The sequence below is a fragment of the Vulpes lagopus genome, chromosome 8 (assembly GCF_018345385.1).
Source record: "Vulpes lagopus strain Blue_001 chromosome 8, ASM1834538v1, whole genome shotgun sequence".
Lineage (NCBI taxonomy): Eukaryota > Metazoa > Chordata > Mammalia > Carnivora > Canidae > Vulpes > Vulpes lagopus.
In genome coordinates, this window is record NC_054831.1 from 26136124 (window position 1) to 26424481 (window position 288358).

General features: G+C 34.8%; 1 protein-coding gene, 1 long non-coding RNA gene and 1 pseudogene across 5 annotated transcripts; 1 reads left to right on the forward strand and 2 right to left on the reverse strand.

The window, feature by feature from the left end:
* Positions 1–16651: 16651 nt before the first annotated feature.
* On the reverse strand, positions 16652–26984 carry LOC121497672 (annotated as a pseudogene).
* A 12394-nt stretch (positions 26985–39378) lies between these two features.
* Positions 39379–214584, forward strand: GLRA3 (glycine receptor alpha 3). Of its 3 annotated transcripts, XM_041767713.1 has the most exons (10): positions 39379–39464; positions 75455–75582; positions 93275–93342; positions 143246–143469; positions 151586–151668; positions 174502–174639; positions 181378–181592; positions 196845–196988; positions 199233–199277; positions 214002–214584. In XM_041767713.1, the coding sequence occupies exons 1-10, from the start codon at positions 39394–39396 to the stop codon at positions 214278–214280; spliced, it is 1395 nt and encodes a 464-aa protein (XP_041623647.1). In that variant the 5' UTR covers positions 39379–39393; the 3' UTR covers positions 214281–214584. The 3 variants fall into 3 exon arrangements, with proteins under 3 accessions (XP_041623647.1, XP_041623648.1, XP_041623649.1); XM_041767714.1 differs by lacking the exon at positions 199233–199277 and having other exon boundaries at positions 39394–39464; XM_041767715.1 differs by lacking the exons at positions 39379–39464; positions 199233–199277 and adding an exon at positions 207607–207615 and having other exon boundaries at positions 75504–75582.
* On the reverse strand, positions 139240–239598 carry LOC121497912. Of its 2 annotated transcripts, XR_005989559.1 has the most exons (4): positions 239475–239584; positions 145797–145881; positions 141525–141874; positions 139240–139412 (listed from the first exon to the last, which is right to left on the reverse strand). It is a non-coding gene; the product is annotated as an uncharacterized LOC121497912 (long non-coding RNA). The 2 variants fall into 2 exon arrangements; XR_005989558.1 differs by lacking the exons at positions 139240–139412; positions 141525–141874; positions 145797–145881 and adding an exon at positions 210133–211227 and having other exon boundaries at positions 239475–239598.
* Between the last annotated feature and the right edge of the window lie 48760 nt (positions 239599–288358).

Genomic DNA, 288358 nt, shown 5'->3' on the forward strand with positions numbered 1-288358 from the left:
TAATCCTGTAGGAGGGCATCATGAAGACCTGCTCTGGCAGCAGTGGAAGTTATTTGATTAGACCCCTATTCTGTTCTCTGAAGCCAACAACTGAGAACATTGTTGTTTATGAACCTGGACTGCAGTCTTCATAGTTTTTTCTAGTTGGAGTTCCTGCTTAGATACAGGTGAGGTGGGTGTTAGTGTTATACAGTCCATGATGGTTGTAGAGTTTTGGCAGTCTGCTTTCTGCTTAGGCTAGTTTGGGGGATCTGATGGTGGTTTAAGGAATGACATTTTAACTAATATCAAAAGTTTCCTGTGCCAGGGATTGGTTTTCTTTGGCAATAAATTTACCTGCAACTTGGGCACATTTTCCTTTTAGCCAGTTGTAGGTACATAACCATACCAAAATCTTTTTTTTAGAAATATTTTTCTGGGGCTTCTGGGTGGCACATTCGGTTAAGCATCAGACTCTTGGTTTCCACTCAGGCATTGCCTCAGGGTCGTGAAATTGAGCTACATGTCAGGCTCTGCACTGGGCATGGAGCCTGGTTGGGATTTTTTCTCCTTCTCCCCCTACCCCACTCCATTTTCTCAAAAAGTAATTTATTAAATAAATAAAATGTCACATTTAAAAAGAATACTTTCCAAGTTTGTCTTATCTCTTGGTTTTTCTCTCCCACACCTTCTACTCTCATTTAATGGTGGCTATCCTGAGGCCATCTAAAATAATAGAATTAAAAGAGAAAGTTAAACCCATACATTACCTTTACTTCAGTATTGAGTCACTTGTATTAAAATAATCTTACTAGGCCTTTGTTGTCTTTAATTTGTTTTTAGCCTTATTTTCCCCTTGTAAAATTGGATTGGATTCTCCCAATCTTGCTAAATGATAAATTCTTTATTCCCTCTTATTTTAGCTCTCAAAATGGATAATTCTTGCATGAACTTATTTCTTAGAATACTAATCTAAATGTATAATAATAATAATAATAATAACACTGCCAACTATACTAATGCTTTTAATTTTCAGAATCAATTTTCCCAAGAGCTACAGATCCAGTGAAATCTTGGTCCACTTTCCATATTATGGCAAGCAGTGATTTTACTAAATATTTGTGACATAATAATAGTTATCCAACAATTCTATCCTGAAATATTGTTTCTTAGTTTGTTGCTCAGCTATTGATAAATTGCCATATATGTCTATGATTAGTTGCAGTAGAACCCCTCATCCAGTATTATTTCTGTGTTAAATAGAGTAATTGTAAGGATGTGTGAAATAAAAAATTTTAAAAAGGTGAATATCTAGACAGCATATAAACTAGACCTGCGGAAACAGAGTTTTCTGGGGGAAACTCAATCAATGTTAGACAAGTCCTTCATTACTCATTAGGTTCTAGAATCATGTTCCGGGATCTAGCAAAGGCAAGGTGCTAAGCTTCAAACAAAATTTGAGGGCTACGGGATTTTTATGCCTTAAAAGTGCAGCTTATATAACTTGGCAGGTGAGTAAACAGAATCACCCCTTCTGCTGCCTACTAAGATGAACTGCCTTAGGCACTCATCTACAGCTGGTTTTCATGAACATTTTCAGAAGACCTTATGTGTATCCTGTCTGGCCACTCACATTTGTTAATCTGTCATTCTTGATAAAATTAATCCACACATCCCAGCATTCTAACAAATAAACCCCAACATTTCAGTGAGAGCATATTGAAAAGAATTTTTTTCTCTTATCTAACAGAACTACTAGTTCTTTCTATTATGCAGAAGGCTGTCTTCCATGAAGCAAATCAGAGAAACAGTTCATTTCAGTATATGGTTCTGGTCAATAAAAGTAAAAACAGGTAGGGAGTGCATTGAGTGGGCACAGAGCATACATATGATTTTTTCCTTTGTGTTGGCCCAAAAGTGGTACATAGGATTTTGTCAAGAACTATGAAAAGTCGGAATTTAACTTACTTGCAATTTAACAAGTTAGACTGCCTCAATTTCATGGATACTGCAGAAGACATGAAATTTCTCACTCAGAAACAAAGGACAGTTTATTACTTACCCCAACAGCAGTAACCAGAGTATCAATATATATTTTGCTCCTATACTCTTGAGTCCTCATATTAATATTGGTGACACCACGAGGACCAGATAATATTTGCACATAGAGTGAGTTACATTCTACTGGAGAGGAACCCTAAGTTTAGGGAATGTGAATATTTAGCAATGGGCAAGACACATGCCTGTTGTTTGCTCTGAGGGGAATATTAACTTTATTATAGGAGGCAGTGAGTATGCATACTCTGTCCTGCGGGACATACTATTTCTATGCATACATTCCTGAAGATTGCTCAAGGAAACAATATTCAGTGCCTTTGCTTGTAAGACATGGAGACCTAAGAGATCCTGTAGAGAATTGTTTCACCAAAATATCCATCCATCCTTTTGACATCATCTTGGTTGTTAATAAAATTTCTGTTTAGATTATGCTATTCCATTAGCTACTCAAAAAATATGGCAAAGTCCTTCATTTTTCTTGTATAGCCTTTAGTTAAGGCTATTATCAATAGGACTCCAAGAAGCCAGATGTGGTCTATCTATAATATTAATCTCAAGCAAGCCTTGCAATGTCCCAGCAGAATAAGTCTACCTTACATCTACCAATAAGATCTACCTTAGAAAGCCAGGTGGCTTTTTCAAATTTCTTCATTGAAATTGGCCCATGACATCAATCCAGCAGGTTATGTGATCATATAGACTACTCTTTGGTTCTTAAGGATAAAGTCTAAGGCGATTCTAGCTTGTGAATTAAGACTGACTTGAATGTTTCTAAAGCCCAAATGGCATCATGCCAGCTGAAGTGAGCACATATACTGTATGACCTTTTCTAAACGGCTGATTCCCATTGTAGGGAAATTGACCTAATTCATGAGCAGTTATACTTCCAGGAAGTTCTCTCAAGTAAACAAGGGTAGCCACATTTGGGGTAGCTCTCAGTAGTTACCTAATGACTACCTGATCTAATGTCAATGTTCTCAAAAACACTTTGAATTTTCCTAATAATTACCATTAAAGTATAAGTAAATATAAGTTAGGGTGAAAGGCAAGTTAATAACTAATTTCTATACAAAAAAATGTAGTCATAGGGTACAAATTATGCTCTAGAATAAGAGACTTGTTTGCAACTATTGGTAGCCCTTTCTCAGGTACCTACATCTTTCTGGGGTCCTGGCTTGTGGGACCTCTGACATGGCCTTAGGATTTACTATTCATCTTGAATAATTTAGTCCAGTTATTGATTTGGAAGGACTACTTGAAAGCAGTCAGTCAAACCATGTCACTATCCATATGCAATCATTTGTCTCATGGAATGAATGAGTTATAGCTGTAGCAATGGAGATTGAAAAGATATTTGGAGGTGATGATATTTGCCTTATATGGAAGGTGAAGGAGCTAGAGCTACCCTCTGCTGTCCCAATAGAGTTATCAATGAGATAGATCAAATTGTGTTTGAGCCATTTAGTAGTGATAAATTGTTGACCCAGCAGTATTAAAATCAAAGAAGCTTCAAACTGTTTGTGAGAGAATATATTAGTCAAGGTCTCCAAAGAGACAGACCCAAAACAGAAACGATATATAAGAAGAGATTTATTATCAGAGATTGGCTTCTGTGATTATGGAGGCTGAGTTGTCCCATGATCTATCATCTGCAAGTTCGAAGCCCAGAAAAGCTGGGGATGTAAATCCAGCCCAAGCCCAAAAGCCTAACAACTAGGGAAGACAATCATGTAAGTTCCAGTCTTATAGTGGGGCCAGAATCAAGAGCACTGATGTCTGAGGGCAGAGACAATGAATTATTTAGTTCAACTGGAGAGAGTGAACTTGCCCTTTATCCATCTTTTGTTCTACTGGCCCTCAGTGGGTTGGATGATGTCCACCTGCATGGTGAGGGCCATCTTCTTTACTCGATTTACTGATTCAAATGATGATTTCTTATAGAAATCCTGACAGACACACCCAGAAAGAATGTATTACCAGCTATCTGATCATCCTTTTGCCACAGGTTAACAGATAAAATTAACCATCACATAGCATATAATGGGTCATTTTTCTCCCATAAGGAAGTCTTCTTGGGTAGTCAGAAAGCTGAAAAAAAAAAAAAATCAATGTTCTTTCTTCTCCCTATATCTGGGGATCTAAGGTATTTCTTTCCAAAGTATGAGTCTCTCAGATGAACAAGTTATTGCTGATAATAGCTCTATCTCTATCACAGGTCCCCTTTTTAAATGTAAATTGTTCATATAAATATAGATTTTCTTTATTTACAAAATCTACTCTCCTTTCACAGCTTCTGTGTCTGCAGTTTCTCAAAATAACCAGCTCAAACTAATTCTTATGCCAAGAGGCATTATTTTGGGCGGTGAGATATTTTGCTACCTTTCAGCAGTTCCAGTCAGAAAGGAGTCACTGGCACAGCAGATCTGAAATACAGCTGGACCAATGTTTGGCATTTCTTGATTAGTTTTCAAGATCTGAGGATAACCCTCCATGTCAGCTGCACTCTCTGGATTTCTCCTTTTTTTATGGAAGGTAGGACACTTCTGAAGCTGAATAATTTTATCAGTCTGTTTCCTGCCAGTAGAATTTTGGAGATCCGACAACTGCCTTTTATTTTATACTCTGTCACTTTCAGTCCAATAAGCGGAAGTTTTAGGGGTTTTCTTATGAGCTTTTCTTTTCTTTCTTTTTTTTTTTTTTAAATAAATTTCTCAAAACTTTCTAGCTCTCCCTTTGATTTCAATGGGGTTAGCTTCATTTGACAAAATTCACCTCCACAGATTTTTCCAAATTAATCCTTTCTATGTTTTAGTTTTCTGCTGTGATAGATAAGGGTCAATGCTCTAAGCCTCCTGGAGGCCCTGGGGTTTGATTAAGAGGATCAATGAGACACACCCTTAATCTCTTGAAAGGGTGCTTTGTATGAATGAATGTTCTTTGTATTTTTTCTGAAATTTTAGCAAAGGTTTATACAGCTACCATCCTTGATTTTTTCCCCTAAGCCAAGAATTCCGAAGTGATGTCTGAATTTTGCATCTTTTGCCATTTTATATGGCGAGAATTTCCAGATTCATCAAGTTCTGATTCTTTTTTGTTTAGCAGTTTTAGCCTCAGTTTCTTTCTTCTGCATTTTACTATAAGCAGAAGAAAGAAACCATTATACTATAAGCAGAAGTAACCCTTCATTACTGTGCTTGGAAATCTTTTTACTCAACAAACAAGTTCATCACTTACAATTTTGCTTTTCCTCTGACATCAGAAGATAGTTTTGCTGAACTTTCTTCACCATATAGATTGAAAGGTGAGAATCCTGGGGAGCTACCCTACATTTGCTGTCATCCCAAATCCCAGTTAGCTACAACTGCATTTTTTCCCTCTCTCAATCATCTTCTACTTAAGCACAAACCTTTGTCTGGAAAATTCATATACAAGAAGTACAAGGAAATTTTTGTAAAACTTAAAGAAATCCATTACAGGGCAGCCTGGGTGGCTCAGCGGTTTAGTGCTGCCTTCAGCCCAGGGTGTGATCCTGGAGACTCGGGATAGAGTCCCACGTCAGGCTCCCTGCGTGGAGCCTGCTTCTCCCTCTGCCTTGTGTCTCTGCTTCTCTCTCTCTCTCTCTCTCTCTCTCTCTCTCTCTCTGTGTCTTTCATGAATAAATAAATAAAATCTTAAAAAAAAAAGAAAGAAATCCATTACATTCTCAAAAAGGTCACATATGGGTCATTCTATGGCAACCTGGCCAACAGGAAACTGCACCAACCAGGCCAGGCTGGAGTTATTGTTTGTTTTTTTTTTTTTAATTTTTTATTTATTTATGATAGTCACAGAGAGAGAAAGAGAGAGGCAGAGACACAGGCGGAGGGAGAAGCAGGCTCCATGCACCGGGAGCCTGATGTGGGATTCGATCCCGGGTCTCCAGGATCACGCCCTGGGCCAAAGGCAGGCGCCAAACCGCTGCGCCACCCAGGGATCCCCTGGAGTTATTGTTGAGGGGGAAAGAAAGAAGTTTCTTTTCTCATACCCTGAGATGGTCAAGGCATAGTACTGAATTTTCAAGTTAAGTCTACTAACCTCCATCATTTTCATCCTGGTCATTACCTAAGAAGCACCCAAGAGGACATATTGACTTTCTTGAGATAGCTGCATTTGTTGACTAATTTATATTTCCAAGGTATGGGAATCAGAAAGAGGTACAAGATGCAGAGTCAGAAATGTTTTGAGTCAGTTTTTGAAAAAGTTATTCCAATGTTTAGTAATATCAGTTGCTATGGATAGTATGTTCATTAAATACCTTATCTAATAAGCCCATCATTGATTCTAGTTGGTATTATCAGAAAACAAGCACTTATCACAAATATTTAAATGTGTGAACTAGGGAGTCTAAACAGTAACTGCAGTTTGTTTCTATCATTCATAATCCCAGAGAAGGATGTCTTTAATCTATCAGGTTGCAATGTTTAAAATGGCATACCAAATAGCTAGGTTATTTGCAGTGGTTAATGATTCAGAAAAATTATATATTAAAAAATGTACTAAAGAGGGTATTGGTCAAAGATAAGACAAGAGCCTTTATTGTTACATACTCGGTGGAGTGACTATCAATGCTTTTGTTTCTGTATAGTTAGAAAAGTTGAATAGTCTAGTAACCCAGTGGATACCTTTAGTGATCCAGGATCAGGCATTTAGGGAAATCTCTCAGAACTGTGAGTCCCACTGAGCTAGCAACTTTGCTTTAGGCCATAGAGTGGGATATTATGTTTTCCCCAAAGAAACAGCTGCCACTTTTTAAATGTAAAACAGATTCTAGTGAAAAAAAAAAAAAAGGCTGGCTTTGTTCTAGAATGTACCATTTCTATTTAACAAGTAAGGTCTGTTAGGTCCTTTCTATCTTTTTGATCACCAAGGCTGAGTTGAACCACCCTAAAATGAAAATATCAGATAGGACAGTCACAATGACTCCATAAATCAGGTATTTAGTTTTGAAAAAAGGTCAGTAGCAAGTAGTAGCTGCCTTTCAAAGGGTCTGTTCCTGATAGTCATATCAGGGAGGTGATGAACTCCAAATTGCATGTTGCAATTCTAGGTGGAAACCAGAGGCTAGATATTAGTTCCCTAGGACTGTCATAACAAAGTACCACAATCTGAGTGGCTTAGAACAACAGAAACTACTTCTCTCATAGTTCTAGAACCTAGTAGCCTGAAATCAAGATATTTAGCAGGGCTATACCTCCCCCAGAAGGCTCTAGAGAAAGCTCCTTCCTTGCCTCTCCCTTCTTTCTGGTGGTCATCAGAAGGACTTTTTATTCCTTGGTTTGCTTCTGTGTCACTCCAGCCTCAACCTCTACCATTACAGGGTCCATTTCCTTATGTGCCTTGGGACTTCATGTGGTGTTTCCCTCTCCATGTGTTTGTGCCCAAATGTACTTCTTAGAAGGACACCAGCCATTGGATTAAGACAACCCTAATTCTCTATGATCTCATCTAAACTTGATTATATCTACAAAGCTCCTAGTTCCAAATAAGGTAACATTCACTAGTACTAGTAGTTAGAATTTCAACAAATCTTTTGGAAGGATACAGTTCAACCCACAATAGGTTCCAGTTATCAAAATGATCAGTCACTGAAATTCAAAGAGGTTGGTGGGATTGCAGTACATTAAAGGCAGAAGCACTTCTCTACATTGACTCCTGGGAGCATCTCCCTGACACTACTGGGATAAAAAGTGAAACATAAAATATATCACTTCCTGCTACATTAGATATAGAAGAAGACAAAAAAGTACAAGGTCACATTGGCATCTCTCACCTGTTATGAACCCTAGCCAAACTGTTCTAGCTATATTTGGGTACTCCTTTCCCCATGGAAGTGAGTACATAATCTCTTTGGGTACTGGATCCAACATAGTGATAAAGGTTTGAAATCCTCCCTATCCCAAAGTTCAAAGTGTTTATGGTCTTCAGTCCTCCTTGGGATCAGAAAGACCTTGGCTCTACCACTTTATCCTTAAAGCAGATGAAACTGGAATAGAAGAATGAGTCAGATGAGTGAAGAGGGTGAGAGTGGTTCCTCATTAGTGACCAAGGCACATTTGTTTTCACTTTCAGCAGTCACTCGGCTCAACCAAATAAATTCTAATGCTTTCAGTACACGTAAAGTTCCAAATTACATTGCAAGGTACTCATTGCCAACATTATTTCAGCTGAGAAACTGGATCAGTAACCATAATTACATGGCCTTTCAGATGAAGCTGTGGAGAAGCCACCCCATCTTCTTTTTTTTTTTTTTTTAAGATTTTTATTTATTCATGAGAGACAGAGAGGGGCAGAGACACAGGCAGAGGAAGAAGCAGGCTCCATGCAGGGAGCCTGATGCAGACTCGATCCCGGGTCTCCAGAATCAGGCCCTGGGCTGAAGGCAGCGTAAAACCGTTGAGCCACCCGGGCTGCCCCCCATCTTCTTGATAATACCTCTTCCTCTGCTTGCCCTGATAATACCTCTTCCTCTGCTTGCTTGACCAAGGCACCATTTGTGCCATCTGTTTCAAACATATTTTTCACTAGTCAGCCTTTAACTTCCATTACCAGGCAGAGCAAGTGCTGCCCATTATTCCCTTCCCCCATTCAACACTTAGATGACAACACCCATTGGGTAGTTTTCTCTTTTCACTGATCCCAGAATGCGGGGCTTTTGCCTTTCCTCTTCCAAAAATCCATGTCTCTGTCAGCATCCCATCTTCAGAGCCAAAACCATCAAGAACTGTGAAGAGTTTGAGTTTTTACCCTACTTGCCAGCTAACCTGTGAAGGGGACCAGAATATGCAACCCTAAAATATACAACTTTCACATAAGACTTATTTTCAGCTGAAGGCAATTGAAGAGCAGACACAGGAAAAGCTCTAAACAGAGCAATATTTTTTGTAAAGGAATTTTGCATTTATAAAGTAAATTTAAATTTGTAAATGCATCTTCTCCTGTACCAGGAAGAGAACAACTCTTACCAGAGGGACACTTAATCATCTGAGATGACTGGCCTCCTATTAGTTCAGACTCTGCATAACAAACCTTACTGAAAAACTCTTGTTTACCATATGTTCCTCATCACCTTTCCATAATTTACTCCCTCCTCAAGAGGCTTCAATCCTCTATTGCTTTGTCTAACATCCTCCTCACACTTTGTCACCCTTTGGGATAGTATACAAGGCACCAAATTCAGGCCACCTTCTGGAGTCATATTTCTTTGTGAACTCCCATGTGCACATAAATTATTAAATGTGTTTTTTTTTCCTCCTGTTAAACTCTCTTTTATCAGTTTGATCTCAGGGCCCCAGACTTTGAACCTAGGAGGATAGCTAAAGAGGTTTGTTTTGTTTTGTTCTTTCCCTTCCCTGCACTGACCACAGCTTCATGGTCAGCATTTCCGAATGCTTTTGGAAAACACAATATTCTGAAGTCAGAGACAAAAGACAATTTATTAGTTACGCCAGTAGTATACAAGGCAGTGTCAGCTTTTTTTTTTTTGCCTGTTTCCAAGCCTTGAACTCTACAGGGCAACATAAAGAAGGGCAGATACCTGAACACACAGTGGGTTATTTTATAATAGAAAATCTCTGAGCTTACAGTACTAGAATTTTTGGTAATAGGTGTAATCATATCCATCCTCTGCTTCCAAGGAAATATTGTTATTATTATTTTTATTATTATTTTAGTACTTCTATGCCCTATGCTCCACAGGTAGACACTGTCTTCATTTTCCAAGGCTGTAAGTGAGCTTGCCACTTTCTCCAGAAGGAGACATTATTTCTATTTTCTGGGGCCATTTTACTATGCAAATATCCTTAAAAATGTTGCCCTAAACAGAATGTAGTCAATGCCTCTGTTCACAAGGCTCACAGAAATGTAAGAGAAACATGAAGAACTATCTGCTATCACACTTTAACTCACATTTTATTGATAAGTACCTGTTCCAAGGCCTCACCTAGATGAGAGTAGACCTGGGAATAATCTAGTCTCTGGCTGCATAGTTTATTCCCATTTATAACCTAAGGATTAAAATCATGAATTCTCTTAAGCAGGTAGCCTTGGTTTCTTAAGTCTTATAGACAAATTATGGATTGTAAAATTTTATATAAAAATTAAAATCAATAAAGTATAGTGAGCAAATTTGGGCTTTCAAATTACCTTTCCAACGTGAAGAAATTTTCTCAAAGCACTTGGCCGGTGAAATGGCATGTTCTACTCCTAACCAATTAACTTTCAGATTTTTAAGTTTTAAAAATCACTTGCAAAATCATGACAATATTCTTGTCTTTATAGTCTCAATTTATTATTAATATTTCATAATGTGTCATACAAAGATTATGTTGAGATACTATTTATTTTAAAACCTTATGATAAACATAAATAACTTACTACATATTACTGCAATTCAAGTATTTATTATTTAAAATAAAATTAAATTTGATTCATGAAGTCATGTGAACCACCAATCATACATACACTACAGCACTAGCTTTTGTTTTTGTTTTGTTTTGTTTCTATTTTTGGTGACGGACTCAATCCTCAAAGCTCCTTAAAACCAATTAAATGTGTCTGTGAATGGCTAGCCAAGGCTAGCAAAATACCTACCTGAAACTGAAACTCATTAGCACCATAGTTCTTACGGCCCGATTAATAAGCTCTAGACTGTTATGAACATTCAATATAATTTTAAAACAAAAAAAGAAAAATTAACCTCAAATGACTCTAAAATATACTCAGATATAGGGAATACACCATGTCCAAAGAAATAAGAAATGAGGTCATCTTCTTTACCTCACCATTTTCAGAGGTGGATAAAATTAATAATTAACATTCTATACACAAAAGTCAACATGATATAGGCAAGAATATTGCCTTTGGAATCAGATAGGCATTGGGGCTGCGTCAGATCTGCTCTCTGCTGTTTGACCATAAATAAGTAACATAACCTCTGTCTTAAAAAACAAAATTCAACTAAGTAAACTAGAAAGATATTATTGACTTTATTCAAATTGATACACAAATCAGAAAGCATCCAATCTAGCTGATAGAAAGAAACTCCAAAGATCTATACAAAATGAAAATCTTTTATAGGCAGAAGGGAGCAGGAACAAAGAAGTTATACTAGGCAAAATATGTGGTTGGTTATTGCAAGATTACTTTTCCTTAGATGATGGCAGGTGTATAACAGGCAGATTTTCTAACTAGTGCTGATCAGACAATACCTGATTGACTGGCTTAAGATTCCATTACAACCAAAACTGTAATTAAGTATTAGTTTAGTGATATGGGGCTTAGTATTAGCAACCCCATTTGGGGTCTGTTGTCTTGCCCTTAACTTCTCCAAGTTGCAATTTCCTCTTCTATATTATGGAAATAATATCGGTGACTCCCTTGAGGGTTATTGATTGAATTATATAAGGTATGTGAAATTTTAGCTCAGTGCCTGAAACATACACAGTCAATGTCAGTTCATATTTTTATAGCTTATCCAGTGCCTGCTAGGATTAAGGTGCTTCCCACCATGATGTAAATATCCTGATTTTATATTAGCTAGGTGCATATGTCTTTGAAATAAGTCCTAAAAAAGCATAGATTTCCTAGTTTTTCAAAACATCTTGGAGAAGAGATTGAATCAGTCATACAAGGAACCAGTGGATTAAACTGTTGGAATTCAGAGGCAATTCTAATCTAGGCATCCTAGATGAAGATTCATGTAAAAAAACAATGGGAGAACATGGGAACTCACCATGCATTCTACGTTAGCTTAGACTACTGTGACAAAATAACACAGATCAGGTAACCTAAACAACACTTATTTCTCATAATTCTAAGGACTGAGAAGTCCAAGATCTAGGAGCTGGCAAATTCAATTCCTGGTGAGAACCCTTTTCCTGCTTTGTAGATGGTCACCTTCTTGCTGTATTTTTACATGTCAGAAACAGAGTTCTGGTGTCTCTTTCTCTTCTTATAAGGACACTAGTCCCATCATGGGGGCCTAGCCTCATGACTTCATCTAAACTTAATTGCCTCCCAAAACCTCACTTCCAAAACCACCACATTGTGGGTCTGGGCTTCAGCATGTGAATTTTGGTTAGGGGGTGGGGGATACAAATATTCAGTCCAAACATATACTCTTATGACTTACAGTTTCTATTTAACAAATTGTCATGAACATTTTTTCTTGTCAATAAATGTTCTCTGAAAACATGAAAAAAAATCTAGAAAAAGACTTGCTCAGAGAGTTGGGTAAAAATCTGGAAGTATGTAGTCAAATTTGTTGTAGAGGGAGGCATAGGTTTGTATTTTAAATGATTTGAGGCAATTTAACTGGTTTGAAGTTTATGATCAAGTTGTTTTCACAAAGAGCAGCATTGGGAACAAAGATCAAAGGGTTAAGGAAAAAGGTTTATCCAACAGACAGAAAACTTACTAACTTAGGTATAACAAACAAAGCCCAGTAATTGTGTGAACACATTTTCAGACTAAGTTGTCCCAAACACAGGTCATGGGAGTGGGAGACTTTTATCAGCGGTGGTCCATTAAGGGGTGGGAGACCCTGGCTTGCTGCCATGCAGTGTCCTAACCAGTTTGTAGATTAGATATGTGGAAATCTTCACTTGAGGGGGTGCTTGGGTGATGCAGTCAGTTAAGTATCCGACTCTTGGTTTCAGGTCAGGTCATGATCTCATGGGAATGAAGACTTGTATCAGTCTCTGCACTCAGCATGGAGTCTGCTTGGGTTTCTCCATCCCTCTCCCTCTGCTTCTTACCCAGTCATGCTCTATCTATCTCCATGAAATAAATAAATAATTTTTTTTTTTAATGTTAAAAAAAGAAAGAAAGAAATCTCCACTTGAGGCAAGTCATCTCAGGCAGATAGTACTGTTACTGTACGAATGTAATTTTCTCAACTTTGAGCTCCAGGAGCAAGGCATACACGTCATGTTTTACAGTTTGTGTTTTATATTTCTCTTAAGATCCATCATTTTCTTTTGATTGAGAAGAAAAAACATATAATATTTCTTTCAGTTTATTAAGAAAACAGCTTACTGTAAATGGCAATACACCACAATTCTCAGACTAAAACAGCTCTGAAATAATATATTATTACTTATTTAAATTTTATTGTGACTAAACCTATTATTCTAAAAGATGTGGTTAAACACATAAATAGTCACTTATTTATTTCTTTTCATATTTATATTGCCTTGTCCTCACATTCATAATATTAATGCTGCTATATTTTCTCTGAAATTTGAAATCATTTATATATTAATATCATACTAAAGCTTTTGAGGGAAAAAGTTGTAAGATTCATATTTATATGTGAGTGTACCTGAGAGGAAAGAAAATAAATAAAATATCTGTCACATATACAATTTATGAGATCTTTTTGAATAAGAAATATTATTTTATAGGTCCTGGTTTGTAGATTTGTAAATTTCTTATTTTCTAGATATAGAAAAACCTATTCTTGCAGACAGTTTTATGAGAATAAGAAATACATAATACCATAAATTGGAGAGAATTCGATAATGACTATAATAAGCACCTGATTTACCCAGAGAAGCATTGGGAAAAAGAAAATGGCTGAAAAAATAAAAGGCATAGTCTTCACTTTTGACCTCAAATCTCATCTTTCATTTCAGAAATGCCCTGTAACTACTTCCAAATTGAATTTCCTTTTGGTTAAATGTCAAAATTTAACAATAAATTTGATTTTTAATGTCCATTTATAAAGAGAAAATGTAATTTTATTTGATATTGTCCTAAGGTTTTTCCAGCTTCTAAGAAGTTACACAATTTTAACACAACCTAGACCCACAACCATGGATGAAACACATGGTTCAAATCATGGGATTTGAAGCCTCAAAGATAATGTATGAGCATCAAATAATGTCAAAGTAATTATTTGTAGGGAGAAATGGCAGATCATGCTAACTGTATTAAAGCCATTGTGCTATAGATTACAGTAAGACACAAGCAAACTCCCCATATCATTATTCACCACGGGTATTTAAGCAAAGTAAGGAAAAGAGAAAAACAAACAAAAAGGAGCAATAGCCAATATGAACCTATTCAGCATTTATTTTTGAAAGTCTGTGACCAAGACCTCTTTGTCACAAATATAGAAAACTGGTATAGCAAACATGAGTAACCAGTAGGCCATTGTTTAGCAGAGGAGACAACAAGAAAAATGCCAAGGCTGATTTTGGATTATTATAAATTTCATTTTATGCTGCAGAAAAATTAAGACACTCAAGTCAAGTGTCTGTATGTTCTTTTCACTGGGGGACAAGTTTATGTAGCATGACTAGAATATGAACATTTGGAAAGGTGGGAGAATATTTTCCACAATAGTTTTTTTCTATATTGATCACTGAGGAACTTGGCTTTGAACTCAACGTGCATTGTAAACACTTTAATTATTCTGAACATCTATATTCTTTTTCCCAATTTATATGGCAGAAAAAAGAGAGAGATACAGCTACTTGTTTTAGATTTTTGTATTTTCTTGTATACAGAAATTCCTTAGATCAAGGTGATGATTTTTCTTTTTGTCTCCTGATTTCTTTCTTAAATGAGCAAATAAGATTATTTACAGAAGGAAACCTTTATTTGTTAGACTTCTTTAGTCTAGCAATAAAAGAAGATAAAAAACAAGTCCACAAAATAAAATTTCTCTGACACTGCATGTTCCTATTTACTCTTCAGGAAATCCAGTCTTCCTTAATTTCCTCCTACCTAATTTTGAGAGGTTCCTGGAAGTGTCGATGCTCCAAGAAGTTAGTTGTCACCATGACTACTGCATGATTTTTAGCATTTTGTCTTTCTTTTTTTTTTTTTTTTTTTGCTCTCTGAATATGCTAGTTATTGCTATCGCTGAAGAGTCAACTATGCGGTCAGTACCCACCAGAGAGACAACTCCATCGGCGACCACCACAGATTTAAACATCTGCCGTGGGGCCTGACCTTGGTGCTAAGGTCTATACCAATTATTACTGACTGCTAATGTTGAGGACCTCATTGACTAGACCAGGAATGCTGCCAAATATGCCATCCTGTCTCCATCCATTAGCATAAATGTCATCTCTGATCCATGTTCTCAAATTTTTAAGATCTCACATTATGGAAAAACATCTATTTCCCTTCTCTGTCTGTCTATTCCTCATCCTCTCTGTCTCTGTATTTTTCACTGTCTTTTTTTTTTAACAAAATTTATTTTGTTTTAGTTAATACTTCAATATTTAAAAAGCTAAAAATTTAAAATTCAAAATACGTTGACTAGGTTTTTCTATATACTGTATTTATATAATGATTCTGATTTTGCCTTTCCAAGAGCAGTTGCCCAGGATGAAGGAAAGGCAGCCTGTAATAATCTCTGAGGCTTGTACTGTCTTCTCAGGCCAGGTGTCCATAGTAGAGCAAAGAATTGAAGTGAAGAAGTAAGTGTCCCCTCTTCTCCTTTCTCGTTTGCTTCCTTTTGTTTTAGGGAATGTATAATTATAAATATATAACAAATGCATAATTTGCATAATTTATAATTATAAATATAACAAATGCAAAATCAGAATTGGATATAAAAAGCTAGATGACTATCCCAATTCAGAACTGTGTTTCATTAGAGGAGCCCTAGCGTAGACAGCTCATGAATTGCCTCTCATCTTACAGAGACACTGTGACAGAAGTCAAAGTCACATGTAAAAGTCATTTGCAATCTCTGAGTAAAGGCACAGCTAGCGTCAACTGGGTAAAATGAGGGCATTTGACCAGATGGCCTGTCACATGGCATCTAGTAGGGAAAGGCTAGCTTCTAAGCACAGTTCCTCCAGACTGGAAGGACTTGCCCTCTCTCTAAGGCAGATTCTGGAAGGAAAATCTATATACTGTGGCACCAAATTTCTGATATAAAAAAAGAACTATACTGAGAGTAAAGTAGATCAACAAAGTGAAAATTTTTGTCATACTTGTGGGATAAATTAATACTCAATAGTTTAAAGTTTATGTATGCTATAAAACTATGGCAAACTATAGTCTTAAATAAACCAAAGACAGTCTCATGGTGATATTAAATTTGAGTAAGCCCAATGAATTACTAAATTCTGAGAGCCCATAATCTGCCCATCCATTATATAGTTTTCCCCAGGTCACCTGGACAGGGGGATTTCTTATTTTATGGATGCTCTGAAACACCTTTAAAAAAGACACTGAGAAATTATGACTCAAGGATTTTAAGGCAAAGCCTTATTTTTACAGAATATAAAACACTCTGTTTCTCCCACTTCTAATAGTTCATTAAGAGAAGCCACTACTAAATCGTGTTCCTACAGCATTTTTGGAGAGCAGGGACACAATTTGCTCAATCCTTAACCAACACCATATAAGAGTGATGAGCTTTAGGTCTTGGACTCTAGAGATTGGGATGATCTGTAACCTGATACCAGGATGATTATCCTTTTCTGCCTTAGTTATTTGGGGTGTTGCTATAACCTGTTCTCTTTTAAAGACAACACTTTTCAAATTCTATCTTATTGTTCAGCTCTATTGATGCTAATACATTTCCACAACTAAAGAGTCAGAGGTAACAGAATCATCCTTCCATGATTTTGTTTGGGTCTTGCAGAATATTAAGAACAACTTTTTTACAACTCTTGTATTGGTATTGCCCTGTTTCCAAGGGCCTCTTTGTACAGCCCAATAAAACCAAAGTGACTTGACTTGCCAACAACTTTGCTTTGGAGTTCCAGAATTTAGCAAACATCTTGGCCTCAGGAATACCGGACAATGTGGTAAATATTTCATTGGAAAGTACATACTCTTCAATGTGCTACAGACATTCTGTGAGTGTGTTGTTAATTTTATTGGACAGTTCAAGCAAGTGTACTTTCTTTTCTTCATTTTTTCCATTCTTTTCCAGAATGAAATAAACATTTGCTTTATTATTTTTCCTTTTTTGTTTTAAATTCCACAGGAGGCCATTTATAGATTTTCCCCTTGGATTTCTACAAGTCTTCCAGTTGCTTCCTTCGATCTTCTGCTGTGATATTCTTAATATTTGGATTAGTTTTTATCCCATTTGGGACTCTACTTCCATTTATGATTGTGTTACCAGCTTGCTTTTGGGAGCTGTCTTCAACATGGAGTCCAAAGTTCATGCTTTTTGTGGATCGTTGTTACTGCATTTGTTCCCATTGGTTCCATTTGTTGTTGTGTTAGGGGTGCTTGAAATGACTGAATTAAAACTGCCAACCGTCAAATTAGGCCTTTGGCTTATGGCTTTTGATTCTTGAAGTGCACATGATGTCCAAGATGTAAAACAAGATTGAGTGGATTTCTGATCTTGCTTTGTGTTTAGATGTCTGTTATAGCTTTTCAGAAACACACAGGGGTTTGTTTTACATTCTGCCCAGTAAGAGTGTATGACTATAATTTAGTTTCATTTGATTTTTCATATTTATCCTTATTAACCTTTATATCCTTTATGTCCTGACCACTGATTTCTTTGATGCTTAAGGCCTACTAAGGGTCTGAACATATTGAGAAGGAACTGCTTTTGGGAGTTTTTCTCCCGGTCTTGAAAGATTTGTTCCTCTAGAGAGTTGCTGTGACCACTAGTGGAATCCTAATTTGTGTTTCTCCAAGAAATTGTTTATTAGCTCTGTCTTTCAGAACAGCACTATTCTCCAGGGCCTGTTTATGAGCCAAACTGCTCTTGGTTTGATGATAAGAGTTAGTATTCAACTTACCTATTGTCCACAATTTAGGATTTGGCTTCCTTTCAGAGTCTGGTAAGATTTGGGTAAGTTCTCTTTGTTCATATAGTTTGGAAAGCTATCCAAGGATTCATTTTCAACATAGTTTTTGTCCACAAAGTCTGCACATTTAGCATTTCCTTGATCTGCTACCTGCTGCTTTGCAGTTTTCAATTTCTATATTTTAAGTAACCCCATGGTTTTTCTAGACAGTTTTCCAGTAGTGGATGATCCATCTTCATGCTGTTGTTGACTATTGCTAGAAGGCTTACAGTTTGATTTAAAAGAAAAAAGTATATCCTGAAGGCAGCCTTTTGCCCAAAAGCTTTGGTGGCTCCAACATTGGCCTCTGGGATCCTGTGATATAGGCAGGTCCAGGCTAGAGTTTAAAAATGATGGGTCCTATAGCTTTAATAGGCAAAGCAACATGATTGGTAACATCATTTTTGGGTATAACAGTAGATTTAGGAGATGGAAGATTCAGGGACACCAGGATGACTCAGTTGGTTAGGTGTCCAACTCCTGATTTTGGCTTGGGTCATGATCTCATGGTTGTGGGCTCAAGCTCTGCATTGGGGGTCCACTTTTAGTGGGGATTCTGCTTGGGATTCTCTCTATCCCTCTTCTTCTGCTTCTCCCCTCTGTGCTCTCTCTCTCTCTCTCTTTCTAAAATAAATAAGTAAATCTCTTTTTTATTATAAAGGTGGAGGATTCAGGCAACTACCCTTGGTTTTAGATAAGGCTTGATTTTTTGGTACTTAAGTTTTCCCTTGGCTGCTAGGTACTCCTGGAGCTTCCTCTGCCACTCTTCATCCTTGCCATGACTCCTCTGTGACAATTTTTCTTCGTATATTTTTAGTTGTCTTGTTTTTGTGTCTTAGGACACAGAGAAATGCAAGTGGAAAGTCAAAAGGGATATTTACCCCTTGGAAATTATCTTAGGGGAAGAAATAGAGAAAAAAGTAAGTAGATAATCATTACCTATTAAGTGAATGAAGTGAGTAATGTGATAGAAAGTAATAGGTATATGCAAAAAAAAAAAAAAAAAAAAAAAAAAAAAAAAAAAAAAAAAAAAAAAGAAAGTAATAGGTATGGTGGACTGCTTTACATATGTTAGGGAAGCCTTTTTGGGGGATTATTTAACTTGAAACATAAAGAATAAGAAAAGTTAACCATGCAGAGCATTGAATATTCCATTTAAGGCAAGAGCAAATTTATATTCTTTAGGCAAGACAGAGCTAAGTATATTAAAGAACTGAAATGAAGCTAATTCATCATTTAATTTATATAACTTTTAATTATTTTTTTTCTTAGTATTCACTTATACATGTACATAGACCCTACTGTTTTCTAAAATGTTTTAAATATGCCTATATTAAAATGAATACAGTTTAGGCTCAATTGAAGTCATCTCTATAGGTCAAAATATGTGGGAGTCAAAAAGGCCAAGAAATCCCCAAAGCTGTGAAAACCTCAAAAATTAAAAAAAAAAAAAAAAACAGATTAGGATTTTTAAATGAAACTATAAGAAATGAGGTTTCTGGTCCAGCAGGTAAGAAACTTGGAAGTTGTCACTTCATTCTAACAAGTAGGAAGCTGAACTACTAATAATTTTTCTTAGACCTGAAAGAGTGAAGTGATGCCACAGAGCAAGCCAATACCCCTCAAGCTGGAGAAACCAACAGACAAATACAAAGAATCTTAGTTCACTAGTCACTAGAGTAGGAACTCATGAGCAGAAATCATCACAGGGAAGCAAATCCTGCACTATAAATAATGAATTGCTGAAGGCTCTGGGTGAATAAGTCTGAGAGGTAAAAACTTCAGGGGGCCCAGAGTCCTAGGAGGGGCCCCATGCTTTTGTGAGTTTTATGACCTGGAGCTCTACCAGGTATTACAATAAGTATCAGAGAAAAATCTCTTCCTGCTAACTGCAGGGGGAGAGGAAAAGGAACCATTTTGAAATACACCAAAGCATTCTATTCTAATATATGCCCTAGGAGAAACTATTTAAGCAACGCCTAAGCTTCTGTGTTTTAGCAGAGCCTAAATAACCTGAGAGGAAGTGTGCTTGGCTCACTTAGTCAGAAGAGTGTGTTACTCTTATCTCAGGGTCATGAGTTTGAGCCCCACATTGGGTGTAGAGATTACTTAAATATTTTTAAAAATGACCTGATGAAAGAGAAATACCCAACTCTGGTCCTTTCTAGCCATCCTATACCACCAAACGGGTAAAAAGAAAAAAAAAATGGGGAAACACTTGTGAAGATTGCAGTCCAGAGGCTCACACCTTACCATCACGTTACTAAAGGCCTATTTACAGTTGTTTCATCATTTCAATTCAACCAAATATTTTTGGATTGGAGGCTTCAACACACCTCTATCAGAAATGGATAGATCAGGGAGAAAATAAGTAAGGACATAACTGAATTCAATATCATCATGAATCAACTGGATATAATGTATATCTCCATTGTACAATGTACTGATCCAACATCAGTAGAATACACATTCTTCTCAAGTTTCTCATGAAGCTATTTCTAAGATAGAACACATTCTGTATATGTGCTGCCGAAGTGAGCACGAAGATAGAACACATTCTGGGCCATAAAACACGTCTTAATAAATTTAAAATTATAGGAATTATGCAATGTCTATTCTCATATCCCAAGGGAATTAAACTAGAAACAAGTAACAAAAAGACAGCTGGAAAATCCCCAAATATGTGGAGATTAAACAACATACTTTTAAATAGCATATGGCTCAAAGAAGAAATCTCAAGAAAAATTAAAATATTTTGAACTAAATAAAAATTAAAACATACTTTCTTAAAATTTGTGGGATGTGGCAAAAGTAGTACTTATAAGGACAATTACAGCATTGAATGAATATATCAGGAAAGAAACAAGATGTAAAATTAATTATCTAAGCTTTCACTTTATGAAAGAAGAATAAATCCCAAGTAAAACAAAACAAAAGCAATAATAAAAACTGGAGCAGAAATCAATGAAATTGAAACAGCAGGTGAAGGGGTAAATATACTATGTATTTCTAGAGAACGGAATATTACTCAGTGCTAAAAAGAACTATGCTACTAAGCCAGGAAGCAACCTTAAATGTATATTACTAAGTGAAAAAGACCAATCTGAAAAGGCTACAAACTGCATGATTCTATTTGACATTCTAGTCCAGGCTAAAACTATGAGACAGTAAAAAGATCAGCAGTTGTCATGGGTTAGTTGGGGAGATAGGGGTGAATGAGTAGAGCACAGAATATTTTTAGGGCGGCAAAACTATTCCATATGATACTTTATTAGTGGAAACATGCCCTTTACATCTGTATAAACCATAGAATCTAAACACTAAGGGTGAACCCTAATGTAAACTATGGACTTGGGGTGATAATGTTCAAATGTAGGCACATCAATTGTAACAAATGTACCAAACTGACAATATTGATGATGGAGGAGGCAGTGCGTGTGTAGGCCTAGAGGCATATGAGAAATATTTGTACCTTTGCTCAATTTTGCTGTGAACCTAAAAGCAGTTCTAAAAAATAAAATCTAATGAATTAAAGAACAAATAGAACTGTAAGTACTTATGTTTATTAGACATCAAACTAATTTAAGTAATCAAGATCAATGTATGACAACAAATCTGAAACACATTATGTTAATGAAAGAAATAGTCATACAAGACCACCTGCTGTATGATTCCATTTATATGAACTGTTTAGAATAGGGTGGTTGATGAAGATAGAAAGTCTATTAGTCATACTCAGGGGCTGGAGACAGGAGGGTAATGAGACATGGCTGTTAATGGATTTTTTTTTCATAATTAAAATCTTCTAAAACCAGATACCAATAATAATTGCATAGTTATTTGAATACACTTAAAAAAACTGAAATGTACATTTTTAAAGTGACAAATTTTTATGGTACAAATGTAAATTATATCCCAATAAAGCTGTTATTTTAAAAGTTAGTAAAATATAAATATCTTCAAACATTAGAATGTTGTTTTATAAGTGGATAAAATCAAATAGTAATAGAGTTACAAATTTTTCAGATAAAAACAATGGAATTTTCAAAAGGAACTCAAAAGAAGTCAGACTGTTTTTAGAGGGACTAAAGAGTAAAGAAGAATGTATGAAACAAATTATGATGTTTATTGTATAGATAAGTCACCAAAGCTAAGTAAGAGCCAGGACTTTTGCCAAGGTAACAAGGAGAATAGGTGGCCATGCTGGTACCTGAATTCAGGCCAGTTTTAGCCAATCTCAAAAATATATTTTTGCTCTTGAAGTTGTCCTAAAATTCTTGCATCTTAGCAAATAAATTTCTTTCTCATATTAAATCATATTTCTAGGACACAAATAAAGAATCTATAAGGTGTTAAAAATTCATACTTTTAAAATATTTACACTTCTAAGATTTTTCCCTCAGGGCAAAAGAAAGTAAAAATGCATATTAAATACTCCAGATAGGTAAAATTTCAAAAACATCCAGAAAATGACTAATAAAAATGCTTTGTAAACAAACAGAATTCTAATCATAGTGATCACAGATTTGAAACTGCTCCTAAGAAACATTTGTCTGTATACATGGCATGAAAGCTGTTTTATTTATTTTGGGTACTGAATTCTGAAACATCTTTTTTGTTGGTATCTGTTTAGTATGAAAAATATCTTTTGGCATGAAAATAGGCCATTCATCAGTCCTGTCACAATTAAATGAAGGCAAGTCAATCTCCCTGGATAAAAATCCCAACTTAACAAAAAAGATGCTACATAATTGTTATTAAAATATATATTTAATTAATTTATTAATTCTAAATGGTCCTCTAGTCTATGTTCTGTGTCAAGTACTTTAGTAAGTTTTAAGACTGTGATATAGACTAACAGAAGATATCTTTAAAGGTCTTCCTAGTTTAGTTGAAGAAACAAGCATGAAGATGAAAAAATTTGAAATACTTACAATTTTAAAGTTGATACAAGCATACGGTATAGAGATGGGACACACAAATCTATTGAGTGGATAGATGAATGGCGGTGTTGAAATAAAATTTATCAATTAAACAGCTAAGAATTTCTTTTTTCAAAATAAAAAATTTGTGAAGATCATTGAAACTGCAACTGTTCCAGTTTCAAGTAAAAAGTAATCCCCAATACATGAAAAGGAGCTCACCACTACTCATCATCAGGAAAATGCAAATCAGAACCACAGTGAGTAATCACTTCACTCCTATTAAATGACTACCATTAAAAAGATAAGAAGTGACAAGTGTTGACAAGGATGTGCAAGAGAGGGAACATTTGTACTGTGCTGTTGGTGGGAATGTAAACTGATGCAGCCAGTATGGAATACGGTGTGTGGGTTCCTCAAAAAAATTAAAAGTAGAACTACTCTATGACCAGCAATTCCACTTCTAGATATTTATCCAAAGGAAATGAAAACACCATGTCAAAGAGATATCTGCACTCCCCATGTTCATAGCAGGACTATTTACCATAGCCAAGTTAGAGAAACAACTTAAGTGTCCACTGATAAATGGACATGTAAAGAAAAAAATATGAAATATTTAGAAATATAATAGAAATAGAAATACAAGAATATCATAAAAATAGAAGGAAATCTGCCATTTCTAGCATGAATGGATCTTGAGGGCATTATACTAAGTGAAATAAGTGAGACAGAGAAAGACTAATACTGTCTGATCTCTTTAGGAAACTAAAAACAAAACAAAACTCATAGATACAGAGAATAGATTGGTGGTTGCCAGGAGTTAGGGTTAGGGGATGGGCAAAATATGAATAGGTGGTCAAAAAGTACAAACTTCCAGTTATAAATGAGTCCTGTGAATGTATTGTAGAATGTGGTTACTAAAAGAAAAAAATCAGCAACCCTCCACTAAGCCTAACTTCCATGCTTAGAGAAAAAGAAATGAGTGTAGTTTTAGACAAATTAGACACAAAATTATACATAAATTTAACGAATCACATTATCCCCCAACTAGATCATGTACCATATACAAAACAGAACATTTAAGAGTATGAGATTCATTTAAGTGTTTGTAATGCAAAGTATCATAATTTTTCTGATATTATAGTACTTTTCAATTAATATACTTTTTAGTATATTAATAATTAATATACTGATTAATACCTTTGAGGACATTAGCATCTGGAACATTCTATTATAAGACAAATAAAAGGATGAATAGGGGCACCTGGGCAGCTTAGTCGGTTAAATCCACCCCTTGAATTCAGCTCAAGTCATGATCTCAAGCTCATGGGATCTTGCCCAAAGTCAGGTTCCACATTGGGCATACAGTCTGCTTAAGATTCTTTCTCTCCCTCTCTCTCCTTTCTGCCCTTCTCTCCACTCTGCACATGTTCATTCTCTCTCCCTAAAAAAAAAAAAAAAAAAGAAGAAGAAGAAGAAGAAGGAAAGAAAGAAAGAAGAAAAAAGAAGAGAAAGAAAACAACTATACTAATTTGTAATCTGACTAGGGAAAATCTTTTATAATAAAATATGATTAAATGCTTTGGAAGCAAATTTATGTAATTCATAGAAAAATCAGTTCAAAAGAAAATATACAATGTACATAATTTATTCAGATAGACTTTAAATAGTATCTTTAGGTAAGATACTTCTGTGTTTTATGTTAGTATTACACAGATAAAAAACATAATATTCTGAGGATAATTTTGATAATAGGAGCAAAAAAGTTAAATATGTAATAGATGTTCTTTAACTTCAAAAATGAAAGAACACATTACATCAATTAATAATTTTATTTTTTTATAGCTCTTCTTTATTTTCCTAAACACTACACAGAATGAGGCTAAGTCATTATTTACAAATCAAAATTTCTGACGGTAACCCATAAAACAAAATGTATTGTTTATTAGTCATAGAATTCATCTCATAAATATTGCCTATCTAACATAATAAATCTTAAATTTTTAAATAGCAATAAATATGAGGGAACAAAATTCTGACAAAATTGTACATATAGTAAAAACTACTTTGATTCATGTCAGCACTTTTTACATAATTCAAAGAATATGAGAAAAACTCTTGTGTTGGTAGCCCACAGAAAACCTGGCCTAAAAATGTTTAATTCAGTTATAATTTGCCAAGACCATCTCCCAAACAGTGTGTGCCAAGATTTCTAAGCCTTAGTCATTATGGAAAAACTTGCCAAATTATTTATTTCTCTACCTTGTGCACATCAAATATAATTCCATAAAAAAATACATAAATTAGGGAAGCATTAAGTGCATTTTTTTCCCATTTATATGTCGCCATTTCCCTCTCTCCACTTAAACCTAAATATATTTATCTTAGTGAAGTGGTTCAAGACAGGTATCCCCAAAATATACTGCTTTAGCATAATGATTATTTTGAGATTAAAGCAATCAAGACCCAGCAGATTCAGGAAAAGCTCTTTGCCATCCCTCAATTGCCTAAAAGGATTTAGATAGAGGACCTGCTCTGGGAAGAGAGCTAGCCCCATAGATAGATAGCTACCTTAGGACATAAATTAGATATAGCAGGCAGGGAGGAACCAAGCAAGGCCAGTTTGATCCAAGTCCTCTGTCTCATGGTTTCTGAGTAGCCCAGCAAACATTTGCGTACTAAACGTTTACACTTTTTCATTCTTGCTGAGGATTGCGTTCTTTTGTTTTGAAGACCCAGATCCCTACCTCCTGCTTAGTTTAGAATGACATATATATCTCGTTTTGCCTGGCTTTGGAATTTCCATTACTATGTAGATTCCCATATGCTATTAAATTTTATTTTCTCCTGTTAATCTGTCTTATGTCAACTTGGGTCTTAGTCCAGCTAGAAGCACCGTGAAGGGGACAGGAATTTTCCCTCCTTGACATTATATAAATAGACCACACTAAATATTCTTATTTCTATGAGCTTTCTAAGTTTTGAGTTTAATATGAGTCATTTCATTATTCCAAATGCTTTACTACACTACAAAAGTCTGCAAAGCACTGTAGAATAATAATGGCTTAATATCTGAATATTATTAAAATGCTGTAATGCTTTAACATTTACCATAATATTTGGGCAGTATGTTTGACAATATTTATTGCATTCAAATTTTATACACTCATACTATTTTTATTTTTGAAATTTAGAAATTTTATCAAATTTGACAAACTCCATTAGTAATCATGTTTTATTTCTTAAATTTGTTAATTTGTTAAACTTGATTATGTTAGCATATTTTCTTTTTTTAAGTATATTTTCTTGTATCAAAAGATTCTTGTCTTCTTGCTACAAACTCCACTTAGTTACAGAGTACTTTTTCCCCCTTAGCTAAATTGCTGGATTCTTCTTTTTTTCTAATTGTTAATTTAGATTTTTGCATTAAAATCTAGCTGAAGGCTTGTGGTATTTTTCTTGATTTTAAATTTGTCAATTACTCGTTAACTTAAATTACGCTTAGCTTTTTTTTTTCTTTCCCAACCTGCTTAAAGCTCAGTGAGTCTCATCAATCTGATAATTTAGTTCTTTATTCAACTCATTAAGATATTTCTTTATATATTTGTTGCTATCTCTTAAGCTCTATCATTTTTTTATTAAGGAATTCCAATCTTTTTTGTTATTTTTATTGTATCTACTCTCTAAATGGCGTGTTGCTTGAAGTTTTTTTTTTTCCCCACCATAACTTGTGTAGCTTTATATCTTCACTCTGTCCTTTGAGACATTTCTTCTGCTAGATTTTCTAAATCTGTGAGTGGGTTCATACTATCTTTCAGTTTACTTACTAAAGTATTTACTTGGGAAGTCCTGTTAGCTTAGCTCCAGAAAGCATTTGTGATTGGGATTCACTTGAGTTTTCCTAAAGGTTTTTGTTAATTGTTCAAGTGGCTTTTGGTGTCTTGCAGCAACTTTATTTTGTTGGCATGAAATGTGTTTGTGCTTCCTTTCTCTGGCTGTTAGAATCTCTTAGATGATTTGTTATTTTCTCTATCAGCCTTTAGATCTGTTGGTAGGAGTAAACAAGTGGGGGCAGCTTGGTTAGTTTTTACAACCCTGAGCTAGTGGTACAGGGGTAGAAAGGCTGCCAGTCCCCTGCTGAGTAGCAGGATGAAGCCTTTGCTGTTCCCAAGTCTCCAGGCATATTCCCAATTTCAAGAGAAGACATAGTCCAGTTCTTTCTTTATTTCTAAGGTGACACACATTGGATAAACTTTCACCGATGTCAAATTTTCCTCTAGGCATCTCTGTGTGCCAGGTTTTTGCCGAGAATGTGGTGATTCTATCCTAGCCCAAGGAAGAAAGAATCCTCATTCATTTTTTCTGTCAAGATGTCCTTCAAGCCTAACGCTTCTCCTGTTCCCATCAGTGGAATGATTTCAACAGCACACTGACTTGGAAAAGAAAGTAGGCAGGAGTTTGGAGAAAAGGTATAGAGAGTCCCATGTATTAGCTTGGCAGGTCTTCCATTTAAGAAGTACCACAAATGGGGTTGCTTAAACAACAGGAATGCATTGTTTCACAGGTATGGAGGCTAGGAGTCCAAAATTAAGGTTTTAGCAGTTGTTTCTCTCTGAAGGCTATGAAAGAAAGACCTGCTCCAGGCCCCTCTCCTTAACTGGTAGATGGACATCTTCCTTCTGTGCCTCTTTCATCTTCTTTCTATGAATATCTATATGTCCAAATTGCTCTTTTGATAAGGATACTAGTCATACTGCATTAGGACCCCTCCTAATGATTTGTCTTAACTTGATCATCTCTATAATGATTCTATCTCCAAATAAGGTCACACTTTGAGGTACAGAAGATTCGAACTCCAAACATACCTCCATTCAGGGGATATGATTCAACTCACAACAGCCATATTTAGGTTGTTTATCCATGATACTTTATTGAATATATTAACTACGCCTAAATTGGTCCTGATCCCACATATCATAAATATAGGCAAATTGCAATATAGAATCTGGAGGGAGCTAGAATAATAAAAAGATTCTCATCCGGATGACCTGAAGGGATCATGAAAACCAAGAAAGCACTAAAATAAGCAACCCTAGAATTTCACATGTACATCCCACACATTACCAGCTGAAAATGAAGGAGAGTTTTTTAAATCTCAAAAGTAATATTGCTACTACAAAAGTTTTTAATTTTATCTATAGTCCACTCTTTGAGTAATTTCTTTGCATTTTTCACCTGAGTGAAAGGTAAAGCATAAAATATAGCCTTTCCAATACATTTGAAAAAAGAAAAGAAAAAGAACTACCTGGTTTAAAAGTCGTCATCATTTAAGTGTCAAGTGGGAGCTCTCTAGTAAAACAACTCAGTCTGCATTTCATTTAAGTTTAGTAAAAAGTGGAGGGAAGAAAATTGAAGAGAAAAGAAAAGCTTTAGTTTGAAAATTCAAAAGTAAAAGAATTAATAAATCACATTAAATGTGATTTTTTGTTAAATAGGATAAACAGTCTATACCTAACTAAATGGACTCTTTAAATATCTTTAAATATGAGACTGAAAAGAATTTTTGGAGGATTTTGTAATTTAAAAGGGGAGAAAAGGCAATTTTCTATTGCAATCAAATGCACACCAATTGGGCTGACAGCCATTATATTAATAGGTCTTATATCATGTATATTTTCATTAGCTTTATATAAGTTCTATGTTGATCCCACATTCCCGGAACAATTGGAATTATTGATTAAACTTAACTTCATCAATCTGTTGGCTCTAAAATTTTGCCTCATAATTTAATTTGAAATTCTTACCTACAAAGTGTCATATCTTAAATTGCATAAATGACCTATTTCTTTTTTCTTTTTAAATTCCTGTTCATGAAATCTTTCCATGTTTGTTTTCTATTGGGTTGTCAGTCTTTATTCTTCTTGATTTTTTAAGAAATACTCTGCTAACCAATGCTTCAACTATTATATTATTATATTACAAGGAAGTATTCTGCTTATAAATACTGTATTATAATAACATATTAATTATATTATTATTAAATTTATCAAGTATTAAATTAAAAAATTGGCTTTTGTGGTCACCTATATTATGTTTGTTTTCTACTGTATTTTTGCTTACATTTATTTCTTCTTTCTACATTTATGAGCATCCAGTTGTTTATTTCAACATCCAAAGAGGTATCACATAATAATTTTTGCCTGTATTTTATGATCATTTAAGGCCACACATTTCTAGTTAATCACCTTTTCATCTACTTTTAATATCTATTTTTATTATCTTTATTTTTTATTTGCCATATATATTGATATATACTTATACATTTGTTGCACCAACAAGTTTCTTTTTTTAAAAAAAAGATTTATTTATTTATTTTAGAGAGAGAGAGAGAGATAGAGAGAGAGAGCACAGGGTGGGGGCAGAAGTAGAGGGAGAGAGAAAATCTAAGCAGATGCCGCCCTGAGCACAGAGCCCTACACAGAGCTCAAACCCATGACTCTGAAATCAAGAACTGAGCCAAAACCAAGTCGGATGCTTAACAGACTGAGCCACCCAGGTGCCCCCCTCCACCACAAGTTTCGTAATGCAGTAATTTTAATTTGATTAATTTTCAGTCATAAATGCATTCTAAGAAATTATAGTACTTCTTTAAATTAGTTAAAATTTATAGCACACACTATTATGTTCAATTTTTACAGATATTCAACACATTCCTAAACAGAATAATTATGATAAAACTTGAGGATGTAGCATTGTACATTCATTAGATAAAATTTGTTAGCTATGTTTGTATGTTCATATAACACACTATAATATATATAAAACATAACACCAAATATATTTTTTTCAAGATTCATATCCTGATTTTTTTATAAGCTTGATATGACAGCTATTGAATAGTATATTAACACACCTTTTTTATACATTACATGTTTTTTTTTTTAAGATTTTATTTATTTATTCATGAGAAACTGAGAGGGAGAGAGAGAGAGAGAGAGAGGCAGAGACACAGGCAGAGGGAGAGCAGGCTCCATGCAGGGAGCCTGCCGTGGGACTCAATCCTGGGTCTCCAGGATCACCCCTTGGGCTGAAGGCAGCGCTAAACCACTGAGCCACCTGGGCTGCTCTGCATTACATGTTTTAAAGCTATGTTATTAAGTGCATACATATTTAGAAGCCTCATATATTTCTGATTAAACTTTTTTCATTATATAAAAACTCTTTTTTTGTGCAAATATGCAATTTTCTCCAATTTTGTTTAATATTAGTGTGGCTACACTGGCTTTTATTTATTTATTTATTGGTTAACAGTAACTGATGTACCTCCCCCACCTTTTACTTTTTTATCTCCAGATATCCTTTAGTTTACTTCTGATTCTTACAAACTGCATATAGCTGTTAGTCCTTATTTTCATTTTTTAAAATAATCTATCTTTTCTCTGTAGAGGATTTTGAGAACTTGTCTTTGACATCAGGCAGTTGTATTGACAAAAGTTTTCTCATTGGCCAAACTCTACTCAGCTTCCCTGTCCTTTACTCCAAGGAGGCCTGACTGTTGGACTTTTGAGTTTATCTCTGCTTTGCCCAATTTTAACAAGAATTCTGCTAACTACTTTTAATCAGAACCCCACAACCTCAATAACTGGTGACTGATCATGTTCCTTATCCTCCACCAAGTCCCAGGTTGGGTGGCTAGTCTACAGCAAAAATCCTCTTAGGTCAGTTTAGCCAGAAACCCGCCCCCCCTTGCCCCTGTTTTACCTCAGTAACTTCTATTGACTGACCTGCACCCTGCTCCTTGGTTATTAATTTCTACTTGCCCAGGCGATATTGGAGTTGAGCCTAATATCTCTCCCCCACTACAAAACTCCATCTCAGTGGACATGTTTGTATGGTGATCATTCCCCATCTCCTTGAATAAAGCCTTTCTCACCATGGGTTGTCATTAAATGCTTTGAGTCTAGTTGTAGTTGTCTGTCCACTTGCCTTCCTGGGACACTTTGCACTCCTAAAATCTAAGAACCATGTCTTTAATCATTTTGATAAAAATCTCAGTTATTATTTCTTCATATTTTACTTATCCCCATTTAATTTATACTTTTTTGAGGGGAGTAGGAGAAATACAAATCCAATGTTTGCGGGAAATTGTGAATCTCTTTTCCATGTTCTTAAAACTGTTTTGAATACCTTTCACTCTGTTGGCTCACATTATATAATTTTTCAGAGCTATCTTCCAACCCACTGATTCTCTTTCAGCATATTTAATCTGCTGCTTCAACTACTCAATAAATTTTAATTTTAGCTTTTATAATTTTTTTTAAAGATTTTATTTATTTGTTCATGAGAGACACACAGAGAGAGAGGCAGAGACACAGGCAGAGGGAGAAGCAGGCTCTATGCAGGGAGCCCGATAAGGAACTCCATCCTAGGACTCCAGGATAACACCCTGAGCCGAAGGCAGACGCTCAACCACTGAGTCACTCAGGCATCCTGAGCTTTTATAATTTTTATTCTAGCTACTCCTTTGGTTATTTTTCAGATCCACCTGGCCAGTTCGTCGTGCTAGCCATATTTTTATTCTTTTCACATAATCAGCACGCTTTATATTCTCTAGTCTACAGTCTTTGCTCAACATCTATAGTCTTTGCTCTTCTATGTTTTTTTTAACTGCTTTGCTGACTCTAACTCATGGTGGCCTGTCTATTCATGCATTTTGTTTTTTTGATATTGACCATATGTTCTTTGGAACTTTATCTATGGGAATTCTTTCAAACTTGATCTTAAAATATATTCCTCCAGGGAGTATCTATAGTTGTTTCTGCCACATTTCTAAAACTTTACAATCACAGCACCAGTTAAATACCTATTTGTAACTTGGCATTTATGTGCCCTTAGGTGGTGTTAATTCTAGCTCAAAGACTGTTAGTTTGTTTTGGCAAATAATCTTCAGTGAGATTTTTCTGCCTCCATTAAGAGTTAAAGCTGAGACAGACAAGTTTCCTTCTCAGAATCCTTTGGAATGTCGATAGTTTTCCCATCCTGGGCCCCTTCTCTGCACAAGAGCACACAGTGTGGGCACTTCCCAGGTAAGGGACGCAGACAGGGACAGATGTGACGGCAGAGGCTGCATGTGGGAGCCCGAATCCCTCCGGCCAGAGGGCAGCAGGGCGTCTAGCCAGGACTGCCAGCCCCTAAGCGATGGTTCATTCTTGTTCTCTGCACAGAACCCAGTTCTCCAGATGCTGATAAGCTGTTTACAAAGTGGTATTTGTAACGAACTGATTTTTGCAATAAAATAAGTGCTGCGGGAAAAAAAGATTATTAAATCTTGGGATTTTTGGTTTAAAAGTCGTAAGTCTTTTAGGCCTTTGTTTGAGCTATAGTTCTTGTCTCCAATTCAGGGAATATCTGGTAAAAACCGAAACTGTAGTCCAAGAGGGATCAATGGTTATGGTTGGAATTCGTGCAGTATTAGTCCTTCCTTGCTTTTTTAGCTTCTTGCTTTTTCATTGGTTTGGGCTGATTTCTGTGCAATCTCAGCTAAGCATTTAGGCTTTTTAAGCAAATATTTTCCTAGTACTTTAGGTATTTATGAAATAATATACACACAAAATATATACATAGATATCTATTCTGTCAAAAATACCTGTAATAAATTGTTTAGGAAATCTTAAAGAAATTTGGAAGAAAGTTGGGAGCAATAGTATTCTTATAAAATGCATATAAATTTTCATAAATTAGAAATTAATAGTTAAAATCATATAGTATTTATTAGCTATATAAATTGATGGATTATAATTGTTTCTATAGAGGTAAATTATTAATTATAGCATATCATTACATATTCTGATAACAGTTTATGCAGTCTAATTGTTACTTAGTTAATATTTCACAATAGGTAAGATCTTAATGTCCTTGACAAAGCTCTTGGAGATCAATATATCTATCATTAATTTATTATCTTAAAAGTAGTAAAGTTGTAATATTTAGCCTTCAAATATCAAGTGGTTAGCTATTGTCTAATAATTAAAGTTCAGTAGTAGTTCACATCCTGTGTCTGACCTTTTAGTTAATGAAATAAATAATAATTATCTTAGAAATAAATGAGTATGTAAGTGGATTGCTAAACTTCTCAGGGTGTAGTTTTTTTTTTTTTTTTCCTAGCCTGGAAATTTAACAATATATGTCAGTATTCATCATTCTCAAATTAAGTCAGACTTTTGAAGAAAATTCTTTATTGAATTTCTTATAAAGTGGTATTTTACCCATTTTGAGAAATAAGGAATTGCTATAATCTCCAATCTGTAGTTCACTGCCACAAGCAATTCAGTGTATGATGACATGTATATGACACTGAGAAAGAAAATTATGCTCATTAGCCACCTCGGATCAAAAATGAAAAGGATGCCAGTTAAAGTTGTGGTGTTTTATGTTTTATTTGTTTGAAAGTTTATATATTTCAATATAAAAGAGCCTGTGATGGAAAAATCTACACAATGAGAAAATCTCTTCAGGAACATAAATATGAGATGGGAGTTTTATTGATTGGTTCATTAATGAGTGGATGGAGGTATCTCTTGACATTATAACCATGTTTACATATTATTAATCATCCAGAATATTTACGACAATTTTTAACTTTGTGCATTATTTAACCCAGTATCTATGACCCTCTCTGCTGCATGTCAAGCTTCTTTTTCACAACTTTCCTTCAGTCACTCCCCTTTTTTATACACCAATAATGTAAATTGTGATATTAGAAAAGCTGCTTAAAAGTTTTGGATCTCAATTTCTTTACCATTAAAACATGGATCAGATTATTTACACCTTAGGGTCTTAAAAGCAGAAATTAAGATAATAGGCAAAGTATCCAATACAGTCCTTAACTATGCAAATATAATAATAATATTCACCCCACTTTTTTCTGCTTCTATGTCTTTGAAGATTTTTGCCCTCCTCTTACAAAGATTTTTTTAAATATAATTTCCACAAAAATTCTAAAAATGAACTGTGAACTAGTTTCAAAGTTTTATTAAATATCCCCTACTTTTTGAAAATTTTCTAATGTTCTCAGCTTTCCATTTTAAAATACTTCAATTGAATTTCCATAGAATTTCTCTTTGCATCCTTCAATACTTGAAGGACAATGAATATTCACCTATATGAGAGACAATGAATATTCACATATATCTTACATATTATACAGATTTCAGTTTCTCTGGGACAAGATGTGTTTTCATTCACATGTATATCTCAGGAAATACCTAAGATGATGCATATTATAAACTCTATATTTGTTGGTAAATAGATTGTTTAAAAGAAGTAATATGGAGGTACTTTTACAAGTTGTGCCTACTTAATACCAAGTATTCAGGGAAAGAATGAAATATTCAGTGAACTAACTACTTCAAATATCCCACTATTTAAAGTCATCTAGAGAATTATGGCAAATTACCACTACAATTTCGAGAAAAAGATGACAGTCTGAGGAACTCCTGGGTGGTTCAACAGTTGAGTGTCTGCCTTCGGTTCAGGGTGTGATCCCAGAGTCCCAGGATTGAGTCCCACATCGGGCTTCCTGTGAGGAGCCTGCTTCTCCCTCTGCCTGTATCTCTGCCTCTCTCTCTCTCCATGTCTCTCATGAATAAATACATAAAATCTTAAAAAAAAAAGATGATGGTCAGAGTGCTAAAATAGTAAAAATGACAATACTGGATAATACTAATCTTACTTATAAAGAAGGCACTCTCAGAGTGAACTGAGGGCATACATATAAACTTGAAGGTTGTTTAGATGGCAAAGGAATATATTTGGTCTGGAAAGAACATTATAATGTTGATATCTTAAATAATTTTGAAGAAAGAATGGGTTAGAAGAGATTAATAAGAATGGATTCTAGAAAAGGGAGAACCAAGAGCAGAGAATGTTTATGCATTCATTCATTTATTCAGCAGTTATATCCTGGTCTCCTACTATGTGCCAGGCACTGTGCTAGCAGGAAGAAAAGAGAGAGAGAGAGAGAGAGAAAGACTGTCAATTAAAGCTGAAAAAAAGACTAGACATAAGAAGTCCAAGAGGAAGGGTGTCTGGAGTAGAGAAATCATGAGATAAAAACGGCTTATGTTATTCATGCATAGTGAGGAAAAGGGAGAATAGTAAAAAAATGAAGTTGAAGAGCTTGCTGATAGAAAATCATTCAGAGTGTTTTCATCTGTGAAGAGTACTATGGATTTTAACCTATTGCAACAGAAAGGCATTAAAGGGTTTTATGAATAGAAGTGGCATCTTCTGATTTCCTAAAATAAACAATCAAAAGAAACAAACAAAAACCCCTTAATATTCACACGGGAGGATTAATTAAGGGGAATAACAGAGCAAGCAGGAGAAACAATTTGGAGGCTGTTATTGAAACTTTTGTGAGAAATGTTGTATTCTGGACAAGAAATTGGAGATAAATTATTAGATATTTTTACCACTATTCTAAAAAAAAAAAAGCACCTGATCAGCTAACATATCATTATTATTGTAGCTTGTTTAGTGGTAGGTAGATCCCTATACAAAAGATAAATTCACTAGATTCACATACTTGGTGACATTGTCTACTTCTGCAATAAAATTAATTCTCCTCTCTGATTTGTATTGAACAAGCAAATTTCTGATTGACTACTAAATTAAATCTTTCTTTCAACTTTCTCAAAGTGTTATATATATTCATATCCAAAAATATAAATATTCTAACTATTCTAAAAATAACATTAGTTTTTGTAACTTTTTAAACTGGCATTTTGACTTATACATAAGTTTTTGATGTGATGACTAAAATGACCAAATACTACTGAATCTGATCAACTTTTAGTAAACTATTTCTAACCCCATATGACATTGACTTCAAAAAGTAAATAAGTCTTTCACTAAATTGCAAATCATTTTATCAATATATACAAAATATTATATGTTTTAGAACATAGATATTAACAACTAAGATAGAAAAAAACTTTATCACTAGATTGAAATTGATTTATTTATCTATAGGTTAGTCAATATGCATTTGGCTTGAGACAATAGTAGAAATATTAAAAATAGAGCAGGGGGAGTAGACAAAATGCTAGACATTGAGCCAGTGACACCAAATTCAGGCTTGATATTTTCAACTTGCTGAATGTGAGAGTTTGTAACCATCAGTTAACCATTTCAGGCTACAATTACTTCCTTTGTAAAAGGAAAGTATTAAATCTGATAAAGATTAATATTCCATTTAGTTCTGAAATCTAATGTCTTATATAATATAAAATATAATCCATTAGTTCAATAAAGAAATAATAAAGGCAATGAGGAGAAAAGCAGAGATTTGACCAAATCAGAATTCAGCTTAATTCTATATAAATGGGCTAGTCAGTTAGTCATCAGCCATGGAATGGTCCTTTTTCTAAAAACACATTCATTCACCTACCCATCCAATCAGGACTATTATTCCCAAAAGGATGAAATATATGAGAATAGCTGTCACAAATATGTAGATGGATGAACTTTGTTTTGATACTATAGAAATGAAAGGCAAATAACATAAAAATTCAGACAAGAAGCCCCGGAAAATTAATCATTAAATATTGATTAAAGGAAACAAGGCACTACAACCTACTCTTTGATTAATTTCTAATTTTTTTAATCAAAATTAACCTAGTACCCACTGTACTGTAACAATTACACAATAAATTTTTTAAAGATTTTATTTATTTTTTCATGAGAGACACAGAGAGAGAAAGGCAAAGACATAGGCTGAGAGAAAAGCAGGCTGCAATCAGGGAGCCCAATGTGGGACTTGATCCCAGGACTCCAGGATCACGCCCTGGGCTGAAGGCAGACGCTTAACCTCTGAGCCACCCAGGTGTCCCCAATTACACAAATCTAATGCAAAAAAATAGAGATGCCGGAGTGGCTCAGCGGTTTGACACCTGCCTTCGGCCCAGGGCATGATCCTGGAGACCCGGGATCGAGTCCTGCATCAGGCTCCCTGCATGGAGCTTGCTTTTCTCTCTCTCTGCCTCTCTCTGTATCTCTCATTAATAAATAAATAAAATCTTAATATATATATATGTATTGCATTTCTAATATGATTATTAATTCATTCACAATTATTGAGTATCTATTATACTTTGGGTTTTATGCTAAATAATGGCCATTATCCTCACTGCAGTAGAAAAGTCAAATAAATAAATGAGAAGGATAATAACTTTTCATAAATAAATTGAAGGAAATAATAATGGTGCTATGAAAAATCAGTAATATGGAGATTCTATATTACCAACCTCTTTTATGACAAAAAACTGATTGGCTAGATATATTAATTTGATAAAGTATAATATTTCTTTTGCTTTCATGCTAATATGAGATGAAATAGCTAAAATTATTCTGTCTTTTAAGCTGGCATGTAACCTAACTCTCTAGATTAATGGAAACAGAATTTTAAATATAGTAGATTAATTTTCTCAGTTACCTAAACATCCATTTGGTTGTTTCCTTTGGGCCAGAGAATGAATCTCAAAGGTAATTTAACTCAATTCCCTTAATAAATATATTTTTAAGATATATTAAATAAAGATATTTTAAAAAGTAGATTACTTTTCCAAAGATACCCAATTAAGTAGTGGTGAAGCAAGGCAAGGAGTCCAGGCCTTCTTGAAATACAGTAAGTGTTGTTTCATTTATTATGTGTGGTTTCTAAAAGAATTATTGCCATTCAAAGAATGACCAACTAACAAGCATTTGTTCATAGCTTTCAGAAGGTTCATTGAAAAATTGAGTTGATTAAAATTGTATGAACTTTCTCTGGGTGCAAATATTTGTGGGTAGAACTAGTGATATTTCTTGGAGACTTCCGGAAGTTTGTAATTTAAATCAGAAAATTAAGGTGCAAAAATAGACAGATATAGTAATAAATATAAAAGTAAATAAAAAATCTTTATTCTCACTGAATGTAAATAAGCTTGTCTACTAAAAAATAAAAATAGACATTTTTCACCGTGTCCTCATTCGAGAGGGTGAGATGGTAATGACTTATGCCTTTCTAGTTAAATAAAGAATTACAGGATAGTCAATATGCCAATTGGTGCTGGAATTTAATTAACAAGAAAATGTTTGTGTGAAAGACTGAGAAGATATTCCTGGCATATAGTTTAGTCACTGAAAAAGTTTAGTGATTAAAGTAGGGCTTTCCGAATAAATATCTATGGGAGTTTTAGGGAGAAGCTAAAATTCAAGTAGTGAAAGTTTTAATCTTGGTTGATAGTAAATAAAAACCACTATAAAGATCTAATAGCATAAGTTCTAATCTTTCTAAATTCCATTTTGAGATACACGAATAAGCATGCACACAACATACACTTTTCCTTTCTGATCTTCAGATTTCCATGTAAATGGGTGGGGGTGGGTGCTGGGAGACAGAGAGGCTGAGAGAGGGGAGGGAGAATAGGGATGATAGAAGATGTATCATATGACCTATGGGTACTCTTCACTTGAACTTACTGTTAAGATATGGAAAACGTATAAGGGGAAAAATGGTGGGTAGCATTGCATCTCAAGTAGCCATTTCTTCAGATTTCCCACCTTCATCTTTTTAGAACCCTTATTACAACTGAAGCTCAAGTCACTCTAGTCAACAATGCTTCCTAGCCAGAAGGAAGCTGACCAGGGTTATGGGAATTCTAGAGCAGCTGCTCCTCCTGTTCCGCTGGGATTCGTGCACCAAATTTTCTGCTCTTCCCTGGCCCTTTCTAAGGGTCTGGGTTTACTGTTCACTCCTGCATCTCGATAGAAGGTCAAAGACATAGGGTCACATCCGTTCCTAAATTGTCCCTTTTCCCGGAAGGGAACAGTAAAGGGTCCCCCCAGCGCGGTTCTGCTACCCGATTCACAAAAACCTCTGACTCTCCCAAAGCTGACTCCTGAGTCTTTCTTCCCCCAACTCCCTCCAGTCACAGTTAAGGCTCTGCACCAGTTATTCACCGCTTTTTTTAAAGGGTGAAGTGTTACGCACCGCCTATGGTCCTGAGTGGTCTGTCCGTCAGTCCCGCTGTGCTGCGGTGATTGGCAGACAGAACAGTGTCGTCTGGCTCCGCCTCCGCTTCCCTGTGCCGCGCTGGCTGGGTCGGGTTTTACTCAAAGGTGGAGAATGGGACTCGGCGCGCAGCGCTTGGAGCAGGTGCAGAAGCATCCTTGTTCCCGCTGTTGGGGCTATTCTTTCTCCGGTCTCTGAGTCAGGGAAGGACAAGCATTCTTCACCGCCAGAGCTTCAGGGAACTGTTGCCCAGAACCTAGGCACTTCTGACATTTCATCTCACCCCTTATTCCGCGTTCACTGTATAAATCACCTGCACATTTGTACCCTGTGAATCTTCCTTCTGGTCGATGCTCAGAGCAGGGGTCAAAAGGGAATTTCAAGTGATCCGAAAGAGCGGGGCTTTCCTGACTGCGGAGAGCTGTCTAAGGTGCTGAAGCTTTCCTGCGTTCGTCTCCGGCAACACCACCCAGAGTTAGGTTGCACATTTCCATTCCTGGCTTTCTCTTCCCCCATGCCTTGGCTAAGACTAATTTCAGGATCGTGAAAATCTCTCCGTATCATGGCCCACGTGAGACACTTTCGGACGTTAGTTTCGGGATTTTACTTCTGGGAAGCAGCACTGTTACTCAGGTGAGTCCGCTTGTATTTATCATCGGGAGAACTATCCAAGCTTGTGCACTGTGTTGCAACCACTTGTTATTGATGAAGTCAAGAATGCAATTCGAAATTGACTTGTTGAAAGTATCCCTTAAATCTCATTGTTTTCTATTTAAAACTGTCTAGCAGTCTTCTGAGACCTCTAAAAACATATAACTTTGCTCTATTTTCACTAATTACTGCTTTATAGTAACTGCTCTCATATTATTTGCAGCTGAGATTACCTTAGAAAAATTATTTCCAAAACCTAGATTCTCTTTCTCAAATTGCTTTTAGAGTTTCTTTTTTTTTTCTAAGTGAAATATAAATTCTGAGTGTTACTCTCTTTTTGGAAGTTACAAAACATTTAGTGATTAGAAATAATATCTTTTAAGTGGCAAAAAAAATCTAGAACGTAAGCATTTGCTGATTAGAGAAATTCTGAACATTGTTGGTATATCCAGAGGTCAAGTTAAATCAATAACATTTAGGGCCTTGCAAGTACCATTTCTAAAGAGCTTAGTTCAGATAATACACGAAGGAAAAATCATACATAAATCATTAGATATATTCTATGTCAAGAATAATCCTTTTGGAGAAAGTGATATTACAAGAAACCTACTGAAGAATAAAATTTTTCTATGATATGTAATTTTCTTATCATGTCCAGTCATATTTGCTGGGCTTTCTTTTTTTGTAATTTTTATTTTTTTTAAAAAAGAGAGTCTAGTCAAAAGATCAGATAGGTTAGCCCCTAATCTTAATCAAACAATATATAAGCATGATTATGCTCATAATAGACTTCTCAACCACCAATATAAATGTTACTTTACTCTTATAATTACCCTAAAATTTCCATTTTTATGGCCCACAAGCTTTACAAGAGGATTGGAATCAAATAATTTTTTTTCCTCAAGTACAATGTTGAACCACTGTAAACTAGGATAGATATTTTCAGTGAAAAATATTTTAATATGACTGTAAACTTTTGTAACTACAATTGTCACAAATTTTATATATAGTGATTAAAACAAATAGTGTTGAGTTTTTATATTTATAAAAACTTCATGGAAAGGAGCACAAAATTCATGTTATAAGTGAAATGGTTCATTTTACTACAATTATTTCTTAGTATCTTAGATGATGATATGCATATTTTTTTCAAAGAAATAAAAATAATTGCAGACACTTAGATTTAGAAAGTTTAATGTCAGTAACTAAACCATTTTGGTCAATAAGGTTAAATTTGTATAATGGTAATTCACCATGATATTTGTTATAATATGTTTTTAGGTATATAATCTTCATTAGTACATCCTTTGATTTTTGTCTAAAATGTAATCCCTTGAATAACATATACCCAGTATAGAAGTTTGTGCGGTATATATATATTCTTTATTATCAGGTTTTTTTTTCTTCTTTCATAAATTGAATAAAATTTTTCCCTTGAATGAGAGTAATTCATATGAAAAACTTTAATTATATTAAAAAATTTAAATATATTTATTTTCACTAATGGCCTTTAAAATTTTCTATAGTTCCAAAAAAAAATGTGAGGCACCCTCTACTGGAAGTATTTTGTAAAATAAATGGTAAATTCTAAAATAAATTTGTATAATGGTAATTTGCCATGATATTCATTATAATATATTTTTAGATATATAGTTTTAATCAGCACATCCTTTAATTTTTGTCTAGTTTTATTTACAAAATTTTATTTCAAAATGATGATCATAATTATAAGAACTTACCTTCATTAATATTAAATAATAAGAATGCTTTTTATGAATAATCCAAAAATGTAATCTCTTGAATAATACATACCCAGTATAGAAATTTGTGTGGTTTATTATCATGTTTTTCTTCTTTTATAAATTGGATAAAATTTTTCCCTTAGATGAGAGTAACTCATCACTCTATTAAAAACTTTAATTATATTTTAAAATGTTAATATATTTATTTTCAGTGATGGATCTTAAAAGAAAATTTCCTATAGTTAAAAAAAAAAAGAAAAAAAAGTGAAGCTCCCTCTACTGGTAATATTTTGTAAAAGAAATGCCTTTATGAAAACTATTCTTTATTCACTAAGTCTGTTCTCATGTATTGAGGAAAAAGGAAACATAAAGAAAAAAATAAAGACAAAAAGTATTTAGTGCTAATTTATAAATCTATCTTTTAAATTTGGAAATATTCTGTTAGGGTAATTTGGAGGCAAGAACTACGACTGAACACTAGATATTTTTAATTAAATAATCTACTAGTACAAGCTTCTTTTGACAAGTTTTAAGGATTTTTAAAAATCTTATTGAGAGATGCACTCAGAAAAGTATACAAATAATAAGCTTCTATGTAAAGTTTCACAAGGGTAACACAGTAATGTGAAGAGACTATGGATCAAGAAGTGGAATTTCCCTAAAAAAGTAAAAGTGAACTATCATATGATCTGGTAGTCCCAACTATGGTTATTTATGTAAAAGAATCAAAGTCAGGATCTTGAAGAGATTAGTAATTTCACATTTATTGCAGTGCTATTCACAATAGCTAAGGTGTGAAAACACATAAATGTCTGCTGACAGTGATGGATAAAAAATGTGGTATATAGATACAGGGCAATACTATTCAGCCTTTAAAAAGAAGGAAATTCTGCAATATGCAATGACATGGATGGATTTTGAAGACAGTATCCTTAGTGAAATAAGCTAGGCATATAAAGATAAGTACTCCATAAGTGGGGGAGGGGGGAGTAGAATTGCCAATATCACAAACACATTCACCCTCCCACTGCCATACCTTTGCCAGGCACTACTTGACCCTAAATAATCCCTATTTTGACCTATTACAACTATAAATATGTTTTTCTCCTTTGGAACTTTATATAAATACTTATTTAAGTCTGCTTTATTTTTATGAGCATTATGTTTATATGATTTGTCCATATTAGTGCATGTAGCAATAGTTTGTTTTTCTCATTGTTGTATAGTCTTCCATTACATGAAGATATTACAATTTATCCAGTGTCCTATGAAGGATATTTGGGTATTATCTTAAGTTTTGGCTAGTGCTGCTATGAACATCTTTGAACATGTCTTTTTGTGAATACATGTTAATGCACGTGAATATATGCATTTTGGGGATAGTATGGGTTGAACCTACGACTTCTCTATGAGAGGAATTTCTGGGTCACAGGATGGGCATGAATATGTTTGGCTTTATTAGAGATTGAAAATTTTCCAAAGTAGTTGTACCTATTGATACTTCTATCAGCAATGTATGAGGGTTTCTGTTTTTAGTAGTACAAAATTTGTTAAGTGCATATTATTATGAGCATTTCTAGCATTTTCTTAAACTATTATTGCAGGCCCACAGATGATATTTTAATTCTTTTATTTTGGCATAATTTCTACTTTTTAGTAAATGAGTTTTACTAAGGCAAAAATAGTAGAACAAAATTATTTATTATTTATTTCTATAATACAATTAGAAGTATTAATTAATAGAATATATCAGATATTTAAAAAATACAATTTTTGAAGGGGAATTATTTAAAAAGATAATGATTTTAAAAATACAAGTAAGAAAATTGTGTAAACAGACTCAAGAAATCTGAATTTCCTAGTAGAGTTTTTTTAAAGTTTCACACTTTACTCAGATATTGCTGCTTTTTGAAATAATCCTTCTAGGCTTTTGGGTTCTAGTCCTCATATCAATAAAATAAAGAACAAAATACCAGTGTTCAGCTTTCTTTGAAATGCAGATAAAGTGATGATTATGAGGAGCTTGCAGAACAAATTCTAAAAACAGGAGAACTGCCAAAAATACTTCATTTAAATTGATTATTTTCATAAGATACAATTTTATTTTTCATTTTTACAATTTGATACCAACACAGACTTGCTACTTGAATAAATTATAGTACACTCTGTCAAAAACTAAATGTGTGAATTTCAGACTTCATGATAATCACAAATAAAATGCTTCCCTGGTTTATTTTGAAGCCTAAAAGACACATTTTGACATAGAACTTCTTATTTTTGCTTTTGGTATGTTTTGGAGCATGGGGAAAATCCTTTTTAATGTTGGGTCTATTTTCTTATGTAAGATACTAAGAAAAATGTCCTTCAATGAATAAACTTTTTTACCATAATGATTTCTTATATGCAGGTACAGTAACAAGATTCTATGTAGTTTTTAAAATTATGCTGCACATAATATATGCTTCTTACCTTTATGTCTATAAATACTCATATGTCCGAAGTATAGAAGGATCATGGCCCAGTTTTCTGGTCAGTGCCTCAGGCAATTTGCCCTGCAGATTCAGACAACAGCTTGCAAAATATTTCTTATGCTACTATTTTTCTTCCCTTAACTATAATTATGTACAGAGGCAAGTCAATCAACAAATATGTATTTAATGTGTAATGTTAAGCAATTCAACAAAATTACCAAATTCTGTGCACAAATTTTTGTCCTGGGTACACTTTGGCTGATTGGGAACTACCACTTTTCCCATGATGGAACTTAAAACACAGCAGGGAAGAAAGTACAAAGAACCAAGTTAACAAAAGAAAAGCACAAATAGCAATGTTTTAGAAACGTGAGGTAGGATAGCTATCTAGAAGGCTTTGTACTTGTGTTGGATCTTAATATGCTTGTTCACTGGGCAGAAATGAGACATAGAGGAAATGATAATAAGTTTATAGCATGCTTAGGGAGTGGTGATGGTCGAAATCACTGAAGAAATTCTGATTTATAGTGTGCATTCATATTGTACCTGCGACAACTACTGAGCTGGCTGCAACAATAAACCTGCAGAAATATGAAGAAGCAACAGTAGAATATGGATAAAATTTAGAAGCAATAGACATGGGTAAAATTTAGAAGAAATAATTTAATTATAATTGGATAGTTGTTATTATGGGAATGATCTTTTAACTTGGTTCATAACATCTCGATAAGATTGCTAATAATAATTACTAGTAGTAGGGACACCTGGGTGGCTCAGTCAGTTAAGCATCTGCCTTCAACTCAGGTCATGATCCCAGGATCCTGGGATCTATACCTGCATTGTGCAGGGAGTCTGCTTCTGCCTCTACCCCTCCCGTGTCGTGTCACTCTCTCTTCTCAAACAAACAAACAAACAAACAAATAAATAAATAGATAGTAATAGTAAGAACTATATAAACAAACAATAATAGCAAAACTACAAGAATTTTAAAATTTATAAATTGTATTTGAACTTTTCATCAAAATATGGTCTTAAAGAAAGAAAACCAAGTAGAGGATTTGGATTGTTGGAAGAAAAGAAGGCACTGAACTTGGTTTGGGATATTTGAGTTCGAGATGCTAGCTGTAGATCTTGGTATCCTGCCATCAGTTGGGGATGCAGAGATGATGCTTGAACTGTAGAATTAACAGTCAAAATGTTATGAAGGTGATAATATTGTCTGCAAAGAAGAAAGAATAGAGAAAATATTTATATGCAGTAAGAGTAGAACATTGTAAAGCAAGGCACAGAGAAGAAAACAGAGAGCCCCATAGTAAACTGGAGGTAAGACTGATTATAACTAAGTGACAAAGTCACAGATTTATCAGTTTTATACAGGAGATCCAAAAGACCTGCTCATATCAACAGTATATATCTTTCTGAAACTTTTCTATAGAACTTTTCAATGTTCTAATTTCAACTAATCTCAAAATTTCACAATCACAGATGATACATACTATCCACTTAGTTTTCTCAGGAGCCTTTTAGGGAATTATTTTGAATAACTACATCTTTTACTTTTCCTTACTTCATGAATGATATAGAGTGGATCATTCTTGATTCTTTCAATAAACGTGTCTCTTATCCTTCTCCATATGCTTATCTTCACAATGGATTAATGGAATTTATTGAAAATAAATTTATGTGTGGGTAAATGTCTATGTGGAAACATGGGTTATTTGTCTTTCCCCACTAGGAGAATAGTACAGCAGTAGCTTTGTTTTGCTTGGGGAAGTGGGTCAGGAATAAAGATATATGAATCATCTTCAGAGAACTGGTTCTGGAATGAAGGCAGGAATTCCAAGACAGAGCCAACTGTTTGGCAACAAACAGAGGTATGTGAATAGAATGAGCTATTCAGCTATAGAAGGCAAAACTATTCTAACTGCAGGCAACCACTTAAGGCATTTTAAGGAGACTAAGTTTGGAATTCTCAGATGTCAGAATGTATGTAAACAATGGCAAAAAAAAAAAAGCAGCTTCATTATATTGCATTTCTGAAATTCTTTCATAATCTTCGTACTAGAGACGCTTTTAGGAGGAAGTATTAGGAGTCCCTCTAGGACACATGAAATTGTCCTAGAGTGAAATTGCAGTAACTTTAGTGGTACAAATAAGAATGGCATAAAATCTAAAGGTTATTAACATCCTCTAGAAATAGTTTATTGAGTGGAATAACTTTCAAGGCAAACAATGAAGAAATCTCTATGAGTGCGTCCAACATTTGCCATAGCCAATTAGAAATTACGTCTAAACACAGATATTTCTGATACTTTTATACAACCATCACTACAGTAGAGTTATTGGGCTTACATTAAAGGTAACTGGTACATCTAATATCTTACTTAAATTTAAGAATCTCTCAAAAATATCTCTGACATGTAGTCATCCTCTAGACCTTAACATTTCTCGCAATAATGATGCCTTTACCTCAAAAGGAAAATATTTATCAAATAATTTTAATAAATTTTTATTGATTGGTTTTTACTAAAATGCCATTGTATTTTCTCCTGGCCAAAGTAAACTTTTTTTTTTCCCCTTATACGTGCCTCTAAAAATATTTGTCTCTGTATTTTCTACTTGTGTTTTATACCGTTTCTCCATTTAAAATGACCCTACTGGGCAACCCAGGTGGCTCAGTGGTTTAGCACCTGCCTTCAGCCCAGGGCATGATCCTGGAAACTCCGGATTGAGTCCCACGTCAGGCTCCCTACATGGACCCTGCTCCTCCCTCTACCTGTGTCTCTGCCTCTCTCTCTCTCTCTCTCTCTCTGTGTGTGTCTCAAGAATAAACAAATAAAATCTTAAAAAAAAATAAAATAAAATGACCTTACTGCTCACAAAAAGTGTGCTTTTATTGAGGCATGGTTTGAATTGATAACCTTTTCTGTACAGTTGTTCTATGAATGAAGCTTGGATTCTCCAGTTTCAGAGTGACTGTGGCAGTCGGCCTTAATTTCTCTATAATTTTATAAAAATTTATAGAGCATTGATTCCATTTTAGGCAGTGTGTGAGGTACTGGGGAAACAGAACTTCAACTTTTAACAATATACCACTATAGAGGGTACATGTGTATTTTAGATGTTCATACAAGTCTTCTCTCTCCCTCTTAATTGTAAGTCTCATGATGATAGCACTGATTCTGATGTTTATTGTACCTCTGTAATTCTTAATTCAATGTCATGCATGCATGAAGTAGATGCTCAATAAACAGCAACTAACCACAGAGATAAAATTTGCCTGTCACATCTCTCTACCTACCTATGACTTTAGATTTGAATTCTATTTAAATCTATGTTATTACTTGGAGCAAAAAGGGAGTCTATGTTCAAGAACTCACAAAAGATATATGATCAAACAACTCTCAGATATTACTCTGACAGCATTTAGTGGAAAAATAATGGATTTGCTTCTCATTATTACCACGAGAAATCAAAATTTATATTGTATAATTAATTAATTTTCAACTTTTCTTTTTCCATTATTTCCTTCTAAGGAACCATTAAATATATTTTTAGACTTCCTTTCTAATGGTCTTCATGAAACTATAATACCACAGCATGCTAAATGTTTGTTCATATATGGTATATGTGTATAAAGGTTTTATACATAAAAGAATATGATTTTTAGCCCAATATAAAACTTCGACCCATTCCACTCATCCTTACTGAGAATGCCACTTTTTCGTGATGCTGCTTACACTAGAGTTGTATAGTTTTACCATTTTGAGTCATGACCTAGAAATAAAGCAATAGAGGAAGGATTTACTTATTTGGATCTTATTAGGGCTTTGCAATTTTGTAAAATGAACATATAGTTGATGTCATTTTTCCATTGACAAACTGTAAGATAAGTTAATCCTAAAGGCATTAGAGAACTTTAGCAACATCTTTTTCCATAAATATATATGGCTTCCTAAAACCATTAGGATTTCAGCAATAAATTTCAAATCACTACTGCCCCTACTAATGCCATTGTTAGATGGCCGTCATAATTTCATATAACTATATTTTAAAAAGAATCTTAGCATTATTATCATCTGAGGTTTATTTATTTTTCTTTGATTTAGACTCTGTTGACTTTTTGTTATTGACGTTAGATAAATGAAAGAATTCACATTTCTTTTTAAAGTTAAATTTCTACTTGTGATAAAACAGGGTATCAACAGTTAGTACCTTTGTTAGCTCTGGATATTCTCCAATGCAGGGGTTAGGGATATGTATAGAAAGCTGAGAATATGTTACTACTAAAAATAAAAACTAATGCCAGAAATTGTATTTACATGTAAACTGCTACTAACAGAAAAGAAAGTAAGTTGTTATTAATGGTCAGTGAGTGTGCATAAATCATCAGAAAACAGTTTGTCCTGTTGTTATTGTTATTGGTATTGTTTTTGTTGTTTGGGGGTTCAGACTGTCCATACAATACTTTAGGGTGGAGACCTGGGAGAAGATAAGTGATTTGAATCTCAATAAAGTGACCACTCAAAGGTGCTTCATCAAATGACTGGGACTCAAGTGAGTTCCATTTGTCTGGCTAATGTCTCCTCAACTCACTTAATTTCTCTAAAAATCCTTCTCTGATCTTCATTAAGTCTAGGGTGAGGATATCTCTGTGCTCCCAAGCATCCAAAGCCTTTAATGCACATATCCTGGGGAGGTGGGGTGGGGGTGGTCATTGCTTTAATATTACCTCTAGTTCGAACTGTGAAGTCCATCAAGGCAGGAAAATAACGTATGTCCACTTCTATTTCCAGGGCTTGAAAGAGTGTCTAGCACACTAAAAGTACTCACTCATTTCTCAAATGAGGCTTTTATTTCTAAAAGCGGATTGACAATTCCAAATAAATAACTCTTTCTTGACACAACTAAAAGTACTGTGTTTACTTTCTTTGTTTCTAGCACTCAGGAGAAAATTTGGTGAGTGATATGATGCTTTGCTTTTTCTGTATTCCTAACTTAATTTTTTTTGTGGTAATATATTTACCCACTCATCTCTTATCTCTCTTTTACAGAAAAAGTTTTAGAAAAAAAATCATCTACACATTTTTGTTTTCTCACTACTCATTTATGCCTCACTTGTTACTATTTGGATCTGTCCCCACCTCTACTAAATAAAGCAGTTAGTATGTTGCGATACTATGTACTGAGTTTTCATGTTGCCATAGCTCCTTCTTTTTTAAAAATTGAAAAAAACAGAAATAACACTTCATATAATAATGATTGTATATAATGGTTAACATAATAATAGTTATTAAAATAACTATTAAATGTATGTATAAAATATTCATATATATGCACATATAAAATATATATATTTTTTAATCAATATATAACTTTTAATTATTTACTTTTTATAAGATCTCTGCACTGGAAAGAGAAGACATAATTAAAGGAACATCCTAAATAGTAATCAAATGCGTATTCTCAAGGTATCATATTTACTTTTCTATTATTATACCTATATCTATCACAGTTCTGGATTCAGAATCACTGACAATATTCCAATTCCCTGGATAAACTGAGATCATTGATAGCACATAATATTTGTTTTTGCTTTTTAATCTGTTTATTCACATTTTTTAAAGATTTTATTTATTTATTGACGAGAGCCACACAGAGAGAGAGGCAGAGACACAGGCAGAGGGAGACACAGGCTCCATGCAGGGACCCTGATGCGGTACTCGATCCTGGGACTCCAGGATCATGCCCTGGGCTGAAGGAGGCGCTAAATCACCCAGCCACCTGGGGCTGCCCTGTTTATTTACATTTTTTTAATGTTTTAGGCCCAAGGGTAAATTACCCTATAAAGGGTAATTGAACAATGATTCCTTTTTTTCCTGGCAGTTATAAAAAAGATAGTCATGAACAACTACCTAAAAGTATCAACTTTAAATACTGAGAAAGGAAAACATCTTGTTTGGCATGGAAAGGGGTAGAGATTCTTCGTGAAAAGGGAAGGAATTTAAATGGACCTTAAGCAGGTGACAGAGTTTGGGCAGGCAGAAAAGAGGGATCATTTCAGGCAGGAAAAGCATTGTTAGCAACGGCAACAAACCAACTTCCATGTGAAATGGATGATATTATAAACTCCATAGTGACAATTCTACCAGGAGAGCCTTAAGTTCTCTTTTCTTATAAATCCATGCTTAAGTTGTTTCGGGACTAACTTCATAGGGAGTATCTATATGACTATCACAGGGTATTAGAAAAGCATCAACAAATGTTTACTCAGATAACATGTTTCACTATTTCTAAACAAAATGTTTCATTGTCATCATTTGATTATGAAGGAAGAAAATATTTGAATAAGCTATTTTATATCCGCTGTTTTGTTGGCATCAGTATACATCTACTTCTACTAATTTGTATTGCTTAAATGTGTTTATTCTGTGTATCAGAAGTCTAAGGACTGAAACTTAAGTATTAGAATAAATAAAGCAAAAATCCAGGAAAAGAAGAGATTTATGACTTCATAGTTTTGTAAACAAAAGGTTACATTCCTGACAATGAAAGGAAGAATGACATATGTAATGAAATCTTGACTTTCAAAACTTAAAAAAACAGTCTATCTCTATGCATTTTTTTCTACTAAAAAATTATAAAACACTCTAATATGCATTATATAATATTTTCCACCAGTTCTTAAATTATTCCTTTTTAGGAAGAGACTTACCTGTATTAAAACACTGACCCTTATTAAAACATTGTACAGTATATTCCACTGCATGGTAAGAATAAATGAACCTCCTGTGTCCTTAACTAACCTCTTGTTTTATTTATTGGGAATAATACAAATGACAGAGCATTATATGGATAAAATTATCAGGTATCTCGCATCTGCTTTATGATGTTTCTTTGTAACAGTTTTAAACCACTTTAAAAGATTGTGAAATCCTTTTTTTTCTCCTTTAAATCGCTGAAATTTAGGATATCTCTTTCTTCCTGTGAATCTTAAATAGGATGAGAACCATCAAAGACACTGACTCTGCTGCAGACGCCTCACTTAATACCTCCTGAGACTATAGTAGAGAATTAGGCTTTATGTGTAGCCTTAATATGTCCTTCTAAATAATAACACGTGAACTTAAAATTTTGCTCTACTTAAAAAAGCCAAAGTATATACCATTCTTTGTGTGTACATGTACAGTTATCATATATGTCAACTTACAGCAAAGATTACATTGGAAAAGCTTGATTGATAGAAAAAAATAATTCAAATTCCTGAAGCAAATAAAAATTCAAACTCAAAAAAAAAATAAAAAGAATATAAAATGTATACCTCTGTAGGAAAGAGCTAGTCTATTTTAGATGTTTTCTAATTTAATTTTTCTTGCATTTTGTCTTCTCTGTGCATGCATTTGTGTGTACTTGCAAAAACAAGAAGAAATTTGGAGAAAGAAGACTCAGGGTCAGGTTCAGTCCTGTCTTTGAAGGGTTGGTTGACCTTTCCATAGACTAAGTGATTGTATTTCATATGCTATGTTAAAAATGTAATGTGTAGAGCTGTATCCATCTAAAGAGTACAATTTTTTTTTCAGTAACATAGAAATGTGATCATTTCTCTTTAACAGAAAATATGTACCAAGCATTATAGCTATAGTTTCTGACCTAATTTAATATTAATGACCTTAATTTTCCAAATCTATTTTTTCCCCTAAAATCCATTGTTGCTATAGATGTGAGACCTGTTGAGTGGTAGGAAAATAAACAAGTGATGAACAGACCCATCCTTTACTGGTGTTAGTTTAGCTTAGTCTCACCTCTGTAAGTGACAGAAAGTACACAATAATATTGGCTTAATAAAGATTTCATTTTTTCCAAGAATCAAAAAAGAAAAGAACAGCTATGGAAGTGGGCAGGCCAAGTCTGGAATGGCTGTTTACCAATCCTTCCTTCTACCTTGTTGTTTGTCATCCCTAACATGGGGTTTCTTCCTTGAGATCCAAGATAGATGCTCTGATCTAGTCAACATAGGTATTTCCCAGTTATCAGAAAAGAGAAAGAGGCTTCTATTTAAAGACACTTCCAAGAAGTTACAGATTTCCCAGCTTTCTTGGCAGCTTTGTGTGTCCTTTTGACTAGGTTCTGGCCACTAAGTTGTAAATAGAAGTGGCATATTTAAGTTGTGTAAGGTGCTGTTGGAGGGCAATCCAAAAGCTCCAGACCATATGTTGCATTCTGCCCTATGGAACTCAGTCTTTAACCAAAGCAAAAGGGAACTATTATAAGTAGGAAAGGAGCATAAACACATTGTGTTTCAGAAATTTCACCAAAGAAGTAATGTGGAGAACTCTGAAAAAGTATGTTGATGGTGGGGAGGGGCAAAGCTAACATCAAGGAAATTAGATCATGGTCAATGCAACAGACCATCCTAAAAATGGAAAGAAAGGAGCAGATGAAAGAAGTAACAAAAAGAAAAGGAGGAAGAAAAAAAAAGACTTATCCCCTAATTGGGAATGAGGAAACAGAGAGAAGAGTATAGGATAATACTTGTAATCATATTAGTAACGAGGTAAACAGTAGTGCCTGGACACAAATAAAACATAAGAAAACAGGAACAATCATGTAGAAAAGTATCCTAGTTTAAGTTCCCGATAGGTATAGTGAATGTCATACCTGTAAGGTAGCCAGGTAATGAAACACTTCAGCTTGGAGGAGGGAGTGTAAGACATGGGAATAGATCAGATTGGATGACTAGCATTCTGGGTCAGGGCTTTTTCTACTTGAGCACACACAGATGTTTCATCCCATTGGGGTAAAACTTGTTTGCTTATGAACTCACCCCAATGGATGACACAGAATCATTAAGCCTGGCTCTAGCTGCCCCAGATGCCATCTCACATACTCCAGGCTGAGCTGTGGATAGCACAGCTGTAATCACCAGGGCATGCAGATATGAAAAAGTCCTTCTCTGCCTAGGGCATCGTTACTCAAAATGTAGTCCTTTAGCCAGCATGATAACTGTCACCTGAGAGCTTGTTAGACCTGTAGGGTCTGAATTCCACTATAGACTTACTGAATCTGAATCTGCATTTTATCATACCCTCCAGATGATTCATAACCATATTTAGGTTTGAGAAAGCACTATTTTTAGAACAACATCTTCTATGGGATGGGCAGAAGGAGAAGTACTGTCAAAAAAAAAAAGCAGATATGGTAAGAGAAAAGGAGAATGAACAGAGTATGTCACATAATCTAACAGAAGAGTCCTACAAAGAATGATCAATAACATCAAATGCCAGAGAAACAAAAGAAATATGGAAGATTACTGGTAGCCTTTTCAAGTGGATTTTTGGTACAAATATATATGTAAAAATATGATAGCACAATGTTGATGAATTAAAGAAAAGATAAATATAAATTCATTTTTTCTGAAAGGCTACTAGAAGGAGAACTAAGAGTAGATTCAGTTGAGACACATGCTTGTTGATTTGTTTAGTTTTGTTTTTAAAATAGCAGGATTTTTAAGCTTGTTTTTATCAAGAAGAAAGAAGCCAAGACATTAGGAAATGCTTTAGAAAGAGACGAGAGGGATACAAAAGAGGAGGGGTAGTCACTGAAAAAATGAAAAAGAAGAGTTTTAAGAGCCATAGTTGAAGGATAGCTTTTGAACCAGAGGAGTACCAGGTCTCTCTCTGTGGCTAGATAGAAGGTTAAAATAGATGCAGAATATGGCAAGCTGTCGATATGGGAATTGTGATTTCATAATTCAGCAGCTGAATGCTCAATTATCTCTTTGAAGAGGAGGCAAGGTCATCAGCTGAGATAAATAATGAAGTGAACAAGTTTAGGCTGACTTCCCAGTTACCAAAGAGAATAGAGCTGAGCCTCCATTACTGCTGGTACCCCGGTAGCACTGTGTTCCAAGTTGTGTCAGAGGATTCCATTCAGCCCCCTCATAGCAGATGCCCTATCGCTCTGCAGCGGAGGGGATGAAGTCTAGAGACCATGATCATTATTCAGACCACACGAATTTACGTGACAAAGCTAGAGGCATTGTCTCATCTAATTCAGATTAACTGATTATTTTTCCAAGGCTATTCTAAAGTAGAAAAAGAAATGATCACATCACTCCTTAAAAGGTGAAGTGCGACTCCATCACTTAGAATAATAGGGAGGTTTGTTTTTGACATTTTCATCAAAAAATACAAGAAAGAACCCACTTTCAAAATTTTACTCTTTGTTCTTATAGTTCTACACATGAGCACCAAGTTTAGCAACATTGGCATACATATTATGCTCACAACTCTGAGCTGTTTTGCGTCTCCAAATGTGACCAGCCTTTTCCTATAAAAACATTGTCCCTGTGGATTTTGTCATGCTTGATTAAAGAAAACATATGCTCTTACTGCCACAGGAAATAACTTCTATAATCTAGAGGGCTTTAAAATCCTTTTGTTTCCTGGGAAACCATAAACATGTTTCCCAAAATAGCTTAGGCATATACAAAGAAGGGAGGAAGGGGGGAGGAGGAGACAGAGGTGAGGCAGGGGGAGCAGACAAGAGGAGAGTCAGCTATGCATTAGCTTTAAGTATCATGTTAACACCAGTGATTGTATCTTTCTCATTTCATCTCTCAATTTTTAAAAAGCACAACAATGCCCAATAAAAACCTTGGTGAAGACAACAGCAACAACAAAAAACCCTTGGTAGTTAGAATTTCTGAGGGGAATTGAATACCATCATACTCATTGTAGTATTCACCTTTCCTTACCATTTCCAATTATAAACTCTTTTTTGCCTTATTGTTTGATTCCTTCCTTCATTCTGTGCTATTTCTCTCTCCTTAGGGAGATGTAATGGTTAGGCAAATATGAGGTTTCCTGCATCACAGGAAGAGAAAGGTCCAATCTGCTTAAGTCAGAATACCTTCCATTGAAAGGTGACATTTACATAAATATCTGCAGTCACATAACTGGGAATATCGACCAAAATCTGAATAAGTCCATGCTCTGCTGATTCAGTATTATTCAGGAAAAGAAACTTACTATGATTCCATTTCATTATTCACTGTACAACTTTTTCAGATTCAGAGACTCCAGAGATTGGTGATTTAAAATATCATGCTTTTATGTCCTGAATCTTACTGATTTGGGGATTTACAAAAATGTGTTTCATTATTAGGCACTGATACAACCACAATTAGCTAAAAATAGAAAGTGGAGAGCTCAAAATAAAGCAGTACTATTTCTGCTATATTGTTTCTTTATAAATATTTACCTTTATAAACTCAGTTAAAATCTCAGGTAAGGGCATGATTTCTGTATCATTCATCTCTGGGTGGTAATATCTTTTTCTAATTTTTTATAGAAAGAGAGAGAGCACGTGTGTGTATGTGTGCATCCAAGTGGAGTGGGGATGGGTGAGAGGGGCAGACAGAAAGGGAGAGAGAATCTTAAGCAGGCCCTATGCCAGGCTTCATTTTATGACTCTGAAATCATGCCCTGAGTAGAAATGAAGAGTCAGAGGTGTAACTGACTGAGCCACCCAGGTGCCCTTATAAGATGTCTTTTTCTTTTTATACTTTTTATGAAATTTTTAATACAGTAAACATAGATTAAATAAAATTTATAGTGTTTTTTTCTGAAACAAGATTGTGCATATTTTAAAAGTATAATAGGAAAAAAAAATAAAAGTCTAATAGGTTTTTTGGCAAATAAGATTCAGAAGATAAATCATTCTTTTTTTTATTTTAGAGAGATAGCACAAGTAGGAGGAAGAGCAGAGAGGGAGGGTGAGAAAGGGGGGAAAGAATCTCAAGCAGACAAGCAAACTCTGAGTTGAGCAGGGAGCCCAACACCAGGCTTGATCTTAGGGGCCTTAATCTCAGAACCCTGAAATCCTGACCTGAGCTGAAACCATGAGTCAGATGCACAACTGACTGAGCCAACCAGGTGCCCTGTAGGAAAGGGACAATTCTTTTTTTTTTTTTTTTTCATTTTTTTAAATTTTATTTTATTTTAAATTTTTATTTATTTATGATAGTCACAGAGAGAGAGAGAGAGGCAGAGACACAGGCAGAGGGAGAAGCAGGCTCCATGCACCGGGAGCCCGACGTGGGATTCGATCCCGGGTCTCCAGGATCGCGCCCTGGGCCAAAGGCAGGCGCTAAACCGCTGTGCCACCCAGGGAGGAAAGGGACAATTCTTGATCAACATTTCCTCCATCGATTTGATGTAATCACTTTCAAATTATCTGAAAAGGCTGGAAAAATGCTCTGAAACCAGTGATCTTTTGATAGGTTAAACTGAAGTATATTTGGAATATAAGGAACAAATTTATCAAATTGAATTCTGTCAAACTGAACTCTAGAAAGACTCTAGAAATTATGGTGAAGTAGTATATTAGTGCTAAGAGATGAGTTGCAATGACATGAGTTATACGACATGGGCAGAGATGAGCTAGTGAAGAGGGATCTTGGCAGGTAAGCATCACCCATCAACAATGGAAACCAGTGACTAATAGAACCAAATGGTCTGTAAGAATTTAGTGGAGGGATCATTTTCAGGTCAGATAAGCAAAGAAAAGCAATGTAGAGGATGTGCCATTTAAGCAAAAGAATTGATAAAATTCCATAAGGCAGGCACACATGTGATCAGGGCACATTCTGGATTTTGAAAGATAAATATTATGACTGCTAGAGTCCCCTGACCATTTTCTGACTGAAGGAAATGTAAAGTCTACTATTCCTTTAATTTTTTTTTTATTATTTATTTATGATAGTCACAGAGAGAGAGAGAGAGAGAGAGAGAGAGAGAGGCAGAGACACAGGCAGAGGGAGAGGGAGAAGCAGGCTCCATGCACCGGGAGCCCGATGTGGGACTCGATCCCGGGTCTCCAGGATCACGCCCTGGGCCAAAGGCAGGCGCCGAACCACTGCGCCACCCAGGGATCCCCCTAAAGTCTACTATTCCAAGGATATTTTACCTTGCTAATTTTTTTAAAGATTATTTATTTATTTATTTATTTATTTATTTATTTATTTATTCATGATAGAGAGAGAGAGAGAGAGAGGCAGAGACACAGGCAGAGGGAGAAGCAGGCTCCATGCTGGGAGCCCAATATGGGACTTGATCCCGGGACTCCAGGATTGCACCCTGGGCCAAAGGCAGGCGCCAAACTGCTGAGCCACCCAGGGATCCCTTACCCTGCTAATTTTGATTTTGTTGATACTGCAGCATTCTTATGTTTTTTTAAAGATTTTATTTATTTATTTGAGAGACAGAGAAAGAGAGAGAGAATGAGCAGAGTGAGGGACAGAGGAAGAGGGAGAAGCAGAAACTCTCTGCTGAACTGGGAGCCTGATGCAGGGCTGGATCCCTGGAACCTGAGATCATGACCTGAGCCAAAGACAGACAGTTAATGGACTGAATCACCCAAACACCCCCCAATCCGGCATTTTTATTGTTTATTACCCAAGAATACACTGTATTTCAGAGTCAGAGCAAAATTATTTTTATCATTTTTCAATTGAAAAAAAATGTTAGAGGTAGTGAACTTTGTGCATATGAGGTATGAGTGTGGGCGTGTTGGTGTGTGAGCATAACTAGAATAAGAGAATTTCAAAAGTTGCTCCTTCCATAGAGATTATGGTCTAGAATCAGGCTAACAGAGGAAATCTTTTTGGATAAATCAGAAAAAAAAAATGAATACCCATTCTCAGAGGGAAGACAGGGGAAACAGTATTTATGAGAAACATTTTGATGTTTGGTGATTCATTTTGAGAAATTGAATGTTATTTCACTGATTTGTGAAAGAAAAGGTGATATGGGGGTGCCTGAGTGACTCAAGTCAGTTAAATGACTGACTCTTGGTTTCGGCTCAGGTTGTGATCTCAGGGTCACGAGATTGAGCCCCACATTGGGCTCCCTGCTCAGTGAGGAGTCTGCTTGAGATTCTTTATCTCTTCCTCTCCCTCTGCCCCTCCTCCCAACTCAGACACACTCTCTTTTTCTAAAATAAATGTCTTAAAAAAAAAAAGAAAAAGTAATATTGACAACACATTTCTGTTGTATTTGCTAGAGAGATTCGGAATGTAACTAGCATTTTTCAAAAAGCTTATTTATGCAACTGCTATAATTGAGGTTTAATGATTATAAATCTGTTTTTATAATTTGAGTTTAATCATTATAGGCACTTAATTAAAATGCATTTCAAAATATTTATGTAAATTTAACTATATTTATTAATAATTACTTAAATAATACATGATTATGTTTTCAGTATAAAAAATCCAAATATTTCAGATAAATTGAAACTTCCTGTTGGTCATAACCACTGTCTTGTTCTGGCCTCTCTCCATTCTCTCACTCATTTTACTACCCTAAAAGAGAGAAGTGGGTCTTCTGTTTGAGGGATTTGAAAGGAAAATCTGGGCAAGCATAGCCCAGTGCTTTTCTTTCCCCTTTCCACTTGGAACCTTTAGTAATGTGTGAATATATAAACATTATCTTCGATTTTCATTAGAAAGCCAACGTGTCCTCAGATAGTATCAGTTTTATTAGTCACAATGTCATGTTATGGTCCCAAATCCTTTATTCTCTTGAAAAAAATTCTCAAATTGTTCCACATTTAAAGGTGGGGGAAGGGTGAATGCTAGTTTGAATCCCCTTGGATCTCAAGATTATACTAAAAATGTTATTTTGCACTTGCTATTTCTTTCATCCAAAGGTATTTCTTTAAGTGCTTTCTATTTTAGAACACACAGAATACCTTATTTTGTTTATAGCTGTATAAATCTAAAGTAAAATCATATTAGAGATTTTTAGAGGCACATCTATAGCAATTTAGGTCATTTTCTATTTTTATTAATACAACTAAATTTGCATTAAATAATGCTGGGTCATAAGGAGGATGCCTTAACTTAAATACAGACCTTGAAGTTCCCCGTTAAGATGGTTATATATGCTATCCTTCAGTGTATCAATTGGTTATAAAAGGAACTTTTACCATATACTCATCAATTTTTGATATTGTTAAAGTTTTAAATTTGGCCTGTTGTAATGGTTTTTAGTCTCTATTTAAATGGACATTGTGAGGTGCCTGGGTGACTCAACTAAGTGTCCAACTCTTGATTTTGGCTCATGTCATGATCTCACAAGGCCATGAGATTGGGCCCCATATCAAGCTCTGCATTGGGTATGAAGCCTACTTAGAATTCTCTCTCTCTCCCTCTCGCTTCACCCCACTTCCCTCATCTCTCTCCCTCTCTAAAAAAATGAATAACAGACATTACCTGATTACTTCTGATTTTGAGCATTCTCTTTTATACTAAATGTGCATTTCTATTTCTTTTTCTGTGAATTGCTTACTTATATACTTTGCTCATTCTTCCATTGGATTATCTTTTTCAATTTTTTCCAAGTAATCTATACACCCAACATGGGGCTTGAATTTACAACCCTGAGATTAAGAGTCACATGCTCTACCAACTGAGCCAAACTGGTGCCCTTAGATTATCTTTTCCTAAATGTTTTGTTGGACTCCTTTATATGTTCGAGATATTAGTGCTTTGTTAGGTATCTACTATTTAATTTGCTTGTTTAATTTGTTGTGGTGCTTCTTGTCATGCATAATTTTTCCCTTCAGTTTTATTTATTTATTTATTTATTTATTTATTTATTTATAGTTAACTTACAGAATTATATTAGTTTCAGGGTACAAAATAATAATTCAACATTTCTATACATTTTTCAGTGTTCATCACGATGAACCTTTTATTCTATTAATACCTTTTATCTATTTCACCGTTCTCCCCCTCCACCTCTCCTCTGACAAACACCAGTTTGTTTTCTGTATCAAAGAGTCTGGTTGTTGTTTCTTTCTTTCTTTTTATTTGTTCATTTGTTTTGTTTCTTAAATTCTGTATATGAGTGAAGTCAAATGGTATTTGTCTTTTTCTGTCTGACTTATTTCACATAGCATTATATCCTCTAGGTCCATCCACATCTTAGCAAATGGCAAAATCTCATTATTTTTTATGGCTGAGTGATAGTCCATCTATTGATAGACATTTGGGTTTCTTCCGTATTTTGGTATTGTGAATAATGCTACAATAACACAAGGATGCATATATCTTCTTGAATTAGGGTTTTTATTTGGGAGGACTAAGTATTAATTAATGGGATTACTGGATCATAAAATAATTTTTTAATTTTTCAAGGAACTTCCATATTGTTTTGGCTGCAGCAATTTGTACTCCCACCAACCACGCACAAAGGTTCATTCATAAATATTTAATACTGATGCATTACTTCAATGATTTTCACATGAGTACCATTCTCACTGCTACAATTTCTCTGTAATTTTTTCTTGAACTCATACATCTATGTTTTTACCTCCACCAATTCCCTAAAACTGCATTTGTCAAAATCACTGTTGATATCCACCTAACAGAATTAAATGGCTAATTCCCAGTCTTCATCTTATTTGGTCAGTTAACAGCATTTAATGTGCCATGCTTCCCTCCTCCTTGACATGCTTATTCCAACTGGCTTCTAGGACCACACTGCATTTTTCCTATGACTCCCTTGGCTATTCTTCCCACGTGGCTTTGCTGTTTTCTTCTCTCCTTCTCCATCTCTTTTCTTTTCTATCTATATGTATGCTTTGGTGACCTCCTCTAGGCTCAAGACCTTAAATGCTATCTACTTATCTACAATACTTTTCAAATTTGCACCTTAACCAATAAATAGATGTCCTTCCTCAGGCTCTAGACCCATTAAACTAGCTGCAGACCTACTTAGCATCTTGGATGTCAAATAGACATCTCAAATTGCACGTGCTCCCAATCTCCAGTTTCTTGCCCCAAACCTAATCTACTCACAATTTCCCCCTTTTTGGTTAATATCAAATGTATTTTTCCAGTTACTTAGGCCAAAAAACACGGACCCATCCTTGACCACTCTCTTTTTCCCTCCTATCTGTCAGAAAATCATGTTGTCTCAAGCTTCCAAATGCATCCAAAATATGATCACATCTTACCTCCAGTGTGGCAGCTTGGTCTGAGCCGTCATCACTTGGTCTGTAACAATAATCTAACTAGTGTCTGTCAACCATCCTAGCCCCACCCTAGTACATATTGAACAGATTAGTTATGCATGGTGATTCTTTATGAAAGAAAGGCAAACCAATGTCTACTCAATGTCTTAAAATCATCCACTTCACTCAGAATAAAAGCCAAATTCCATATAAAGGTTTTTGTGCCTCTACATGATTTGATGTTCCATCCAACCCTTTGATCTAATTTCTCACTATTATCCTGCCTGCTAACTCTGTTCTAGTTCTTTTTTGTTCTGTGAATCCTGTTCCTGGCTCTAGCCTTTGTCATCACTGTTCTCTCTGCTTGGAATAAATACCCTTGCCTCAGATACTCAGGTAGCCAATTCCCTGACTTTCTTTAATGTCTTGATAAAGTTTCACCTTCTCAATGAATATTTAAAATTTTAACAGCTCCCTCCACCCCATATCCTATCATTCTAGAATATAATTTGCGGTGCTCTAAATTTTTCTTTACTTTAAAATAGCATGTAATTTACTAATCCATTATGTTTCTTGTTATATTCCATTCTGCTAGAATGTAAACTCACTGGAATCAGTGAGTTTGTTTTGTTTTGTTTGTTGCTAAATCCAAAACCCTCATAACAATGTATGTTGTACATTTTCAGGAAACATTTAATAAAGAAAAAGAGTGAGTGTGAGTACTAAATAAATCTGCCTTTCCCTTAAGGATTTCATTTTGTCTCATCTATGATAAGTTTTAAACAATTTTTTACATATTTCCAATCTTTTAGATTATTTTCAAGGTAGAATTTTCATATGAATTTTTAAAATTATGTAGTGCAGAGAGCTCTGATGTGTTCATAGCATTCTCAATCTCATCTTCCTCATACCTAGTTTTCTTTCTGGAGAGCAACCATTTTTAAATGCTCATGTATTTTCCTTATTCTGATGATTATTTCCATACCCATACATCTAAATAATATCCTTATGTCATTGTTTTACATTTTGTTTCCCCTCAATTTTCTAATTTCTTTTTCTTTTTGGCTTTACTTACATTAAATACTTCTTTGAAGACTCATTTTTTTTTTCTTGCCCTCTTAATCTTACAGCTTTGTTTACACACTGTTTTCCAAACCTCACTCACCCCACACCAAAATGGCCTTCCTAGAGTTTTTTCTTCTTCTGATCAAAACTATATTGTTTTTTTGTTGAGGCCTTCTGCATAGATGTTATCTGAATAAATCACATTACTACTTTCTAAGTTCTATCAGCTCCTTCTAGGATTCTGTTTCTTGGTTTACTCCCTCATTTTGCTGCAGTATAGTCTCAATGATTTTCCGAAGAAAGCATTAATGCAGGTAGACTATTCAATTCCTTGTATTTGTGGCGCTTCATTACTGCTAACTTGGTTCACATATTGGCTTAAGTGCTAGGTTGAAAATATGAAATAAAAATATTTTTTTAAGATTTTATTCATTTATTCATGAGAGACACAGAGAGAAAGAGGCACAGACACAGACAGAGGGAGAAGCAGGCTCCATGCAGGAAACCTGACATGGGACTCAATTCCAGGTCTCCAGGACTACACCCTGGGCTGAAGGCAGCACTAAACTGCTGAGCCACCTGGGCTGCCCAAAATAAAAATAATTTTGAAAGTTTTTTCTTGATGTTTTATAACATATACAAATACTAAATACTAGGCTTAGCCTAAAGCCTAAAAGCCTAAAGCCAGTCTAATCTTGCATTTTACTTTTACTTTCAGAATCTTTCAGAATCTCTTAATTCTTAATATTTGGCAGTTTTACAACAATGGCTCTAGGCATAGTTTGTTGAATTCAGACAGCTCACTCACTTTGAAAATACTTGTTTTTATCCATTTTTGAAAAATTTCCCACCCTCTTCACCTACCTATTATTTCCTCTTTTCACCTTCCAAAATTTGTAGGAATTTCTAATTTGCTGAATCTCCTTTTCTGTTGTATTTTAGTTTCAGTCTATACTTCTTTTGTCATTTGGTATTAGTTTAATTGGACTTTGCAAAAGGGGGAAATAAATGCTATTAAACTATGCTAAAATATTTTAATTATTTACATATTTACATTTAGAGCTTTAGTTCATCTGAAATTTGTTTATATTTATATTATAAAATAGGAGATCAAGTTTAGTTATTTGCCAAAAGTTTATTATTTTTTTTAATTTTTTTTTTTTTATTTATGATAGTCACAGAGAGAGAGAGAGAGGCAGAGACACAGGCAGAGGGAGAAGCAGGCTCCAAGCACCGGGAGCCCAATGTGGGATTCGATCCCAGGTCTCCAGGATCGCGCCCTGGGCCAAAGGCAGGCGCCAAACCGCTGAGCCACCCAGGGATCCCTTGCCAAAAGATTATTGACTGATTATTGACCATTAGTCTGAAGTAGCAATTCCCTCTACTTGAATATTCGTCCTTCTGCTTCACACTCAACTCACATCTCAAGTCCTTAGCAAGTCTTTACTGACCATCCATTCCATATGTCCTCTTTCATTATTTTCTGTTTCATCATATTGACTATCTTCTAAGAATATAGAACAATTTCTAATTATCATTATTACTTACATTTTTTTGTTTGCTTATTGTGTTTCTTCTATCATAACATGAACTCCTTGGGTATAGAGATTTTATTGGTACTCTCCTCTATCTGCATCCAGAGTTTTAGGTAACTGCTTTTTACTGCATATAAGCAATTAAATGAATACAAGAATATGTGTTTTGTATGTATATATGTGCCTATATAAATATATGTATATATAAATATGTATATATTAATGTATATAAATGTACATATATATATGTATATGCACATATACTTAACATATAAGTACATATGGTTATATATATAAAATAAAATATTGAGGAACAAATTCTTTTTTTGTCTTATCTTGACAATTTGCTTATTTTACTCTTCCATCAAAATTTTGATTCTTTTTGTTTGTTTGTTTAGCTTATTCTGAGATCTTAAAAACTGGCTTTTATTGTCGTTTGGGGGAATTAAACGTAGTTTTGCTGAAAGGCTTATGCATGCAACTGTTAGTGTAATGATATATATGTATACAGCTACAGCTTTAAGTTTATAATTTTAAACTTAATTATTGTAAATGCCTAAATAACATTAAACTTGTCAGATTAAAAAATGATTTATCAACAATGTTTACAATGGAAGAAGAACATGAATTATGAACTTCAGGGAAAGTCTTTGCTATGTTTTCACTTAATCTTTTTAAGGAGGACATTTTTACTCAGAGAGGAAATATGAAGTTTTATCCAGACAAAGACTCTATGTGCTCTACTTTCCAAAGAGTGATATTCTAAATCAAATAAAGGGTACTTTTATTGCTCTCTGGAGCTACACTAAAATTGAAAGAGTTGAACACTAACTTTATCAGATAGCATCACTGGAAAAATATAACCTTATTTGAACTACTCTCTTGAAGATCCAACTTCTATGAAAATAAAATAATATTATAATTATATGATTTATTGTTAGTTTGCTGAGTTCCATATCAACCTATTTTAATTATTACACAGGATTTTCTTGGTTTAAAATATATAGTATTTTTCCCTCTAGTGACATACTTCAAGTACTATTTATTTATTTATTTCAAAAATATTTACTTAAGGTCTCCTATTTGCCAATCAATATTCCAAGTATCAGGAATACAGCAGCAAACAGCAAAATACCTGTTTTTGTGAAGTTATCATCTAGTAGAGAAAAGCATCAAAATAAAGTAAAATAAATAATATGTTAGATAATAAGTTTTATGGAGAAGAGTAAAGCAGAAAGAAAAGAGAAAATGTGACATGGAAGACATTTTTAGCTAAGTAAGTTAGACCTTTGGAGAAAGTGTCATTTGAGTGAGGACTTAAAGGTGGTGAGGTAGCAATTAATGTGGCTATCCAGAAAAGACTGTTTTAGGCAGAAGGAATGGCTAGTATGAAAGCCCTTAAAAGCCAGCATGCTCATTAAAATTTTTCAAAGAGATCATCCAGTAAAATATCATTGCAATTTTTTTTTCTCAATATAGAGAACATATCATAGGAGATAAGTTTCTCTTAGATATTTCATAACATCCTTAATTCAACAGATCCAAAATTGAACGCATTATTATAACTTTCAAATTTAGTTCCCCTTTTCACTCTGTCCTGTATCAATGAATGATATGTCCATATATATAGCTGCGCAAGCCAAAAAGGTGACTCAATATATCACTTATCTATTAACTGCATAACACAGTATTCTAAAATTTAATGATTTAAAGCAACAACAAATACTTATTAGCCTCAAATTTTCAGTGGATCAAATATTTGGGAACAGCTTAAGTTGGATCTTTCATTAGGTTACTGTCAAGATGTGAGCCATGGCTACAGTCATATGAAGGCTTGACTGGGCTAGAGAATCTGATTTCAAAGTGGCTCAGTCAAATAACTAACAATTTGGTGAATTGTTTATTGGAAGCCCTCAATTTCTCCCATGTAGCTACTTGAGTGGCTGGGAGAAGTGAGTGATCCAAAAGAGAGCTAGATGGCAAGAGCGATGTTTTATGTATGACCTAACTACAGAATTCATGTGCCATCATGAAGTCACTTTGTATAGGGAATATTCAACAGGAGAAAAATTGGGCTCTACCCTTGGAAGGGAGGAGTGTCAAAAAAAAGCCTTGATTAAATATTTTTAAAATCATCACAGTTATGTTTGAGATGTTCTTTTTGTTCACATTTGGTACCAAAACATCATAAAATTTATGGATGTTGTGTATATCTATTAGATTCTTCTACTCTTCTCCAACTCTGTTGCTATCTAAATCACTCAAACTATCCTCAGCTTTCATCTTTACCACTGGAATAGTTTCCAAATGGGGCTTTAAGCAAAAGTCCATGTGTGATCTATAAGGGGGTTCATGATCTGATACGTACAACTCTCCAGCCTCATTTGTTATTAATATTGACACTCTTTGACCCTATTCCAGACACATTAATATTCTTTTAGTCTCTGGTACTTTTATTGAAACCATGAATTCTGAGATATTTTATCTTGTATCTATCCATTCAGTCTTTTCCTGTGTGAAATTCTGGACTACGATGTCAACTGCCCCTCCTCCTAGAAATTTTCACTGACTTTTACATAACTTGATAGACTTCTTTTGAATTATTTAAAGTTTGGCTAGAATACCAAAACTTAAACCAAACTACTAAACAAGAAATGGCATAAACTCAAAATTACTTTATTCACTCAATAGTTTAATTCTGAAAGACTTAATGTTCTGAATGAGAATTTAATTATTTAAGGGCAAACTAGTGTGTCAGTTGAATCCCTTACAACTGTACATTTGCAATGTGACTTTGAACCTCTTCAGCTAAAGTAGTTTCAACCATAAGTTGAATCCATGAACTATGATGGGTCAATCATATCTTTTTCTTTTATGCTGCTCAATCTTTCCTGAATATCCCCTGTAATTTTCTACACTTGAGTATCATGGAATACTATTATAACAAAATTCAGGGCCTTTTTATGTATTAGCTTGAGTGAATTTCTCTTATTTCACTTAAAAATATCCCTGACCAAAGGAGTCATGGTATCAAATGCAAAGTCCAAAATTTAGCATAAAGACTTGGCCATTTTTTGAAACATATATATAGATTGTGTCATTCGTTTTACTAAACTTATCTATAAAAAATGTGTGCCACTTAAAGTCTCTGTTTCAATACTGGTAAAAGAATATCTGTCTTGCCCAATACAAAACAATTAGTTAATGACAAAACTGGAAACAAAGCTTCCTGACTATCCATCTGGAACCTCAGCCATTGTACCATGATGACTTCCAATTAATTATCCTATGTACTAAACACATAACAAAAACTATTAAGTCTATTCTAAGTAATTTCCAATGTTTCTGAAACACTTAATTAGTTTTCTTTAAAATAAATAAGTCATTAAGGAGCTACAAATCAGTGAGCTAATTAACTGTGTTATGGCCTTTTAGTTCTTTCAGTTGAAATAAGCTAATGCCAAAATTATAAAGAAATAAAATATTACTCATGAGGATAAACAGTGTATAGAAGTTATAGCAGAAGTTTTCATAGAAGTTATAACAATTAGCATAAATTTTAAGCACAATATTCTACAAGTGTCTAGTAAAACTAAGTTCATGACAAAAATAAATTTTGTAGATAAAAAAGATTGTTTAAAGATTAGAGTTAAGACATTTCAAATGATTGCATTATCTAATCCTCTGTTTGTATTTTTACTATTAAATGGAATCCTCCTTCTATGCACAAACAACATGTAATTATCACTAACAACTAGCAAGTATTGAACAGAGACACCATAGGCTCTAAAAAGCACTAATTTATGTAAACACTGAATGTAGACATAACTGCAATATCACCATGATATTCCAATTTACAACCTTCCAGTTCTACTATTAAGTGATGATTTCATGATTTGATGATTTAAGTTTGTCTTGCAGATTTCTATATCTTGATTTTTTTCTATTTCTAAATAGTTGTTCTAAGATTGTCTTTGGTTATTTGTTAGCATTACTCCCAACTTGGATAGAAGGAAAGTTGGACCCTCTCTCGTGTTAAGCACATACTCTAGGCATGATTACTGCTAGACTTGGAGGGTCATAGTCTAATGTTTGACCTCTCCATCATTATATTTAGTTCTTTTTTTTTTCAAAAATATTTGTTCAGTTATTACTTTGGATGATCTGGATTTCTTCTGGGTCTATTAAAACATTTGGAACAGTCATGATTTGCTTAAATAATAGATCCTAAAAAGTAGGAGATAGACATTGATTGATTAATTCTATTAAAATGACAATTGCAATTGTATTAAGTGCTACTAATCAAGAAGCACAAATGTGGGAAATATTTTAACAAGGTTTTACAAAATCAGAGCGAATAGTTAGGAATTCTTGAGAAAATGATACTTAAGCTTAGATCATAAAGGTAATTAGAAGTTAGATTGTACCAGAGGCATTGAAGAGAACATGGTGAGAAGTAGTTGTATTACAGATCTAAATTAGAAGGTAGAGCCAAGTTGATTGATATGATGTGAAATAAGAAGAGGAGGCAAGATTACCAAAGATTTTTATCCCAAGAAATGGAAAGATGGAGTTGCCATTACCCAAGTTTGAAAAAAAATGAAAAAAGAACAAGTGTGTATGGGAATGTAAGTTTGATTTATGTTTGCTCTTATTAGGGAGCTGGGTTGCCAGCAATCTGTGATTAATTTATTCTAGTTTCAGAAATTGAGATGATTCTAAGCTATGCCTACTCTCCTGCTAAGGCCTCTACATTTCTGGTTCATTCTTACTCAAAGAATATCTTTGAGATCTTAAAACCACTTATAAGAGCTCATCCTTTGAATGAGTCCTGGAATACAGTGTTTGTCCCCATAAATCCATAAAGCTTTCAGAACTTTTACACAGATTGTAAACTACTCAGGCACCACTCAAGTTTATTCTCACCCCTGAGAAATGCAGCTCTTAGATACTTGGCTCCTTTCTGTGAATTTCTTTCATCTTAGGTCACAGCCATGTTATTTTCTACTGTATTTTTAGCTCTTCAATGTAGATTTGTTTTAAACTAGTTGTTTTCAGTGTAAAGTTCCATTTGTTTAAAATATTGCTTTATACATTTAATGTTTAAGTGGCTCGGCAATAAATCTTTCTATACCTTTGTTTCTTCGCCTGTAATACATGGATTGTTATATCTAACCTGCAACATTGTTATGAAAATTAAATGATATCATGTATACATGCTTGAGAGATCAGGAAGCAGCTATAATACTTATCATATTTATTATAAATTAAAATAGCCTAGGCCCCACCAAACTGCAGATATGAGTTCAGAAATGAGATAACTTTAAAATGATAATCGTATTTGACTGGCATATTGCTCACAGTAGCAAGAATCAAGATCCTAGTGCCTTGTTAATTTTTAGTTATTTTTCAGAGTCTCCAGAGGTATGCCACAATAGTCCTTTTATATTCCTTCACTATGGTCTCCTTTTAAAATAATTAGTACCATCAAACTATCAACTTAAAGCCTGCTTCACTGCATGTGTCTTCATGGCAAAAAATGATTCCTTTTATAAGGCAGAATGCTTTCATGTGAAATACTCAAAACTTCACATATTCCCAGATGTCCCAGTTTCTCTTTAATTCTCTTAATGAGACTGAAGCCATAAAGAAATGGTTAGAATGCACATCTTTTCCATTCTGCTTTGTTTTTTGAACAGATATCAATTGCTTATATTTTTTAAAACTCACAAAGTTCCTAATAGTAACTGAATTTTTTTTTTTTCACAAAGAACTATAGCCCCATGAGAATGGTTGTGGAGCCATAAAATAGAGGATAAGCTCTTTTTCTCCATCATACCCTGAGCCTGAGGAGCCTGGGCATTGATTTATTCCCCACAAGTCACCCTTTCTTCTGTGCAAATCAATTCACAAAAATAGATGCATGGAGATTTGTGAGCAAGACTTATCTCAAACTCTCTTCATGTTGCCCAGCTATGTTTTTCATATTTTCTCTCAATTTTAAGGTGCATTTAGCAGAGGTAAATAGATATTGAAAATTATCCTAAATTCATCTTAAAAGCATCCATATTTAATTTTTATTTCTGTCCTCCAAAAGCAGATGTTTTATTTTCTTATCTCATTGAGGAGGACAAAGGGAAGAGAAGAGGAGAGAAAGGGACATGTTTTTGATGAATTGTGATTTTTTAAATTACAATTTTTAATATATAATCATATATATTTATATGATTATATATTTAATATGTAATCATATATATTTATACGATTATATATATTTAATATATATGATATATATAATCATATATATATCATATATATATATATATATATATATATAGAGAGAGAGAGAGAGAGAGTGAGCATGAGCAGGGCAGGGAGGGGTACAGGGAGAGGAGAGAGAGAATCCTAAATAAGCTCCATGCCCATTATAGAGCCAATCTTTTGACCAGGAGAGCATGACCTGACCTGAAACCAAGAGTCAGAAGCATAACCAACTGAGCTGCCCGTATGCCCCAAATTTTGATATTTTAATTCAAATCTTAAGAAAGCAGGTTTCTGCAAGTATCTCAGAAATTGAAGTCTCTGAACTTTCAAGTAGCTTGTCTTTATACAAATAAGAATACATAAAATACTTAGCTGGAACAAATATTTATTGATGGGACTGTATATGAGTCCACACACAGTTGCCAAGAAGAGTTAATAGTAAATAGTTAATAAGAGGTAAGAATAAATAGTAAATATAAGAAATAGTAAAAATAATAAATACAGTACTTGGTGCAGTAGAGGAAAGAAGAGCCAAGTGTGGAGGCAGACGAATGAACAGATTTGAGACGTTCATAAATAGAAGCCTTCTAACAATTTCAAAGCTGCTTCTTTCAAAAGTATTGATCATTAGTAATTTGCTAAGAACCTTAGTAACTTGCTATAACTATGGTAATTTTATTGATAGATATTTGGACAAAAATAATGAATTTCTTAATAAACAGTTTCTTATCCCAAATTCATTCTACATTAATCTTATATGCCTTCTCACTGCCTTCTCCTGTCCTGGATTTTAACAACTCAAAAAAAAAAAGTTTTAAAATATGTTTGTACAGATGACAATGTTGACTAAAAATTAGAGAAAGAGAGACCTCTGGGTGGCTCAGTCAGTTAAGTGTCCAGTCAGTTAAGCGTCAGGTCATGATCTCCCATATCCATAACCTGTATGCCTTTCAGAAAAAAGGGATAGATGATGGAGAGATGCTTTTCAGCCAATTACTCCATGTTGTTTTGTGGGCAATAATTCCTTCTGAGTCAAAATTGTGAATCTTTAGTAATAAAATCAATTGTCTCTAAGCGCTTGGATAGTTCTTATGTCATTGAAAGGAACATAACTAATAGAATTGGAAAATTTCTCTGCTCCGAATTTTCTCATTTTTTACAAGCATCATTCTGCAAAGCTTGATTGTGAATCCCTGTTACAAAGCATGGCGATTTTGCTCTCAGTGGTAGGAAGAAGGGAGACAATCATTCTCTTCACTATAACCTCACTTTTCAGCTCCTGCTCACTAATACTTCTCAGGGATTCTCTGTAGACTTCAGATGGGCCAAAACAGAGTAATCTATTGAACTATGAATACTGTAAAACTTCAAATTTGTGTTCTATGTATGTTAGCTTTTTAGCACAGTGCTTTGCACCTAATAAATTATGAGAACTCAAAATTCATTGTTTCAATATTTAACAGATATTTAAGTGCATTTGACATGAGAAAGGATATTTTTACATAATAAAAATGCACTATAACTTTAGATTCAAAATAAATAAATAAAAATAAATAAATAAATAAAAATAAATAAAATAAAAAGTTCTCTCAGTTTTACAGACGTCTTTAAATCCTTTCCACCATAAAAGCAGTGAGAAACTACCAAAAAATGTGACAACCAATTTTTTTCAGAACTCTGGCATTTCACCAGAGATTTGCAGGAATATATGAAGTAGTTTAATCAAGAAAAATAGCTGAATCTTGGTAAGAATAGTGGGATTTGTGGCTATAACTTATCCTATTCTTGTCCTCCTTACTTAGCTCCCTGGTAGCATTGTAAACCAATGGCCTGCAATTACAGTAAAAACCAACAACCTGGAAGCTAGTAGAGTGGATAGGAAGGAGTTTGAATTCGTTTAAAGCCTCATTGTTGAAGAACTGTCACTATTTGACCTGCCTGGAGGTTCTCTGGAAGACTCCATTAGCAAGACTCCTTTAGACCTAACTTGGAGCTCACTCAGCATAAGTCTTTTTCCTGGGAATGTTTGTCAAAAGCATTTAGAGGCAACGTTCTAATTTCACAGGTGCCTGAGGCAGTGAGTAACAGTGGGAGCAAACAATAGACTAACCAAAAAGCTTAAAAGGAAAAGCAATGGAATTGATATGCCCATAGGGGTTTGGAAAAGCCCACACATTTCCAGGTATCTAGAAGACTACATATATGTATGGGGCTGTGAGCATGCCCAGCATTATGGGCCTAACTGAATCCTTTCAAAATTCATATGTTGAAATCCTAACTCCTGATGCCTAAGAATGTGCCTTTATTTGGAGATAATTAAGATAAAACTAGGTTCTATGGGTTGGTCCTAATCAAGGACTGGTGTCCTTCTAAGAAGAGGAGATTAGGACACAGACACACAGAGAGGAAGAAATAGAAGAGGACCATCTGCAAGCCATGGAGGGAACCTGTCAGAGGAAATTAGCCCTGCCAACAATGTGGTCTTGGTCCTCTAGCCCCCAGAATTGTGAGAAAATTAATTTATGTCGTTTAAGCTACTCAGTCTGTGGTACTTTGTTAAGACTGCCCTAGCAAACTAATATACATAGAGTTAGTTGTGTGCATACTCAAGAAAGACCTGAGAAGACCTTAAGTTCTGGCTGGCCTTGAACCCCTGTGCAAATGGCAAATCAAGGTGAAGGCAGAGTTGTCAACTGCTGACTCAGTGTTGAAGGTGTGACCCCATAAACACAGAGCCTCCAGAAAATACTGGGGGATTTATTGGTTTTAGGAATTTAAGAAAATCCCTGTCCAATTTTTAGGTGATTTCTAAGCCACCCACACAGATATTTCTATAGTCATACACAATAAGGAATGTAGACTTTACAGAATTAGTTCAGAAAAGCCAATTTAAGAAAAAAAACAAAAACAAAAAACAGACAGTGGCAACAAACCCTAGGAAGGAGGGAGAATATGATTTAGAGAGTAACCATACTATATTATTTAAAATGTCCCATTTTCAGTAAAAATATTATGAGATATTTAAAGAAAAAAAAGTATGGTTCATACACAGGGGAAAAAAGGGCAATCAACAGAATCTTCCCTGAGAAAGCAAAGACAGTGGAATTACTAAACAAGACTTTAAACTAGTTTGTTTTAAAGATTTATTTATTTATGTTAGAGAGGATGGGGAATAGCAGAGGGAGAGAGAGAAGCAGACTCCTCATTGGGTTTGGAGCCTGATACAGGGCTCAATCCCACAACCCTGAGATCATGACCTGAGCCAAAATCAAGAGTCAATTGCTTAACCCACTGAGCCACCCAGGTGCCCCAGACTTTAAACCAGTTATTTTAAATACATTTTTTAAAAACTAGAGCCTTCTGTCCAAAGAACTAAAAATAAAGTATGACAATAATATCTCTGCAATGCAAAATACCAACAAAGAGATAGAAAATACAAAGAAGAACAAAAGAGCAGTTCTCGAGTTGAAAACTGGAATAACAACAACAACAAAAAAGTGGAATAGGGATCCCTGGGTGGCGCAGCGGTTTAGCGCCTGCCTTTGGCCCAGGGCGCGATCCTGGAGACCCAGGATCGAGTCCCACGTCGGGCTCCCGGTGCATGGAGCCTGCTGCTCCCTCTGCCTATGTCTCTCTGCCTCTTCTCTCTCTCTCTCTCTATGTGACTATCGTAAATAAATAAAAATTAAAAAAAAAGTGGAATAACTAAATGAAAAACTCCCTGGAAGGCTAGTGCTTACTTCCTATGACTGCTATAACAATTACAACGAACAACAGTGATTTATTCTTCCACAGTTCCGGAGGCCAGGAGTCTAAAGTCAGTTCACTGGGACCAAAACAAGGTGTGAGTAGGACCGAGTGCCCTCCAGAGGCTCTAGAAGAGAGAATGTGTTCCTTCGTTTTCCTGGCTCTGTTGACTGCTGGTATTTCTTGGCTATGCACATCACTCTAATACTCTTTGCCTCTCTGGTCACAGTGCCTTCCCCCTCCTGTCTGTGTGTAGTCAAATATGCCTCTGCCTCTTTTATAAAAATACAGGTCATTGCACACAGGGCTAATTTGGATAATCTAGAATTATCTTCCCCATATAGTGCAAAATGTGAGGGATTGTCAGTTTAGCATACATAGTATTCTATCGTTTTTTAAAAGGTGAAGCAAAGGGTATAATTCGTTCAGGTCAAAGTAAATTGGTTTATTTGTTGTTAGGAGAATGTAGAAGTTTATTTTCTGATAACCGAAAGGAAGGATTTTGTAAAAGAAATGTGGGGAATGGTTTAGAAGCAGAAATCTGTAGTTATGAGAGTTCTCGGGCTATGGGAAATAAGGAAATACTACTTAAGAGGACAGGTGAAAGTTACTTAAAACCAGATGGTAGAGGAAGTTCTAGAGTTATTGAGAATGTAGTGGTCTTTTTATGATATCATCATCATCATCATCATCATCATCATCATTATTACATTGGAATAAACTTTTCAGAGATCTGGGTGACAGGGAGTTCAACTGACCAGTAATAATCAGAGGTAAAAGGTTACAAAATAATGTGGAGCCAAAACAATAGGGAGAAGAGAAACTTCTTGTCAGGCAAAAAGCATGAGAGTCAGAAAGAGAGCCGCTGGGCTGATAAGTGGCTTAGAATGTCCAGAACTAGATAGAAACTTTGGAGCTGCACAATAGTTAATGGATGCTGTTAGCTGTGATCCTCCACTTTCAGAAACATCAATCTCACATTATGATTGATATTGGATTTTAAAATTGTGCCTCTGTGTGTGGTAGACAATTCAACAGTGATGGCTGTAAGACCCATTTTCACTACTTATTAAAAATTCTGGCAGGAGGAATTTGATACTGCTGAGTTCAAGCTGTGACCACAGAGGCTCAGGGCCTGGCAATGCTCTGAGTTGAGTGACAGAGCTGGGAGGATCTGATGACTGACAATCTCCAGGAAGTAACATCAGCTAGAATATATCAGTTTCAAACACATGTGTGCTCAGGAAGTCTGTTGCACTTCCCTGAGCAAAGCTCTATGGATAAAAAGAATTATTTGATCTTAACAAGCAGACCCTGGCCTTCTGTGGACCAGCCTAGGTAAATGAGGAGCTGGATGGGGTGCAGCGACACTTTTGTGCTTCTAGGATGAGCAGCTGCATAAAGCAGAAAATGTCTGAATGAAAAAAAAGTACAGTAACTCTTTACTTTCCTGGACACACATTCTTATTGTATAATAACCAGGTGCACTGATCACATTGATGGTGATTTCTCAATCTTAATGCACAAATTTTAGATCCGAATAAAAGGTGCTGTAGATGAATGATATAAAGTGAAAGCAGAATGAATTTAACTGGGTATATTACTAATATAGGAAGCCTCTAATTGAAGAAAAGAACATTACTGCTTAATCTGTAGGACAGAAGTTTTATTACCATTGAGAAGACTTCTCAAAACTTGAAAGGTGATGGTTTTCCCTCAATAAGAGCAGTAAGAATTATATCTCACAGCTTAATTTTCTTTTTTTTTCTTATGCCTGAATCTCTAAGACACTTTTAAATAAAAATTACAATTAGAAGTCAAACTTGGGTGACTACAAATTTTGAAAGCCTACTAATTTGGAAATGCCTTTATTTCCAGACTTACCACAAGATAATGTCACCTCTGATCTTTGGGCTGAATACATGTGAAACCTAATAAATACTGACTGTAGATCTATAAAGACCTATCTGTCATTATGATAACATTCACTGTATATGTAGAGAAAGTTTTCCTTTTTGTTTTAAAAGGTATTTTTGCTTACCATTTTTATTTGCTATTTATGGTGACAATTATTAGGAAGACTTTGTTATCGTTTTTTGGTAAAATCTGAATGTTCTCATTTATAGCTTGGTTGCAACAAAGGAAACAGACAGTGCAAGATCTCGAAGTGCTCCAATGTCACCTTCTGACTTTCTGGATAAATTAATGGGGAGAACATCAGGATATGATGCAAGAATTAGACCCAACTTTAAAGGTAATTGTTCTGTTTACTATTCTATGTGAAATGTGTTCTGAATATGCTTTAACAAGATAAATCTTCAGATTAATTCCACCAAAAATTCTCATGCTAATTTCCAGTAATCTTCCAAGTACTGTGGTATCATAGATATGTCTTGAGAGAAAAAAAAATCTATTCTCATGTTAATAACTCTCTGAAATTATCTTCTTTGGACCACGAGTGTTTCTTTGTCTTCTTTGTTATAATACTTGTGTCATGATGATTCATTTTAGGAAATTATTTTTTGTAGATATTCCTACAATATACTCCTAGTCACTGGAAAGGAAGCTTCTTTAAATCTGGTAATAACCATATTTTAAATTCCCCACAGCAAGACTCTATATTGTGGGGAACCAAACAGTTGTTGAATTTTTGTACTGGGAAGGGTCTGGATAACTAAAAACGACTGATAACATTTAAAAAATTATTCCATCTACCAAATGTTTTACCTAAATTTATAGGAAAGAGTGTAATTGCCAATTCATATGTACTCTTTTTTAATCTTCTGTTTAATATAGTGATAAGCAACATTTTTATACAGGTCATATGTAGATTATTCAGAACCATGATATGTCCTAGGGTAAAAGATTAGAAAGCTACTTCCATGCTCATACTTCTTTAATATCTCTGGGATATTATTCTATTTCAAAAAAGAAAATAATCCAAATTATAAGAATACCTACCGTTTCCATGAGATTCAGTCAAGCTATTTTCATTTTTAAAAGAGAAAGGAAATACAATGTAGTCTATAATTATTTTCCCTGAATTTGTTTTTATGGGAGAAAAAAGAAAAAGAATTGCTTAGCAGTTGTTTAAGGATTGTTTAGAAAGACTAATAAAAGCCAAGAATGGGTAGCAGGAGAAAAAAAATAGTAAAATTTGTTGATAATTCTTAAGTAAAAATTATGAATTGCTTCAATTTTAAAATGATTTTGACCCATAGATTGCATGCTTTGATTTGTCTTTAAGCATTTTGACTGTAATATTTTTACTTTATTTTTATATTTTTTGAACATAAATATGTATATATTTTTTAGGATTTTGTTTATTTATTTATTTTAGAAAATTCTCTAGAATTTTCTAGAGAGATAGAGAGAGCATGAGCAGTGGAAGTGGCAGAGGGAGAGGGAGAAGGAGCGGGAGAATCCGAAGCAGGCTCCATACTCAGTGCCATGCTGTAGGGGGGTACACCATCTCATGACCTTGAGATCATGACCTGAGCTGAAGGCGAGAGTCTGATGCTTAATCAACTGAGCCATCCAGGTGCCCCAACCATAAATATTTTTAACTACATGAGAGGAAAACGCTAAATGTAAGCTGTGAGAAAATAGTACAGCTTAAGAGATATCATACACAAATGAAATGAGTTTTTGGCATTATGAGGATCTTCTACAAAATGAGGAAAAGCAGTATCCCTGACATTAGGTAGAAAACTAACTTTGAATGGATCTTGAAAAATATTCAGTTGTCATATCAGTAAACAGCAAGAAACATAATCAGTAATTATTGGATTCATTATGGTGATTCTATTCAGTGATTCAGAAGTATTGCTTTGTTTTCACTGAAAACTAATGAGGAAAATGTACTCAGTTTTTAAATGTATGTGAACGTTTTTAAAAATCACATAAACAGACTCAATGGATATCTTAATAAAAATGCAGGTGAGTTACCACAAAATAGCACCTGTGCCTTTGCTACTCTCTTGGAAAATTTACTTTTATTTTATCATTTCAATTATTTAACAAAGGAAATTTTAAATCATCTTAAATGTGATTAATATTTCTATTTATGTGTGAGGCTGGGAAAGGACTGAAAAGATTTGGTCTTTCTTAAAATAAGTGCTGATTTTTTTAAATAAAAATATACTTCTAAAAACTAGCTGATAACCAAACCCAGTTTAGAAGTTAGTATATTTTTTTAATTGTGTATAGGAGAATCAAGTTTTACTTCCCAGTGCCTTTAAAGGAATAGAAAAGAAAGGGGAGGGGGGATTTCTCTCCTTTAAGATTTTTCAAGATATCTTATACTCTGAGTATCAGAAAAGCAAGTGGATGCTCATTTGATTACCATAAATCATGTCAGTCTTTAAAAAGGATACCTTAATGGATTAATTCTTAGCTAACACTCTTGTTTTTTCACCTCTTGCTAGAGTCAAATATTGTTGTCTCTGGGGTAGTTCACAGCCTCCTCCCCAAATTAGGCACATTCAACAGTGAGTGTCATTTCGTTGAATAAAATAAATGATAATCTGACCATCATTTCATTGCCTAATATTGGAAATAAATAAAATATATTTAAATATTTTTTGAGGTTTTATATACTAACAAACTAAATCCAAGATCTGTCAGAAGATGATTAGACAGAAAGGAAGGTCAGCCCTTCTATTGTCAGGTACCTAGGGACCCACTACCCCTCTTTAAGAAAGAAGCTCATAAAAAGTGTGGAGAAACTGTTCTAGTAGCATTCCACTCAGTTTTTCTTTGTAGTAGCTCACAAGACTAAAAATACATGTCTCCTTCACCTGCCATATTGATTGTTTTTCCCATTGTTTATCTTTTTTTAAAGGAATTTACCTAGCTAATCAAATAAACTAATTTAAACTGGGTATTATATATATACTCCACCTCTCAATTTGTCAGACAAGAAATTAATACTCTAAAGCTTTAGAGACATGAATATCAGTAGCAGATATTCCACTAGTCTGTTCTTGTTTTTTTCCTTAATAAGCAAAATTAAGTAATTTTATTTAAAAAAAAATAGGGGTGGGAATTTGCCAAAACAGATGTAACCATATATTACAATAACTTAATTGATTTAGTCCTCTCATCTTCATAGATTAAAATGTTAATAAAAATAACATTTTTATTAATAGAAATTTTTTCTATTTCTATTCTATTTCTATTATGTCTATAAGTAGAAGCTGATTTACCTGGATAATTGCTCAGGCAATGGGCAAGTGTATTCAGAATATAAAAGCATCGGAAAAAAAACTCTCGGGGGTTTATTCTCTCAGGGATTTACAAATTTTGTGAGAGAAAAACAAAATCTCAGTATTGATCCTCTCAGACAATTTACAGAGAATAAGTGAGAATGTTCAATTTCATTAGCTTCAATCTCAGTGAAATACAAAGTATATTACTAATGTGATAGTATTTTCACCTTTCAAAATATCAACATTTAAAATTATGTTAACTATTCCAGCTCAAATGAATTATTATGAAATTTATTTCTGGAATACTGATTTCAAATTTATGATTGTTTTTACAAGTACATATACATCAAGGTATCTTGCAGACTCTAGTGGAGAACAACTATGAAACAATATAAATTGACTTTATTAAAATGTTACTTTGACTTTGTTCTTTTATATACTGCTAACAAAAATATCTAGATGTAGACATTTTTCTTTAAGGTAAATTATGATACTATTTATATATATTTTTAAAGATTCTATTTATTTATTCATGAAAGACACAGAGAGAGAGAGAGAGGCAGAGATGCAGGCAGAGAGAGACGCAGGCTCCACGCAGGGAGCCCAACATGGGACTCGATTCCGGGACTCCAGGATCACCCCCTGGGCTGAAGGCAGACGCTAAAACGCTGAGCCACTTAGGGATCCCCCAATTTATATTTTTATGTCGCATTTTTCTAAAACAACCTATACCTTTAAAAAAATCTGACCTGTTTAAGATTAAATATTTTAAATAAATTATTAAAATATAACACACAAAAGTAGGAATAAATAGTTATCTTAAAACTCCTTAAGTTGGCACCAAGCATAGATAGGACAGCCTCTTCCATCAAAAATTATCTTAGTAATTAAATTAAATATAACTATTAGCTACTTATAAAAATAAATATTGATAGAAATTAAAACATTTAAATGCCTAACTCACTAAACATTATCTTTCTTGTTCAGTATTATTCAATTGTTTTCTTCCTCTTCAGAATGCTTGTAACTTATATTAAATTTTGATAAGAATCAGGTTTCTCAAAAAAAAATCTCTTTGCCTTTAGGATAATTTGAGTACAAAAACAATTCCAAATCTAGATCATATCTTAGTTCTGCTTAATATAATGATTTCTTGAACTATTATAAAGAATACACTTAATAATAACAATAAGGTCTAGAAATAATCTGAGTAGGGGTAGCTGGGTGGCTTATTTGGTTAAGCATCCAACTCTCAATTTCAGCCCAGGTCATAAATAATCTCAAGGTCATGATGTCAGGGTGGTAAAAGGGAGCCCTGCTTTGCACTCCTCACTGAGCATGGAGCCTGCTTAAGATTCTCTCTCCCTCTCCTTCTGCCCACCTCCCTATAATAAATAAATAAACAAATAAACAAACAAATAAATAAATAAATAATCTGAGAGCCTGCTAAAAAGAATTAGCAAGTAAAGCTCCAATGTCACAAAACTTGTTAATCCTTCGACAAATATTAGAGTTTTGCACAAATCATTATTTCAAAAATTTGGTCTTAGAGAGCAGGAATGACATGTGTAGAAATAGTTATTTCCATTTTGAAAGATGAAAATAATAGGCAACACTATTTCTTCCCTGGAATTTGAAATCCTTTCTTTTTAGAACTCTTCCTATCTAGGGGAAAGCAGAAATGGAAGAGGCACTTCCATTTGGGAAAGAGAGCACACCTCACTATAGCCTGGACCACACAGCCTGTAGAGCCAGTGGTCAACACACGATCCTATCATGTTACCGACTTGGAGGGCCAAATGATTTAAGGGAGGACCCCCAGAAGTTTCTTGAATTCATATTTTTATCTGACTCTTCTTTTAGTTTTCAAGTTTTCTTTCTTTTTTCTTCAAGTTTTATTCCTCTCTTTCCACACACACAGATAGAATAAAACACCCTTTTTTTCCCTTCATTTTCTTCTTCATTTTCACACAGATAGAATAAAACACCCATTTTTTTTTCTTCATTTTCAGAACAGGAATAAGTTGATAGATACACTTTTTGAGCTCTGGTTTTTCTATCTTTTTTTATTTTCCTTTTTAAAATTTCTAGACTTTTTAAACAGCAGTTTTAAGTTTACAGAAAAATCAATTGGGAAGTACAGAGAATTTCCACATCTCTCTCACCCACCACAGTTTTCCCTATTGTTTAGGTCTTGCATTAGTATGGTACATTAGTTAGAACTTATGAATTAACATTAACTATTAATTATTCATCAACAGTTAATAATGATGTGTTATTATTATTAACTAAAGTCCATTGTTTACATTAGAGTTCACGCTTTGTGTTATACATTTTATGTTATACATTTTATGTGGGTTTTTTAAAAAGATTTTATTTATTTATTCATGATAGACATACAGAGAGGCAGAGACATAGGCAGAGAGAGAAGCAGACTCTCTGCAAAGAGCTCAATGTGGGACTAGATCCCAGGACACTCGGATCAGGCCCCAAGCCAAAGGCAGATGCTCAACCACTGAACCACCGAGGCATCCCTTTATGTGGGTTTTTACAAATGAATAACCCACATATAACCATCATTATTGTATCTTACAGAAGTTTCAATGCCCTAAAAATCCCCTGTGCTTCAGCTATGAATGTCACTCTCTGTCTCCACCCAAATCTCTGGCAACCGCTGATCTTTTTAGTGTCTGTAGAGTTTTGTCTTTTTCAGAATGTCATATAGGTAGAATCCTATAGTGTGAAGACTTTTCAGAATGACAGTATACTTTTAAGGATCCTCCATGTCTCCTTGTGGTTTGATAGCTCATTTCTTTTTATCACTGAATAGTATTATACAATAATCTCTTGTTTATACATTTGACATGAAAGTAACATTATGCAATTATCAAGCTACAGAATTCTAACTGCAAAGTCTGTAGATATTGTGCCATTGCCTACTGACATTTACTATTATAAAAAAACTGAAAATCCTATTTTGATTTTTGCTTCCTTATATGTAGACTATTTTTTTCTAACTCTTCATATTTTTCTTATTTTTTTTTAAAGTATGGCTCTGTGTTATTCTCCAAAACAGCTCTCTTTATTTAAAAAAAATTGGGGGGATCTCTGGGTGGCACAGTGGTTTGGCGCCTGCCTTTGGCCCAGGGCGCGATCCTGGAGACCCGGGATCGAGTCCCATGTCGAGCTCCCGGTGCATGGAGCCTGCTTCTCCCTCTGCCTATGTCTCTGCCTCTCTCTCTCTCTCTCTCTCTCTCTATCATAAAGAAAAAAATTAAAAAAAAAATCTGATCTTTTTTCATCTGCGTCTAACATACTCCCACTCATACCCTTTGCCCTTTTGTCTTTTTCCTCTATATTTAGGGACGATTGTTCAGATTTGTTCTGTAAATGACTCTGATGTTTTACCTGGCATCATTTGGAGTCAGAAGATGTTAACTCAGCAATTATGTCTTGGTATCTTCACAGTCCTCTTTATCCTAAACTATTTTCCTTGAATGTGACATCTCAGACATTGTGTTACAGGTTGCTAGGCAGGTGCTATTTTGTATGTTTAGCTGTTTTGTTTACAACAGTAGTAAGAAACAGGTGCCTGAACTGGGAAAAAAATTCAATTGTCTAAATATATTAGTGATGAAAAGGAGCACTTCCTTGCCTCAACAGCTCTTATGTACACTTGTACTTCTTTAAAGCAAACACTCCAAAAAAATTGCCTTTTACAAAAATGGCACGATAAGATTCCATTGCACTAACTCAACTTCTTATTTAATGCCTTAATTCATGCATTTCACCTCTTCTGTTATTCTTTTCTGCCCGATGATGCCTCTTCTCTTCCTGCAGGAATAGTTATGTTTATTGATCTTGTTCCCTCTCTTTAGGCTGCTACTTTTCTTACATGTGATAGAAATACTCTGTAGTTCAGGAAAGATTGAGTTGATTTGGGTGCCGATAACAGGTTTTGTCTGGTGGTGGCAGTGTGTGTGTGTGTGTGTGTGTGTGTGTGTGTGTGTGTAAGGAGATGATTTGCTGCTATTTTTTTCACTAGAAAAGGAAATCTGACAGAGACATTCCTGCCCTGAACAGAACTGTGCTTTAGCTGAGTGTTGAGTGTCAACTAGGCTATGGTCTGGCGTCTTTCAGTCCTTCAGATGCCAAAATACAGACAGCTTTAGTTTTAATGTAGTATCAGAACTCTGTTTTCTCCAAAGAGAAGAAATAAGAAATAAGAAGTTGAATAAATTCTAAGAATCTAATGCACAGCATTGTGATTATAGTTAATACTGGATGATTAACAATTGCTAAGTTGTTTGGATGCCTGGGTGGCTCAGCAGTTGAGTGTCTGCCTTCAGTTCAGGGTGTGATCCTGGAGTCCCAGGATGGAGTCCCACATAGGGCTTCCTGCATGGAGGTGGCTTCTCCCTCTGTCTAAGTCTCAGCTTCTCTCTCTCTCTGTGACTCTCATGAATAAATAAATAAAATCTTTTTTAAAAATTGCTAAGTTGCTATTTAAAAGTCGCTAAATGGATATATCATTGATGTTTTCACTGTAGAAAAGAAATAGTAATTATGTGGCATGGTGGAGATGTGTAAATGTAAGGTGGTGATCATATTTCAATATGCAACTGTATCAGATCAATACAGTGTGCACCATAAACTTAAACAATGTTGTATGTCAATGATATCTCAGTATAGATGGGAAAATAAAGCATTTTAAAAGTCCTCATTGATTCAGAGAACCATATTATTCCCAATCACCTTAATGAACTATGTTTGCAAAAAGTAAAAAAAAAAAAAAAAAGTTATTTCCATGCCTTCAAAAATGTCTTCAGGCTAAACCCCAAGCCATTCCTGCTCTGTAGGAATATGGATGGGATGCAAGGAACTTCTAAGACAGGTACCTTTGGTTTCTCCCCGCAGACCCCTTTTAACTTCCCACCTCCTTTCTTGAAGAGGAGGACCCTAAGCTCTGTGCCTCCCTGGGTCAGTCCTACCACATTAGCTCCCTTCTTCATGCTGCCCTAATGCACATTTATTTTAGGTTCTGCTCTGTTTCATTGATCAACTGTTTTGTTTTGTTTTGTTTTTTCCTGCCTTCTATATTTTGTGTCATCAAACTAATTATGACTTCCCTCCCATTTTCTTTTGTGTGATGTGTTGTTTAGTCTCATTTTTATTTGCTAACATCATTTTATGTCCTCAGAGAGAAAGAAAACTATGTTTAACTTTCCATCTTGAAATAGAAGCATCTAGGAGTCATTTGAAACTAGAAGCAGGATAGTGGATGAAAGACAATCAGATAGCAAATAAATGTACATCCATAGACAATAAAATTCTATTTTACCAGGCCATTTTACCAACTTTTCTGGATTCTACTTCTTTCTTTTGACCTTATTGTTTGATAACCCTTACATCTAATTTGGGATTCAGGCAGAAAGTGTTCTCTCAGGAATCACCCAATTACATATCCTTCCCAAACATTTATTGCTTTTTGCCATTTTTTAAAAATTTAATCTCCAATGGTTATTTTCTTTATCTAGAAATACCATTGTTTGCCTTCACAATGTCTTTATGGTTTCTGTTTTTTCATTTTTAATATTTCTCTATATTAATCCCTTTCTCTCACATCACAAATCCAGGTTTCAAATAGTTTATTCTGCAAAAACACATTCTATCCCCCAGGATGGCATGTATACCTATTACTTAATTCCTACCTGGCTTCTTTTTCAGGGAAAAGTATTAGCATATTCTTTATCCATTTTAACTATTTATATTTATGCAGACATTATTCTTGATTGAAGTTCACACTTATTTTTTTGAAAATATAGGTTTCCTCCTGCAGTTTTACATAATGCAAGGTCATCTTAACAGAAGAATCTCTTTAATGATAAGTCTTTCTAAAACTATAAATGTTCACATGAAATGCTCACAAATTTAGATTGGTATGCCCTAGATCTTATGTTTTCCTTGATTTTTAGTGTTTAATGTATTTTATGTAGTAATTTCCCTTTTTCATTTAAAATGTTCTCAAATTAACAAGATTTGCAAGTACAGCACAATTTTTTTTTCCTGAACCACTTGAAAGTTTTTGACTTGATGCCCCAATATATGAGTGTATCATACAAATAAGAACATTCTCTTAGTCACATCCTAACCATTGAAATAAGAAACAAAAGTGAATATATTGCTACCATCCAATTTGTGTGCTCCCATTCAAATTTTATCAATTACCTGAAAATGACTTCATAGCAAAAGGATCCAGTTTAGAATCATGTCTTTTATTTTACTATTTCCCCTTAATTTCTTCAGTCTGAACCAAAACTTCATGCTTTCTATGACCATGACATTTAGAAAATATATTATTATTCCTTTATTTAGCAGAATATATCTCAGTTTGCATTAGTAATTTTCTTCATGATTCATTTTAAGTAATGCATCTTAATAGGAGTATCACAGAAGTGGTGCTTTGTTCTGATTATATTTTATCAGATGATGGACCATGTTAAATTTTGCTATCACTGTTAATGTTCACTTTGATTAACTGATTAAGTTGATATATTCTAGGATTTATCTATACACATACACACATTTGCATAAATACACATGTTTATATTCATATGTATATTAATTTACATCTCTATCTTTACTTCTCTTTGAAAACTATGATTCATACTAATATCTCTGATACCATAGGTTTATTCTAGTTTCTGAGTTTTCATATTTTAACGTCCTCATCTGACAGTAAGAAACCTGGCTCCCTATATCATTAAAATAATGATTTATTTGATCAATATATAATAATTCTCCCTGTCTGCAGTCACTGGCCACTCTCTCTCCTGCACAAATGCCCTAGAGTCCCTCCTATTCAGACTCTGACAGATCATGCCCAGATGCCCCCATGTGGACACTCTCCTTACCCTTCTCTGGTTCTAATACTCCACACCAGCTGTCTCCCTATAGGAACATCCTCTAGCTGTAATATCCTGTGTGTGCTGTGTATATACCCCTTCTCCCCAGATGTCCTTCTCATCCTGTCTGGTCTACCACGCTCCCCATAGCCATCCCAGCACGGATACCCATCTTGTGTTGCCCGATTGAATGGCTTTAGGACTGCATTTGCAGGAAGGAAATGGAAGGAAAGGGAACAGAAAGAAGAAACTGGATCCTATTTTTATGCCATAAATTTCAAACTTTTTTCGAGTATCTAACAAATAATTTAAATCTGGATCTAAAGTCATCAAGTTTATTTTTGTCAATCAAAAAATAAAATAAAGGGCACTTGGATGGCTCAGTCAAACATCTGACTCTTGATTTCAGCTCAGTTCATTACCTCAGTGTCCTGTGATCGAGCCCCACATAGGGCCTCATGCTCAGCAGCGAGTCTGCTTGAGAATTCCCCCTCATCTTCTCTCTTTGCCCCTCCCCCCACTTTCTCTCACAAATAAATAAATAAAATCTTTAACATAAGCAAATAAATAAATAATGTCTCTCCTTGTGACATGACTACATGCATACATGTGACATGTACTCACGTAAGTTCACGTGTATAGATGTAAATACAACCTTTTTTTGAGATTGAGTCTTTCAGTTGAATTCTATGTCTTTGAAAAGGGTGAGGTTTTAATACAACATTATGTTAAAATTTTCTTGGAATTATTTCTATGAAATCTTGGGCTATTTTTTTGTTGGTTTCTCTGTTTGTTTGCTTGAGATTTGCCTTGTGAATAGTTTTTCCCTAGTATGAATAGCAATAATCTAATTGCCAAGGCTTTGCGATGTACTTTGCCATTTTGCCTTTATCTATATCTGAATTTGAAAGGCATGTTCTACTTCTTCAAGGGACATCTAAAAGAAAACATACCACTGAAAACATCTGCAAGTACTGTCATTTACTTTTCGGGCCAATGATGGCTAATGTAATGAACAATTTAAAGGCACAATTTGCCATATGGATGCTAAAGCAATTCTTTGCTCTGCTGCTAAACATAGCAGTGTATTAGATGGATGTAACAGCTTTTGCACTGGCACTGAGAAGTAGCAGATTGGCCAAAGACTGCTAAACAGGTGCTCTCTGTAATGGCAATAGAATATCTCCAGTCTTCTCTGAGCTTCATTCTCTGTAAAATTTTTGAGTATACATATCAATAGCTAAGGTAGAAAGATTACTCTAAGATTGCTGCTCTGATTTGCCATAGACCAGAAGCTTAAATTATAAATACAGGGCTTGATAAACATTATGGTACTGTATCCACTTCCTTCTTTGTAATCCATCTCCACTGTCACTGCCTTGGTCAAGGACATCCTATCTCCCACCTAGACTATAACAATAAATTCATGTGTTCTCTGTCTCTAAGCTTTCGCCATCTATTTAACAACTCGCTGTGTTGTGTTGATTCACTATACAACCATGATTAGAAATCTGTAATGGAGATCCCTGGTTGGCTCAGTGGTTTAGCGCCTGCCTTCGGCCCAGGGCGTGATCCTGGAGTCCCGGGATCGAGTCCCACATCAGGCTCCCTGCATGGAGCCTGCTTTTCCCTCTGCCTGTGTCTCTGCCTCTCTCTCTCTCTCTCTCTCTCTCTCTGTGTGTGTGTCTCTCTCATGAATAAATAAATAAAATCTTAAAAAAAAAAAAGAAATCTGTAATGGCTCCCTCATCATCACAAAATAAATTCCAATTACGTTGTATCACATCAAAGACATTCCATGATATAGCCCAAGACTACCTTTAAAAACATGACTTTCACTTTCAAGTTGCTTTACACTGTTAGAATGTTTTAAAAAAATTTTAAATAAAATTATATCTATACATATATATGTATATATGTACATATATATACACACATATATACATAAACACATATTTCAAGGGCATGTCTACTCTATTTTTGAAATTTGGAATTAAGGTTTAGTCCCTGGGTGGCGCAGCGGTTCGGCGCCTGCCTTTGGCCCAGGGTGCGATCCTGGAGACCGGGGATCGAATCCCACATCAGGCTCCCGGTGCATGGAGCCTGCTTCTCCCTCTGCCTGTGTCTCTGCCTCTCTCTCTCTCTCTGTGACTATCATAAATAAATAATAAAAAAAATTAAATTAAAAAAAAAAAGAAAGAAACTTAGTGCCTGAATTCATTCACCTTTCTTTCTGCTGAAGAAGAGAATATACACATAAGTAGTCAAACTGGAACTGTATGGCACTTTTGTGTATTCTAATAATCAGGCAAAGAACACATGTGACAACCAATGGAATGAACCAAAGGCTATACCTCAGTGACTTACTGTACTGCTACATGAAATTTAGACTCTGATACCAGGCTGGCTTTCTGCCATTAGGAGGAGCTTTTTGCATTGGTTTGGAGGCATATTGAAGAGGCAAGGGCTGTGAGTCCATTTCCTATATTATAAAACATCATATTCCCAACTAGAAGTAGACTTCAATTAGCTACTCCTCCTATGACCCTTTGCTCTTCTATGGAAATGCATTATTTTCCTTATTTTACTCATTGACCTTGTATGCAAGCCTCTGATCAACTTGGGATGCCAGTGCATTTTAGAGAGAAGGCAAATTCCTCAGAGGAGCCTTCCACCGAACTTAATACTGCTACTTTCAGAATCTTCCTGGACTCATTAGGAAGTGCCATAAAACCCAAGAGACACTGAAATGTATCCAAACAAATAGCACTCACTTCAGGCTCCCAAAGCCTATACTGAATTTCCACTTTCATTCTATTTTCACCACCACCATGTAAAATTATAAAGTAATAATTAAATTTAAAGGGTGAGATGAAACAACATAATAAAAAATGCCTCATTTTTTATTCAATGTCCACAAAGAAATTAAAGTCCCTAAAATAAAGCCCCTGCCTCTTGCTAAATTAAAATAAGAAAAATCAACTGCCCACCACCCTCATTGTTTTATTAATTCCAATTTAACCCAGTGAGTTCACAGTCAGATGAGCAGGCAGTCTTATAGTGACAAGAATATACTGGGCCATGTTTCCCAACATGGATGCACTTCCATCAACATTTTATCTAAAGATGATTTTTTTAAATTAATTAATTAATTAATTAATTAATTAATTAATTAAATATTTATTTATTTATTATAGTCACACACAGAGAGAGAGAGAGAGAGAGAGAGGCAGAGACACAGGCAGAGGGAGAAGCAGGCTCCATGCACTGGGAGCCCGATGTGGGATTCGATCCGGGGTCTCCAGGATCGTGCCCTGGGCCAAAGGCAGGCGCCAAACCGCTGCGCCACCCAGGGATCCCCGAAAGATGATTTTTTGTGAAAGATGAATTAACCCAAATACCAATGTCCTTGTGTTTTTCCTTTTCCAAAGGCTGTGTGTCAGTAGAGCACAGAAGAATTTGTCTCAAGCTAAGCAATATTCCTTATATTCATATTACTGTTAGCAGCAAAAGAAAATAGCAAAGTTTGAGCATTCTCTAGAAAACAATAACTTTTAAAATATGAATGATTGTTTTTAGCTTTTCAAAATTGCCAGGTACTTGTACATATTTTAGGGTTCAGTACTTTAGACTTATATTAAGTCAAAGGAATCTAACAGTTAATTGTGACTTCATACTTCTCTTGTGATGGGATAAAATAATCAGGATGTAAAAGATTCATGCTTTCTCCTCTGTCACATATTGATGTATAAGACACCCTTATTGTCTTAAAAATTTTAAACATTTGTAAATATTTAGAAATAAGAAAGAAATATTTTTTTAAAAATTTTTTATTTATGATAGGCACACAGTGAGAGAGAGAGGCAAAGACATAGGCAGAGGGAGAAGCAGGCTCCATGCACCGGGAGCCCGACGTGGGATTCGATCCTGGGTCTCCAGGATCGCGCCCTGGGCCAGAGGCAGGCGCTAAACCGCTGTGCCACCCAGGGATCCCAGAAAGAAATATTTTTTAAAAATCTGTCTACTAGTAGTCAAATAATTATAGCACCTCTTGGATTCAGGACTTTCATGAGATTTTCTTGTTCTTTAATGTCCATCCTTCATATTTAAAATAATTTATTTTCTATTTCTGTTTAATTTTATGTTCTACGCATCTTGATGGTCAATAGATTTTGGGCTCTTTCTAACTGTGCAGCATTTACTTGTTTTATTAGCATTGTTGATCAAATTTATAATAGGCCACTCTCTAATCAAAATTAATGGCCTTGCATCTTCAAGGCCTAACTCTAAGTTCTGACTCTTCCCTATTTCTTCACTTCTAAGAAAATCTTTCATTTTTAGCCCTATAGTATAATGGGCACAGAGGTTCCTACTCTGAAGTTCCTTAGGCCAGTGGTTTCCAGCATTGTTGTACATCTGAATCACCTGGGGAACTTTTACAAATATTGGTGTTTTGGTTGCATGCCATATCATCTAGGTTAAAATCAGGTACAGATTTATTTTAAAGATTGTTTCAATGTGCATAGAATTAGGTACAGATTTATTTTAAAGATTATTTCAATGTGCATAGAATTCATTGGCTTATGGATCATGAGCTTCATTTTTGAATAATTTTATTGTTTTTTTCCCCTGTCTTATTCAAGCAAGACAAATGGAAATGAGAAAATGAGTACAAAAGCAAAGATGAAAATTGTGCACCTGCAATCAAGAAAATGAAAATTGAAACCACAAATAATTTTCAGCTATTCTAACTAATGAGGCATTGTTATGTTTTTATTTTTTAAATTTATTTTTAAATATTGGCACAAAGATTTTTTTATCTTTACAAAGGATTGAGAATTAGAATGGCTTTGTATATTTTTAATAGCAATACAAAAAATAAAAAACAATGAGAAATATCTTTAAAATTCAGAAAAAAACCCTTTCAGCCTAAAATTGTATACCAAAATTAGGTGTTAATTGAGAGGATGTTTAAACAAATTGTGAACAAGCAAATTCTCCAAAGCTTCATATCCATGTGCACCATTTCTCCAAAAATTACTAAAGGACATGCTCTACTAAAATGAAGAAATAGGGGTGCCTGGGTGGCTCATTCAGTAATGAATAATCCGAGGGTCTCAAGATGGAACGTCACATTGGGCTTTCTGCTCAGTGGGGAGTCTGCTTCTCCCTCTCCCTCTGTGTGCTTGTTCTCTCTCTCACTCACTCTCAAATAAATAAATAAAATCTTTAAAAAAATACAATGAAGAATTAAACAAAGAAAAACGAAAATATGCGGGCCAAGAAAGGAGATCCCACCAAAGAGAAGATAGAAGTAATCCCCAGTATAATGATCATGTGAGATCATAAGATCACTGCTAGGCTCCAAAACAAAAAGTCTCATTTTGGAGTAAATGCAAAGGACGATAAAGCTAATAAAATATGTGATGAATCTGACATTGAAACATAATTTAGACATTTTAGAACTTGTGGGTAAGTTAATGATACATATGGAGGAAACTATGTAAAATACGTAAAGCAATTATCAACCTCCAGAAAATGTTTGTCAGGACAGGAAAAGTAGTCATAATTTATTGCATGACTTAGTTGGAGGTAATATTCACCTTGTCATGATAGAAAAAGTATATACGAATCTAACAACAATGACAATGCAACAGTATCTGTGTCCTAGGAGGACAGAAAAAAAGGTTTATGTTAATAGGGATGGTGATAATGTTTGATAGAAAGCTAAATCCTCTTCTGCTGTGGAGGCATCCAAAACTGGAACACTTAAGAGTAGCAAAATAAACTCATTATTTAAAGAAAATTAGGTAAATCCCCAAAGAATCCATTAAATAAATTGAAGGGATTATCTTTAGTGAGGGGGACATAGAGATACAGGGCAAGGGGCTGCTATCTTAGATAAGGTTTTTGTGTGTGGCATTATCTATTAGGTGAGTTTAACTCATAGAGTTATTTTAATCCCTACCACATACTATTTCAGCTTCATAACAAAGTCAGTAGCCAGATAATGGAATCCTTTGGATGTAATGTTATGTGAAGATCATGGGACAACCTGATATGATGGGGAAAAAGAATGATTCCTAGAATCAGACTGATGATTCAAATTCTAAACGTACTATTTATTAGCACCTTATGTCATCCTCTCTGAGCTTTAATTCACTATTTTTAAAATGGTAATATTACCCACTGTCAATGTGATATGGATTAAATGGTATCTATGAATCTGCACAACACCTGGTAACGAGAAGTAATCACCAATTTATAAGATCCTATTCCTTCTACTCTGCTAGGTAATAATCTCATTGGGTCTTCTTCAATTTGGTGTACACAGTTTTAAATAGTTAGTAAAGGAGTGAATAAATGGATCTCATAAAAACAAAATTTGTTGGTTTTATGATGAATGCTAAATCAGGCACTTATAGGGGACTTCTGGAATGGTGGAGCGATGTTCTCTGTAAATTCACTCCTCCCAAAAAAAGCAACAGAAATACTGGAAAAATGGTCAAAATGAACTTTAAAGGCTCTGAAAAGCTTGCAACACACTAAGGAATGTGTAATTAACAAACCAATAGGCTTCTCTAGAAACAGCGAGTATTTAAATAGGTTCCACTTCTGAGCTCTTGGTAGCCTTGAAAACCAGAAGCCTCTCAACCACAGAAGCTGTACAGTCCAGGAGCCCAGCATGTATCAAAGGCTGGCCCCTCAGAAAGTCCATCTCCACAGCTATGTTACTTTAATCTGGCCTACTCCTTAGAGGAGTCCCACTCAGAGGGCTTATTGTTATTGGGCTATGACTGGGAATTCTCCCAGTAGGGCAATCCTATCCTTGGGCATTTGTTGAAAATGATTACAAGAAAAGGTTTAACGCTGCAGCTGCCTAAGGCTGTGATACCAGTTGGGCAAACAAGAGCCTGAACAAAAATTTTTAAAAGATCTGAAGAATGAGATGCTCCAAGGCAGCTTTGAAAAGCTCTAATATCCTCTTGTAGGTCTAGAGAGTACACACAAGTGTAAGGCTGTGTCCATGCCTAGGGAAGACCTGGGAGGTCCCCAACCTCTCACCTCTGGCTGACTTCAAACCCTGTGCAAGAAAGGAAGTGAAGGTAAAGGCCTGAACACTAAAGGCATCCCTCCAAACAAACATGAAGTCCCTGGCAAAGGGTGGAAGATGTATTGACTCAGGGCAATAAGGTAATCTGACCATCACTAGTTGACCACTAAGGTCACTGAGCAGAGACCTCAGTGACTGCACACCATAGGGAAATGCAGACATTTTTTAGGTAAAGTGATTATTTAGTGTGATTAGTGACTTACCTGGATAAGTCACTAAATAGCAAAGAACACCAGCAAAGAACAGCAGCAGAGACCATTTGTGGGATGCAAGTGAAGGTCTGGTTTCCAGAGTTGCCACATTGTATTATCTAATGTATCCAGTTTTTAACCTCACAAAAATTATGTGACAAAAAATATGCAGCAAAATAGGGCCCATAAATAAGGGGGAAAAAATCAATAGAAACAGCCTGAAGGTGTTCAGATGTTAGATTTACCAAATCAGCCATTTACAAAGTTACTAGAGATATCAAATCAAGGAAACTGAGACTAAATGAGATTAATGACTTGTATAAGGACCAGCATCAGTGTTCAAAGGAGACTATGAATTTGTGATTTTTCAATTCAGATTATTCACAGAATCAGGGCGTATACAAATATAAAAATACATATTTTCTTTTTAAAATAATAATTAAAATAAAATAAAATAAAAATTATTAATGAAAAGCATGGGATTATTTGAAAATAAAGAGCCCTTATGTTTTCATCTCTCTTTCAGGTCCTCCTGTTAATGTCACATGCAACATATTCATAAACAGCTTTGGCTCCATTGCTGAGACAACAATGGTAGGCATGTTTACTTTGTAACAAGTTTCATACTAAAGTCATTTGTAATTACATGAATGACAAATTTTCTGCTGTGTTATGTAATTTAAAGCCAAAATTAATATAATTAGATTTTTAAAAATAAAATTAATGGTATAATTAAATTATAATCAACTGCAAATAATAACTTTTCATTTGGTGATGGTATATTAGAGAAATAAATATAAGTGAAAACAAGATTGATTTTTCCCATTTTGGTATTTAAATATTACCTCAAATTAAAACTAAAATTTTACCATATAACTTATTTCTTTTCTATGCTTTTTAATAACCAGACATAAACATAGGATTAAATAATTTCATGTTCAATAATTCTGTATATTTATAATATGTTTATAATATTATTTTAAGCATTTTATTTTGTTTCTTTTCCAAATGAATATAATATTTGCTAAAATATCATAAATATTTTGTGAATTGTGGTATATGCCTTACTTTACTGAATTTCATTGAACAGAGACTTCATTACTATGTAATCGAGAACATTTTATATAATGAAGTTATTAAGGCCGAAAAATTATCATTACACAGCAAATTTATTCTAATTTGAATTTTATAGCTTTCTCTAAAGATCATGTTGTATCTCTACTTTGCACTGCAGCCTTTATTGTGCATTTTAGCTGAAATAAAATGCAGAGATAGACTCATGAATCACTGGATATCTGTAAAATCAGCTAGCAGGCAACTTTTTTTTTTTTAATTGAAACTGTATGGTGGTTCTTAAATTACCTAGAATTATACTCCATTCCTAAATTTAGTGAGTATAATTTGCATTAATTTTCAAAGTTGATTTTAGCTAAAATAGGATGTAAAATACTTAAAGATTTATTAGCTTCCAAAACCATTATTAAGTAGAGAGCTATGTTATTGTACATACCTCAGAACGACTTAAAAGAAAATTTTCTAAGGAAAAATAATCTAATATGTAAATTATTATGGGTGGATGTAGAGATGTGCATATGCGTACAGGATCTATCTCAATAGGAAGAGACTTAGGCATCTTTTTTTTTTTTTTTAATTCTCTTTTTCTCATGTATGCAATATTTAGTCACTTAGTGGCATCTTTGTGGTTTTATCGAACTCAATATAATACAATTATAGTAAAAACATCAGTGAAGAAGAACTGAGCTCACATATTTGCATTATATAGAATTATCTTAAATACAGTGTATAAATTAATATGAATGTGTGGGCAGCCCTTGTGGCTTGGCGGTTTGGCGCCACCTTCAGCCCAGGGCGTGATCCTGGAGTCCCAGGATCGAGTTCCGCGTCGGGCTCCCTGTATGGAGCCTGCTTCTCCCTCTCCCTGTGTCTCTGCCTCTCTCTCTCTCTCTCTCTCTCTACCTATCTTTCTCTCATTAATAAATAAATTTTAGAAAAATCCTTAAAAAAATAATATGAATGTGTGTGTTTGTGTAAACACAGAGAAAATGCATATAATTTGCTTACATAAGCATAGTGTTGTTCTGGTGCAATTCTGATTCCAAAATGACTATAATGCTATTTTAGACTCTGATGTATTCTAGATTCTCATTGAATATCTGGCTGTGATTTATGTCCTGCATTTGTACTATTGGGGAGAAAAATTTTCTTCTACCCTCAAGATTCTCTTGGCTGGTTTAAGAATTAAATTGACACGAGACAGGTAACAGAAGAAAATCAAATTTAATAACATACATCAGAAGGATTCACATAAACAGAAAAGATTCCAAAGACAGGCAAGATGCGGTACATAGGTCATCCTGAACAGAAGGGGAGAGAAGTCTGGGACCTCAAAGCTAAGGAAAGCAATTTACAGGAAGATGAAAAAGAGTAAATGTTTGGTAAACAAATGTTTGCTGGCCAACTCAGAAACAGTGGGATATTGAGAGGACTTTGATCAAACAGGCCTTGCTGGTTCCTACCTATCTACCCATCCTACTTCATATTATAACTATAGTTAACTATGGTCCTAGCTCCCTTCCTGGAACAGGTCTTCTATCTAAATTCTTTTAAGCAGTTAGTAAAAGAAAAACTTCTTGAGTTTTCTGTTTCTTAAAAATAATCGACCTAAAACAATCCATATGCCAAAGAGACACATTTTGGGGTGGAAAATTTTTTCCTCTACCATACATTCCTAGTCCGAATGTGTTTAAAGATGAAAGAATCTCTGTTGGCTTTTTTCTACTTAGACTTTTCAAATTGTATTTCGAGCTCTGGTAACTTTCTCATTTTAATAGCTGCTATACACACTGTAAAATCTTGAAAACCTAAAAATATGTTTATACTTTCTCTTTAGCAAGATCTCTTTCACAAAATACTTTGGGCAGCAATAGTTGGAAAGATTTACAGCCTTACTTGTCTTTCTGGGGTGAAGGAAGAGTCTTGGGAAAAAAGAGAAGACGTCACCAAATTTCCTTCTCATTTAAACCAGAAAGATTGTCAGGCTCCGGAAGGTCTTTGCTTTTTATAATGTAATTCATCAGTCTACTGCTAAATGGTTGTGGCGCACTATATAGAGGATGACTTCACCAGCTAAAATTTCTTACCTTTATGGAATGCCTGGATGACTCAGTGGTTGAGCCTCTGCCTTAGGCTCAGGGTGTGATCCCGGTCCCCAGATTGAGTTCTCTGGATGGAGAGAACTCCCCATTGGGTTCTCTGGATGGAGCCTGCCTCTCCCTCTGCCTGTGTCTTTGCCTCTCTGTGTGTGTCTTTCATGAATAAATAAAATAAAATCTTTTTAAAAAATTAAATTTCTTACCTTTAATAATTTTAGATTCCCTATTCATATTATTAAAATAGTCTTACACAAAAAGCTTGCAGAATATTGCAAATATACTCTTGCAGTGACTCTTCTTGGTTTAATTTCCCTTCTCTAACATAGGAATTCTTTCCATCTATACATATTCTATCATAATGTATTTTTCTGGAAATCATTTTTAGCATCTATCATCGTCCTCTTCAGAATAAAGCAACATCAATGAACATTAATCAGGCATCTCAGAGGTTAAGCATTATAAAATTTACTATGTCTATGTTGGTTATCTTTCTTTTTAGTCTTCTAAACTTTTAAACAGGTGATATTATTTCTACTCATATAGTCAGATTTAATATTTAAAAAAAATTTAATGATATCATATAGAAGAGCTGCAATATGGTGTCCATGTGCATAGGAATGGAGAGAATTAAGACTTATTGTTATATTTATATCTTAAAATTCATAGAATATTTTCCTACAACTTGTTTAGATTGGTATATTTATTCAGTTTCTGCCATCACAGCTCTGCAACTAAACTTTGTCTTGTTATTGTACTTTGTTGCTATAATATTGTTCAAGTTAATTTATTTATATAAAACCATTTATATATATTTAAAAATATTTACACTTCTTATACTAATATAGTTTATTTTTGTTTTTTACCACACAAATACCTAATTCAACTATGACAATGTATTAACATTGTGAGGATGGAATTTCAAATTACCTATAATCATTAGTGGATGTTGTTGCACCTGAGATCTCATATCTACAATAAATCCAAATAATTCTCCCAATCTATATGTCTTTGCTTAACAAAGACCTTAACTGTCTTCAATGTCTGTTTACTGACCAAATAATTAAGCTCCCACTGCTGGTCTAGTTTCTCACCATTGTATCTCTCCTCTTTTTTAAATTCATCTTTAGTTCCATTTGAGATAATTATTTGATTCTTGAGAAAATCTCTCTAGTAGATATTCTATATATTTACCCATTTGTTTTAAAAAACAAGTTATTCAAAATTTTAATGTATTTTGCATTTTCTTCTTGCACGAAATTTTTTTTTTTAATATTTTTGTGTGTTGGGGCACCTGGGTCTCTTGGTTGGTTAAGAGTTTAACTCTTGATTTCAGCTCAGGTCACGATCTCAGGGTCCTGGGATCAAGCTCCTGGCATCATCAGGCTCCATGCTTAGCAGGGAGTGTGCTTGGAATTCTTTCTCTTTCTGCCACTCCTCCATTTGTGCTCTTTCTCCCCTCCTCTCTCACATAAATAAATAAATCTTTTTAAAAAATTATATGTGCATCTTTCCAATAACATAAATTATAATTTATTTTTAACTGTGGAACTTGTTATTTCCCAATATTTATTTGTCTAATTAACCTAATATAGTTCCAACCATTCTCATTTGAGTACAATTTTATTATTCTTGACACATAATGGTGAATGCTTTTCTATAAATATCCTGAAATTTTTAAACTTCCCTATTTGTTTTACATTTGAGTTATGTGTCATATATAATGAGATTCTCTAAGGACATGTTCAGCCTCCATTATTCCAAGTTCACATTCTTAAGCAGGCAGTGATTTAACAACTATTGGAAGCCACAGTTCTTTAAAAAAAAAATTTTTTTTAAATTAAAGATAAAAGTGGTTTACCATCATTAGAGTCATTCTTGTTCATATTTTGTGATATGACCTTGGTAAGGGAGGTATGTCTGTCCTACCTTCTAAACATGTGGTAATGAAAAAGGCTTATGATTGTTTTTATTGCTTCTATGAAGGAAGCTTAAGATCACATTAATGTGACTTGAAAAACCTGTTATGAGTTGTGGATAAGGCTTCAATGCTAAGATGAAAGCAGTTGTAAGTTGGACTTTTTTTAAAAAAAACAAACATATCTGAATGTAGTAATTTGGGTGTGTATGTATAGCACTTTCTCAAACTGAATATACTAGCTTAACCTCCTATCTTCAGAAAACAGATGGCTCTCCATCTTGTTACACATATGTTAGAGTTAGAGAAGTACTCGGCTATCTGCCTTAAGTCAATATTTACTCATTGAACCATTACTTTTCAGTAGTGCTGAAAGAATAAATTATTCTTACAAAATAAAAACAAAAAAGGTTAGATAGTTTTGATATAATAGGTTTTCAGGTGTCTGTAGACAGAAATGTATGGGAGGTTTGGGTAAGAGCATCTGAAGATCTGCTGTGATCTCACAGAATTGTCAAACTGTACATTTTCTTTATTTTTCACATAAATGATGGGTTCACATTTTAGTTGCAACAATAATCATGCATATGTAGATGCTACTTTGAATCATTGGATGATTATAGTCTCCAAAGAAATCTAAAACTAGTATACCATAAAAGATTTACAGTGTCCATTACAGATTCTTTTTTTTTTTAAATTAATTTTTATTGGTGTTCAATTTACCAACATACAGAAAAACACCCAGTGCTCATCCCGTCAAGTGTCCGCCTCAGTGCCCGTCACCCATTCCCCTCCAACACCCGCCCTCCTCCCCCCTTCCACCACCCCTAGTTCATTTCCCCGAGTTAGGAGTCTTTATGTTCTGTCTCCCTTCCTGGTATTTCCCAACAGTTCTTCTCCCTTCCTTTATATTCCCTTTCACTATTATTTATATTCCCCAAATGAATGAGAACATACACTGTTTGTCCTTCTCGGATTGACTTATTTCACTCAGCATAATACCCTCCAGTTCCATCCACGTTGAAGCAAATGGTGGGTATTTGTCGTTTCTAATTGCTGAGTAATATTCCATTGTATACATAAACCACATCTTCTTTATCCATTCATCTTTCGACGGACACCGAGGCTCCTTCCACAGTTTGGCTATTGTGGCCATTGCTGCTAGAAACATCGGGGTGCAGGTGTCCCGACGTTTCATTGCATCTGAATCTTTGGGGTAAATCCCCAACAGTGCAATTGCTGGGTCGTAGGGCAGGTCTATTTTTAACTCTTTGAGGAACCTCCACACAGTTTTCCAGAGTGGCTGCACCAGTTCACATTCCCACCAACAGTTCCATTACAGATTCTTTTTTTTTTTTTCTCTCTCTTTTTTTTTTTTTTTAATTTATTTATGATAGTCACAGAGAGAGAGAGAGAGGCAGAGACACAGGCGGAGGGAGAAACAGGCTCCATGCACCGGGAGCCTGATGTGGGATTCGATCCTGGGTCTCCAGGATCGCGCCCTGGGCCAAAGGCAGGCGCCAAACCGCTGCGCCACCCAGGGATCCCGCCATTACAGATTCTTTTTTTTTTTTTTTTTAAATTTTTTATTTATTTATGATAGGCACACAGTGAGAGAGAGAGAAGCAGAGACATAGGCAGAGGGAGAAGCAGGCTCCATGCACCGGGAGCCTGACGTGGGATTCGATCCCGGGTCTCCAGGATCGCGCCCTGGGCCAAAGGCAGGCGCCAAACCTCTGCGCCACCCAGGGATCCCGCCATTACAGATTCTTAATGGAAAATCCTACACATTCTTTTTTTTGAAGTATATCTTAGTTGTTTTAATCAAATAGAGTTATTACCTATGCAAAATACACTTTGCATAGAAAAGTAACACTAATGTGCCTATCATCTTAAGAAAGTAAACATCAAAAATAAATTGAAGCTGACCATGTACTCTTGCCCCAGACACTGTTTCCCTACTTTTCCAAAAGAAGCTTTTTTACTGAACCTGATATTAAGACATAAATTCCATTCTACAATCATGAAAACATGAATAAAATGGTCATACTGTAGTGTCCACATGTAATTTGATTTTTGGGCTCAGATTTATGTTTTTTGAGATAAGCCTTAGGCTCTTCCATTCATTTTCATTTCAGGAAGTATTCCATATTGTATTTGTATTGTTTTTATCCATTCTACATTTGCTGGACATTCTGATTGTTTTTAATGTTTTTACCACTATGAAAACCCTGGATTGAAAATTGTTGCACATTTTCTTCTACTATGCATATGCAGAATATTCTATAGGATATATACCCAGTAGTGGAATTATTTGGCCAAAGGCTGTATTCTCAGAAGTGAAATTATTTGGCTCAAATATTACTAAATTGTGCTCCAAAGTGGCCATTCTGTCTTAAACACCTGCTATTAATTTTATGAGATTTTCTATTGTTTTACATCTCCCACAGCTAATGTTTACTCACTTTGGATATAATTTCTGTTATTACCTACTTCCTTGATTAAATAGTGTGGTTACGTGTTTTTCTTGATTTTTTTTTTTTGTCATTCTGGTGTCCTTGGTGCAAAATGACTTTTATATCTTTTATACATTTATGCTTGTTTGTTTTTATAATGTATACACCAACATACACTACACACACACATATATTATTCTGAAGATGAATGCTCAGTTACATGCATTTGAAATACCAATTTTGCTTTTTTTTCAGTGTATTCATGATGTCTTTTGATGTATAAATTATTTCATTTTAATTTACAAAATCTACCCTTGTTTTACTCATTGGTTTGTGCTTCATTGTCTGAAGAAATCCTTCTCTCATCTAAGTTCATAAAGACATTTTCTTCTAAAAGCATTTTTGATTTTTCTATTTAGGTTTTAGTTCACCTGGAATTTTGTGTTGTGGTATATTTATATATGATGTGCAGTAGGCATTTACTTTTATTTATTTCACAATCGAATAATTACTTCTACTAATCTGCAATTGTACCTCTTTCATATGTAATTATATACATATATACCTATATATTATATAATATATATGTTATATTATATATATTAAATGAATCTGTTTCAAAATTCTTAATTTTGTGCCAATGGTCAATCTTTCTATGCCTGCACCAATATTATAGTTTTATTTAATGTAGTTTTAAATTGGATTTGATATTTAATAGGACAACTTTCCTAATACACAGTTTATTCTTTTTCAAAGTATTCTTGACTCTTCTTGGAAGTTTGTTTTTTCGTATCATTTTTGTATTATCTTGTCAAGTTCCACAAAATAAAGTTGAATATATGGACGAGTGTTGAGAGAATGGTCACCTTAAAATATTGAGTTTCCCATCCGTGAATATATCTCTTCTTTATTGAAATATTGTTTACTATTATTCAACAAAGACACACAATCTCTCATAAATTTCTTGCATATAATTTTAATGTTAATTTCTTTCCTTTATTTTAAAAATATATTTTTTAAATTGCAACATTTTTGTCATATTTTCTAAATCTTTATTGCTGGTATGTTGGAATATGATTGTTTTATACATTGTTTTAATATGCTTTCATTTTAGTCCTAAGATTTTCTAGTTCCTTCATGCAATCATTTTATCTATGAATAGTATATTAATTTATTCCTCCTGGTCCTTATATACTGTCCATGTTTTACTCATCTTGCTGTTTTAGCAAAAACAGTATTGAGTGAAATTTATATTGTTCCTGGCTTTAAAGGGGAAATTTATGGTATTTCTAAAATAAATGTTTGCTTCAATTTGGTATACATCTCCTTTACCAAAGTTAGGGCCCTCTTTCTACAGAACACATAAATCATTAAATACAAAACAATCCCCAAAACAAGTAGTACATCTTCTAATCCATGAGCTAGTGTATCAATTTATCTTCTTCCGTTATTCTCAGTTACATTTTTCAGAGCTTGTCATATATTTTTTTTTGTTCCCATGTGTTGATGTATGGTCATAAATATTACATTTTTTAATTTTTAAAAATAGTTTTACTTTAGAATAGTTTCAGATCTACAGAAGAATTGCAAAGATAGCATAGAGTTCCCCCATACCTCCTTCCCAGTGTCCTCTATTATTAACATCTTGAATTAATATATTTGTCACAACTAATGAACAAGTGTTTGACACATTATTATTATCTGAAATCTATATATATTTTTAGTATTTACTTATTACTTCTAATGTCTTTTACTGTCCCAGGACTGATCCAGGATACTACATTATATTTAGGTGTCCTATCTCCTTATACTTTCCTTGTATTTTATGGCCTTAACAATTTTGAATATGGGTCAGGTACTTTGTAGAATGTCCCTCAATTGACTTTTTTTAATGAGTAGCCTGGAATCATGTAATTTGGGAAGGAAGACCATGGAGGTAAAGTGCCATTCTCCTTACTTTATATCAAGGGTATGTACTATCACTTAGGACAGTATACACTCTCATTAATAATGACTTGTCAGACTTCACCACTTTAATATTAATCCTTTTTTCACCTCTGTGGAAAAGCAGTGTACAGACTTTACTTAAGGATAGGGGAGGATTATTCTCCATGCCCTTGCAAGGATCATGTCTGCATATCTTTTAGCATTCTTCTATATAGAACATTTATCTACTCTTCCCCATTTAAATATTTGTCCGATGATTTATTTATACCAGTATGGATTCATAGATATTTATTTTACACTTTGGGTTGGAATTCAGTACTATATTATCTATGATGTTCAAATCATTACGGTTTTGGCCATTGGGTGCCCATTCAGTTGAGTCCTGTGTCCTTTCACATATTCCCATAGTTCTGTTTTTGGAGCACTTTCTTGCATCCTGCCACTAAAAGATGTTCCAGACTCATCTTGTATATTCCCTGCTCCAGCCCTAGAATCAGCAATTTCTCCAAGGATCCCTGGTCCCTTTTATTGGAGAACAGTATTAGAAACCCAGATCTGGTTACTAGGTATGGTCATTGCTAACACAGTGTCATTGTTTCTGTGCCCTCCCAGCAGACCTTGGAAATGTGTGTGTGTGTGCAAATGTTATAATTTAAATTATATTTCCCAATTGTTTCTATGAACATGTAGACAGACAATTATATCTTGGAATATTAACATACCATCCTAAGAACTTGATAACTTAGGTAGTTCTAGTAGTAGTTTGCCAATTTCTTTGTATTTTCTATGAAGATGTCATAACAAACGGTTAAGATATTTGTACATCTTCTTTTCCAGTATTTATGTTTTAAATCTCTCTTTCTTTTCTTCCTTCTTTCCCTTTTTTTTCCCTCTTATTTTATTGCATTGGTTCACAAGTCCTGTACAATGATAAATAAAATGGATGTAGAATTACCACCTTTGTCTTTTTTTCTGATGTCTGTGAGAAAGCATGCAATATTTTGCAATTAAGAATGGTGTTAACTGTAGATTTCTCTTAAGTGCTCTTTATCAGATTGAGGAAGTTTTTTCCATTACTTGTACACTGAGGTTTTTTTTTTTTTTTAAATCATGAATAGGCATTAAATTTTACTCAATGTTATCTCAGCATTCATGGAAATGATTGACTTCTCCATCATTCTGTTAGTATTATGAATTATATTTAATCAATCAAGTATATATTGATTTTCAAATATAAAATCATCTTTGCAGTTCTGGTATAAACTCCAATTGATCATAATATATTCATATTTTTATATATTGCTGGATTTAATTATCTGATATGGTTTAGGATTTTTGTTTCTATGTTCATTTTGGATTATTTAACTATAATTTTCTCTTCTTGCATTGTCAAGAGCAGTGTCTGGTATTAGTATTATACTATTTTCAAAAAATTAGTTGGGAAATATTCATTCTTCCTCTACTCTGTAAGATAATTTGTGTAAAATTGTCATCATTTCTTAAATAAGTATGATAAAATTTAGTAGTAATGCCATCTATGCTGGCCATTCTACTTGGGGAATGATTGAAATTATAGATTCCATTCTTAAACAGATAGAAGACTATTCACTTTTTCTATAGTGTACACTTAGCAAAAGTTTTTGTTTTTATGAAATTTGTCCATTTCCCTAAAAATTTCAAATTATTGACATAAAGTTATTTATAATACCATAGCACTTCATCTGAGGGGATCTTATTAATGCCTCCATTTTCAATCCTTTCATTAAAAATTTTGTTTTAGCTCCCTTTCTTCTTAGTTTATATATGGATTTCCTTTATCTGCTAGGAATTTTTGCTGCTTTCTGAACCTATAATTAATGTTAATCTTTTAAGAATAATAATACTCAATTTTTATCTTTCCATCTGTTCTTTCTGTAAAATCTATTACACTGAATATTCAGCACCTCATTCTCTCCATCAGAATTTCTATCTCTTTCCGTTTCTGTGATGTACATTCCCTATATTTAGGAATTATCTTTGGTAAATTATTGGAAATCCATAAAAATCCCCCCAAAGCTGCACTTTCCTATAGTCCATTTTAGACTCCTTCATAGCAAATACCTCAATTCATTCACGCACTATGATGGTGGCAAATTTTTCTTATACTACTTTATTTGACTTTAAGGATGGCATTTAATTCCTTGAGTTGATTCAAATTAGACTTCATTTACATCCTATTGTTTTATTCAATTTAAAGTGCTCTTTATCTTTTTATTTTTTTAAAAGATTTTCTTTATTTATTTATTCACGAGAGACAGAGAGAGAGAGAGAGAGAGAGAGGCAGAGACACAGGTAGAGGGGGAAGCAGGCTCCATGCCGGGAGCCTGATGTGGGACTCCATTCCGGGTCTCCAGGATCAGACCCTGGGCTGAAAGAGGCACTAAACCGCTGAGCCACCCAGGCTGCCAAGCTCTGTATCTTTTTAATATTTTGTTTAAATCCACAGGCATTTTTTTAGAATTTTTTTTATTATAGGCTCCATAGAACATCAATCTACTCTGCAATATTCATTATTATGCCATTAACAACTAGGATAATTCTTAGCACAAAGTAACTCTTGAATATCTATTGTTGAATATATTTATACATGTATTCTAGCTAACAAAGAGTATTTTTTTTCCAAAAAGAAAACTTTGCTACTATGTCCTTGTCATAGCATATAAACACTTTGTTATTTATACTGCTTTGCAATATGATCTCTTTTTTTTAAGATTTGTATTTATTTGATAGAGAGAGAGAGAGAGAGTGTGTGTGTGTGTGTGTGTGTGCGCGCGTGCACAAATGCTTGCCTACAAGTGCACAGGAGTGAGGGGAGGGTCAGAGAGAGAGGGAGAGAGAGAAGCAGACTCCCCACAGAACCAGACATGGGGCTTGATCTGAGGACCCTGCAATCATGACCTGAGCAGAAATCAGATGCTAAGCTGATGGAGCCATCCAGGCTCCCCAGTATAACCTATTTTTGCAGTTCTGGTCCTGGTCACTGTTTTAAATTGGTGCTACAGTCTCTTAAATATGAGCTAAGTGATTAAGTGTACAATGAAGCTACTGTTTGCTAATTTTGCTAAAATAAATGTAGCTTTTTTATTAAAAAATTTCCTTGCAATTTTATCTTTCCTCAAAAAGCATTTGCTTTTTCAGAAGAGAAACAATTTCATTAAAACATTAAAATTTTATATGGGGGAGCCTGAGTGGCTCAGTTATGAAGCATATGACTTGATTTTGGCTCAGGTCATGAGTTCAACTTTGTGAGATCAAGTCCTATGATGCTCTCTGTGATGAGCCCGGAGCCTGCTTAAGATTCTCTCTCCTCTTCCTCTGCCCTTACCCTTACCTCACTGAAGAGCACAGATACGAACATAGACATGCACTCTCTCCTTTGCTCAATTAAAAAAAAATTGTATGGAGAGTTTTCTTTTTTTTTTTTTTTTTTTTTTTTTTTTTTTTTTTTTTTTTTTTTTTTTTTTTTTCTTTTTTTTTGAGAGTTTTCTATGATAAATTAGAACTCCTACCATTTGTGCTATGGTAATCAATAATAATTTTTGAAAATTTAAAATATCAAGATGCAAATATTTCAGATACCAACTAGGTTTAACAATATTTTTTAAATGGCAATTAGAAGGCAATGTGTGTAATTTGAAGGAAAGTCCATTTTTTCTTTTGGTAAACTTTTCCAAAACTGAGTTATTGGTCCTTTGTATCTATTGTCAATGACTAAAGTTCTTGTAAAGATTAATTTAATGAGTGTCATAATAGTATTCAATGACTATTCCTATGTAAATCATATTTCTAGATTTAATAATATTAATGTAGCATATGATTAGATGGACGCTATTCCATTTCCTTTTAGGATAGCCTGAAAGCATTCTGCTATCCATTTAACATTAATATTATGTCTGTTAACATCTTATCCTATCTTATTTTTCCTACTTTGAGTAATGGGTAAAGCCTAACCAAATATAGCAATGGCATTAGTCTGAAAGATTTTTAATTTCAAGCATGAGTAACCAGTGAGTGGCAGCATGAATGTGTTCTGAACCATCATTTATAAGAATGAATTGGAAATAGGGCATATTTATGGAAAACATTGCAGAAAGAGAAGTATGCATGAAGGTTACACATCCTGGTGACCCCATCTGAAATACAAATAAATCTCTGCCTGATGTGGTCATTCACAGGACCATCCTTACATTCACAGCAATGTGATTTGCTGATCCTGTTTGCTGATCCTGTTCACACAGGTAAAGTTTCTCATAAAGAATATCACAAAGAATACAATTGCCTAATTATGCTGCACTGTTGTTAAAACAAACATGATATTTACATATTTCCAATTCTATGGGGGGAAGTGCCATAGAAACTAATACCCACAGAAAGAAAGCTTATGTGAAGGGAGTTGTCAGGCACACACTTCTTCAATTTCTTTCTTTTATTGGACCACACATTTTTGTAGAATTTTGTAGAATTTTATGTTACTCTGGCTAGCATATTGAAAGGTTAATTGTATTTTGTTTCTGCATTTGAAATATTTGGGTTAAGTAAAAATGAGGAAGATTATACGGGTAAATATAGTGTCACTTAATTTAAGTCTCCTCTCAGCCTAGTAAAGCTAATTTATAATGGAAAGTGACTATTATCTGCACGTGGTCCTCTCTAGAGGACAATGTTGTATAGAATTCACCTGCTACCAGAGCAGTTAGGCACTTGTTGGCCACCTCACATGGCATAGAAAAGATCTGATTCTCATGAACAGTTCACAGCAATGGTATTCATCTTCAAGGTATTTATTATCATGTACCTTTTTCTAAGAGAATTTGATTTTCTAAAAGAATACACTCCAAAATGTCATTTCAACCTCTAAAGATAAAATGGGCATCGAGATAGGGAATTGTGTTCTCTAAGATGATTGGCACTAGTCATAATTTGTTACTTAGTCATGAATTTAGCATGTCAATTAATGTTAAGTACTTGGCAATCAATTTAAATTGCAAATAGCTCTTCAGCTGTGATGCTGAATCTCTGACAGATGAATGAGTTAAAGTTAGCACTGACACTCTCTAGACCAGTTAGATGACACGTTTCAATTGCTGTGATGAAACTAGCAGCCTATCTACAAAACAAGCCAACTATGCTTCACAAGGGCTCAAACAAGCCAGACGACAGGGACCTGGGGCTGTGCCACAAGTGCCCTGTCAAACAGAACAGATGTAGGCATCTAGTTAAGCAGTTTGAGTTGTTTAGGGAGTCAGTTGGGAAATGGAAAACTTCTACATAACAATGACGGTGTGTGTGTGTCTATCAAATGAGTTTAATACTTCAAGATTTGGTTTTAAATATATAAGGAAAGTAATTTTATTCTCCATCTCAAAAAAGAAGACTTGAAATAACAAACTACTGTTCTACGGGAGAGCATGAAGGCATATAGATTTATCATATATTATAATTTATAATATATTATATAATAATACTTATTATAATATATAATTTATTATATTAAAATAAATATTATATATTTTATATAATATATTCATATATATTTGAATATATATATGTTCGTAATAAATCTATGATCTGTATCATCTTTTAAAAATTCTCCTTAGTAGTTTCTTGGAATGTTGCCAATACTCTAGAAACTAGCTAAAGCATAGGACAAATAATCCTTTCATAAAGGTACATTAAGATGCTTAATTAACAAAAATGAGCTTGTAACATATATCAACATGAAGTAGATAGACTGCAAATATTCACGGATGAGTCTTGGGCAACCTTCATCTAAAACCCAATCAATTATCTCTTAGATGATAATGAAGTCTTATTTTTCCCCTTAGGGTAAGTTTGGGAGTGCTTTCTCCTCCATTACATTTCCATCCCTACTAGGACTCTTCTTTCTACAGATTTTTGGAATTAGTGAAGAATCCTCTCTACTTTTCCCTATCTGAACTCTCATCTTGCTCTCTCCCACTGAGTGAGAGTTGCCTCCATACCTTAATGGTGTTAGGAGGTTATGTATCACTTCCAGACCTCCAGGAAGCCTCTGGCCTGGCACATGACTCTACCTCCGAGGTAGTAAGGAAAAGGTTGATCCCTCTTTGAGCTAATGGGATGGAATTTAACCCCACTAAATTTAGCCACTAAAATGGTTAAAAATTCTGATTCTAGGTATATTTTACTCTTTATCATATTTTAACTTGCTTTAAAGATAATTTTATTCCTCACTCATGTGCTATAAAATTAAATATGATTAATCAAAATATGACAGCTGATCAAAAAAGAAATGAATAAGCTCTGCTTCACATTTTTTTCTTTAGTTTTCTGTAAGGTAATGTTCCTCAGCCATTTTTTCCCCCCTTATGCCTCCCAAATGAGCCTTTTTAGACACTGATTTCCCTAATTGCCCTCCTTATGAAATTTTCATACTTCAGATATACCATGTATCTGTTTATATACTCTATGCATATCTCTGAATTATGTGTAAAAGGAGTAATATTCTTTTGTAATTTACCAAGAACCACGTTTTACTCCCTCGGGATGACTATTGTCGTTGCTGAGAATGTGTACTTCAAAGTATATATTTACAGGGGTATTCAGGAGTCCAATTGTGCAAGGCTAATATTTTTATCCTCGTTGCTTGGTAGCATACATAACAACAGGAGAAAATGGGACAAAAGCGCTGTGCATTCTGAGGGGGAAGGGATACATTTTTATGCCCTTAGCTATTTGCAAAACTCGTAATTCATGTGAACTGGAGTCCAAGCTATATTCTTTGTCTTATTAATGTGTTCATTTCTTTTTTAGATATTATTTTCAAACTTTATAGGCATGCCTGCATATAAACACACACACACACACACACACACACACACACATACACACACATATCCCTAGACTAATTGTAAATACATTCAGATTTGTTTCAGATTTATTTTCCATGTCTGACATGAGGGCCAGATTTGTTTCCTTTTTATGTTTTGCTTTTACTCATATAACCGTCATTGCATCGTATCTCTCGCTATTTAATAAAATTGATCGGAAAACATTTCCCACGTAGTGCATTCCACAAGCTCTGTTCCAGTGGCAACAAATCTTTGCAAGATACCCAAGGTACATATGATATTACTGTCATGGCTATGGCAGAAGAAGTTCAAAAATAGAAGTTCTTCAAAAATAGAAGAAACTGTCTTAGACTTCTGAGGGGAAAGTTCTTCATGAGGCATTTTTAAAGAATTGCCTGAAAATTTCCATAAGTACTTGAAGGTCAATTCCTCTATTAGTTAAGCTTCCAACAGAGCGATGCCCAGACCCCAGATACCAGGCCTCTATCCTGCTCTTCCTCCCACGTCCATTAACCAGGATGTGCCTTGGGAGTTATTTTTTCAAAAACGTATTGCTGGTTGCAGATGTCATGTTTCACATACAATTGTATTTTCCTGAATAGCACTTGAAGTAAAACATTCTGGGGCATTCTTTTCTCACCTATGATGCATCTCCCACTTTCTCCCTCCTTAATTTGTCCACTTTGATGCTCTGAAACATTGTTAAAGTTTCTTAGGGTTTATCTCCTATTCTCTGGCTCTTATAAGGATATCTGTTATTTTCTGTTATTTTCTACTCACCTATTTACTCTAGCAGCATGATATTGTCAATATAGTACACCATCGGGATGTCTTGTGATGCGGGATGATCAGTGTTCCTCCTAGGCTTAATGATGGCAAATGGCCTGCAGAGATGGATCTACCCCTTCTTTGCAAAACAGCAAAGATATTTCTACCAGATAAAAGCTAATGCTTCTGATGTCCTCTGCTTAAGAATTTAGAAGTGTATTTAACACATTAGTCATAAACCAAGTGCCAATGGTTCTATTGGTTTACTCCAACAAAGAGAGTATATACATGGAAAGAACAGCTCAAATTGTAGTAATAAGCTGGACAAAGTTAAGAAAATCCATTGTAGTTTCCCCAGATTAAAGTATCTTCTGCGTAGGCCAAAAAAGGAAAGTTAAATGGGAGTATTAAAGAAATCACTACTCCATATCATGTAAGTCACTTGAAAGAGTCATTAATTTCTTTGGCTCCCTCAGGATCCACCACTGCTCATCACTAACTCTATTGGGAAGAAAAAGGCTTTAGCGAATTCCATGTGGGTCTTTCCACCTACAAAATTCTTGCTCCACAGGTTCAAGAGATTATATAAGAATTCTGCAGCTGGCTATATATACACCTATATATATGCCATTCACTTAGGAAAGGAGAAAATAAAAACAATGGATTCACAGAAACATTGGAACCAATGTCAGATAAACTCTTATCAAAATTCCATTATTATCTGCCTCTCATACCCTGTTACTCTGACCAGTTGACAAGAGTAGAATTTTGTATGCCTAGGAACTGGAATTAACTCAGAACAACGGTCCAGTGTTCTCAGAAACATTGTTCCTCATAGCTCCTGTTCCTCAACATACAGTCAAAATAAATTGCTGTGGGTCTCTGTAAGAAGAATCACGGCACGCATTTGTGATGTTCAACTCCAGAGGAGTTTGAATCTGTGAACTCATTCATGTTTTCTAATTTCATGAAGTTTTGTGCCTTTCTTGGTAACTCAGATAAATCCTGTTTGTCAGTTCTCAAGTTATTTGTTCAGAAAAAGTAGAATCTTCCTTAATGAACTACCTCTATGTTTCAGGTCTTATTAATCAACCATTTATAATCAAAGATCACTAGGATATTCATTCACATGTTCTGAATACCCACTTCAACTCTTCTCCAGTTTTGTAATCATGTCTATTTTGCCTTGGGGATTAAGTAAATAATGCTAAGTGATATCTGTCACTCTGATAATTTTCATTACTTATTGAAATCTGGGAGCACATTTCAGTGGCAATATTTCTAGCTTAAGAGGACAGCTATCATAGTGCTCTTTTAAAAATGTCCCTTCCCTTACGAGCGTATTTTTCTTTTCTTTTCTTTTCTTTTTAATTCATGGGGACACACACACACACACACACACACACACACACACACAGAGTCAGAGGCTGAGACACAGGCAGAGGGAGAAACAGGCTCCTTGCAGGGAGCCCGACTCAATCCTGGGTCTCCAGGATCACACCCTGGGCTGCAGGCGGCGCTAAACCGCTGCGCCCTCAGGGCTGCCCACCAGCGGTATTTTTCAAAGCCCTGATAAATGGGTCCTCTTGGGGTACATAGCTGTGGGGAATGAATGAATCAGTCACACATTTAAAATCCATTTCTATATCCCTTATTTCCTAAATCTTTGAATATCTTCTTCTACAATTGACTAACACATGTATGAGTGTATCAACTTTATCAGCATAGGTCACTCCTGTCTCCAGCCTTCTGTTAACCAAATGAGCAAATAATTAGAACCACTCTTAGCTCTCTAACACACTGAATCCAGAATCTCTATTGATACACCCTTATCAATAAATTTAGTCTCTCCTAAAAGTTTATTTCAACACTCCATGGTCTAGTACTCTCAGAATCTATTACCCCATGTAAGTATTTATGCACATATAAACTAGATATAATTGACTTCCTGGCTGCTGTTAGAGATCTAATCTTAGGTACAGGTGCAAGAGCAATGATGCTTGCTAGAGATGGAATAAAATGAGAATAAGCATATCCCTCATCACACTGGAGATGAGGAACTACTCTGCAAACACAGGGGCAGTAGAGTTTTGTTGCTCAGGAGCTTTCCAAATCCTCTCATTTTTTACCATTCTAATAGTTGAAGTTTCCCTCTTTCCGATCAAAGTCCTAACATTGCAAGAGTATGAATATAATGTGCTTTCTGGTTAAATAACCCACAGATTCATCCTTTGCATCTGATTCTCAGCCATAGAGTCCTTTACCATAATGGTATAGAAGATAAGATAGTCTTTGAGGAAAATCATGAAAAAAATTCCTGTTCTCCAGTCATGCCTTAACCCAAGAATTTAAATTTCTGGACTGGATACTTGTTCTTTGAACTCACAATTAGAAGCAAACATCCCACTTCTCATTTCTTGAGTCCTTCAGGCCTGTGGCATTATATTTTGCTTGGCTTTTAACACTTGGTCTGCAAAATCATACACTTCTTTTTGGATGATCATAGGTAAAAATTTCAGTTAATTTTACCACTGATTTCCATGTGTTTTCTCCTTTCAGGGGTTGAAATATGCCTGGCCTTCAAATAAAAACAGGCCAATAAATAGTCCATGGTTTCCATTCCTGTAACTTACCTCTGGTGACAAATACTAATCTAGTTGGTATTCAGCAGCTATAGCAGAAACCACTTCACACACACACATACACACACACACACACATAAATAAAAGGACTCAACACTGGGAATTAGACATGCATAAAATTACTAGAAAACTAAAGAAGAATTATACTACAGAGTTTGCTTATCAGCAAAGCTATCCCCTGCCTGATTCAGGAGGATGGGAAAGCAGGCGGCTCCAGGAAGACACACTGCTGAAATGTAGGAATTAAGAATTCATCACAGCAATTGGGCCACCATAAAGTGCTAGATATGCATTATTTACTAAATATTCTATATTTATTCTTTCAACAAACATGAAGCTGGTGATAGGAAACAGGAATTCCTAGCTTTGCTGCAGAAAAACTCAATATAACCATAATCCCAGAAATGGGAAGCTATTCATCAAAGGGCACAAGGTTGTAATAATATTGGATGAATAAGTCTAAAGATCTCTGGTACAGCATGATGACTAGAGTTAATAGTACTGAATTGAACAGTGATATATGCTAAGAGAATTGATTTTAGGTATTCTTATCACACACACTAAATATAGCTCTGTGAGGAGATATGTTAATTGGCTCAACTGTAATAATCATTTCTCTGTGTATATGTGTAACAGATCATTATATTGTACATCTTAATGTATAATGTATAATGTACAATTGTATAAACATACAATTTATATTTCATCTTCAAAGAAAGAACCATGGAGAGGAAAACCAGAATATTTAATGACTAATAATAGAACATATCCCAGCAGGGTCCATCTAGTTTGGTTGCAATTATGTAAAATATAAATTCTAAATGTAACTCAGGTAGAACTTAAATTCTTCAACTTTAAGGTTCCGTTCTTTCTGTGAGTTGACATGTCATTCTAAGGTGTTGCCACTTTTAAGACACACCATTATTTTAACAACAGCTTTTTGAAAATTATAGCAACACTGACTTACGTATAAACATCTCTTTGATGTCACATTCAAATTTCAGAAATGCCAAAATGTAAATGCCCTTGTCATCTATGAGAATAATTTTGTATGGCTCTCACTTACAGAAGCATGGCAATTTTTCACCTCACTGGAAACAAATAAATAATTGAAATCAGCCAGGATTTGACTTGGGAGACCCAAGATCCAATGCAAACAGTGACAAATAAATTTCACTATGACTTTGCCATGAATAAACGTGGTAAATACCACCTTACCAAAGTAATCAAGCTTAACATCATCCATAGTGAGACATGTTAACATAGAATGCCATTGATATGATGCAATGAGAAAGGAAGAATGTCCTTTCTGTATATTCTTGTTAAAAATGAATAATATCTAATTGTGAGAAAACATCAGATAAACTGAAGGGCATTTTACAAAATGATGAGCTTTGAAAGCATTGAGGGCATGAAAGACGGAAAGAAGGCTGAGAGACTGTCACAAATTGGAAGAGACTGTGGCCAGCTAAATGCAATGTGAGATCTTGGATTGGATCCTAGGCCAGAAAAATGAAAAGAAAAAAAAGGGACATTAGAGAGAAAATGCATGAAATTCACAGTAAGTCTGTAGACAGGTTAATAGGATTGTATCAATGTTAATTTTCTGGTTTCAAAATTATGCTATTGTTAGATATTACATCAGGGAAAGGTGGGTGAAAGGTTTACAGAAACAATTTGTGCTATTTGTGCAGCTATTCTGAAATCTAAAATAAAAATGGAGGAAATACCATATACCTGGGTTTCCTAAAGAAATATTTTTAGGTCCACAACATATATGGGGCTTCATACAATCAAATAGGTTGTTCTTTCTTGCCACTGTGAAGGGTAAGGGTAAGGTATAACAAAAGAGCCAAAAGAATGAACCTCCAATAATCTAGCATCTCTCTTATATGGCATCATCCCTTCCCTTCCACTCTGCTCCTTAGGATGCAAACTGAGTTTCACAAGGATCAGAGTATCTTGACAAAAGGAGGGATGTATTCATAGAAATTCTCTTCTGGTAATTTTTGTCCTTCTGGGAAAAGTGATAAAATGCCAGCAGACTGGCTTTAAGAGCTGTCATTTGTCTGCTGTGATCATGGAGACTTCACAATTGCAAATGACTTACATTGCAAATCTGAATTTCTGTCTACACTCCTTTTACTCTTGAGCAGAAAGGAAAAAGCAAATATTTCAAACAGGAGAGGGAGATTATTTTACTTTCTTAAATTTCTGTATGAGTTTAGAAGTATCTTGCCCTATAAAAGCCTATTGACCATTAGATTCAGAATGCAATGTGTTTGTAATCCTCTTTCTTTGCTGAAGCTTCTATTTCTTATTACTCACTAGGGCTAAATTGTTTGCCCTCAACAATTTTTAGTACTACAGTTACCGTGGAATGTGTTATAAAACTTAATTCATTCTGACCAATTCAGTACTCAAAGCAAGCTTTAGTGCTCTTATTCTTCAAATCATATTTCTCAAAATAGCTCATATTTAAAACATTGGACAATAGATCCTCTTAACCCCAAATGATTTAGATATGCTCCTGATTACTATGCTTGCAAATACTGAGCCACTGACTCAATCTGGGGCCTATCAGCTTCGTAATGAATAACATTTGTTAAAACTTAAAGGTATTTTCTTCCAAATTCTCTCATTTAAAAACATAATTTTTGAGTTATGTTTTGTCATACTTTCTCTATTTTCTTACTCTTACAAAAACTATGCTAAGGGAATTTCTAGCTAATGCCAATTATGCTGTATGCTGAGAACTGGACAGTTTTACTTATTTGGATTTAAGACTAAACAAAACTCAGAGATGAACAAATAATATCTTACTTTATAAATTTTTAGATGTGTTTTTCCTGGTCTGCACCATAAAGTGCTATCAATCTTGTAGTTTTAAAATAATACCTACCTGATTCAAAATACAGAATACCCTTATTAAATTGCCCTCCTTCGTTTTTTTCCCCACGTATTTCTTAATAATAAAGTATTTGTGATTTTGAGGATATAAATGGAAACAAGAAGTCCTTGTTTTTAAAATACTTTGTGATCCTTCTTGTGAGCAAAGTGTCTGGTCAGAAGAAAGTTGCCAACCTCTTGTTTTCTAAAGTATGTCTGACTGATTTGTAATTTTCTCTAATACTATTTAAAAATTATTTTACTACTAAGAAATGCTATAACAAAGTAGTGATATCTCTAGGAGATATGCTTATTGGAGGAAAATACAGATCAACTTTTCTCATGTACCAATTCCTGATCTTTTACAGTCTTTTCCATCCATTGTCTTAATGACTCATGGTAAATTGTTTGCAAAGATATCCTCCTATACCTCTTTGAAATGTGACTTTTCTCTGGGCACCTGGGTGGCTCAGTTAGTTAAGCGTCTGCCTTAGTCTCAGGTCATGATCCCAGGATTCTGGAATCGAGCCCCACGTCAGGCCTCCTGCTCAGTGGGTAGTCTGTCCTTCTCTCTCCCTCTGCTCATGCTCTCTCTCTCTCTCTCTCACTTGCTCACTCTTTCCCTCAAAGAAATGAATTAAATCTTAAAAAATAAATGTGAATTTTCTCTTCCTCTCATCAGGAGAGGAGATTATTTCCCCTCTCTTTGAACCTGGACAGTTTTGTTACTTGGTTTAATCAAAAACAGTGTGGTAAGGGCACCTGGGTGGCTCAGTGACTGAACGTTTGCCTTCTGCTTGGGTTGTGATCACGGGGTCCTGGGATCCAGTCCGGAATCGGCCTCCCCAAAAGGAGCCTGCTTCTCCCTCAACCTATGTCTCTGCCTCTCCCTCTGTGTCTTTCATGAATATATATTTTTAACTCAATAGTATAGTAAAAGTGACACTGTACAATTTGCTGAGCTGAACCTAAAAGCTGGAGAGGCATTGCAGTTTCTGCTTTTACTATCTTAGAACCCCAAGACTGACATGTAAAGACATCTCTAGACCAATGGGCAATAAGAAACCATGTGATACAGAACCATGGTGCCTCAGTCAACAGCCAGCAAGTAAATGTTAGACATATGATTGAGGCATCTCAGGTCATTCCACCCCAATCAAGCAACCAAATGACTAGAGTTGCATGAGTGATCACAGGCAAGACCCAACAGAACTCCACCCTATCCCATCTGATCTTAGTTCATTTTGCAGATCCACAGAATTGTGAGCAAATAAAAGTGCTGTTATGCCACTAAGTTTTGAGTGCTTTGTTACACAGCAAAAGATAATTGATGCAACATTTGAACTCTGAATGCAGACATTCACAGTACTTTTACATTTAGAACAGAGTCTATATATACCCATAAATTACGATTGATCCTATGGGTATTTAGGTGTTTGGACAGCTGGCTTTATAAGGGTCATTATAATATAATGAGCTTGTTACTATGCTCTATGTTAAGGTGAACATATCTATCAAATAGGAAAAATTTGAGAATAAATGAACCAAAATAGATTCATTTTTGATAATTATTTATTGCCTAACAAATTAGTTTTACTATATTGAGAATTTACAAAATATTTGTTCAAACCTATTTCAACTAATAAAATTCATTATAAGATAATAAAAATAGGGGTCCCTTGGTGGCTCAGTTGGTTAAGCATCTGCCTTTGGTTCAGGTGTTGATCCCAGGGTCCTGGGATCGAGCCCCTCATCAGGATCCTTGCTTAGCAGGAAATCTGTTTCTCCCTCACCCTCTCACTGCTCCCCCTACTTGTGCGTGCTCTCTCTCTCTCTGTGAAATAGATAAATAAAATCTTTAAAAAAATAAAATAATAAAAATAATGTATGCATATATATATGTGTATGTATGTATTCAAACAAAAAAAATCAAACCTTTTTATGTAAATTATCTGACCACTAAAATAGAACAGAGGCAGAATAAGTATCTTGGCAAACAGTCATATTTCTTAGTTCCTCAAACATGCATGCTTCTATTACTGTATCACTGATGTTTTTCTGGAAAATTAGGTTTTTTTTTTTCCGATACAGTCTTATTACTTTTAGTTTTAAGGTTTTTTTTTTTTTAATAAAATTACCTGAAATCTTTAGAGTTGAATTATGATCACTAAATTAGAAAACATTGAAACCTTCAAATGACTTATAATAGAACAATATTTTTCATTGATAAAATATTTGCTCTATTGTACTTGGTAAAGTGAAAAAAAATCTACTAAATGAAAGATATTTCCAATTTATAATTTCTTTGAATTAAAATGCATAAATATTTCAGCCCAAATATATTTAGATGTGGTACTTATAGTCATTTAATGCCTTTATTTGAGAAATAGTTTCACAGCACGACTTGTCAAATATATTGTCCGTACTTAAAATTTACTTAGTTGTTTCTCCAAATTAAGAAAATATAAAATCATAAGCATACTCAATTTTGTCCCACGTTAGTACAGACATAGATTTTTCAAATAAAATGCAATAATTATGTACATCTAACAAAATATATACTGGATCTATGGGCTGACTGAAAACTATAAAATGCTGATAAAAGAAATCAGAGAAATAGATGTGCATTGTTTATAAATCAGAAGTCTCAACACATGGTTTAGATGTCAGTTCTCTTCAAACTGATCTATGGTTTTAATGCAATTTCAACTAAAATACTAACAGGAATTTTTTCAAGTGTAAGAAGCTAATTCTCAAATCCATAAAGAAATGAAATTTAAATTGACAATATAATTTTGAAAAGAATGAACCAAGTTAGAGTACTTGCATCACTCAGTATTAACACTCACTTATAGTGAGTGACATGAGTCAAGAGAATCAGGTATTAGTGAAGGCAAGTAACATAGATCAATGGCATAGAATAGAATCTAGAAATGGACCCCCACATACATGACTGAGTGAATTTTGAAAAGGCTGTACAGGCAAGTCAATAAGAAAGTATAGACTTTTCAACAAATAGTGTTAGAGCAATTCATCAACTATACAAAATAAAAACAATTATCTTCAACACAACTCACACATTATACAAAAATTAACCCATGATGAATCATAATCCTAAATATGAAACCTAATATTCTGAAACTTTTAGAAGAAAACAAAAACATGAGAGAAAATTTTGGTGACCTTAGGTTAGGCAGAGTTCTTAGATATAAAACCAAAAGCACAAATTATAAAATAAGTTGATAAAGTGAACTTTATCATAATTAAAAACTTCTGTAAAAGATGCTGTTAATAGAAGGAGAAGACAGTCTTTATGCTGTGGAGAAAAAATGCGAATCTCATATCTGGCAAAGGTCACATACCTTAAGATATATAAAGAATCTTCAAACTGGTTAAGAAAAAAATTTTAATGGGAAAATTATTTATACAGATGTTTCACTAAATAAATATATGATATATTTATTTATAATATATATTCATTCATATTTATATAATTTGCAAATATGCTCACAAAAATCTGTTTAACATAATTAGTCATTAGCAAAATTCAAATTAAAATTACAATGAGTTACCAGTACACACATATTAGAATAGCTAAAATTAAATTTTAGGTAAGTCAAGAATACCAAGTATTGGTAAGGATACAGAAACAGCTGTAAATCTCATGTATTATTGGTGAGAGTGCAAATTACACAGCCAATCTAGAAAACAGTTTATTTTATTTTACATGTAAATATATACTTAGCATATGAGCCAGTAATCCTACTCCTAGGTGAGACTGAAGAGACAAGAACTCGTGTTCATTTAAAAACCAGTGCACAAATGCTTACAGAAAAATTTTCAATAATCACAAAATACTGGAAACACAACAAAAGTCCATCAGTGGGCAAAAAAACACTGTGGTTTGTCCATACAACGGAATTCTACTCAGCAACTGAAAACAATAAACTGATACATGCAAAAAGTTACACTAAGTTTAAGAGCCAGACTCAAAAAATTAAATATTGTATGATTCCATTTCCATAACCTTCTAAAAAAAGCAAAATGACAGGGATGAAGACTAGATCACTGGTTTTAAAGGGTTAGGTGCAGAATGGCTTAATTATAAAGGGTAGCATAAGGGAACTTTTGTGGGTAAAGGATCTGATAATATGTACAATTGTTAAAACTGTATTTGTAAGTTCTCTCTGAATAAAAAAAAAATTAAAAAGGACCTATGTGTGGCTCCTCTCACATGGCTTATTAGGGGTATCCGGAGTATAAGTCAAGTATCTGGCTTGCTCCAGAGTTTCAAGAGACAGGGTAAAAACTGTAAGGCTTCTTGGCCGTCTTTAATCTGAGGGAATCTTCCTTCTAGTGACGATTATTCACATTCTTCCAACATGTAAAATACACACACCCCTTCCTAAAAACCCCAACTTCCTTGTCCCATTATGACATTGTCCTAAGATCTGGGATGTTGCCATCTAAATAAGGTCCAAGGGTAAATTTTAGGCTCCTCAAGGGCAAAACTTGATTCTGTTTCCTCTTTATCAAAAGATCAAGGATTCAAGAGGAAGTTCTCCATTTCACCTAGTCAACATGCAAAGGTGCTACAGGAATAGGGTAACTGAAATAGACACTCTCATTTAAAGGTAGGGGAGGGCTGAGGAGTACCACCCTCCTTTAGTCACTGGTTCATAGCAGTTTTTTTTTTTTAAGATTTTACTTATTTATTATTAGACACACACACACACACACACACACACACACAGAGGCAGAGACACAGCAGAGGGAGAAGCAGGTTCCATGCAGGGAGCCTGATGTGGGACTCGATCCTGGGGCTCCAGGATCATGCCCTGGGCCAAAGGCAGGCGCTAAACTGCTGAGCCACCCAGAAATCCCCATAGCAGTTCTTAAGTCTAGGCAAGCACTTTCTTCTAGTCACATGATTGGAACCCATCTCTATTCCCTGCAAATGATGCTTTGTGGATTTTGACTTCACCATTTGGGCTCCTGGTTTTGCTTTCTGAGTCATGTTTCTTTGCTATAAAAAATGAACCATGTTTGCTGCTAAATAGACATTCATTCCACATCCTGCCAATAGAAATTTGAGAATTTTTGAAACTGTCTGCACTTCGAACTGTACTTATCTATTTTAATAGAGGCTAATGGTACTTATCCATTTTAATAGAGGCTGATGGTACTTCTACTCACTGAATTCTCTTACTACTTTTGTGGGCTTCCTAGGTTTCCCTACTTTGGACTGGGAATCAAGACTCTGTGGGAGAATGCTCTTAACATTCTTGGAAACCTTTAATCTAGCTCAGAAAATTTAGGAGGCAACTTTTTCAACCTCCTGAAGTAAAAACAATAATTTTCCTGCCACGAAAAAACTTGAGCATAAATAGCAAGCTAATTTCATAGAGAAAATAATATACCAATAGATTCAGAAATGGGCCAAAACAAAACTATAATGTGGAAATAAAATAATCATTGTAAGTACTTTTGAAACTCTTAGCAAATACATTGTGCTAAACCTACTCTAGAATTTGCATTTGATAAAATATTATCTCCTCAAGTTAACAAATTCATAAAAAGAGCACACTTTCAGATTGCCAAATATTTTATGAAAAGTGAAAACTCATGGAAAGTTGGCAATTATTCTTTTACCTAAGATTATATCCTATACCCAAATATTTTTGAGGATGTAAGCATAATTTCAAACATCTAGAAGTGTAGAAATATTAAAATGTGTGTGATGTTGTCTACTAAACAAAATATCTAATTATTTATTACATTTTCTTTGGACTATTTTTGATGGGTTGTACATATATTATTAGGTGATTGCTTTAAGAGAAAATTTTGTTTTTTTAAAAAAGATTTTATTTATTTATTTGAGAGGGTAAGAGAAAAAAAAGGGAAAGAGTGAGGGAGAAGGAGAGGGAAAGAGAGCTGAAGTAGACTCCACACTGAGCACAGAGCCCCCCAAAAAAGCTTGATCCCACAACCTCAAGACCATGACCTGATCCAAACCAAAAGGTGGATGCTTAACTGACTGAAATTCTTAGGTGCCCCAATTTTGGATGTTTTAAGTGGTTATTTCAATTCATGTAGAAGAAGCAAATATTTCATCTATTCCTTTAAAAGTATCCTAAATGAGGCTGCTGTTACTGAAACCCAAGATTGGCTGCCCATCACTCAAAAAGCCAACACTCAAGACATGAGTTTTGATTGGAAAGGAATATGAACTTTATTCAGAAGGCTGGCCACCCACAGAGAAGGTAGACTCTTGTCCAAAGGCCAACTCCAAATTTTCTGCCTGGCCCAGGGATTTTTAAAGGAGTTTAGGGCAGTTAATCAGTAATGGAAATACACTGGTCTGTAACCTTTCTTTTTTTAAAAAAATTTATTTAAATTCCAGTTAATTAACATGCAGTTTAATATTAGTTTCAGGTGTACTACTCCATGATTCAACACTTCTATACAACACCTAGTGCTCATAACAAGTGCACTTAATTCCCATCACCTATTTAACCCATCCCTCCACCTACCTCTACTATAGTAGCTATCAGTTTGTTCTCTATAATTAAGAGTCTATTTCTTGGTTTGCCTCTCTTTTTTTCCCTATGATTATATGTTTTGTTTCTTAAATTCTCTATATGAGTAAAATCATATATATTTGTTTTTCTCTGACAGACTTATTTCACACAGCATAATACTCTAGCTACACCACATCATTACAAATGGAAAAATTTCATTTTTTTTTATGTCTGAGTGAGATTTCATTGTGTATAAAATATATATATATCATATATATATTTGATATATATATTTGATATATATATATATATATATCACATTTATTTATCCATTCATAAGTCAATGGACATTTGGGCTCTTTCCATAATTTGGCTACTGTAGATAGTAGCCAGTTGTTTAACTTTCATGGATCTATGGTCTTCCCAAATTTCTTCTTGTGGTTGACCTTCAAGTTTCATAGCATTGTGGTCAGAAAATATGCATGGTATAACCTCATTTTTTGGTATTTTTTGAGTACTGGTTTGTGACCTAGTATGTGTTTTACTCTGGAGAATGCCCTGTGTACACTTGAAGAGAATGTGTATTCTGCTGCTTTAGGATGGAATGTTCTGAATATGTCTAAGTCCATTTGGTTCAGTGTGTTATTCAAAGCTATTGTTTTGTGGTTGATTTTCTGCTTATATGATCTATACATTGATGTAAGAAGAGTGTTAGAGTCTCCTACTATTATTGTATTATTATCAATTAGTTCCTTTATGCTTGTTATTAGTCATTTTATATATTTGTATGCTCCAAGGTTGGGTGCATAAATATTTACAATTGTTAGATTTACTTGTTGTATTTACTCCTTTATTATGATGACATTTACCACAGAGATAAAAGAGTTTAAAAAGAGGGGCACTTGGGTGGCTTAGTGGTTGAGTGTCTGCCTTTGGCTCAGATCATGATCCCGGAGTCCTGGGATCAACTTCCACACTGGGTTCTCCACAGGGAGCCTGCTTCTCCTTCTGCCTATGTTTTTGCCTCTTTCTCTGTGTGTCTCTCATGAATAAATAAAATCCTTTTTAAAAAAAGTTAAAAAAGAATCAGGTGGAAATGAAAAATGCAGTAACTTAGATTGGAAACAAGATTCATGTAATGCATGTAAGGCTGAAAAATCAGAAAAACAAATGTGTGATATAGAAGACAAAATAATGGAAAATAATAAAACTGAACAAGACAAATTTTGGAACACAAATATAGATTTAAGGAACTTGATGACTCCATCAAAAGTAAGAACATTTGTATTAAAAAAAAAAAAAAAAAAAGAACATTTGTATTATAAAGTCAAAGAAAAAGGAGAGAAAAGGAGGCAGAAAATGTATTTGAGGAAATCATAACTGAAAACTTCTATAATCTGGAGAAGGAAACAGACACCCTGATGCAGTAGACACAAAGACCTCCCATCAAAATCAACAAAAGCAGGTCAATACCAAGACATATTATAATTAAATTTGCAAAATATAGTGATAAAGAAGACAACATAAGCACCAAAAGAAGTCCTAAACTTACAAGGGAAGATGTATCCGTCTAGTGCAGATTTCTCAACAGAAATTTGGCAAGTCAGGAGTGGCATGATATATTCAAAGTGTTGAAAGGGAAAAATCTTTAGCCAAGAATACTCTATCCAGCAAGGCCATCATTCAGAACAGAAGAAGAGATAAAGAGTTTGCCAGAAAAACAAAAAACAAAAAGGAGTTCATGACCACTAAACCAGCCATGAAAGAAAGGGGACTGAGTGTAAAGGAAAGACCAAAGTGACACAGAAAGGGATAGAAGAAAGTCTCCAGAAACAATGACAAAACGAGTAATAAAATGACACTAAATACATGCCTACCAATAGTCACTCTGAATGAAAATGTACTAAACACTCCAATCAAAAGATATAGGGTATTAAGAATGAATAAAAAATACAAGACTCATACACATGCTGCCTGCAACAGACACATTTAGACTCAGACACCAGTGAGGGAATGAAGAAATATTTATCATGCAAATTCCTAAGATAGCTTTCAAAATCACTGATAATATGGAACTTTACAGTTTTGCTAGGTTAAATGATCAGTGGACTTAATTCGTTGGATAGGTAGGCCTTTTCCAAATGAGATAGAATAGTAAAGCATTGATTACTGAACATAGGTTTGTCCACTTTGGCTTCTTATTACAGAGAAACTGAGGATACTTGGTCTGTGGGTAAATGTGCTTTGTGATTTATTAAAAGACTATACTGTGGAAAAGCTCGTATTCCTAGAAATTATGAAATGTATTCATGAATTTCTCATCTAAAGAATTCTGGTGTAACAGTTCACAATTGATTACAATTTGATGTTTCCTCAAGATTGAATTTTCTAGAGTTAAAATTCTGCTAAATATATTTAAATCTGACAGAAATAATAGGAAGGTAATAGTATGTAGGAAAGTAGGAGATATGCAAGAAAGGAGATATGCAAGAAAGGAGATATGCAAGAAAGAATTCTAAAGGAGAATTCATTTTTGTTGAGGCAAAAGGATATAAATTTGTTCTGAAATGAGACTAGTTATTTAGAGAGAGAAGGTTTAGGATAAAATCTGAATGAAATAATAAGTTGTAGAACGTTTGAGAAGGGAAAGCTTTGGAAAATAATTTTGTGTGCAGTCAGGACTAACTCAGATTGAAATGAATGGATTGTAGAGCTACACTGCTATGTAGGACTGAAATTTTGCTTTACTCTCTTTTAAAAAGACAAAGGTTTCTTGGGTTGTTGGCTTTCACTTGATAAGAAATTATAAACAAAGTTGTTTACTCTTGCCCAAAGAACCAAAGTTTCTGATTTGCCTTTATCAGGTCTTTGATTTTTTTCTTCAGGTGTTTGATTATTTAAGGAAACTAAAACATCTCAATATTAAAAGAGTTTAATTTTGCTAATGATTGTCTTAACTTGTGTAAAATCTCTTATTGCCACCTTGCTTAAATGAATAATTAAATATTAAGTTTTGTAATGACCTGTAATCCTACTTCAGCATGTACTTTGAAACTTGCTGAGGTTTTTTTTTTTTTAACAATTCCCCAACACTAAAATCCTAAACGAAGGATTTTGACTACTTAATAATCTTAAACAATCTTTTTGACTACTTAAGCTTGTTTATTTGGTATGTCCCAATTCTTGGGAAGCATTGTAAAACAAATGATGATAAACTTTAGGTTGTATTTTATGGGTAAATGCTTTAGCTGTTCTCGAAAATATATAAATTCCTGAAGTTTTAGGAGATCCTGGTATAGGCCAGCATTTGACATTCTAATTATTGAAATGTTTGGTGTCACAAAAATAACTAGTTTTCCTTGTCAACTGCACTATAATGAACTCTCATAAGATCTTTAGTCATGGCCATTTTTGGTTATTTGCCATTTACAGTTATTGTTCTGATGCTCCTGCAAATGTGTTAAGTCTTTAAGGAGATTGCTGAAAAGGACTTGACCATATAGGTTCCTGATCTTTAAGACCATAAAACTAACTTGGGTAAGAATTTCCAGAAATAATGGAAAAGCTGTCTTCAAATGTACAAGAATTAGTAACATGGGACTGACTGAATGGAGGAAGATGATTATAATTCTTGTGCAAGAATCCGGATTCTCCCACTCTCTAAAAATCTTCCACTCTAAAATCCCTTATATAGCCTCCAGTCAGCAGAAGGTAGTTACAGAAGACAGACCTTTGCCCTAATCCCATAGATACAGAATAATGAAATTGACAGAAGAGTATCGAAGCCACCTCTGCCTCCTCCAGCCAACCAACCTAGTAGTCTTTAAGCTTTAGTAATCACCCTTAGCCCATGTGATTAATTCATCTTTCTTCACATATCTGTAGATCCTGCATTCTTTCCTAGAAAGAACAGAGCACATCTGTACATCATGAAACAGGAACCAGACCCCTTCAGGCAACCTCCTTGCATGAACCCCAAGCACTGAGATAATATTTAATGTGGATAGCTCTAAAAATATGTCTATTTTAATTCAATACACTTAAACTAGCTTCAATACTGAATACATTGTACCTGAGTCCATTAAAATTCCATCAGTTTGTTCCACACCGTCAATTTTTTACCTGGGGCTCCTGTGGGGAGATCTGAAGTGGGCCATTTAAGTCCCAAGGGAACCTCTACCACCCACCCCCCAACCCCCATTTCTTGTTGCTTTGGCAGATGCTTCAGTTTGAACCTCATTAGAAGGCAGCCTCACAGTTTGAGGTGCTTTTCATTCCCTGACAGTGAGGATAGGAAGAACAGGAGTGAATGGTGCCTAAGGTACCGAAGAGGGTCTAGGAGTCTGGTATATGAGTCTGGCCTATGGTGGTGCAATAGGAGGAAGAAGAGGCAGAGGCTCAAGGGTGCAGCCAGTTCTCGGTCACCTGTCTGTCCCTGTTGCAAACTAGGTGTTGTGTTATGTGTTTGTTTTGTTTCGTTTTTCTGATTTCTTTTTAGTCCTCTGCACGATTTATTGAAAATATGTCCTAATGGACTTTATTTGGGAACAGAAGAAACAAAACCATGACTACATGAAGCTCAGAGCACCTCTGTTGGCATTCACTTTCCCCCCAAAGTTTGGGGCTTTACCGACTAAACCAAATGGCTTCCCAGTTTCTGGTTACTTCCCAAAAAGTCAGAGTTCCACTAACTAAACCAAGTGGCTCCCTAGACAAGATATGAGAGCCAAACAGAAACTCCATGTTTTGAAGCAATCCAAAGGAAGGAAGGAAGATATTCAAGAGAACCATTTTGTGACCATCTTTCCTCTGAGCCTAGTCTGCATGACAAGGTGTGTTACAAATATATATATATATATTCTTAGTTATAGGTTCCTGGCCACTTTCCTTCTACTGATTGAGAATTCAGCCCAGTGGACTACTTGGTGGCAAAGAAGTGTACACTCTTATTACACACAAATTAGGCATAAGACCGCACAACCCCCACCTACACCAAAACAGAGCTGTTTCAAATTCCAAATCCAGTGACCATTATTCAAGTCCCTTTTAGTTTCTGCCAAAAGCCAAACCTTTCTAATGAGAAAAGCACAAACAACAAGAGAATGCATGCAGTTGCTTCACAGATGACATACTGGGATAGATATGCACTCTGATAGGTTTATCCAGTCCAGAAGCTGGTCACCTTCCCCAAATGCTCCTTTCCTTTACACTCAAACCTAAAAGTGAAATCGGCAGCTAGCATCAATGGAGAATCAGCAGGGAGTTTTCCTGAGACAAAAATAGTCTTGGCAGCTGCAGGGACAGATCCCCCAGATTCCCTCCCTGAGACCAACTAATCCCCATCTGTTAACCTCCTGTGGCCATCCAAATTACCAGCCTGGGCTGCCTTGAGGTTCCCAGGGGAACTGGATGCCACAGTAGTATTGCCTCCAGTCTGGCTTACCAAAATTTGTTACTGACACCCAAGTTGGGCTGCCCATTGCTCAACAAACCAGTACTCAAGAGATGAGTTTTGAATGGAAAGGAATATGAGCTTTGCTCAAGAGGCTGGTCACCCTGGAAGAAGGTGAACTCTTGTCCAAAGGCCCACTCCGAGGTTTCTGCCTGGCTCAGAGGTTTCTACAGGAGTTTAAGGCAGTCATACAGTAAAGGGAGTATATTGGTTCATAAACATTTTCTTAATTACATGCAGACTTAATGGTACCGGCTACAGGTGTTCTCTTGGATGCTTGGAGCTTGTGCAAGGGAGTTATCCAAAGACATCTAGTTCCTGTTTCGTGATGTACAGATGAACTCTGTTCTTTCTTGGTAAGAATATATGATCTACAGGTATACAAAGAACAGTTAGTGAATCAATCACACAGGCTAAGAATGACTGCTAAAGCTTAAAGAAATACTAGATTGGCCTGAGGGGCAGGGGCAGCATTACTATAATATTCAATAATTGTTCCTAAAAGAATTAATTCCCCTATAGCTCTAAAGTGCAGTTGATAACCTCCACACAGCTCTTTGGCCTCTCCTCACATCAACAAACAGCTAGATAAGAAGTATCTGGATTTCTCAGAAGGGAATCAATCCAAATAAAATGTAATTGCATCTGAAACATAGAATATACAATACATATATATTGTATTGTATATTCTACAATACAACATAGAATATACAATACATATATATATATATAACACACAAAATCTTTTTCTAAAGTTAACTTCTGTTAATATTTACCCTTTCTCACTTCATAGAAAATCATATACAACATAAGCCCTCATGAACTGAAAGATTCCCAGAAGACATGGGGATTTTTCAGGAAAAGCACTGAATTTTCAAATATCAATTAAAATGTAAAATTGTGATAACAAGCCTTAATGTGGAGAACAACTTGAAAATATTAAAAATATTTATTGAAATCATTGATTTATAAGAACAATTTTCTAACTGAAGACAAATGTAAAAAAAAAACAAAACAAAAATCTTTTGCCAATAATAGTTATTTCTTTTTTTTTATTTTTGTTTTATTAAGTCATGTCTTTTTCCAAAAATCATATTGCTAAGTATTAATAGTTAATTAAAACTATGAAGGGAAGTGTGAGAATTATCCCAAAATAATAGATTAAATTTTAGAAATATGTAAGTGTCTAACTAAAAATCTAAATATATTTAAACTGGAAACAAGTGACTGCCCAATAAGCACAAGATTTTCCTTTGAAGTGATGAAAATCATCTGGAAAGTAGATACCAGTGATGGTTACAAAATATTGTGAAGAATGTACTAAATGCCACTAATGGTGGATGTTATATGTATATATCTGATGACAGTTTAAAGAAAAAAACCACGTATAATAAAATATAACATAGTTTACATCAGACATTCATGGAAACATACTAGGTAAAGGATCTTCAAAAAAACATTATTTTAGAGCACTACTATTCACCTTTTAGTGTGGAGTATCTCTTAGCTGTCCTCAGTAAAGTTTTCTTCCTGTTAATGAGTTCTTAGAATTTCTTGTTTGATTTAAAGAGCTTTTATATTGTTGACTGACGGTAGGGTGTCCTAAAGACGAAATGATAGTTGACTTTCAAAAAGGCTTTTATCCTTTTATGATCCAAGTCATATATTCCAATAGTGAAACAAATTTATTTATTATAAATATACAATTTCATTTATTTATTTCAGAGAGAGAGAAAGAGAATAGGGGAGGGAAAGGAAGAGGGAAAAAGAATTCCAAGCATGGAGTACAACTGTGAGATCTTGACCTGAGCCAAAATCAAGAGTCAGAGGCTTAACAGACTGAGCCACCCAGCTGTCCTGGAGCACCAATTATTTAATGGAAGTTCCAAAAACAAAAAATCATAAGCAGATCACTGCCCACATGTTATTAAATATACAAATTGTAAATTAGTAAGTGCTATGTCACATTGAAAATTGGTAAGCACTGTGTGTAAATGGTTATGTTCATTTGAATATACAGATTATGAGAGTAACATTAAGTAGAAATAAAGTCAAACAGGTGAGCACGTACTATTTTGTATATAAATTTTGATAAAAATTTTCTGTCATGAGTGGAAGTAGCAGTCACAGAATTTCCATGTCTTTTTTGCTTAAACCAGGAGAAACATATAAGCTTCCTGTTCCTACTTCGTATAATACCAAATGGAGTAAACTGAGGTTTAGATACTGATTTGGAGGGAAATAAGATTGTGCCAGTTAGGGTTTTTTGGCTTTTTTATAAAATTTTGTCCTTTGTTTTTTAGATTTGTTGGCAAATTGCTGTGTAGGAAAGAATGCATTCTACCTGGCTGTGAGAAGGTTGAGGACTGGGCATACAATTTGCAGACAAAGGGGAATTGAATAGGAATGCAAGAGAGCGCTGGAATCAGAAGGGTGTCCCTAATTAAATGACACTGCTATGAGCATATTAAGACAGAATAATTTGTTACCTTACTACCGAAGAGGAACATAGATTACTGGTTTTCATTGAAAGGAAGGAGCCATTGGAAGTTCTGGCTCATCCAGATCTTTACCTCTTAAACCAAGCATGTCCAAACTGAATGAATATTAGGTGGACTAAATGTCTATCAACTTCTGCAAGAATGTTCCCATGGACTAAGTTTACCTCCCCAGAAGTTCTTACCTTGGAGTGTGAAACACTGGGCTGTGGAATATAGCTCTTTCTTGGTTTTGCCAGTGGTTTAGTTTTCAATTTTGTCATTTTGTCTGAATATTTATGTCCTTCCAAGATTTGTATATTGAAATCCTAATCCTGATTAAGGTAGTAGGTAGGACTTGGAAAAGTCTGTAAGTCATGAAGGAACCCCCAGGAATAGGATTAGTGATCTTATACAGATATCCTAGAGCCGCCCAGCGCTCCCGCACCCCCCTTCCCCATGTGAAGATATAATGAGAAATCCACAACCTGGAAGAGAGCCCTGGTTCCTATGTTGGTACCCTGATCTCAGACTTCCAGCTCCCAAAACTGAAAAATAAATGTTCATTGTTTATAAGCCACCCAGTTTATGGTATTTTGTTATAGCAGTTTAAAGAGACTAAGACAAATCAGAGTTCACTGAATGGGACAGGTGTTATTTCATGGACTCAACACGCTTATGATCGATTCTGTTAAATGACAATAACTAATATTTCCTTTAAATACTATCATTACAAGAAAAAAACCCTCCAATTGTGAAAAAATAGGGATTGGTTTTGTTTTATTCTGTCAACTACATGTTTTTGAGTCTAATTCCTGGGAATTGTTAACTTTATGCTTCCAGAATCATTACATAATTAGGGTTGCTTAAAACATGTTTTCATAATTCTCAAACAATTCTACCCTTTTCTAGAGAATAATTAAACATATGGATAATGAAGAAGTCAAGGGGAGATTTTAAATAACCTTTCTGAGACTCTAAACAATTCTTAGAAAATGGCTTTTTTCCCTGTTGGTTTACTGACAATAGAAAGGCACTCTCCCAATGGGCCATTATTTTCAGAATCAGTGGCCCCAGATGATCACCCTCCCTGTGGTGGGGTTTTATAGAGCAGATGGTGCAGGCAACATGGGGAATATTATGGAGATGACATTAGCGGCAATTATTCCTCCATTGAGTATTCGTGTTCTACATTTTGTGATGCATGGGAACCTTTGTGTGCAGTACTTCAGAATTAGCAAATCATATAAAATGAAACCAGCAAGACTTTGTGAGGGAGTTTGCACTTTATCTTCATTTATTTGAGAAAGGAAAATTATTTTCTGATCATTTTTAAATTATCCAGGGTCTCTCACTAGAACTCCTGAGAAGATGAAGAATTCTGGGTTATTCCATTTGGCTAGGAATTCAGTGATTTTTTTTTTTCCTAAAATGGTCTATCTTCTTAAGTGATTGGCTAAAAAAATTCCATTGTTCTAGAAACTTCTTCAAAACATGAGAATGATAATGCATGCAGATCAATCTGGAAATATATGTCAGGGCTTTTTATTGCTGTTTTGAGAAAGTGTTACCAAATTAGTGGATTAGCAACACCAATGCATTCTGCTACAATTCTGAAGGTTAGAGGTACAAAAGGGTTTTACAGAGCAAAAATCAGGGTGTCAGCAGAGCTATGTTCCTTTGGGGACCTCTAGGAGTGAATCCATTTCCTTGCCTTGTACAGCTTCTAGAGGCTGCCCATATTCTTTAGTTCATCGCCCTCTTCCTTTATGGTAACCCACGTCAGTCACACATGACATTACTCTGATGCTGACTCTGCTTCTCTTGCACTTATAAAGATCCTTGTAATGGCATTGGCCCCACCTAGGCAACTACATTTCTAGGTTCATAATCACATCTGCAAAATATCTTTTGCTAAATTAGAAGCACATTCTGGGGATTATGATGTGTATATCTTTGGGTGATCACTCTACCTGCCACAACGTGTAAGAGGTTCAATAAAAATATACTAATAAGATGTGCTAAAATTAAAATATTTATTACCAAAAGTATATCAATGGCAAAACATTGCAATGTGTAGTGTATTTCCCATAAATGAATAGACAATTCCAATAAGCATTTCCAATGATTCATTTCATGTTCAGATATCAATATTTTGGTATATAATTACATAAGTAATATATATGTGACAAGTTATATAGTTTAATAAAACAAAAACTATTGAAACCACCACCTAACTTCAGAACAAAAACACTACCAATATTAAACATACCTGTATAATCCACCCTAATCCCATTCCCCAAGTATCTACCTAGGTAACCACGATCATGAATTTTGTGTTTCTAATTCTTCCCTTGTTTGCCCTCACAGTTTTGATAGATAAATAGATGGAGAGAGAGAGAGAGAGAAAGAGATTGTCTGATTTTGAGTTTTACCAAAACAATGCCATAGCATATTTATGAAACTTTCTTTGTTTTCACTAAATTTAACATTGCTAAAATTCATCCTCATTATTGTAAATCATAGCATCAACTCATGTCACTGCTATGTAATATCTAATTTTGTTGACATATCATAATTTATTATCCATTTTCCTGCCAATGAATATTTGGGTTGGTTCCCAGTTTTGTTTTGTTTTTTACTATAGCTAACAGTCCTACTATAAATATTTTTGTGTTAGGTCTTCTGGTGTGCACGTGCAAGAGTTTCTTTAAGAATTACATTTAGAACTGGGGATCCCTGGATGGCTCAGTGGTTTAGTGCCTGCCTTCAGCCCAGGCCGTGACCCTGGAGTCCTAGAATCAAGTCCTGCATCAGGCTCCCTGCTTGGAGCCTGCTTCTCCCTCTGCCTGTGTCTCTGCCTCTCTCTCTCTTCCCCTCTCTCTCTCTCTCTGTCTCTCATGAATAAATAAATAAATTATTTTTAAAAAAGAATTATACTTAGAATAAGATATTGGTCTCTTGAGTATTTACAAATCTAATTTACAGTACAATGTCAATCTTTTCTGCTTTTTTATACTTTCAATGGTAATGTATAAGGTATCACTTTCCTCCAAATTCATGTCAAATTCTGATATCATTGAACGTTTTATTTTTAACAAGCCTATGGGTATAAATGGTATCTTAATAATGTCTTAATTTTGCACTTCTTTGCTTATCAGTGAATCTGAAATTTTTTTCACATATTTCTTGGACATTTGTGTTCTTTCCAGTGAAATGTGTCTTTTGACTACTTTTCTACTTAGTTTTTTGTCTTTTTCTTGATGGTTAGTATGAGATCCTTTATAGTTTGGCAACAGCCAGTTGTCAGTTTTACCTGTGTGGCAAATATCTACTTCCAGTATGGGTTGCCTTTTCATTATCCTTAAGGGACCTTTTAATGAGTAGAATTTCTTACTTTTCCATCATAGAATGTGTTAATCTTTATTTTATGATCATTACTATTGTCTTTTAAAAAAATATGCCCTACCTCAAGGTTATAATACTCTGTTATGTTTTTTTCTATTTTTTTAACCCATCTTATTTGAGCTTTTAATTAATCCAAACTGGCTTTTTTGAGTGTTATTGTTGTGACAGAATTTACCCATTTTGTAGTAAGCAAAATCATTTATTAAGTAATCCATGTGTGCACCACTAATCTGAAATGCTACTTCCTTTATGTATTAAATAAAATTGTTTTTAGACTCCTCATTTTGTCTCATTAGCCAGTTTGTCTTTGCACCAACCATAATGTTTTACAGCTTGATAATCATTTTAAATACCTACTACAGGAAGTTCTTCTGCTTTTTACTTGTTCTATAAGAGTGCCTTGACTACCCTACATCTTCAGTGGTATTCTATAGAGGTTATACAGAATGAGCTCATCAATTTCTTCCCCAAAAAAGTGTTTTGTTTCACAAAAATGACATTGAATCTAGTAACTAGTTTGTAAATAATTGTTACCTTTATAACACTTACTCTTTCTTTGCATAACCATGGCATTTCCCCCCATTTATTTATTAAGTTTTCGAGAAATTAGAAAAATGTTCTAGATAGAAGTCTTTCAAAGTTTTAAAGATTTATTTCTACATATTTGTTGTAATCAGTCATAGTATATATTGGTTTTTCTGTATTTCAGTTCATTTCAACCCCATAAATTATGCATTCATAGCATTTTTTATATGGAAGTCTAATCAAATTTATATCAAAGTTCACCAGTTTCTTACCCTTCATTTCTCTTTGCATTTAAGATCTTTTTTTTTTTTTTAATTTATGATAGTCACAGAGAGAGAGAGAGAGAGAGGCAGAGACACAGGCAGAGGGAGAAGCAGGCTCCATGCACCGGGAGCCCGATGTGGGATTCGATCCCAGGTCTCCAGGATCGCGCCCTGGGCCAAAGGCAGGCGCCAAACCGCTGCGCCACCCAGGGATCCCCTCTCTTTGTATTTAAGAACAGCATTATGTGGGTTTTTCTTTATTCTGTCCTTCTGAAGTGCATTAATTAAAAGTCCATTTTATAAATGTTCAAGAGAAAACTGTTTTTCTTTAATGACTTTAACTTTCAACTTGGAAACATTATTACTGAGTACACTAAGCAAATTAACTATAATATTCTCTTAATATTTTGAGCATGTTAACCCACTATATTCTGGGTTTCATTATTGATGCCAAGTCTGCCACCAGTCTCAATATTTTCCCATAAAAGTAATTATAGGGGCACCTGGTGGCTCAGTAGGGTAATCATCCAACTCTTGGTTTTGGCTCAGGTCATGATCTCATGGGTCATGACATCAAGCCCCATATTGGGTTCCACACTAACAGGGGAATCTGGAGTTTCTCTCTCTCTCCCTCTGCCTCTCCCCCACCCCACTTAAATAAATAAATATTTTTAAAGGTAATTATATATGTATTATATGCATATCATACAACTCATCCTTTTAAGTCTATAATTAAATGATCTTTATAACCATCACCACAACCGTTTTGAACATTTATCGCCCCAAAAGAAACCATGTATACTTAAGCAGTCCTTCCCCATCTCTCTCCAATTTACTTTCTGTCCCCATAGGTTTGTCTAATGTGGACATTTTATATGGAATCCTACAATACAGGATCTTTTGTGACTGGCTATTTAAGCATAATATTTGCAAGACTTATCCAGGTTGCAGCATGTATCATTACTCCATTTATTTTGATGCATGGGTAAATAAAATGTGATGTTTGTCAGTAGAAAGATGATTCTTTTAAACACATTTTCTTTACCTTTGATAGTCTACAGTTTTCATACATAATGTCTTCATATTGACTTTTTTATTTGCCGTTATCAGGATGTTTGAGTTCCCTATATATTTGCATTGGCTTCTTTTGTCTGTTCTGCAAAATTATTGTCATTTTCTCTGACTGTTGGCTTTCACTATTCTATTTCATCCTTTTGGGACCTCAATTAGATGTAGATTACTTTAGACTTTCCTATTTTATCTTGAAAGTCTCTTAACCCTTTAGAAAAAAAAAGAAACATTCATTTTCTCTTTCCTTTTCTCCCACTATTTATGCCTGGGACATTTTTCCAGCTCTATAATTTGCTCAAATTCTTTATATATATATATATTATAAATATATACTTATATATATTATATATATAATTGGAGTTCAATTTGCCAACATATAGTATAACACCAAGTGCTCATCCATCAAGTACCCCCCTCAGTGCCCATCAAATTCTTTATTCAGATAATTCTTGTATGCTTTAACATATCCATTAAGTCATTAATTTCAACAATTGTATTGTTATTTTATTATTTTTCAAATATTCTTGGTCATGATCAGCTTCTATTGCAGAATTTTTCTTTTATTTCTTTAAATACATTTTACCTGTTTATCTTGTATTTTTGACGTGGAATTTCCTTGAAGTCCCCATCTGCTCATGTCTACTTTCTTTTGTCTGTAGTAAATTATTTTTGTAGTTATAAACACCTTTTTGGTTGAACTTAATCTATGATATTCTTGAGGGTCTAATTAAGGAATCCTTAGTCACAGTTTCACTTTTTCCATCTTGTGGTAGTTTAAAACTTGGTTTCCCAATCTAGGCATTTGTATTTACTTACCACCACTGCTTTCACTTTAGCTTTTGCTCACTCTTATTTTTGTTACCATTTTTGTCTTTAAGAATACCTTCATTTTCTTGTAAGACAGCAAATTTTTAATATATATATATTTTTTTCCTTTATCCAGAAAATAATGTGCATGAGAACGGCCCTCTATGTGTCTAGTCTACCATTATATTGGAAATATAAGTCCTTTATAAATATGTTTTTCACCTATATTCGTATCTATGTCTATATTTCTCATCCATCAAGTCTTCTTTTCTCATACTCTTCATTCTATTTTATTTTTTTTTAAGGAAGACTACCAGGTAAAAATCAGTAAAGTTCTTAGTTCTTATTTCATGATATATTCCTTCCATATCCTCTGCTTTTATTCATGTTGTGTTCCATTCTCTTTCCTCTAGACTGTTCACCTGGAGGTGACAGGCATTATGCATAATTCAACTTTATAACCCTCTGCACATTGCCTGCTACACAGAAGGTGCTCAATAGATAGTGAATAAAAAAATAAATTATAATATTAAAATTCAGCCAAATTCCTGTATTAGTCATACAAAAACACAGTGACTATGGATTTTGTGTCAAAATACAGGACACATTTTATTGTGTTCCCAATGTTTGCCTCGTAACTGTTTTTTTTTATTTTATTTTGAAGACCAAGCCCAATTAGATTTTCCTCAGAAAACCTTCTCTGATTCTTCCACCTTTGTCCCTATTAGCTATACTTACCTTATGTTTCCATAGCGTGCTGTGTGTGCCTCCAACACAGCACTTATAATGTGGAAAGATAACTGTCTGTTTACAATCTATCTTCCACAATATAATGAATAATTTGACAGCAGAGATCATCTCTCAATATTGTATCATCAGCACTTAACTAAATTCCAGGTTGGCAATATGTGACAAACATTTGTCGAATTAATCTAAATAAATTTGTGATTAACATTGGTCTTTTAATATTTTTAATTTAAACAAATTCTATTGAATTTTTAGCAAAAATAAATGATCCATCTTGTGCTCAAATATATGCATGTGCCTTTAAGCATATATACTCTACTTTTACAGGAAATAATTGAATAATGATGTAATATGGCAAAATTCATAGCAAATTAAAAATCACATAACTTTCAATTAAAATACTTTTTTTAAATTTTTATTTATTTATGATAGGCACACAGTGAGAGAGAGAGGCAGAGACATAGGCAGAGGGAGAAGCAGGCTCCATGCACCGGGAGCCCGATGTGGGATTCGATCCCGAGTCTCCAGGATCGGGCCCTGGGCCAAAGGCAGGCGCCAAACTGCTGCGCCACCCAGGGATCCCTCAATTAAATTTCTAATAGTTTAATAAGGTTAAATACCATTTACTAATAACAGCATCAACATCATCAACAATTTTAAAAACAATAATTGAAACTGAATTATTTAACCTGAAAAACCTCAAAAGATTAGTATCCTAAATGTTGAATTTGTAAAACCATTTTTATTAAGTCATTTTATAAATAAGGCAGTGATAGTTTCTGCTATAAAAATATTAAATGAAAATGTTTACAATCATTGGAAGGCATTCAGGTTATTTAAAAAAAATACTCTACATGGTGATAATATTTATTTTTGTGCTATCTTGTGATGATTATTTTTATAAATAAAGTATTTTTTAGAAATATTATCTTCTGAAAATATGCCTAGCATGTTCATTTTCAAGAATACTTTATATGCCTAATTTTTGCTCAAATTTACTGAGACATGATGCAAAAATATTTCTAATTATAATAAACAAATCACATTTTTTTGCCAGTTGCATGATTCCATATGGGCTAGACCCTAATAAATCAAATGATAAATTATTTATATAAGAAAAAATGCATCAGCAAAGCAAAGGAGAAAAGGGAGGGTAAAAAAGAGAGAAAAGCAAAATGAGAAACAGACTCTGACTACAGAGAACAAACTGATGGTTACCATGGGGGAGGTAGGTGGGAAATGGGTGAAAGAGGTGATGGGCATTAAGGAGAGCACTTGTGATGAGCACTGGGTGTTGTATGGAAGTGTTGAATCACTATATTGTACACCTGAAACTAATATTACAACCTATGCTAACTGGAATTTAAATAAAAATTTAAAAGAAAGAAAGAGAGAGAAAGAAGAAAAGAAAAGAAAAGAAAAGAAAAGAAAAGAAAAGAAAAAAGAAAAAGAGAAAGAAAGAAAGAAAGAAAGAAAGAAAGAAAGAAAGAAAGAAAAGAAAAGAAAAGAAAGAGAAAGAAAGATGCATCAGATAGCAATTGATGTAATAGAATGATAATTAAGAATACCAGAAAATGCATAAAATTCATTAAATGAAAATGAAAGATGTAAAAACACATGTGCAATATAATTTCAGCTACATTAAATGTGTAGGATAAAGAAAAGAAAAGAAAAAGGCATCAAGATACCAATAGTGATAGTGTTGTAGAGACCTGCTTCCTTTACTCTGTAATGACACAGTTGAAAACCACTTGCATACATCACCAGTATTGAAATGTGGCAGCTAGTTCTACAGAGGCAGTGCATGTGCACATGTATTGAAGTGGGGGAGTGGGTGGAAAAGAAAAGAGAGAGACAGACACAGAGACAGAAAGAAACAGAAGCAAGGAGAGGACAGGGCAGAAACAAGTAAGAAGGCAGGGAGAAAAGGAAGAAGTGGGAGACGTCTGCTGGATTGGAAATGACCTGAAAGCACTAGGAAACTTCAAATTTAACTAGATTATAGACTAGAGGGATGAGAAGCACTTAACAACTTTTATTAACATTAGAAGATTATTTTTCCATAGTTTTTTCCTAATCAGTCATTTTAGTTAGATTCTAGCAATCCTCTACTCCCTATATAGCTAAAGATGAATATTATATTCTATGTCATTTTAGGAGCTACATTGGGCTGTGATTTTTACTAAATTTGGTCTTTCCCCAGGATACCTATTATAAAGAAATGGCAACCTGGCATCTATTAGATTTAACTGGATAACATTTAGGCATAGGGTGTATAATTTCCCGTCAGTAAGCATGTTGATCAGTAAACCCCCAAATTCCTTACAAAAAACAAAAAAGAAAAAAAAAACCTTACAAACATAAACCATATAAACCTAGAATCTTTGCATTAGTTTACAAACATTTGTTTTGCATACAAAGCAATAATGACTGGTGATATGTGGCAGTAGGCGATGTACTAGTCATGTATCTATCCTTTAAAACCCTGAAACCAGAATTGATGGGTCTTGATTACAACTCTGCCACCTATTAGCGTTGTAATCATGTTGAAGTTACTTGGCCTATCTTCGTCCCATAGTCCACATCTGTAAACCTGGGTAAATAATAACACTTACCTCATGAATTTGCTATGAGGAATAATCCATGAAGCAACAAGTATAACATCTGGCACAAAGTGAAATATAAGCAACTATCTTCACCATTATGGAAAAGGGCTTTATAATGCAAACCCATTCTATAGTGAGAAGGGGAAGAGGGGCAGTTGGATTAAGACCAGAAATACAAAAATACATAAATGTTGAAACGCAAAAGTCATTACAACAAAAAGTTAATAATAAGTTTATCATACTGGTTTGAAAATTTTCCATAAGATATTATTCACCAGGTTCAACATTACAATTATCTGTCCCAAATTCTTACATGGCATATCAAAATGCCCCATTATTTAAAAAATGAATTTATAAACAGAAAGTGCAACCAAATTTCCATTTGATATGAATTTTAATTTTGAGGATCTAAAAGCTAATATTTAATGAGTGTAGTTCTAAGTGCTTTGTGTAGATCAATCCAATGTTCACAGTACCCCCATGAAAGGAAGTACTATTATACTATCCCTATTTTACAGAAGAAAAAAACAAGACATAGGGAGATTGGAAAGCTGTCTCACTTGAAGAGCTGAGATTTGATCTCAAGAAGACTTACTTCTGAGTCTAGTATTTGAATCATTATTAAAGTTGGCTAATTGAATTATTATTTTTTGTACTCACAATGTAAGAACTTCAAATATAAGGTCTATTATTTACTGTGTGCCAAAGAGATGGAACTTAAACTACATTGTAATGGATACTTACTTTCTTTTTTTTTTTGGATACTTACTTTCAAAACCAAACATGATAAATAACTTTACTCTGTCAACAAAATATTGTCTTACAAAACTAATTTAAAGTAATTAGAATAAAATGTATCATTCTGTTTTAATAATAACAATAAATTTTGACTTCTGAAATGTCAAAATTAGTCTTTCTATATTATGAAATAATAGCTATATTTCATTACTGTTACTGCACAATATGATTTATGGTATAACATATACTTACAAATCAGTTTATTTTGTAATGTGAAAAAATGATGAAAAAATAAGATTAACTTTTGAAGGCTTTACTGCAAAAGGAGTTTGTGGGTCAAAGAATCATTAAATGTTTCTGTCCTAAAATTTTATGATTCCATATAAAAGTCAATTCAATTGCCTTATAAGATTATGAATGAGTTCAAGTCTAGATTTTAGAAATGTGAAATATAATTATTTATTTCATTTTCATGTATCTTATCTCACATTTATTATTGTCTTTTTTTTTTACTACATATAACCTTTCTAAATTTTCACCCTTATAGGAGCATAGCCCAGGTGAATAGGGAAAATTCATTATAAAAAATATTAGTCTCAAAAAAAATATTAGTCTCTAATTTATGTATAGTCAAGGAATGATTACATTTTAAACTGGCTTTAATAAGTCTATTTTAATTTTTTTGTAATGTGCTGCATACACATCCATTATCTATTTTACAAAACTGTTTCCTGCTTTAGTTCATGGCCTTTTAGTATAGGCAAGTTATTTCAAATCAAGTTACAAGGACTTCTTTTAGGTGGCATTGTCTATGTCATTTTATTTACCCTTTTCTTTGCACATTTTCACAAATGATCAGGACTCACAAATAATATTGGTTGCCTAGTGTAAATGGGACACATTGGCTATGAGGAATTTTCTCTAAAAATTTATTTTCAAAATGCTGAATTTGGTTGTTTAATAGGGAAACTTCCCAGCACAATGTTCATTTGCAGGCAGATCAAAACCCAAACTGTGAGAACTGTTAAAACCTAAGTGTGTAGGTTTTTAGGATATGGTCATTTTTGAGTTTTCCTTTGGACTCTGGCCCTAAACCAAAGACCTAAATGTGTTAGTAAGCAAAGATAATTCTCGTTATTCTCAGAAAGAGCTCAATGGATATAAGATAACATTTGGCCTTGGTGACAGGTGATAGTTGATTTCTGCCTTGTATGATTTAGAAACAAAAAGGTACCTGGGTAGTTTTTGTTTTTGTTTTTGTTTTTGTTTTTGTTTTTTAGCTCATTCCTGGAGCAAAAAGTATTCCTGGAAGATCTGAGATTCTGTCTATAAAGTTTACATTAAACCAATAGCATAGGATAAGGAGGTTCAACCAAATTTTATTACATATGTTGCAGCTTAAAAGTACTTTTATTTCAACCTCACAGTGGGCAACACTTGCAGAATGTTCTCAATTATATATACATAATATCTTAAGAATCAATCCAAAGGAAATTCCTTACTTGTCAGTTATGTTTCCTGGCAGGCATCATTATAACTGGAGTTGGCTTCCATCTTCTCCTATAGTTAAGGTAGAGAGAGTCATCTATCCCTTTGGTGGTTAGGCCTACAGCACAGATCATCAGTAAGGGATGCAAGAACTGGCCACCAACCTATGCTATGCTTCTTGGCATTCTGAACTCTAGGCTCAGAGAGGATGACCTGTCTGGCTGGTAGAAGCTTGTTCACATATCCCCATTTACAGGTTCTGCAGATCCTTGTGGCTGGTGAGATATCCACATTATCGTGAACTTTGTGGTAAAAGCTGAAGTGAACTCTGTTCCATTGTCACTTCGGAAGATACATGGGGCACCTAAGCAAGCAGAAAAAAAATGTTGTCTGGTATGTAATCTCAGTTACAGTTAGAAGATAAGGATCTGGGGATCCCTGGGTGGCTCAGTAGTTTGGTGCCTGCCTTTGGCCCAGGGCACGATCCTGGAGTCCCAGGGTCAAGTCCCACATGGGGCTCCTGGCGTGGAGCCTGCTTCTCCCTCTGCCTGTGTCTCTGCCTCTCTCTCTCTCTCTCTCTCTGTGTGTCTATCATAAATAAATAAATAAATCTTTAAAAAAAAAGATAAGGATCTCAGTGCATAAATAATAATCAAGGCAACATGTAGATTTGTAACATTCACTGCTCTGAATTTGACCTCCCTGCAAGAGAAGCAGTCTGCCAGGCCTGATACTATGGAAACATTCTTTGTGATTGGTTGGTCATTATATTCTGTTAACTGGTAATTTGGTTTTCAAGGAATAAAAAATAGATGAAAGTTGTTCAGTTTCTTTGAGTATGTCCAGCCTTGAGTATTTTCCATAGAAATAAAATCTTCCTAAAATATTCACTTTATTCATGCTTATAATGAAGTCTGCATGTTTAATTTATTCACTCGTTTCGAAAATCTAAGGTGAAAATTGTATTTATACAGTCATAGGTAATGCTTATATTCATATACTATGTACAAAACCCACACATACACCCAACTATGAATCTATGTCATTATATACGTTAGTCAAGAAATTGTGAGCAAGAATTTGATTGAAATCTTTGACTCTTCCCTTTTTAGTTTGACTATAAATAGTCTAATTGGGAAAACTCTTTAGCTAAATCTTCTTAAAGGATTACTGGTAATAATGTTCCTTTATTATTCTTTAATTATTTCAAAATCACCTTTTATTTTTTTAAGTCATCTGTTTCATGGAACTTACATGCTATATTAAACATGAGGAAATGTGTCTTCATTGTAAAGAAGTGTATGTAATCACTTTTATAAAATAGATAGCTTTCAAGAAAATTTCATTAAATGCATTCTGGATTCTGTTGGATATCTACTAAGATAAATGGTTCTAGAAATAAATGCAAAGCTGAAGAGATTTTACTTCAACTAATAGCAATCCAACATTTTATTCTGACAAACAAGGAAAGTGAAATTTTCATGGAATGGCATAATATAAGCATAATAAAATTGTACTCTTCTGTGACCTTTTCTTTAGAGACATATATATCACTAAAAATGTGGGCAAAGCCTTGTAACTGAAATGATTCTTGTCAGTAGTAATGAGTGAGGATTGTAGGGTATGAAAAGCACAAAGATGTCAGTGGCTTTTGCTGAAATTCAGAGACACCAGAGAATAGCACATTAGATTCTAAACTTTTTAAAGCAGATTTCCCCCCTTTCTTTTATCACAGGATTACAGAGTGAATATCTTTCTGCGTCAGAAATGGAATGATCCTCGCCTTGCATATAGTGAATATCCTGATGACTCTTTAGACCTAGACCCTTCCATGTTGGACTCCATTTGGAAACCTGATTTGTTCTTTGCCAACGAAAAGGGTGCCAACTTTCATGAAGTTACTACAGATAATAAATTGTTAAGAATTTTCAAGAATGGTAATGTTCTTTATTCAATAAGGTGAGTCACAGACAAATTCCTGATTTCAGTGAAATACTGTCATTTTTTTAATGAGTATTTTGAGATTTTTGAGTGTTTTTACTGTTCCACCGGAGTTCTTGTAATATACCATTTCCCAAATATGTCTAATCACCAATAATAGACCCAAGTTCCAGATCTAGGAACTGTATGAATAATTTTTGAAAATCCACTTTTTTAAACAAATGACTTAGTTTCTAAATATCAGCCGAATTGGTGGACAGTTTAAAGACAAATTGAATGAGAGCTGATTCATACACTGTGATTATATTTTTATGAATGCATACTTCCTTTAAATATTTGTAAGTGGAGGAATATTTGAATTTCCTTGTCTGGGATTCATTTTCCATAAGTTATTTTTCAAGTATTTGTATTTTTTTTCTCTCCTTGGGCTTCTTTGGTCATTCTTTAGAAAAGATCCCATTTACATTTTAGTTATATATTATGCTTTTCTAAGAAGACTATGTAGCTTTTAAAAACTAGTACCAAAACATAACAATAATACCAAAATATAAACACTAATATTAAAATTTCCTGACTGTTGAACTTTAGAGCTCATTCAACTTTGTTTACTAAATATCAAAAAGGTGTAAATTCAATAAATAACTTGAGAGGATATATTTGTTGATTTGTGTCACATCTGAAAAATATTCTAAAGTAAAATGATTATCTTAAAACATTATGAATAGTTTATGAATAGATTATGGATATTTCATTGTTCATATCAAGTCTTACTGGAATTGGAAAATGGTGCCATGCATTATGAATTGCTTACGTATCTTTGAATATTTTTGAGAAAAGTTATGGAATGATTCTGAATTTCATCTTTTGTTTTTCAGTATGAGTTCAGATGAAACAGAGGATGTGTCTCAGCTCCTAGCTCCTGTTTGTTATAGTCTGGTTCACTTAATCAAACTAAATTCATTTTTTTGTGAGTTGTTCTTAGAAATCTCATAGAACTTTAAAATCTTCAAATGGTAAACATTTTCTTGTTAACAAAAGTTGTTTTAGAAAAAAAATCTCATTCAATTTACAAAGGAACATTTGTGATGTTTCATGAGGGACCTGGCTTTCCTGCTTGTTTAAAGACTGTCCTGGCAAACCTACTATTGAACCTATCCATTTATCCATATTTCCTTCTTAAACCTCCTAAAACAAAGAAATAAACTGAATAATGAATAAAAATGGCATTAGCACCCAGGGGATGAAAGTAATGGGAAAGAAGACAGTGACCGATGAGCGATGATGACATATTTTAGGACGCTGGAAAATGAATGCACTTGTGAAAACTGATTTAACAGGCACAGCTGAAATCCAAGCTACAGCCAGGGAACTCAGAAGTAAGAAAATAATATCCTCAATCTTTTAGAAATTTAAGGCTGCTAGGACTTCAGAAAGTGGGAGCTAGAAAAGAAAGGGACGAGAATTGATTTAAAATTTAAAGAAACAAGACTGAGCTTTCTATTCCTGATTTTCTTGTCCATGTACTTTTTTTTGCCTTCTGAAATGAGCAGAAAAAGGACAGAAAATCTGGAAGAGGTTGTACCACAAGCTTCAGGAGTAGTGGCTCCCGGCACAGCTGGCATCTGTCATGCATCATTTTACTAAGAAAATGGTGATTACGTGAGGTTTGCATACTGTGTGGTGAAACCCTTGTTTTCCCTAAACTGCAGAAAACCAGTCCTAAACATCTTCCATTGAGCAGTAGCAGTCAGAAGAGTATACCTCTGGGAAAAGATCTACAGATACTGACAATTGAGGAACCACCAAGGAAAAATCTGCACAGCAGTGTTATTATCCTACAGTTAAAACCATTACTCAGTGAACCATCTGCTACTAACTGCATTCCAAATAGTTTTTCTTGCCTCATTCTTAAATAAAATCAGACATTCAAGAACATTCTATAATATCAACAACAAAAAAAGAAGCAGAAATAAAGAAAAAAGAGGAAAAAAATCACGAAAGAGAAAAGGATTGACTTGAGAAAATGCAGAGAGAAGAGACCATAAAAAAAGAAATCTCTGGACAGATGAGACAACTGCATGTGCAAAATAAGAAAAGAACAAAAGAAATCATTCAGAGCATAACAGAAGCAAATAGTAAACAAAGTAAAAAAGAAAAAAAGAATCAGTAGAATATTTGGAAGATGAAGTGAAGATGTCTCCCAAGAAGCAGAATCAAGATACAAAGAAATAGAAGAGAAAGAATATGAAAATAAGAACATCAAAACAGACGTTTAATATCTGATTAGAAAGAAAGAACAGAAAAATAAAGAGGTGTCCATGAAAAACAAGGAATTGATAGATTACCTGCTATATTGATCATTGAGAGGGACTTTGTAGCTCTGAAAGGGCGTTTGTTGAATTTGTGGCTCTGGTAGGGAATTTGTTGACTCTGAAAATGAAACAATTATTAGTACTATTAGTGAAAACAAAATGCTACATGAGAGTTATAATTATAGCAAACTATTATGCTTAACCACAAACAGTAATTACTTATTCGTAACATGTAAATGCTGAATATTAATTTAACTGTAAATATTTATGTGACTAAATTTTGAGTGTTACAGGATAGTTAAGTACATGGAGTGTGGTATAAAAGAAACATTTTCCTTGTAGGAAATTAATAGACAATTTTGCAAACTTAAAAAATCAAACATAATATAATAGCAATTGAAATACATGACTATAAATCTTAGACAAGTGTCTAAAGAAGGCTGCCTCTGAGATGCTAGAACTGAATTGGAGGCAGAATGGGTAGGGCACAAATACAACTGTTTTTTATATACTTTCTATAGTGTTTGAACTTAGAATTATATTAATAACCTTTAAAATATTTTGAATTATATTCATAATTTTCAAGTGAAGTCTATTTCAAGTGATGGCTTCGGAGCTAGACACATGACTTTTAGATTGTCTAAGTTGGGATTTCATTTTACTCTACTTATAAAATTAGCCTCATTTATTTTATGGATGCTAACAGAAGATACAAGACTCTGGGTCAGAGATGAAGGAATGTATTACTTACTGTAAACAAGCAACACAAGCATCAGTGAATTTGCCTAACTTCTTCCATGCCCTCCAGTTTCATTGGAACAATGCATCAGGCCCTGATGGATGTAACATACACTGGGGATCTGCGTCACAGCTGTGGAACATTGAGTTTGGGGAATCCACTGCCTTTATAGCAAACTATAAGCAAACCTTCTTTTTGTCCAGAAGAACAACATTATCTCATCTCTCAAAACTAACAGTTCCATAAACATCTCTGAGAAATGACTCAGATAAAAAATAGCTTGGGACTTACAGTCTTGGCACCACCCAGCAAGATGTGTACCAAAATGCACAGCGACCATGGACCACTGTGTTTTCCAAGTCAGATTTAGGCTCTACAATTTACCAGCTGTGATTTGAGCAAGTCTCTACTTGTGAAAGGCTCATTTTTCTTATATGCATGATAGTGAAAATGCTAATTACTTTGAGCCTGAAATAATGTTTAAAAAGCACCCAGCATAGTGCCACGCATATAATAGACAGTAAAGTTGTTATCTGCATTTTCCTCAAAAGAAAACAAAACCCCTCAAAAAGTATTAGTGCTGATATTTTCCAGAATCCTTAAATTACCACTGTATGATGCTTGCAAGTTATCAACTTAAGTCTCCATTTTGTCACTTGTAAAGTGAGGATGACAAAATCCTCATCACAAGAGAATGCAAACACATCAGAGGCAGCTAAATATTATCTACTACTTACTTTACTACTACTACTAATACTTACTAATATATCCAACTTTACTATTTATATTACAGGAGCATTATTGCATTAAAAAACAAATAACAGGAAGAAATTTTATATCAGAAATGCTATGCACAGTAACTTGTCAAAGATCATAAAACAATTTCAACTTTTATTTAAACTAAATATAATCACTTTGAAATTCAGTTGTGAAAAGAATTAAAGCTTACTTATACAACATGTGTTTATTTTTTGAACGTTAATTTTTAATAGGAAAAGCAAGCTTATCAACAGATGCTTTTTAAAATGTTGTTCATTCAGGGGCAATCGATTTACAGTACCATAAAATACATGTTATTAGGAGAATTTTGCATGTGAGTGATTATGCATATTTTTCTGAAGATGAAGAGGTCCTTAGCTTACATCAGCTTCTTGAAGGAACCATCAACACTAAGATTCCACTAGCAATGGGTTGATATTCTTTAAAATCATCTCTAAAACCAGATGACAACAAAATTCCGATTAGAACATTAATTACAATCTTCCTTCTAGTGCTTCAATAATCTAATCTCTCCTGAGTTTTTTAATCAATATAGAATCTTAATAAAATGCCAAATCACTTGAGAAAATGTATAAAATCCATGAAGAAACTCCTTATATTTTCTAAAATCTAATTACATTTCTCTGATTTTTTTGGAAGAATCACTTATGTATCTTTTATTTTAAATGTAATAATACTGAATGAAATATATCATTTCTTACATTATATAAATACAAAATTTGAAAAGCCATATTAATTAAAAAACCCATTTTCATGAAAAATGTTTTAATGCCTTTGAAAGGCAGTATACTTAAAGGTTAAGGGTATGTAATCTAGAACTGGACTCCCAGAATTGCAAATTAACCTCTACCAATCTCTGCTTTGTAATGCCAGGTGAGTTGACCTCTTAGTTTCCTCATCTCTAAAATAGGGTAATACAGTTTACCTGTCTTATAAATTTGTAGTAAGGAATAAATGAGTTGAGAAATATGTAAGGGTTTAAAATGGCATCTACTACATAACAAGTACAATGGATGTATTACCCCAATTATGATATTACAGATAATATTGCAAAGCTTATAATTAGTCAAGTGGTCATTGTTCCGAGTGCCAGGGTGCTAGAAGCCATTGAGCATCTGACTTTGGTTTTGGCTCGGTCATAATCTTGGGGTCATAGGATCCTGACTCACATTGGGCTTCTGCTTAGCTCAAGGTCCTCTGGAGATTCTCTCTGCCCTCCCACTCATGCTCTTGCTCCTTCTCTCAAGTAAATAAATGAATCTTAAAAAAAAAAAAAAGGTAATTGTTCTTGTGACATTAAATTCAGAAATATTAGGAACTAATAAAGATACTTACCAGTTTCATAAAGAGCCAAAAATGCAGTCCAAAAAGTGTATATATATATAATATATATATATAAAATATAGATAATATATTTAATTAATGGTTGAGACAGCCACTGTACTCTAGGCAATGCTTGTTCAAAAATGGGCAATACCTCCATTTTAATCAGGTCAACTGTTTGTCATGGATTATAGTCATTTTTTTTAACATTACTACTTCACTGAGCCAAGACTTTTTAAGAGAAAATAAAAAACACCATATCCTGTTTATGTGTCTTGTCTCAGAAAGAGAACTTAGTGTCCTCTCTTACACAAGAAGATATTCATTTCCAAAACAGTAGAATGTGATTAATTGTCTTTTGATTTAGTTTTCTTTTGATGTGGTCAAAACATATCTTTAATTTGTATGTAATGTTTCGATGAAGAAATTCAGTATCACACCCACCAGGTTGACAGTATTTTTTCATCCATATGTTGTTAAAGAGGTAATTGTATAGTACTTTAAACAAAAGAAAGAATGTCAATAAACAGATGTTTTTCAGGATATGATTTATGACAGAAGTTCTACAAACAGTGTTTTTCTTTGCCAAATAATTCCTTTCAAGCCCTTCTTTTTAAAAGAATTATGTAATGCCTCTCATTTTATGCCAAAAAAATAGCCAGGATATGAATTTGACATCACATGCATGGTGAGAGCTTGGAAAAGATTCTGAGAATGCTATTCACTTCCATACAAAAGGTCACAGAATTAATTCTCCAAGCCAATATTTGAAACTGGCTGTCCCAAGAGCCTTGGATGTTTGGAAAATTAATGTGCGTATGTTCAAAATATACTTGTGCATACACTTCTAAAAAACCCTTTCACAAGACAGAGAACATTGTGTCCACCTGATTTTACAGTTGCCTTTTTAAGAGAGAACTTTGTAAATCTACAAGATCATACTCACAGAATCACTTAAGCTAGCTGAGCCAAGAGAAAATTGCTCTTGAAGAATGAACTATATGAATTATTTTAGTGTGATATGGACTCTGAATTGAAGGAATTGTCAAGTGACCCTCCTGGGACTCTAAAAAACGCAGCAGCTTCACATGTCTGTCCATTTATATCTCTCAAATTATGTTAATTGGACCTCACGAAGAGTATTCACTGTAAAACAGGAATTATTATAACTTTATGTCTATGGCCTACACAAAAATGTTATTTTGGAGAATGTGATTACATTTAGTAGTGCTGGTTATTTTTTGTTAACACTAAATAGGCTTTGTATGTGATTTTTTAAAAATATTTTTTAAAGATTTATTTATTGATTTTTGAGAGAGAGGAAGAGAGAGAGAGAGAGCATGAGTGGGGAGTGGGGCAGAGGGAGAGAATCTTTTTTTTTTTTTTTAAGATTTTATTTATTTAGTCATGAGAAACAGAGAGGAGAAAGAGACAGAGACACAGGCAACGGGAGAAGCAGGCTCCATGCAGGGAGCCTGACGTGGGACTCAATCCCAGGTCTCCAGGATCACGCCCTGGGCTGAGGGCGGCACTAAACCGCTGAGCCACCCGGGCTGCCCAGAGGGAGAGAATCTTCAAGCAGTCTCCCCACTGAGTGGGGAGCTCAACGCAGAGCTTAATCCCATGACCCGTAAGATTATGACCTGAACCAAAACCAAGAATCTGATGCTTAACCAACTGAGCCTCCCAGGTGCTTCAGCTTTGTATGTGATCTAGTTCAGTCATCTTTGTGCCCGTCCCATGTAATTCTGGGGTGGGGAAGATGGGAGGTAGGATGCTAGTAATCCTTAATAAGTAATATTTATTGAGTGTTTACCATGTGTCAGACACTTGTCTGAGCACTTTACATGTATTAACCCATATTGTTCACCACATTTCTCTGGAGCAAGTACTATTATTGTATTCATTTTGGAGATGAGAAACCTGAAATATACTGAAGTGAAGTAATTTACCTATGGTCACAAAGCCTAGGTAAACAAACCCACCTAGGGTGCTCACTGATATGCTGAATTTCAATAGGAATATTTTAAATAGAGGGGCTGGCTGGAGAGTTCTCAGATAAGAAATTTATTTTAATAAACTTGGGTTTGTTTGGATGTGCGCCTCTTTTTCTCAGGTTCAAGAACTACAAATTCTTGCCAATCTTTCAAGGTAGTAATATACTTCTCCAATGAAAAATATTTTTTCATGAGTTATGCATTATGAGTAATGAAGTAATGAATTTGGGTTATGAATTATCTGGAATGCCAACATACAAATACTTCCTGCAAGAGAAAAATGGACATAATGCTTGTGCATACCATCCAGGTCATTCTATTTTGTGTAGAGCTAAATTAGAAGTTTGGTGAGCATAGGATTATGTTACACATATTCCAGAGGGCTCTTTCTTAACCCTGGTAAAATCTGGTGAAATGCCCTAGTCCTACAGTAGAGGACCTCACTCTAACAGCTTTTCAAGTCCCTCAGATTCCATTTTTTTTCCCCTCTGATTCACTGACTTCTTCAATGTTTCAAGATGACTGAACATTGTCATGCAGGATTGATTCCTGTACCCTGCTTTCCCAGTTCCCTGGATATACATGCCTCCTCAAACATATGTACATGTGATCTTGGGGAACTGTGCCCTTTGGCATTTGGCATTAATTTTATAGAACCTACTCACAAATTTCTTTCTGAGGGTCTTTTCTGGAAATACAGACCTCTTGTAGACACCTACAGCCCTCCATAAAGGAATGAAAAGTTGAGTAAAATAAATAAATGTGATTGGATGTTTAAATATACAGCTTTTCTCCTCCCTGAAAATTTATGTATAAAGATACAGCTGTTTCATAGTTAAAAAAATACCCAATCTGAAGTAAATTTTATTTGAAGAGTTGTTAGTCACTAACCAAAGCTTGTTTTCCAGTTGTACCCTGAACAATAGAATATTAATATGATATCATAATTTATTTTTAAAAATAATTACTTTGAATTCTTTCAGATTGACATTAACACTTTCTTGTCCAATGGATCTCAAGAATTTTCCAATGGATGTGCAAACATGTATAATGCAACTGGAAAGTTGTAAGTATAGACAACTTACTTTTTCTGAATACTTTAAAAAGTGTAGTCAATATAAATTTTAATGGATTATGTAGATAATTTATAATTTATCTGTAGATAAATGTAGATAATTTGTGATCTCTTTATGTCAGATATTTACTAAATAGGCATGTTATCTTTCATCATGTAATGAAAGTAATCTCTATCAACACATATAGTCTATACTATGATAAATAAATTGAGAACCTAGGCAACACATATAGTCTATACCATGATAAATAAATTGAGGACTTAGGAATAACAGTTTTTAAGCTTGACAAACAGCTATATATCTCTATACAAATTACTGAAGCTAAAAAAAGATAATAATCATTAAAAACAAACCATCATTTTTTTCGAGTGCTGGCTACAGACCAAGCATTTTACATGTTATTTTCAATACTCAAAAAAAGATATTATTGTCCTCATGTTTCTACATGTCAAACGGTCATTTTGAATACCTGGATACTGTGATCCAACTTATGGAGGCGGTGACAACAGCTCATCTGGTTCCAAAACTTATGCTTACTTTGAACCATTTTGCTAATGTTTATTCAGAGCGTACTCTGCTGGGTATGTTGTGCATGTTATCTCAGGAGAAGAGAAACTTCTCACACTTTATCAGAGATCTTTCCAAGCTTCGAAGCATTCTTTTAAATTTCATCTTTCAAAGTGGATCCGTGTGTATCACTGATTAACATTAACACAAACATTTCAGGTCTTCCTGTTTCTTTGAACTTATCTATGGAATCAACCCAAAGTTAATTGTTTTAAATGTTTAATGGCATAAAAAAAGTAAGCACTGCAGTCTTTTTCTTGTGGTACAGTGTTATATCAGGGGACAAAAAAGTCTGTTGACATATCCCTTGAGGAAAATTTAAAGGTAGGTCTTCAGATTTGCAGGCCTCAGAGGCAAAGTTTGTAGTGAGATGGAGCTGTCACTAGATGGCGAGCCTACTTCATGGGGGAATGCGGCCATGCCTCTGGTTTCTCTTAAGATAAGGAAGTGGAAATACCTCTCTCACAATAACTCCTTCTTGTTAAATTTAAATGCATTACTTTTATAGTAGTTCCTAAATGTTAAGCACACACATGAACAAAGTACTGAGCAAAGGAAAATAAAATAAAATAATGTAGTTTTAGTTGGGGGAGCTATTTAGAAATATAAATGGGGAGAGGCAACAAAAGATTCCAAACAGTGAAGATTTTTTAGCCATATCATGAAGGCATTTTGAGGACAGGCCGATTCTATATCTTGGATGCAAAATTGGGTACATGGAAGGGTGTCAAGCAAAAAATCATGTGCAAAATAGTATAAGACAAAAAGCTACCCTAATTACTAAACCATATGTGCTGATATTATCCAATAGGCAGGGAGCAACTGTTCAAGATATAAGATCAAGAGAATGATTTGCTCAATATTATGCCTTTAAAGATTCTTTTAGCCAAATGAACCAAGGTTATTTAAGAAGGTTTCATAATATTTCAAAAGAAAGAAGTAGGGTCAAAGGGGAATGATGTGGAAAGTAGAAACATAGAGGTTGGTACCATAGAGGAAGTAACATTTTATCTTTACCCTTTTACCTTTTTTCAACTGGGCTTGAAAATTAAAGACGTAAGACAGGCTAACAGGAGAAAAGGATACAAATTTATATAATGTAAGTTTTACATAACATGAGATCCTTCATAATGAAATGAAGACTCTGAGAAGTGGCAAAACCTAAATGTTTTAATACCAGATTGAACAAGGAGAGGCAAATATGAAAAGGTAACTAAACTATGCAAGGAAGCTAAAGGAAGCTAAAAAATTGTTTAACAAGGTCTGTACCGAATTCTCTCAGTTTCCATTCCCCATTGAAGGTGTTTCTTTTTTCCTGCTATAGAAAGGGGGTTTCTATCTCCTGTTTTCCACGGGAGTTGTTATCTCCTGTTTTCAGAAAGAAAAAAAAAAAAAAACAAAGCAAAACAGTAGATTAGAATGCCCTTCTGGCATCTGCTGTTTTTCAAGGGCCTTTAGCTCAAAATAATCCTTATGCTAAAGGGTCATATTTTATGGTAAAATCTACCACCTTTCATTTACTTCAATACAAAATGGATGTGAAGTCTCTGGGAGAAGATGAGTTCAGAGCTTAGGTGAATAGAGTCAAACTTGAAATATTAACAGAGAAAGAAGACAGGATGAGAAGTAAATGTGGAAGGGAATATTGAAAAGTTCCATCTTAATATATCTGAGTTATGGGATTTAGGTATCAAGCAAAAAGGAGAAATTAGAATTGGGGATACACTATTGAAAGCCATAAAGAAAGTGATTCAAACAACTAGATAACATTTCTGAAGGAGAGAATATAGAGGGAAACAAAGAGGAGCAGACCCTTTAGAAATGCCTGCATTTGGAGATTATTGGAAGGACTTCCAGGCAAGGGATGGTCATGGATAGCAAACTAAAGTCAGTATCATTCAATTCCAAAAGAAACATCTGAGATCTCTTTAACAGTATCAAATGCTACCAAAAAAAAATTTTTTTAAGGTGATTGAAAAAAAGAGCCATCATTATTGGTAGCAAAGACAAATGTGATTAGAATGATGAGGGTCAAATCTGGATTCTCTCCCCCCCCCCCCAAAAAATGTTTGAGTTTTATGAGAAAGTGGGAGCAGTGAGTAAAATCTATTACTCCATGAATGTTAGTTACTGAAGAAAGATGGGAAAGAATATAGTGCCTGAGGGATAACTGGGTCACTGGACTTTTTTTCTAGAATAAGGAAAGCATACTGAGCTATTTTGCAGGACAAAAAGCTGACATAACAAGACCTTTCATGGTGTCTGCTTTTCCCAGAACATTCCCAAATCAATCAAAATCTCCACATGGGAAAACAGAGCCTACTGCCTCCTCCCTCTATTTTCTTATTTCCTTATCAGGAATGAATCAGGGATGAATAGATTGTCTCACATCTCTTTCCTATTTCAGGCATTAGATACTTCCGGCTCTCATTAAAAATTAACTGAGCTCACAATAGAGATACTGTTTATCAAACTTCTTTAGCAGATGCTAAGAAAATCTTGTCAAAGTGGAAGCTACTGAAGTCAAATCCTTCAAGATATTTTTCATAAACTCTTTTAGAGCAATCACTCACTTTTTCTTTTTCTTTTCTTTTTTTTTATATAATGGCTTAAAATGACAAGTGAACCTGCTGGAAAACAAGTTAACCTACTAGAAAGCAAGAGCTGTAAGGAACCTAGTATTTTGATGAAATTCTGACTGCAGAGGGGAAAAAGAAAACAAATTGGGTTGAGAGGTGTAGAAAACAAGTAAAAAAGGCACATAATTTAAAGGCAAAGGTTTTAATGGCCTGTCACGATCCAACTTTCTTAAATTCAATGAGTGTTCCATGATGTCTGTCAATGGTCAAGACTGTTCTCAGTGGCCCGAGGAATGTTCATTCATCTAAGAATCGATTGAAAAATATCTATCAGGTATCTAATATATTCCACATAATATCTTAGGTGACCTAATAATTCATAAAGCACAACAGTCCCTCTTTTTAAGAACTTGGAGGACAGTTGAGAAGTTCTTTATGTAGACTTGCATTAAAGATGAGTATATATTAATGGATACTGTTAGTACAAAAGGAAGAGTGAAAAAGGCTAAGAATAGTGCTAAGAGTCAATAAATAACTCAGAGAAGCATGTTTTGTCTAAGCTAGCCATGACCCCACACCTCCAAAAGTGTATATTCGTGACTTGGACTTAAAACCCTGGGTTAGCTCACTATTACCATAATTACAATAAATGTGGGATACCTGGGTGACTCAGTCAATTGAGCATCTTACTTTTGATCTCAGCTCAGATCTCAATCTCAGGATCATGCGGTCAAGCCCCAAATTGAAGCATGGAGCCTACTTCAAACAAAACAAAACAAAACAAAACAAAACAAAACAAAACAAAAAAAACTTAAAATAAATGCGAAAATTATATTAACATAGCAAGATAAAGAGATTCTCCACCTAGTCATTAACAAGTATTAAGACTCAACAATATCTTGTCAACTAAACACTTTTAAAAAACACTTTTCGGGGATCCCCGGGTGCCAGAGTGGTTTAGCGCCTGCCTTTGGCCCAGGCGTGATCCTGGAGACCCTGGATCGAAGCCCACGTCGGGCTCCCGGTGCATGGAGCCTGCTTCTCCCTCTGCCTGTGTCTCTGCCTCTCTCTCTCTCTCTCTCTGTGACGATCATAAATAAAATTAAAAAAAAATCTATTAAAAAAAAAACACTTTTCGAAAACATTTGGGAAGAAAAGCCAGAAAAATGTGCATCAGAAAAATGTATCTAAAAAACTCCAGGATGATAATTTCAATATCAGAAAAAAAAGTAGAGAAAAAAATTATAAGACAGAAATGCTTAAGTATGTAAATAACCTATAATAATTATAGAAATATCTTCCATATAACTTTCAGATACATAAAGCAAAAATGCATGTAAAACTAAAGTTAAAAAAAATAGAGGGGCACTTGAGTGGTTCAGTAGTTGAGTGTCTGCCTTCGGCTCAGGTTGTGATCCCAGGGTCCTGGGATCGAGTCCTGCATCAGGCTCCCTGCAGGGAGCCTGCTTCTCCCTCTGCCTCTCTCTTTCTGTGTCTCTTATGAATAAATAAAATCTTTAAAAAATAGATAAATGAGTAATTTACTTGAAAATAGTGGTACAGGGCAGCTTCGGTGGCGCAGAGGTTTGGCGCCGCCTGCAGCCTGGGGTGTGATCCTGGAGACCTGGGATCGAGTCCTGCGTCGGGCTCCTTGCATGGAGCCTGCTTCTCCCTCTCCCTCTGCCTGTGTCTCTGCCTCTCTCTCTGTGTCTATGAATAAATAAATAAAATCTTAAAAAAAAAAAGAAAATAGTGGTACAAATATTGGAACAAAAGTAATTATAGGTAAAGAGAACACTCATGGTTTGTTTTTAGCTTATAAGAACAGTTTTAAAATTATGTAGTAAGCTACAAAGGAAGCTTTAATAAATCCTAAAAATCAGCGCATGATAGAATGTGATTTCTCACTAAAATGCAATATGACTAGTAACAATATAAAGTTACTATAAATTACTATATATTAACATAAATTATTACCTATTACTATACAAGGGTAGATCTGGAAACTAAGAGTATAATAAATTACTCCTTGTTTAAAGAAGAAATAAAGGAAAACTCTACACTAAATGATATTGAAGGGATTAACTATCAAAATCTTGAGACATAGTGAGAGTAGTTTTCTCTACTAAAAACTACTGAGCTAAGCCTTTTTTTATATTATTTGAGAGAGCATGAGCAGGGGGAGGAACAGAGGGAGAGGGAGAAGCAGATCCCCACTAAGCAGGGAGCCCTATGTGGGACTTGATTCCAGGACCCGGAGGTCATGACCTGAGCAGAAGGCAAATGCTTAACCAACTAAGTCAGGCGCCCTGAGCTAGGCCTTTTATTCAAGAAGACTGACAAGGAATAACAGTGCATTCGAAGAATCACATAAAAAACGCAAACTGGTACTTTGAAAAGTCCAAAAACTAGATGCACCCCTGGAGAAACTCTTCAAGGAAAACAGAAATTAGGTTACATATAACAGATACAGAGTGAAGAGAAGGAAATTACGGTAAATATACTAGATTGAAAACAATAAAGAAAAATCCTGAGCACTCCATCTTTTCCAGTTCCATTTACTGATCTGACATTATAAAAGAACCTTAGGCAACAGCTTTATTTGAAAAAGGGAATTAAAAGAAATTGACACACTGCAGATCGCTAATTTCATCACAAATTAATGAGAAATTCAAAGAGCTGAGACAATAATGGGGAAAATAGAGAACATTTAGAAGACTTTTTCTGTGATTTGCATAAGAATTAAACATAAGGATAATTCTCTCAAGTTTTCTCTTAATCACAAAACTAAATGTTGCTTCAGTTACATGAATTAGAGAAAAGTCAGTGATTAATGGAAAAAGTAGTGCAGAAGCCGACTTCTGCTTAAATATGCTGTGTTTTCTTGTAAAACTACAGATTTCACTAGAAATGTATTTTAGATTACTGGAGGTTTTGCAATACAACTTGAATAAGGAATGGTTGTGGAAATATAGAGAAATAAAGTTGGCAGTGTTGCTTGGAGACATGAAGATAAATGAGATTTCTGAAGATAGTCTTTAAAATAAAGAGCAAAAGAGAAGACAAGGAAGACCGCATCATTGAGTTTAAGAAATGTTGAGTGACAAATGGAAAAAGTAAAGCAAAGACAATGAAAACTCCTGTGACATTTTAACATATTTCCTAGAGACTGTTTTTCAAATATTATTATCTACTTTATTCATGGAGTGTACATTCAAATAGCACTTTCACTGAACTTAAAAAAATCAGAAAACCAACATTACTTTTTTTCAATATTTAACTATAAATAGAAATGTATTAGCTACAAAATTATGTTTATTGTAGTGATTCATTCTGCTGCCATTTAAAAGCAAAATGAAATAACCACAGTAAAACTGAAACTTTGCCCTTAGATTAACCTAGAAAGCTACATCTCATCACCAAAAATTCCTTTGCAGCCAAAGGAAAGAATGAGGCCCCATGTGTACAGGCACACTTCATTGTATTGCACTTTGCTTTATTGTGCTTTGCAGATATTATGTTGTTGTTTTTTTTTTTTTTTTTACATATTGACAGTTCCTGGGAACTCTGCATCCAGCAAGTCTTTTGGCACCCTTTTTTCAGCAGCATTTGCTCGCTTTGTGTCTCTGGGTTATTTTGAGAATTCTCACAATATTTCAAACTTTTTCATTATTATCATATTTGTTACAGTGATCTGTGATCAGTGATCCTTGATGTTACTACTGTAATTGTTTTGGGCCTCCATAAATGGCACCCATATAAGATGACAAACTCAATGGATAATTGTATGTGTTCTGACTGCCCCATTGACCAGCTATTGCCCCATCTCCTTCCCTCTTTTTGGGCCTCCTATTCTCTGAGACATAATATTGAAATTAGGCCAGGTAAGAACCCTACAATGACCGCCAAGTGTTCAAGTCAAAGGAAGACTCACCCAGCTCCCACTTTAAATCAAAGCTAGAAATGATTACACTTAGCGAGGAAGCCATGTCAAAAGCTGAGATAAGTCGAAAGGTAGGCCTCTTGTGCTGGTTTGCCAAGTTTTGAAAACCAAAGAAAATTTTTTGAAGGAACTTAAAAATGCTACTCCAGTGAACACAAGTGATGTGTTCACTGCAGTGATAAGAAGGCAAATGATAATAAGGCAAAACAACCTTAATACTGATATGGAGAAAGTCTGAGTGGTCTGATAGAAGATCAAACCAGTCACAACATTTCCTTAAGCCACAACCTGATCCAGAGCAAGGCCCTCTCTTCAATTCTATGAAGCCTGGGAGAGGTGAGGAAGCTAAAAAAGAAAAATCTGAAGCTAGCAGAAGTTGGTTCATGAGGTTTAACATAAAAATGGAAGGTGAAGCAGCAAGTGCTCATGTAGAAGCTACAGGAAGTTATCCAGAAGATCTGGCTCAGATCATTAATGAAAGTGGCTACACTAAATAACAGATTTTCAATGTAGATGAAACAATTTTTATTGGAAGAAGATGCCATCTAGGATTTTTATAACTAGAAAAGAGAAGTCAATGCCTGGCTTCAAAGCTTAAAGGACAGATTGACTCTTGTTAGGGGCTAAAGCAGCTGGTGACTTTAAGTTGAAGCCAATGCTCATTAACCATGCCAGAAATCCTAGGATCCTTAAGAATTAATGCTAAATCTACTCTGCCTGTGCTTTAAATCAAACAACAAAGCCTGGTTACAACACATCTGTTTACAACATGGTTTACTGAATATTTTAAGTGCATCATGAGACCCACTGTTCAGAAAAAAAAAAAAGATTCCTTTCAAAATATGACCGCTCTTGACGATGCACTTGGTCACCCAAGAGCCCCAATGGAGATGGACAATGAAATTAATAAGGCTGAGAATACAATATTCATTCTGCAGCCCAGGCATCAAGGAGTAATTTTGACTTTCAGGTCTTATTATTTGAGATATACATTCTGTAAGGCTCTAGCTGCCATACATAGTGATTCCTATGATGGATCTGGGCAAAGCAAATTGAAGACCTTCTGGAAATGATTCACCATTCTAGGTGCCATTAGGAACATTTGTGATTTTTGGGAAGAGATCAAAATATCAATAAGAAGAGGAGTCAGGAAGAAGCTGACTCCATTCCCTCATGGATGACTTCAAGACTTCAGAAGAGGCAGTAACTGCAGATGTGGCAGCAATAGCAAGAGAGGCATAATTAGAAGTGAAGCCTGACTATGGGACTGACTTGCTACAATCTCATGATAAAACTTGAACAGCTGAGGATCTCTTTCTTATGGAGTGTTTTTTTGAGGTGGAATCTGCTCCTGGTGAAAATGCTATGAAGAATGTTGAAATGATTTAGAACATTACACAAATTTAGTCAATAAAAAAGCAGCAGAGTTTGTGGGGATTGACTCCAGTTTTGAAAAATGTTCTTCTGTGGGGAAAATCCTATCAAACATCATCACATGCTACACAGAAATCATAGGTGAAAGGAAGAGTCAGTTGATGCAGCAAACTCCATTTTGCCTTGTTTTAAGAAATTGCCACAGCCACCTCAACCATCAGCATCCACAACCCTGATCAGTCAGTAGCCACCAGCATCAAGGCGAGACCCTCCACGAGATTAGCTTGATAGTTAGCATTTTTTAGCAATAAAATATTTTTAAATTAAAGTATGTACACTGTATAGGTTTTCCTTTTTGGGGACTTAATGCTATTGCCCACTTAATAGACTATAGTATAGTGTAAACATAACTTTTGTATGCACTGGGAAGCCAAAAAATTATTTGACTCACTTTATTACAATATTTGCTTTATTGCAGTATTCTAGAACTGAACCTGCAATGTATCTCTAAGGATTCCTATAGGTTCAAAATTCAAACATTTCCTTTATCAAATCTAAAGGTCTACCCCATAGTGTGCTTATTTGTCAAATCTCCAGAGTTTTACCTCATTGCTTTTATAAAAGCAATATACTGTTATTCCTCCAGTCTACAACATCCTCATTCACCCTCATGAGGGAATTCTAGAAGAAATACTGTGAGTGCTTGCTGTTGGGTATATAGAAATTGTATTAGTTTCATTTATCTTTCTAGTACTCATTTTTTTTTTTTGTTTTTTAGTATCAAGTTCAGTCAGAAAATACAGGCCAATTACCATGACAATTTGCATCTTCAAAATTTACACCAGTAGAAACCTATTAAAATATCAATAAAAAATATCAACTCAGATATGCTGCAGAGAGAATTCTGTAATGAAGCCCTACTTGTCGTTATATGTTTTATTTAATTTTAAGAGTAGTGTGTGATTTTTTAAGAGTGTGTGTCCCAATTTTTGTGTGTCATTGCTGGTAATGGGTAAGGTTAAGTGACATTTCTACCAAAGATAAACTAAATATTAAATCCTTCTTAGGATTAGATTGTATGAATTTACTGAAGTTCAAGATCTACTACATAATATTTTTTTTAAATTGACTGCATGAAGTAAAACATAAATCTGTCTTTTCTTTTTCTTTTATTAAAAGATTTTACTTATTTATTGAGAGAGAGTGTGAGAGAGGGAGGAAGAGCACACAGAGAGAGGGAGGAGCAGCCTCCCCACTGAGCAGGGAGCCAGACGTGGGACTCGATCCCAGGACCTGGAGATCATGAACTGAGCTGAATGCTCAACCATTTGAGCTACCCAGGTGCCCCTAAAGCTATCTTTTCAAAAGACGATTTTCCATTGATATAATAATTTTATTTATAAATGCATCTTGTTTCTTTGCTTCACAAATGATTAATCTATAAGAGAAGGAAACACAACTATGTTATGAGTTAAACTATGTCCCTAAGGGATTGACAGTGGAATTGCTATGCAGGAAGAAAGATGAGAATCAAACTAAAGATTTAATTTTCAGCCTTTAATATATACCATAGCAAAATTATCTAAATTGACCATTTTTTCCCAAGGTGAAAATAAAAAAGGACTGATGATATTTTTAATCTTGGAAGAACATTGAATAATAATTTCCTAATGTCATAATAAAGCTTTTTTATTTATAAAAAGACAAAGATGGCATGGGTATATAAACTATCACTGTATCTATAAAAGGTCCAATTCCTCATCTCATATCTAAAGAGGAATGTAGGTAACAACACAGGAAAACCCCACCAAAGTGAGAAAGTTAAAGAAATTTTAATTTATCAGTTAGAAAAGAAAATATGAGGAAATAATTCAGGGAAGAAAGGACTCTTTTCCACAAAGAGCAGCCTAAATCCCTAAAATTATAGAAAAGATCCTTTTAAGGTCAATTAAATTACCAAAAAAATTGTAAGAAGCCTTCAAAATATGTTTTAATGGGGTTTTTGGATAGGAATATCTAATGATAGATGAGAAGTTTTTCCTATTTTATTTTCAGATGAATTTCAAAACCGCATCTGATATGATTCAGACCATTACTCTGGAATTTATGCCAAAGCTATTTAGGAATTTGGTGAAGATTTTTCACAATTATTTCCTAATAATCTTTGCTGTTTCCAAGCTCTTTCATAATTTAGAACAGTGTAGATAGTATTCAGAATAATACTATGCCTTTTGCTGGGCTAGTCAGAGATATAAGCTGTTCTTATTTTCCTGAAGCTTCTGCAGTTACAATGTTAATTAGAAAGCAAGTTTTCCCAAGACACAAATATTCATTAATGAACTAGCTACTTCTAAAATTACTCCCCACTTAAACATTATTCCATCCTACTTAACCCCGTGACTATTCTTTCCTAGTTTGTTCTCATCTTTGGACTTTTTGCTGATTATCAGATATTCTAAACGTACGGTGGTATAATAAAAACAATGTAGTTACAAGTCTACAAAAAGGTGATGTCACACTCATTTTCTTATGTTTTACATATGTTATTATGATTTAATCTTAAATGCAACTTAATGAGATGGGTCCTATCTCCATCGTAAATGTCAGCAAATTAAGGTCAAGAAAGGTTAAGTGAGTTTCCCAAAGTCACCTAATGATGAAGTGGACAGGCCAAACGTCTGTAAATTAATAGCTCACAAACCTTCAGTAACCAAAGTTAGAACCACTAGTATAGAATAATAGTTAGAGGTTAGTTATACCAGAGAGTTTTAGGGAGAGCATAATTACTAAGAAGACAATTGAGCAGACCTATAACTTAAAGGAAACCACATAACAAGCTGCTAATGGTAGGATTATTCAAATTAAATGCACAAATTACACATAAAAATGTTTTAGTTAAATACATTTTGACATAGCCGTTGTTCCTTGTCAGGTCAATAAAATTTACTTGAGTGATATTCCTCCTGGCAATAATCAGCAAGTATGTGCCAAGTGTGAGGATTTTCTTCCTTTTTTTTTTTCTTTTTTTAATTCCAGCTGCTAGTTAAAGACATTAGCATCTGTAAGCTGTGTCAAACCCGGAAGTCTCAGCCTCTTTCTCTCTCTCTCTTCTTTCAATTGAGAAAGCTGGCCAAATGTCATTCTTAAGCACCTAAAACTGAATCTATAGTTGATTTACAGTTCTTAAAACTGATGTCACCTTAAATGTATTCTCAATCGTATTCTCCCTTCCAGTATTTCTTTTACATACTACTCATGGAATGAAGTATTAAACAGTAACCTCTTTTTTTCTTCTGTGTGTGTGGGTTTTTTTTAAAAGATTTTATTTATTTATTCATGAGAGACACACAGAGAGGCAGAAACCTAGGCAGAGGGAGAAGCAGGCTCCCTGTGGGGAACCTGATGCGGGACTCAATCCCAGAACCTCTGGATCATGACCGGAGCGGAAGGCAGACGCTCAACCACTGAACCACCCGGTCATCCAAATATGGGGACACATTTGAGACTAAAAGAAAGGCACCAAAGATATTTCAATTATTATATTTTATAATGTCTATTAGCTGATAGTTTTTTTTAATATTAGTGAATGAATTCAATAGTTCCAAACTGTTTCTTTTTAAAAAATATCCTTTCTACCTTGAGGACGACTTCAAGGTGCCTCTCTCCTCACCATGAACATGATTAAGTGCCAGGGTGGCAGTACACATTCTCTCCATTAGTCCACCTCCTGTCATAAACAAACAAACAAACAAACAAACAAACAAGCAGACAAATAAAATATATCCTTTCTAAAGGAATATATGCACATATATTAAAAAATCAAAATAATTGGAATCATCTTAAAAGTTGCAATTTTGGTACTGAATTTGAAGTTGTTAACACTGTCACTGGACCCTGCTATATAGCCTATGATTTTTTTAATAAGAAAATAGTCCCTGTTGTTGAGGTAGCTCAACTCAATTATCAATACTTGATAATTTCAGAGGTTGGTTTTACGTATTTTATATTGATACAGGTAACTGTTTAAGCCACATTTTTACAGATGTTGTCTTTTTCTTGAATAAGAGTACCTTTTATCAGTAAACACGCTTTTAGGACAAAACCCAGTCAAAGTAGTTGTTTCTTCTTAAGAATCTTTTTTTATTTCTTTGTGTAATTTAGATGCTGGAAAATGTGTCTTCTTAATTCCATTTCCATTTCTATTTAAGTTATCCAATTATAAACAAGCAGTCAATATAGTCTTTCCATTCCAAAACATAGTTATCGAATTATAATAGGAGACCTTTCTCCCTTATGTTGTAGAGATTAATCTCAAAGTGTTCCTGTTTAGAAACTTTATTTTTTTAGTTGCTGTTTGCTAAAACCATCAGAATCCAAAATGTTAGTGTTCCATTCATAAAATAATTTAATTAAATATTTCCAACTGATTTTGAACAAATGCAACCAAAATTTAGAGAATCTATTTACAGAAAATTCAATAACATTTCAAAACATATAAATTGGTTTTCAAAATGCTTCTTCAAATGTTTATAATTTTTAAAAAATTTAACTGACAACAAGCAGTAAATAGAAAAAGCATGTTGTGGCATAATGAAATATAATTTGTAATTCGACATTAGCTTTCTCCTACACACACACAAAATTTGTATTTCAGGTACTCTGTTCCAATAAAAACATTGGAATGTTAACAACTACAGCTTCTCTTTCATTGATAGAATACAAGAGTTTATGGATGTAAAATAAATTATATATGGGGTGCCTGGGTGGCTCAGTCAGTTAAGCATCTGACTCTTAGCTCAGGTCATGATCTCAGGATTGTGAGATTGAGCCCTGGGTCAGGCTCCCTGCTGGTCATGGAGTCTACTGACTTAAAATTCTCTCTCTCCATCTTCACCTACCACTCCCCCTACTACCCCCGCTCCTTCTCTAAAGAAAGATAAATCCCTATCAAAATACCATGGACTTTCTTCAGAGAGTTAGAACAAATTATTTTAAGATTTGTGTGGAATCAGAAAAGACCCCGAATAGCCAGGGGAATTTTAAAAAAGAAAACCATAGCTGGGGGCATCACAATGCCAGATTTCAGGTTGTACTACAAAGCTGTGGTCATCAAGACAGTGTGGTACTGGCACAAAAACAGACACATAGATCAATGGAACAGAATAGAGAACCCAGAAGTGGACCCTGAACTTTATGGTCAACTAATATTTGATAAAGGAGGAAAGCCTATCCACTGGAAGAAAGACAGTCTCTTCAATAAATGGTTCTGGGAAAATTGGACATCCCCATGCAGAAGAATGAAACTGGACCACTCTCTTTCACCATACACAAAGATAAACTCAAAATGGATGAGAGATCTAAATGTGAGACAAGATTCCATCAAAATCCTAGAGGAGAACACAGGCAACACCCTTTTTGAACTTGGCCACAGTAACTTCTTGCAAGATACATCCACAAAGGCAAAAGAAACAAAAGCAAAAATGAACTATTGGGACTTCATCAAGATAAGAAGCTTTTGCACAGCAAAGGATACAGTCAACAAAACTAAAAGACAACCTACAGAATGGGAGAAGATATTTGCAAAGGACATATCAGATAAAGGGCTAGTTTCCAAGATCTATAAAGAACTTATTAAACTCAACACCAAAGAAACAAACAATCCAATCATGAAATGGGCAAAAGACATGAAGAGAAATCTCACAGAGGAAGACATGGACATGGCCAACAAGCACATGAGAAAATGCTCTGCATCACTTGCCATCAGGGAAATACAAATCAAAACCACAATGAGATACCACCTCACACCAGTGAGAATGGGGAACATTAACAAGGCAGGAAACAACAAATGTTGGAGAGGATGCGGAGAAAAGGGAACCCTCTTACACTGTTGGTGGGAATGTGAACTGGTGCAGCCACTCTGGAAAACTGTGTGGAGGTTCCTCAAAGAGTTAAAAATAGACCTGCCCTACGACCCAGCAATTGCACTGCTGGGGATTTACCCCAAAGATTCAGATGCAATGAAACGTCGGGACACCTGCACCCCGATGTTTCTATCAGCAATGGCCACAATAGCCAAACTGTGGAAGGAGCCTCGGTGTCCATCGAAAGATGAATGGATAAAGAAGATGTGGTTTGTGTATACAATGGAATATTACTCAGCCATTAGAAACGACAAATACCCACCATTTGCTTCAACGTGGATGGAACTGGAGGGTATTATGCTGAGTGAAATAAGTCAATCGGAGAAGGACAAACAGCGTATGTTCTCATTCATTTGGGGAATATGAATAATAGTGAAAGGGAATATAAAGGAAGGGAAAAGAAATGTTGGGAAATATCAGGAAGGGAGACAGAACATAAAGACTCCTAACTCTGGGAAACGAACTAGGGGTGGTGGAAGGGGAGGAGGGCGGGTGTTGGAGGGGAATGGGTGACGGGCACTGAGGTGGACACTTGACGGGATGAGCACTGGGTGTTTTTCTGTATGTTGGTAAATTGAACACCAATAAAAGTTAATTAAAAAAAAAGAAAGATAAATAAGAAATAAAATGAAATAAATCATGTATGCATCACAAATAATTCCAAGAACACTGCAGCTCCACAGATTTCTTCTTTTTAAGTTATGCTGTGTTTACCACAAGCATAGCTACTATCTGTCACCATACAACACTACTACAATACCATTGACTGTATTCCCTATGCTGTACTTTCATTCCCGGCTTACTGGCTTTTTTACAACAATGATGAATTCCAACAAATATTTTATTCAGATCTGTCATGAGTACATTTATTCTCAAGGTTGAACTTTTTAAATGAATGTAAGAAGGACTTCACAATAGAATTTATGATAGCATTACATAGTTCATCTTTGACAAATGTAATTCCAAAAGCTTTACCTTGATTACAGAATTAGATTTAAAAATTAATTTAAAATTAATTTGACCAATTTTCTCTATAAAGCAGGAAATGATACTGAAACAAGCCTAACATCATTTAATTGCTTGCAAATTTCCTGTCATGCACTTCTCCAAGAAAAAAATGAAATTAAAAAAAGTGAAATTAATTCAGAAAAGTAATGATTTGATCTAAATAAAAACTCATTTTTATAGAGTAATGTGTAAATGCTGCCCTTACAAATACACATATCAAATGACCATCTTTTGTTTTATTTTTGAAAAGACTGTAACTTTTGAAATCAATGCTGTGTGTCTCGTGGCTTTTATGTAGGTGTAAGATTTCATGAATGTTAAATATAAACACTGTCTTGTTTTAAGTTGCACATTCATCAATTCTCTTGTAAAATGGAAATTTGGTGCTTAATTTTTCAATGTTGAATTTTCATTTCTTTTAGCCCATTGCTGCTAGAAAGATTTATTGAAAGATATGAGTGTTGCCAAGTAATAAAATAAATGTCTAGGTTTCAAAGCATTCAGATCGCGTTCTATATGCTCCATAGCAGCACTGCTCTGCTTTTACTTACAAGTAACTTTTAATTTTCCATGACACTTGGATACCTTAACTGACACCTTACAGACGTCACTGGTTTGTACACCACGTGGAGCAGTGGGGGAGAAAAGTTGAACACTTCTGCCACTACTCAGATCAAAACTCAGCTGCCTCTGAAAGGGAGATGCTAGTTTCTTGTTACTGAAAGGGTCCAGTAAAGATAGATGGACCATTCCTGATGTTTGCTTTTGTACAGATTTAACCTAATATTAAGATACTAAAGTAGTCTCATACTCTTCTGCCATAGGAGAATCTAGAAATAAAATCGAAGGATCTATTGAACCAAAAATGAAGTATTTTAACACAGTAATTAATAATATCTAACCTAAAAATGAAAAATCTAGAACAAGTGCTAAACCAAAGAGGATATGAAGAAAAAAAAAGTAATGTAGGGCTGTCTTGGCAAACCTAGTTGTGTAATTTTAATATAACCTATAAATAGGTGACTCTCAAAACTTTATCTTCAATAATCTTAACCTCACTTTCAATATATATGTGTGATTTCAACTATTTTCAACATATATATCAATGCTCAGATTTATGACCATCCTGTTGGCATCTTAAGCTCAAGATACCCCAAAATAAGATCATCATATACAACCCTCCCCCACACACACACACACCCTCCCTTTCTTCCTTCTCCCTTCTCCCTTCTCTATTTCTTTTTTTTTTTCTTTTTTAAGATTTTATTTATTTATTCATGAGAGACACAGAGAGGGGCAGAGACATAGGCAGAGGAGAAGCAGGCTTCCTGTGGGGAACCTGATGCGGGACTCCATCCCAGGACCCCAGAATCATGACCTGAGCCAAAGACAGACACTCAACCACTGAGCCACACAAGTATTCCTTCCTTCTCTATTTCTAATTCAGATATTCAAACAGCCTGCTAGATGGCAAATAATATTTTATGTACTGAAAAATATTCCAGTGACTAAAATGAAATAATCTCAGCTTTTATGAAGTTTCAGTCCTAGAATCTAGGTAGAAAAATACTTCAAAACTTGATGAAGGGCAGCCTGGGTAGCTCAGCAGTTTAGCGCCACCTTCAGCCCAGGGCCTGATCCTGGAGACCCAGGAGCCTGCTTCTAGCTCTGCCTCTCTCTCTCTCTCTCTCTCTCTCTCTCTCTCTGTGTGTGTGTGTGTGTGTGTGTGTGTGTGTGTCTCATGAATAAATTTTAAAAAGTTAAAATTAAAATTAAAAAAAACTTGACAAATATATACAATGTCAAGTGAAGATAATTTCTACAGGAAAAGAGAATAGAAAAAAACTAATGCTTACTGATTGGAGGAAAGGTATTTTATAAGACAGAGAAGGCTGCTCTATTGACATGAGATATGAGCTATAGACTGGCATAGCTACCTGTCAGTGACTTAGACTTGAAACTTTGAAGTTGCTCCAACTTCTTATTCTACCTTAAATATATATTTAATCACCAGTTTTGAAGAAAATGAGCTACTGAAATTTGCCTCTGACTTATATTCCTGAACAACCACTGGAAAAGAATGAGAGTTTTCTCCTTTGGCATCTCAAGAATGCAAATGACTGTTTAAAAAAATTAATTTACTGTATGTATTGTGATTACACTTATCATGATATCTACCATCTTAAATTTTTAAAATTTATTAATTTTAGAAAGAGAAAGAGCGAGAGCAGTGAGAGGGGGAGTGGGAGGGGCAGAGGGAAGGAATCTCAAGTAGACTCCCCACTAAACTAACTTGGAGCTCGATCTTACCACCCCGAGATCATGATCCAAGTGGAAACCAGGAGTCAGACGCTTAACCTACTGAATCAACCTAGGTGTCTCTACCCTCTTCAATTTTTAAGTATACAATACATAATTGTTGACTGTAGGTACAACAGATCTGTTTTACAGAAGATCTCTAGAACTTATTCATCTTGCTTGACTACAACTTTAGGCCTGTGGATTAGTAATTCTCATTTTGCCTTCTCCCCAGCTCCTGACAACTGCTATTCTACTCTTTGATTCTATTGATTTAACTATTTCACACACCTTAAATAAGTGAAATCATACAGTATGTGTTATTCTATAACTAGCTTAATTTACTTAGCATAATGTCCTCAAGGTTTATCCATGTTAAACTGGATAGGGAAAAATTAGAGAAGAAGACAAACCATGAGAGACTCCTAACTCTGGGAAACAAAGGGTTACAGGAGGGGAGGAGGGGGATGGGGTAACTGGGTGATGGGCATTAAGGAGGGCATATGATGAGGTGAGCATTGGGTGTTATATGTTGGCAAATTGAATTTAAATAAAATCTTAATTTAAAAAATTAAAAATAGGACTACCAAATGGTCCAGTAATCTTACATGCATTTTTCCAAAAGAAATAAAATCAGGATCTCAAAAAAATATTGGCACTATTATGTTTAGTGCAGTACTAGTCACCATAACCAAAATGTGGAAACAATGTAAATACTCACTGACAGAAAATGGGTAAAGAAAATGTGGTATAGATATACAATGCAATACTACTCAGCCTTAAAAAAAAAAATCTGCACTATGCAAAAAAACTTTAGTTTCTAAGGTAATAGTTTCCTAAAGGTTAGTTGCAATGTAAATTTGGAAACTGTATCAACAAATTCTTAATACTCTTGTAAGTTAAAGTCCATTTGTCTATTTTGCCCTTTGAATGGATATTTTGCCTATGTAAAATTTTTAACATCATGGTTCAGACATTTGGAAAATGTTACTTTGAAGAGTTATTTAGATCTTCCAAACACTAATGCATGTCATTGACCATATATTGAAAGGTCACTTTTGTTAATATCACCATTAATCTCCTCAAAAAATCATTAATTATTGGGCAAATGATTTTTTTCAAAACTCTAATTTTGACTTGAAAGTTCAAAATCTATCATTGCTGATAAATATTCTCAGTTGTTTCCCTCAATATGCTAGGCTCATTTCCTTTATTTTTGAGAAATGGTCTGCCATATATAATAACCATAATTTGCTAATCTTTTTTTTTCAAGTAAAAATAGTGTTTCATTAAAAAAAAGACTGATTTGGGATCCCTGGGTGGCGCAGCGGTTTGGCGCCTGCCTTTGGCCCAGGGCGCGATCCTGGAGACCCGGGATCGAATCCCACGTCGGGCTCCCGGTGCATGGAGCCTGCTTCTCCCTCTGCCTGTGTCTCTGCCTCTCTCTCTCTCTGTGACTATCAAAAATAAATGAAAATTAAAAAAAAAAAAAAAAAAGACTGATTTAACTTGTGAATCAATCATCCCCAGTTCTCTTCCTTAAAAGAATCATCATAATAAAATATGCAGCTGAAGTACTTTACATGTACACTTTAAGACCAATAATTTTTTTTTATTTTTTTTTAGATTTTATGTATTTATTCAATAGAGACACACAGAGAGAGGCAGAGATATAGGAAGAGGGAAAAGCAGGCTCCCTGTGGGGAGCCTGAGGCAGGACTTGATCCCATGACCCCAGGATCACAACCTGAGCCAAAGGCAGATGCTCAACCGCTGAGCCACCCGGGTGTCCCAACAGAGTGAATATTAAAAGAGCATTTATATAAGGTCAAAATTTAATAAAATTATAATTGTTAGTGCTTCATCAGGGATCGTGGGCATTCCTTAAAATTTGCATTGTTATTCCTGCACTACAAGATATGGCAGTAAAGAACACAATAAGCACCAACACAGTTTGTTGCCACTGTCTGTAATTATGCTAAAGCACTTGAAGTTTTACCTTTCCATTGTTGTTTGACCATCTGGGCAAATGTCAACATGATGAGAAAAGCAAATGTCTCATTTTGATTATGGAAGTGGTTTGGACCTTGTGAATCTCATGCTACAGTTTCTAAAACATAATTTCTGTCACGTCACTCCCCTGCTCAACACTCCAATTGTTCATCATTGCCCACAAGGAATTTAAAAAAAAAATCAAAGTTTTCAACCTGGAATTTAAAATTCATGCAACCTTATATTAATTTATCTTCTCATTCCATATGTTCCTTCATGCCAATTGGCCCTAGACAAATGAAGCTATTTCTATTCCTACTATATACCCTGGGGATTTGCAGTTTCTTTCAACTAATTATACTGTTCTCTTTGCCTGAGTACCTTATCTTTTCTCACATTCATTGTAAGAAGCCGCTGTCTTTCATCAAGGTCCATTTCAAATGAGGCCTAAGTGGGTATCATAGTTCTTTCTTCCCAATGCACATAACACTTTGTACTCCTCCCATACCACTTATTTTCTACCCTGTAATAACATTTCTCGGGCCCTGCAGCCTAGTAAGATATATTATATGCGGTTGGTACTCAATAAATATTTGAAGAAACAAATGTTTGGTTGCATTGAGTCATTTGTTTAATGTGTTTCACTGCAATTACCATATGGGATTGTTGGCTGAAATTAGGGTTTGTCTTTCTTCCCCAAATAAAGTATTTCTTGTTGTGAAATGTATTATGGTATAAGGCAGTTCAATTCACCACCTTGATCTCATTAGCTGATCTGTTCTTCACATTCTCAGACTTGTATAAAGATCTGCCAACCAAAAGCATAAGGATGTTAAAACACTTTGAACTGTGTAAAAGAGTATTGATTTTTTTTTAGGTTAGTTTGAAGGTTTACGGAGACAAAATTACCATTTAGTTATTTTCCTTGAACATCCATGTAAATTACTCAGAACAAAAGAATTACCCCTTACACATGCCATCTCACTATATTCTTTTTGGCTTCAAACAACTATTTTAGGGGCCATAAGGAAGTAGCATATTTTGATTAGGAGTTTCCCATACCTAAATAACTGGTGTGGGTGATTATTTAACACAGGAAGCTAAATACAAGGCCTAAAATTGGCATTAGAGACTAAAGCTTGTCTTTGAGAGAATCTCAGAGAGTTTGTTTCTTTTCACAGAAGTCCCTAAAAAAAAAAAAAAAAAAAACAGGATATAAAAACAAAATGGAGTTTCTCTATTGGTCTGCCTAAATTGGGGCAAAATAATTTCACATATTTTGTCTTAGTGATTGTATGGAAGAATAGGTACATGTCTTACCTGGAAGCAGATAAGTATTGATGCCCATCCTTAGATCCCTAAGAGATTGCATCTATTTTCTCCCTAGGTAAAATGACATTTATAATGGATTTATCAGAGGGCTTATGAATACAAGGAAAATCCTTCTGATTATTAGCAACCAAATCATTAATTGCAAGGTCCAGTGAAATGTATTCCACTAGAAGCGAGTCAAATATAGCCCCATAGGTTCCCATATCTATTCTGAAACCAGAATTCAGACATGCCTCTTCAATCTGGATGACTTTACATCTACCAAATAGTCATTGCACCATAAGGAGCCATCTCTCTGATGGTACTGTGCTGCAACTTCAACAGCTGACTCCCAGAGAATATGAAGAGATGCTCTGATCACTGATGCCTTTACTACCACCATCCCTCCCCATTGCCAATGGAGTAGATTCTGCTGACTACGCCCAAGGCTTAGGTGGGTGCAGTTGAGTCTCTGACTCTAGTCACTACTATCACAGCTACTTCTGATTCTGCTCTTTCTAGAAGATTCCTTGCCAGGTATTGTGGGAGAAGGGAGGATGATCAGTTCCCTTCCCTACACATTGCTGTGTCCAGCCAATTCTGCTTGTGCCAGCTGTTTTTAATCACTCAGCAGCCTCTTCCCTACAATACCAGCTTGCCTCCAGGATAACTTGTTTGGGAAAATTTCCTTTGTTTTCTGCTTCATGAATCTAGAGCTTCTGCTTCCTTGATCTGTCCACTTGACTGAGTTCAAAAGCCAGATCCTGGGGTTCTTGGGTGGCTCAGTCGGTTAAGCGTCTGCCTTTAGCTCAGGTCATGATCCTGGAATCCTGGGATGGAGCCCTGAATTGGGTTCCCTGCTCAGTGGGGCCCCTCCTTCTCCCTCTCCCTCTGCCTGCTGCTTCCCCTGCTTGTGCTCTCTCTCTCTCTCTCTCTAATAAATAAAATCTTAAAACAAACAAACAACAGATCCTATGTTCTCTCTGTCTCTACCTGTAACAAAAATCTCCCCCTACAAGCTCCATTCACTTTTGATTCCCTCTCTACAGCACACTTTAAGTGTACATTTCAGCAGCTTCTAATGCAGGGGGTGGGGGTGGGGATCCTGCTTTTCTTGGATACCTCTCCTATATAAATACAAATTTTTCCATTTACTAAAAGACGCTGATTTATTATTACAAAATATGTTAGCTAATTCTATCCTGAATTCACTGATAGCACGTGCAAGGGTTTCCTCCTCCACAAACTGTTCCACATGGATTTTTCTTTGTCCTCTGATTTTCTCTGAATAGCTGACATTTCTATCTAAAATATCATTTTGTTCATTTGGGATTTGGAACAAAGAAGCAGATGCCATGAACTAAAATAGTTAATGATTAAATCGAGAAAGATAAAAGCCTTGGTACTTTCCCCACAGATACTATAATTTAGGTCTTTTCCTAACCAGTAAAAATTTCAGTTTTTGTTATTAAGAGCCCTGAATAATTTCAGAGTAGGTGAGAAATGGAATGGAACCAAAATGAATTCTTGAACTAATCCAGTAGCTGCCCATTCCAAAGAAAGATTGTATATGCATGTCCTTTGAAGTTTATATATGCCGTGCTATGGTTTTTATTAGCCTGCTACATTTTTTTACATTATTTGATGAGTATTCTATGTGAATAAACTTCAACAGAATTTGGTGAGATGGGATTGTGTGATGCATAACTCAGCCTTTTGAGTTAAGATGACACTGGTCTTTCCACCCTTGGGAATGTACAAGCTTTTTTTTAAATTTATTTCTTTGAATGCCCTTTTATATTATAAATATTTTTATTATGTTTTGCCTAGTTGGGTACACAATGAATGATCTCATTTTTGAATGGCAAGATGAGGCACCTGTACAAGTGGCCGAAGGACTCACTTTGCCCCAGTTTCTGCTAAAAGAAGAGAAAGATTTACGATACTGCACTAAACATTACAACACAGGTAATTACAATTGTGACTTTTGGTTTTATGATATTCAGTGCTTCTTAATTATAGTGGTAGGTTAATTATTTTAACTATTTATAGCTCAGTGTTTTTCATGGTCAGAGAGCAGAAAATGAATTCATATGAAACTTACATATGCTTAGACTCAATGCATACTGTTATATAATTGATTCGTATAGGCTCAAAGAAATGCTTCATATTCAATTATATCTTTTGGGGGTTCTTTTGTGTGTGTGTGAAAAGCTCATAGTTATATATGAATAATGTTTCCAAAACAAGTTCCTTTCATTTCTGTGTGAGCAGTAAAATGTACTGTTTACCTTTCTAGGGCAATATGCATTGTGTTTGATAACAAAATGAAAGAAACTGGTTTTTGTTGTTGTTGTTGTTGTTGTTGTTGTTGTTGTTTTTAAGGCTTCATTTGTCTAAATCTCTCTTTGGCTACAATTTCATGCATTTCAAGTTATTGTTACTTAGGTACCTACTACTCACATTGACACAGTAGCCTTTTGCTTTTGTGGATAGAGATAAGATATTGTTATTAAGGATTGATAGACTTAATGTGACATTTGCACATTCATGAGACCTGTTTGCTTCTCTCAACCATCATGGGCTATTCTCATAATATCTAGTCTTGCTGCCCAGCCTATTCCTACAAATTCCGTTAACGATCACCTATAAATGGGCCATCACTTCAATGTGGCTAGTCCACAGCCTCCCACTATCATCAACTGCAGCTCTTATTATTTCATTACAGTAACTATGATTCCTCTTTGGCTCATCATTTTCCAGGATTCTGACCTGACCTTTCACTATACAAGGTCTTTAATCTTTTTTATCTCTTTAATCAATTCACATGATCTGGTGAAAAAGTCACTGTCATTTTCTTAACCCAGGGATGAGGCTGATATTTAATGGCGAGTTCAAAGTTAACATCTGAACACAAAGATAAAGGGAGAACAGGTCACTATCAGTCAGTATCCTGCCCAACTCCCTAGGGGCAGTTACAATGACAAGCAAGTTTTAGATGCTAAGAGGCCTCAAGAGTTGGCTTAAGTTGCTGGATTAGTTTCCTAGGGCTGCTGTAACAAAGAACCACAAACTTGGTGGTATCCTTTGACTGTCTCCCCAAGATCCTCTTCTATCTCGTCCCCTTATGCTATATTTTGGCCACCATGATTTGCTTTCTTACATATGCCACACTGATTCCTGCTTCAGGGCCTTTGTACTTTCTCTTCTTTCTGTTTATACTCTCCTATACATAAGTACTTCTATACTACATACATACTGTATCCCCAAATTGTCCTAAACCAAATATTCTCACATACTTCAAGACTGCTCAAATGCCAGTCCTCAAATGAGTCTCTATAACAAGTATATGTTAAACACTCAACATCCCACCTTCCACTTACTGCTTTCACTGTCTGAAATTTTATATTTAATTTATATGCTTACTTATTGATTGTTTCCCTTATTACCAAAAGTTTTTAAAGCCAAGGATTATATACATTCTTTCTGTTTCTATGTTACTGCACTCTGTTGAAGTACGTAGATGCTCAATAAATACTTGTTAAGTAAAATAATAAGTAAAAAGTGGATTTGAACCTGGAAAATTTGTCTGTACATGTGAGACTATTACAACTTGCCTCCTTGGGAGGAGCAGATTTACTCTAAACAGGAAACTTTTCCTTTAGATCTGTATCAGCAAGAAGGCTTTTTGTTCCTCCAGTTTTTTTGAGGTGTAACTTACATAAATTAATAGGATAATCAGTGTACAACCTGATGATTTAATATATGTATACCCTGTGAAAGGATACCTATCAAGTTAGTTAACACATCCATCAGCTGACATATTTACCTTTTGTGTGTGAGATAATATTTATGTTCTACTCTATTAGCAAATCTCAGAATAGCATTATCAATTATAGTCACTGTGTTATATAAGATCCTCAGACCTTGTTCATCTTGTAACTGAAGAATTTTTTTTTAAAACAACTCTATCGAGATATAATTTACATACTATAAAATTCACTTGTTTAAGGAATACAGCTCAATGACTTTTAGTATATTTGCATATGTGTGCAATCATCACCATAATCTTGAAATCTTTTATCACCTGTAAAAATAAACCTTATATCCTTTAGCAGTCCTTCCCAACTAGCAGCTCCAGGCAATCACTAATCAACTTTCTGTATCTATAGCTTTATATTTTCTGGATGTTTTATATAAATGAAACCATATGTGGTCTTTTTGATAGTTTTCTTTCACTTAGAAGAATGTTTTTGAGATTCATCTCTATGGTAGCATACTTCAATACTTCATTCATTTTTATTGCCAAGTACTCTATTGTATGGGTAATCCTCATTCTGTTTATTCATTTACCAGTTGCTAGACATTGGGGTATTTCCAACTTCTGGACCACTTATGAACACTCACATACAAGTTTTGGGGTGGATATATGTCATATAGCTTGAGTATAGATTTAGGACTGGGAAGTTGGATCGTAAGGTAAATCTATGCAGCCAAACTGTTTTTCAAAGCATTCACATCTTTTTACAATCTTTCCAACAATGAATGAGGATTCCAGTTTCTCCACATCCTAACCAACCCTTGTTATTGTTCGTCTTCTTTATTATAGCCATTTTAGTGAGTGAAGTAATATCTTATTGTGGTTTTGATTTGTATTTCCCTAATGAGTAATGCTGAGCATCTTTTCTTGTGTTTATTAATATTTGCATGTCTTCCTGGAAAACAAATGTTCATTAGACTCCCTTGTCCATTTTCTAAGTCAGTTATTTCTATTTTTGATTTACATATGCTTTTTCCAGTTAATATGTTGTCTTTTCATTTTCTTAATGATGTTATTTGAAGTACAAGAACTTGGGACCCCTGATGCTCAATGGTTGAGCATCTGCCTTCAGCCTAGGTCGTGATCCTGCGGTCCCGGGATCAAGTCTCACATTGGGTTTCCTGTATGGAGTCTGCTTCTCCTTCTGCCTCTCTCTCTCTGCCTCTCTCTCTCTCTCTCTCTGTGTCTCTCATGAATAAATAAAATCTTTTTTCTTAAATCAAGTTGAAATTTTGATAGAAATTACAATGAATCTGTAGAGCAATATGGGAAATATTTTGATCTGGCCATATTTAGTCTTCTAATTAATGACTACAGAATGATTTCCCATTTGTTTCAACTTTCTTTAATTTTGCTCAGCTGTGTTTTGCATTTTTTAGTGTAGAAGCCTTACATTTCTTTTGTCAAATTTATTTGTAAGCATTTTATTTCATTTGGTTCTATTGTAAATGGAGTTGTTTGCTCAATTTAATTTTTTGATTGTTTATTGCTAGTGTATAGAAACAAGGTTGATTTTTGTATACTGATAGTGTACTCTATAACCTTGCTGAGCTCAGCAGTTCTAAGATATTCTTAGTGAATCCTTAGGATTTTCTATATGTGAGGTAATGTTCCTCCTATAGATAGTTTTACTACTTCCTTCTTATCTAAACCTTTTACTTATATTGTTGCCCTAATTATCCCGGCTAGACCTTCTCAGTATAATATTTAATAGTTGTGGTAAGAAAAGACATTTTTGCCTCTTTCCAGAATTTATTTGGAAAGCATTCAGCTTTTCACCATTGAATACAGTATCAGCTATAAGTTTTTTTATAAATGCCCTGTATCAAGTTGGGGAAATTACTTTCTGTTTCTAGTTTGTTGCGTGTGTTTGTTATGAAAGACTGTTGGATTTTTGACAGTTTTACTTCTATTGAGATGATCATATAGTTTTTATATGTCTTTGTTCTGTTTATACAGTGTATTACATTGACTTGGGAGGTTAAGCCCAACTTACTTGCATTCCATGATAAATTCTAGTTGGTTATGATGTATAGCTCTTTTCATATGTTGTTGTATTCAGTTTGCTAGTATTTTTCTGAAGTTTTTATATTTATATTCATAAGAGAAATTGTCTATATACTTTTTCCTTCCTACGATATCTTTGTCTGGTTTTACTATCAGGGTAATATTGAGTTCATTGAATGGCTTAGGAATTATTCCTTGCTCTCTAGTTCCTGGAAGGGTTTATGAAGGATTGTTATTAATTCTTTTAAAAAGTTTAACAGAATTCACAAGTGAAGCTTTGTGGTTTTTAGTTGTCCCTTGTGTAAAGTTTTAAAATTTATAATCTAATCTCTTTACTTTTCTCTATTTCTTCTTGAGTCAGTTTTAGTATATGTATTATTCTATATATTTGTCCATTTCATCTAAGACATTCCACTTGTTGGTATACAGTTTTTCATAATATTTCCTTATAATCCTTTTATATCTCTGAGTAGTGATGTCCTCTTTCATATCTAATTTTAATAATTTGATTCTCCTTCCTTTCTTGCTTCATCTATCTCAGGCAGAATACTTTTTTCTTAATGATTTCATTATTTATTTATTTATTTATTTATTTATTTATTTTATTTTAGAGAAAGACAAAGAAGGAGGGGGAGGGAGAGGTAGAGATAGACAGAGAGAGAGAGAATCTGCAGGGGACTCTGTGCTAAGCAAGGAGCTGGACTTGTGGCTGGATATCATGACCCTGAGATCATGACCTGAGCTGAAACCAATAGTCCAAAGCTTGACCAATTGAGCCACCCAGTCACTCCACAGCCAGGATACTTTTAATTGCAAATCATGGAACCAAAAATAAGTAGCTCAAATGCCATAAAATAGTCAATCATGTGCCCATTTTTATATTGGATTATTTGTCTTTTCATCAGTGAATTGTAATATTCTTTATATTGTCTGTTGTTTGAAGGAGAATTGAGACTAGAATACATTTGTTTTTGTTTTTTTTTCTTTGTATAAAGATGAATAAATTAATCAAAATAAATTTTGAATCACCTAAAAGAAATAAACTTTAAGTCTGAAAAGTAAAATAAATAATTAAATAAATTTAAAAAAATAAAATGAGAGTCAAAATATAAATGTGCTTAAAGAAGCTCCAGTCTTATTTTACTAGTGTTACCATGTCAGAACTTGTATAACTTGTTCATTTTTCTCTCTAGAGCCACTCATATGCATATGGTGTGTGTGTGTATGTATATATTGCCATTATTTTTCTTCCCCGTGTTAGCTATGAACACACTCTTTATAAGTCAAAATGAGAATTTTTAAGTACTCAAATGGTCAGTAATTATTACTAATTTCATCATGGGATTACTTGAATAATTTTTAAATAATTTTTTTAAAGCTTTATGTATTTATTTACTTGAGAAAGAGAGAGAGAGGGAGAATGCACACATGCCCATGAGCCAGCCAGAGGGGATGGTGGGGATGGTTAGTGGGGGTAGAGGCAGAGGGCGAGGCAGTGAGAAACTTAAGCAGACTCCACAACAAGTGTAGAGTCTGATGGGCAGCTCAATCCCATGATCCTGAGGGCACAATCTGAGACTAAGATGTGGATGCCAACCAACTGTGAGACTCAGAAGCCTGAGATTACTTCAATAATTTAACAGTGGTATCTTGAAAATGTTTAAATTATTCCTGCCCTATTTCATTATTTTGTATTTTAATAGAATCTTAAAAATCTAAAGTATATTCATGTATTTCAAGAATTTTTAGGCATTTCATGTGTAGTTGATAAAAGAATCATAGTGAACTTGCATGTGTGTTTCTGATCACTAAACATCTAGGAGTGGGATCTGACTTTCCCAGAGTTTCTGAAACTTTATTAGGAATTTTAAGCCCTAGAATCTCATCCATTCCTTCAGCCAGTTGTTGTGCCTGTGAATCACGTAGCACATGACTCAAGTCACAATCCTGGAAGTTTTGCACTGAAACTTATTTAAAAATACACTAGCAATTTCCCTAGATGTGCTCTTTGATTCTCTTTCACAATTAGATCAGAGAATGCCACTTAGAAAAAGATTAGCATGTTAATTCACTGACCTTATCCTTCTTAAAATACTTAGAATAAGGAGAAAATAAAACCAAGAATTTGGTTATTCACATAAACAATTATTTTAAGGAAAGACAACATGGTCATGGTATTAGGGAGTTTAACCAGAGGATAAGCAGAGATATCAACAAAATGGTTAATTAAGACATAATTTATTCCTCTATTAATTACTTACCATAATAGAAACACCGGGCATAAATATATAGAACAAATATATCTCAGGTTTTTTTAGTAAGTGTGCTTTTAAATTATGTTCAAATTTATTAATAGAGATAACATATTTTGCTTATTTTTGCTAACAGTTTCCAAATTATAAATGCATAAGATAACTTACATAAATTACATTTAAGGAACTATTCATCTTCAATTGAACTTATCCTTTAGATAAATAAATGCAAAGGCCCCTGGAACAAATAGCACCTGGCTGTCAATAAGTACTAAAAAGTACCAGACAGAACCAATGAGGAAGGGATAGACATTTCTCTGGTCTGACTCAGAAACAATTGCTAGAAGCAAGTGAAATGATAGATTTCTGAGGACTTTCAAAGTATGAAGTGCTAACCAAATGTGAAGCAACAAGATTACATACTATTTCCTGGAAAGTGTACCCTCATGTTGCTTCCAGATGCTAACAGAAAAATATTTTTCAGAAATCAATTTGCATACATGCTCTAGAATCCCTTTTCATCAGAATGGAAAATTCTAGGGCAAAATGTGGGAAGAAATGTGACATTTGATGTCATAACAAAGACCTATTTTTACCAACCGCTGCATTTGTTTCACAATCAATTAGGAAAATTTACGTGTATAGAAGTGCGATTCCATCTGGAACGACAAATGGGATACTATCTGATCCAGATGTACATTCCCAGCCTCCTGATTGTTATTCTATCATGGGTTTCGTTCTGGATCAATATGGATGCTGCACCCGCCAGGGTAGCCTTGGGGATAACTACTGTGCTGACTATGACCACCCAGAGCTCAGGATCACGAGCTTCCTTACCAAAGGTAAGTGTACCAAATGGACATACACATGTATTGGTGCCTATACATATATTTGTGCAAATACTTATCGATAAAGAATATGGGACGCCTGGGTGGCTCGGCGGTTGAGCGTCTGCCTTTGCTCGGGCGTGGTCCTGGAGTCCCAGGATCGAGTCCCACGTCCTGCTTCCTGCAGGGAGCTGCTTCTCCCTCTGCCTGTGTCTCTGCCTCTGCCTCTCTCTCTCTCTCTCTCTCTCTCTCTCTCTCATGAATGAATAAATAAAGTCTTAAAATGAAAAAAAAAAAAAAGAATATTTTGGGCAGCCCGGGGGCGGGGCGGGGGGCTCAGCGGTTTAGCGCCGCCTTCAGCCAAGAGTGTGATCCTGGAGACCCCAGATCGAGTCCTGAATTGGGGTCCCTGCATGGAGCCTGCTTCTCCCTCTGCCTGTGTCTCTGCCTCTCTCTGTGTGTGTCTCTCATGAATAAATAAAATCTTTTTTAATAATAAAGATTATTTTTACATAGAAAACTCACATACATATATAATCATCAACTTTTATCATATTGTATGGGTGTGCTATGGTAATCTACTTACTATTAGGACTAACACAATAATGAACATTTATATGATGCATGGTATATTCATGAATATATGTGGGTGTGGATATGCATAGCTTTACACATATTTTGCATTTTTTCTTAGTATAAATACTTAGAAGTGGAAATATTGCACTGATGGCTGTATATATTGGTGTGAATTGCCAAATGTCCCTCCAGAAAAATTTACAACAGTTACATGTCCAAGGTATAGTATGAGGGAGCCCATAGTGCTGTATATAGCACTTACTATTTGTGTGTGTGTGTGTGTGTGTGTGTGTGTGTGTGTGTGTGTTTGTCCCTCCTGGCTTTTAGGCTGTCATAGGTCAACAAAAAGGAAAGTTTATCTAATATGATTTTAGTCCACGTGAGCTGCCAGAATTAAAATAAACTGTTCTCTCTGTGACATTATAAAAAAACAAAAACAAAAACAAACAAACAAACAAAAACACAACACGGTATTTCTTTTTACAGCATATGCTGAAATAAAGCATAGGAAGCTCTTTCTTAATTCATTTAGCAAATAACAATAGAAAATTATTTTCCTCTCCTAAATGACATCTAAGAAAAATTTCTACTATCTAAATTAAGTAATCCTGTCCAGCTTCCAACAGGCTTCACTATTATTTTCATTACAATGATGTAGATGTCATAAAATTATATTAACTTTTCTTGTGCATTTGATGCTATCTACTTGCAATGCCAAGCAAATTATAAGTCTATTGTCATGGCTTCCTTAAGTCTTACCATGAATTGCATTGTATAATTCAATTTATTAGATTAAAATACCTAAATAAATACAAGTTGATGGCAGCTCATTTTATCACTAAAAAAGTTACTTCACAAAGGAAGAACTTGATATTTAACAATGCTCACACTGCCTAAATAAAATTTAATGGTTGTCTTGCAAAATAAAGTCTACTTTTATTAACATTTAATTGAATTTTCAAAATGATCCATATCAACGACTGCTTTATAAAATACTGTTCAAATGGAAATTATAAATCTGCTTATAAGATTAAACTAATAAGTATCAATGCTTATTTATATATGTGTAAATGTTTCAAGGACTCTGAGTAATAGTTGAAGTCCCATAGTCAATTTGGAAAGAAAATTGCCAGTTTACTCATTCATTTTCCTCAAATGCTAAATGGAAATAAAAGCTCATTCATTCTGTAGGTTGTCAACCAAAGAAGAGAACAAAATGCTCCATTTCAGAAAGCTACAGCTTCTATGAGACACAATATAAAGACAATTTTTAAATACAAACATTAAGGCATTATCAGAAGAGCATAGAGATCAGAGTGGAAGAAGCAGAAATAAAGCAACACATTTAAAAAAACATATCAGAGTGGAGACACAAGTTTGTTTTTTAAAGGAAAGACAATATTGAGGTGACTTCATACTTTTTATTTTTCTTTTTTTTTCATACTTTTCCTAAAGACCTAGGAAAGATTTTTCAGAAATCATTAATTTCACTGTGATCTCAGGAATAAATTTTCGACCATGTGCTCAATTATATACACAGATGTACACAAGCCTTTACATCTCTCAGACCATAGAAACAATGACCACTGGAAATGTGATAATAGATTTATTTCTGACCCACAAAAATAATTGACTAACAAAATGATATCTTAAGAGAAAGTGACTATATCATTTTAGGTTTTGCGATAATTAAGGAATGGGAGGTTGAGAATATTCAGTTATGTACATCAGAATTCGGGAAGGTAGACACTGAAGACCCAGGATAAAAACAAGAATTAATCTATTGGAAGAGACCACTCCAAAAAGTAGAAAATCTCTTGAAAAATATTATTATGATTCTGTGATTTGGGAAGGCTAGAAAGGCAAGAGGGAAGGCCCACACTTGCCTTTAGGAACAGGTGGCTAAATCATATACCTTGGGACCTGCTATATTCTCAATCTCACAAAAGAACCCTCAGATGTCTAAAAGTCTTGCCACTGAAATATCCACCATTCTCCTACTAACAAAATCTAGGAAGTGGGGAAACAAAATTAAATTCAAGAAACCAATAGAGGATTATCAGACAGAGGAGGAAGAAACAATAAATCATTAATTTATGATAATTGCTCAGTGTTCTGTCAAAGCTATTTGCCAATACATCTCCTGTAGGATACAAAGGAGTTTGGAAATCATCAAATAAGACTCAGGGTAGAAAATTTCAAAGGGGGATCCCTGGGTGGCGCAGCGGTTTAGCGCCTGCCTTTGGCCCAGGGCACAATCCTGGAGACCCGGGATCGAATCCCACGTCGGGCTCCTGGTGCATGGAGCCTGCTTCTCCCTCTGCCTGTGTCTCTGCCTCTCTCTCTCTCTCTCTCTCTCTCTCTCTCTCTCTCTCCATCTGTGTGTGTGTGTGTGACTATCATAAATAAATAAAAAAAAAGAAAAAAAAAAAGAAGATTTCAAAGGATATACCTTACTTAACCAGCACCTTAAGAACGACAGAGCTGAGATTCCACTCAGATATTTCCTGTTGCATTGCCCTCTACAGTGTCATAATAAATCAAGCATGTAATGGCCCAAAACAAGAAGACATATGTGATTCATTTCTTGGAACATGAAGCTATTTGGCATTTCTGCAGTGCCTGCATTAGGTGACCAGAAAGGAGTGACAGTACATTCTATCACCAGCAATTGTTCAAAGTTGTGTAATGTTAGGGACATCCCCTAACACTGTGTTCTTGAAGCAGAATGAGTGAGAAAAAATGGTGATGATCATAAGCCATGTCAATGGAGGGTTTTTAAAACTTTTATAAAGATTAGATTTATTCTGAGTGGATTTTGGATGGATTTTAATGAGAGGATTAATCATTCTGACTTTTATTTGAAGATTAGATATAAGGGGTAGAGTAGAAATGGAAGTATAGAAACTGCCAAGCAAACTATTGTAATCTAGGCTGGCTAGATTGGTAGCAGTAAAGGTGGAGAGTAGCAGATGGATTTAGAAAGAGGTGGGCATTTTAAAGAAAATGTATTTGGAAGTGAAATAGACATGATTTGCTCATGAACTGGACCTTGAGGAGTAAGGGAAAAGGCAGGAGTCAATGGTGGCATTCAGGTAACTGGGCAAGTAATGGTAATAATTAATGAGGAAGGTTGGGGGAGGTAACTGATCTATGGTTGAACATATTAACTCTGAGATGTTTATAAAACAGCCACGTGGAATGGTCAAAAAGTCAGAACTTGAGAAGTTTTGACAGGGACACTCATGCCTCAGACTTCAGGAAATAAAACTATAGATGGATAAGGAAGCAGAATAGGGATAATTTTTCTAAGAATGAAAGAAATCCCAGAAAGAATAGAAAAGATGTATTTGTGGTTGGCCGTCCTCCTCCAATTGGAAATGAACCTGAATATTCAGTCTTCTCTCTCCTTTCTTTTCCCAGGGCCATTTCTCCACCCCCAACCCTCGCTCCACACCCCCTCCCCCACAGAATAGGTTAGACAGTTTTTCTAAAGGCAAGACCCACTCTAAAACTTTACTCTCAAACTCATTGAGATCTCAACATTCTGTGATTTTTTTTTTTCTTTTCAGATGTGGAAAAGCAATCCTCCCCAGAAGACTTAGGGTTAATCGGGGGTTCAAAGAGAGGATAATAACAATCATTTAATTATTTTTGAGTCTACATTTCATTTATACTTAGTTAAGATCTTGGCATTGAGAGAATTATATTTTTATTAAGTATAGAAATGGGTCAAAAAATAAATAAAAAGTATAGAAATGGGTCAGAAGAGAGAAAATCAGTAGAAGGGATAAAATATAATTTTAATTTAGAAACTATAGGTTCTAGCAAGACTCCACACCAGGGAATTCTGGGTAGATCTACATTATACAGCAATATCATATACACTTTATCCTTTCTTTCCTGCTCCCAAAGAACAGTTATTTCTTATTGGGGACCTATTCCCACCTCTTTTTCATTCTCTTTTAGGGACCAACCAAGGTGCAGCTTTGTTACATGTTTTCAATTTCACATCATCTGCAGAAGTACACAAATATCACCATTACACACTAGTTTAGTATTTTAAAAATGAGTTTCTAAACTATTGTCATACCAGAGATTTTTGAACATAACATGTTAAACAGATAGACGTGTGTGCACGCCATCCACCCCCACACACACCCAGACACAAGCTTGGCAGGGGCCAGAGAATCTCTAGACTCCAAGTTCATCCAAGCCCTAGCTCTTTTTTGGGGGTGGGGGGTAAAGATTGATAGATTGATTTGACAGAGAGAGTGGGTGCTCACCTGAGCTGGTAGCAGGGGTAAAGCAGAGGGAGGGGGCAAACAGACCCAATGCTAAGTGTGGAGCCCTATGAGGGCTCAGTCTCAGGACTTGAGATCATGAACTGAGCTGAAGCCAAGACTCAGGCACTTAACTAACAGAGCCATCTAGGTGCACCCAAACCCTAGCTCTTACCACAATATAGTATTGGGGCCCAAGATTATTTCTGTATAGTTAGGTTGCAATTATTCTATATAACAAATAATCCCAAGTCTCAATGGTTTACCACATCTATACTTGCTCACAGGCTTGTGAGTTGCCTGTGATTCTTCTAGGTTTGTCTGAGATTGGCTGACTTGGGTGGACTTAGATCTAGGCTGTGGAGTAGGCTCACATCTTCTTCCTATGTCTCCCATTGTGGGACTGTAGGTGCAGGTAGAATGCTTTTTCATGAAATATAGGAAAACAGGAAGGCAAACAGAGGCATGCAATGCTCTTGTTCAGAATTGGCACAGTCACTACTGTTAGTTTGTAAGTCTTCCCAGATCTCACAGCCAAACCCGAAATCAAGGGGTTGGGGGGAGTGTACTCCACCCACAGGGTAGCACTGGAGAGGGAAAGAGAAAAACAAGATTGTCAACAAATAATCTTGTCTACCTCAAGGACAATGATTTATTAAAACTTTCTGTCTCTGGGACACCTGGGTGGCTCAGTGGTTGACTATCTGCCTTCAGCTCAAGGTGTGATCCTGGAGTCCCAGGATGGAGTCCCACATCAGGCTCCCTGCATGGAGCCTACTTCTCCCTCTGCCTGTGTCTCTGCCTCTCTCTCTCTGGGTCTCTCATGAATAAATAAATAAAATCTTTTAAAAAAAAAAAACCTTTCTTTCTGTCTCCATTCCCAGATTGGACTCTGCCATTTTAGTAAATACTCAAGAACACAAGAGGAAAAAATGAGATGGAGAGAGGAAAGAGGGAGGGATTTCTGGAAAGTTCTATGTAAATTTCTCCCACTCTGCCCCCACCACTATGGTCATCTCATTTGGAGCAGAGCTACTAAATGTTAGAAAATAAGAAACACTTGAAATTTCAAATGTGAATAATCAATTACATATTTCACAGAAGCTCAAAAGCCTGTAGCCTATGAAAATCTCAAATTCTACACAAAAAGTTGTTTATCTTGAATAAGTTATTTTAATTTTTCCCCCTTAAGTTTGTGAAACACATCAGGAGTATTTTTTTGAGAGAACAAAAGATCTTTTATATATTTCTATCCTCAAAGCCTATTCAGTATAGGATATATGTCACCTGAGTAAATATCATGCAGATATTTAAAGATAAGAAATTTTAAACATTTACTTAGTACTTGAATCTTGAGTAACAAGAGAGTCTGCCATTCTTTTCATGTCTTTCTAAAGACAATGTAAAAGCTAAATTGAGTTACTCTTGTATAGTATCATTTTTCCCCTGAGAATACCAAATTAATGAAAAAAAATAAACGTTCAATATATCTACCTTACAGTGTAATAAAAACATTGGTTTTAGAAGATGTAACAAAGATAACTTTTATATTAAGGTTTTACTCTTTCTAAAGACATCGGCTATAGAAATGATTACAACTGTTAGAAAATATCGATTGAACTCTTATATTTTTATTTGGATGCTATGGTTGTATGGGCATACAAAGATCTATATGTGAGATTACATTGAATGAAAAGGCAGAGATGTGAAGGAAATTGAGGATCTATACTCACTATTGTTTTATTATGTAATTAGTTCTCATTCTCAAAAAAGAAAAAAAGTACTCTGCAGTTTTAAAGGAGAGACAGTAAGCTGTAAATGCCAACAATAATATAAATGAGAGAGAGGGGCTGCATAATAATCCTATTAATATAGCAATAACTATTACTGTCAGTAATGTTTTGGTCCTTGCCATTTAAATGCAACACCCTAATATTTATTCAAAATATAATTAACTAAGATTACTTCAGTTCAGTGCAAATATGGTGCAAGGAAGTTCATTTTTAATTTCTTAAAGTGACAGAATTTTAATAATTATATTTAAATTACAATATCATATTTGATGTGAGCAATATATTTATTTTTTTAAAGTATTAAATATACTAAGAATTTGGTTTCATGTTAGATTCACTTAGGGAAAAGAGAGAAAAAGAAAAAAAGTTTAGAAAATGAAAGAATCATTTGTTCATTCTCTTTTTGTTAAAAATCACAGACCATAATGCATGTGAATGTCATTCAATTTTGTTAGTGTTTTTTTCTGGAAAAAAATGACATAAGAACTCTATAGAACATAATAATGCTTATATTCCTTTCTCTATATTATAAAACATTTTTAGAGTGAAAAAGACAAGGCCTTGCAGTAACTAGTTCTGCATACACAAATGATAATTCATCGAGCTGATCTCTTCTTAGATTATCACATGGCAGGTAGGCAGTGATTTCCTGGCTCACAAAAACACTTCATTATAATTAATGGAAGAGTGTTGTTGAGGGGACTTTCATTATATTTCAGAGGATAAAATGTTTTCCTGATCTAGTTTTGCTTCCTTAGAGCAGCTAGTTTGTTTTTATATGGTAAATGCAATGCTCATGTCCCCTTTTCAACATTCTCCCCTAGAGTTGTTTGTCAGATTTTAGAACTGTCAAATAAAGAGGGCCTTACAATATGTATTCTGCATACTGATTTTAGTCTTAACTATCAGATAAAAGTTAGAGACTGCAATATTAAAGTGCAGAGAGTATTCGTACTTAGTGTGTTTACAGTCGTTGATATGTAGCCATAGCCTAAAAGGAAGCAGCCTAAAAACTGGATGACAAAAAAGAATAGTTAATTTTATGGGCTTTGGAGCCAGATGAGTTGTATTCAAATCTAGCTATGCAACTTGGTAGCTGTCTTAATCAATTCAGGCTCCTGTAACTGAAGACCATAGAGTAGGTGACTTAAAGACCACAGACAGGGATCCGTAGGTGGCGCAGCGGTTTGGAGCTTGCCTTTGGCTCAGGGCGCGATCCTGGAGACCAGGGATCGAATCCCACATCGGGCTCCCGGTGCATGGAGCCTGCTTCTCCCTCTACCTGTGTCTCTGCCCCTCTCTCTCTCTCTCTCTGTGTGTGACCATCATAAATAATAAATAAAAAAAAATTAAAGACCACAGACATTTAATCTCACAATTCTGGAATCTGAGAAGTCCAAGATCAAGACACTGGCAAATTCAGTGTCTAGTGAGAACTTCCCTCCTGACTCATATATGGTGATTCCCCTGGCCATGTCTCCTCATGGTAGAGTGACAAAGGAGTTCCCTGGGACCCTTTCTCCAAGAGCACTAACCTCATTCATGACTCTACCCTCACAACCCGATCATCTTCCAAAGGCCCCATCTCCTAATACCATCCCCTTGGGGGTTAGATTTCAACATCTGAATTTTGGAAGAACATACTCAGTCCATAATAGTCGCTATGTGATAAGTTATTTCACTTAAACAAGTTGTTTTATTGTGCCTAAATCTTTAAAATGGGAATACTTTCCTCCGTGGTTGTGAGGACTAAGGATGTTAGTTTTAGAAAACCACTAAGAAGACTCAGTAGTTCTATGGTGGGCACTATCAGGAACATTTCCTGGCATGTGAATTATTATAATTACTTCTCTAATAACAAATGGCCAGTGATTTGAAGTGATTCCACAGGACTCCATCAGTTCAACATGACCTGAGAGCACACAGTATGATGAGTGCATCTAAAGGTCCTAGAAACACAAAGATGAATAAGACTTGGCCTTTGTCTTAGCTCAAGGGATATATTAGCCTAAAAAGAGAAAGATACATAAGTGGATAAGGTCAGTCCAGTGGAGCAAGGTCAATTATAGGATGAGTTATTTGGTGTTTGCTTAGACACAGTTTGTTAAAATATCAGTATAGATATTTCACTTTGAAATCTTCAAGAACATGTTCATTTTTATATCCTCTTAGTCAACATTTTTGAAAAATAGAAAGCACTTAGGGATTGTGGAATAGAATAATTAACTGAAGGTGGGACATGCAAGTGACAGCAGTCACCTTGTAAGACCTGCTTACAAATAAATATAATTACAACTGTAGTGAGTGAACTGAGAAAAGGTTTCTATGAGGAAAGGGGAGGTAGGAAGCTAAGAAAGGCTGTCCTGGCATTTGGAAAAAGCTCCTTAATAATATGTTGTCTAAGCTGAGACCTGATGGACAAAGGGCAGTTACCCAAAAGAAGGAGTATTTTAGACAGAAATCACAGAAATAAAAGCTGCTGTCAATTGATTGTCAATTGCTTCCAGTTTCCAAAAAAAAAATCAAAGAAGGGAAGAATAATTACCATAATAAGCAAGTAAGAAAGTGGCATAAGATGGTAATTATCATATCCTCAGAGGCCTGACCATCCCCACCTAACATAGTCTCCTTTGCCCTGTCCCTCTCTTCCCATTACCCCATTGTGACTTCTCTACTGCACTTTTTAAAATTATCTTTGTATTTCTATTGTATGTTTTTCCCAAATTAAATATAAGTTCCATTGAAGATGGATCTTATTTATATTCCCCATCTCCATAACTGCAACACTGAAAACCAAACCTGGGTACCTCAATGGTGTTCAATAAACGTTGAATGAAAAAAAAAAAGACTGAATGCCTATGGTAAGAAAAGTAAGCGGGTGGCAAATCATGAAGGGCTTTAGACACCATAAAACAGATTTAAGACTCTCAATTTAATTGAAAGCAAATGAAGAATTTTAAGGAGAAGGAGTGAGATTTGCATTTTAAAATAATCATTTATTATTATGTCATGGATAGATTTGAGGGACTGAGGAACAGATTATTGTGGTTGAGGTCAATGGGACAACAGTAGGAAGGATGGAAAAGGATAAATTTGAGAAGTAGCAAGAAAGTATCATTTACAGGGCTGAATCTGAAATGAGAGAAGGAGAGGACCCCTAATGTGAAGGTGAACAACAGTAGACATAGTGTAACCTTTCAATGAGGAGGAAGAGACAATTGTGTCTGTTTGCTCTTTGTTTGGTGGAGTCTGGTAGAGATTCATAACTTTTGGTTTTAGTCAGAGTAAATTTGATGTGCCAAAGACTTCCAAAAGGTGCAATCAAGTAAGAACCAGGCTAGAGAAGGATCCAGTCAGCCAAGAGAGATTTGGCAGCCATAAGCACAGAGGAGAAATTGAACCTATGGTAATAGATGAGGTTGACTAGTGAGGAGCTTCAGTCAGAATAGAAGACTGCCTGGACTCTATCCCTGAGGAACTCAGGACGAGGAGGATGGCCTACACAGCACAGTGGGGTGGAGCTGAGGGAGGGAAACCTGAAAAACATGGGTCATGGGATCCATGAGAAGAGTGCTCCAAGAAGGAAGCAGTCTTCAATATGGTGGCTTTGAACAGGTCTCTAGGACAAAGGTCCTCCTGACTGGTGCATCTAATTAGTAAACATTTAGGTTTTATTTTCTCATATTTTTATATTCAAGGAGTAATATTGAGGAGAGATTGTTCCTTAAAATTGAATCAGGGTTTCAACAGCACACTGGACAATGGTACTGTTGACAAGGTGGTCCCAAAAGACAGCAACCAGAAGGGGCTGGAAAGAAGGTGATAATTCTGAATCACATGGGGTATGTTGTATGTCATGAGTACATTGGGCATGTGTCGGAGTAAGGACTGCTGTCCTTATTTTAGTTTTGAGCCTTAGAGTTCCAAACTTCCCAGGTCCCAAGTTTGCTGTATTTGGATGAGTAGTGAGGGTGAAGGAGGAGAAAAAAGTTGAAATTGAAGGAGGTCAGAGGAAAGGATGAAGACAGTAGACCCTTTGGAGTGAACACTTGGGAGTTATTCACAGTCAGCAGAATCCTGGCAGTCATAAAAGATGTTTGCATATCTCTGATCTCATTGAAAATATTCATTGGATTAATATGGAAATTAAATTTCTGATTTATCTCTGGTTCATGTCATTATAGATTCAGGTTGTTGAAGAATGAGCACATACTTTATGAGTCATATTCTTCCAGGAATGGTGTGGCTTGAGACAGCACTTTTGAAATCTGTATTATATCTTTCAGGACAGTATGTATTTGAGGGCAGCCAAAGATTTCTAGCATAACTGCAGAACTTATGAGGTTTAAATCTATATTTTATAAACAACTGGACACTTAGCACAGCACTGGAATTAAATGAGGGCATACCTGTCTTTACTCAGTAAAGGTCATTCTGATCAACAGAAATTACACTTAAAAAAGGAGGACAGGGATCCCTGGGTGGCGCAGCGGTTTGGCGCCTGCCTTTGGCCCAGGGCGCGATCCTGGAGATCCGGGATCGAGTTCCACGTTGGGCTCCCGGTGCATGGAACCTGCTTCTCCCTCTGCCTGTGTCTCTGCCTCTCTCTCTCTGTGTGTGTGACTATCTTGAAAAAAAAAAAAAAAAGGAGGATATGCAGAGGACTCTTTTGTTTGCATATTTCATATGTAAATTGACACCATTGGAAATGTCAAGAAATGGCCTCTTTTTTTTTAAAAAAGATTTTATTTATTTATTCATGATATATATATATATATATATATATATATATATATATATATATAGAGAGAGAGAGAGAGAGAGAGAGAGGCAGAGACACAGGCAGAGGGAGAAGCAGGCTCCATGCACCGGGAGCCCGACGTGGGATTCGATCCCTGGTCTCCAGGATCGCGCCCTGGGCCAAAGGCAGGCGCCAAACCACTGCGCCACCCAGGGATCCCCGAAATGGCCTCTCTTTAAAAGAGAATTAATCCAATCCAAGGTATTAACAGACCATCACTTCAAAAAGTGAATCTCCACATGAATCATCATCTGTGATTCATTCTTCCCTCGTATTTTAACATTTTACACTTTCATTTATCTGTCCATTTATTTAGCAAATATGTACACATTTGCTAAACACTGTTGTGGTGGCAATCAACTCAGAGATGACATCTGCCCTCAAAGAGTTCACAGTCTAAACAGAAAGAAAACAAGCATAAGCAATTACAATGCACTGTGGTCAAGTTAGCACACAAGTGCCATGGGATTCTGAACCAGACTTGGGCAGTCAAGCCTGAGACTGAAAAGGCCAAATGAGAAGAGGGAGAGAGAGGTTTGTCCTTACTTTATTTATTGCTCCCCCAAACATAGATTACCCCTGAATAGTGAGCCACTTTTCCTCACCACAACCTAAATTTGATCAAGATTTCCACAGGTTGACATTGACAAAAACACCACTAAATATTAAGAATGAAGAAAGAAAAAAAATGCAGAATATACAAACAACTACAGAAATGATCAGATTTCAAAGTGTAAGGTTTTGATCCTAAAGATAACTATACATTGAGTCAAAGAAGTAGTTAGGGGTCTTTGCTTACATCTAATCTAGAGTTCTGCTCTGCTGGATCCACACCATCTTGAGGAAGGGACATTTATTTCTATCACTGGGGAAGCAAAGTTTTAGGTAATTGTCTATTTCCCAGGAAAAAGTGGGGGAAAAAACACTTCACGTAAATGTATCTTATTCTTAACCTGATTCCTGGCAAATGAGAGAATTTTTTTCCCCTATGTCTAATTGACATTCTTAATGTACCCAACAAAATGAACTGGCTCTTGCTTATAGTACAAAAAGGTGGTGATTTTACCAATATCACTTTCATGATATAACACCATGTGTGATACAGACACATATACAATAAGAAAGGATGCTGAAGCTTCCAGAAAATTTTCATCCTTAAGCAACTGACGTATACAGCAATATTTGTCTAATTAGATCCTCAAATGACTGCCCCCTTAAGCTGAGAGAAAAATTAAAGCAGTTTTTTAAATGTTACTAAATTGTTCCCTCCAAAGGTCTTCAATATATATGAATCTATTTCTAGGAAATAGGAACATATTTCTTCCTTTTATGTTTCCCTTTCACTTCTTTGTGTATTTTTTCCCTTTAAAATAGTTATAATAATAATAATAATAATAATAATAATAATAATAATAATTCTTTGTTCTTTCTGTTCTTTTTTTCCTTTCTTTATCTTCTCTTCCTTACCTTTGAGGAGGTAGTCAGGGTGAAGGAGGTCACCTGGGGCTGGCAGGACCTGGATCCATGGGTTGAGGAGATGGTCAGGACCAAGGTGGCCAGTGGAGTCTTTGGGTGTGAGGCCAGAGCCAATGATGGGCTAAGGGGAGCTAATGGGGCTCAGGCTGGAAGTGGCCAGCAGAATTAAGATATTAGTTCCATACAGGAAGACTCTTCAAATATATGTTAAAGATAATCAAAGACAAACTTGTCACTGAGAAAGTGTTACATGCATTAAAAAAAGGTGAAAGCTAGAATTAACCCTGTGGAATTACATTGGAGTTAGAGATGCCAGTGTGAACTCATGTTTTTAAATACAGATAGATAGATGATAGCTAGATACACAAAAGGGGCACCTGGGTGGCCCAGTTGGTAAGCATTTGACTCTTGATTTTGGCTCAGGTCATGATCTCGGGGTCTTGAGATACATTAGTTATGTGTGTGTGTGTGTGTGTGTGTGTGTGTGTGTGTGTGTGTAATCCCTAACTCTGTTAAGAGGGCCTAGAAATAGTAATACCTAGGAAACAACGAACACACCCAATGCCCAGATCCTCAGTTTCTAAAAGCTGAAGAAATCTTTCTAAGAAAAAGATTCTAGGTGAAAGGTCTTAATCAAGGACTGGAATACAAAATTACAGATGAGTCAGGAAGGCCTTGTGCCAGAAAGTAAGAAAGTACTGAAATTATGATGGAGACTTGCCAAAAGCATGTTTCTAGGGGCTCCTACTGATCCAATCTGTATAATGTGAGCATCAAAATAGTGATGCTAATGTTTTATAACTAATTGAACAAAATCGTTATTTATTAGTCTCTACTGATATAGATAAAGGAATGTGGGAGACAGAAACTTTCCTTACTGTAGAATGCTACCTAATAAATGTGGATGGGATGATGGAATCAGAAAGCTCACATTTGGAAATCATCACTATAATAATAATTGATTCAGACAAAAATCATCAGTGTCTAAAAGATGAAAGTTTAAGGAGTAAGAAGATATTATGTAGTTTCAAATAACCTCCACCCAAGGGTAATGGGTAAATTTATAATAGAGAAACCTGGTAGGCAACACTTTAACCAACTGATCAATGTTGAGTGCGGTCTGATATGGTATACTGTGAAGAACAGGGCATCCCTGTTCCTACTAAAATCCCGTAACCTGAGTCTAAAATGAGGAAACATCAGATAAACCAAAAATAGGAGACACTCAAAAAATATCTAGTCTGCACTCATTCAAAATATCAAGGTCACAGTAGGCGAGAAAAGACGGACCCAAGTATTCTAAACTGAAGACACTGAAGCCTAAAGAGATACGATGCCAAAACGCAACACATACTTCTTTTTTTTTAATTTTTATTTATTTATTTATGATAGTTACAGAGAGGGGGGGGCGGGCAGAGACATAGAGGGAGAAGCAGGCTCCATGCACCGGGAGCCCGATGTGGGACTCGATCCCAGGTCTCCAGGATCGTGCCCTGGACCAAAGACAGGCGCCAAACCGCTGCGCCACCCAGGGATCCCGCAACACATACTTCTATATTAAATCCTGGACTGGATGGAAAAATGTTTTTCTGCTAAAAATGCCATTGTTGGGACAATTGCCGAAATAAGAATGGGCTTTTTTAGGATTAGATGGTAGGGTTTTATTAACGTCAATCTGATTTTGTTAGGTGTACTAGAGTTATGTAGGAGGAGATTGTCTTTTTCTTTCAGAAAATACACATAGGTATTTTGGGGTAACAGGGCATGATGTCTGTAAATTATACTCAAATAGTTCAAGAGATAGAGACAAATATAACATTTGGTCAAATGTTAACAACTGGAGGACTTGGGAGGGTTTTTATGGTTTGTTTTTTATTTTTATTATTATTATTTTGGACTATTTTGCAACATGTTTGTCAATGCTAAAATTATTTCAAAATGAAAAAAATAGTAAATAAAATATGGAACTAAAAGGTAAATGGCATTATCTATATTTCAAAGTACAAAATTTATAATTTTTTGAGCATTATCCTATGCTACACTGAAGGTAAAGTCACACTTCAATTTATTTTTTCTTCATCAGATGTTTGGTCTTGTGCCTCATTGGACAACAATTTTTAGCAAAACATACCCAGTTTGTAATATATGACTAATATACAAACTTGCATAATTGATTTCTAAAAAATCACTTATTAAGTTAAAAAAAAGTCTTGGTCTTTCTGCTTTCTTTTTCAAGTTGATATAAATGGTATAATTTAGAATCAGACATTCAGTTTTGTTCTCAATGGAAACAATAATACAACTCAATTTGCTCACTCTCTCTTTCTCTCTTTTCTAGGTTTCTTATGTCAAAGCGATTGACATTTGGATGGCAGTATGCCTCCTTTTTGTGTTTTCAGCACTTCTGGAATACGCAGCTGTAAATTTTGTATCAAGACAACACAAAGAACTTCTGCGATTTCGACGGAAGAGAAAGAATAAGGTACATGATTTTTTTTTTTTAAGGTACATGATTAAATGCATTGGGTTCGGAGGGATACTGATTTTCACCAGAAAGTAAATTTGTTAAATTTAATACAGTGGTGCAGAGAGGAAATGGAGTCTGGGAACCAAAGGATATGAATTTTCCGTTGGTTTTGTCCAATCGAAACTGAAATTGTCAAAAATAGCTTCAGGAATAAAATGGTGACATCCAGTTCTACCTTACACAGCATATCTGGAGACATGAGAGCTTTATCAACCTCTTTCTAATGTATTCCCTGAAACAACACCATTTTTTGCTTCAATTAACAAAATATATAATTTCTTACCTGCAACATGAGAGTGTTCCTGATGGTCTTACTTAACATGTCATCAAATGTAGCTATTAAAGTTGTTCCCTTTATCAAGGTAATTCCTTTCATTGTTTCCATAAAAGGTTACCTATTTGTTAATGCTATGATGTTCTGTAAAACTATGTGGTCTCTCATTCATGCATACTTTCATGTTGTTAAGATATTTATTCTGAATCCCTATGGGAAACACAAGAAAGGCTATTGGTGCCTTGCTGTACCTGTTAAATGAAACCCAGAAGAAAATGTATTGATAACATCATTAGGAGACCACAGGAAGTTGTAGAAGTAATCTCAAAATTGAATTTGGATGGACAGAATGGATTTGCTCCCCTCTATTAAGACTTGTAATGTCATCTCTCATTTTGTGCACATAAGCTCCATCAACTCCCTTTCCTCTTCTGGAAGGGAGAGTTTCTATTGATCAGCATATCTAGGAGTTTACTGCTGTTAATGTGAATGTGAGAACTGACATTTAAAAGCAGATGGACTGCAACAGAGAAATGTCAAAGTTTATGCAATAGGAGAAATTATGGCCAGAATCCAATATACTGGAATATTTAAGTCAAAACATACTCAAATCTTAAAAATAATAGTCTCGTTCATATAGGTACATTTTAAAGGATTTTGAAAGGATTTAATTTTTTTAAAGGTTTCCTTTGGCTTCTGAATTATTTACTGTGATTTATATATTCATAAGATTTTTTAAAGCCCTAAGCCCATGATCTCTCAGTACCGAGCATTTAACATATTCTAAAGTAATAACAAACTCAGTCATGTCTAACTGACTCTCCCAAATCATAATAAATACCCAATTCACAGTAGTGTGGAAGGAACTTCGGGACTATGATACTCTGAGTGACACATAGACAAAAACAGTGCCCAAGCTGCTATTTGATCAAGTTGTTATGAAAATAAAAGCACATCATTTGTATATGGAAACATAATTTAATAATCTTTCTCCCCACCACACCCCCATCTACTGGTTTCTCATTCTTTGTCCCTTTCCTCTCCTTTCTCCCTCCCTGCTGCCTATCTGTTCCTCTTTCTCTCGTGACACTTGGCACTGACTGTAACACTATCACAGGACAAAAAAATTCTGTATCACAATAGGAAATCTCCTGTTTTCCTTTCCCATTAAATGACTGATGAAGACAAGTTTTCCCTTCTAATATCGTGAATCCAAAGTAAAGTAATACTTATCTCTCCTCCTCATTTTGATTTGCTTTTTCACTTTTATTTTCCACTTCTCTACCTCTCCCCCTTCCTATACAATTTAGAATGTATCAACCAGGTGCTGGGAAGTATTAGGTATGTGGTACCCAAATGGGGGCTGAGAGCTCACTCTTTCCACACCTACCATGCATCCAACAGCCACAGTTCCCAAGAGAAACAGGATAGAGTATAAGTGTAGAGGCTCAATTTTGGTTCTCCTTTAAAAAAAAAATTATCCTACCAAAGCAGCTCTTTAATTTTACTACCTGTAAGAATATCAGGGTAAATAGTGAAGCCCCTTCTTCTTTAGCTCACAGGAAGATGGCAAGATTCATTTTTCTAGTGAGTGGCTCTCCAGGAAAATATAGAAATGCAAAAATAGTAACATCTTATTATTTTCTAAAGACCAGTTGAAATATTCAAGGAGCAAATATTGTAATTGAGATTTAATGTGGGGAAAAATTGTTTTTTGGTTTTTGGGTTTTTTTGGGGGGGGTGGGTTTTTTTAAATTCATACTTTGAGGGTTGGATACTTTGCATATGTGAAAATCGAATAATTGACACACATATATGTGAAAATGATATATGCAATTTAAACCAATTGTGCAATTATATTTACTCATATATGACTTGATTCTCTGGTTTCTCAATCCCTCTTGGTCCACTTTACCTTCCCACAGACAGAAGCTTTTGCATTGGAGAAGTTTTACCGTTTCTCAGACACGGTAAATTCACTTTCTTAACTCTAAGTAGAGGAATGTGGTCATCAGTGAAAAAAGCAGACAGCATATTCTGCACCTAGGCAGTGTTTGGTGGGGAAACACAGCCCCTTGCATATTTAAAGCCAAACAACCACCATCTCCCTTCAACCAAGGATATTCTCTTTTTCAAACTCCAGTTGTCTTCCCTCACTCAGTAAAAAGATATTTAAATATTACCCTTCACCTAATCAACTGAGGTCAAAGTGATTTTTAAATATATATTAAGCAAAAATAACATATATGATTTTATAATAGTCTCCATGAAAGAAGTAGTCATTTGTTTTGACAAAATTAGTTCCAAAATTAATAGAAAATGTATTTGTACAAAGAAGTTCTAAATGCATCCTTTCTGGTCAGAAAATAGAGGCCTAAACATAAGTCAAAAATAAAATACTTTGTCCAACCTATGTATTTTTAGAATCCTTTTTTAATGTTAAGATAAGTTGAGATTCTTTATAATAAATTAATGATTTTGGTTTTGATAGCAGCATCCTTTGAAATGTTGATTACAGAGCAATCACAAGGCCACATGTCCAAGTATAGTAGCTAAATAGTTAGAAAAGTAGTCTATATTACAGCATATTGGTCGTTGGACTTGGCCACCATAATATAGCATTCAATGTTCGATTTAAACATACACAAGCCAAGAATTCAAGCTGGGGAATCACAAACAGTCCAGTCTATTAAACTAAAATTTCTGGAATAAAGTGCATTTAAAAATACCTCCCTAGATAATTCTGTTGCACATCTTGGTTAAGAAGAAATAATGTTAGATGAACAGACTGGAAACATGTTATATTCATCTAATTGAAGGATTCTCAATTTCATAGTAGGTATCTAGAGCCAGTGTTATTTATAAGCACTTACTAAGTTTTCTTATGTAATAATATGTAATCATTCAACTAATATTTTTCTACTAAATTGCATATTTGTTCCCAGCCTAGCTAGCCACTCTATTTTTTTCACCCCTGGGGGAAAAAATTCATTGGATACGACTAGTTTTACTTAATTATCGTAACTATAACTTTGAAAATTTTTTGATTGCTTTGTATTTGCATAACACAAATGGCCTCTTTGGGAGAGAATATATTTAAATTTCTGGTAACTAAGCAGTTAATGCCTATAGGAGCTTTAGTATAAAAAATATATATTTAACTAAATATTGCTTTACAAAACAATGCACAAAGAAGTCTGATGAAAAATTAGGTTTATCTCAGGAACAATCAATACATACTTATTTTTTTAAGAAGAAACAATATGGTAATGCAAATAGATTTGTTAGAAATTATACGCATTCCATTTATTTTGTAATATTCCCATCTTTGTGTAGATTTGGGGTTGATCATTTCAAGTTTTTGAAAACTGTTTTTCTCAAACTAACAACTCTCTGGGCTGACTGAATTCATCATTTAAAAAAAGTATGTATTTTTCTTAGAAACAGTATGAGCAATCTAAATCTTTAAATCAAAATAATCTAAATGAGTCTAAACATTGACCCAAAGCCCTTTATTTTCATGAGTATGGGTTTATATAGTTTTCCCAAGCACTTTAAGTTGGCAGAATAGATGAAGTAAATAAGATAACTTCAGTATAAAAAGTTTGTCACAACAAAGGACCGTACGTTGATGTAAATGTTATTCCTAGGAAAGTTTAAACTTGGTTCAGCATTGGCTTAGCATTCATATGGAATCTCTCATATCTTACTTTTTCTCTATTAAGGTACAAGCCGGTGAATCTTTGGTCTATTGTGAAAGAATACAAGTTTGCTCTTATATCCAAATTTCCCCACCCCACACTGTCATAGCCTGTTATGTGTTGGTTACCCACTGCACCATGTCATAGACGCTTATTCCCAGTGCTGTATATGTGTGGGTGTGTGCATGATATGAAAGTGTTTTGGTGAGAATTTGCTCTTCCCACATGTGATATAATTACTTTAGCCTGCAGGATTATAAAGACGTGCCATAATGTTTCTGAATATATGTTATTTGTTGAGATAAATGGATTTAGGGTTGCATTTCACGTAGCTTCTTCTGCATCACGAGGTAATGATGCAATGGTTTGCAGAGATAAAACATTCACATGGTATTCTAACACTTTTATCTTCCTGATTTATTGTATATTTAATTATTATTTACATACTCAAATAAAATAAAAAAGGACTCTGAGTTCTAGATTTGAGAAACAATGATCAAGTTTCTATTCTGCAAGGCACGATGGTCATCTTCTTAAGATTAAGATATCATTGACTAAAAAAAAAAAAAAAAAAAAAAGATATCATTGACTACATTTTGACTACCTGTACAAAAAACTTGTCATTATTTATTGCCTTACATATTTACATGCTGTCTTACTTCAAAAATAACTCAAGGTAACTTCTAAGAATAACAAATAATTGTTTTTTTCTGCCCTCCACAGTTTTTCAGCCCTATTGTCTTAGGGCAAACACAAATATATATGGAAACTCTTTTGAAGGAATGAGGCTCTACATAGTTGAAAGCAATGTGGCACCCATATATTCTAAATTACTTCATAACATTTCCATCCTAGGAATATTATGGGGTATAAGATATTATTTTAGTAAGAAAATGTTTCCTATAAATTTCTGACATGCCTAAGGAAAAGCAGTTTTCCAATAATTTCAAACTAAAGTATACTTGAATGACTCTGATATATAGGGGTTCAAAATCTCATCCTCTCAAGGAAAACAAAAATAGTAAGAATTTAATGACTTCCTGCAAACAAATATTCAGAGTTTGTGTTAAACAGAACTGAGGGGGGCACTTGGTGGGATGAGCACTGGGTGTTAAGCTATATGTTGGCAAATTGAACTCCAATAAAAAAAATAAAATAAAAATAAAAGAATAAACAGAGCTAATTCTTAGAGCTATATTCCCTCTGAAATATGTGTTTAGGAAAATAGTACTCAAACTAATCTCTACTTAATCTAATTTCATATGTGTTTTAGTGAATTACATCTCAAAATTAACTAAAATACATATAGTGCTTTTTACACATGTTGTCTATTATAATGTATTATTTGTGTCACTCCATAATTCTGAGTTGGCACTGAATGAATCTAGCATATTGTGCTAGAAATAAATATATAGGTATTTTAAAAAGTTATTTCATTAATTTCTCATCAATCCTTTTGTATGTATTCCATTTTTATATTGTTTTATTTTAAGCATTCATCTTTTTAAGCTTACATTTTACCTTTTAATAATTTCCAAACCATTTCTGAATCTAAATTCAATATGCCAAACATAAATTTGGCTAATTCATAACTAATTTATATGTCACCAATGATATGCAAAATTCTCCTGGGAACTAGATTTCAAAGAATTTTATATTGACAATTGATGTGCAACTATAGTATTTTTAACCTCATCTATAATTATACTCTTAGCTTTCCATTTCAAAGTAATGAAATGTATACAGATGTATTAAACTGAATATTTTATTTTAAGCTGACATTTATTTTAGAAAAGCATTTTCAATTTATTCACATATTTCATCTTGGCTCAGAATTTTCTAAGTGATGGCAATTTTTCCCAACAAAAATAAGCCGCTGTTATGTTTATTAGTAACTTTTTTCAAAATCCACACACTTTGAAATCATGCAAGTGGAAATTAATAGCAATTCACTTTTCCTTCCTTTGTCACTTTCCTATTTGGTGATTAGAAGTTACAGAAAACTATTTAAACAGGTCTTTCTGTGTAAATAATATAATAAATAATAAATTATTTAAATAATAAATAATAATAAATGTTTATTATATATAGAACACTCAAAGGCACCTACCAGGGGAGAAACATTAGGATGAAAATAATATATTTAATGCTATTGTATCTCACAGCAGTTCACACAATAAATCATCACTCATGCTGTCTTAGAGGCTTCATGTTTTATTACCACTCACTAGCAAGCTTCATGCCTTCACCAATCTACACTCAAAAATATGATTTGTTCTTCTTTTTGGTCATTTTGAGGATAGGAAATTAAATCTTATCTTACATGTATGTTAATATGTATTTTTTTGTGGTGGAAATGAAACCATTCAACTGAATGACTAAGCCTACCCTTGAATTTTCTATTTTTAATATTTCTACTTATAAATATGCATGTTAGCATGAGTCAGTCTTGGCCTAATTCTCTAATAAAATGAAAAACCATATAGAATATTTCACAATGCAGTACTGATGCTTAATTACCAAAACATTTTTCTTTCAAACAGTAAAAACAGGTCCTCCTGTAGAAAGAATTATATACTAACTAAATAGGTTTTTACATTTTTCATTGCCTACCCTTCTAACTTGCTTAAAGTATACTAGGAGGTTTTACTTGTAAATAAATTAAGCTATCTCTTCAATTTTACCTTTCTAATCAGCCACGTCCTTTTGCTCATTTTTAGTTTATTCTATTTAATCTTTATTACTGCTTATATTTTGAGTTGGAAAGTGCTTAATTTTATGAATATTAAATTTTGGCTAACACATAGCATCAGAGTAAAAAATTTTAGATGTTTGTCTAAATATTTGCTTGTGTGGCCTTCAGTCAATCAGAAACTCAAGCTGAAGATACCTGCAGAAAACTGAAATATTTTCAAGAAATATTTGAGTACTAATTGGAATAAAGAATATCACTCTCTGCACATCTAAACATACATAAACACATGATAATTTTATGACTGAGTTTTACAAAACAAAGAAATTAGTTTAGTCATAAAATAGTTTAATGCACCTTATAATATAGTAATCTAATACTAATAGTGAACTATTAGAAATGTTTCATCCATGCTTAAAATTATTTTTTTAAAATTTTTTTATTTTTTAACTTTTTTTAAAAGATTTTATTTAATTATTCATGAGAGAGAGAGAGAGAGGCAGAGACACAGGAGAGAGAGAGAGAGAGAGAGAGAGAGAGAGAGAGAGAGAGGCAGAGGCACAGGCAGAGGGAGAAGCAGGCTCCATACAGGGAGCCTGACGTGGGACTTGATCCTGGGTCTCCAGGATCAGGCCCTGGGCTGAAGGAGGTGCTAAACCACTGAGCCACCGGGGCTGCCCCATGCTTAAAATTATTATTTTAAGTGCAGCCTTTGAAAAAAACTGCTATAAGCCAGTCATTTAACAACCATGACAAAATCACATGACTTTTTACAGTCCAAGGGTCCTTGCTCTTTCTCCTTCTATGGCCTCCTGGACTGCAGATCAAAGTCTGGCCCAACAGAGCTGAGATTCTATTTCTGAAGAAGTGAGATGTCTCCATGTGCCCTATCTCAAGGGCACACCCCAAAAATACTTGTGCTGTTTCATAGAACATATTCAAAACACTAATGATTCTTGATTCCAGAAACTAGATTTGCAAAGAACCTTAGCAGCCAGAGAGCAGAACCCATCTATTATAACAATTCTACAGTGGAGGGTATGGCAGGCAGCAAGGTGGTCTTTTCAGTTTTAAGAGGTTGGTTAACTTTTAGGACAACAGTACGGGAGTACAAGACAGTCTGCAGAGTAAGCAACTGCACTGGCCTATTTTACATGGTACTTTGTTGCTAGTTTGGTTTTTAAAATATCTAACTGGATAATGATTCAGGTTGTTATTAGTATTTTCCTTTCAGAGTGTGCATTATGCAATTTCCATAATAATATAATTATAATAAGCAAAATATTTTTTAAAATGTTACAGCTATAATTTGAGTACTTTATCAAAGATTTTATATTCTTTCCCTCACCCTAAAAAAAAAACTCTGCTAGAAAGTGCCTGTCATCTTTCCCTGGAATAAGAAACCAAGAATCTGAGAGTTAAATAATTAAGATGATCCAGACTCCTGGCAATAGATGATAAAGCCGTGGAATTCCTTAATTATACATTTGCATTTTGTATGTCAATCTTGAGTCAGATTTTTAACTTGGATCATTTAATGTTTTTGTGACATAGGAAATAATTGAAAATTACTTCCCGTAATATGTATTTTTTATAATGCAAATACCCAAGCTATTTTCATGTTTTTAGAACCTAAGGTCTCCTCAACATCTTGTTATTACCATTACCAAGGAATACATATTTGAACAAGACATTTTCATAGGGGAAATGTTTTCTTTGAAATTAAAAGTTTCTACTTTTCCAATTCTACAACTAATTGGAAATATGATATATGAGTGAAATCATATTCCAGTTGCTTTGAAGCACTAAATCACACTGTAACATATAATTATCTGAAATCTATTGCTGAGGATATCCTTAGGCCCCATAGATTTAAAAATGGGTAAAGATACAAATCATTAGATTACCTGACATATAGCCCTATCTAGAAACAGCTTTACTGAAAAGCAGAAATTATTAAATAATAATAGTTAAATGCTAACACAAAAGTCATCCCAGAGTATGTTTTCATAAACTGCCACTTAAAATGTAAATTAGAGTAGGAGAGGAATCCAAACAGTGTGACCTCACTAAAAATTCAAGCCTACCAGGATAGACACATTGTGCCTCTTGGAAACCCTTGTTTCTACACTTGGCTGTGCATTCTAATCACCTAGAGAGCTTGGTGGAGATGCAGTTATTGGAACAACCTAAAGGCTAAAGAGTACAAACTTCCACAATTGCCCATCCAGAAAACTGGATCTCACAACCCCTCCCAGTGATTCCAAGACAGGTGTTAGACTTGTATGAGAAACAATGCCTTCCCCTAGCCTGTCATTATTGCATAAACATAGAATGATGGCAATCTTACAAGCTGTTGCCAAATTGTATGAGGGACAAATGCTACATAAAGACAATTAAGTTTAAATTGTTCAAATGTGTCATCTTTTCTATTAAAACCAACATCCAAATGTCAAGTAGCTTTGTTCATTATAGCACTATAGCTCTGATTACAGGTTTGAGGAAGCAATCATGCTTACAAGACAGAAATAAGCTTTCAGTTCATATGTCATTTACTTAACTTTACAGAAGGATAAAAGGCAGGAGAAACAGCAGAGAAAGTTCCCAATCTTCCACTAATTGGGAGGCTTCACAGGACTCAAGTGCACAAGATGCTTTGTCCCCTCACCCACAGAGAGCACAGATGTCTTCCTAGTTAAAGAAGGAGATATAGTATCATAAGCAGCAATGATTCCTAGAGCTAGAAAATGCAATCATGAACCCAGAACCATTATATCAAGGATATAATATGTATCTGATATATTGCATCAGAACCATTATAACACAAAAGTACCTGTGAGGCAGAAAGAGCAGAACTGTATCCCAGCATTGCTCCCGACCCAGAAACTAGAAACTAGTTGAACCACCAGAAACTAGAAACGTATTGAAGGTATTCCTCATCACTGTAACTCATACCCACATGATCTGCACACTCATCCAGGGAAACAGCCAGCTCTTTATGTCCTTGTCACCCTGTCATTAATAGTAAGTGTTTCAATTGCTCATTTCAACTTCTATTTAAATGCCTTTGCTATGTTGTTCTCTTGGGCCATTTTATACACTGGTCATGTTTAAATGTATTCCTTTGTCCAATGAGATCTGTTCCAGGAGCCCAAACTGATATAAAAAATGCTTTGTTTCAAGCCATTAGCAGTATTTTCAGCTTTGGCTTGTTACAGTACAAACAAAGCCCAAGATAGACTGTCTTATATCTGCCAAAATCCATTGAATCCTCCAGGAACCATAATCAAAGACTTTAGGATTCCATCTGCCAGCTATGTGTTAATACTCATCCTCAGGAGATTTAGCTCGGAGGCAATTTTCAAGCAATATATTCTTTCATTAATATTCAGGTCAAGCTCTCACTACACCAGTGGCTCTATTGCACAACAGAGAAATGTGTCATGGTTTTGTCCATTGCTGCATGGCTTGGACACCACCATGGCTGCATCCATGGCCAGTCCAAGACATCTGCTTTGGCATTCTAGTCCCCTTCTGAGTCAGTGACTAGGCAGGGATTACTTGACCTAATTTAATTCTACCCTGGAATGTTTATAAGGAATTTCATCACCCACCCGGTTGTTGTTCTTAGTTGTCCATTTAAACTGGCCCATTTGCCTGACCATAAGGCAATGCCATTGGCTAGGGCCAGGGGTCTTTGAATATCCAGATATTGCTCCCAGAGCAAGAACCAGTTCTTCTGATACTGCCGTGCATATTGGTTCTCAAGTTAGCCTATTTTGTAGACTTACCTTGCTTTCTTCAACTACAATTTTTTATTTGATTGCAGATATGGTATGAGTCCTGACCTTCCATATAAGTTTCCTTCGGTGGGCCAGGTGACCTTCTTTGTCTCAGTGAGAAGAGAATCAGGAGGTCCATACCACTCTGAGTGGCTCAGATGGAATCTCCAGTCCACTGTCATATAGGCCACCTTCTCATGGGTATTATTTACTTCACCTGAAGTAATTCATAAGTAATTCCCCTTAGCTTGTTCCTAAATGATATAATTTTTACTTCAATTGAAATACCTTTTTGGTATTACCCATCATAATATTTAGATATTTGAAGCCTAAATATACCTAAGATGCCCCCAGTTTCCTTCAGTTTGGGGACTGTTTCTACCAGAGCCCAGGAGAATGTCAGTAGTCATCATTCAAATAGATTATACCTACTCAGAGTATCCAGAGTTTTCTTGTCTAGAATCCTGGCAGCAATCTTAAGGTACCATTATTGAGCCTTTTGCAGAAATTCCAGTCTACATGGGTTTTAATAGCAGATTTCCCTAGAGTGGATGAATGTTAGGCCTCAGAGAGGCTCCATGGGCTATTGCCTGACTCAGACCTCTCATAGTTTACCCTGTTCAGTCTGTTTTCTAGTCACTTTATGCAAGAGGGCCAACAGAAATAAAGATGTATCTGCCAAATTTCAAATAGTGCTACAGTAATTTTTCTCAAAATGGGATGCAGAAGACATAACAGTTTGTCCTTTATCATTTGTAAATTGTTTCTAGTGCTTTACCTAGATTGTTTCCAGAAACTGACTGATGGGGCTGAGCCCTGAATTTCAGCTGGATTAGTTAACCTCCTTCACCTAGTCACATGGGTCACTAGTTTCCAAACTCTCTCTTGACTTTCTGCTCAGAGAGCAGAGTACCATTTATCACTAACTTTCTTTTGACAGTGGCCTGGACCAAACTATTTCCAACTAGCTTGTGATAATATCCTGGAGAACTCAGGTTTGTTAATTGGGTCTACCCCATATGAAGACACACAGTGTCATACTTTTTCCTTTTTATCGACCTTAAAAGGGAAGCCCTGTTCAAGTCTGTCAAAGCATACCAGCCTTGGAGTGCCTGACTAGTTCAGTGGGTGGAACATGCCACTCTTCATCTTGGGGTTGTAAGTTTGAGCCACACATTGGCCATGTAAAGAGAACTTAAAATCTTAAAAAAAACAAACAACAACAACAACAACAACAAAAACAACAACAACAAAAAACGGCATACCAGCCTCCTTTCTCTTGAAACTCTTTGGGTTTTACCATTTATCATGGTAGAAGCTGGTGGGTGACTTCTTTAGTGACTCCAGGTGGTCAGCAGTCAGACTGAAGGCCCCATTTGGCATTATCACAGGCCAGATAGAGCTAGTCTAGAGAAAATTAATGAAGGACTAGCACCCCTCCATCCACTATATCCTTAATCAGAACTAAGAGTTTCATTTACCTTCCTGGGGTCTTGTACTGTTTGATAGTTCCCATAGAGGAAGGTTTAGGCCATTCTTAGGGCTTCTTGTTTTAGTACATCTATCCAATTACAACTAGGCTAAGAAATGAGAGCCAAGATCAAGTTCAATCCAGAAATGACAAGATACTTCATCATGTGTCACGTCCTTTCCAAATATGCATTGAGTCGAAGGAGGTACCATCCACTGATACCAAATTCAGGACTGGGCAAGGAGAGTCTGGCCTTCAAGCCAGTCTTTTTTGTTTCAAATGACTTAATGGATGGAGTAAATTCAGCAGTCCATATCAGTGCCTTTTGTTTCCATTCCCCATCAGCATCATTGATTTAACTTCTGAGATGAAAGCAGCAGATTTAACAGGGTTCCTTAAGGGAAGCAGCTGCCGGAACTGCAAGATTTCCTTCCTCTCAGCTGGCAATAATGTGCCAGGAAATCTTTCATAGGACTCCTGTTAATATTCATTCTGTGTCTTAAAAGCTACCTAAAGAGAGCTAATAGATTTACCTCTGGCCATGATCTTTCTTCTAAATAGCCCAGATAGTTTTCCCATCAGTGAAACCCAGCATGGCAACTATAAAGTGTCCCTGTGAATCGCACCTAACCTCCTGCCTTTCCAAAAGGAGAGCCACATGGGAAACCCATGCCCTGGGGGACTCCCCTAATTGTCCTGTCTACCAGAGTTGAATCAGAGAATGTGGTTTGGGTAGGCTTATTTTTATTGATCATGTGGCCAGCCCAGGTTTGCTATTACCCTTAACATAGCTACTTCTTCCAAAGGGCTGTTCAATTTCACAGCAGTGAGAGAAGCAGGCAGCTGGTTCCTCAGCGCAGATTCATACCATCCTAGGCCTTCCCCACTCCAAAAGTGTCACTGATTACATGCCTGACAGGAACTGCAGCAAATTAGAAGTTAGCATTCACAGACAACATTGTTTTCATGTTTTTCATTCCTATGTCCTCTAACCTAAGGATGCTAGAAGGCATAGATTCCCCAGTTATTGTCTGGTACTTCACAGTAAAGAGCCCCAGCTTCTTTCTGTTATAATTGCTTTATCCAAAATGGTAGACATAAGCCACATGTGGCTATTGAGCACTAGAAATGTAGGGTGTGAACTGAGACGTATTAAAAATATATACTCATTTCAAAGACTTAGGATGTAAAATATCTCTTTAATTGTTACTTTGACTAATGTATAAATCATACTTAGGACATAGTAAGTTAAAAAAGAAAATATAATAGTAAAATTAACTTCACTTGTTTCTTTTAACATGTTAAAATGTAGCTAAAATTTAAACTGAGAATTATACAGGTGGCTTTCATCTGTGGTTCACATTAGATTTCTTTCATATATAAATTTTTAAAGATTTTATTTATTTATTCATGAGAGACACAGAGAGGGAGGCAGAGACATAGGCAGAGGGAGAAGCAGGCTCTCTCCGGGGAGCCTGATACAGGACTTGATCCCAGAACCCTGAGCCAAAGGCAGATGCTCAACCACTGAGCCATCCTACATTATTACATTTCTATTGGACAGGGATGCAGGATACTCAGTCATTTCCAGTGTTGCTTGCTTGGGGTTGCAAAGAAGTACTATCAGGATGAAATGCAATGTCCTTCCACATCACAAGTGGACTTTCATGCAACATCCTTCCAAGTACCAAGTGGACTTCAAGAACAGGCATGAAGCTGCTTGCTTTACTTGCTCTAATTTCTCTTTCTGCCAAGTAGTTTCAGTTTCACAGACAATCAACTAAATAGGATATAAGAAATTAATTGTATTCTGAGCCACTTTCCCTTCAGTTCTGTTAACCCGGTCTCCTTCAGTTTTATTTCATTAATCACCCATCTGCCAACACAACCAGGGAGAATTCTGTGTCATTCACATTGCAATCGTAAGATTTATCCCAGTTATTTTCTGCAGAGCTCTAGCTACCTCAAACCCAAGGGTGAATCAGGATCACACTCTCTTCAAACTCCCTCCCAGAACTTTGGGCCATACTGAGTCTGAAATGATTGGAAAGCCCAGCCAACTTCTGTCACCACCACTGAAATTCAGGGTTAAAATCGTCAATCAAACCCTCGACACACAATAGGCTTTAACCTATTGTAAAATTTGCTCAGTCCTGCAGGAGCATGTGAGACAGCCGATACATCAGACACAGCATCTTCATCTCATCAGGAGGCAGGGCATTGGCTGAAGAGCACAGCTGCTTTTACCCTCATCCACAGGTGCCAGGAGTTGCACTGCCAAGGACAAACATCAAGGCACATATTATCACACTGACACAGAAAAGCCACAGCCTTGATTTCTTACCAAGCTTGTATACATTCTGGTCACGTAGGCCAGAGGCCTTCAGGCCCCACACAGCAACCCCTGTGCAGTAAATGTAGCAAATTCCACGTTCCCCATTTAGCTTAACTATTGTTTTCAAGGAAATGATGCTGAAAGGATCAGCAGCCATTCATCAGCCCGGACCTGATGTTAACCCTCTACTCGCAGTTATGTGGAAAGATGCAGTTGAAAATAACGTAGGTGATCGCTGAATATCTTAAATCTTAAAAAGATTTTTTTTTTTTTTTTGAGATGAGCAACGGCGGGGCGGGGAGGGGGTGTCTCCAAAGGTTTGAAAATAAGTTCTTCAGAATAGTTAGAAAGGTAGTCAGTGGGGGTAGGTGGTTAAAAAATACAAACTTCCAGTTATAAGATAAGTACTAGGACTATAACGTACATGACCTCTAGAGCTATGACTGGTACATGATCTACAGAAAAGTTGGGAGGAGAGTAGTTCCTAAGAGTTTTCATCACAAGAGATTTTTTCCCTTTTTTCTTGTATCTATATGAGATTGTAGGTATTAACTAAACCTATTGTGATAATCATTTCACCATATATGTAAATCAAACCATCATGCTGTATACTTTACACTTACACAGTGATACATGTCAATTGTTTCTTAGTAAAACCAGAGGGAAACACAAAGTAGATTCTACTTTATTAAACACAGCAGCTAGAATCCTAAAATTCTAGTATTTTTATAATTTATCTATTCATTACCTCAACTAACAAGCAGCCTTCATTGTAAATGTTCACTGAGAAATTACTTTTTTACATTTGAGACGGATTTTTTCAACACATGGGTCTATATAAGTTAATAAATTATTTTGTACTTTAGCATTCAGCTGATTTACACACAAAAATTATACAAATTATCCAAACAAACTACACTTTCTTTCTGGAATATAAGCACCAGCATGATTTTCTAAACCATAAGGATGCTACTTTAGCACTTACATAAAAAGTTTAATTTCTTGTATATACACTTTTCCCCAAGAATAGAAAATTCAAGGCAAACAATAATTTAGCTTTAAAATTTCCATGGTAGATAAAAAAAATTGCCAGTATAAATCAACATCCTTATTAAAGAGTACTGAAAAATCAATTTCCAACTTTTATAAGATTACAATAGTAGTTATGTAATTAGGATCATCAGCTTTTATTTCAGACTTGTTTCCTCAAAATTCAATTGCTTATGCAGGTAAGCTATTTTCCAATAGTTATTTGTTTTTGTGTGTCATGTGAAATTGCCTTACTCTATAATTCCCCCCAAAAACTATTTTACACATTATTACATCAACTTTGATCATCTTTTCATGTTTAGAATGCATTTTAATTTCCATTTCTCATTTTCGTATTTTGCAATATACTGTTTATTGAGCCTCTACTTTCACAGACCCAGAATTATTTTTCAAGAGTTTGAGTCAATTCCTTTTGTCTCCTATTATACCATTAAAAATTACTTACAAAAAGGAGAGCTGTAACAACTTTATAAAATGTCATCTTTTAAACTTTCAGTTTTAGGAGCAAAACAATCCAATTAATTGGCAATCATCTACTGTTACATTCTAAATAAGTGCATTAAATTAAATTGCTCATTAATGAATGTCATAAATTTCTAAATACCATATTTTCCTATAATGAACACATTTCATTTATCATATTTTTATTAAGTTATTTTTCTTTTAAATTTTGGTTTTCTTTTCATGTACATATAATGCATATCTGGAGGATTCTTTAATTTGCAACTTTTAAGAGAAAAGTAACAATACCTTTTCAGAACATAATAGGTTAAACAATTTTCTTTAACTTGAAATAAATTCCTGCCGAATTTCATTCATAATTTCAACTCAATCAATGTACCTGAAAAGTAATTGCATGTAAACTAGAATGTGTGACTACCTTATAGTCTTTCAAATGGGTTACTGTAAAACAGAGAAGTATTATTAAGTGAGGATAACAAAAACCAGGCAGTGTTCTTGAGCTAGACTGTATTTTCCAATGAAGTAACATTAAAATCATAGGAAATAAACATTAAAATTTGCCGCTATGAAAAAGAAAAATCCAGTCAATGATCTTGATATTGTCCCCTTTGGGGGATCCCTGGTGGCGCAGCGGTTTGGCGCCTGCCTTTGGCCCAGGGCCGGATCCTGGAGACCCGGGATCGAATCCCACGTCAGGCTCCCGGTGCATGGAGCCTGCTTCTCCCTCTGCCTATGTCTCTGCCTCTCTCTCTCTCTGTGTGTGACTATCATAAATAAATAAAAATTTAAAAAAAAATTAAAAAAATTTAAAAAAGATATTGTCCCCTTTGACAACATATATTTATACATTTAAACACATAAAAAACCTAGTCTGTGAAAATATAAAATATCCCAATAGATTCTTTTTCTCATTGAATTTATTTTGATGTTCTAGCAATATGTAGACAATGCCAAAATGTTCTGCTTTTCCAACAAAACATATTATTTGAGAGCTTTAGATTTCTTAATGGACACATTAATATGATAGAGCAGGATAAATCAGTAAAACTTCAATGGGGGAAAAAAAGCAACTCAATCTTTATATGCTTCAGTTATCTTTCCAATACAATAATGGTAACATTTATCACGATAAAGTTTAAGTTATGATTCTGAAATACGTGATCTATTCTATGACTAAAGTATTTTCTCATGTTTTTCTTAGGATGATGAGGTAAGGGAAAGTCGATTCAGCTTCACAGCCTATGGAATGGGACCCTGTCTGCAAGCAAAAGATGGTGTGACCCCAAAGGGCCCAAATCATCCTGTCCAGGTAATGCCGAAAAGCCCTGATGAAATGAGGAAGGTTTTTATCGACAGAGCCAAGAAGATTGACACCATCTCTCGAGCCTGTTTCCCATTAGCCTTTTTGATTTTTAATATTTTCTACTGGGTTATCTATAAAATTCTTAGACATGAGGATATTCATCAGCAACAAGATTAAGCCTCTAGGGGCACGCAAGTGCAAATGAGCAATTCAAAAGAAAGTTTCTTTGCCATAGGTGTGTATGTGTGTGAGTGTGTGTGTGTGTGTGTGTGTGTGTGGCATACAAATGATGACCATCCTATTAAAATGGTGTATCGGAAGGTACTATGATTTGCTATGCAGAGTCACAAGGTAGATTAAGAGTCTTTTACTGAATACAAAAATATGTATTATGAGGATTCTATTTCCTATTAATTTAAGATTATCTGTCCTTTCATAGTATATCATGTAAGTGGAAATACTATTGCCAACGTGTTTGTGTTGTTATATAATATCACATTATAGTACATGTGAAGACTACTTTGAAAATCTTTGGTTTTCAGTTCAATAACATTAAATCTTACAAAAGTAAAATTTGCACAATTAACTTTATAAATGGAGAAAAGTGGAAATGTTGAAGATTTTAAAAATCAGTAGCTTGAGGTTTTAAAATATTTTCTTATGCTGTACCTACAAAATAGAAAAATAATCAATTATTTCAGTAGAAAACTCAGTAATAAAGGATTGTACATACAAATACTATGAATAAACTTAATGTAATTCCAAAAATTCAAATTATAGAATTAAAACTTATGTACTACCAAAAAAATTAGAATTAAAATTAAAAAATTTTAGTATTTACAAACTAAATTTAATTGTTTAGAATACAAAATTTCCCTCTTCGGAAATTTAAAACAAATGGTTTAAGAGATCCTATTATACACAAAATCTACTTTCTTAACTTTATATCTCTATGAATGAAGATGGAAGTACTGAAAACAACAGCATTGTTTTTAAATAAATGTTAAAGCTGCATATTTTGAATTATTGCCAAACACTGCAAAATGCAAGCCAGCACGCTTGTTTTGTTAGATTTTTAATAGCTGCTTAATTGTCTGTACGTAATTATGTTTAATGTTTTGATATAACTGAACAAAGTTCAGTACGATTTTTATATTTTAGCTTAGAATGAGACTTTAAAATTCAATGGGATTATAGTATATACATTTTGATAAAAATGAATTTAATTAAAACAAAACTGGATTTATGAAAGATTTTTTTAATAAAAGTTTTCCCATCAAAGTTATATGGGTTCAAACTCTTAGCTCCCAATGTAACAAGGGAATATTTTAATTCTAACCTATATAAATAACTCATTTCTATAAAGTAAGGATGGATTGTTTTTATATTTCTGAATTAGTGATTTCAATATCTGTGCCATTCACTGGTTGTGAATAATTTTAAATAAAATTTTTACTTAAAATTTATCAGCAACCCCAATGGAATTATTTTAACTGCAATGCTCATTCCATGCAGTGTGATTAAATACAAATATATGATAGAGTTCTTGGTGAAATTAAACCAGACTCCAATTCTTTTTCAGTTTTGCAAATTTTGCATTATTTTTGTCATTATTGTTGTATTTTTAAAAAGCTCTAGAATGCGTTTTAGTAAGTTTAATTATTGGTCAGACTTGCTAAATGGAAACTCAATGTGCCAAATGATTGACAGAGAAAGGTTTAAACATTAAGAAAACAACTCAGATTTAAGAGGAAAAAATTAGCCAGTCTTTGAATCATATGGTATTATTTTCTGAACTTTAATCATTCTCGAACTAAAAGCAAGAACTGCCATTTAAAGTTAAAAGTTTCTCAATGTTACTGAATTTTGGTCCATCCAATTATAGTTTTTAAAAATAACTTTTGAAAAAAGAATTATTCAGCATTTTTTGCTAGTGAAGGAGCAAACTGTTCTCCTTTATAAAAAATTAAAATACTACTAGGGAAAAAATCATGTTCAGTATTAAATGAAAATGTCACAAATGGAAGAAATTATTACTCTTTACTTATTTTGAGGACTGTGAGCCCAAAAGTTGGACAAAGTCTACTTCACTTGGTGTGTATGAATCAAAACCATGAAAATGTATTCTTGTACTAAAGATAGATTAGAGCAAGATGTGTGTTTGTGTTCCCTGAGGATAAGCTGGGTGGTTTGAAGTTATGATGAACTATATAGTCTCAATATGTCTCTGAAATACTTGAATACATTTTTCTGTACTTTACACATCTTATTTCAAAAGTTCTCCATCATTGTTTCAATTAAGTGAATTCTTGCCAGGAGCAAACAGAAATGTAATGGACATATTCCCCAAGAGAAATTCACAGATATTGCTCATTTTCATATTTGAGAATGTTAAAAAATGTCTCTTTTATACCTGAGACTTGGAATGTAAAAATGCTAGCCATAAGACAATTTGTCAGCAGGAACATTGGTATGGTAAAAATCCCTACCTTAAAAGTATTATACTTTGCTGAGGTATATATGTTTATTATTGTCTTACTATACTAAGGAAATACTCTGACGGTTGTGATTCATATGGCAACAATGATAGTATTTGTATGGCTGAAACCAGAATATTTAAAGGAATGCATACCCTCGAATGAACACTTGAACAATGAAGATTGTTTAAAACTGGAAAATTACATTGCAATTAGCATCTCAAGGTAGTAGTTGTTTGAATAAGCCCTAGGTCAAACCCTAATATTGCACATTAAACCAACGAAAAACTATTCATTGTGAGAAAATTCAAATGTGTACATATCACTAATTACCCACATGCAAGTTGGAATTCTAATACAGACATTCATACAAAACATACAGAAATGCTTTGAAATGACCACATTGGAAAGTTTGTAACTTTTGTATGCAGTTTATTGCAATTTTTCTTAGTGTTATGTATCGCAATCATTGAAATTTATGGTTCCATAGCATATGAATTTTTAGGAAACCCTATACCTTAGCATGTATATGACATACTTCTTTCTTCCCCAAACATTAGAATTGAAGCTTAACTATTGTGGGGATCTAGAACTTTTTTTTACTACTTAAAATAGATTCCAGAAGAAACTGTAGAAGCAAGAAAGCCAAGGATCTTTATCTCTAACCTTTCCACATTTTTCTTCATGACAGTTACTCACCTGCAGAACCAACCAACTCTCAGTTGCTGTGTTTAAAAGATTGTATGACTACTTATCTTATTCTATAATTAACTCTTATTCTATGGATATATTCTAATAACATTTACCTTAATTTCGAACTATAAGTGCTTTAAAATCTATTTATCCCTAAAATATGAATACAATGAGCTTATGAATTCCCAGGATCTTACAGAAGACCATAGAAATTTTAGAAAGAAAATGTGGAAAAGTAAGCCAACATATTTAACAGAAGAAAGTTGTTAACTACATTAGCACTCTGTATGACTGACATTGCTGTGATTTTAAGAGAAAGATAGGTATATCTTTCACACTATACATCCCATTTAAATATATATATATATATATATATATATATATATATACTCATCTATTCTTAGCATGATATAACTCAACCTGCTAGTCACTTCAGAGGATTGAATATTACATTGGCAGTTAAATTTTCTTTTCATCTATAAAGTTCACATTCCATGACATGGACTCCAGGGAATATGGAAATTGCCAAAATTAAAAGTAGAAAATATTATCATATTAAAAGTAGGAAATTGACAATACTGATATTCATAGATGTCTCTAAAACAACTATAAAGATGCTTAGAGCACTCTAAAAATGAAACTCTTAGATTGTGCCACAGTCCTTAAACCAGTCAATCCTTAACAATCTTTGAGGTCATGTATGTTACTCCAAGACAGATTTCACATACTTTGTAATAAAGGTAATAGCAAAACCTCTCAAAATTTATCAGCACAAATGATCTGTGTTTCTCATCTAGTTGATGCTGAACTAGTAAAAAAAAACCAAGCCATTCCATGTATACAGCACATTTAGTCTATCAGTATTCACTGATAGTAGGAAAGCAAAGGCTATAAAATAATTATATGGGTTAAAACAAATTAAAAGAATAAATATGGTTTCTACCACAGATATTTGCATTTTTATGATCTAGCCAAAGCAAATATAATCAATAGAAAATAGCCTATAAACTAATAGTAATCTTAGTTCACTGAGATTGGTCGAAAATTATATAGTGACTCAGAGAATATTTTTTTGTATCTTCATAATTGCAAGCTTGTCTTTCAAATGCACTCACTATTAAGCACAGTGATTTTTTTTTGAACATTTTTGAAAGAGAGAGAGAGTATGAGCAGGGTAAGAGGCAGAGGGAGAAGCAGACTTCCCACTGAACAGCGAGCCTGAACTCTGGGATCATGACCTGAACTGAAGACAGATGCTTAACCAAATGAGATATCCAGGCATCCCATTAAGCACAATTATGATAACTACTGTTTTTGGTTAATTTAGGTATTCAGTTTGGGAACTAGATAATTTTATTGCCAATGCTTGACTTCTAAACTGTTACTTGCTATTGTAGAGTATTGAAACAGTACACTCAGTTCTGACAGATTATAAACTTTCTGGCTTCATGGGCATTACAGAGAAGAATTTAGTTGCAAAGACTGCACATTTTTTTTAAATGACAAATTTTAATGTCTCTAAACTGTACCCCAATTACCTTATCTGCTCAAGCAAAATTAAAGGACTCTCTAGTATAGTTTTTCAAATAATTTTGTCAAGACTACTTTATTTAGCTGGACTTACCTGAATAATGGGCAATGCAAAGGTCTGACTTGAAGATTAGAATTCTATAAGAGACTAAAATTTTGAATATAATGATAACCAAGTCTTGCTCTCCACAATGCCTTCATAAGTCCTGACTGCATTCTCTGTTTTGGGTCACAATGCCATTCTGAGCAGTGTAGGAATAATCATATCCATCTCTATAATCATCAAATAATCTTTAAGCACACAGTCAGCTCCAGTTTCCATACTTAGGCCTCAAAGTGTATCAATTCATTCACTTTGAGATTTTAAAGAGATGCTGAAAGAAGAATTACTGCTTGGCTAACAAGACAATCTGGTGATTTTTAACACAATATTTTAAAAATTACAACATACATGCACACACAGGTTCCCTGTTGATTGAATGAAATATCCATTATACCAGTTACTTTTAATCCTTTCTAAGAGACGTCTTCCTCAGCAGATACATTGGCTTTCATTTTCTTGTTCAGGTATACCAGGGAGTGGTAAAATATAGCAGTCCCATTTTTCTCATTGCTATATAAACTCTTCATTAATAAACAGTGTATACTATGAGTTGTATTGATATAATTAACTTTAAAATTAAACTCTTATCCCAGCCCCTATTCCTTTTTAGAAACATACTGATATTAGAAGTGAACTTCCAAAGGGAGAGGGCTGCTATTCTAATTACTTAAAAAAAAAAAGCAAAGTGATGCTTATTTTTTCCACTATAAAGATGCTTAGGCCTGTGCATAAAATATAACTCCCTAGAATTTGAAAATAACAATGGCAGGGAAAATATTCTGGAGAAGCATCTCTCAGAAATCAGACCAGATGAAAGAGAAATCTTGAGCTAGTAGCAAAGATCCTCTTACTCATTCTTTTTCTTTGACACTTTCCATGTTAATGCTGCCTTCATTTCTTTCATTTTCCATCTCTTATGCACAAATGCATTCATATACAAGCATATATATACACACACTCTTATAGATTGTTAGTGGAATAAATTCCTTTGAATTAGAAATGCAAAGGAAGTCAACATTGCCGGACAAAGGTTAATAATTTTGTGATATGTTTTCAATATAAATGATTCTTGGTGGGAATTATGAGCAGTGCAGTCATTTGATTTGTCCATCTCTTAGAGATGGAAGCATAATACTTTGCCTCAGCAGAACATGAATAAAGCTCTATGGGTTAAAATTTTCTCCAATTATTAACAAGAGAATTCTAAAACACTACTTGGACTATCTTGGAAGAATGACCAAGTATTTGTCAAACCGTTTTTCCAAAAGACAACTAGTAATAATCAGTAATGCTGGATGATTTCATAATGTCTTAAACATTTTTCTCAGTATTTTTCATGGTTCAGTCATAAGCAAAATAAAAGGAGAATTTTAGATGTGATAGTGTACTGTTTTAAAAAACTAATGATTCTGATTAGACTCTGATTCTGTACATCAAAATTCCCTTATGCATTTTTAAAAATATATTCAGGCTGAGGCTCAACACGGAAGATTATAATTCAATTACTGACTAAACAAATATTTGTCAAGCACTTCTATGTACCTGCCATTGTTCTAAGTGCTGAATTCAGTGTGTTTGGAGTAAGACATGAAAATCTGGATTATTGGCAAAGTTCCACAAATGAGAACAATTGATGTGAACATACATAAACCTGTTGTTCTAAGACTAGATTTAAATCTAAATTTCTTTAATTTTTCTTTCTTCAAATTCATTTTCACTCTCAATTACATCCTTAAAGTTAAAAAATAAACCTGTAAGGTGTTTCAGATCAACTTCCTTCCCAATGTCTGAATCTTCCCACCATTACATTCCTGATACAAATTTATTCACATTCTTCCAAAATTCTTCAGAAACACGTAGCTCATTACTCTGAAAGCAGCCTGTCCCATTGTGACATAGATCTAAATGATAAAAGAAAGCTTATATTTGTTAAGAAATGACTTTACTTTGTAAATTGCAAATAAGTCTACTCCGTTCCCTAGAGACAGAGCTTTGTTTATTTTTTCATATCTTTTGTCTACATTTAGGCTCAGTCAGTACCATTTTCTCAACCCCTTACAAGTGGCTTTATTCTTTTTTAAGCCATTTATAAACACTATTTATTAAACAATGATGAGACATTTTCAGGTTTATAACATAATGAAATATAAAGTTAAAGTTAATTGTCTATTTAGATAAGTAGAAATTGACCCAAATTTCTATGGAAATTATTTGCAGCAACTGTAAACGTCTCGCTGTACAACAATCCTATTAAGTCCCTAAAAATATATTTCATCATACAAAGATATTACATAAAACTCTCCAAAATGACCTGAATTTAAAAAACTATCAGCCTAATGTAAATCATATTTTTAGGGTAAAGCTATAATAAAAATACAATGGATTAAGTTGTTTCATTTTAATAGTTGATTTTTCTCTTGAGGCAGCTTTTGCGATGGTGCCTTCAGGCAGCCCCACTAGCACACACATTATCCAGCCTGGCTTTGTTAATGTGAACAAAGAGAAAGGAGTTGTGGGTTAAAGGCCAGAAAACGATTCAGATGTAAGACTGTGTTTAAACATGCTTGAATAATTTTGCACTCCTTCACTTTCACCTCTATGAATTATGCAATAACCATTCCTTAATTCCTTAAATTTATATTTTAGAGTATGACAGATGATAATACTGGAGGGGAATAGAGTGAAGTAGCCCACCATTTTATGAATATTATATAATATGCTGTGGAAAACAAAAGAAAAAGAAAATGTGCCATATATTTTCAATGTGCCATCTTAATATCACATACAGTGACTTTATTATTAGTGAGCCAACATGTTTAAAAGACTACCAAAAAAATAGTATTGCTATTTTATGGTGTTAACTATTTTTCTGTAGATTCAAAACATGTCTTCCTAGGTCTGATGTCTGTCTGTCTTCCTGTCCAGATGATGTCATATTTTTTTTCAGAAAATTATGCTGAAAATATATTTAAAAATGTATGCATGATTTTATCAACTTGTTCCTCATGATACTGTCTTTAGTTCAATTTTACAACTAACAAATTCTTTAGTCAGAGTCATTAACTCATGTATGGTGTGTGGTATTTATCATGTAACTGTAGATAATTTGATCAAAAATAATAAAAGTTAACACTTTTCAAGAATGTGGATACCTCTTTTGTTCCATTTTTATGAAGATCAAATTTTATCAAAGGGTCACGTTGTCTTCCTGATAAAAGTCATACTAGATTCCTGTTCTGAATGAAACTATCACTTCTAGGTCACAAGCCCAGTGATATATCATTCAGAGAAGCTTTAACATATGCCTTCCATTACAGGAAAAGTATGATAAAGGAAACGGTGAATGGAGCTTTTCTACTTAGAATAGAGAGATGTGTTATTATCTAGAAAAATGATTTGACATTACCATATTTATAACTTTCGTTTATTTGAAAGCCTTTTCCTCTAAATATGTTTATTGAATAAACCACTTATACCTCACTACCCCAAAAGGACCATTTCAGAATAGAACATTGGTGTTTTGTTTTTCTTTTTTTAATCCAGAAATTTTTTCCTCTACATAGAAGACTGAAATTTAGTGATAATATGATAGTAAAGAAATAAGAGGAAAATTAATGTATAAAAAAATCCAAGAAAATATTGCAGTATTGTTTATAACTAGTCTCATTTTTGGAGCACCTATAATTTATATGTAACAGTATTTTATAGAATCTCATATATTTATTAGCTGCACAAGGTTGAGGAACATTGATAGATTGAAAATTCCTTGCTCAATTGATATTATGATTTTCCTTGATGGGTTGACCTTCACTACACACTTGAGTTGTTCTTGAATAGTCATATAACGTTAGCAGATTTTTTACTGAAATGCTTCCATAGAATCTAGGCAATGACCTCTGTAAGTACAAGTGATAGATGCTCAACAAAATGAACATGAATAAGCATAGTGCGACTATAGTTTATTGGTAAACTTATTTTTTAAAAAACCAATGTGTACTACCACGTTTTAAAATATTTTCATTATTCTCATTATATCTACCATTTTTGATACCACTAAATTGGTTGTTTTTCTCCAGGTATTTCATCACAATTTATTTTTGCTGACTGTGGCTTTCTTCTTTGAGAAGCTTATTTGCTAAATATATTTTTTGTAATTTTGTACAGTTTACATTTTTAATTACCCATCCTTGGAAGTCTTAAACAGAAATGGAGCCATCATTACTGAACGATAGTATACTAAATAACAGATACTTTGCTTTTCTGTTTCCTAATTTTTGAGTCCATGTGTTGTCTTATTAAGTTACCTTAGTAGATGTTCTTTACGCAACAGTGGACTGCTCTAAAAAATTCACTCCGGCACATGGTTGACTGGAAGCTGTTATCTCTGGCTGGTCCCTTTGTTCTCCTAATCATCAGCAGCAGATCTTTTTGAGTCTTTACTGATTAGGCCATGAAAATCTCAAGGGGTGGCAAACAGGAAAGCTTCTTCCAAGTTCAGGAGCAAAGCAAGGAAGGAAATAACATCTGCAGGAACCATGTGTCATGGACAAGAGGCTTATTTCATATATAGTTTATACTATTTCTAGGTAATCAATAATCTCTAAATAAGACTCATTCTTGTATAAAATTATGGAGTTTAGATTCAAATGTTGCATATAGCAAATTAAAATATTTTTTCCAGTTCCAGCTATTTGTTTTTATCCCTTTTTGAATGAAAATAAAGAAAATAATGAGAAAAGGATTGTATATTCTTTATAATCTAATTTGAATCTCTAAAATCAGAACCCAACTGAATTGGTTATGTTCGAGATCATGTTTCCATATTGTCTGTGAAAGTTAACTGAAAAAAGATGTTACTTTATATCATAAAGAAATACATCTAGAGATGCTGTGTTCATATGACTTATTTACCTAATAGAAAATATAATTTATTTTCTAAAACTTTAAAAAGTAATATTAATGTGATAGCATTTAACATTGTGAGCATATTTTCATGGACTGTTACATTGGTATTTTTATGCTAAACGTGCATACATTTTAGTATGTGTTATATATTATATTCTTAAGCAACAAAGTCTGATGAGCTCATATGCCATTATTAGCATGTTTAAATCCCTAAATTATTAAAAAGTTAGATCTTATGAATCAGAAATATAATTACAAAATATAAAAAGTAATATACAATTATCTATTTTAATATCATTATTCTGTTATTTCCTAAGTGAGATGGCACAAATCCCTTTGGTACCTTCAGTAAGCATTTTAACTACTAACTCGGTACATACTGAAAGATTTTCATAAAATAAATCACAAGCAGTAATATGCTATACGCTACATACCCTTAGTTTCCAGCAAATCCCTCAAATTGCCTAAAGAACCATTATTCATACTCATAATTGGAGTTTTTTCAATTACCTATAAGTTAAAATTTTAGATCACATTCATAAGGTATCTAAGGCTATTATATTTTCACAGATTATACATTCTTTTCTAATAAATGTAAGCCACTCTGGGCCTAAACCACAAGATGGCTCCCTCTCATTGGTCAGAATATTTCAAATGTCATTTAAAATGATAAGGCTGATTTCACTAATGATTGAGGGCAATATTTAGGCATAAGAAGTATATTACAGTTTTAAGAAATTATACAAGTCAGTGTAATTCTTCTGTTTAACATCTTTAAATAGGGTTTTGAGGGATAACCTCCTCCTAACCATTATTATACCAGTGATAAAATGGAGCCTAAAAATATAAGGCAATTGTGCTTAATGTCACTGTTGAACTATGGAAGCCAACACCACTATTGTAGTCAGAGCTACTACTATTGAAGCTCTGGTATTGTAGAGCTAGTAACTATCGAAGCCAGAGCTACTACTACCATCCCAGGTGATCCTTGTTCTTGATCTTGAAGCTAAGGTAAGAGGGCCTTAGATTGCTGTGATCAGAAGCTACAAGCAAAACATTAGTGTCTTCCTAGATTGACAACTTTACTATGACATTTCAAGAAACCTATATGATGAAATAAATCTAAAATGAAAATGATTGTAAAATATGAAACAGAAATAGAAAAGAAATTTTGATATTCTAGAAGAAAATCTGCTACAGGTACCATTTTGTTTTCCAGTTCCATTCCAGTTTCATGAAGGGTTCTTGTTGGAAATGTTTAGCCATCACTGGGAATCATGCAGTCCTTCTTTGAGCTAATATAAAAAGTACAAATATAGGGTCGCCACTACAGAGGATAGGTATTAATTTTGAAGTCAAGAAAATATCTAGGGATTCTCATCACTATTTACCTCCTAACATTAAGTTCATGTTTCTCCTCCCTGTGCTTCATTTTATGTCAACATACTCTTTCCCACCTAAATGGATGCCAAAAGGCTGGGAAGGCAAGATGTAGAGACAACTTTTCATGAAAGGAAAGGAGAAGAGATAAGAAACATTCTTACTTAGTGTCTCTTTCTTCTGAGCACATAAAAGTCCTCCATCTTAAAACAATGAAATAACTAAGCTTAATTTCTTGACTGAGTTAACTGGCCAATAATACTGTAGAAGACATGGCCCCAGCATGTCAAATATTTAAGGGAAAATAATCCATGGGAAATTAAAATATGTTGTCAGGTTGACCAAGTTCAATTGTACCCTATAGTTCGCCTATTTCAACATATGGTTTAAAATCTCTACCTTCAAAGTAGCAATACTGTTAATTGTGTTATTTAAACCATGACAGCAAAAAAAAAAAAATAAATAAAAATAAAAAAAAAATAAATAAATAAACCATGACAGCAAAGCTTTGTTGCCTCAGATGTTTCCTTTTACTATTTCTTTCTGTCTTTCAGTATATGGCTATTTCATTTTAATTTCAATTTCTATTTATTTTTTAAAGTGTTCATCAAAATCTTTAATACGAAAAAAAAAATTCAGTACACAAAATATCCAGGAATGGAAGCACACAACATTGTAAACCTTGTTTAAATGTCCTCTTCAGGCAACGTACTAGTACACAATCACAATAACATGCTAAAAAAATAGAATTAAAAAATAAGGAATGCTATTAGTGCTTTTTCTGTCCACACCACTCTCTTTCTCCCTGTCTCTCTCTCTCTCTCTCTCTCTCTCTCTCTCTTTTTCTCTCTCTGGCTCTATTTTCTATCATATTACTTTTTTTGTTATCTCCTTTCTCGTTTCTCTTCTCCAAGCCCAAAATACATATGTGTTTCCAAATTAAATGTAGTGCCTTATCTTGCTACAAAGCCACAGAATTTCCAATTCTTTCAAATTTAATAAACTTGACAACTTCTATTCAGAGACAGAACAGCTTCAAATTAGCACCATGTTTTTCATCAAATTTAAGAAATTATGTATATTCCACAAAACAAAATTTGGGATTTTTAAAATGAAATAACACTAGCCAGCATTGGGATAATCTGAACACTGTGATATTATAATATTTATTTACAACCACAATATCATAATCACTCAGCTCTAGCATTGTAAGAGAACTCAAATTGCTACTTTCAGCTATTTCTTAACATTATCATTTTCTAGCTTTTTTAGTCAACTGAATAAATTCACCTCAATGATGTCATTTGCATAAATTCACAAATTCCCAATCACATAAAAATTGAATAATTTTGAAGCTAAAGGAATAAACAATATTCTTTTTTGTTTTGTTTTTTATTTAAATTCCAGTTAGTTAACATACAGTGTTATATCAGTGTTAAGTTTACAATATAGTGATTCAACAATTCCAGATGACACCTGGTGCTAATCCCCATCACCTATTTCACCCATCTCCCCACCAACCTCCCCTCTGGAGACCATCAGTTTGCTCTCTATCATTAAGAACCTGTTTCTTGGTTTGTCTCTCTCTCTCTCTCTCTCCCTCTTTTTTTCTTTTCTTTGCTACTTTGTCTTGTTTCTTAAATTCTATATGTGAGTGAAGTCATATGGTATTTGTCTCTCTCTGACTGACTTATTTAACTTAGTATAATACTCTCTAGCTCCATCCATGTCATTGTGAATGGCAGGATTTCATTCTTCTTTATGGCTGAGAAATATTCATATATACACACACCCCACATCTTCTTTATCATGTGGTGTATATATACAATGGACTATTACTCCATTTCTATTTAATAATAAAAAAGAAATATTTTAATTAGACATTAAAAACTTTTATGCTTGAATCTCTAATTTTGAAAATATTTGTATAAAATTATTTGATTCATCTCTGTCCTATGTCATTCAAAGGAAAATAAAATATATTCTAAACCAACATCTTTTGTGCATGGCAAAATTATAATCTAGGAAGAAAAATCATCAATAATCCATCCCTCCTATCATAATAATTGAAAAACACAGGAATTGGCATCAGGCCTGAAAATTATGCTGAATCTGCTAAAATTGTAATACAGAGAAACATGTATTAGAGAAAGTTAACATGAAATTTTTTGAATTAAACTGTTTAAAGTTCTTTGGATACCTCTGTGCTCTTCATTATTCACCCTTACCTCTTTAAGTTCTTTAAGTGTGTATTTATTCAACAAATTTATGATATTTTTGTTGCTTGTTTAATGTAGAGTATAAATGTTGAAACTATGAGTTTACATTCAGTTTCTGAATATTTATTAATAATAAAATTTCCTTAGGATGTTTGTGTAGTTTATAAACTCTTCTTAAGTGGACATTTTTAAAAACTGAGAAGCAAGTACATAAATCAAGGGATAATCATGGTTGAAATAAATCCCAAGGATTTTTCAATGAATAAAATAATTCTTATATGACTCTGGAAATTTAGAAACTATTACAATAACATCCAGTAGAGTTTAATTGGAATGCTCCAAGATAAATATGTTATCTTCTTGTACCACTTTTAAATTCATACCTGCCCTATGTCATCCTCATATTTTAGAATTTAAGGGAGATTAATTTAGTTCAGAGTCTCTACTCAATGTGTATCATTAGTGTGTCTCATCACTAAATGAGGCAATTGTCCGTGTAAAATCAATCTAAACCTTGGAGATGACCTAACAGTAGTTCAATGACCTCTGTGGCAGATTAATTTTCTCTGGTCGTCTGTGGGGAAAAAATCAAGAGTGAAAAAAAGAGGGCTCAAGGCCAAAACTAAGTGCATTCTCCTTTGTTATAAATGCTGAAAGTCATAGCCTTCTACCTAGTACTAGACCTGTTCAGTCACTAGACCTTTTCTTAAAGCATATAAATATCACTCCAGGCATGAAATCATGAATAAGCTGTTCTTCATATGCACCAAGACTCATATTTTATACAATCTCCCTATTGATAGAGTTAAAAGTTTAGTAATAAGTATCAGGATCAATAAAAAACCCACGTGTTCTCCCTAATTCATCCCTAATACCACATGACTATCATTCATCATGTTCATATTAGAACTAGCTGCATTTTTAAAAGTAGAAGATATATGTTAGTTTTATAACTTTGACATCAAACACTTACCTGGCAAGTGATCAATTAATGCATTGTTGTTTTATAAATTATTGAGTTATAGAAAATTACCAAATATTGGTTATTGTAGAAATTGAGTCATATAATGGATTGTTAGTGTGCCCATAGCTTAGCTTCCTTAAAAATTTGCTTTATCAGATTATATTAGATGGAGTTAAATTACCTTTTCAAAATCGACAAAACAATGCATTTAGTACACCGGAGACCTCTAATATTCAGAATGTATGTCTGTTCATGCAATGAAGTTGAGAATTTGAGAGTAGAATAAAATTTGGATCACAAGGTAATTAGTACATTTTTTTAGGAACAATTAATGTGGTTAAGAAGATCATTTAAAAATATCAAATGGTATTTTATTTGTCCCAGAAAATGATATTATTATAAGCCAAACTTTAGTATCTATCCTGTTCCTAGAATTATGAGCACTCAGATTTACAATTATACAGTTTATTTAGTATGATTTCATTTAAATATTGTGAACTATGGGACACCTGGGTGGTTCAGTGTTTGAGCAACTGCCTTTGGCTGAGGAAGTGATCCCAGGGTCCTGGTATTGAGTCCCACACTGGGTTCCCCACAGGCAGCCTTGTCTCTCTGCCTGTGTTTCTGCCTCCCTGTCTCTTCTGAATAAATAAAATCTTTTTTTTTAAATAAAATCTTTTTAAAAAATTACTATGACCATTACATTTGCTGAGGGTTTTTGTTTGTTTGTTTTTGTTTTTGTTTTCTCCAAATTCTCTCCAACCATATCTTTCAGGATTTTTTGAGTTGGTAAAACCATCTCTAATCAGTATTATCCTCCATTTTTGCTTTCTCACTGAAAAAAAAAACCCAGAATTTTCTCCCAGATAATTCTGCTTAGTTCTTTGTGGGGCTATAATGTATTTATAGTGAGGATGGTAGATGCCAGCAGCACTCTGTGAAATGGGCTCAGCACACACACAAACTACAGGGATGTGTGAAAAATCAAAATAAGTGAGAGCTTTACTAACATTTGCAAAATGTTTCCTTGGTAACAGATTCATACCTCAGGGAATAAATTTGAAAGCCACCTGCAGCATCTTGAACATTTTGATCCTTTTGCACTAGGGAATTTCAATGAAGTATGTTCAACTGTGAATTTTAACAAGCTGCTCCGATGGTGCTATTTGGTAAATATAAAAAACATCTGTGGTAGATTTGGGGATCTTTATGAATTACCATTTTCAACTATATCACACAATTTCCACATAATAAAATAACCTAAAGAAAATGCAAAAAAAAAAAAAGGTCCCTAAACCAATACAGATTTACCATGTAACAGAGGCAAGTATAATATGGAAAGCTTTCCCACTGATGTTATATAACAAACAACATAAGTCACCTTTCAGAAGAATTACCATAGTACCTGGAGGCTAGTTGTGTTAAGTGAGGTCACCCCTGTGACTCAGACCTTATATATATATATATATATAAGCGATATGTTAATATACAAATCCCTCTGAGAATCATCGTGATTCACCATGATGTTACTGTATGTGATAATATGTGCTTCACTCATGATTGATGATTCTGGGAAGATTTCAAGGAAGAACAATGATTGTTTTCTGATATAAGTGGTGACCAACATAACCAGTAGCATTATCACTTCATCATCCATAATATTTATAGTCCCTTCGCCATAGATCCTTGTAATGATATGTATTAAACATTGAATAGAAACTCTGTCCTTAAGAAAAATACAATTAATTAGGAGATGCAAGAGGAGTCCTAGATTAGAAGAATCATATCCATATAAATGTAACTCCATAGAACACAAAGGGAATTCTACAAGTGTTTAAAAGGCAGCATATAAAAGTGATGAAGAACATGAACATTGAAACCAGGCTACCTGACTTAAAAACTTCATTGCACCATCTACTAGTAGTAGATGCTACTAACAGCACCATCTACTTAGGCAAATTGTTTTTTGTCTTTTTTTTTTTGCCTTCATTTCATCTTCTGTAAAATTCCAGAATTGTGAAAATTTAATGAATTGATATTTAAATTCATAAATTATATATATACATATATATATATATAATGCCTGCAGAATGATATAGGAACAGCATTTTTATTAGACTTCTTCAGGCTGCAAGGAACAAAGGAACACTTGTATTAATTTAGGTAATACAGGTTTATTATAAAGAGATAGAGAAAATTATGAAAATAATCTTGGGCACTGGAATATAAACTCCACACGATGAGAGCTCTCCTGTTCATTAATGAATCCCCCACTTAGAATATTCACTTGGTACATAGACACTTGATAAGTATTTGTGGAATGAATAACATCACAAAGCCAATATTTATAGACATTGGAAAGTTATTCACAGTATATGCCAAAACACTAGCAATAACTAACTATTTGGTCATATGCTCGCAGCAGGCATATACTTCTTCCTATGCACCATGGCTCATGGTTTCATGGCTGCGGGCCTCAAACATATTGTGTCTTTACTTCCAACTGCTCCTATGAATAACACCTGAGTCTTCCCTAGCTTTTTCTCTAAGTATAATGACTTCTCTGGACTTGTCATTTCCTAATGTCTTTCAGCTCCAACTCCCATTACCAACTGCTAATCTCCCCATGAGTCCTCTAGTCAACCCTCCAAAGCAAGAATTTAATAGGTTCAGCCACTATAGTCTGCTTCTATTGGAGAGACTTTTACATTTAGGTTACCTCTTACTCTGTTAGCCACTTTATAAGTGGTCCTGATTTGGTTTAGGCAACCAATACTGGTTTCATGAGCTGTGATAATATAAGAGAATCATCTAGTACAGAGCTAGCATCAGTATGGCATGCAATCTGCGTGAGAAAATATCAAGAAGACCGGTAGAAGAGCACTCATTTAGAGGTTTCCAAGAAAGGGACTATGTAAACAGTAAAAACCTTTACTTGTCCTATCCAAGCAAATTCATAAAATGTTATGTTTTCACTTGGGAAAGAAGGAAAACCTACAGGTATATTAAATAATAATGTCATCGATGAGATGCAACCACTTACATGCAAAGGAATAGTTTATAAATAGCTCATCCAGCAGGAATAATTGTAGGAGGGATGCAGAAGGACTTATCCCTTTATTCACCAGTCATGCCACCAAAACACAATGGGACTGGGTAAAAACTTATGGAAAGAGCATTAGATGTCAAGGGCTGCCTGTCCTTTTGCCAATCCATTCTTGTACATATGAAGATCCTTGAAACAAAGCCAGTTGCAGTATGAGGGGTTGTATTTCTGTAGACATTGAACACAAACTAGGTCCCACTAGGGCATATATTCATCTATTACAACTCCTCCCATGGCTATTTAAATATAGCACATCTATTTTATTTTGCACATACCCATAAATTACTTTACAAAACATCATATCTTTAATTTATTAAAACAGGTCATTATAACTCAAAACTACCACTACTATCATTGCTGGGATATATCTGAAGTTCAATTTTTTTCTCCAACTACTTCAATTATAGCTTATTAAAGTGTTTTCAGTTGATAACTCTTTAGCACAATGATTGGCACAAGAAAACACATTCTTTGGTTTTGTTTTGGTTTGTTTTTATTGTGCCCTGGATCTTTCTTATTTGAGCAGAGAGGTTCTAACATGAGAAAAGATGTCTATGTTCCAAAAGCTAAGATGGCATTTTAGAGGCATGGAGAAATTCCCCCAAAATCTTCCTCTTGCCTTCATACTCCTTCTTACTAGGCTGTTTCCTAGCCATGTGTCTGTACTTTGCCAATCCTCTCTTCTCCAACTTCAGTTTTCTAAGCCTTTCATTTTTCTTCTTGTCTTAGAGATACATTTAACATTTAAAGTATATAATGTGGAGATGCCTGGGTAGCTCAGTGGTTGAGCATCTGTCTTTAACTCAGGGCATTCTCCTGGAGTCCCAGGATTGAGTCCCACACCAGGCTCCTTACACGGAGCCTGCTTCTCTCTCTGCACATGTCTCTGCCTCTCTCTGTGTGTGTCTCTCATGAATAGATAAATGAAACATTTAAAAAAAATAAAGTATATAATGTGAATAAAGGCCTGCAGCGGCAAAAAAAAAAAAAGATGTACAATGTGGTGTGTACAATGTGCTGATTTGATATAATCATTTCATTGTGAAATGATTCCCACAATCAAGTTAATTAACCCATGTACCATGTCACATATTTTCCTCTAAGAAAAACATTCTTTTTTTTCTCTTTTTTTTGTATATTTTTTATTGGAGTTCAATTTGCCAACATATAGCAAAACACTCAGTGCATCCCGTCAAGTGCCCCCCTCAGTGTCCGTCACCCGGTCACCCCAACCTCCCACCCACCTCCCTTGCCACCACGCCTTGTTCATTTCCCAGAGTTAGGAGTCTCTCATGTTCTGTCTCCCTTTCTCATATTTCCCACCCATTTTCTCTCCTTTCCCCTTTATTTCCTTTCACTATTTTTTAAATTCCCCAAATGAATGAGACCATAAAATGTTTGTCCTTCTCCAATTGACTTACTTCACTCAGCATAATACCCTCCAACTCTATCCACATTGAAGCAAATGGTGGGTATTTGTCATTTCTAATGGCTGAGTAATATCCTATTGAATACATAAAACACATTCTTTAGAATAAATTGCTGGGGCACCTGGGTGGCTCAGGGGTTGAGCCTCTGCCTTTGACTCAAGTCATGAACTTGGGGTCCTGGATTGGGTTCCACATCAGGATCCCTGCGGGGAGCCTACTTCTTCCTTTGCCTATGTCTCAGCCTCTCTGTGTCTGTCATGAATAAATAAATAAAATCTTAAAAGAAAAAGCATTTAAAAAATGAATAAATTGCAAAAAAGGTAAAAGATACACATTGTATTAATCAGTGCTTAATAAAAGTTGAAGATTTAAAGCTCTAACTAAATTTTATAACATCTTTGATATGTCACTCACATATCATAATTAAAATGTGCAACTCAGTAGTTTTTAGTATAATCATAGTTATGTAACCACCATCACTAATTCCAGAACATTCTATCACCTTGAAAAGAAACTCTCTACCCATTATCACTTACTCTCTCATTTCCTCCTATCTTTCTCCTATCCATTGGCAACCACTATCTCTATGGATTTGCCTATACTGAATACTTGACGTAAATTAAATTCTACAGTATGTGGCTTTTTGTTTCTGGATTTTTTCACTTAGCATACTATTTTCAAGGTTCATCCATGTTGTAGCATGAATCAATATTTTATTCATTTTCACAGCAGAATAATAGCCCACTGTATGAACATAACAGATCTTGTAGAGTTTTGTTATAGCATTTAGAAATACAATGAACAGAATTGCTGAGATAACATTGTGCAGAGCACCCTTCTGGGCAAGAAAAGATAGGTAAAAATGCTATCAACAAGCAAATATGCTTCAACTGTTTGGGCTAAAATGGTCAATCAATTCATTTTATAAGAATCTAAAAGTAGCAACTCAAAATTTGATTTAACTGAACACTTATCTCAGAAAAGTACTCAGTACAAGTAAAGTATTCAAATGTAAAAAATAATAGTTGATTTTTTATCCCTTCACATCTTTGAGAATTATATCCTATTTTGTTTTCCTTGTTAAACAGAATCTTTTAGTTGATAAGAAGATAATGTAAGATATTGTAGATCACACATTGTTACCAACTGTAATATGGAAAGAATCCAGGCATCATGCTCTTCAGATTCTTTGGGATTGAGTCATATCTGCATTATTAGTCAAATTACAGGATTGTAATATATATTAAAATATATTTATCATATACCAGAGATGTCCTAAACATTGTCAATGATGTAAATACATTTCTGCTACTTAGTAAGACCATTCTAAGGCAGTAACATATGATTGTCATGTATTAGAATTATGAAATAATTTACTAAGTACTCTATAAACATGATGTAGTTTACCTGCAGTGAACCTATATGCTTGGAGAATGGGTGTTCTTTATTAAATTGAGTATTAATATAAGAACCTATTTATTTTTTTAAATATTTTATTTATTCATGAGAGACACAGAGAGAGGGAGAAAGAGAGAGAAGCAGAGACACAGGCAGAGGGAGAAGCAGGTTCCATGTAGGGAGCCTGACGTGGGACGAGATTCAGGGTCTCCAGGATCACACCCTGGGCTGAAGGCGGTGCTAAACCACTGAGCCACCCAGGCTGCTCTATAAGAACCTATGTAATTTGAGCACTGCTATAGAAATTTTTTCAAAGACTCGGTACTTTGCTTTTCAGCTATAGTAAGTATAATCCAGTCAGAGTGCAAAATTGTGTTGTCTGAAAAGATAAAAATTTGTCAAAAGATAATCATTTATCAACAATTTAAATTGTATGAAAATAGAGATACAGAAGTACATAGTTAGCAAACACATGATTAATTTACGTTTCCTTTTGAATTTGAAATCAGGAAAGTAAATCCATATATACCCCATTAATTAAGCCTTCTTCTTATTATTATAATAATTGGTTATTGGTTAATTTAGGTTTTACATTATGTTAATATTGTTAATATAGATTAATGTATTTATGAACTTTATAATTTAAGTTTTTTGGATGGGATCTTTCAGTTTGTTTTTAATCTCCTGGACTTTTCTTGCCATGCTATTCATAATATAGCAACTATAAAGGTTTTTTTTCTGTGAGATATATGTTTTATGTAACTGCTCAGGGATAATGTTCAAAATCAGAAAAGGTAGGACAAATAAGTGATGAAAAAGTCTAAATGTATTGGACATTGAATGAGAATATTAGAATTTGCATGAAAACAGCAAGTTAAAGGCAATTAAGAAAATATATGCTTGACACTAAAGGATTACAAAATCAGAAAAAATGAACAACATAAGTTAATTTAAGGCTTCAACACAGTTATGGCTCTCAGTTGAATATTTCATGGAAAGAAACAAGGGCTACTCAACAAGAAACACAACTAGCAACTTCAATGAAATTCTATGATTGAGGGGAAAAATGCTTCTATTTGCCTGTCTAGAAAAATGGAGACCAAATCTAAAGAGAAAATAATAACAAAATGAATTATAAAATCAATCTCTCCATGACGGAATGTCTACAATACCCAATCTCTCTTGGTAGAATTCTATTTTACTTTCATTAGTCATTTTGTTGTCATTAGGACATGGCCTATGGGGTAAGCCTCCAGAAGCTCATTATTTTAAGCACACTGACAACTGATTGTGAAATTCCTTGCAATCCTGTTTGAAGTTTAAAGTAGAAACATTTTGTACCAAGTTAAGAAAGTCTTAAGCAAACAATCACTTTGGTGTATACCTTAGAGAAACCTAGGGCATGCTCTTATTTTTAGTATTTAAAATTAAATGTGTATGTTCGGTACTATAACTTCCCATTCTCCTTTTTTTGTTTTTGTTTTTGAGATAGGACACCTTCTCTTTCATAAAAATGCTGATATACTGAATGAACATTAAGCCACTTGAGTTTTACTGTATATAGATAACTAAAATCAAAATGACAACACTCCTTTTATTACATTTCCAATGGTTAACAGAGACCAGAAGATTGGAACTGGAGACAGTGGAGAGGATGATTAAGTTCTTAAATGATTAAGAACTCAGGTGTTAAAGTTCATCAAGATTGGTACAGGTCTGAGCTGTACCTCTTGTGTAGTAGCTCTGTGAGTAACCCTTCCACGCCTTAGTTTCTTTGGCTTCAAAACAGGGACAGAGGAACTTTCTGAGGGAGTTGTGAAGCATAAATGATATCCTGCACATGCTGAGTTTTGTCCAGTGCCCAAATGGTAGTGCTGTTCACATTTTTGTTTGTGTGGTAGCTATAAAGACAGACTAAATATACGTAACACAGATATAAAGAAAATGCATTAAAAATGAATGAACATTTCAAAGAGTCAGCCTGAAAAGAAGAGATGATATTTGAAAGTGAGTTTTAAAAAATGAGGTAAATAAATGGAAGAAAATTATTTCAGGGGAAGGAATATGTATAACGTTGAAAAATCATGACATGGGGTACCTGGGTGGCTCAGTTGGTTAAGTGTCTGCCTTCATCTCTGGTCATGATCCCAGGGTCCTGGGATCAAGGCCCACATCGGGCTCCCTGCTCAGAGACAAATCTTCTCCCTCTTCTCCCTGCTGTGGTCTCCCTTGCTCTCTCTCTCTCTCTCTCTCTCTCAAATAAATAAATCAAATCTTTAAAAAAAAAAAAAGAAAAATCATAAGATGACACCAATGATTTGACGAGGTACTGCTGGAATAGAGTATTGGTTCCTGGTGTAGAGAGAAGAGTGATAGGTAGTGGGAGATAAGGCTTGAAAGACAGGGGTGTTTTTGTAAAATTGTGAAACTCCTACTAATCAAGCTTGGCTATAAGGTTTTCTTTTAGGTAATGGGAATCAAGGAGAACTCATTAGTAGCAGAGTACCATAACTTGCTTTCCTTTAAGAAAGATAATCAAAGCTTATTTGTAAAATATAGGTGAACTGGAAACAGTGATAACACAGAGGCCACTTAAAAAGAAATTATAGATGTTAAAACAAATTATACTCAGTTGGGCTGGATTTGAATAAAACTATACCAGAACCAAAGATGTGTAGAGGTGGTACTCATTTAGGGACCTTCTCCCTTCTTCCCACTCATGGACTAGACATATACTACTTCTTAACTTTTTAGAGCTGCCCACTGCAGGGTTTGAAAAATCCACCCAATCCTGTCCCATGATCCAGGAAGTGAGTCATTGCTCAGGCAAAACTTACAGGCTGAAACCAGCATCTAAAGTCAGGATGAACAGGAAATCAACACCTGGATAAACACGGGAACAAAAGAAACTGAGAAAACCTACTAAACAGAAAAGTAGGCAAGAGTATGAATGGATAAGGATAGGCCAAGAGAAAATGTGAAGTGAAACTGATCCCTGGAAGATACGTCAAACATGCAGACATGCAGTAGTAAAGTATCTAAGCAGATAGAAATAAAAGAAAAACTAAATGCATAAAAAGAAAAATAGGAAATCCACAAAATGTGGAAAAGCAAATAAGCACATAGCACCAGTATTGAGAGCTTAATGATTGAGATGGCTGGCTGCTTTGATCTCACTTGCCCTATTTGATTTCTGCTGGGATAAGTGTCTATCTCCTCCATGGTTCTTATGCACACACCCACGCTTAATACCCCCTCCACACATACACACACCCTATGATGGCTTACACATAAAAGGAAGTAATAAAACAACAAAACCTGTTCCAAGAAATAGACTGGAACACCTTAATTTGCCTCTCTTATTGTTTCTTTTGCCCTGCAATTCTTGGCTCTGAACCCAAGCTTTCAATATTTGCTTCTCCCTGCTCTTTGGTTCCAGCTGTCTTTCACCTTTACTGATCTTTGACTTGGCATGAAGTTCTCCCAGCAAGAGTGAGTTCCTGCAGCCCCCCACTGGCTGAGCTCAGCCTTTTACCCTGCTTCTAATATCTTCACTTGGAAAGTTCTAGAGAGACAAATCTAAGTATGAATTTGGGAGCAAGACTGTGAGACACCTGGCTCAGATGAAGGAGTGTACCTGCCAAAAGGAAAACTTCCATCAAACAGATCTAGACAGCTCAGACCCTGCTGCCTGGGATAATGTGCACTTATTTCCTTTTTTGCTTGTTTGTGTAGTTGGTATACTTTAGACTACTTTACATGTAAATCAATGTCTTTAATGGTAAACCCATCTGATATATTGATGTATAATAACCCTAGAAAATATTTCATAAGCCAGTTGAAAGGAATGACATGAAGATAGCAGAAAACATGAATGAAGTTCAAATTTCAGTGTTCCTCGCTTACACCATTCTACCAATGATGTGAACATCAGTGAATTTGTAAGACCTAGGTGCCTGCCATGGACACTGACATCTTATGAGAAAATGGCCCCAACCAATTTTATTTTCCTTCTCTTTATTCACTTTGGCCTCTGAAATATGATTTTTAAAGAACTGAAAAAAAAAAATTAAACTACTAACCTAAAGACAAAGTTGCCAGGAATTATATGTACATATGTATATGTACATATTCTCTAGTTATCAAACATGACTTTATGAGGGATGGTTTATAAGGGGATTCAGATACCTCTATTATGGTTGACATATATTCTGCCAAAAAAGATATCCTACACCTAAAGGCAAATAACAATTGAAATAATAATTATCATTTTTAATTCTGACTATTGCAAAGAATGTGCTAGGTTTGTTTTTTTTAAGATTTATTTATTTATTTATAATAAATTTATTTTTTATTGGTGTTCAATTTGCCAACATACAGAATAACAGCCAGTGCTCATCCCGTCAAGTGCCCCCCTCAGTGCCCGTCACCCATTCACCCCACCCCTGTCCTCCTCCCCTTCCACCACCCCTAGTTGAGAGAGAGAATGTTCATGGTGAGGGGAGGGGCACAGGGAGAGGGCGACAAGCAGACTCCCCGCTAAGTGTGGAATCTGAACTGGGGCTCAATCTCACGACCTCAGCTGAGATCATGACCTGAGTCGAAACCAAGAGTCAGATGCCTAACGGACTGAATCACCGAGGCACCCCAGTATTGTGCTAGCTTTTAAAAATACATTATTTAATCTTCATGATACACTATGAGGTAGATATTAAGACTCCAATTTTACTGAGAAGAAAATGAAAACTTTTAGAAAATTAAAATGCCTAAGATAACATAGCAAGGACATATATGAAAATACATTAATAATCACATATGTACAAGGCAAGGGATAGCTATGAAAAAAGGAAAATTTTTAAATTATGCATATACATCAACCTAAATATTTCATTCATTCCAATTCAGGGTGAGATTAATAGATCTGCATGGCAGTAAGTAGGACTCTGACAAAGACTTTCTTTAAAAAGAGATGTAAAAAAGCCAATGTTCTCACCAACTTTTCTCAAAAAAAGTTAAGAGAACAATAATATTGAGTATAATCATCTCTTAATAAATATTAGAATCTTAACTTTTACAATTATGGATTCCTGATATTTACAGTTTTGCTTATTTATTCTTTTTAACCATATATTGAATTCCACCCATGTGGCATACATCATCACATACCCTGGAGCTGCAACAGTAAGCGAGGAAGCCAGCATCCCTTCTGTAGCAAAGCTGACATTCTAGTTCAGGAAACACAGATAAATGAAATAATTCCCAATCAGGATCAGTGATATAAAGTTACAGACAGCTGACATAGAAAACAAAAGGGTTGGAGGTGTGTCAGAAAGGTTATCTGGGATCAAGTTTAGTGAACTTCAGATGTTCTGGTCTATCCAGCCTGAATCTCAGTGATTAGTGAACTATTTGTTCTCAGCATTGAGAAATTGTGACAGACCATTGGCCAAGGTGCCTGCTCCACCTACCATAGAGGTAGGATCATGGCTTCTTTCCCTCCCAACAGTGATTTGTTTGGGGACAAGCACATAACTCAACTGAGGACAACCAGAATCTTATACTTTAATAAGGAAAACGTTACCACTACAGTGGAGGTGCTAAGCTTGTGAGAAGTTAGCTGTGTCATAGTGACAACTTAGAGGGAGTCTGTCTAAGAAATGAAAGAGAAAGAGAGAGGGAGAGCTTAACAAACAGAGTTGTGACTAAAGCCACAATCCACCTCGGCACATTTCAGTCTGGGGCCAATAAGTTCCTCCTAAGTTGCTTGTTGGATTGTCATTGATTCCTATACCATTATTCATGAAAGGTCCATGAATTAATTATTCATAAGTGAGATTTAAGCTTTGGCATGAATGACATAAATGAAACAATTGTGAAGAATATGGAGCAGCATCACAGGCAGAGAGAAAAAGGATGTGAAAACTTCCTAAGAAAGGAAATAATTCTATAGCATGTTCTAGAAGCTAATAGTTTTATCTCCTAGTAAGAGAAGATAATACAATAATACCTACCATCATTGATATAAATCAACATCTTACTGGAGTGCCTAGCCAATAAAAGAAGGAAGTAACAGAAATAAAGTATTATGGGATAAGAAAGGAGGAGACATCTGTAAATATATGTCTTTATAGAAAATTTTAAAATACACACACATACACCGTGTTAGAACAAATAAGAGAGTTCTGCAGGAATCAGGAGGAAAAGATCAATACAAAGAAGTGAGTGGTGTTTATATACATCAGCAATAACACATTAGAAAATGTAATAATATAAAAATATTCTATTTGTGATAGCAGCATAAACATTGTGTTTCTATGAACAAAATTAATAAAAGATAAGCAAAACTTCAACACAGAAAATTTGCAAAGTATTATAGATGGACATAAAATAATTGAAGAAAGTTCAACATTATATATTTTTCAAATTCTCCTCAAATTTATCTACAAGTCTAATGTAATTGCAATTAAAACACTCAGGGAATTTTTTATGAAGCCCATAGAAAAGATAAAACTTTACCACTACCATCTTAGGGTCCATGACTAGGCGTGAGAATCAAGTTGACATAAAACAGATTAACAGGGAAAAAGCATACAGAAATTTATTCTTACATGGGAGCCTCCATAGGAAAATGAAGACCCAAAGAAGTAGCAAGACCCCAGTGCTACACTCAACAGACAGAATGACAGTTGTAAAAAAAAAAAAAAAAAAAAAAAAGTAACTAAAATGTATAGGGAGATTAAAGGAAGATCAGAGTTATTTTAACAAGGTCTATTTGTATGGATTTTTCTGGCCTCAATTCCCTGTCTCTGGTAATAGAATGCTCCTTTTTCTCTGGTACAGAGAGAGTATATTTCATATGGGAATTTTTTTTCCTGCTTTTAGGAAGAAAAGAGGAGATCATGGGTATCCTTTCTGTGTCTGTCAGGTACCTTTGGATAAAAATACTGTTTATGCTAAATGGCATATTTGGAGATGGCATAGTCCCTCACCCTTCACTACATAAATTAATTCTAAAATTCATTTGGAAAAATAAAAATCCAAAAAAATGATAATTATGAAACCTAGGTAAGCCAATCAAGTCAGAGTGTTCTTTTCTAGTATCTTGCTCAAAGAAGGATCTGTGACTGGGGTCTTGGAGTGACCCAAGGGCTTGTGGATATAATGCAGAATCTCACACTGTGTCCCAGACCTACCAAATCAGAATCTACATTTTAACAAAATCCCCAGGTGATACATATTCAACTTAAACTTTTCAAAGCAATCGTCATTGTACCTTCTCTCCATAGATCTAAACTTGTGGACCTTGGGTTATATGATTGGTTTTGCTTTCATTCTATATCATTTGCTTAATATGGTCAAGATCTAAATTCAATTTTCTAGATATTCCTCCTTTTTATAGAAAAACACACATGAGGGTCTCCTGGGTGGCTCAGTCAGTTGGGCATCTGCCTTCGGCTCAGGTCATGACCCAAGGGCCCTGGGATGAACCCTGAGTCAGGCTCCCTGCTCAGTGGGAAGTCTGCTTCTCCCTCTCCTGCAGCAGCTCCCCCTGCTTGTACTCTCTCTCTCTCTCAAATGAATAGAATCTGAAAAGAAAGAAAAGAAAAGAATCGAAAAGAAAAGAAAAGAAAGAAAAGAAAAGAAAAGAATGGAAAAGAAAAGAAAGAAAAGGGATCCCTGGGTGGCGCAGCGGTTTAGCGCCTGCCTTTGGCCCAGGGCGCGATCCTGGAGACCCGGGATCGAATCCCACATCAGGCTCCCGGTGCATGGAGCCTGCTTCTCCCTCTGCCTGTGTCTCTGCCTCTCTCTCTCTCTCTCTCTCTCTCTCTCTGTGTGTGTGACTATCATAAATAAATAAAAATTAAAAAAAAAAGAAAAGAAAGAAAAGAAAAGAAAAAAAGAAAAGAAAAAAAAAGAAAAGACTCAAGAAATATCATCCAAATTAACAAGGTATGCCTTGCATTCTACCATATGGAAGGAATGCCATATTATCTAATTACTTTCTCTGATTAATCACTTCTCAGATGAAATCTAGAGAATCAAGGAGTAATGTCATAGTTTAAAATGGAAGCTAAAATATTCAGAGAAGTTGTGGGCTTCCTACAATACTTCTGTTAAACATACTTCCTTTCTTTCTGTGCTCTATTTAGTGTTTCCATTTTTGTAGTGGGTTTTGTTACTCTGCTTTATGGTAGCACCACCAAACACTGGTTTTGAAGGTTTCCCGCCAAAATTCTACCCCATTGTTCTCTGTGAATTTCGATCTCTATTATCAAAAGATTAGGCTCCTGAGACATTGCTTTGTTCCTTCCAGCATCCAAGCATCACCAATGGAGCATGGCATTATTTGTAGAATGATTTGAATGTGCCTTTTCTCCTTTGCATTTCCTTTTACCCACCTCATCTCTATTCTACCAAAGGTGTGCTTTGCCTCAAGATGGTCTAGAATTGCTAATAAAGAATTTAAAGATAAAGAGTCAATATTCAGATTTTGAGATACAAAATAACATTTTTAAGACTGAAATAAGCCTATAGACTTAAATAAAAAACTTTACCAACAGGATTTGCTAAATAATCCAAGGCCCAGTATCTGGTCAAATCGACTGTTAAGATTTCAATAAGCCAGGGGTATATAAAAACAAAGATATGACAGAAGGGAAATCCTTGCCATAAGGGAAAGGGGAAAAAAGTCATCTCTTCCTCAATCAGGGAAGTATGAAAGTTTTGGGGAGGCACAGAGATAGGGACAGGCACAGAGTGAAAGATTCATGTTCCCTCTAGAATGAATTCTCAAAGAGGATGTAAAGGTTAGACGGAGAGCTGCAATTAAAAGGGTGTTGGTCCTATTCCTGACATAAAATTCTGAGTGGGATATTGTCATCTATGATGTGGGGTCACCTAGCACTTGCAACCAAGTGTCTGGTTGTAGACACTTACTGAGCCACTCAGGTGCCTTTGGCTCTAGTCGTTCTTAACAATTTTTGAATGTGCCATACTCTTCATGCCACCTTGTATTTGTATGTCTCTCCATTTCCTGAAAATTCATACCCTTTCTCATCCAGCCAGACATTCTCATTCTTTAAACTCTGCTCAGGCACCACCTCCTACCAGATGTCTGCCACAACACACCCACACGCAGTCTGCATCCTCAACCTAAAGACTCCATTTCTCTCACCTGGGTTTTTCAAATTCCTGCAAATATCCTCAGTTCTTCTAGAACTTATGTTCGTGCATTGTCATTGCATGTTTTCTTGTCTGTCTGCCCTGGATTGATCTCCCTGAATGGAAGAAACTTTTATCTCTAAGTACTAGCATCTAACATACTGCCTGGCACTCAGTTACACTCAATAATGACTTCTTGAAGGAAGAATAAAAGAAGGTACACAAGGAAGTAAGCAAGCCCGCTGAATTGTTATTGCCATATTATGGCAATAATATGGAAATGAGAGTAGATTTTTTGGGGGGGAAGTGGAGGTGGAAAATAGGTCTTAGAGCTCTAAATTTTTTATTTGTAATTCTTTTTAGTAACATAAAATTAAAAGTTCCTAAATATCCACTTTTTGTTTGAAACTATGTTATATAATACATGTGGTTTATAGCTACCTACACATCCAAGAATATGTTAGTGTCTTTTCAAAAATAATTACTTACTGATGTGTTTAGTATAATTCAGGGATCTGTCCTACTCACTGAGGGGAAAAAACTTCATTTCTTCTTATTACAAATAGGTCTGATAAATTTTATCCATCTCCACTATTGAAAATACGTTTTGCTGCCTTAAGCCTCTCAGATATAGTTGGATTTACAGAAATCTGTTTGATAAAAAAGGACTTTTTATATAAGTTTAGAGATTTCTGTTTTATATGGCTTTTCTGTCCTATAATTCCATGCTTCTTTTCTCTCTTTCCCAAGCAAAATAGAAAAATCAAGAAGATAATAACTGAATATTCAAAATATTTACCTACTTTCTTTCTTTAAAGATTTATTTATTTATTTGAGAAAGAGAGAGAGCCCCTGTGCAAGTGGAGATGGGCAGGAGGAAAGAGAAGCTCAAGCAGACTCCCCACTGAACATGGAGCCCAGCACAGGGCTCTATCTCATGATCCCAAGGACATGACCTGAGATGAAACCAAGAGTCAGATGCTTAATCAACTGAGCCACTCAGGTGCCCCTGATCTACTTTCATCTTCCTTGCTAGTCAGTTAATTTTTTTTCAGTTAACCATCTTGAGCTCGTTATCACAGATGTTAAATATTAGTTTTGCAAATTTCTTAATCTGTATGACTTTTGTAACTTCTCCTAAGACCAGGGTTCTAGAATTTATTTCAGGTTCCAGTGAAAATCATAGAACAGATCACAAAAGAAATATAAGGATTATATAGATAGATACATACATACATACATTTATATATAATTTTGGAAGCTCAGTTAAAAGGTTTCTTTTTAAAAATATTATGTTCTTTTTTCAAAGTATTTAAACAGGTGTTTGGTATTTTAATAGTTTTCAAATATAGTCATAGGTTAACTTGCTTACAGAAAAATTGGTATTTATGCCAAGTGTCAAAAGATGTATATACCCTGTTACCATTAAAAACAACTAACCACTATTCTTTCTTGGAGATTTTCATTATACTTGTATTAAAAAATACAATTTAAGTGTCAAAAAATTGCTCTGATTTGGATTCATGTAGAGGTAAGTGGAGGAAAGAGAGACATTAATAGAACCATATAATGAGATTTTTTTCAAAGTTCAGTTCTCTGTATCACAACCTGTTAAAAAAAGACAAAGATTAATTTTCCCTCTTTTATTAAAAATTAGAGAATGAGTTCACCTTCTTGTTACCCAAATTTAAAAAATTTTGATTTGTTCTTTGAATTTCTGCAAATATATAGAAACATAATACAATAAATGAGATTTGTAACATTAAGACTTTAGAATCCAAATGAACAACAAGAAATATATATTTTAGAATAAACATTCATACTCATCTTCATGTTCCTTACTCCAATCTACAGAGCTAAATATAGATTCTAAAATAAGACAAAATAAGTTTTCTGTTATCTTTCCTTATCAACTACTAGAGAAAGCAACAATCCACTTCAAATGTGATATTATTCAGAAAACTAAAATTTTTTAACAGAATCCTTGTTCTCAAGAAGCTTATAATTTAAAGATAAAATAGCAAATAATAAACATGCAATATAATATATGTATATGCATAAATTCATATAAACATGCTTTAAAAGCAACATATATATGTTAAAGTAGTATCTAGAATAAGGAGAACTTAACAGAGAATTAGAGCTAGCAAATACTCTTGTTTATATCATTTTAAGGCTTGGTTAATAAAAGCCGTAAGAATTCCATGTCTATGAGATTGCAAAAGCAGTATCACTGAATACTTGTATAGTAGCCTAAAAGATCTGAAATCTACATAATGAAGGCAGGAAATACATTTTTAAAAATAATAATAATACAATCCAACTCTCTTATATTGTCCTTCATATAAAAACCTCAGTTAAGGTTCAAGTTTATTGGAATTTCCTATTCATTCCAGAATTTCTTTTTTCTCTTTCTTTCTTTCTTTCTTTCTTTCTTTCTTTCTTTCTTTCTTTCTTTCTTTCTTTCTTCTTTCTTTCTTTCTTTCTTTCTTCTTTCTTTCTTTCTTTCTTTCTTTCTTTCTTTCTTTCTTTCTTCTTTTCTTTCTTTCTTTCTTTCTTTCTTTCTTTCTTTCTTTCTTTCTTTCTTTCTTTCTTTCTTTCTTTCTTTCTTCTTTTTTTGTATATAGTACAAAGTGACTACATTAGTGGTAGGACTAAGCTGTTACAAAATGAAATCTTATTCTATAATAGCATAAATTTCATGGGGGAAAGAAAAGGTATTCTCTCTACCTAGTTTTATTCCTAGTGCCTGAACTGAGTAGAGATTCTCAAGTAATATTGAAATAATAAAATGTAGGAAAGATTAAATACAAAGTAGTACAGCACAGGCAAACTCACAAGTATGAACAGCTGTTGTACCTAAGTTAGTATGCTAGTAGCTCTAATGATGACAAAAAAGAATCTGATATGGTAACAAGATTTATTGAAATGTTAGACATCCTTTAAGGCCAAATTCATATATCACTTCTTTTTTATCGTCAGAGTTAAATTAATCTCTATGTTCTGCTTATATTTGTATCTATCTCCTTAAAAAGAGAGTAAGTTTCTCTGTAAGTAACTTGGCAAAAAGAGGATCAGGTTGGTGTTGAATAGATTTTGAAGGTCCATAAAGGCCCCAGTTAGGTGTCTAAGAATTTGCTTCCTGTACAGTAACTTGATTTGATTTAATTTATTCCCTTGTGGATTATAAAACTATACTTATATGAAATATGTAAACTTATAAATTCAAATATGGCCCATTGAATGAAATAATAAACCAAATAATGGGAAAATAAGAAATAAAATATGTACCTGAAGAAGCCTTATATAACATAGTGGAAACAAATTAACATCATTCCTCAAAGTCTGAGAAAGAAGAAACAAGTAAGCGATAGAATTTAGATAAACAGCATTCAAACTATTGAACTCCACACAACATCCTCCTCTCAATACTCAATTGACCCCCTTTTCACTCTTATCAATACTCTCCTTTCTGTCCCCCTAACATGTCTAATTCTTTTTTTTTTTTTTTTTGGTGTTCTATTAGGTGTAAGACATCACAATCTGAAATGGATAGAGTAGAAATTAATTAGATATTCTTATGGTGGAAACTCAAAAAAGAAAAAGAAAGAAAGAAGAAAGAAAGAAAGAAAGAAAGAAAGAAAGAAAGAAAGGAAGGAAGGTGATTCTTCAGATTGACAATGTTTTCCCTCTATGTATCCCCAGAATCCTGGGTATCTGCTGCCTTCATTCTGTCAAACGTGGACATTTGGACCAGGACTTGTTTTCATGTTTGAAAAACCACACTAGTGAGGAAGGTCATTAAAATAATTGTGTTTCATAATCTGGATTTCAATAACACCTGGTTGTATTATTTAAATATGTTCATTTTCAACATTATAGGGCAAGAAAAGTAGAATATGGTAAATGTCAAAAGAGAACATTTTTTCAAGGCAGAGATAAATGAGAATATTTATATCAAATTAGGGGGCCAAGCTAATTTCTAATCATATTAGCATTAATCAGTTAAGCTTTTTACATATATCAAAGTATCTAAGAGCCAATTTCTGTTGTTTTCCTATTCCAATTCGTATTTCTTTTAGTTATAATGTGTGCTTAATAACAGAACTATAAGAAATAGAAGAAATGGGAGAAGTCTTCAGGATGAAACTAGATCCTTTAGGAGGCATCAGAAGCCCAAAATTGCTAATATTTAATGTATTTGAAATATATTTTTAAAAGTGTGGAAAATAATGAATCATGGATGGAAAGAAAGAGGACAAGAGGATGAAAAGAAGGATGGAGAGAGAGGAAAAGACAGAGTGGAGGCAGAAACAAGACTAAGAAAACCAATTTTCTTGGCAATAAAAATTATTTAAACTTTTCAGTTTTCAAGCATTAACTATTTTATTTCACTTTAGGCATGAATAAAAAAAAAAGAAAAGAAAAAGCATAAAAACATTTAGAACTAATAAATTCAGTAAAGTTACAGAATACAAAACTAATATACAAAGTTCTGTTGTGTTTCTGTGAAATAGAAGATAGAGAAATTGAGAAAACCCATTTACAATTACATCAAAAGAACAAAATATTTAGGAATAAATATAACCAAGGATGTGAAAGGCTTATACGATGAAAACTATAAGACACTGATGAAAGAAATCAAAGACAAAACAAATAAATGGAGAGATATTCAATGCATGTGGATTGAAAGAATTAATATTGTTAAAATGTTCATACTATCCAAAGCAATTGACAGATTTAATGCAATCCCTATCCAAACACCAATAGTATTTTTCACGATATTAGAACAAATGATTGTAAAATTCGTATGGAACAACAAAAGACCCTGTAAAACAAAAGGAATATTGGGATAGAACATAACTGAAGGTGTCACAATCCCAGATTTCAAACTATACTAAAAACTTTAGTATTCAAAACAATATTTTTGGCCATATGATATTGGCCAAAGAGAGAGAGAGAGAGAGAGAGAGAGAGATCAATGGAACAGAATAGAGACCCCAGAAATAAATCCATGTTTATATGATCTATTAACCTACAACAAAGAAAGCCAGGATATACAACGAGGAAAAGAGATTTTTTTTTTTAAATAAATGGTGTTGGGAAAACTGGACAGCTACATGCAAAAGAATGAAACTGGACTACTTTCTTGCACCAAATCAAAATGGATTAAAGACCTAAATAGAACACTTGAAATAATAAAACTTCTAACAGAAAGCATGGTAGTAATTTCTCAGACTTTGGCTTTAGTAATAGTTTTCTTGACCTGTCCCACCAACAAAGGAAAAAAAGCAAAAATAAACAATTGGAAGTATATCAAACTAAAAAGCTTTGGCACGGACAGCAAAGGAAACCATCGGCACAATAAAAATGGGAAAATATATTTGCAAATGACACATCTGATAAGGGGTTAATATCCAAAATATATAAAGAACTCATACAACTCAATACCAAAACAACAACAACAACCAAACACATACACAACATGTTATCTGTTAACATGTTAAAAACAGGCAGAGAACCTGTATAGACATTTTTCCAAAGAAGATACACAGATGGCCAAAACACACATGAAAAGATGTTCAATATCACTAATCAGGAAAATGCAAACAGAAGCTCAATGAGATATCATCTCATTTCAATCAGAATGACTAGTATCAAAAAGAAAAGAAAAGAAAAAACAAGTGTTGGTGAAGATGTGAAGAAAAGGGATCTTCAGGTGCTGTTGGTGGGAATGCAAATTGGTGCAGCCTTTGTGGAAAATGGTATGGAGGTTCCTCTAAAAATTAAGAATAAAAATACCATATAATCCAGTAATTCCATTGCTGGAATATAAAAACGCTAATTCAAAAAGACATATGCACCCCGATGTTTATTGCAGCATTATTTACAACAGCCAAGATATGGAAGCAACCTAAGTGTCTATTGATAGATGAATGAAGAAGATACATGTTTGTATATATACACACAGTGGTATGTTAGCTATTAAAAAAAAAGTATAAAATCTTGCCATTCACAACTACATGGTTGGACCTGGACGGTATTATATTAAGTAACATAAGTCAGGTACGTGGAATCTAAAAAACAAACAAAAACAGAAAAACAGACTCAATACAGAGACTGGTAGGGAGAGGTGAGGAAAGAGAATGGGTAAATGGATAAAATAGGTGAAGGGAATTAGTATACACAAACTTCCAGTTATAAAATCAATAAATCATGGGGATGAAAATACAGCATAAGGAATATAGTCAATAATATTGTAATAACTTTGTATGGTGACAGATGGTAACTACACTTACCATGGTGAGCATTGTAGAATATATATAATTGTCAAATCACTATTCTGTATACCTGAAACAAATATTATATGTCAACTATGCTTCAATTATAAATACAAAATGTTAAAATTTTTAAAATTAAAAGCATGAAAAACATTAAAAAGCATTAGATGAAGATCTCTGAAACTAAGAAGAAGGTCATTAACAACAAAATTTTAAAATTATATTTAAATAACAAGGAAAAATGCAGTTGTATTTTTGTCTGAAATCAAAGCTACATTCCAAATCTGAGCTACAATAAAGCCCCATGAGTACTATAATTGACAGGTACTAAAAGGATCATCATTAGGCGCCATACACAGAAAGACAATACAACAATTGATTTGGATTTTCTGAATTATCTTAAAAGATTATTCCCTGACAATTTTTTTTTGTTTCTTTCTATAAGTATAAAACTCTGTTATGTCCAAACGAAAAAATAATAATTTAACTATTTAGGAATTTATTCTTACATAGTTGGGGATACTAAAACCATTTTGTGGACCAAATGCTGAAAAACAAATCATAAAAAATTAGCATAAAGAATAGACACTGAAATTTACCAGGATATGCTACCTCAAAATATGCCTCTTCAGTGTACAGATTATTTTGAGCTAAAAGTCAGTAAGACCAATAAACCTGAGACAAGCTCTAAAAACAAGGCACAAGTTCTCCTTCAGTAAAAGAAACTTCTATTTATAAAGGGAATGTCTATTTTTAAAGATGTCTTCCGCTCCAGTACCAGGTAGAGGGCTCTTCCTGTAACAGTACTCCAGCTGCTCTTAAGGGTTAACTTACTTCTGGTTAACACATTCCTTACTTGTTCACCTAACTCCCTAGATCTGTAACAGAACCAATTTACTTTCTTTGAGGGTTGAAGACCACGGGCCTTGAGGGGTGAAGGACCAGAACTTTCCCAGGCCACAGAAGCCAACAAGTTAGAAGTTGCCTTAGCTTTCGGATTGGCTGAAAATTTTTTTTAGTAAATTGTTTTTTTCTTTTTTAGATCACACAAATGATTTTACTGACCTCTCCTTGTGCATTTGTAGACCTGGCCTTCCTTGGCAGAAAGAACAGAGTATTAATGCACTTTATGAAACAAGAACCTTACCCCCTTGCAGGACTTCCTCACACTGGGATAGTGTCTGTAGCTGGCATCGGGGAGTCTGCAGGTGATCAAGAAATGTTGCAAGCCACTGCACTTCCTTTGCAGATTAACTACCCTAAACTCCTTTCAAAACCGCAGGGGCCAGATAGAAACCTCAGAGTTGCCTTTTGGTCAAGAGTCCACACTCTTTCCAGGTTGAGGCCCCATGAAGTAGGCACTGACTTAAATAAATCTACATAACAAACATTACTTAACTACCCTTCTTTACCACAATTTTCCTAATCACCTTCCCATAACTTGTGTCCCCTACTCAGAACCCCCAAACTCCTTTCCCTTTGTTTAGCCAAAAATGGTAGATAAACCTAAGTTCTCACCACTCTTCTGGTTACTCATCACTGAGTGTTCCCATGTGTACATGTGTGGTGCACATGTTAATAAAATTGTTTGTTTTTCTCTTGGTAATCTGTCTTTTGCCAGTCTGACTTATAGGACCCCAGCCAATGATCCTAAAATGGGTAGTGGAAAAAAATTTTTCCCTCCCCTACAAAAGCAAAATGATAGGTTTCATAATTGCACAGAATTATGTTTAATTCCCAAGTTGAAAAGAACTATGGATTCTGAATGTAATCTGATCTACAAGATTCAGCTCTTCCGAAGCCCTCAAAAATATGAAATTCTGTTTGTGATTTGAAAAAATGCTTATGCCACAGTTACCCTTATAGACCACACAGTAAACCCTGATACAACACTTCATTAATTTGTAAGACTAGAAGTTCTTTGGATGGGGATAAATTACTTTACCAAATAGGCAAAATAGTTTCATTAAGTGTGGGACATTCATGATTTCCAATAGATTAGTGAAGTTTAACTACAAATAGTTGGAAGACGTAGCAGAAACCAAAATAAGTAATAACACACTGATGGGAAAAAAGAGGGCAGTTATTTCTACCTCAGCAGTAAATCTGACAAGAAGATAAATAAAAACAAATTACAAACCATAAAAAAGGTATAAGTTAACAGATTGAATAGTTAACTTCTTTTTATGGAAGGTATTTTTGTTTTTGTTATGTTTTCTTGTCAATTTCCTTTTGTACTGCTGTCTTTTCCTTTGTTTATGTCATGTTAATGTACCTCCTAGGGCAGCTCTTTGAAACCTTAATAACTAGTATACAATATATTCATTCTAGGTGCAAAACAGCTAAGTTTTCATCTTTCTCCATAGTCCGGAGGAATTCAATTTGGAATAAATGAAGTCATCATAGTATTTAGTTAAGTTTTTTTTTTTAAAATTATTTTGGCTATGTTTGTTAAGGAAAGCACTTAAATTTTGTCTCTAAGTTTGAGTTGGAGATTTTCCTTTACATTTGTTTTCCTTTATATTTGTTGCTGATTCTATTCGCAAATTTGTGAGAATAGGTCAGCAAAATATTTTTTCTTTCCAAATGATGTATGGTATAGTAAGAAGAGTACAGATTTAGGAATGACACACTTAGGTTGAAACTCCATATTACAAAGCCTTTCTGAGTCTCATTTCCTTCTTTCCGAAGTTGGGAAAGTAATTGCCTACCTTGTAGTTTTGTTGTAAGGATTAAATGTAATGTGCATAAAGCTCCTTGACACATAGTTGGTAAATAATATATAGCATCTGTTCTTATTGTAAATTCCAACAGTCTATTCTGCTTACTTCTTTGCCAAAACAAAAATGATTAATTCAAATATATTGTGAAAATGAATAAAGAGAAATCACACTGAGGTAGAGTCAGTAATGTGGATAGGTTAGAAAGGGCTACCACTCAATGTCAATTATAGGGGAAATTGTCAATTACAGATCCCAACAAGTGTCCACCACCCACCCCAGCAGAAGCATCTTCAATAAGAAGGAATCATCAACCAGAAGGCCCAACAGGAAAAGATGTATATTGCATCTCCTATGAGAAATCAACCACCCATGCAACTCAGTCATTGAGTAGTATCACCCTGAACTCTTGTTTTTCTCTAATGGACTTTTGTTCAAAACAAACCCTCCTAACGTCCTCCTTCTTCTCCACAAAATAACATTCCTCTCTTTTGTTGGACTTGCTTACGGTTTTGCTGAAGCTTGCTTGATCTGAACTGCAATTCTTTGCTATTCCTGAATAAAATAATTTTTGGTGGTAAAAAGTAACTGGTAGTTTTATTTTTAAGATGAATAGTATATACCTATGTATATATACATATATATGTATATGTATATATGTATAATATATAGTATGTACATATTTTTTTTGCTTGGACCATACTATTAAAAATTGAAAAAATGCATATACTTATGTTGACAAAACAAATCTAGGTTTATTATATGTAGAAATATTTTTAATATTTTATCTATATTACTATTATAGATATAAGAGTAATCCTAAATACCATATAATTGTAACAAATGACCTGCATTTATGAACGCGGAAGCAATTGAGGTAGGAAATATTTACAGATCTTAAAACCAGGTACAGAACAACTTGTTAATTAATGTCAGATGGTGGTCCTGATTATCTCTAACTGGGAGATAAAATATTTTTTACATCCAATATTTCAAAGTTCTGCAAATCCATACCTGGCAGTTAACTAGCTAATAATGTCTAGACCACAGGACAGATCTAAAACTATAATAATCATGGACACTTAGCAGTTGCAAAGGACAATGAAAAAGAGGGCAAAAATGAAATAATCTCTCAATAAATCTTAAAGTTTACCCTAAAAAGCAATAGAGCAAGTTGTTTTCCACGAGGTACATAACAATTGTCAAAGATAAAGCTGGGTACTAGCTAAAGGCTGCAAAGACCCGTTTTCTTTAGTGATACCTACTGCAGTAGGGAAGAGTTCAGTGTAAACTGAGCTCTCAGATTTGTAAAGAGATGACTGGAGATGTAAAGAGATGACTGGTTTTAAAGGGAGAATGAGAGAGTAGGGAGGGGCAGTAAGCAGAGGCCCCTGCAGAGTCAGGAAAGTGAAAAATTATAAATAGTGGGAGAAAAGGTCAATGTCAATGCCTTCAGACCATCTGTGCCTGCTAACTAGAATTTACTGAACTTAGGTTCTACTCTCCCACTAGACTTGAAGACAGGGGCCCCATCCTTCCTGATGATTACATTTCAAAAGAATGGCTTTCAAGTTCTTGAAAAAGAGACCACTTCGTTTTGGAAGATACACACACATCTCAAAGGGACAGAGGAAGAATTTACAATAGTAAGCTTGTTTGTTTTTGTTCATAAGTGCCCTAAGACAGGGAGGTCGGGGGCCCTATCTTCAGGTGTTAGTTGGAACAAATGGTAAATTCTTTTGACAGCTTTGAGCTTTTCCAGACAGGAACTCCACGGGGGCTGGGCCATCACAGGGACAGAGTCTTAGGCTTCTAGGAGCCATGTTAGAGTTTGGTCAAGGAGAGAATCTTTGTCACAGTTCTATCTATGACATGATTGCTCCATCTGCTTGAGGACAAATCAGTTAGGTTAAGGTCCAGTTTCAGATCCTATGTTCACCAGCAGGCTTCACTCCATTCGGCAGCAAAGTGACACACCACTCAGCAAGTTCCCCAACAAGCCAAGCTGTGATTTGCAGAAAGGAATAAGGGGTCCCATTCCCCTTATGTTTCCCCTAGGAAACATGGCTATAACCACAAGAAAACAAAACCATCCAGCCATCCCTGGAAAAGAACAAAAAACAAAAACTATGCAATCAGTCATTTGTTTATTGAACAAATTCTCATTTTGTGTAAGTTATTCTACTGCTGCTGTGGAACATCCACAGATACATGCTTCATAACCCTTGTATTCAAAAGCCTAACATCCAAGAATGTTTATAAATAACTTTAATATAAACCGGGATATGATCAGTGCCTTTAAAATGATAGCGATGACTTGTGGCATAGAAGTTCCAGGAAAGATATGAATAATCAAGCAAGGCTTTGTGATGGAGGTTGAGTAAGCTTTGCAGGAATGGTCAGATTTCAATACTTAGGGAAAAGAAGCTGTGGCCATCAAAATGAGAGGACTCAAATGACAGGAAACTGCAAAAATCATCCAACACCCACAGAGCAGAAGACAATTTAGAGATTGTCCTCTTCGTTAATAAGTTAACTATCTTACAATTTACTATTAAACATGGGTCTTCACCATCAACTACATTTGGCAGCTACAGGAAGTCAGATATTGATCCTTCCCCAGAGAGATATCGAAGTAGTCAATGTTAAATTGGAAAGAGTCCTCGTAATCATTAATTCCAACACCTGACATTTTCAGATAAATAAATTGAGGAGCAGCTGATGGGCATATGCGCTATGCTATGCAGACAGTGATTGATGGAGCAGGAAGGGTCTTCTTACTTTCTTCATACCACATTATTCTTTGTTAATATGTTTTACCCTAAGCCCAATGAAGGGGAATCCAGAGGGAAGCATTGAGAAGACACTGAAAATTGCTGACTTGGGGAAACTTTTGAAACATGACTTGGCATAGAGACACTAGACCCTGGAGAGCAGGTTCAGGAAGGTCACTAATTCCATATGGGACACATCTGCTGTCTTCCCAAGGATGGAACTGAATGTGTCTATTTTTTCTGCATCTGTCTGAATGTGTTTTCTGAATGTGTTTTTTTGCATGTGTTTTTCTGAATGTGTCTATTTATGAGTCTGGAGCTTGAGAGATGTGGAAATTGAAGATACAAAAAAAAAAGAAATTGAAGATACAGATTGAGGAATAATTAGCTTGTAGATAATCTGTGAAGCCATGAGGTAGAATGGATCTCTCAAAATCCAGATCTCTTTTCTTATTAAAATTATCTTGCAAATCAGGTATAAAAACATTAGTTTTGCTAGGTGTACAAGTGAGGGTGGGAAAATGTTGCTAAAATAATTTCAGAATACTGATTAAGTATGCATTTACAAACAAAGATTAAATTCAATAATTATTTTTAAAAATCAGGAGGTTGATTTTAGAGCAATATTCAAAATAAAGTCAGATTCTAGGGCTCCCATAAAAACATGACTTCCTTGTCCAGCAATCCCTGACATTCGATGGTACCTTTCTATTTTAATTTTATAGTTTCTGGTTCACCATTTCAAGGGAAGTAGGTCAGAAGCTTAATTCAATAAGCTTTCATTGACTTCCTAGTATGTGCTAGGTAATGGAGCTAGAAAGATGTAAACTATAGCACTTAAATGTAAGTCTTCCTTGTTTTCTTCAACTAATTTTATTGAGTGCCTTCTAGTTTCCTAGACATTGTCTTGGAACTGATGTTACAGTGGTAAATAAAAGAAATTCAGCCCCCAAGTGCTTACATTCTAGAAGGTTCCCAGTGTTGGTTGTTAAGTGTATGTTGAATCAGCACAGTAAGATGCGTGGTCTTAAACAGTGTATAATTTTTAGGCAAGAGTAATAATTAATTAGGCAATATGACAGTCTGAGTTAAATAGTCCTTATTCCTCGAAGAGTACATTGTTTAGTGATTTGAGCATTTGTGTCCTCCAAATATAGGGAGAAGGCTGTTTTTGAGTCAGTATTACGTAACACTGACAAATTCTTGGCAAACATTTATGTATTCCTAGACCATACGAAAATGACTCTTTGTCTTTGGAAATACCATGTTGAAATTTCCAATATTATATCCATAGTTAATTATTATTTTCAACCTAAATTTTTATCTTCCTCTTGAAATATGAGTATCTATCAAATTTTAGTAGTTACACAATTCTCTAAATACCCTTAGGTAGAAATTTTCTCAGTTTATTTTATGTAAAACCCTATCTTTACTTGTGTCATATTTCCTCTTGTAGTCCTTGATTTCAGGTCCAGTATTAACATCTTTTCCAACCCTTAATCTAATCTTTGGACCAGATTTTCAGTGGGTTAAAATTACATCACTGTTTTAAAATATTTACCATTTAATGCCTAATTATAATGACATAGATTCCTCTCACCTTTCCCTAAAGACCAACATAGTCAAACATAATTCTTTCCCAGAATATATAATGTAGCATATATTGTATTAATTTGACATAATAGCCAATGGAAAATTAAGAAATAAGGTATGTAAAAAGTACTTAAAAGAATAAACAGTAAGGTAGTATTAAAATTCAGCAAATAACCCCAAAACTTTCCAGTATGGACAAGCTTGGTAGTTGTTAAGAACACAGAATAGTTACAAATTCAAAAAGATGAAAAAGGAGTAGGGTATGGCTCCCCTTCCCCATGAAAATCCATGTAACCAGGCCAGTGGAATGGGAAAAATTGACTTGACCACTTGGAACAGTGTTCTCCAAAGAACATAGGGGGCTCCTCACACATGGGGGGAGGAAAAACACCTTGAAAGGAGCATGAGCTATGTCCCACTCCAAGCCCTTAGGCTTCTGTCCACTGCACACCTCAATGCTTCAAGAGGAAGGCTTCACAACTTGGGGTAGGGTTAATATGGGACTGAGTCAAATCTGTTCCTCTCCAAACCCAGGTATCTGCCTCATGCCTCAATTTCCCACCTTCCAATTAGTTTGGATAACCAGTCTTGGTTAGTGGCCCAGCCTGACCCAATGTAAGTAGTTACCAGAATATACCATATTTTAGCCATTGTGTGGGCTGTAGGCCCTCAGAGGCTTCTGGAATCACTATGAGCTGGTCCTAGCCAAGAAGACCCTTTCTTGTCTGTCCAGATTGCTATAACAAAATACCACAGACCAGGCAGCTTATAAACAACAGAAATTTGTTTTGCATAGTTCTGGAAGATGGGAATCCAAGACCAGAGTATCAGCATGGCTAGATGAGGGCACTCTGCCAGTTCACAGACAGTGTGTACCCCCACATAGTGGGAAGGGCACGCCCCAAAGTCCTCATCTACTAATACCATTACCTTTGGGAGTTAGGATTTCAACATATAAATTTGAGGGAAAGAGACAAATATTCAGATCATGGCAGAACTAAATAGTAAAACCCTTTCAATCTGCAAATTATACAATAAAGTATTTTAGGGATCATCATCTGAGTCTACTTCATGGGTTTGTTTTTGGGGTTTTGTTTTCTGAGGGGAGGATTTTTCACTGGTCAAGGAATGTTGAAATTCATTTTCTAATTTTTCATAGGAATTAGAAGAACTCTGTATGGATATATTGCTTTTTCTTTGCTCATGTTTTTTGGTATTGGGGAACTTTAAAAGATTCCTACTTCAATGACACGAACTTCATTCAATATAGCAAAATCCAGATTCTTCAGTGGGTTATTTTTTCTGGTGGTAGGGAGAAAGGGATCATTTGTTTCCTGATTTTGTTAGTTTTTTTTCTTGCAGACTTTCTTTAAAATCTCTTCCTTTCTTTTTTTCTCCACCATTGAACTGCCACTTGCCACTTCTTTTTGGTCTACTGGGGCACTTTTTTGTTTGTTTTATATTGTTGTTGGTTTTATTGCTGTTTTTAGAGGAAGGGTGAACTTTCAGTGGCAGTTTGGATCAATTTTAGGGCCACCACTTTCTCTCTTCTCTCTTCACATTATTTCTCAGCCTGCTTTTTCTTACCCAAAAGCCTGACAGCAAGACAGGAGAGTCACGGATTGTTCACTAACATTTTATGCCTTTGCTTTTAAATTTTCTAGTTATTCTGAGATCTGAACATTCTATGTCTTTGAGTTTCACGGGGTCATCATTTGGGGGTAGGTTTTTTTTTTTTTAAAAAAAAAAACCCTCCTTGTTATTCTGTAGTATTAAGGAGGAAGTATTGGGAGACAGGAACCAGAGCAGCTACTGTTATTTCCAGCTATCCTGAAATCCCAGGAAATTCTTATCAACAAACAGTGTTGAAACAATAGGATATCCTCTAGGAAAAGGAATTAACTTCAACTCCTGCCTCATACCATGCACAAAATATTAATTCAGGGTGGATCATAGACCTTAAGATAAAGCCTAAAGCCATAAATATTTGGGAATAAACCATAGGATAATATCTTCTTGATCTGTAAGTAGATAAAGATTGTTTGAGTATGACATAGAAAGTAACAACTATTACAGAAAAAATAAGGCTTCATCAAAATGAAAAGCTTCTCACAAAAGTCTCTGTTGATAAAAATGATCAAGCAAGACACAGAATGTGTAAACATGTTCATAACATCCCAAACTGGAAAAAAAAATGTATCCAGACTATATAAAGAAATCCTAAAACCCAATAATTAATAAGACAGTTCCATTTTTTAAAATAGGTCAAAAGATATTTCAGAAAGGATATATGAATGTTTGAAAGGCACTTTAAGAAGCACTCAACATCATTAGTTATCAGGGAACTACAAATTAAAATCACAGTGAAATACTGTAACATATACACAAGAATTGCTCAAATAAAACACTGGTACTACCTTATGCTATGTTGAGGAGCAATCAGAGCACACATACATTGCTGGTAGGAATGTAAAACAGTACAATCAACTTGGGAAAAGGTTTGGCAGTTTCTTACATGATTAAATATACACTTACGATATGATCGAGCTGTTGCACCCCCTCATGTTTACCCAAGAGAAATGAAAACATATGACCACAAACTCTGGTACAAGACTGTTCATAGCAGCTTTAGTCATAATGGCCAAAAACTGTAAACAACCCCAATGCCCATCAATGAGACAATGCACAAATTTTGGTGTGTTCATCCAATGGAAAATTTTTCGACAATAAAAAGAAAGGAACTAGCATGGTCACTAGCATAGAAGACTCTCCCAGCGATTATGTTAAGTGAAAGGTAGGCAAAAAAAGAAAAAAAAAAGTGTATGAGTCCATTCATTTGTAGCTCCAGGAGAGGCAAAATTAATCTGTGGTTAACAACAACAACAGAAACAAAAACATAACACTGGTTGCCTCTGCTTGTGAGGAAGGGTGGTAGCTCTCTGAGAACAGGTATGGGGGGATTTTCCAGCAATAAGGTTGCTGGGATTGCTTGATGGGGTGGTGGTTGCATGGGTGTAAACATTTGTCAAAACTCATGAAATTGTGTGCTTTTATGTTTTGGAAATTTCTTCTCCTGAAGGGATAGATGGGAACTGGCAATAAGTGTTATAGTGCACAGTTTGTGTACACTACAGCTTGTGTAGTGACCATAAAACACCAAAAATGCTTTAATTATATATCTGGCCTAGTCTCAAGCGTGTTTTATATGCAGCAAGCTCTTGTGCTAGCATGCATTCTATCAAACGATTGCAATAAGCCTGGTTGGAATAGTTAAAGGAATGTCAGCAGAGACCACCAAACTTGCTGCAACGAAAAGTGATTTCCCTAAAATCCAGTCTCATTTCATGATTTCAAGTTGTGACTACGAAAATTATCAGACGGAGCTTAAGAGCTACTTACAAAATTGATTATTACTTACACATCTCTCATGCAGGGGGAGAGAATGGGAGGAGCTGGGACAGAGCCTAGAATTCCATTATCCACTTCAGTTTGGTTGGCACTTGTTTGATACTAAATGCCCTAAACTTGTTTCTGATGAACAATTGTGCGTAGTACAAAACCCAACCGTAATTGGCAGAGAAAGGCAAGAAAGCCCCAAAGAAAAAAAAAACAAAAAGAGCCTAAGGCATTTATGTTTTCGCTACACTGCCTAAGCAGTTCGGAAAGGAAGGAATGAAGCCAGTATCCTGGTTTGAACAGCCCTATCATATCATCATTTCATGAGAACTTGGCATTACCTTATGAAAAAACCCATGTCTAAAGTTGTAACTTGTTTTAGTAGGGTAATAATGTTCATGTATTTTTTAAAAGTAGAATTGCTCTGTCTCCAATGAATTAACTACTTCTGTTTTCTCGTATAAAATAATTTGGGAAATCTGAGATTGCCCAAGGCCCTGCCATATTTGAAGGAGGGTAGTACAGCAACAAGTACGGTAACAACATGTGTTTGGATAAGAGTCTGCTTCCCCAGAAGTAGATGCTGAGATCAGGATTCACTTGTGAATGATTTAGTAAAGAAGGATTCCTAAGGGAGAGGGTAAGGAAATGAAGGAGGTGCGTCAGAGCATAATGGGGAAACCAAGCAAAGATGTGACCACAGGCATGAGTCCCACAACTGGATAAACTTCAGCTTGCTCCCATTGACAAACTGTGATGTAAGTTACACCTCAGAGATATTCATATTCCAACCCCCGAGGTAAGGAAGAAAGAGGTGAGGAGGCTGGGCATTCGTACTCTTTCACACCACAGTCACTGTCCGACTGCATCAGGGACCAGAGTGGTCAACTTCCAGGCCCTTCCACTCTGCAACTGCTGGCCCATCAGCCCCAATGGTCCCAGGGCAGTTCTCTGAAGCGGAGCCACTGCCACTAACAGCACATTTCAGGGCACGCTGCCACCCCTCAGTGAAAAAATGAAAGAATGTCCAAGGAGTCTGGGTGGAGTATCAGCGGTGCTCACAACATCCAGGCTATTTCCTACAAATATTGGCTTGGAAAAGTGGTGACTGAGATGTTCGATGCTCATCAATTTGCAACATCTTTTATTCTTAAGGCATAGTTCCAGCACTCACCATACAGAAAGAGAATATATTTTATCTATATACATGTGTGTATATATAAGTACATCTAGGTCTACTTTTTCCCTTCTTTTTAATGACTGGAAAGCATTCTACTTACTACATGTAATGATTAAATGTATTTTCCCATTCACCACTGATGGACAATTCTACTTATCATTTTAATTTTTAAATAAACTCTGTTCAACAAATATCGTTTACATGTGCACTGGCAGACATCTCCACTTGTGAGCACAGGAAAAATTGCTTAATGCCTATTCGCAACTTTTTTCAGTGATGCTGACCCCGACATACCAAATTGCTGATGCCCTTTTTCTGTCTCAAAAAAAAAAATTCTTAATAGTAATATTAAAAGCTTAAGCACTAGAGATTAAATTAAAGGCCTTTGTGTGTTTGAAAACTTTTCTGAATGGCAATTTCATCAACACAATCATCCTGCAATAATGACAAGTGGGTCTCTCTATTAAATTTTCAACTTTTAATCTCTTGCTGCTTCTTATTTCATAGTGTTTAAAAAGACCTAAAGTGTGCTAGGCAAAGCTAAGCCCAAAGAACACAGCACTAAGACTGATTTGGACCAACTGAAGCAAGTCTCTCTATCTCAGTTTTGATTGAGTTTTTGGCAGATAGTTAGGAAGGCAGCCAGCCTTCAAGATATAATCAGTCCTTTATGTGAATTTTTATAGATAGATTATGTCGCCAGGTTACCGGCTTTTTTTTTTTTTTTTTGACAAACATAGGAGACTGTTAAATACAAATGTTCTTGCTCTAGGGTGCATCAAAAGCTTTTAAGATGTATATGCTTTTTGATCAGTATTAGACTCAGTAATTTCACTTAGGGTAATTTGTTTCTAAGGAAATAAGCATTAAGTATGCAAAGATGTATTTATAAGAATGTTCATCCTGACATTGTAACAATGAAAGAAAGAAATGTCCATTATTAATTATTATTAAATATTAATAACTAAATAAAGATGCAACCAGGGATTGCAAAAAAAAAAAAAAGGCAAACCTACTAATAATGAGATTGCTGAATAAAAGGGAACATACATACACTTTTACTTTTGAAACTATTGCCAAAATGTCCACCAGAAATACCACAACCATTCTACCTATACTATCTATACTCTGGAAATTATAAAATACTGATAAAAGTAACTGAAGATGAATGACACAAATAGAAAGATATTCCATGCTCATGAATTGGAAGAATCAATATTGTTAAGATGTTCATGCTATTCAGATAAATCTACAGATTTAATGCAATCCATATCAAAAAGGAAGCAAGAGTGTACAGTGGGGGAAAGGCAATCTCTTCAGTAAATGATGTTGGGAAAACTGAACAGCAACATGAAGAAGTATGAAACTGGACCACTTTCTTATACCACACACAAAAATAAACTCAAAGACCTGTGAGACCTGAAACCATAAACCTCCTAGAGGAAAACATAAGCCATAATTTCTCTAACATCAGCCATACAAATGTTTTTCTAGATATATTTCCTCAGGCATGAAACAAATATAAAAATTAAGCTGTTGGGAGTATATCAAAATAAAAAGCTTTTGCAAAGCAAAGGAAACCATCAACAAAACTAAAAGGCAACCTACTGAATGGGAGAAGATATTTGCAAATGATTTATCCAATAAGGAGTTAATATCTTAACTATCTGAAGAACTTTTATAACTCACCATCAAAAAAACTCACAAATAATGCAAATAAAAATGGGCAGAGGACCCAAACAGATATTATCAATTTCTCTGATTGTAAATAACTACAATTCTTACTTTTGACAATATCTATAAAGTGTTTTATATTTTGTTTATTTGTTTTTTGGTTTGTTTTTTTTTTTGGCCATACCAGCTAAGACAAAAAAACAAACAAACAAAAATGACCCAAGATTTTTCATCTCACATATACCACCTTAGCAATACAGAAAAGAAATGACAGAAAGATTTCACTCTAGCAACCCCATTGTTCCATCAGCACTGCATTATAACTCCAGTCATTGTTCAACATTTCAATCATAATTTATTTAAGATGACAACAGGTTCATGTATTTACTAAAAAATGAGTATACTTGTCATTTCCTATGAATACCCTTCCTTTGTTCTCTGTTATTAAAACATCAAACAGTTGATTATGTAAATCCCTTCTCATTTTAAGCAGGTCTACTATATTGTAGAGATTCATAAAGCAGCTAATGAATGATTATAACAGTATACACTTAGTTGATAAAAGATTTGTTAAAGAGGTCCACAAGAAATTTAAGAGAGAAGATTCAGACAGGAGCTACCAGTCATTTGCCCTGTTCTTTTTTTGTTGACATGCTCTTCCTCTTCCAATTGTGAAAATGGTTTTATTATCTGGAGATCCTTACTTCTTTTGTTTCTGTTATTCATTCATTCAGCTCATTTTTATTAAGAACCTAGTATATGCCAACCACTATCAGAAACATAGTAAAATAAATATTTTCTTCAAGTTTCCCAGTTTAATGAGGGAAACAAACAAGAAATTAAATATTAAAATATGGTGTGGTATAATTAATCCTATAAACAATACTATAAGAGTAGTTAGCTTAGGGGGACAGAGCAAGGAGAGATATAGAAATGTAAATTGGTGCAACCACCATGAAAAACAGTATGGTGCCTCCTCAAAAAATTAAAAGAAGTACCACATAATCCAGTAATTCCACTTCATAAATATATCTGAAAAAAATAAAATCACTATGTCAAAGAGATATTTATACCCCAGATTCACTGCAATTTTTTTTCACAATAACCAAGACATAGAAACAACTTAAGTGTCCATCGATGAATGGATAAAGAAAATATGATAAACAGACACACACACACACACACACACTATGGAGTATTGTTCAGCCATAAAAAGAAGATGAAAATAAAAGAGAGAAGGAACTCCTGCTTTTTGTGATTACATGGATAAACCATGGGGGCATTATATAGAGTGAAATAAACTAAACAGACAAATACTGTAAAATCTCACTTATATTGGGAATCTAAAAAAGTAGTCAAACTCATAGACAGAATACACTGGTGGTTACCAGAGGCTGGGCATGGAGGTACAAATAGAAAAAAAAAAATTAAGGTTTTTGTTTGTTTATTTGACAGAGAAAGAGAGAGAGAGAGAGAGCACAAGTAGGCAGAGTGTCAGAGGCGCTCTCAGGCACAGGCAGAGGTAGAAGCAGACTCTCTGTAAGCAGAGAGCTCGATGCAGGGAGCCAGGACTCTAGGATCATGACCCAAGCAAAGGGCAGACACTGACCACTCAGATGCCCCCCAAAATAGAAATTTCTAGTTATAAGATAAATACATTCCAGGGATCTAATGTATAAGATGGTGATTATAGTTACTAATACTGTCTTGTATACTTGAAAGTCCCTAAGAGAGTAATCTTAAAAGTTCTCAACACACACACACACACACACACACACACACACACACACACATAATAAAATCACATGAGGTGATGGAGGTGATAACAAACCTGATTATGGTAATTGTTTTATAATAAATACTTGCATCAAATGATCACGTTGCATGCCTTAAACTTATACAATGTTATATGTCAATTATATTTCACCAAACCTGGGGGAAAGGGGAAAAGGAGAAAAAGAAGACTTTCCAGGGGAATTCATGCTTGCGAATGATCCAGGTACTATCCAGAGGAAGAAAACATCTTTACAGGCAGAAGAGGCAAAGGCCCAGAAAACAAGGGGCAATGCAGAATCATGAGTAGCTGGACATAGTACAAGGTGGAAAATGTTAAGTTCTGGGGCTGGACAGAGACATTACCAAATTTTTATTTTGAAAAGATCACATTTGCCAATTAAAAACAAAATAAACATGAACAATATTCAGCTATCCAGTGTGAACACAACTCTCAAAATCTACCAAGGAAGTAGATTCAGACCTCTATACATTGGTATTTTTGTCTCTGCAGATTCACCATGTGTATGGTCACTGCATTTCTGAAAGAAATGGATTACAGAGACCACAGGGCATTTTTCATGGACTTACCGTTCCATGAAATGCATGTGAGCCTGGGGATGCTTAAGTCTGAAAAAATGTTGGGCAAATCACCCACCCTAACTTGAATATTGGTCCCTAGAGGTATTTCCATTTATTTTTGTTATCAAAATGATAGTACAAAATGTTCTTATGTTTAAACTCTGTGCCCTGGGAGTTTGTTCCCTATTCTTTGAGTGCTCCTAGTCAAATCAGCCGAGGCAAAGCATCTGACAAGGAACTGTTGCCATACTTTGTCAATGCAGCTCCTGATTACAAGCTTTTCAGGCACTGCCCTTTCCTCTATAAGGCACACCCAAGCTGTTCTGTGACTCATTGGAGGGATAGCTCACACTCATCTAACATGACAACTCACTAACTCAACACAAGTAAAAGGGTAGCAGGAAATGTGACAGAAATGGATATTTTTGAGCTGTTGAAGTCTACATCATCTATTTAATCCACTCCAAATGTTTGGTGAGTTCCAAAAGCTGATGGAATGGGGAATGGTATTGTGGATTCTCCTGGGTGATTGATAGCTATGGCTACAAACATTCCCTTTTACACTGCCTTAGGACCTTTTTTTCTGGAAGTAATAACTACTTGTGAGACTTTACCAGAAATCTTTGCCACCAGATACCTGAAGTATGAATCTGGATCAGAGCATAAGAAACTGAGGTGATAAATGATAGTCCTGACCTACTTAAAATGGTGGAGCAGTTTATTTAGGTCAGTGAGGCCCTGTGACCATAGACTCACTGCTTTCAAGACTGACTCCAGGGATCCCTGGGTGGCGCAGCGGTTTGGCGCCTGCCTTTGGCCCAGGGCGCGATCCTGGAGACCCGGGATCGAATCCCACATCAGGCTCCCGGTGCATGGAGCCTGCTTCTCCCTCCGCCTGTGTCTCTGCCTCTCTCTCTCTCTCTGTGACTATCATAAATAAAAAAAAATAAAAAAAAAAAAGACTGACTCCAGAATAAAGCAGAAAATTTACACACAAAGGAATGAAAATGTAAATAAATACATGGATAAATGTCCGTTCTCATTAGCAATTAAAATAATATAAATTAGAACCAATCATACAGCCTATTTTAACCATATTAAATAGATTTCTTTTTTCTCTCCATAAGGGTAGACTAGACGATTTTGCCTGCTTTTTTGTTCACTGATATATCCCAACTCCTGAGACACTGCCTGGCATAAATATTCTGTGAAGGATTGCATGAATGGCCATACTCAACTATTGACCGTCATGTGGCAAAACCAGAACTCATTCACACTGCCTGAAGCATAGGAAATTAAAGCAATTCTCTTAGGGGTGCTTGGGTGGCTCAGTTGGTTAAGCGTCCAACTCTTGATTTCAGCTCTGGTCATGATCTCAGGGTGATGATTTCAGGGTTGTGAGATGGAGTCCCAAGTCGAGTCCGGCATAGAGCCTGCTTAGGATTCTCTCTTTCCCTCTTCCTCTGCCCTCCCCAGCACTGTTAATTAATTAATTAAAGCAATTCTTTTAGCAATTGTATTAGAAAAGATGAAAATTATCTTCACTATGATCTAGTAACTTTTTCCCTAGAAATTTATTTTTGAAAAAGCAAAAGCTTTATGAATGAAGTTGCTAAGCCTAACGGCACCCAATAGAGCAAAATCTTACCAAAAATTTACATATCTGACTCCATAGGAGTGTTCAAATAAATTATGGCTCATCAATTAGGTAAAATATTACATAGATGGAAAAAATAATTATAAACTTTATAGAATAAAGAAACATGCATTACTTGGTTACATTCTATGTAATATTTATCCATAAAAATTTATGAATATTCATGAACAAATGGTGAAAATAAAAATTTAGTTGAGATACTTTGATTTATTGATAAAATTATTTTTTAAATGAAATTGTATCTGTTTTACATTATGTTTTAGAGATAAATGAGAATTGATATTCTTTTGATTTCAATTTTTATGCATTATGCTCAAAAATTTCAATCTCCTTCTCTCATGGAATTGGTGAGGGGGTAGGGGGAAGGAATCTTAATTGTATATTGTATATATATATTATATAATTAATATATATATTAATTATATATATTATATATTATTGTGTATATATATATATATATATATATATATATATATATATATATATATAGCAGGATACTACAAATGGAGTAAAGCCTAAAAACACAGGAAGGAAGACCTATATTCTCTTTATCTGCCAAATATGAGTCTCAAGCATGCCTGAGTATTTACTAGATTATCTTATTGTCCCTTTTTTATACCACAACACATGCACTGAAAAAAAGGTCCTCTTATCTGTCCAAATGAAAATGATATAAGTAACCACTTTGTCAATAGGACAGAGTGAATACACCTTTTCTCTGATTTACTGACAATAAGTCAACTTAGAAAAATATGGTGGTCTTCATAAGAGCCTAGAAGACAGTGTGAGCTTTCCATATTGCTCCTGATGGTTTCAGTAAAGCGCTATAAGATATGGACCTTACACTTGTGACTTTATGACATCTGATTTGACAATATGGACATGGCTAGCTTTTAATGTGATGGCACCTTGAGAAAAGTATTTTCAGAGTGTCGAGGGTATGGTTCCTTACCAAATGAAGCACTCAAAAAAGATGTGTTAAGGAAAGCCAGTAATGAGAATATTCCCACAATCTTGAGCTATAAAGTAATGAAATCTTGGTCAAGGTCAGAGAGAAGAATTACAGTGTTTGTAGGGCACCTGGATGGCTCAGTCACTAGACTCTTGGTTTCCACTCAAGTCATGATCTCAGGGTCATAAGATTGAACCTCACATTGGGCTCTATGTTCAGTGGGGAGTCTGCTCGGTTTCTCTCTCCCTCTTCCTCTTCCTCTCTTCCCACCCCTCAAATAAATCAATAAATCCTTAAAAAAAAAAAAAAGAATTGCAGTGTCTGTACTATCTGGAGAAAAAAAACAGGCATTTTATTACAAGCTTTTATATACAAATGCCAGTCTCTCTCAGGAGCTTAAAGTACACAGAGGGTAAATGTCATTGACTATGATAGAAGACTAAGTCAATCTGGAAGCTATTCTTAATCGGTAATAATAATATGATTCAGTATTACATATGGCCAAATATAAAAGGTCTTAATGTCTTTAAAAAAATAGTGCTTCCATTTTAGAGGCATGGGAGTGATGTAGAGTTTCTTAGGTAATACAATTTTTCTTATGAAAAAATCTGAACAATCCTACATAAAATATAACACTGCTTAATGTAAATGAGAAAATAATTTACCATGGCCAACTTAGATAGCCAGATTGGCCACAAATGGAGCTCAACTTTTTGCAACCAAGAAGATTGAGAATGCCACATGTTTGCTTGTCTCAAACTGCCCCTACTTTATCAGATGAGAGCATTTTAGTACTCTGGAGAGTACTTTCTCTCTTGTTAATCCACATAAATGCTGAGCTTTAATTGGGAGCTCATTCCTCTTGGGACCTCTGAGCACTCTGATTCTGACATTTGCAAGATGGAAAGTTTCAGCAACGAAATGACTATCAGCGAATGAACCATGACTCACCCAGGCTTATAGCATAGCTTTGAGGCTCCAGTCAGTGCTGAAAATAAAAACTAGAAGCTGGCATAGTGGTAGCCACAGCCCCTGATCCAGGCTTATCCTGTTCATTATGAAGAATGCCCCTGGATTAGTCTCCCAAACTGGGGAGGAATGCTACTGTGTGCCAGGATTCCTTTAACTAGATTATAGTTAGTTAATAGATTGCCATGAAAAGAAAAAGTACTATTCAATCTTATTCCTAATAATATGGGAAGCTGGCAAATCCCAAAAGTGAGAATAATAAAGAAGATATTAATAAGGTCATCATCTTATCATTTTACTAGTAATTGTCTTTTGCATCCAGCTTTCAGCTAGGCCTATGTTCCTTCTTCCACTTCAATATACTAAGCTTTAAAAGAGTTTAATTACTGTGGAGTTTGAAGTATTGAAAAGAGACTAAAGACATAAATATTTTCTCTCTGACTATGAGACCTAACCCATATATTTTTTCTTTAATTTGGTAACAAGAGAAATGAAATAAAATGAGTTTTTCCATTTATGTTTTTCCCCATTTAAATAACTGTGTTATTTAACTTTTGCCCCTCTATTTTCCTACACACCCTCTTCTCTAATTTTACATAATTAGGGAGTGGGTTGCAACAAAATGCTTAATTGCTCTGTATCACAATTTCCTTTTGAAGCCAAAATAATCATAAAACCATGTACTCCTGCTGCACCAACCATTATAAATATGAGTGAAGAAATATATGTATGTAACTCCTTGAAAACAAATTTCAAAGTTCTTCACCCAAGGTCAGAAAGCATATTATTGTTATGAAAGCACACCAAAATGGCATTGGCTGTATATTTTTATAACAGTTATGATGCTTTGGGGTGCAAGTAATAAAAAAAAATCAGGTCTAGTCAACCCTAGTTATGATGTGTTATGATATGATATGATATATGATATACAAGTATTATATTTAATACATGTAACAGAAGACCCAGGAGGATAAACTTTAGGCACGATTTAGTCAAGGTTCACACCCTACTTCTTTGTGATTGGTTTTCCAGGCTCTGTCCTCCACATACACCGCTTGCCAAAAGAAGTACTATAGCACTCCTGGGTATATTCTACTTCATTCACATGCAGGGAGAGAGAGGAATCTCTTCTCACATGCAGCAAAAAAGAAATTTCTGAGTTCAGTTCCAACTGGTTTCTTCTTCATGACATGTTTGCTTCTGATCCAATCCCTGGGAGCCATGTGGATTGTTTTGTCCGGATTCTGTAGCCATCCAAGAAAGCATTCTGTGACCAAGGGATAAAGGACTGTTCTGATTGCCTCAGAATACCCTGGACTCACTCTTAGAGTGGGAGAGAAGATGACACAACCCAATCACACTGCAGCTACACAATAAAGGAAGGACAAGGTGGATATTGAGACAGCAAACAAATCTCCACTATAACTCTGTTATAGCCACTGGCTCATGTAAGTCAACTAAATAAAAGGAATACTTAAGTACAAGGTCAGCTGTGTATACAGGGTATTCCACAGATATCAACAGATAAGATATTAAGTAATAATGTCATTCATGTCCTTGCTCTACTCTTCTAGCAACGAATAAAATAGGATTCAGTCAAATTCTATTAAATGAAAGCTAACTAATGTATTTTCTTTGATGCTACCTGTCAAATATTTATATCTAAATCTTCTGTACCACAATAAATGGCTCAGATAAATTTCCAAAAACTTTTAAATACTTGCTACTTGCACCAATTCAGACAAGAAGTGTTGAAGCCCGAGGTCCCTTAACACTCTCCAACAGCCTTCCCAAAGCCACTTCAGATAAATATCACATGCAAGTAACAGCAAGTGTGCTTTCTAGGCAAACATTGTACCAAAATAAACCACCTGGTCCCTGCCTTAAAAAAAAAGATTACTGTCCTCAGCATCTGTTACGTAGAAAGTCTAGAAATTTGCCAGAGGTATGGCACTAAATGCTTTAAATGCATTATCATAGACATGTCTTGAAAGAGAAGGCTAAGAAGTTGTCCCAGATCAAGGGAAGATCACATTCCCAGGAAATGATAAAGATAGACAAAGAAGGGACAACAGGCATGTACACTTAGCTAGGAAATCTGGGGGAGGGGCTGGGGCAAAGGGGGTCACTCAAAAATAAGTGGAAACAGCTTCCCAATTAGTAAGGAGTGTTTGCAGTTTTCTCATGTAGAAAGAAATATCAAGTCCAAAAAAGAGGTGGAGAGACTGGGTATTCTATAGTCTATACCTTATACTTCAGAGATTATTTCTAAACATAAAAAAATATTTCTTTCTCTAATGATCCACATTTCATATACTCTAGATGTTCTTATTATGCTTAGATATTCATTTAATATGAGCCTAACAAATCTCTGGTAATTTAAATTATAAAAAGAGCTCTGAGAACTCAAATGTCCTTAGACTACTCAAGCATGTAGATGCAAATGGAGCACAGTAACATTAATGCTGAGATTTGACTAAGTATTTGCTGCTATTTACTATGAGATTTCAGTTGAAGTGTTTCCACATTTGATGGGGAGTCTCCAGGAAAGTTTCATACTTGCTCTCCTCCTTCCTCTAACACATTCGTGTCTGTTACTGCAAAGCCACACAAGGATGGTGGTTTGCTTGCCAATGTTGCCAGCATCTTTGTAGAAAATATCTCTTCCAGGGTTAATGACATTCCAGAGCTTATAAAGCAGTGAATCCACATAGGCCAAAGTGTACTATGTTACATTCAGTCTTCCTTGTGCCAGATCCACAGTGTAGGAAAGTTTGGTACCATTACTTCATACCAAAGCACAAGCTCTAGACTCAAAGTGCCTGGAGTTCAAATCCAACAAACAAAGAAAAGGACTGTTATTTTATGGAGAAGAGGGTGGGAACTGGCAGGGTTTGTTCTGAAGAAAAGTCCATTGAAGAAAAACAACAGTTCAGGGTGATGAGGGTTTCTCAGTGGCTGAGTTGAAGGGGTAGTCAATTTCATGTAGGAGATGCAATGTACATCTTTTTCTTTGGAGACTTAATTGATGATTATTTCCTCTTAGGATTCTTCTGTTGGAGACTGTAGTTGACATCTCTGTTGGAGTCTGTGATTGACAATTCTTCCTGTAATTGATATTGAGTGGTAGGGCTCCCCTTTCTAGCTACCCCCTTATACTTTGGTGAGGTTTCCCTTTATTAATTTTCACAATAGATTTGGATCTGTTTTGTTCTGGCAAGAAGACTAGAACTTGTAAAATGTTAGAATTTTCAATAATAACAGAAACTATTATTTGACTACTATGTTTCAGGAACTTCACATACATTGTATTTAATCCTTTTAACATAACTGAATGGTAGGCAATATTTTGCCACCTGTTATCTGTGGGAGAGTTGGTAAATTGCATAACCTCCTGTACCTCTGCTGTGTCATCTATAAATTACAAAAGATACTGATTAAGTGATACCTTACAATCAAAGTGTTTAGCACAATGTATGGCACTTAGCAATTACTGATAATTAGTTACCATTCCACAAAGAACAAGGGAAGATGTTCCTGGGACTATAGGGCTGGGTCATAGATCAGATACCACATTTGTCTCTTCATTTGCTCTTCCTAACTATAGCTTTTTAAGTTACCCCGTGTACAATAATTTCTTGAGGAATGTACCAATTTCAAATTCTCAGATATATCATGCTTTCTGCTTAAGAGATTGAAGCAGGCCTTATAAATAAAGTCTATAGTTTTAAGTTCTTGAAAACGACAAATAGAAAAATCAAAGTCATTTATTTTAAAATTTCGGTTTGTGACAGAGGGACAAATTACCAAAGATCATCATAACATGTTAGATTAGAGCCTGACTACTTGGGTTTGGATCTCCACCCTGATACTTATCTTCTGTGTGACCTTGAGCAAGCTACTTAAACTTCTTTAAGCTCAGCTTCAGATGTCTCATCTACAAAGTGCGGTAATAATGCACCACACCTAAGTTCAGATGATGGACTTTGTTTATACTGTTTGATACACAATAAATGTTGTGCCATAAGTATTAACTACTTACAATAGGTACTGTTACCATCTAAATCTGATGGCATAGGTTAAATGAGTGTCTATAGTGACATTACCCAATGTTTGAGATGGTGACCTGATTATATCTGGGAAGATATAGGAAATTTAAAAGATAGCCCCTACATTTTAGCAGCCCCCCCCCCCACTACCTCTGCACTGTCCCCTTAAAAAACACACTCTGGCTCATAATTTTATCTCATCATTGAAGGAAGAAAACCAAAAGCATGTAACCCTACTTCAGTGAATGACTGTATCCTGGCTTTTGACTTGCCATCAGTAAAACAGCTTGGAGGATAGGTGCCCAAGTCCCTGAGCAGTCCACTCCTGAGAGAACCCCAAGTGCCAGAGCCTGGACAAGGAGGTTTCATGTGGCATAATGGCAATCTGCTCCTTGCTGTTTCAGGAAAGATGGGGAAAACATTAAAACCAACTCAAAATGTGTAACAATCAAGGGGCTTTCTTGTATGAATCAAATAACATTTGTAGGAGTCCAATGAGTCAGCTTAAAATGCCCTTTCTACATCATCAATTGAATAAAAAGATTCCTGTTAGATTTTTTTCAATTCCAGTCAAAGCTCCATTTAGGTAACAAATGATATTACTTAGTATGGTATTAAATAATAGGAAGTTAATCAGAATAAAGGAGGAGGAAGGAAAGGAGGAGGAACAGGAAAAGTGTCCATCAGAGTACCAAATACCCTGTGAGAGCTTAAGCTTTGTCTGATGCTGATGCTAAAGATACAGCTAAACTCTGGAATGCCCCATTCAAAATCAGTTTTCCATGGCAGCTGTTTTATTGAATGTTTCACTTGTGATAATATAATTTAGTTCTGGAATACATGGTGAACACCATGGTACAAGAGGTCAAGCTAAGTTTCAATTTTTGTTTTGGAAAGAGTCAAGAGAGGATCAGAAGAGTATCTTAATAATGTCCTATTTTTGTGGGCACATTCAAGTTTATTTTCAAAAATCCATGGAAACCATTCTTGGAAAAATTTAGCAAGTTCGACTTATCTTAAAAATATGTTCAGTGACTGGAGGATCTTTTAAGAATTTATGTGGGCTATATGTATACCATAAATAAGACCAAATTGAGGTCAAATGGATTTATATGTCTATATTTAACCTAGAGGCAAAATTGACCAACAAAATCCATTAAAATGATATTTTGGCCCCTTGATTCAAATAGAGCTAGTGATAAATTGGCAAAAACAGATTTTGTTAGTCTCAGGTCACTATGAAGTAGCCAAATGTCTGTTTTAAATAGTCTCTACTGAATCAAAATTAATTTTTCTTACACTCAGACAAAATACACTTCCTCTCCTTACTCTAAATACTTGAATGGTAGTTGGAGATGTGAAAATGTAACCAAAGTCTTCTTTTCTTCCTTTGACTTCCATTTTGGTTGTGAAATCTAAGAGCCTCTGAAGAAAAACCTCATAGAATTTGTTTTTCTTACCTCAGGCTCTCACCATCTTCACTGGAATTTCTTGATTTTTGTTTATATTTTCTTTTCCCACTCACGTTGAGCTCATCCAGTGAGCCCACTAATATCCTGCTTCAGAAGTTCATTTATTTCAGAGCTTACCACTGCCCTGGTTTCATTTTCCACAGTGGTCAGTCACCACATTTACCCAGGGGTCTTCAATCAGGCAAAGGAGAAACTATCTAGAGTTAGAAATTAAAGTCAGGAAATAAAGTCACCCTGAAATGCCTCCTGCTCTTTTCTCATAATTTTCTGAAGGTCATATTAAAAAAAAAAAACAAAAAACACCAACTTAGCTCATGAAGAATACATTAGCAAAGCTGGTTAATTTACATTGGCTAACACTTACTGTATTAATGAGTTCCAAACTACAGACTTAACTCTCATTATAGGCTTTTATCTTTGCTGTGTTTTGTGGTTTGTTTGTTTGTTTGTTTTGCAAAGGATTATTATTATTTTTTTTATTGGAGTCCAATTTGCCAACATATAGCGGTTTTTGATAAGACTTAAAAACTGTAAACCCTGGGACGCCTGGGTGGCTCAGCAGCTGAGCGCCTCCCTTGGGCCTAGGGAGTGATCTTGGAGTCCCAGGATCCAGTCCCACATCGGGTTCCCTGCATGGAGTCTGCTTCTCTCTCTGCCTATGTCTCTGCCTCTCTCTCTTTCTCTCTCCCTGTGTCTCTCATGAATAAATAAATAAAATCTAAAAAAAAAAGAAAAAGCAAGAAAACTGTAAACTTTATTATGTGAATAAAGGTATTCATAGGATTATTTTTTTTTGTTTGTTTTTTTTTTTTTTTAGGATTATTGTTTTTAATAAAAAAATAATCAGAAGGGGCAGCCCCCGTAGCACAGCGGTTTAGCGCCGCCTGCAGCCCAGGGCATGATCCTGGAGTCCCTGGATCGAGTCCCACGTCAGGCTCCCTGCATGGAGCCTGCTTCTCCCTCTGCCTGTGTCTCTGCCTCTCTCTCTCTTTCTCTCTGCATCTCTATGAATAAATAAATAAAATCTTAAAAAAAAATTAAAAAAAAATAATCAGAAGCCTTAAATACTAACAAGGTATTTAAATTATACTATAAAATTATTATAAAATACATATTAAATATAAAATATATAGATATGAGATATCTATATATTTACATAGGATTTTTATTCAATAAATTTTAAGATATTAAAATGAAAAAATGCATTTCACTGAGATTAAAATTATGTGATATATATATGTTATATATATATATAATTTTAAAAAATCTTCCAGTCACTGAACATATATATCACATATATATATGAAAGTAAACCTGAAGACAATAAACAAAATAATAGTATGTTACTTACTTTCTGGGATTGCAGGTGATTTTTCCCTCAATTTTAAGCATCCTTCTATGTTATTTTCCTATAAGTAAGCAAATAAAGAAATAGAAGTACAACTCCCTATGCATTTTATATGTACATATACATACAAATAATAGTTAATAATAGTTAATGCAAGAGATAATAAGTCACAAAAGTTTTCAGTAACTAGATTGCATTTTACTTACTTGCTTCAGAAAAGCAACTGGTGGTCAGGCCTGACATTTATATTCTTGTATTTATTTATACTTTCCATGATTTATGTAATCCTGATCTCCTACTTCAGGCCACTGTGATCCTGAGGATTTCTAAAACCTGGGTTGTTTTTTGATAATTTCCATCTGGAAACCAATTCTTCTGAATTATTGGCAGTTTAGCAACTGGGATATGCAAATGTAGAAGGAAGGCTCAGATACTTCTTAGTCACTCATTCTCTTTTGACTCTAGGATTTACTCCTTCCTTCAATCTGGTTTTGGGAGAGTGATACATTATTCATTCATGGAAGATCCTAGGCACAATCTAAATCTTAAGACGTATATGATCCCTTATTTTTGTGTGTGGTACTGAGGAAAAGGTAATATACATATTTTTGAATCTGTTAGTCACTTAAAATAAAATTATTAATAATTCTGCCAAATAACTGCTATACAATTGCTACAGAAATATTTGTATCATGTATGTCAAGTTCCACCTAACAAGATCATAGATTAGGGAGAACTGAGAAAGATTTAATAAGAAAAAGATTGTCTTAAATATTTCAAAAATAATTTTAAGCTCTTGTGAAGCAGTTGCGTTACTATAGAAATAGCTTTGTTATTTCTGCAATATATTACTTCTATATTTCTCCATCTCTGTATTTGTGAAGTAATAGCTCTAGATGCAGTCTTCTTAAAAATGAAAAAAGCAGGAAAATACCTAATTTAGCTCAGATGTGAGAAAAAAATTATAGTATTACAGATTATATCTTATTTTTACTCTTATATGGATTTAAATATGAGAATTAAAATACAAGATGAATAATCACAACTACAAATTCACATTCTGTCTCTATGCTCTGCTCTCTCCCCAAACCAACAGTAAAATCAAAAGAATCTTTTCAGGAGACCCCATGCTACATCAATCAGCTCTTTTTCAGTAGTTTTATGTGCCACAAATCTAAATGCTCTAAATGCTAATGTGTTTGCTCGCTTTTTATTGTGTATCTCTGATTTATATGTCATTTTTCTTTAATCAAATATTTTATTCTATACTATTTCCAGTTCTTACATGAAGATTTGTTCTGTCATGAATCTCCTCTTAGCAGGTTTGCATGGGTTTTGAAGCCTCATTCCTATATTGTAGAGTGGTAATAAACAGTTTCTTGGTAATACTAACTCTAGGAGTACTATATTTTCTTGCTCTATTTCTTGATATTTCCTTAATGGATAGTGTCTTACACCAACTTCCAGAATAAAAGGTGATTTTAAACCCCGGGGGGACCCCGGGGTCATGACCTAAGCCAAAGGCAGGTGCTCAACTGCTGAGCCACCCAGGTGCCCCTTGACTTCACTTCTTAATTTAACATGAAGATATCTCACAGTAGCACAGAAAGGTCTACTGTGCCCTTTGTAATGATGACACAATATTTCATCACATGGAGATACCATTATATAAATGGCCCAACCGGTCCCCAGGGTGTCCATACTCTCAACTTTGAAAGCCCTGCTGCTCTGACCTATGTGACGTCTCCTACCAGAATGCTTGCATACCATTATTTTTGCTTGTAGGCTGATTTGTAGTTGTTGGTGAGGTAAGTTTTTTTTTTTATTTTCCCAGTGCTTAATCAGGATGATTTAAGGGTGCATTGTGTTATATTAAATAAACGCTGGCTGTCGTAACAAAAAAAAAAAAAAAAAAAAAAAAAAAAGCAGCCTCTCAATGCTCTGTCCCTTGAAATTCCTTATCAGGATGGCAAATGTCTGATCCAAGAAATTTGGGTAATAAAATACTATAAATTAAGGCTAAAATACTTTGGCCAGGTAGGATACAATGCTAAAGAAGCTGTAGTTGCACATTCAGTCAGGTTCTGATCAAGATCACTCTTTTCCATGTACCTTCCAATAAGTTCTTATACCATCTTGGTCACTGATGTGGTTCATATGAGAAAGTAAGATGTTCTGGATATGCTTCACACTACCCTGAAAGACTATATTACAAGGTCAATGGTTTTATAAGTGAATGAAATATCATGGTGTTTTAAATTAATGACTGTCAGTCATAAAAGTCACTTAGGTTTTTGGCATCCCAGACCATAGAATCTCTCTGATCTAATGAGCATGGTGAACATTTCCTCTCCTTTAGATATCTCCCTAAAAATGTTTTCATTCATTACTTAATTTACCAACCATTACATTTTAATAATTTCTTTCAAACAGAGTAGAAACTATTACGGAGGATAAACAGAATATTATAAATAGGCTGTTTAGGCTGCCTTATCAAAATACCACAGACGAGGTGGCTTAAATCATAGAAATTCATTCTCTCAGAGTTCTAGAAGCTGAGAAGTCCAAGATCAAAGTACCAGCATAGTTGGTTTCTGGTGAGAACTCTCTTCTTGGTTTATAGACAGCTGCCTTCTCGATGTGTCCTCATGTGACAGGGAAAGAGAGAAAATGCTCTGGTATCTCTACTTAAAAAGGCACTAATCTCAGGCATCTGGCTGGCTCAGAGGTAAGGCATGTGACTTTCAATCTTAAGGTTATGAGTTCAAGCCCCACATTGGTCATGAAGCCTACTTAAAAACAACAAAACCTCACTAATCATCATGAGGACCCCACCCTCATAAGGTCATCTAAACCTAGCTACCTCCCAAAGTACCCATCTCTAAATACCATTATACTAGGGGTAGGCCTCAATATATGAATTTGGGGAGGAGACAATTCAGTCCATAGCACCTATGAAAAACTATAATTTTTATTTGTGCCATCTTCATCTTTTCAACTTTACAAGGTGTGATTCTATGTCTCATACTATGAAATCCAAATCTAACTCAAAGGTTCTCATCCATGAGTAAAATGTCAACCATCTGGTCCTTTTTCATAGTAGACATCTGGCTTTTTATTTTCAACCAAGAAATATGTCCATATTTTCTGCTCCTGTCTTTTCCTGAAGTTGTCAGAGTCCAGGACAAAGAGAGAAATTTCACCTGTTGTTTAAAGGAAAAATTATTTAACACACAGAATGGCTAACTGGATAGAAAGTTGTTAACCAGTTAACAAAAGGGGAAAAAGAGAATTGGAAGGTACCATGGGGGGGGGGGGGCTGGGTACAACCACAGGAAACAGCTAATATTCTTAGGCTGCAGAAAAAAGAAAAAAGGTTGAAATGATTAACACTTAGAAACCTGGAGGAGGAGTCCTGTAAAGATGAAACTTCTGAGGAGGAGAAGCTTGCTGCTCAACTGATGCCAGTTGCCTGTGAGCTGGGAAAAAGTTTCCTTGGGCCTGATTCCCCAGCTTCTCCAGAGGGGCCTTCTAAATGGCCCGGGCTGAAATTCTAGAGGTAAAATGTGATGGAGCTGTTTCTGCAAGTGTTGGAGAAGCTGCAAATCACATTCAGCTGCTGCCTGGAGGAAGGGACGAAGCATAGGTGCCACCAGGGTGAGGGGAGCCACTAGGGCGCCCCTCACAGGAAAGGAAGGGTTGACCCTGCAAGGAACTGATACAGGTTGTGCTCACAGTAGGGCCAGAACCAAATTAAGCAGGTAATTTCATGCTCCCCTGCACACAGAGGACATAAAAAGTTAAGGCCACATAGTTTTGAACGTAAGCCAGAGGTGACATGGTTTGGGCCCAGATTTCTGGAGTTACCGATCCACCCTACACTGGGCCAATACAGTTCTTTGAAAAATAATAATAATAATAGAAAAGATTCTTATTAAATATTTCATTTTGAACAAGGCAGATTCAGATTTAACATTCCCAGTGTCTCAGATTTTCATGTACTGTAAATGGAAGCCACTGAAAAGGCATGATTATTAGAGAAGTAAAAATACAAATAATAAAATACCATCTTCACGTGTGAAATTATTGAAATTTGAAAAGCGATACTCAATCTAGGAGGGTTAGGTAATCCTAGTATTCATGTATGGCTGGTAGAGTCTAAAATGAGGGCAGCCCAGGTGGCTCAGCGGTTTAGCGCCGCCTTCAGCCCAGGGCCTGATCCTGGAGACCCAGGATCCAGTCCCACATCAGACTCCCTGCATGGAGCCTGCTTCTTCCTCTGCCTCTCTCTCTCTCTCTCTCTCTCTCTCTCTCTGTGTATGTCTCACAAATAAATAAAATCTTATAAAAAAAAAGATTTAGAATCTAAAAGGAAATTATATAGTTTTTTCAGGAGCTCAGAATGTTCAAACCCTTTGATCTTTGATTCATGCAGTGTAGGCATGCACCCTAAAGTAATAATAAGAACTATATAAATGGATTTGTGTATAAAGAAATTTCTTGGTATGCTTTATAAAATAAAACCTGAGAACTAGGTCATGATCTCAGGGTCCTGGGATTGAGCCCCCCATTGGGCTTCCTGCTCAGTGAGGAGTCTGCTTCTCCCTCTGCCTCTGTCCCTGCTCATACTCTCTCTCTGTCACATAAATAAATAAAATCTTTAAAAATATTTATGTTATATTCTATATTCCTGTATATATAATGTATACATACATTAATGCTAATGTACAGCATTAAAAAGTAGAATAAACTGCATATGCACAATGTGATCTCATGATGAGAAACAAAATATGCATTGTGAAAGTAGAAACTACAAGACTATATACATCAACATTTAAAAGAAACTCTCCTTAGTTTTCTGAATCCTTGTTGGTTTCAATCTTCTTATTATGAATCTAATATTTTTTTGATTTTCTACATAAACATTTACTATTTTATGATTAAATCTGTTTTAAGTGTTAGTACCAATAACTTTTGAAGTGATATTTTTATACTGTTCAAGAAAGGGTGTTTTGATTGATAACTATAGTATATAAAGAAACCTTGTCTTACTATTTTTTATTCCATTACAAAGGAAAATGATGAGCTATCCAGATAAGTTTGGTCACATTAATAGAAAGAAAGGATCTTCAAACTTTAAAAAAAAAGAGAGAGATAAAACAGTATAGCTAACATTTAATTGATGTACCATTGCATTCTTCATATTAGTACCATAAATGACAATACTTTCATTATCAAATTTCAACTATATTACGATTAACGTTTTATCTATCAGAAATTTGTTATAAGAACTTTCTGCCATGCATGACACAGAATTTTGTTATATATGTACTATATTTCTTGTCTTAATCTCAGCTGAGCCTCCACAATAGAAAATAAAGGATTTCAAAGCTCACACAGTCTAAAGAGAAGTTCTAACATCTCTACGGAACTTATTAATAGGGTATCTAAAAAGAGGGCACTTGAGTGGCAATGTCAGTGAAGCCTCTGCCTCTGGCTCAGGTCATGATCTTAGGGTCCTGGCATCGAGCCCTGGATTGTGATTCTTGCTCAGCGAGGAGTCTACTTCTCCTTCTGCCCTCCCCCCTGCTTGTGATCTGTCTCTCTTTCTCTCTCTCTCAAATAAATAAATAAATAAAATTTTAAAGTCCCATGATCCCTAATGCATTCTTATTGTTATCTCAAGTGTATATCAAAAGAAGCTTGAGAGGAAGCGTTTACAGCATGAGAGCACCTCATAATTGCTCCCCTTCCCAGCCCCAGTCCCAAAGCACCATGCTAAGTGAAAAGGATGAATTGAGGATGATCTGGCGACCTTGGAGAATTGAGGGATGCAGCGTCTGGTACCCATCTTGTGTCTCAGGAGTCTAGAGGGAAGAGGCTTACTGAGCCCTCTACAGCAAAGAGCAAAGAGAGAGGCTTGGAACATGGCCTGCAGTTCCAGAGCTGTAAGTCCTGTCTTCCAGAGCCCAGATGAGAGCTATATTTAAAGGAACTGAGCTTGTGTCATCTTGAAAAGATGTTATATGAGAGTACTGTCCAGAACTAAGTGACCCAACAGATGGAGTCAGTATGGAGTGGCTGCCAGAAGCCAGCAGCTGAGGCAAGCATCAAAAGAGGCCAGCTAAGATATATTACCCACCTCAGGAATCTGCTGATGGGACTTCCAATAGGGGAACTTCAAAGAGCCCACCCACAGATTCTTCAGGGGAGAAATAATCAGCACTTGAAATTGGCCACACCCAAGGACTCGAATACAAGATTATAACTGCACCAGTCAAGTAGAATCTGTGTGTCCTTTAACTTCTTGATGACCCAACCCTTGAGTCAAGGTGACTTGGTAAATGCAGGGAAGTGGGAATGGCAGAACATTGAAAAAATCCTTCCTTCTACAGGTTTTCCTGAGGCAGGACTGAGCTGCAGAAGAAGAAAAGGTTTAAATCTGATAACAGACTGATGATAGGGGCACCTGGGTAGCTCAGTCAGTTAAGCATCTGCCTTAGGCACAGGTTGTGATTGGGGTCCTGGGATGGAGCCCCAGGTTGGGCTCCCTACTCAGAGGAGAGTCTGCTTCTCCCTCCCCCACTGCTCATTCTCTCTCTTGCTATCTCTCTCTCTCTCTCTCTTTTTCTCTCAAATAATTAAATAAAATATTTTTTTAAAAAAGAAATTAACCATAATTTATTGGGCTGCACTTTCTATTCACTAAAAAATGACACCGTTCATTAATGCCTGAGCATTGCTGAGAAAGCTATTTAATTTCCATTCAGGGATAGAAGTGAACATTTAAAAGTTGAAGTCAAAAGGAGCATTTAGGGAGAAGAAACTAAGATGCTTTATGTTTGTGCCTATTCAATCCTACTGATGTCACCAACTGGTTACATAAGCATTGTCAACAAAACATTTAAAAATTATGGAAGTGATTTTTTTAAAGGGAAAAGAAGCTCCTGCTACAAGATAATAGAGTTTACTTCAGAAATATTTTTGTCAAAAACAACGGGAAATGTCATCAGGGAGGCATATTTTAAGGAAATATAGCTCTTTGCTTTCAGAAATATTTGTTTACAATACTGCAGCTTTTATTGTATTTACACCTATATAAATGTGATGGGAAATGAGGCTCAGCCATAAATAAAGCTAAGTTACAAAAACAAACTACCATCTATTCACAATAAATGAACCACATATACATCTGATTTAAATAACCCAGGGAAATTTTATGTTAGGTGATTGAATAGATTCACCAGTGTTTCTTATTTTCATCTCGAGTTTGAAGGGTATGTGGATTATATAAATTCAGTAAATCCATTAAGCCATGGATACAAACACTGAATATAGAAGAATTAAAGCTTTTTTTTTTTAAAGATTTTATTTATTCATTCATGAGAGAGAGAGAGAGGCAGAGACACAGGCAGAGGGAGAAGCAGCCTCCATGCAGGGAGCCCGACATGGGACTCGATTCTGGGACTCCAGGATCACGCCCCGGGGCTAAAGGCAAGCACTAAAACACTGAGCCACCCAGGCTGTCCAGAACTAAAGCTTTTTCCCAGTTCTCCAGAGAAGAAAACAGAGGTGATCATTTGACTCCTGAAGACTTAGAATAAGAGAGGCTATGACTCCAGGGACTCTCATCTTGGAAAAAGGAAATCTGGACCCTTGGAAGTAGCAAGGGAGCATGTACCTCTGAAGAGCAACCTATCACATTGGAATTTAAGCCTGGGGTCTCTGATGCCTTTAAAGAGAAGAAGGATCTATATTTGTTTGTGAGACGTGAAAAGGACAAGAGACATAAGAGAAGTGCTGATAATAGTTGTGGTAAGATTAGTAATAAACATTATTAAGTAATGTGCCACAGACCTTCTAAGTATCATCTTAATCCTCGCCACAGTCCTACAAAATAGATATCATTCTCTTTATTTGGCACTTAGGTAACTGAATCTTGGACCAAGTAACTGAATTACATTTTCCAATAGCTCATGGCTAGTAACTGGTGGATCATGGATTTAAGTCTACTTTTTCTTGTACCAAAATTCGTACCCTTTATACATTATAATGGTCACTATAGCATTCATTCATCTAACTCATTCAACAAAGAAGTATTTATTACATATCTCTAACCTTTGCATTTGTCATGGAGAGAGAACAAAAAAAGAATATTTGGGGAAAGTGAAATTATAGTTTGGGAATTTTGGTCTATTCTACGTTGGAAAGATTCACAAGAAGACTGGGAAAGGAACGTGAGGCTTTATTCTTTTGACATGGCCCCGCCCACAGTTTAGATTGCTGCCCCTTTTCCCCCCAACCCTAACCTGTCCTCATCTGTCAGGTGATCTGACATCTCTTTCTAAACATCTCTTATCATTTTATTTGGCTGTGATTTTCCTATGTTTCACACATGGGGTTCAATAAATATATTCCAAGATTATCATTTGAAGACATTCCTGTAAGAAAGGAATGTTTGAGCAGCTATGTACATGATGATGTTGTGCTGATCACACAATCAATACATTTTTGTGCCTTTGATCAACTTAGGAATGACCTGCTAAGCAAAGAACACAAGTGTAGGGACAGAATAGAAAGGCTGAAGGACAAGAACTTAGACTTAAAAAAAAAATCTGTTGTGGGGCACCTGGATGGCTCAGTCCCTTAAGTATATGACTTTGGCCTTTGGCTCAGATCATGATCTCAGGGTCCTGGAATTGAGCCTTGAGGCGGGCTCCATGCTCAGCAAGGGGTCTGCTGTCCCCCTCCTTCTCCCTCTCTTTCCCCACTTGTTTTCTTTCTCTCTCTCTCTCATTCTCTCTTTCACTCTCTGTCACACACAAATAGAATCTTTAAAAAAACAAAAAACACAAAAATCTGTCATGCTCTAAATAAAGTGGTAAGTGCCTTATACTTCATTTCATCAAACCATAACTCTGTGGTCTTACTATTAATATCATCTTTAACATCAGAGTAAATGGAAACTCAGAGAATAACTTGTTTAAGTTCTTATAGCTGGCAAGTGGGGGAGCTTGGGTACAAAGCCAAGTCTGTCCAACTCCAAAGCATTCTTTCCACTACATGAGAAACATGTATTCCAAACGATCTGTACTCAACTTTATAGAAGGTCAGGAAAGGATCATGGAGAACATATGAAACTAAGAGTTGTTTCTGATTTTTAAAATAATATTAAAGTATGGGGAGTTTTAGGAAGAGTCAGTAGGGGACTAGGAATCTGTCCTCAACTAAGTAAGGCGCCAGGACCACATACCAGGAGCAGTGACACAATGAATTCTCCTTCTCCTCCTCCTTTTTCCTTTTCTCTTTCTCTCTCCTTCTTCTTCTCTTCTCTTTTTCCTTTCCCTCTGCCTCTCCCTCTCCTCTTCCTGTTCCTCTTCCCTCTCCTCCTCCTCCTCCTTCTTCATCAGAGTTTGTGATAGTGATAAATGGTTGAGTCACAATGTTCTGAGATAAAGGGACCCCAGAGTTTTATAACTAGAAAGCCATGCCCCTTCATTATACTACAATGCTTTTAATTTTTATCTGTATCCTAGATGAATAGAATCCCAGGGCACAGAATGAAAGAAGGACATGGGTATTGATTCAGATTATCCTATGTTTTAATAAGCAGACAGCATGAAGGTGAGGCATACAAAGAGGAAACATTTAAACTTTAAAGCAAAGTCAAATCCTAGCCGATTGTTAGGAAGATGAACAAAGGACACAAACTAGACAGAGCACAAGAGAGAGGGAATGTTGAAAATAGAGTGAAGGACACAGATATCAGTACACTGAACTAAACCTGAGGAACAGTTGTTTTCAACAGGCTGACACGTGCAGCTGTGGGTGTTTGCTGGAACAGTCACGTTTGCTCCTCCTCCCCCAGGTGGCACAGGAGGAATGCCAGGACCCCACCACTCCCCGAGCACAGGCTGAGGTGCTATTTACAGTGCCTCACTTTGAATGTGTCCTCATGTCTCACCAGTTGAAATCACTAATCATGTGTATCACAGTAATTTTTTATGACTAAAAACAAATTACTAAATTTTCAAATTTAGGTTGTTTTTAAAAAAGACTTTTTGCTGACATATAATTTGCGCAAAGAAATGTACACAAATCAAAAGGCTATACAGCATGATGGTTTCCAGAATGAACATGACCCCAGTACTGAATACCCAAATCAAGAAATAAAATATTATCAGATCACCCACTTGTGCCCCCTCCCAATCACTGCCTTCCTCCTGGGAACCACTATATTGATCTCTCTCCTCTCTCTCTTTGTTTTTTTGTTTTGTTTTGTTTTGTTGAGAGAGAGAGAGAGAGAGAAGGTGTGTGTACAAGCAGGTGGCAGAGAGAGAGGGAGAGAATCTTTTTTTTTTTTTTAAGATTTTTATTTATTTATTCATGATAGACAGAGAGAGAGACAGAGGCAGAGACACAGGCAGAGGGAGAAGAAGGCTCCACTCAAGGAACTCGGATGTGGAACTTGATCCCAGGACTACGGGATCATGCCCTGAGCCGAAGGCATATGCTCAATCGCTGAGCCACCCAGGCATCTGGAGAGGGAGAGAATCTTAAGCAGGCTCCACACCCAACACAGAGCCTCACACAGGGCTGGATCTCACAATCCTGAGATCATGACCTGAGCTGAGATCAAGAGTTGGATGCTTAACTGACTGAGTCAGGATCCTCCACTATGTTGATTTGTAACATTGTGATTAATTCTGCTTTATCCTTGAACTTTATGCAAAAGGAACCATCTAAAATGTATTAATTTCTGCTTATCTCCTTTTCATTTAACATCGTGTTTTAGGATATGACCAATGAGCTGAGTGCAGCAATAGTTTGTTCTTCCTTATTGTTTTTTGACATTTCATTCTGTGATTATACTGTAGTTTGTTGCATTATTAATAGACATTGGTTTTGTTTTGCTTTTTTGAAAATAATTTTAATACCAAGAGTATTATGGTGAACATTAGTGTACCTGTCTTTTGGTATATTCTTTAGAGAGGAATTGCTGAGTCCTAAGATTTACTGGGATCAACTTTAATTAATAATCCCAAAAGATCTTCTGGAAGTGGTTTTGTACTGATTGCCACTCCACACTGCAGGGCTTGGAAATTCCAGTTGCTCCACATTACAGAAATGCTTGATATTATTAATCATGTCCATTTTAGCCTGTCTGTTTAGTGTTGTCAGATAAAATACAAGTTTTCCATTTATTTGAAATATTTGGGACGTCCTTATACTAAGAAAGTGCTCATTAGGATCCCTGGGTGGCACAGCGGTTTAGCGCCTGCCTTTGGCCCAGGGCACGATCCTGGAGACCCGGGATCGAATCCCACGTCGGGCTCCCGGTGCATGGAGCCTGCTTCTCCCTCTGCCTGTGTCTCTGCCTCTCTCTCTCTGTATGTCTATCATGAATAAATAAATCTTTAAAAAAAAAAAAAAGAAAGTGCTCATTATCTGAAATTCAAATATATCTGGGAATTCCATATTTTCATTTGCTACATTTGGCAAATGTATCCTGATGCAGGCATAGTGGTATGTATCTCACTGGTGTTCATCTACATTTCCCTGATTATTAATAGGTTGAACATTTTTCCTAAGTATTTTGGCTATTTCAATATCCCCCTTGTAATGTTCCTGTTTGACTCTTTTGTCCATTTTTCTACTACAGGGCTCAGCTTTTTATTAAAGTCCTTTCAATATTCTCTATTCATATTCCTTATAAGATAAGTAAGTTGCAAATGTTTTCTCCCATTCTGTTGCTTATCCATTCTCATAATGGTGTCTTCTGATAAACAAAGTTTTTGGTTTCAGGATAGTCCAATTTCCTCAAAATTTTTTCTTCTCAGACAGTGACTTTTACATTCTGTTTAGGAAAACTTTTCATCTCCCAAGGACATGAAAAAATTGTTTTACATTTTTTTTCCAGAATCTTTGTTGTGTTGCCTTTCATATTTAGAATTACAATCCATCTGAAATTGGTTTTGTGCTTGAAATGAGGTAGGTAGTCAATGTTTTCCCAAACAGATAATTTATTTAATCTAAGACACAAATTTTAATACAGTAAATGTATTAATAATATTAACCACATTTATATTTAAATATCCTTTTTTTTGGATAAAACAGAAAGGGATAAAGTTGCTGCTATATGTAGGATATTACAAATAACTCTAGATTTGCCCAGTGGAATATTCTATACATGTCTACTCTATTAATCATATGGTGAGACAACGGGGGTTTAAATACACAAGTTCCTTCAGCATTGACTACTAAGGGAAATTTCAAAATACTAAAAAATTTCTCTCACATTCCTTTCAAGTTAGTCACATACAAAGACTTTTATATCTAACACATCTTTATTTTAATAAGTCCTGAAAAATCTAGAAAAAATATTTTTACTTCAAATTCCAAATTGTATAAAGATGACTCTCCATTCCAGAAATTACATTCAGGAGTTGGTTCAAGTTAGATGAGCAT

What these genes read in the sequence shown, in the direction of transcription:
- GLRA3 (XM_041767713.1), top strand. Translation starts at nt 39,394, where the DNA reads ATGGCCCACGTGAGACACTTTCGGACGTTAGTTTCGGGATTTTACTTC. An exon ending in AATTAGACCCAACTTTAAAG is followed by an intron (nt 75,583 to 93,274) that starts GTAATTGTTCTG and finishes TCTCTCTTTCAG; the next exon opens with GTCCTCCTGTTAATGTCACA. An exon ending in CACTAAACATTACAACACAG is followed by an intron (nt 174,640 to 181,377) that starts GTAATTACAATT and finishes ACAATCAATTAG; the next exon opens with GAAAATTTACGTGTATAGAA.